The 227,793-nt window shown below is 39.1% G+C and overlaps 2 protein-coding genes, 1 long non-coding RNA gene, 1 other non-coding gene and 1 pseudogene across 4 annotated transcripts; 4 read left to right on the top strand and 1 right to left on the bottom strand.

Annotated features, from left to right (window-relative positions):
* Positions 1-55,052: 55,052 nt before the first annotated feature.
* Positions 55,053-112,048, bottom strand: ETNK1 (ethanolamine kinase 1). Its single transcript, XM_066354508.1, has 8 exons — positions 111,604-112,048; positions 92,385-92,644; positions 80,894-81,034; positions 79,121-79,263; positions 69,382-69,465; positions 68,524-68,684; positions 58,539-58,612; positions 55,053-58,221 (listed from the first exon to the last, which is right to left on the bottom strand). The coding sequence occupies exons 1-8, from the start codon at positions 111,757-111,759 to the stop codon at positions 58,149-58,151; spliced, it is 1,092 nt and encodes a 363-aa protein (XP_066210605.1). The 5' UTR covers positions 111,760-112,048; the 3' UTR covers positions 55,053-58,148.
* Positions 106,133-106,236, top strand: LOC136390270 (U6 spliceosomal RNA). Its single transcript, XR_010748695.1, has one exon. It is a non-coding gene; the product is annotated as a U6 spliceosomal RNA (small nuclear RNA).
* Positions 111,245-113,357, top strand: LOC136384301 (uncharacterized). Its single transcript, XR_010747584.1, has 2 exons — positions 111,245-111,426; positions 112,556-113,357. It is a non-coding gene; the product is annotated as an uncharacterized lncRNA (long non-coding RNA).
* Positions 113,358-127,785: 14,428 nt separating this feature from the next.
* On the top strand, positions 127,786-178,812 carry LOC136388342 (NADH dehydrogenase [ubiquinone] flavoprotein 1, mitochondrial pseudogene; annotated as a pseudogene).
* A 41,908-nt stretch (positions 178,813-220,720) lies between these two features.
* LOC136384418 (BBSome-interacting protein 1-like) lies at positions 220,721-225,189 on the top strand. Its single transcript, XM_066354590.1, has one exon. The coding sequence runs from the start codon at positions 222,127-222,129 to the stop codon at positions 222,334-222,336; it is 210 nt and encodes a 69-aa protein (XP_066210687.1). The 5' UTR covers positions 220,721-222,126; the 3' UTR covers positions 222,337-225,189.
* The last annotated feature ends 2,604 nt before the right edge of the window (positions 225,190-227,793 follow it).

Here is a 227,793-nt window from a genome sequence, read left to right on the forward strand (position 1 = left end):
TCAGGACCTAACAACCCTTGTTAGAGTGGTATCTTAAGGAATGGCTCCTCACACCTGACCCAGTTAAGGCATAGAAAATGTTGACACTGATAGCAAAAAAAAAAACAGTAGCAGCAGACAAGTAGCACACAGTGGATTACAAACAACAGTTGATGGAAACCCAAGAAGATCTAGAAATAACACAACTGGAAGCTGGAGGCAGACAAAACCAACCCTATACTCAGCTAGCTACTCAAACAGCACACCCAAAGAAGGAGTCTATACACATACAAAATGGGAAGACAGAGAAATGCAATCCAAATGAATCAACAAGAGAAATCCCCAGAAAAAGAAATGAATGATATGGAAATAGCCGAGATACCAGATACAGAGTTTAAAATAATGATTGTTAGGATGCTCAAAGATCTTAGAGCAACAATAGATGAACACAATGAGAACCTAAATAAAGAGATAGCAAGCATAAAAAAGGACATTGAAATTATAAAAAAAGAATCAGTCAGAAATGACAGATACAATATCAGAAATGAAAACTATACTAGAAGGAATTAACAGCAGGCTAGATAAAGTAGAGTATCAAATAAGTGATTTAGAGGATAAAATAAATGAAAGCACAGAAGCAGAACAGCAAAAAAAAAGGGTCAAAAAGTCTGAGGAAACTCTAAGAGAACTGTGTGACAACAGGAAGAGAAACAACATCTACAATAGAAGGTTTCATGAAGGAGAAGAGAAAGAACAAGGGATAGAAAACCTGATTAAGAAAATCGTAGCTGAAAACTTCCCTAAATTTATGAAGGAAAAAGTCACACAAGTTCAAGAAGCACAGAGAGTCCCATTAAAGAGAAATCCAAAGAGGCCTACACCAAGACACATCATAATTAAAATACCAAAGCTAACAGATAAAAAAAGAATACTAAAATCTGCAAGAGAAAAGCAATCACCTACAAAGGAGGTCCCATTAGGCTGACATCCGACTTTTCAACAAAAACACTTGAGGCCATAAGGGAATGGAAAGAAATATCCAAAGTAATGCAAAACAAGCCTACAACAAAGACTTCTTTATCCAGTAATGCTATTGTTTAAAATTGAAGGAGAAATAAAAAGCTTCCCAGACAAAAAAAAAAAAAATCAAGGAATTCATTAAAACCAAACTAATGCTGCAAGAAATCTTAAGAAGTTTGTTGTAAACAGAACAAAGGGAGAAAAAATTAGAAAAAGAGGAATGTAGATTTAAAGAATAAAATGGTAATAAACAAGTACATATCAATAATAACCCTAAATGTAAATGGATTAAATGCTCCAATCAAAAGACATAGGGTAGCTGCATGAATAAGAAAACAGGACTCATATATATGCTGCTTACAAGAGACACACCTCAAAATAAAAGATACACATAGACTGAAAGTAAAGAGATGAAAAAAATATTTTATGCAAATGGAAATGAAAAAAAAGCTGGGGTAGCAATACTTATATCTGACAAAATAGACTTTAAAACAAAGGAATAAAGAAGGTCACTACATAATGATAAAGGGGGAAATCCAACAGAAAGATATAACCATTATAAATATCTATGCACCTAAATATATAAAGCAGATTTTGATGGACATAAAGAGCATGATCAACAGCAATACTATAATAGTAGGCTATTTTAATACCCCACTAATATCATTGTATTGATCCTCAAGAAAAAAATTAATAAACAGCGGCCTTAAAAGACACACTAGATCAACTGGATTTAATAGATATCTTCAGAACCTTTCACCCTAAAACAGCAGAATATACATTGTTTTTAAGTTCTCATGGTACATTTTCTAAGATAGGCCATATGTTAGAACACAAAATGACTCTCAATAAATTTAAAAAGATTGAAATCATATCATCTTCTCTGATTACAATAGCATAAAACTAGAAATCAACTACAATAGAAAACCTGAAAGCCATTCAAATACTTGGAGACTAAATAGCATGTTATTAAATAACAAATGGGTTAACAATGAGATCAAGGGAGAAATCAAAAATTTTCTTGAAACAAAGGAAAATGAACATACAAAAACTCAAAATTTATGGGACACAGCAAAAAACAGTCATTAGAAGAAAGTTCATAGCATTACAGGCATACCTTAAAAAGCAAGAAAAAGCTCACATAAACAACTTAACCCTGCATCTAAAAGAACTAGAAAAAGAAAAATAACACCAAGTAAAGCTCAGAGGAAGTAAAAGGAAGGAAATAATAAAGATCAGAGTGAAAATAAATGATACAGAGGCTAAAAAAACAATACAGAAGAGTAATGAAACCAAGAGCTGGTTCTTTGAAAAGGTAAACAAGATTGGTGAACCTTTAACCAGACGCACCAAGAAAAAGAGAGAGCTGAAATAAATAAAATTAGAAATGAGAGTGGAAAAGTAACAACTAACACTGTGGAAATACAAAGGATTGTATGATAATACTATGAAAAAATTTATGCCAATAATTTAGACAACATAGGTGAAATGGACAAATTTTTTGAAAGATATGTTTCAAAAATCAATCTGGAAGTATCAGAAAACCTAAACAGACTGATTGCAACAAAAGAGAATGAAACAGTTATGAAAAAACTCCCAACAAACAAAAGTCCTGGGCCAAATGGCTTCACAGGTGAATTCTACCAAATTTTCAAAGAACTAACTCCTACCCTTCTCAAGCTATTTCAAAATATTGAAGGAAGACTTCTAAGCTCCTTTTATGAGGTGAACATAATCCTCATTCCAAAACCAGGCAAAGACACTACAAAGAAAGAAAATTATAGGCCAATATCACTGATGAACATAGATACTAAAATTCTCAACAAAATATTAGCAAACTAGATCCAGCAATACATAAAAAACAAATCATACATCATAATCAAGTGGAATTTTTTCTGGGTTGGCAAGGCTGATACAATATTCACAAATCAATCAATGTGATTCATCACATAAACAAAAGGAAGAAGAAGAATCATAAATGATAATATCAATGATATATATAATATAAATGATAAGAAAATAGGACCCGTACATTTTATAATATAAAATGATAATATCAATAGATGCAGAAAAAGCATTTGATAAAAGGCAGCACCCATTTATGATCAAAACTCTCAACAAAGTGGGAATACAGAAAACATACCTCAACTTGATAAAGGCCATCTATGACAAACCCACGACCAATATCATACTCAAGGGGCAAAAATTAAAAGCAATCCCCTTAAGATCAGGAACAAGGCAGGGGTGGCCCTTTTCACCATTCTTGTTTATCATAGTTCTGGAAGTTCTAGCCACAGCAATCAAGAAAAAGAAATAAAAGACATCCAAATTGGAAAAGAAGTAAACCTATCATTATTTGCTGATGACATGATACTGTACATAAAAAACCCTAAAGTCTCAGTTAGAAAACTACTGAACTTGATAAATGAACTCAGCAAGGTGGTAGAATATAAAATTAATATTCAGAAATCAGTGGCATTGTTATACACCAACAATAAACTGTCTGAAAGAGAAATTAAGGAAACAATCCCCTTCACTACTGCAACAAAATAATAAAGTACCTAGGAATAAATTTAACCAAGGAAGTTAAAGACTTGTACTTAGAAAATTATAAAACATTGATAAAAGAAATCAAGAAAGATACAAACAAGTGAAAGTATGCACCGTGTTCATGGATAGAATGAGTAAACATAATTAAAATGTTTATATTACCCAAAACAATCTATAAATTCAATGCAATTCCTATTAAAATACCAATGGCGTATTTCAAAGATATAGAACAAATATTCCAAAAATTTACATGGAATCAAAAAGAACACAAATACCTTCATTAATTTTGAAAAAAAAGAATAAAGTGGGTGGTATTACACTTCATTATATCAAGTTATACTACAAAGTGATTGTACTCAAAACAGCTTGGTACTTGCATAAGAACAGGCATACAGATCAATGAAACAGAACAGAGAACCCAGAAATAAAACCACACCTATATGGATAATTGATACTTGACAAAGGAGATAAGAGTATAAAATGGAGTAGAGACAGTCTCTTTAACAAATGGTGTTGGGAAAAATGAACAGGTACTTGCAAAAAAATGAAACTAGACCACAAACTTATACCATTCACAAAAATAAACTCAAAATGGAAAAAACAGGTAGTAAGCTCTCTGACATCTCTTGTAGCAATATATTTGCTGATTTATCTCCACGGTCAAGTGAAATAAATGAGACTATATCAAACTAAAAAGCTTTTGCACAGCTAAAGATAATATGAACAAAATAAAGAGACAAACCATACAATGGGAGAATATATTCGACAATAGGTCTGATAAGGGGTTAACAACCAAAATTTATAAAGAACATGTAAAACTCAACACCAGGAAGATAAACAATCTAATCAAAAAATGGGCACAAGAAATGAATAGACACTTCTCCAAAGAGGACATACAGATGGCCAATAGGCAGACGAAAAAATGTTCAACATCACTAATCATTAGAGAAATGCAAATTGAAACCACAATGATATACCACCTCGCACCTGTCAGAATGGCACTCATTAACAAAACAACACAGAATAAGTGCTGGTGAGGATGTGGAGAAAAGGGAACCCTCCTGCACTGCTGGTGGGAATGCAGACTGGTGCAGTCTCTGTAGAAAACAGTATGGAGATTCCTCAAAAAAATTAAAAATGAAACTGCCTTTTGACCCAGCCATCCCACTTTTAGGAATATATCCTAAGAATACCAAATCACTGATTCAAAAGAAGAAATGTACCCCCTTGTTTATTGCAGCATTGTTTACAATAGCCAAGATCTGGAAACAGCCCAAGTGTCCATTAGTGGACGAGTGGATTAAAAGCAGTGGTAGTCAGAGAAATGGTGCCATAAGGAGCGATACCGATAAATCTCCCCAAAAATTCAACAAGATCTTCAACCAGAGACAGAAAAATCTATCCTTGGAGCTTCCAGAAGTTCCACACTAAATGCAAAGGTATGATTGAGTGAAAAATTGACTAAATATATAATCAACCCTGAAGGAAATTAAGACGGAGGAAGAAACATTCCGCCTTCCTAACTAACCTAAATAAGGGCTGCTTTCACTGGGAACTGAGAGTATAGGAACTGAGGTGGGCAAACAGTGTGAATAGTACCAGGCTGCAGCACAAACATCCGAACCAGGCTGTGGCATGGACATCTAAGCCTAGGAAAAACTGTGCTTGTGGCAACTCAGTCAACAAAAGCTAATGCTCGCACCAAATCCAGACAAAGAAAAACAAGTGGGGCAGCCATCCGCCCCAATCTCCTGGTCGGTGCGCGCAGATAGTATGCGAAAGATTCCTCCTAGAGTCCCGAGAGTGGGCGCCTGTGTTACCAGACAGAGGGGCAGAGTCAGAGGCCTTTGTGTGGGCTGAAACCAGAGCCTTGGGGTCGCCCCTGCGCCCTGGAAAGCAGCGCATGGGGAGTGAGCAGGAGCAAAATTCTAAACGCTCAAACTTTTTCATGCAGGTGGGACACCTCACCCAGAGTGAGAGGCAGCCAGCCTGATATCCTGGTCGGTGAGTGTGGATAGTGGGCAAGAGATTCCCCCGGGAGTGGCTGCCCCTGTTACCAGACAGAGGGGCAGAGTCAGAGACTTTTGCGTGGGCTGTGACCGAAGTGTCAGTGTCACTGACCCTGCGCCCTGAAGAGCGGGGTGCTAAAGTGAGATTCCCTATTCTTGAACTTCTCCAGGCGGGTGGAGCACCTCACCCAGCCATACAAGCTAATATACCCATGAAGAATTAGCTTAACCCACAGTCTGCTCACCTCCCAAATGACTCATGCGACCCTAACTGACAAGATCTCTCTCAGGTCAGCAATCTAAGACAAGAGGGGAGATATTTTTTAGTACCTCTTGTTATGCTATGCACATAAGGGGAGGGGGCAACCTCTGATTGGCAGAGCTTGCATACTCAGGGCTATATGTTAAAAAGAGGGATTTGACAGCTTGTAAGTCCTCCTGCTTTGCAAACAGTGACTAGGGCATCTTTTACCCAGCCAAAACAGGTTACAAAGTGCCAAAAGCCTGGGGAAAGGGGTCCCACAGAGTGCTGAGGCATTTGGGACGTGCATAGAGGTGCATAGAAAGGCACCTTGAAAACAATTGGCTCCCAGCCCCACCTGATTATGCTAGTGGCTCTGACTGATTGAGCCTTACCCAGAGCCCTGTGCTGAGTGGGAATAGAGTGGGGATTTCCCAGCTCTTTGAGCCTTACACTCCAGGCAGAGGCAGCAGCAACCCCATAGCTGGATCATAAGGCTGCTAATTCAGAAAGGAAAGACTAGGAGAGAGGCTCCAGGAAAAAGGACTCTCTCATTGTAGGAGCCTGCAAATGCTAATGAGCCTCGACTGCCAATGAGACTGAAGCCCAATATATGACATCGCCATAGAGACTTATCAACTGCAAGCCTCTACCTAAATGTGCCACAGGGGCAGAACCTGGGGTACAGAGTCACTGACCAGGAAGAGGGAGAGAGAAGAAAAAGCAAGAAGATAACCTCTCAAAATCAAGAATAATCTGCAGACTTTATAACCTATCCCATTTTATTATATTTGTTTGTTTGTTTCTCTTATCTTCTTGTCTTGATTATTTTCTTCCTTTTCCAATTTAGTCATTTAATTCTCTGCCAGTCTTACTCTCTCCTCTCCTTGAACTACACTACCCATAAGTGTTACATCTCTCATTATCTTTCCTTTCCTCTTCCTTTCTCTCTATGAGGGTTACACTCCAAAACCCTTAACTCTTTTTCTCTCTCTCCTTTTGTTCTTTTTTCCTTTTTCTTCTTTTTTTGTTTTTCTTTTTCTTTTTATCTCCGTCTATATTAGTTTCTTCTTTTCTCCTTTACTTTTCCGCTCATTCAATCCTCGATCATGAACAAATTATTTTCTTTGGAACTCAATTTTTCTTTGTGGTACTTTGAGGGTTTTGTACTTCACTTTTTTAACTCAATAGCAGTGCTCCCAACTCTGGCTCTCCATTTTATCTAGTTTTTATTCGAATAAATACAATAGTAATTTTTTAATTTTTTTCCATTTTTCCTGTTTCCCTCTTATTCTTATCATTATATCTCTTAGTTAACCATCACCTAAAATGAAATCATTTTATTCTTGACCCAAAATTTTTCCTTTTTTGCATTTTGTGGGTCCATACCCCCTTTTTTGCCCCTTTATCACTTCTCCCCAATGCAGACCCTCCATTATAGGTAGTTTTTGTTTTATTTAGCACAATATAATTCACAGTTCACCACAAGAAAATATTTTCTCAAGAAGGAGGGGAGAGGAGAGGAGTGAAAAAAAAGGGAAATAATAATTTTTTTATTTTTTTAACTTTTTATTCTTTATTAATTCTCATTAGTACTATCAACAAAACTACCCTCAGATGCCATTAAGGAAAAGGAAATAGAATATCAGGGATACAAAAGAGAGAGAGGTAGCACAGATAGATGAGGAAAAATCTATAGAGAAAAAATTTAATATATTGAAAACCATGGAGCTAAATGACAGAGAATTTAAAATAGAAATCCTAAAAATACTCAGAGATATACAAGAAAACACAGAAAGGCAATTTAGGGAGCTCAGAAAACAACTCAATGAACACAAAGAATATATTAGCAAAAATATTGAAACTATAAAAACAAATCAAACAGAGATGAAAAACTCAATTCACAAGCTGAAAAACGAAGTAACAAGCTTAGCTAAAAGAACAGGCCAGATATAAGGTAGGATTAGTGAAATAAAAGATAAGTAACTTGAGGCACAACAGAGAAAAGAAGAAAGAGACTCAAAAATTTTTAAAAATGAGAAAGCCCTATAGGAATTGTCTGACTCCATCAAACAGAATAACATAAGAATAAAAGGTATATCAGAGGGAGAAGAGAGAGAAAATGGAATGGAGAACATATTCAAACAAATATTAGATGAGAACTTCCCAAGCCTGTGGAAAAAACTAAAGCCTCAAATTCAAGAAGCAAACAGAACTCCGAGTTTTCTTAACCCCAACAAACCTACTCCAAGGCACATCATAATGAAATTGGCACAAACCAACCACAAAGAAAAAATTCTCAAGGCAGCCAGGGAAAAGAAGAATACAACATATAAAGGAAGGCCCATAAGATTATCATCAAATTTCTCAACAGAAACTCTACAAGCTAGAAGAGAGTGGACCCCAATATTTAAAATCCTGAAAGAGAGGAACTTTCAGCCAAGAATAATATATCCATCAAAGCTATCCTTCAAATATGAAGGAGAAATAAAAACATTCACAAATACAGAAAAGATGAGGGAATTTATCATCAAAAAATCCCCACTCCAGGAATTACTAAAGGGGGTTTTCCAACCAGATACAAAGAACAAAACAAAACCACAAGTAAAAGCTTCACCAAGAAAACAATAAAACCAAATTTAAACTGTGACAACAAAAAAAAGGGGGGGGGAGGATGGAAATTAACAGTAGCAAATGGATGTACAGAAGTACTCAAAAGATAGTGCATTACAACGAACAGGGTAGAAACCCTTTTCATTACTTAATGGTAACCACCATTGAAAAAACCACCACAGAAGCACATGATTTAAAAAAGATAGCAACAGAGGAAAGAAGTATGGAACACAACAAAACAAAAATAAAGGATAGAAAAACAAAAAAGAAGAATCAAACAAGACACAAAACTGACAGAAAGCAATGTATAAAATGGCAATAGGGAGCCCACAAGTATCAATAATTACACTAAATGTAAATGGATTAAACTCACCAATAAAAAGGCATAGAGTAGCAGAATGGATTAAAAAAGAAAATCCAACTGTATGCTGCCTACAAGAAACTCATCTAAGCAACAAGGATAAAAGAAAATTTAAAGTGAAAGGCTGGAAAACAATACTCCAAGCAAATCACATCCAAAAAAAGCAGGTGTAGCAATACTCATATCTGATAATGCTGACTACAAGACAGCAAAAGTACTCAGAGACAAAAATGGTCACTTCATATGTAAAGTAGTACAACCATTATGGAAGAAAATATGGTGGTTCCTCAAAAAACTGAAAATAGAACTACCTTATGACCCAGCAATCGCTCTACTGGGTATAAACCCAAAAAACTCAGAAACATTGATACGTAAAGACACATGCAGCCCCATGTTTATTGCAGCATTGTTCACAGTGGCCAGGACATGGAAACAACCAAAAAGCCCGTCAATAGATGACTGGATAAAGAAGAGGTGGTACATATACACTATGGAATACTACTCAACCATAAAAAATGATGACATCAGATCATTTACAGCAAAATGGTGGGATCTTGATAACACTATACGAAGTGAAATAAGGAAATCAGAAAAAAACAGGAACTGCATTATTCCATACGTAGGTGGGACATAAAAGTGAGACTAAGAGACATTGATAAGAGTGTGGTGGTTATGGGGGGAGGAGGGAGAGGGAGAGGGGAAGGGGAGGGGGAGGGGCACAAAGAAAACCAGATAGAAGGTGACAGAGGACAATCTGACTTTGGGTAATGGGTATGCAACATAATTAAATGACAAAATAACCTGGACATGTTATCTTTGAATATATGTATCCTGATTTATTGATGTCGCCCCATTAAAAAAATAAAATTATTAAAAAAAAAAAGGTCACTTCATAATGATTAAGGGGATGCTGAATCAAGAAGACATAACAATTCTTAATATATATGCACCAAACCAAGGAGCACCAAAATATATAAGACAGCTACTTATTGACATTAAAACAAAAACTGACAAAAATACAATCATACTTGGAGACCTCAATATACCGCTGACAGCTCTAGATCGGTCATCCAAACAGAGAATCAATAAAGATATATTGGCCTTAAACAAAACACTAGAGCACCTGGATATAATAGACATCTACAGGACATTTCATTCCAAAGTGACAGAGTATACATTTTTCTTTAGTGTACATGGATCATTCTCAAGAATTGACCATATGTTGGGCCACAAAAATAACATCAGCAAATTCAGAAGAATCGAAGTTGTACCAAGCATATTTTCTGATCATAAAGCCTTGAAACTGGAATTCAACTGCAAAAAGGAGAAAGAAATCCCACAAAAATGTGGAAACTAAACAACATACTTTTAAAAAATGAATGGATCAAAGAAGAAATAAGTGCAGAGATCAAAAGATATATACAGACTAATGAAAATGATAATACAACATATCAGAATCTATGGGATGCAGCAAAAGCAGTGATAAGAGGGAAGTTCATATCACTTCAAGCCTTTATGAACAAACAAGAGAGAGCCCAAGTGAACCACTTAACTTCACACCTTAAGGAACTGGAAAAAGAAGAACAAAGACAACCCAAAATCAGCCAAAGAAAGGAGATAATAAAAATCAGAGCAGAAATAAATAAAATAGAGAACAGAAAAACTATAGAAAAAAATTAATAGAACAAGGAGTTGGTTCTTTAAAAAGATCAACAAAATTGACAAACTTTTGGCAAGACTTACCAAGGAAAAAAGAGAAAGGACTCATATAAACAAAATTCAAAATGAAAGAAAAGAAATCACCATGGATATCATAGAAATACAAAGAATTATTGTAGAATACTATAAAAAACTTTATGCCACTAAATTCAACAATCTAGAAGAAATGGATAAATTCCTAAAACAATACAACCTTCTTTGACTGAGTCATGAAGAAGCAGAAAGCCTAAACAGACCAATTAGTAGGAAAGAAATAGAAAAATACTATTAAATACCTCTCCAAAAATAAAAGTCCAGGCCCAGACGATTATACTAGTGAATTCTATCAACCATTCAAAGAAGTCTTGGTTCCTATTCTACTCAAAGTCTTCCAAAAAATTGAAGAAGAAGCAATACTTCCAAACACATTTTATGAGGCCAACCTAACTCTCATACCAAAACCAGGCAAGGACAGCACAAAAAAAGAAAACTACAGATCAATATCTCTAATGAATACAGATGCTAAAATACTAAACAAAATACTAGCAAATCGAATACAACAACATATTAAAAAAATAATACATCATGATCAAATGGGATTTATCCCAGAATCTCAAAGATGGTTCAACATACATAAAACGGTTAACGTAATACACCATATCAACAAAACAAAGAACAAAAACCACATGATCTTATCAATAGATGCAGAAAAGGCTTTCGATAAAATACAACACAATTTTATGTTTAAGACTCTCTAAAAATGGGTATAGAAGGAAAATATCTCAACATGATAAAGGCCATATATGATAAACCATCAGCCAACATCATATTAAATGGCACAAAACTGAAGGCTTTCCCCCTTAAATCAGGAACAAGACAGGGTTGTCCACTCTCTCCACTCTTATTTAATGTGGTGCTAGAGGTTCTAGCCAGAGCAATCAGACAAAGCAAAGAAATAAAAGGCATCCATATCGGAAAAGAAAAAGTAAAGGTATCACTTTTTGCAGATGACATGATCCTATACATCGAAAACCCCAAAGAATCCACAAATAGACTACTAGAAACAATAAGCCAATACAGTAAGGTCGCAGGATACAAAATTAACATACAAAAGTCCATAGCCTTTCTATATGCCAAAAAATGAAATATTTGAGAACAAACTCAAAAATAATAATCTCCTTCACGATTGCAACAAAAAAAATAAAATACTTAGGAATAAACATAACAAAGAATGTAAAGGACCTATATAATGAAAACTACAAAGAATTGTTAAGGGAAATCGAAAAAGATACAATGAAATGGAAAAATATTCCTTGTTCTTGGATAAGAAGAATAAATATAATCAAGATGGCCATATTACCCAAAGCAATATGCAAATTTAATGCAATTCCCATCAAAATTCCAATTTCATTTTTTAAAAAAATGGAACAAAAAATTATCAGATTTATATAGAACTATAAAAAACCCCGAATAGCCAAAGCAATCCTAAAGAAAAAGAATGAAGCTGGGGGCATTACAATACCTTACTTTGAAATATATTATAGAGCCACAACAATCAAAATAGCATGGTATTGGCAGAAAAATAGACACTCAGACCAATGGAACAGAATAGAAAGTCCAGAAATAAAACCACATATATATGGTCAAATAATTTTTGATAAAGGGGCCAACAACACAAAATGGAGAAAAGAAAGCCTTTTCAACAAATGGTGCTGGGAAAACTGGAAAGCTACATGCAAAAGAATGAAACTTGACTACAGTTTGTTCCCTTGTACTAAAATTAATTCAAAATGGATCAAAGACCTAAATATAAGACCTGAAACAATAAATTACATAGAAGAAGACATAGGTTCTAAACTCATGGACCTTGGTTTTAAAGAGCATTTTATGAATTTGACTCCAAAAGCAAAGGATGTGAAAGCAAAAATAAATGAATGGGACTACATCAGACTAAGAAGTTTTTGTCTCAGCAAGAGAAACTGACAACAAAATAAACAGACAGCCAACTAAATGGGAAATGATATTTGCAAACAACAGCTCAGATAAGGGCCTAATATCCAAAATATACAAAGAATTCATAAAACTCAACAACAAACAAACAATCCAATAAAAAAATGGGAAGAGGACATGAACAGACACTTCTCCCAGGAAGAAATACAAATGGCCAACAGATATATGAAAAGATGCTCATCTTCAGTAGTTATTAGGGAAATTCAAATCAAAACTGCAATGAGATACCACGTCACACCTGTTAGATTAGCTATTATTAACAAGACAGGTAATAACAAATGTTGGAGAAGCTGTGGAGAAAAAGGAACCCTCATCCACTGTTGGTGGGAATGTAAAGTAGTACAACCATTATGGAAGAAAGTATGGTGAGTCCTCAAAAAACTGAAAGTAGAACTACCTTATGACCCAGAAATCCCTCTACTGGGTATATACCCCCAAAACTCAGAAACATTGATACATAAAGACACATGCAGCCCCATGTTCATTGCAGCATTTTTCACAGTGGCCAAGACATGGAAACAACCAAAAAGCCCTTCAATAGAGGACTGGATAAAGAAGATGTGGCACATATACACTATGGAATACTACTCAGCCATAAGAAATGGTGACATAGGATCATTTACAACAAAATGGTGGGATATTGATAACATTATACGGAGTGAAATAAGTAAATCAGAAAAAAACAAGAACGGCATTATTCCATATGTAGGTGGGACATAAAAATGAGACTAAGAGACATTGACAAGAGTGTGGTGGTTATGGGGGGGGAGGAGAGGGAAAGGGGGAGGAAGAAGGGCATAAAGAAAACTAGATAGAAGGTGACGGAGGACAATCTGACTTTTGGTGATGGGTATGCAACATAATTGATTGACAAGATAACCTGGACATGTTTTCTTTGAACATATGTACCCTGATTTACTGATGTCACCCTAGTAAAACTAATAAAAAATAATAAAAATAAATAAATAAATAAAAGCAGTGGTACATAAACACAATGGAATACTACGTGGCAGTGAAAAAGAAGAAAATCTTACTTTTGCGACCCCATGGATTGACCTGGAGACTATTATGCTAAGGAAAATAAGCCAGGCAGAGAAAGAAAAATATCATATGACCTCACTCATTTGAAGAATCTAATGAACAATGTGAACTGAGCAACAGAATAGAGGCAAAGGCGGGATCAAAGGGACCAGATGAAAAGATGACACAGGGAAAAGAAATGAGAGGATGGGATCAGAGAAGGGAAAGAGATTAGTGAAATTATATATATTGATACATAACACAGTGTTATAGAGAGCAGGACAGCAAATCCTGGAGGGAAGGGGTGATGGCATTGCGAGGATGGGGTTAGGAGGGTGTTGAGGGGGAATACAGAGGGGGAGTTATATTCAGTGGGACACTTGAATCTTTGTGAACACAATAAATTTAAATCAATAAAAATTTTAAAATAAAATTTTAAAAAGTTAATTTTAAAAATCCTATGTAGGTTAATAGAGGATAGTTAAAGAGATGAATAATTATGTGACAAAGTATGTAACAAAATGTTAGTTGTAAAATCTAGGTAGTGGGTTCATGGGTGTTTGCTATGAAATTCTTTCAATTTCTTTTCATTTTGAAACTTTTCATAATAAAATGTCGAGAGGAAATCATATGGAAAGGTCAAGGGCAAAGAATAGGCCAGACACTCTGGAAAGAAAGAACACAGGAAAAGACTAAATAGAAGTTATAATAATTAAAAGAGTGCGGTATTGGTGTGAGACCAAAAAATGTAATATGTCATAACAGAAATAGGCATTTATGAACCTGATTGTTGTCATATCTGATATCATAGATCCTGGCTGAAGGATAGACCACTAAATAAATAGTGCTAAAAAAATTGGTTACACTTATGGAAAATGCAAATATTAAGAACAAAACGTTTAGGAAAAAAGAGAAAAAATATCTTCTAAATATTTTTACAAAGGGGAAGTTTTTTAACAATAAAAATGCATAGTCAATAATGAGAAAGACTAATTAATTTTATTACATTAACTGCTGGTCCATAAAAGAAGGTTTTAAGAGAGTAAAAGATCTTTCTATAATCTAGAAGCATTTATTTTTAATTTATATAACTGAGAAAAGATTAATATTCATATTTTATAAAGAACTTTTATAAATCTTTGAGAAAAAGACAATCTATAATGGACAAAAAAACACAAAATGGACAAAAGACACAGACATCTCATAGAAGATGAAGCACAAGTAGACCACACATATTGTAAAACATGTTCAAATCATTAGTTACAGAGGAAGTATTAATTAAAACTACAATAAAGTTGTATTGGATGATATGTAAATAAATATTCATTATATTAATATTTTAACTGGATATACATATAGTATTTTATATATAACTCATTATATATATTTTTAAATATGTGTTAAAAATATATCTGTCTTGCCTAACCTGTGGTGGCACACTGGATAAAGCATCAACCTGGAACGTTGAGGTCACCAGTTCGAAACCCCAGGCTTGCCCCATCAAGGCACAGGAGAGAAGAAACTACTACAAGTTGATGCTTCCCGCTCTTCCCACCCCCTTTTTGCTCTTTTTCCACTTTTTAAAATAAATAATTAAATATATATATACATATATATGTCTGCCTTGATTAAACAAAAAATTTAAGTCAAGTACAGAAGGATGCTGAAAAGTCTAATAAGAAAATAAAAATCTAAAAAGCTCATCAAGGTGGCAAGAGATGAGCAAACTCCTTTAGATTCTTAACACTTTAGTGCCCCTCTAAAAGCAATAAGCCAAAACAGCCTGACCCGTGGTGGTGCAGTGGATAAATCCTCGACCTGGAATGCTGTGGTCACTGGTTTGAAACCCTGGGCTTGCCTGGTCAAAGCACATATGGGAGTTGATGCTTCCTGCTCCTCCCTACCTTCCTTACTCTCTCTCCTCTCTCTCTCTCTCTCTCTCTCTCTCTCTCTCTCTCTGTCTCTCCTCTCTGAAATAAATAAATAATAAAAAATAAAAATAATTAAAAGAAATAAGCCAAAACAAAGGTGACACTGGCTTACAATGTAATTGAGTAAACTTGCTACATTTTCATAAAATTTAATCTAGAAGATATAAACCACACAGGACTTGAGGAAGACTTATTACTCTCCTCAAAATTTATGAATTGAGACGAAGTCTATCTTTTGTCTTAGGAAAGAGAGCTAGAGAGTGAAAAGTATGGCCAAATATTCTCTCTTCCTTCCTTCCTTCCTTCCTTCCTTCCTTCCTTCCTTCCTTCCTTCCTTCCTTCCTTCCTTCCTTCCTTTTTTTCTTTTTTTCTTCCTCCTCTCATTCTTCCCTTTACTTCCTTCCTCTTTTTACCCTCCCTGTCTTTCTTCCTTTTTTCTTCCCTCCCCTCTTCTTTCCATCCTTTCTCTCTCCTTTTATATCAGTTTTCTATTATTGCACAGTTACGAAATAATTAGCAGCTTAATAGAACAAATTTATTAGTTCACAGTTTTTATGGGTCAAGAGTCCTCCGCTCAGAGTCTCTCCAGGATGAAAGCAAGGTATGAGGACCAGGGCTTGCAATTCATCTGTCATTCAGGGTCTTCTTCCAACTGAATTCAGGTTGTTGACCAAATTCAGTTTCTTGTGGTTGTAGTTTTCTTGCTAGGTGTTGGCTGGAGTCACTCTCAGCTCCTACAGGCTGCTCTCAGGCCCAGGGTACATGTCACTCTTACAACCCACTCTGGAGTTCTTCCAAGCTGCCAGGACGATCTTTCTCATGCTTCAGATTTCTCTAACCTATTTTATGCCTTCACCTGATGAAGTCATGCTCTCCTAAAGTAATCACTCCTCTGATTAACACAAATTCAGCTGACTAGGGGCCTTAATTACAGCTGGAAACCAGAAATTACTTAAGGTGTCAGAAACGTAAGAGTGACAGGAGGCACTGAGTGGGAGAAAGTGGAAGAATTAAAGGCCAAGTTGCATAAGACATTGTAAGCCATATATAGAATGTAGCCATTGTCCTAACAAGTTAGAACACATCGAAGGAGTGAAAATTTGTAAGAACAAAAAACTGTTAGAATGAAACAATCAGATCAGCATTTTAGAAGGATGGCTCTAGGAGGCAGTAAGAGAGATAAAGAAGACTTCACTTGAGAAAGCATTTGTGAGATGAAAGTGGCAAAGACAGTTCTAGAAACTACCCCCAAAATGCTATAGCATACTCTTAAAATTCTTTAATTAGAAAAAAAATTACTAAGCATCTATTATCTGCCCAGGAACAAAGCTTATAACCAGAAAAAGAGTCATACTTCCTCCTCCTCTAGCCTACCAAAAATACACATTTATGCCCTTTCATAAAATGGTTGGATTAACTACTTGCTAAATTCATTTATCAAAATTAAAACTAGGTGTTCAGAATGCTGCCCTCCAAGTCCCAAGAAACCATGAAAGATTAACCTTTCACGGGACCTTCTGGGCTGAACGCCAGTGGATGACATCAATGCAAGTGATTAATAGGCACTATCTGAGGTCAGCGAGTGATGTTGACAGACATATCCCCCGTGTGATAGCACCAGTCATCTCATCAACCTAAGAAAGTACACACACCCTGGTACTCTGCATACTAATGGCATATTTTCAATTAATACTGAGAAGATGCATAGGAATTCTCTTTTTGCACTAGTAGCAGAGGTTTTTACAAGAGTATCAGACATCCTCGATGTTGTAAAACAGAATTTATAGATTCAAACTTTGTAAACTATTCTAGAAGCATTGGTAATGACAGCAGAACAGAATGTGCAAATCCAGATGATTAGTCTATCGTTTCTGTGATGCTGTTTTGAAAAAAGGACATGAGCTAACATTTTTATCTCTGAACTCTGCATCATATGCAGCCTATATCCTCCCCATTGAGAAGCTGCTTCTCTTCCATCTTCTTTCTCCCTTGTCTATTTGCAGTCTGTCGTGTTATCTTGAGGCCTTAGAGGCATTTCATCCAAATATCCACATTCACATGAAATGTCCCAACACTTTCCCAGTACAATCCTTGACATTTTCTCCTCCTCCCTAAGAGGCACATTCTATGGACCTGCTCCTTCTTGTGTGGGAAATGACAGCTTGATTCATTAATGGTCCCCGCAGATCTTGTACCTCCTTTATTCCTCAAATAAACTTGTTGCCTCAGTTGGTAAGAGGTCTGATGACTCGCTAAATTAAACGCCACTGAGACCATGCTTCCCACTAATGGGTACAGGTTAGATCCAGACAGAGGTATAAAACGGCATGTGCTTCATCACATTATTCTCTGATTCCCTTAATTACACTTTATCGAATCGTTCCCTTTGAATCTTCTAAAGCAGTAGTGAGTGACCTTTTTCCCATAGGGGCTATTAGCTTACAATACAATCACTTAACTGGGGATCATACAGGTTATACTAATTTCATTTATTTTATAAGTTTCAGGTAAAGCTAGCACTACTCAGCATGTATGGCTACCGTGCACTATGTGAAGCAATTGATAAATATTATTTCCACTAATCTTTATAGCAACTCTGTGAGATGTGTTCAACTACTGATATCCATTTAGATGTGAGGAGACTGAGGCACAGAGAGTACATGTAACCTGTCTGAAGTCACACAGCTAGTGAGGTGGCCAGACAAGAGTCAGACCCTTGTCTGTCTGGGCCCAGAGCCTGCGCCCCGCTCACTACTGCCTGCTTTCTCCTTCACCCTGGGTAAAGCTTTACAGGAGGTCCTAGAATCATGTGGGTGGATGAGTCACATGGATGCAGAAGACTACCTTTCTGCCCCAAGAAAAACGTGTTAAAGCTATTATCAAGCTAAAAAGAGAGTGGTGGTGCAGAATGATGAGTGAAAAAGCTAACAGCTTAGAGGACTGAGGAAAGCTTCTTCAGAGGAGTGACATTCAAGCCATAAATGTAATAAAGAAATTCTAGAGAGAAGAACAGGCAATGTATTAAAGTATAGTGTTAAAAAGGGCTCTTACCAAAAAAGGCAAGAAGCTGGACATGACGGCGATACAGATAGGGAGAGTGGACAGAGGTGGGAGACTAGAAAGGTTAAGTTGGGCCTTCATTGCAATGCTAAAAAGTCTCAATATTATTTTTCAGGAAGGGAAAGCAATTGCTTTTAAGCCAAAGGAGTGCAGTATTAACATTGATACTTAGTTTCTCTTTGTTCACTTGTTTTTTTGCTTGCTTACTTGTTTATGGAATATTAGCCATGTGGAAATGTGGATAATGGAGTGCATGCAGTATAGAGAAGGACCAGAAGGAGGCCAAGACAACAGTGACAGCACAAGTGGAAAGGACAGAATGAGATATATTTAAAATATTTTCACCCTGGCCAGTTGGCTCAGTGGATAGAGTGTCGGCCCAGTGTGCAGTAGTCCTGTGTTCAATCCCTAGTCAGGGCACATGTGAGAGGGGACCATCTGCTACTCTTCCCCTTCCTCTCTCTTTCTGTCTCTTCCCCTCCAGTGGCTCGATTGGCTCGAGCATCAGCCCTGGGAGCTGATGACAGCTCAGTTTGTCAGAATGTCAGCCTCCGATGCTGAGGATAGCTTGGTTGATTCAAGCATAGGCCTTAGATGACGTTGCCAGGTGGATCCCAGTCACGGCGCATGTGAGAGTCTGTCTCTCTATCTCCCCTTCTCTCAAAAAAGTTTTTTTTTTTTCTATACAATTTATCACCATCTTTTATATTCACCTAATGATTTATCATCTCTCTTCCACTAGATTGTACCTTCTACATGAGCAGGGCTTTTTTGCTGGGTCTCTAATGTTTAGCACAATGCCTGCACAATGTCCATAAAAAATTTTAAAATAAAAGAAGTAAAACTCAAAGAAATTTGGAAATTAATTAGATTGAATAGATTAGAGCAGTGGTTCTCAAACTTTTTGAAGTTGGGGCACATTTAAAATCCTACAAATAATTGTAGGTGCACTATATACAAATTTCTGAGAAATATGTTATAATAATTGAGTCAAATATTAAATAAAAATATAAAGTCCAAGCATGCTTTTATGGTAATTAAATGAAATAAATATGACAAAATCGAATTTATTCTGACATTAAAAAAAACATTTTTTTTATTTCTGTGTGTGTGTGTGTGTGTGTGTGTGTTTAAGCAGTATTAAAGCTCATCACTTGAATGATTTTCTATATCTTTTTTTAATATTTAATTTTTTATTATTAAATTTAATGCAGTGACATTGATAAATCAGGGTACATATGTTGAGAGAAAACATCTCCAGATTTTGACATTTGATTGTGCTGTATACCCCTCCCCCAAAGTCAAATTGTATTCTGTCGCCTTCTATCTGGTTTTCTTTGTGCCCCTCCCCTCCCCCACCCACTCTCTCCTTCCTCCCCCCATCCCCCCTCCCCCCACCCCCCCACCCCAATGCCATCACATTCTTGTTCATGTCTCTGAGTCTCATTTTTATGTCCCATCTATGTAGGGATTCATATAGTTCTTAGTTTTTTCTGATTTACTTATTTCACTCCGTATAATGTTATCAAGGTCCATCCATGTTATTGTAAATGATCCGATGTCATCATTTCTTATGGCTGAGTAGTATTACATAGTATATATGTACCAAAGCTTTTGATCCACTCATCCTCTGACGGACACTTGGGCAGTTTCCAGATCTTCGCTACTGTGAACAATGCTGCCACAAACATAGGGGAGCATTTCAACTTTTGGAGTCGTTCTATGGTATTCTTGGGGTATATTCCTAAAAGTGGGGTAGCTGGGTCAAAAGGCAGTTCGATTTTCATTTTTTTGAGGAATCTCCATACTGTTTTCCACAGTGGCTGCACCAGTCTGCATTCCCACCAGCAGGGCAGGAGGGTTCCCTTTTCTCCACATCCTCACCAGCACTTATTCTGTGTTGTTTTGTTGATGAGCGCCATTCTGGCTGGTGTGAGGTGATATCTCATTATGGTTTTAATTTGCATTTCTCTAATGATTAGTGATGTTGAGCATTTTTTCATATGTCTATTGGCCATCTGTATGTCCTCTTTGGAGAAGTGTCTATTCATTACTTTTTCCCATTTTTTGATTGGATTCTTTGTCTTCCTGGTGTTGAGATTTACAAGTTCTTTATAAATTTTGGTTATTAACTCCTTATCAGATGTATTGTCAAATATATTCTCCCATTGTGTAGTTTGTCTTTTTATTCTGTTCTTATTGTCTTTAGCTGTGCAAAAGCTTTTTAGTTTGATATAGTCCCATTTGTTTATCCTGTCTTTTATTTCACTTCCCCGTGGAGATAAATCAGCAAATATATTGCTCCAAGACATGAAGGAGAGCTTACTGCCTATGTTTTCTTCTAAGATGCTTATGGTTTCACGGCCTACATTTAAGTCTCTTATCCATATTGAGTTTATTTTTGTTAATGGTGTAAGCTGGTGATCTAGTTTCATTTTTTTGCAGGTAGCTGTCCAATTTTCCCAACACCATTTGTTAAAGAGGCTGTCTTTACTCCATTGTATTTCCTTACCTCCTTTGTCAAATATCAGTTGTCCATAGAGCTGTGGGTTTATTTCTGGGTTCTCTGTTCTGTTCCACGGATCTATATGCCTGTTCTTATGCCAGTACCAGGCTCTTTTGAGTACAATGACCTTGTAGTATAACTTGATATCAGGAAGTGTATACCTCCCACTTTATTCTTCTTCTTTTTTTTAATACTTTTATTTTTAATGGGGCGACATCAATAAATCAGGATACATATATTCAAAGATAACAACTCCAGGTTATCTTGTCATTCACTTATGTTGCATATCCATCACCCAAAGTCAGATTGTCCTCTATCACCTTCTATCTAGTTTACTTTGTGCCCCTCCCCCTCCCCCTTTCCCTCTTCCTCTCCCCCCTCCCCCCATAACCACCACACTCTTATCAATGTCTCTTAGTTTCACTTTTAAGTCCCACCTACATATGGAATAATGTAGTTCCTGGTTTTTTCTGATTTCCTTATTTCGCTTCGTATAATGTTATCAAGATCCCACCATTTTGCTGTAAATGATCCGATATCATCATTTCTTATGGCTGAGTAGTATTCCATAGTGTATATGTGCCACATCTTCTTTATCCAGTCATCTATTGATGGGCTTTTTGGTTGTTTCCATGTCCTGGCCACTGTGAACAATGCTGCAATGAACATGAGGCTGCATGTGTCTTTACGTATCAATGTTTCTGAGTTTTGGGGGTATATACCCAGTAGAGGGATTGCTGGGTCATAAGGTAATTCTATTTTCAGTTTTCTGAGGAACCACCATACTTTCTTCCATAATGGTTGTACTACTTTACATTCCCACCAACAGTGGATGAGGGTTCCTTTTTCTCCACGGCTTCTCCAACATTTGTTATTACCTGTCTTGTTAATAATAGCTAATCTAACAGGTGTGACGTGGTATCTCATTGCAGTTTTGATTTGAATTTCTCTAATAACTACTGAAGATGAGCATCTTTTCATATATCTGTTGGCCATTTGTATTTCTTCCTGGGAGAAGTGTCTGTTCATGTCCTCTTCCCATTTTTTTATTGGATTGTTTGTTTGTTTGTTATTGAGTTTTATGAGTTCTTTGTATATTTTGGATAGTAGGCCCTTATCTGAGCTGTTGTATGAAAATATCATTTCCAATTTAGTTGGCTGTCTGTTTATTTTGTTATCAGTTTCTCTTGCTGAGCAAAAACTTCTTAGTCTGATGTAGTCCCATTCATTAATTTTTGCCTTCACTTCTCTTGCCATTGGAGTCAAATTCATAAAATGCTCTTTAAAACCAGGTCCATGAGTTTAGTACCTATGTCTTCTTCTATGCACTTAATTGTATCAGGTCTTATGTTTAGATCTTTGATCCATTTTGAGTTAATTTTAGTACAGGGGGACAGACTGTAGTCAAGTTTCATTCTTTTGCATGTGGCTTTCCAGTTTTCCCAGCACCATTTATTGAAGAGGCTTTCTTTCTCCATTGTGTGTTCTTGGCCCCTTTATCAAAAATTATTTGACTATATATATGTGGTTTTATTTCTGGGTTTTTTATTCTGTTCCATTGGTCTGAGTGTCTATTTTTCTGCCAAAATCATGCTATTTTGATTGTCGTGGTCCTATAATATAGATTGAAGTCAGGTATTGTAATGCCCCCAGCTTCATTCTTTTTCTTTAGGATTGCTTTGGCTATTCAGGGTTTTTTATAGTTCCATATAAATCTGATGATTTTTTGCTCTATTTCTTTAAAAAATGTCATTGGAATTTTGATGGGAATTGCATTAAATTTGTATATTGCTTTGGGTAATATGGCCATCTTGATTATATTTTTTCTTTCTAACCAAGAACAAGGTATATTCTTCCATCTCAATATATCTTTTTCTATTTCCCTTAACAATGGTTTGTAGTTTTCATTATATAATTCCTTTACATTCTTTGTTATGTTTATTCCTAAGTATTTTATTTTTTTTGTTGCAATTGTGAAGGGGATTGTTCTTTTGAGTTCGTTCTCAAATGTTTCATTGTTGGCATATAGAAAGGCTATTGACTTCTGTATGTTAATTTTGTATCCTGTGACCTTACTGTATTGGCTTATTGTTTCTAGTAGTCTTTTTGTGGATTCTTTGGGATTTTCGATGTATAGGATCATATCATCTGCAAATAGTGATACCTTTACTTCTTTTCCGATATGGATGCCTTTTATTTCTTTGTCTTGTCTGATTGCTCTGGCTAGAACCTCTAGTACCACATTAAATAAAAGTGGAGAGAGTGGACAACCCTGTCTTGTTCCTGATTTAAGGGGGAAAGCCTTCAGTTTAGTGCCATTTAATATAATGTTAGCTGATGGTTTATCATATATGGCCTTTATCATGTTGAGATATTTTCCTTCTATACCCATTTTGTTGAGAGTCTTAAACATAAAATTGTGTTGTATTTTATTGAAAGCCTTTTCTGCATCTATTGATAAGATCATGTGGTTTTTGTTCTTTGTTTTGTTGATATGGTGTATTACGTTAACCGTTTTATGTATGTTGAACCATCTTTGAGATTCTGGGATAAATCCCACTTGATCATGATGTATTATCTTTTTAATATGTTGTTGTATTCGATTTGCTAGTATTTTGTTTAGTATTTTAGCATCTGTATTCATTAGAGATATTGGTCTATAGTTTTCTTTTTTTGTGCTGTCTTTGCCTGGTTTTGGTATGAGGGTTATGTTGGCCTCATAAAATGTGTTTGGAAGTATTGTTTCTTCTTCAATTTTTTGGAAGACTTTCAGTAGAATAGGAACCAAGTCTTCTTTGAATGTTTGATAAAATTCGCTGGTATAGCCATCAAGGCCTGGACTTTTATTTTTGGGGAGGTTTTTAATGGTTTTTTCTATTTCTTCTCTACTAATAGGTCTGTTTAGGCTTTCTGATTCTTCTTGACTCAGTCTAGGAAGGTTGTATTGTTTTAGGAATTTATCCATTTCTTCTAGGTTGTTGAATATAGTAGCATAAAGTTTTTCATAGTATTCCACAATAATTCTTTGTATATCTACTGTGTCTGTGGTGATTTCTCCTCTTTCATTTTGGATTTTGTTTATATGAGTTCTTTCTCTTTTTTCCTTGGTAAGTCTTACCAAGGGTTTGTCAATTTTGTAGATCTTTTCAAAGAACCAGCTCCTTGTTCTATTAATTTTTTTTATACTTTTTCTGTTCTCTATTTCATATATTTCTGCTCTGATTTTTATTATCTCCTTTCTTCGGCTGGTTTTGGGTTCTATTTGTTCTTCTTTTTCTAGTTCCTTAAGGTGGGAAGTTAAGTGGTTCACTTGGGCTCTCTCTTGTTTGTTCATATATGCCTGAAGTGATATGAACTTCCCTCTTATCACTGCTTTTGCTGCATCCCATAGATTCTGATATGTCGTATTGTCATTTTCATTAGTCTGTATATATCTTTTGATCTCTGCACTTATTTTTTCTTTGATCTATTCATTTTTTAAAAGTATGTTGTTTAGTTTCCACATTTTTGTGGGATTTTTTTTCTCTTTTTTGCAGTTGATTTCTAGTTTCAAGGCTTTATGATCAGAAAATAAGCTTGGTACAACTTCGATTTTTCTGAATTTGCTGATGTTGTTTTTGTGGCCCAACATATGGTCAATTCTTGAGAATGACCCATGTACACTAAAGAAAAATGTATACTCAGTCACTTTGGGATGAAATGTCCTGTAGATGTCTATCATATCCAGGTGCTCTAGTGTTTTGTTTAAGGCCACTATATCTTTGTAGATTCTCTGTTTGGATGACCGATCTAGAGCCCTCAGTGGTGTATTGAGGTCTCCAAGTATGATTGTATTTTTGTCAGTTTCTGTTTGAAGGTCAATAAGTAGCTGTCTTATATATTTTGGTGCTCCTTGGTTTGGTGCATATATATTAAGAATTGTTATGTCTTCTTGATTCAGTGTCCCCTTAGCCATTATGAAATGGCCATTTTTGTCTCTGAGTACTTTTGCTGTCTTGTAGTCAGCATGATCAGATATGAGTATTGCTACGCCTGATTTTTTTTGGATGTTATTTGCTTGGAGTATTGTTTTCCAGCCTTTAACTTTGAATTTGTTTTTATCCTTGTTACTTAGATTAGTTTCCTGAAGGCAGCAAACAGTTGGATTTTCTTTTTTAATCCATTCTGCTACTCTGTGCCTTTTTATTGGTGAGTTTAATCCGTTTACATTTAGTGTAATTATTGACACTTGTGAGTTCCCTATTGCCATTTTATATATTGCTTTCTGTTAGTTTTGTGTCTTGTTTGATCCTTCTCTTTCGTTTTTCTATCTTTTGTTTTTATTTGGTTGTATTCCATACATCTTTCCTCTGTTGCTATCTTTCTTATCTCATGTGCTTCTGTGGTGGTTTTTTCAATGGTGGTTACCTTTAAGTAATGAAAAGGGTTCCTACCCTGTTCATTGTAGTGCACTATTTTGTGAGTACTTTTGCACTCCATCATCCTTTGCTACTGTTAATCTCCATCCTCTCCCCCCTTTCTTTTTGTTGTTGTCACAGTTTAAATTTGGTTTTATTGTGTTCTTCTTGGAGATTTTACTTGTGGCTTTGTTTTTGTTGTTGTTGTTGTTGTTCTTTGTATGTGATTGGAGAACCCCCTTTAGTAATTCCTGGAGTGGGGTTTTTTTTATGATAAATTCCCTCATCTTTTCTGTATCTGTGAATGTTTTTATTTCTCCTTCATATTTGAAGGATAGCTTTGATGGGTATAGTATTCGTGGCTAGAAGTTCCTCTCTTTCAGGACTTTAAATATTGGGGTCCACTCTCTTCTAGCTTGTAGAGTTTCTGCTGAGAAATCTGATGATAATCTAATGGGCCTTCCTTTATATGTTGTATTCTTCTTTTCCCTGGCTGTCTTGAGAATTTTTTCTTTGCTGTTGGTTTGTGCCAATTTCATTATGATATGCCTTGGAGTAGGTTTGTTGGGGTTAAGAAAACTCAGAGTTCTGTTTGCTTCTTGAATTTGAGGCTTTAGTTCTTTCCACAGGCTTGGGAAGTTCTCATCTATTATTTGTTTGAGTATGTTCTTCATTCCATTTTCTCTCTCTTCTCCCTCTGATATACCTATTATTCTTATGTTATTCTTTTTGATGGAGTCAGATAATTCTTGTAGGGCTATCTCATTTTTTTAAATTTTTGAGTCTCTTTCTTCTTCTCTCTGTTGTGCCTCAAGTTGCTTGTCTTCTATTTCACTAACCCTCTCTTCTATCTGGCCTGTTCTATTAGCTAAGCTTGTTATCTCATTTTTCAGCTCATGAATTGAGCTTTTCATCTCTGTTTGATTTGTTTTTATAGTTTCAATTTCCTTGGAAATATATTCTATGTGTTCGTTGAGTTGTTTTCTGAGCTCCCTAAATAGGCTTTCTGTGTTTTCTTGTATATCTCGAAGGATTTTTAGGATTTCTATCTTAAATTCTCTGTCATTTAGCTCCAAGGTTTCTAATATATTAAATTTTTTCTCCATAGATTTTTCCTCATCTAGCTGTGTTACCTCTCTTTTGTATCCATGATATTCGATTTTCTCTTCCTTAATGGCATCTGAGGGTGGTTTTGTTGATAGTATTAATGAGATTTAATAAAGAATAAAAAGTTAAAAAAAATAAAAAATAAAAAAGAGTTTTTGGTTTTTTTTAAAAAAAATTAATAATGAAATAAAGAAAAATTAAATAAAAATTAAAAAAATAAAAAGGAAATTATTTCCCCCCTCCTTTTTTTTCTCTCTTCTCCTCTCCCCTCTTTCTTGAGAAAATCTTGTGGTGAACTGTGAATTATATTGTACTAAATAGAACAAACAATGCCTGTAATTGAGGGCCTGAATTGGGAAGAAGTAATAAAGGGGCAAAAAGAAAAAAAAAAGAAAAAAAAGAAGGGCGTATGGACCCACAAAAAGCAAATAAGAAAAAAAATTGGGTCAAGAATAAAATGATTTGCTTTTAGGTGTTGGTTGACTAAGAGTTATGATGAGAGGAATAAGAGGGAAACAGAAAAATGGGGGGACAAATTAAAAAATTACTATTGTATTTAGTGGAAAAAGAACTAGATAAAATGGAGAGCCAGGGATGGGAGCACTGCTAGTGTATTAAAAAAGGTGAAGTAAAAACCCCCCAAAATGCCACAAACATAAGTTAGAGTTCCAGATAAGATATTGTTTGTTATTGAAGTTTGAATGAGAGGAGACGTAAAGGAGAAAGGAAGAAACTAATATAGAGGGAGAAAAGAAAGAGAGAGAGAGATAGAAAAGAGGGAACCACTAAAAGAAGAAAAAAGAAAAAAGGGGAGAGAGAGAGAGAGAGAGAGAGTTAAGGGTTTTGGAGTGCAACCCTCATAGGGAGAAAGGAAGAGGAAAGAAAAGATAATGGGAGATGTAACACTTATGGGTAGTGTAGTTTAAGGAGAGGAAAGAGTAAGACTGGCAGAGAGTTAAATGACCAAATTGGAGGAGGAATAAAAAATATCAAGAATGAAGATAAGAGAAACAAACAAACAAATATAATAAAATGGGATAGGCTATAAAGTCTGCGTATTATTCTTGATTTTGAGAGGTTATCTTCTTGCTTTTTCTTTTCTCTCCCTCTTCCTGATCGGTGACTCTGTACCTCGGGTTCTGCCCCTTTGTCATGCTCAGGTAGAGGTTTGCAGTTGATAAGTCTCTATGGCGATGTCGTGTATTGTGCTTCAGTCTTGTTGGCAGTCGAGGGTCATTAGCATTTATAGGCTCCACCAGTGAGAGAGTCCATGTTCCTGGAGCCTTTCTCCTAGTCTTTCCTTCCTCAATTAATATCCTGATAATCCAGCTATGGGGTTGCTACTGCCTCTGCCTGGATAGTAAGAGGCTCAAAGAGCTGGCAACTCCCCACTCTATTCCCACTCAGCACAGGGCTCTGGGTAAGGCTCAGTCCATCAGAGCTGCTAGCATAATCAGGCGGGGCTTCCGCCCACTCAAAGACCTCTGGCTCTGCCACTCTGTGGGATAACATGGGCGCGCACTGCCGAGGCACTTGGAGGAATCTCTCGCCCACTATCTGCGCACTTAGATCAGGATATCAGGCCAGCTGTCTCACACTCTGAGTGAAACCCCCACCCGCACGGAAAAGTTCCAGTGTTGGAATTGGCTCTCACTCCGTTCCCGGGCGCAGCTTTCTCAAGGCGCTGGGGCTGCCCAAGATTCCGCTTTTTGGCCCACACAAAGGCCCCTGACTCTGCCCCTCTGTGGGGTAACACGGGCGCCCACTCCTGAGGTGCTGGGAGGAATCTCTCACTCACTCTCCATGCGCACCGACCAGTATATCAGGCCAGCAGTCTCACCTGAGTGAAACCCCCACCCGCACGGAAAAGTTCCGGTGTTGGAATTGGCTCTCACTCTGTCCCCGTGCACGGCTTTCCCAGGGTGCTGGGGCGGCCCGGAGATTCCACTTTCAGCCCACACAAAAGCCTCTGACTCTGCCTCTCTGTGGGACAACACGGGTGCACACTCTCGGGGCTTTGGAAGGAATCTCTTGCCCACTATCTGCGTGCACCAACCCGGAGATCGGGAAAAATGGCTGCCCCGCTTGTCTTTCTTTGTCTGGGTTTGGCGCGAGTATTAGCTTGTATTGCCCGGGTTGCCACAGGAACAGTTATTCCTTAGCCTGGATCTCTATGCCACAGCCTGGTTCGGCCGTTTGTGCCGCAGCCTGGATCTATTCACCCCCTTTGCCCGCCTCAGTTTCTATATTCTCAGTTCCCAGTGAAAGCCGCCCTGTTTAGGTTAGTGAGGAAGGCGGAGCATTTCTTACTCCCTATTTCCTTCGGGGTTTGATTATATATTTAGCCAATGTTTCGCTCGACCATACCTTCGGGTGTATTGCGAAACATCTGGAGGTTCCAAGGATAGGTTTTTCTGTTTTTGGTTGAAGATCTTGTTGTTGAGTTTTGGGGGAGATTTATCAGTATCGCTTCCTACCGCGCCATTACTCTGTCGTCATCTTATTCTTCTTTTTTAAGATTGCTGAGGCTATTCATGTTCTTTTTTGGTTCCATATAAATTTTTGGAATATGTGATCTATATCTTTGAAGTATGTCATTGGTATTTTAATTGGTATTGCATTGAATTTATAGATGGCTTTGGGTAATATACACATTTTAATGATGTTTATTCTTCCTAACCATGAGCATGGTATATGCTTCCACTTGTTTGTATCTTCCTTGATTTCTTTTATCAATGCTTTGTAATTTTTGGAGTACAAGTCTTTAGTCTCCTTGGTTAAGTTTACTCCGAGGTACTTTATTTTTTTGGTTGTAATAGTGAAGGGGATTGTTTCCTTAATTTCTCTCTCTGACTGTTCATTGTTGGCATATAAAAATGCCTCTGATTTCTGAGTATTGATTTTATATCCTGCCACTTTGCTGAATTCATTCATCAGGTCCAGTAGTTTTTTGACTGAGACTTTGGTTTTCTATATACAATATCATATCATCTGCAAATAATGATAGTTTTACCTCTTCTTTTCCAACTTAAATGCCTTTTATTTCTTCTTGTTGTCTGATTGCTGTGGCTAGGACTTCCAGGACTATGTTAAATAAGAGTGGTGAAAGGGGGCAACCCTGCCTTGTTCCTGATCTTAAGGGGATTGCTTTCAATTTTTGCTCATTGACTATGATGTTGGCTGTGGGTTTCTCATAGATGGCTTTTATCATATTGAGGTATGTTCCCTGTATTCCCACTTTGCTGAAAGTTTTGATCATGAATGGGTGCTGGATTTTATCAAATGGTTTTTCTGCATCTATTGAAATTATCATATGGTTTTTCTCCTTCTTTTTGTTTATGTGATGAATCACATTGATTGATTTACAAATATTGTACCAGCCTTGCCTCCCCAGAATAAATCCCACTTGATCAGGGTGTATGATTTTTTCCATCTATTGTTGGATCCTGTTTGCTAATACATTTTTTTGGGGGGGGGGGTGGTTTTTTTTTTTTATTCATTTTAGAAAGAAGAGAGAGAGAGAGAGAGAGAGAAGGGGGAGGAGCAGGAAGCATCAACTCCCATATGTGCCTTGACCAGGCAAGCCCAGAGTTTCGAACAGACGACCTCAGCATTTCTAGGTCGACGCTTTATCCACTGCGCCACCACAGGTCAGGCCCTGTTTGCTAATATTTTGTTGAGGATTTTAGCATCTATATTTATCAGAGATATTGGCCTATAATTTTCTTTCTTTGTGTTGTCTTTGCCTGGTTTTGGAATCAGAGTTATGCTTACCTCATAAAAGGAGCTTGGAAGTCTTCCTTCCTCTTGAATTTTTTGAAATAGTTTGAGAAGGATAAGAGTTAGTTCTTTGAATATTTGGTAGAATTCAGCTGTGAAGCCATCAGGCCCTGGACTTTTCTTTGTTGGAAGTTTTTTGATAACTGTTTCTATCTCATTTGGTGTAATTGGTCTGTTTAAGTTTTCTGATTCTTCCAGATTGATTTTTTGGAAGATTGTATGTTTCAAGAAATTTGTCCATTTCATCTAGGTTGTCTAGTTTTTTGGCATACAGTTCTTCATAGTATTTTCTTACAATATTTTGTATTTCTGTTGTGTCAGTTGTTATTTCTCCACTCTCATTTCTAATTTTATTTATTTGATTCCTCTCTCTCTTTTTCTTGGTGAGTCTAGTTCAGGGGTCTCAAACTCACGGCCGTGCGGCCCGCCCACCAATTTTGTGCGGCCCGCAGACTAATCAAACTTTGTGGATTAATCTGCGGGCCAGTCTGCGGGCTGCACAAAATTGGTGGGCGGGCCGCATGCGGCCTGCAGGCCGCGAGTTTGAGACCCCTGGTCTAGTTAAAGGTTCATTAATCTTGTTTACGTTTTCAACGAACCAGCTCCTAGTTTCATTGATCCTCTGTATTGTTTCTTTAGCCTCTATGTTATTTATTTCTGCTCTGATCTTTATTATTTCCTTCCTTCTACTACATTTGGGCTTTACTTGCTGTTCTTTTTCTAGTTCTTTTAGATGCAGGGTTAATTTGTTTATTTGAGCTTTTCTAGCTTCTTAAAATGTGCCTGTAGTGCTATGAACTTCCCTCTCAGTACTGCTTTTGCTGTGTCCCAAAAATTTTGAGTTGTTGTATGCTCATTGTCATTCGTTTCTAGGAATTTTTTAATTTCTTCTTTGATATCATTCTTAATCCTTTAGTTATTTAACAATCTGCTATTTAGTTTCCATGTGTTTGAGAATTTTTGAGCTTTTCTGTTGTGGTTCATTTCTAGTTTCATGCCATTGTGATCAGAGAAAGTGCTTGATATGATTTCAATCTTCTTAAATTTGTTGAGACCACTTTTGTGCCCTAACATATGGTCTATGCTAGAGAATGTACCATGAGCACTTGAAAAGAATGTATATTCTGCTGCTTTAGGATGAAAGGTTCTGAAGATATCTATTAAATCGAGTTGATCTAGTGTGTGCAATAAGTCTGCTGTTTTTTTGTTAATTTTCTTTCTTGAAGATCTATCTAGTGATGTTAGTGGGGTATTGAAATCCCCTACTATTATAGTATTGCTGTTGATCTCGCCCTTTAAATCCATCAAAGTCTGCTTTATATATTTAGGTGCTCCTATATTAGGTACATAGATATTTATAATAGTTATATCTTCCTGTTGAATTACTCCCTTTATCATTATGTAGTGGCCTTCTTTTTCTCTTATTATATTCTTTGTTTTAAAGTCCAATTTGTCTGATATAAGTATTGCTATCCCAGCTTTTTTTTATTTCCATTTGCATGAAATGTTTTTTTCCATCCTTTTACCTTCAATCTATGTGTATCTTTTGTTCTAAGGTGTCTCTTGTAGACAGCATATGTATGGGTCTTGTTTCCTTATCCACGCAGCTACCTTATGTCTTTTCATTGGATCATTTAATCAATTTACATTTAAGGTTATTATTGATATGTAGTTGTTTATTGCCATTTTATTCTTTAAAGCTGTATTCCTTTTTTGCTATATTCTTTTCTCACTTTGATCTCTTTACAACAGGCCCCTTAACATTTCCATTGGTTTGGTTGTAATGAATTCCTTGAGTTGTTTTTTGTCTGGGAAGCTTTTTATTTCTCCTTCGATTATAAATGATAGCCTTGCTGGATAAAGTAGTCTTGGTTATAGGTTCTTGTTCTGCATTACTTTGAATATTTCTTGTCATTCCCTTCTGGCCTCAAGTGTTTGTGTTGAGAAGTTGGATGTCATCCTTATGGGGCTCCTTTGTAAGTGATATCTTTTTTTCTCTAGCAGCTTTTAATATTTTCTCTTTATTACTTAGCTTTGGTATTTTAATTATGATGTGTCTTGGTGTAGGTTTCTTTTAGTTTCTCTTTAATGGAGTCCTCTGTGCTTCTTGAACTTGTGAGAGTTTCTCCTGCATTAATTTAGGGAAGTTTTCAGCTATGATATGATTGAACAAAATCTCTATCCCTTGTTCTTTTTCTTCTTCTTCAGGAACCCCTATGATGTGGATGTTATTTATCTTCATGTTGTGACAGAGCTCTCTAAGAGTTTCCTCAGACTTTTTGAGTCTCTTTTCTTTTTTCTTCTCTGCTTTCATGCCTTCCTTTCAGTTGTCCTCCAATTCTCTGATTCGATCCTCAGCTCTATCTATTCTGTTTTTAATTCCTTCCATTGTGGTCTTTATTTCTGATATTGTATTTGTCATCTCTGACTGATTTTTTTTTATACTTGCTATTTCTTTATTTAGGTGTTCATAATGATCATCCATTGTTGTTCTAAGATCCCTAAGCATCTTCACAATCATTATTTTGAACTCCGCATCTGGAAGTTTGATTATTTCCTTATCACTCAGTTCATCTCCTGAAGGTGTCTCTTGTGGTTTCATTTGGATTGCACTTTTTTGTCTTCTCATTATGCCTGTGTTTGGGTGTTTTGCTTATAGAACTGGTTGAGTCTAGGCTTGGTGTTGTCTGCCTCCAGTTTTCAGTTGTGTTATTTCTAAGGTCTTCTTGGGTTGGTATCAGCTGTTATTTGTAATCCACTTTCAGATTTGGGCAGCTTTGAAGTCTTGATTTGCTTGTTTTCTTAATAGGTGATAGTCTTGTTTACTGATCTCAGCAGGGGGCTTCCTTGAAACTGTATCCAGGAATGCGATGGGTGTAACCTGAGACTCTGAAGGCCTCTTCCACCAACTAATCTCTCTGGGGCAGGGTGTTTTCTCAGCTTCAGTAGGCAGAGGTGTATTTCAGATCTCCATGGAGACCTGAATTACTGCCCCTCCTCCCCACTTCTTGTTTTCAGCTGTGTCTTGTTGCACTGATTGGAGCTGGGGAGATGTCTGGAGATCTCTGATCTGGAAGGAATTCAGTACTGTTTTATGGGGAAGGATCAGTCCCTTCCCCAGCTATGGCCGCCTCCAGCACAAATGAGTCAGCTTTTTTTAGGTCATCTCCTGCATTCCTTAGCCCCTCACAGTCTGTCCCTCTCTCTTTCCTTTCCACTTGGGAGATAAGCTGGTTTTTTCAACACACCTCGCTTCCTGGTTGCCAGGCAAGTGGCTGTGAGCAGTATTTTCTGCTCTTTTCCCTGGATGAGGTCCCCTCTGGGCTCTCAGCCTCACCCACCACCCCCTCCATTCCTGTAAGCAGGGGAGATTCAGGAGCTCCTTAACAGGTTTGTTGTGGCTTCTTCTATGCTCCTTGGTTTTTGAGAGCTGTTCTTGTAGTCCAGAGTTAGTTTTTCACGCTGAGTTTTCCTAAATTGATTTGTATTCCAGTTTGGTGTTGAGAGCTGGGCGTCTGTGTGTCCACCTGCTCTGCTGCCATCTTCAGGTCTCTCCAAAGAACATTTTTATGTTACATATTTTGAGTTATGCTTTTTAGAATTCATAAAAAAAGGGGTTAAAAATGACAAAAAAGTTATCATTTTATATATATAGATACATTCTTAGTAAGATTTAGTAAATTCAGCAGGTCCCAGTGCAAATGTGTTGTTTTTTTATTCTTGTGTTTATGAGAAACATGAGCCTGTGTCCTAGCGATTTCTTCAATGTTTGGGCATATATTTGAAAGCCAAATTCTCATTTCCTCATTAATACATTGAAGAATTCCTCTCTTTTTACTCTTAATTGTGTTGAGGGTAGAAAATTCTAATTCACATAAATAGGATGTTGAAAATTGTAGTAAAATGTTCAAAGCTTTTTTAGATATTGCCATATATTCTTCTTTTATAAAAATCCAAGGCTTCAAGAGACAATACCTTATGTTTAATCATCAATCCACGATCAGCGGATATAGCTGCCAGTTCTTCTTCTTGTTAATGTTAAACCAAAATCACTTGAAGCTTCCATAAATGGGTTTCTAATCCAGTCGTATTGTTCAGTGTTAAGTGATGGAAAATGTTATAAATTAAATTCTGCCCATCAGCCATCAAGTCTTATTTTATTTACACTTAACTTTTACTTCCAAAATCAGATACTTTAATATCATGCTTCTTTTTGAGAAATCTATCCTTTATTTGGATCTACTTATCTAAAAATAATATAATGGTGTGTTAGTAATAAATATAATAATTATGTACTAATAAAAAGAGCAGTATTTTCATAATGAAATGGTATAATAGAGTAACCACATTTATTTTTATATCTGGGCACATGCTGCAAACCAGTGCAGCTAGTAATTTCAGGTTCCGAGTGGGAATGGTGTGGAATTAAGAAAATACATGGAATTAAGAAATCATGGGGTGAAGAGGGCCCTGTAATTGCTGCTGGCAAGAACAAAGTGCACCCCAAAACCGCATCTTGCTTTATTTATAAGGCAAAGTGAAGCCATTAGCAAATCTTAACTTTATGCCAAACAAAGGATAGAAGAAACTTTCCTCCAGTCTTTCCGGGGAACATGGGGGGTAGTGTAAACAATCCAGCACCACAGCTTAAAAGCCTTTTGCAACCTAATTAGGCAAGTGAGGTAGGGGGTTGAGCAGACTGTCAGCTTACATCCAATTCCCCACACCTCTGTCTCCCAAACATCTAAACTCCAAAAACCCTGTTGGTTTTTGGTCACCAACAGGCACATATTTTTCTGGAATACCATAGGGTACACCTGGAAATCTTCTAGGGCACACCAGTGCGCCTTGGTACATACTTTGAGAACCATAGATTAGAGTGTTAGATGACTAAAATTTTTAGCTAGGGAAACTGAATGAATGGTAAAGGAGATCAAGAATTTACATGACAGAACAGTTTTAAGTGTCTACAGGATCCCAAACATATGTTGAAAGCTGTTTCAAGTTTGGGAGTGGAGTGCAAGAGAAAAGCTGGGACTGGTTTTAGAGATTGGTAATCAGCGAAGAGTTAGAAACAGTGCTGAAGCCATGGCACTAGATAAAACCAGGCAGAGCAAGGAGAGAGAGACAGGACAGGATTAGGGAACCCAAGAGCAACCACAAAATTTAAGAGATTAGAAAAGCCAGCAATACTCTTTTATGGATTCTTGCTGTATTGGCCAAGAGTTTGCTTAAAGGCTTTTAATCACTGTAAAAAAAAATAATAATAAAAGACTGGATAAAGAAGATGGGGCACATATACACCATGGTATACTATTCAGCTAGAAGAAATGATGACATCGGATCACTTACAGCAGAATGGTGGAATCTTGATAACATTATGTGGAGTGAAATAAGTGAATCAGAAAAAAAACAAGAACTGCAGGATTCCATACATTGGTGGGACATAAAAGTGAGACTGAGAGACATGGACAGAAGTGTGGTGGTTACGGGGGGTGGGGGGCGGGAAGGAGGGAGAGAGGGAGGGGGAGGGGGAGGGGTACAAAGAAAACTGGATAGAGGGTGACAGAGGACCATCTCTCTTTGGGTGATGGGTATGCAACAGAACTAAATTTCAAGATAACCTGGAAATGTTTTCTTTGAATATATGTACCCTGATTTATTGATGTCACCCCATTAAAATAAAAATTTATTTATAAAAAGAAAAGCCAGCAAAAGAAAAAAAGGACAAACTTTAAGAAAGCTAAGAGAATGGAGAGAGAATGGTGCCCCTGAAAACATCAGGGGGGCGAGTCTTGAAAAGCAGAGCCTGGCACAGCTCAGGGTGATCAGTTGTGTTGTCAGCTATGTCCAGGTAAACAGTAGAAAGAAGATAGGCCATTTGTAATCAGAAACTAGATAATTATTAGAATGCTTAGAGGGAACACCTTGGGGCAGGGAGGTAAATACTGAATGCAAACTGTTGAAATTGACTAGGGAGGTAGGAAGAAGCTACTGCTAGTTCGCAGCAGATGAAGCTAACAGCCTATTCTGCAAATTAGAGAAAGGTACTTCTTTAGGTAGAGGCAATCTCACACCAGAGCATAAGGACTGGCAGGCAGAGTGCCCCCTCCCCTGGAGCAAAATATCCTTGTACAAGGCCAAACCTGCCCGACACTATGAGGTTGCCTTTTGTGGACAAGTCCTGCCGGGGATGAGGACGACAGAGACGCAAAGACCTGATTCTGGGGACCAGGTTTAGTGACACAGATCTACTTTATTCAGGAAGTAAACTAGCTTATATACATGGGTTCAGCCAATAGGATGTTACAGCGTGTCCTTCATAGCCAATGGCTGAAAAGATCAGGGAGCTGCGTGGCTGGCACTAAGTCAATTCCTTATAGCGGGTGAGCTCCCTTCCTGGGTATGCCCAGGAGGGTTCTGGGAGCTGGAGTATTCTCACAGCATTGTATCAGTCACAGCTGCTAGGAATGTGCTCTGCACTCCACCCACAGCCCTTGCTTGGAATTAGGCAAGGAATCATTTTAGGATAGTGAGACCACGACACAAAGACCAATGGAGTAGTAAGGTTTGAAACAGAGAGAAAAAAGATATATTAGAGGCAAAAAAAAGTAATGACCTGATCTGTACAGATAGTCCACCTGAGTTTGAATACTGGGGTCAAAAATTGTAAGATGTGTAATTACTTTTTCCAGAAGTGGTCAGAAGCTCACCAACAAAAACAAAGTAAGCAATTACCTTTTCTGTAATATTTTCTTGTTTGGAAAATTAAAAAATGTTTCACTATCCATTTTAAAAATTGACAGCAATTACAAATATCTAGACTGTTAGAAACTACAGAAAAAATAACTTAGTTCCCTCAACACATAAATTGCAAGTTGAAAAAGAGAAAGAGAAAGCAGGAATCTGTACAGTAAAGAAATATAAAAATTCAAGTAATTATGGATGTGTGGGTTTTATTTGAATTCTGATTCCAACAGACAAATTAAAAAATAATTTTAACTATTATTAAGGAGCAATTGGACACTGGAACATCAAGCAGATTTTGTAATATTAAGGATTTTTTAACATTTTAAGAGCAATATTGGCATCATGGTTATGTTTAAGAGTCCTTGTATATGAGAGATATACACAGACATATCTATACATAAACTGGAACTCACTTCAAAATAAAATGGGTGGTGAGGTACAATACTGTGTATAGAGGGTGTTATATTGAGGGGGACACTTGAAACCATGTCAATGCAATAAAATAAAATAGGAAGCAGGGAAGTAAGTGGAGATATATAGTTAAAATAAAATTGGTTATAAATTGATAAATTTGCAGTGAGGTGATAGGTGAAATGTAGAAAAGAAAGGCTCTTAGCATAAGTAACTTTTAGCAGAACTTACTTTCTCTAAAACAAAGAGACTTTCAGCAGAACTTACATTTTTTTTCTAAAAGACTCCCTATCCCTGGCCTTACGGCTGGTTTCCCAGGTTGTGGCCTTGGGATAGTTCTGTAAGATTGCAGATATTCCCAGAATGTTTCTCCCTGGATTAATCTTATAAATAAATATTGTAAAAAAAAGCTTGTTTCACTGCTTTTTTTTTTTTCTTTACTGTTAGGCTTCCCCATTCCCCAATCAGTGTGTAATTTTGTCTTTAAAAGCTAACCTCAAACTGTGTTCGGGGCTGCATGATTTGAATGACTGACTTAGGTTTCCGTGAGGTCACATGCTTTGAATAAAAGACTCCTTTAACTTTGAACTTTGGTGTGGAGAACGTCTGTATACTCTTGCTGGTTTTGCTACAATAGGGATTCACTATACCATTTTGTATACTTTCATATTGATTTCAATTTTTCTATAATAAATTCTGTTTGGCAACAAAACAAAATTCTATTCAGTGAATAATGGTGGGAAGTGCATTAGTTCTAATGGTGGCCAGTTAAGAAGATAAGATGAGAAATGAAAGAGAAAAAAAATTTGAAGGGAAGATACAGAAGTCAGAAAAGGCAGAAAAATTAAAAGGACTGAAATGAGGAGAAATTAAGGCATAAACACAAACAGGAAAAGAGGAAGCAGCCCATGTGAAAGACAGACTTGTGAAATGACATTACCACCTTGTGGTCTTTCAGGACATTGCCTCGAAACACTCAAACCAGGATGTTTTTCCACAGCTGTCGGCATCTGTGGGGCTGTCACGCCTATACTTGTACAGGTGTATGGCCATCCCCAAACTGCAGTCTGGAAGTATCTTATTTGTGACTTAAACTTTGACTCTTTTTATTTTCAGAGTCTACCTCCACTTGTCACAAAATACACTTATTAAACTTTATGGTCATAAATTTCCCATTTTATATATTCATGGTTAGCTCCTAATTTGATATTTCAGCACTTTATGAGCAAATTCTTGTCCATGTTATCCAAACTCTTACTGGTTTGTTTTTGTAAAACACCTTTATTGAGGTATAAGGTATACACTAAACTCTGAGTGTATTTAATGTATAAAATTTGCTGAGTACAGAGATATGTACACACCCACAAAACCATCACCACAATCAAGGTAATAAACATATTCATCAACTCCATTTGTTGTATTCTTTTTTTCACCATTATTATCTTCAGCCTAATTGTAATTTCTAACTCCTCCGACTTCTTGAGCAGTCTGTTCACTTTTCTCTTATCTTTTCCAACTCCATGGAAATTATTTTTCTTCCCCTGTATGACAAAACCACATAATGCATTCATACAGTATGGGAGTGACACCCTAAGACAAAGGAGAAGATTGGTAATGCTGAACCAAAGAGATTCTGTAACTAAAATGGCCCCACTGTTCAGCCAGATGGCCCAAGCCAGAACATTCCATCTCTCTCATAATGGACAACCCAAATAGCCCAAATCCGACTACTATCACGAACATGATCATAGAAATTCCCCCTCCTCTCCACCCACACTCCTCCCATGAGTGAGTGAGCTGGCAGACTAATGCACTAGACTTCTAGGTAGTCTCCCATCATCTAGTTGGTATCCCCTCCAACTAACCCTCCGCACAGCATCCAGCTACTTCACCAAAACACAGATCTAATCAGGTGACTCTGCTAAACACCTTCCTGTACTTCTCCCCACCCACAAGAAAAGGACCCTAAATGCTGGCAGCCACCTTCTCCATAAGACAGTCCGGGCAGCTGTCTGCTCACACGCACTGGCACTCCCCCAACTTTGCACCCAGCCCTGGCAAGTCCAGGCTTCTTGCTGCTCCAACAAGGCCACTGAATGCTTCAGACATTTTTGTCTTGACACAGATTGTTACTCCTGTCTGAAAACTCAGTTTTATGCCTGGTTAACTCATAATTCTGCTTGGTTTGTCTTAACTCAGATACTGAGTTAACACTCAGACCTAACAGTCACATCTGACTTCACTTCCCAACTGAGTGTTCCCATAGTACTTTCACACCATCGCCCTTAATGCATTCCCCTCCCTCCAGTTCCCTTCAAAACAAATAAAAGGGAACTGCAATTGTGCTGTATTTATTTAAGCATCCCCAGAACTTAGCACAATACCCAGCATGGCATGGATATGCCATAAAGATAGGCTGCTTTCTGTTCTGCCGCTATTTGTGGTAGGTACTCTGGTCTCCAGAAGACAGTGGATGGCCAGAGCTTTAATAAAGAAACAGAGATACCACTTGGGGCTTATCAGATCACATATCTTTTAATGATAATTAGAGAGTGGTAGCAAGGATTTCCTCTTAAACTTCAGGTAGGAGTAAAACTTTGTTCAAGCTTTCTGGAAGTAAATATAATATATATCAAAAATATACATACTGGCCCTGGCCGGTTGGCTCAGTGGTAGAGCATCGGCCTGGCGTGCAGGAGTTTCGGGTTCGATTCCTGGCCAGGGCATACAGGAGAAGCACCCATCTGCTTCTCCACCCCTCCCCCTCTCCTTCCTCTCTGTCTCTCTCTTCCCCTCCCGTAGCCAAGGCTCCATTGGAGCAAAGTTGGCCCTGGGCGCTGAGGATGGCTCCAATGCCTCTGCCTCAGGCGCTAGAATGGCTCTGGTTGCAACAGAGCAACGCCCCAGATGGGCAGAGCATTGTCCCTTGGTGGGCATGCCGGGTGGATCCTGGTCAGGAGCATGCGGGAGTCTGTCTGACTGCCTTCTCGTTTCCAACTTCAGAAAAATACAAATATATATATACTATCAGACCCAGAATTTCACTTGCAGGAACTGAAAATGAAGATACGCACAAAGTTTTGGGTATAAGAATATTTGTCACAGCAGTATTAATATAGTTCAAAAAATCTAGGAACTGCTCCCCTCCCCCCAAAAACTAAGAACCCAAAATGTCCAGACTAGAAGCAGAAGAAATTGTGGTACAGTAGTTTCCTCTTATCCATGGTTTTGCTTTCACAGTTTCAGTTACCTATGGTCGACCAGTCTAAAAATATTAAATAGAAAATTCCAGAAATAAACAATTCATGTTTTGAAATGCAAGCCACTCTTAGTGTGATGAAATCTCATACCCTCCTACTCCCCATCCCCACACTGTATATGCTTTCCATCTGTCAATCACTGCAGCCATCTCCTTTATCAGACCAACTGTCCCTACGGAGTGCTTGTGTTTACTCGGCTCAGCAGAGGCCCAGAGCTCAAGAGTAGTGATGCTAGCAATTCAGATGTGCCAAAGAGAAGCTGAAGAATGCTTCTTTAGGTGAAAAGATGAAAGTTCTTGACTTAGTAAGAAAAAATCATATGCTGAGCTACTAAAATTGATGGTAGGAAAGACATTGGTCTTGACATTGTGAAGGAAAAAGAAATTTATGCTAGTTTGCTGAAATAGATTACATTCACATAAATTTTATTACAGTATATTGTTATAATGCTTCTATTTTGTTGTTAATCTCTTAATGTGCCTAGTTTATAAATTAAACTTTACTATAGGTATGAATGGGTAAATAGGAAAAAACATACTATACATAGAGTTTGATATGTGACTTCAGGCATCCACAGGGGGTCCTGGAATGTGAGCCCTCTAGATAAGGGAGGACTACCATATAATGGTACTCTAGGCCACCATTATAAATGATACATGAAATCAAAAATAATAATTTGAAAAGTAAAGAACAGATACTGGTTATAAAACAACTGTGGTCAATTTTATAGTGTGTGTGTTCATTCTATCATGGACGACTCCAATAGACTTACATATATATATTCATTTATACACAAGCATAAGATACTCATGCATAATGAAAGTTTAGAAAATATATATATCAAAATGAAAATAGGTTTATAAATTATTTTATTGGTGTCTCTATATTTTCTGATTTTTCTCCAGTAAACAGATACTGCCTTTATAATAATGCAGGGAAGGATAAATGTTACTTTTTTTTAGGAGAAAAGGAAAAAAGAAAATGAAGCTGAGTCCCTGAGGCCATTAAGAGGAGCACATAGGTAGCTGGCCTGAATTTAAAAGAGCATCTGAATCTTAATAACAGAAAGACCTATGGAATTTTACAGAAGGTTAAGCCAATTGGTCATATGTGCCCTGGTGTCAAGTACTCAGATCAATATGTACTTGAGGCCAATGTCAGTGAATGAAAATGATTTGGAGAGGAGGAAGCTCAGAGGAAGAGGTGATATCTGTCAATATTATGGATCAGAGTATGAACATAACCCTTTCCTTTGTTGTCCCACCACCAGCCCTTCATTACCTCCCATCTTTATTACAGGAACTTGGAGAATACTAGAAACTTCCTCCATTTATGAGAGCAAGAAAGATGTCTGCTAAAGTAGTACACAAAGAATACCCAGGTCCTATGCTTGCCCAGGTACTGGGTCTGCTTCATCAAACCTGGCCTTCCCTCCACTAACCAGAGCTCACTGGACAGAGAGATCCTTTCCAAGTCCTTGAAATTTATTTAAGTTTAGGCTGCATAAGAAAGTACACTGATTTACAAAGGAAACCAATAAAATAATAATCTCTGCTCTCATTAGAATAGGTATAAAATATTTACTTCAAAAACTTTTTTGGCTCTTGGTTCCTGAGATTATCATTAGAGGAGAGAGCAGAGCAGAGAGCAGAAGGAGGCCACGTGGAGTAGGCCAGGAGAAACAGCCAAGATGGCGGAGTGCTGAGTGAGAAGCCAGTTTGTGTAGTTTGTATCTGGGATAAGGAAGGAGATGGGGAACTGAGGAGAATAAGGCTGGTGAGCTAGAAACCTTTGATTCTAGGAAACTCGGATAAGTCAGTGGCTTTGTGAGCACTGAATGTGAGTGGGTTTTGGAGCCCAATGTATGTTTTTACTTGCCTGCCGGGTGCAAGCTAGAATTAAAGAAAATGGCCCATCAAAAAAAAAACAACAAAAAAAAAACTTTTGTTCTAACAAAAAAACACTAGAACCATAATAGATGAAAGAAATGATTGAAGGCTGTGGTGGTGAACCATCTCTGCCAGGGCCAACCCTTAGGTGAGTAGGGCTCTGAGCAAATGTCTCAGGGCATCTGGTTGATTCATGCAGGCTAGAGGGCCCAAGAGCTCTCAAAGGGGAGAAATAGGAACTGGAGCCCAGAGGGTCCTGGTCTAGTTTTGGTGTATCCTCCTGCCTGGATGGCAGTCCCAGTCCAACTAGTCGTAGGCACCAGAAGACTTGAAAATATTACCAGGAAGGTCTCTAAAGCTTGTGGCCCACAGTAGGGCCTCTGCTTGCTCATGCCTGATGGTGCTGAGGATCTCCATAATTCTGAACTGGTCAAACTCCCTTAGCTGCTATCCCATGTTTGGTGGCGACTTTAATAATGATGACCCCACTTTCTGGCAGTGAAGCGCCACCATTTGGCCTCTATACTTCAGCGTGCTATCATCATACTTGCCATCACTGTGACAAGTTCTGTGATAGCTTCTCCCACTATCAACCCTGGCTTCCAGAGGAGAGCCATCACTGAACTACTTGAGGCTGGTGACCCTCCGCCTGCTCATTCCTGATGCTCATGGTAAATGTGTCCTTCAAGCCTACCTTTGAAACATAATCTTCTGATAAGTCTTCTGGCCTCAAATATCCAATTTCAGTATGTCCATTTTCCTTACCCTTCTGTGCTTTTTCTTTCTTTTTAAAAATTTTTATTTATGAATGTTAGCGAGAGGATGGGAAAGAGGCAGGAACATCAATCTATTCTTGTATGTGCCCTGACCAGGGATCAAACTGGCAACCTCTGCACTGCAGGATAAAGCTCTAAATCGAGCTATTTGGCCAGGGATGTACCTTTCCCCTAATGCCTGTCATGGCAATATAGACATATCAGCCTCACCATGTGGGCCACTACTTTTGCCAGCTTCTAGAAACCATCCTAGTGGCAAGTTTGCATCATCTTCTGGAGCCTCTATCATGATGTCAAATTGCATATCCCAAGATAGTGCCCTCAAGCCAACACACTCATATGCTACCAAAGAGATTAGCTCTATTAGTTTGCAGTCACTTGTTAATTTACCTGCAGTGTCAATACAATTTACTAACAACAATCCAATTCTGTATCTTCGTATTTATCTTTCCTTCTGATATTTTAAACTCCTGAATAATCACACTGACCAATGCATTCCATCCATCAGTCAGCACACCATCCCAGTTCACCAGCAACGAAAGTATTATCAGTCAGCCATGTTGTACCAGGATCTGTCTGCGCACCACCTACTGGAGTGGTGAGAGAACCAGCTGCAAATCTGATGTTCTTATCTTACGGCTGCTTTCTTGAACTACTCCTGCCATCAATTGTTGCACAGTGGGTTTTTCCAGGAAACAGAGAGTTTGAAATGTAAAAGGCTGTGAAAGAAAAGGGGAAGAAGCAGTAGACCATGAAGCAAGCCTGACAAAGTCTCTACCAGATCAAAGCAGAGCCCCAAGGCAAGGACCTCCTACTAGGGGAGTCCAAAGAGGGCACAAACGGCTGAGGTCTCTGTACGACTGGATGGAGAGCTACCCTGAAAAGAGGAGCATGTCAATCTGAATGATGAGGCAGAGCCTTAAGAAGCTAACAGCTGTGTCAGCTAATCACACTCCACACAAGCAAGTTCTTTCTTATAGAGATTTGAGCAGCACATTCCCCAATCTGTCACAGATATTGATACACAATTTGAGTTAAGATAAATAAATATGAGCATGGTTTGTAAATTAAAGTTAACAAAAATAATAAAAATAGTACATACAACTTTTAACCCAGCAATGATGGATTTTATATCGATAGAAAATTGGGAGTAACAGGTAAGAGTCCAATGCAATGAAATAGTGAGATCAAACTGGTTTTAATATAATTGCACTAAATGTTTTAATTCACCAACTAAAGGACAGAGACTCTCAGATTGAATTAAAAAGTATAAAATGTTGTCTTCAATAGCCACTGAGCACAAAAAGACACAAAGGTGAGCATAAACAATGGACAAAAAGATATGCCAGGCAAATATGAACCAAAGTGAAGTTAGGAACCCTGTAGTAGTAGATATAACATCTGACTCAATATAGAGTCAGAGATAGATGATAGATATAAACCTTACCCACTGATACAAGGTACATTAGAACAATACAGAGTAATCTGGCACAACTTGGTTAAAATAAATGAATGACCCAGCAACTTTTCCCCTTGAATATAGCCCAGTGAGATTATTCTCACATCCATTAGTAGATATATGAGGAAGTTCATTATTGTATTATTGTTGGTGGTAGCAGAGTTGGAGGCAAACTGGGTGTTTATCAGTAGGGGAAAGGATGAAAAGTGTTGGATGCACATTAGGAATATTAGGGAGCTGATGGAAACAGTCCCTTAGAGGTTCATATTCACATGGCTACACAAATCAATCTTAAAATGTAGTCCTTGGAGAAAAAAGTGAGAACAAGAATGAATCCATAACATAGAATCAGTTGTGTGAATTAAAAATAAATGGTCACAATAATATATTCACATTATAAAATTACATTCAAATAAAGTATACAATAAAAGTGGCTGCTTATGAGTAGGAGGAGTGGAGGATAGAGTAAAAAGGGAATTAACAAATTAATGAGCAAACTAATAGAACTTTTAACAGATGAGTATGATGAACTCAGCCCTCTGCTCTAGAAGTCAACTGCTCTTGAAGGCCCAGGCTACACTGGAGACTTTGGAACTGTGGGAGCACTGACTAGCAAAATTGTATCACTCAGCAAGGCCAGTCCGTTAGGAGTGAATGAGGCACATGGCTGGACTTATTCAAGCTTAAGGATTGGCTGGACAGTGGTAGGAGAAAAATGGAGAAGACCAGTAGTTGAGGATGCTGGTGGGAAGTTCTAAGGTCACACACTGGGGTCTAGGCAAGATAACAATGATAGGCCAGAAGAGGGATGTATGGACAAAAAGAGATTCAAGTTCTGGAGGTTTAAATGAGGTGAAAGGTAAGGTGGAAGAAAATTTTAAAAACTGGATGAGCAAGAATGTGTAGCCAAAGATGGTATAATAAAGTTTTTACATTTCTATGGTTCATTTTCAATGTTGAATTAGGCACAGACTATGACCATGCAAATAAGATGTTGATATGACATGAAACACTGAAAATTTGAAGAGGCCAAAAAACTCTCATCCCGAGTTGTTGGAACGGACATTCTCATGTACAGCTAAGTAATCTGGGCGGGGGTGAGAGCAAATACTGACTCAGACACAGGTGCGTATCAGGAGTAAGGAGGCATAACCACATAGGAAATGACCACAAGGACAAGTTGGGGGTGGCATAGCCAAGTTTCATGAACTACACATTGGGCAAGTGTTTGTTGGAGAGAAATAGCAAAGAGAGACTAAGACAATACCCACAATGTTCTGAGGCCTAGACACGTGGATTAATGAAAGAATAAGCAAGCAGCCTTTACTTTGGGACCATGACTTGGTGGTATTCTTGCGAGGAAGGCTTTTTCATTAGTTAAGGTTAAAAAACTAAAAGTGCCTTGTAAAATGTATTACTCTTGTTGCTTAACTCCCACTCCTGATATGCTTAACTAGAAAAGTCCTAACAATCCTACCAGCTGCATTAGTCAGCTCAGGCTGTCATATCAAAATACCACAGACTTGGCTACTTAAATAGAAACTTATTTTCTCACAGTTCTAAAGGCTAGAAGTCCATAGTCAAGGTGTCAATTTGGTTTTTGATGAGAGTCTCCTTCCTACATTGTAAATGCTGTGTTCACATGGCGTTTACTCAGTGAGTGTTCACAGAGCTCTCTCGCATGTCTTTTTATAAGGCTACTAATCCTATAGAATCAGGACCCCACCCAAATGAATTCACTTAAACTTATTTCTTTAGAGGCTTCATCTGCAATATTGCCACACTCAAGGTTAGGTCTACAACACAACGAATTTGGAACTTAGTCCATAACACCATCCAAAACCTAGGTGAAAATGGCCCTCATTCGGGGAAAAGCCACATAACATTTCTGAGATAAAAGACAGGAAGAAGTAAAACTCAAAGCCTGAGACCTCCAAAGACAAGGCAGTAGTGTTTAGATGTGATACGATCAGCTCACGTACCTTCTGAGTGAATTGGAATTTTAAGTAAGGATCACAAACCAAGAAAAAGTGGCATGCCAAAGTGAAAGAATAGTATCAAAAAGTCCCTATTTTTATATGGTATTTTTCCAAAAGTATTTTGGTTACTAGAGGGAACTCTAGAGCAGGGGTAGTCAACCTTTTTATACCTATCGCCCACTTTTGTATCTGTTAGTAAAATTTTCTAACCGCCCACCAGTTCCACAGTAATGGTGATTTATAAAGTAGGGAAGTAACTTTACTTTATAAAATTTATAAAGCAGAGTTACAGCAAGTTAAAGCATATAATAATAATTACTTACCAAGTACTTTATGTCAGATTTTTGCTTAGTTTGGCAGAATAAATCTTTATAAAACAACTTACTATAGTTAAATCTATCTTTTTATTTGTACTTTGGTTGCTCTGCTACCGCCCACCATGAAAGCTGGGACGTCCACTAGTGGGCGGTAGGGCCCAGGTTGACGACCACTGCCCTAGAGATAATCTTTTTTAACTTAATCATTTTATAAGTAAGAAAATGAAGCACACAAAACCCATGACCATCACTGAAACTTCCTGCCATATGCAGTACTTTACTTCTAGTTTATGAGTATCTCAAAGAGACATTCTGAGATGACCAAGATAAAGAGCAGAAACTAAAATCTATTCAACCTTTAAAAAGACTGGTGCTATTAGCAACCCCTCCCCCCCTTAGTTTTCATTTTATTGCAAAAGATAAATAAGCTAATATTGTTAATACAGTTTCAGGTAACATAAGACATCGCTGCTCCTCTCACCAATGAAAAAAACTCACTGAAAAATGTGGTCAAGTGGCTACATTTCTTTGTTGATTTTTCTTTAGACCATTTCAAAGCTGGAGCTTAGAAATCATTTTTAGCAGGATTGCTTTAGATTCTTGGTAGGGATGTCATCAAAACAGCCTTTTACAAAGCACCTACACAGCCTTCTGCTTACATGTGAAAAAAAAACTGCAAGAAGCACAATAAAATTTTAAACTTTTTCGAGTGTTACAAAACTGGGGGAAAAAAAGTTTCTTAAAATGTTGTAAAGGCCTGACCAGGTGGTGGTGCAGTGGATCGAGTGTCAGACTGGGACACAGAGGGCCCAGGTTTAAAACCCTGAGGTCGCTGGCTTGAGCCAAAGGGCACTGGCTTAAGCAAGAGGTCACTCGCTCTGCTGTAGTCCCCCAGTCAAGACCGATGTGAGAAAACAATGAACTAAGGAGCCACAACGAAGAACTGATGCTTCTCATCTCTCCCCCTTCCTGCCTGTCCCTGTCCGTCAAGAAAAAAAAGTTAGATTTAAAAAATGGCAATCCTTTATCAACTAATTTCTATATACTATCTTTATTAACAGAGACTAAATAAGCTTCAACTATTAAGATTCACAATATATTTGAGAAAACCAACTAGAGAAAATGGGAGTAGATACTGTTTGACCCACAATCTCATGTTGAATTAAATAATACAGTAAAAACACCTGCTATGTCAGAGTAAATTTTGACTGATTTTTCTTTTGTGATATTTGGTTGGGTTAAGAGACCAGGTGGTGGTGCAGTGCATAGAACGTCAAACTGGGCACAGAGGACCCAGGTTCGAAACCCCAAAGTCACCAGCTTAAGTGCAGGCTGACTGCTTGAGTGCAGGATGGCTGGCTTGAGCATGACCCCATGTTCGTTGGCTTGAGCCCAAAGGTTGCTGACTTGAGCAATGGGTCACTAACTCTGCTGTAGCCCCCCCCCCCCCCCGCCCCGGTCAAGGCACATATGAGAAAGCAATCACTGAACTAAGGAGCCGTGATGAAGAATTGATGCTTCTCGTCTCTCCCTTCCTGTCTGTCTGTCCCTATCTGTCCCTCTCTCTTTCTCTGGCTCTGTTATCAAAAAGCAAAACACAAAAAACAAACAAAAAAATAAACTGTAAAGGTTAGACTGTGTTATTTGTCAAAGGCAGTACAATTTTCAGAACCTTTAACATGTGTAACAATTCAAACTACCAATTATAATCCCAAATAAAAAAGCTACAATAAAATTCTTTTAGCCTGACCAGGCGGTGGCGCAGTGGGTAGAGCGTCGGACTGGGATGTGAAGGACCCTGGTTTGAGACCCCGAGGTTGCCAGCTTGAGCGCGGGCTCATCTGGTTTGAGCAAAAAGCTCACCAGCTTGGAGATAAGGTCAATGGCTCGAGCAAGGGGTTACTCAGTCTGCTGTAGCCCGTGGTCAAGGCACATGAGAAAGCAATCAATGAACAACTAAGGTGTAGCAATGAAAAACTAATGATTGATGCTTCTCATCTCTCTGTTCCTGTCTGTCTGTCCCTACTATCCCTTTTTCTGACTCTCAAAAAAAAAAAAAATTCTTTTACATTGATGGAGTAACAGCTTCTATTGGACAAGTGTCCCCATAAAGAAACTTGAAATAGAGCACTAGAGAGCAACCAATAACAAAGGACAAGTAGAGCATAACTTACACTTAGAAAAAGAGAATAGCACTAACTTGTCATTTTGTTAACATTAAAGCCACAAGTCAGATTTGTGGAACAGCCAAAACTAAAAAAAACGTGCAGCCTTACTTGAAGAACCAAAGGACAAAATTCAAAGCAAATTCAAAAGCTGGAAAGTATGAAAAGAAATTCCCAGGACCCTAAGAGAAATGACACTAAAATCTGCATATATATTCTGTCCAAATCTCTGGCTAACCTCTGAACTACATGTATGACACATATTCCAAGTAGCTACAGCTAAAAATAATTAAAAAAATAAAAAATTTTGCCCTGGCGCTCAGTGGTAAGAGTATCGGCCCGGCTTATGGATGTCCCAGGTTTGGTTCCCAGTCAGGGAACCCAGGAAAAGCACCCACTGCTCATCCATCCCTCCCTCTCTCACTTCTCTTGCTCTCTTTCTCTCTCTCTTCCCCTCCTGTAACCATGGCTCAATTGGAGCAAGTTGGACCTGGGCACTGAGGATGGCTCCATGGCCTCCACCTCAGGCGCGAAGAGCTCAGTTGCTGAGCAACAGAGCAATGTTTCAGATGGGCAAAGCATCAAACCCTAGTAGGCTTACTGGGTGGATCCCAGTTGGGGCATATGCGGGAGTCTTGTCTCTGCCTCCCCTTCTCTCACTGAATAATAAAATTGAGTTAAAAAATTTTAGCTGCTCTCCAACAGAGAAGCCACAGCATTTGAGGTCTGAATGCAGCCAAGTTAAATGCCTGCTAAAACGAACAAAATCAGGTTTCCAGAGAATCATACCAAATCAAGCATCTCTACAACTTATCATATTGTCCAGGACATACATCAAAACTACCATATGTATAAAGAAACAGAAAAATACAAAGTATACTTAAAAGGAATCAAATCAACAGATGACCCAGTTGTTGAATATAGTGGACAAAGATTTTAAAGCAACTATTACAACTATGCTCAAAGATAAAAAGACTATGCTCATAATGAATCAGAAATCTCAAAAAAAAAAAAATAGAATCTCTAAAAATAGTCAAATAAAAATTCTAGGACTGAAATAGCCATAGTCAAAATGAACCAAGTCACTGTATAGGCATAAAAGCAGTTTGGAAAGAGGGGAGGGGGTGGAGGGTGTTAGAGAAATATGAAGAGAGATCTGAAAAACAAAGAAAATTGATACTGGGAAAATAATGAAAAGAACATTAGTGACCTACTGAACAGTGTCAAACAGTCTATATGTAATTAGAAACTCAGCAAATGGGTCTTGTGTATATCCTTGAAGAAATGATGGCTGCAACTTTCCCAAAGTTTGGTAAAAGTCATAAATATACAGAATCAAAAAAATCAAAATCAAAATCCCAGCAGGTTCATAAAAACAAAGGAAATCACACATGAATACATCATAATCAAGTTGCTCAAGACCAATTTAAGAAGTGTATATTGAAAGCAGCCAGGAAAATAATAAAACACTACACAGAGAAATATTCATTTGAATAATATCAACTAATCAGAAACAATGGAGGTCAGAAGTGTACTTAGCAAATACAAATATGGAGGGGGGTAAAGATTTTTGTGTCCAATTGTTTTCAAATAATTCACACAAGATAAAGAGAAAATGATAAAGCAATGGAAATAAAGTATTAACTAGGAGACAGGAAAAGGATCTAGTTAAGCGTGCTTAACTATTCTAGGTACAAAAACAGATGGATCAAAAAATATAGATGTTATGTATATTAAAAACTATATTACATATTTAATTTCCTAATTTTGTTAACTGATAGAATTTAGTAGTAACACCAGGGATAATGAATACACCTGGCACCGGACCATAGCTTCTAAATATTCTCCAAAAATTAATAAAAACATTATACTGAGAGAAATAAATCAGAAAAAAACTAAGATCTATCTGATTCCATACATACGTGGGACATAAAAATGAGACTCAGGGACATGGACAAGAGTGCGGTGGTTGGGGGGAGCACAAAGAAAACCAGTTAGAAGGTGATGGAAGACTGTATGACTTTGGGTGATGGGTATGCAACATAATCAAATGTCAAAATAACCTGGAGATGTTTTCTCTAAACCTATGTACCCTGATTGATCAGTCACCCCATTAAAATTAATAAAAAATAAATTTAAAAAAAGAAAAAAGAAAAACAGATACAAAATAGGAAAGGAAAACTGAAGCTAAAATAAAAATTGAAGGTGTTAGAATGAACTTAATTTCTAAAGTCTGTATTTCTAAAATCTTCTATGTATATAAGAGGTAGATGAGTGTGTTTCCTGCTTTGACAGCCTAAGGGGTCTAGGATCAGTGGCCTACTGAGAGAAATAAGCTATGTAACTGCCCTGGCTGGATAGCTCAGTTGGTTAGAGTGTCATCCCAATATGCCAAGGTTGCAGATTCGATCCTTGGTCAGGACACATGCAATAATCCACCAATAAATGTATTTTTAAGTGGAACAACAAATAGATATTTTTCTCCCTTTCTCTCTAAAATCAATAAATAAAACATTTTTAATTTTTAGGAAGCATACATAGCTGCTAGATCTAAGTTTTAAGTACCATTCCCAGTAAAAGGGGCCAGACTCTTGGAAGAAATGGCTAATTCCATGGCTCAGGAAGGGAAAGGTACAAAATTAAACTGGAATATCTTATTTTACTAGAAAGTGACAAAGTGATCAAAAAATGTTAGTGCATTATCAAAATGACACAGGAACTAGATTTGATGGGGCTCCCGAAAGCCAAAATTCAGACAATTTTAACATCAATAGAAATAAGTACAGTAACATTATAATCCACTAATTAGTGTGTGTGCAAATTGCTCTCACATAATACTGAGGATGTGACAGCACTGAAAAGTTACTATTTTGCAGTCATCATAATAAACACATACACACATTCTTGTACTCAGTGCTGACATTTTTTGTTATGGAGAACTGATCTCATGATAAACACTATCTGAAGGTAGAGAACATCTTTGCATCCATCTATTAAATTACCTGATAATTAGAAAGAACTTAATAAATGCTAGTAGAATAGATGCTCCCTGCCTATACTGTAGAGCCTAAGTCATTATCTTATATACATCTATGTTTCCAGCCCCAAGAACAGTGAAGACACAAAGTATAGTGGTTAGTATGACTTTTTAAACTAGGTAAATAGCATTTGTTCATAAGTTACATCATCTTCTACAATCTTGTCTCAAATTTTCAAAAGTAAAGCTTTTTTCAAAACCTTTTAACACTGTATTATAAAACCAGAGAATTAGAAATTAAATGATCATTTAAAATACACAATTATACACTAACTTCAAAAAGTCTTTTGTTTTTCCACAAAAAGAAAACCACAAAAATTAACTGAAGTGACAAGATTTATGGAGACACTGCAACTAAAACCCAACTTTATTGTTACAACCAATTTTTTTATTTACAGAATATAAATCTCTTCAAAAAGATACATTCCTTCATTTAATCAATGGTAAAAGGCCTTATTAAACAAAAATAAAGCCTAAACATCACTTATATTTAAACAGAAATACAAACAGCTTCATTAAAAGTTTACCGAACATAGAACAAAAATGTATATTTACAGAAGCAGTTACATGAATGAGGCTGTTTTTAGTTTTCTTCACTGGCAACCCCATTTTATCCACAGAACAAATTTTATTTAAATTAACAGTAGTAAAAATGTAAAAATTAAAATTCAAACATGAAAATATGCAACAAAAAACAGGAAGTATCTTCATTACCAAACACACTAACAAGTTCTCAGACTCTCAGATACTTTCTGAGGCATATTAAAACACCTACATCAAAAGTTGCATTCATTTGAGAGGTATCAATACATTTTCAGTGCTGAGACTATTTGTAGCACTTACAGTTATATACAAAGCAGCATTATACTACTATGGTTCACATTGGATAAACACAAATTTAAGCCTTTTGCCAATTCCCCAATTTAACATACAACTAACACAATGACAATCATTCAATTTTTCTTCTGAAACCGAATAAGAAAATGATCGTTTAAGAACATGGAAAAATGCCATGTCTTCTTTCTTATAATAGTATATTTTAAAATTTAAATATTTCAAATCATGGAAACTTTACTCAGCTGTACAAAGGCTCCTAAATACAGTACAGTTAGAAAGTTTCCTTTCTGAAAATTCCACCAATTTATAGTTACTTTGGTACAGGATCTTCTTCAGATTACTGGAAAATAAAAATTTTACTGTGTCAGTACCAAAATGAAAGTAGCAACACACAACGTTTTGGGCATCTTTTCCAGGTCAGAAGAGCTAGTTCACACGATATCATTACATCTCAACTTAACTTTGAAAGTTCCTTTGTTAAGAGTTTTAAAATTTAAGTAATGTAACCATTTAAATCAGCCAGCTTTTTCTTACTCATCACTAACTAGTTTAACTACAGTATGTAATCTTTTCCATTTTCATAAATATCTTGTATATGTTTTGTTAAAATGATTAATGAGTATTTATACCATTAATGGATAAAATAGAAACAAAAATATGCCTACATTAAGCGTATTTTACACAACAATCTTTTCTAACTGGAAAGGCTATATGATTCATAATTAACACATTTTATTTTAACCTGCTGTTTGATAATATTAGTAGCATAGTAAGTGCATAGGGAAGAATAGAAAGTAGAATTCAGGGAAAAACTAAAAACTTTAATTTTGGATGCCAACACAAATGGGTATTCTCTATAAGCACAACCATTATTTTTTCTATTGAAATAGTTGAAATCTTCTGTCCATTTCAAATTATGACCCAGAAATAAAATTTTTAGTAAAAAAATTATGTTCAGAAAAATCTAATTCATTATGTATATATCTTAGGAATTTCAGTTCTCAAGTACTCATGTAATGCAAACCAAAGCATTTTCTTTTATAGTAACACATTGTACAGATGGGGAAAAATTCACTTAAAATAATTGATACGCTTTTCTATCCAAAGACATCAAACCCAAAACATAACACTATAATCACACTTGGTGGCATGTAAGAAGAAAATAAAGGCAGTTCAATATAACTAGTTTCTCTTTTAAAAGAAACAAAAACAGACTGTCTTATGTAACTAAGTTTCTAGTTAAAGGACATTCTAAAATCGACTGAACTAAAGAAAAATCAGAGCAAATCAATTTTGAAATAAAGGTAAAACTGCTTTATCACATACTTATAATTCCATTTTTTCACCTTGCATAAGAATTACTAATAGCGTTTGCTTTTTGTGTAAAGTAGTGCAAGTTGCTGCCAATAACAAGACTGTCCTCCTAGCATAAAGCATTGCTAACTTTGTCTATCAACTGAAGTCTCTATCACTTTGGAATGCAATATAAAATACTTATTAAAGGCAATTAAAGCAGAAAAATCAAACAGTATTCTCATTTATATTACAAAGGAATTTAAAAATAGTACAGAAACCTTTGTGTATTGTCAAAAAGAAATACTCATATAATAAAGTGAAGGTTTCTAACTTGTAACAGAGTGTCTCTTTAACTCTGGAAGCTTCAGTAACAACTTTATGAAGTTAAAATAGATCTTTTTAGTCCAGCAAAAATGGATGTAGCAGTCATCAGAATACTACTTATGCCTTTTTATCTTTTACAATCCCATAGTAAACAATTTTACATTTGAGAAATCAACTGAGATACACTTAGGTTGAACTAAGAGCTATTTTATCACATCTCTTGTATACATGAAATTTTGATTCACACTGAGATACCAAAATTTTCCATGGGGTTTTTTTTTTGGGGGGGGGGGATACTTCAGTTTGCAATCATTAAATTATATTTTTAATTTGCTTTAGATTAGAATCATGACTCAAAGAATGAAGCTCTAACAGTGTATTACTAATTGACCACTTGCAGAAATCTGACCTCACAAAAAACTAATGAACTAAAGAACAAAGAAAAGTCATATTAGGCACTGAGAGTCTAAATAAATAAGTACTGACATTAACAAAAACTGATAAACCTTATTTCCAGTTCCTCTTGTTATCCCACTTTGCAACCAGAACTGCTGGCTATTTCCAGTCCAGAAACAAAGAATTGGATCAGTTCTTTACATAAAAATTTCTACAAAAAGGAAGAGAATGCAAAACAATACACAATTCTCATATGCAAGATACAATTCACACTAATTTACAAATTTTTATTTACACTGTTTTATATACATTCCAGGCAGACCTAGTTGATGAGTTTTGTGCTCATATCGATCTCAAATGATCATGTGAACAGCATGATTTACTACCACGTTTCTTTGATTTCCAGAAAATGGTGGTAGCAGGGGTCAGGAGGGAGAAAAATCAAATATTACTGCTCAGGTAAGATCGTACAAGTAAGTAAGAAACAAAGAGGAAAAAATTGTGGAATTTTGCTTGTTAAAGCTTCCAGGCCACTATGGTCTATTGACTAATAATGAGTATACATGAATGCCACTTCTCTAACAACCATTTTCATATTTACAAAATGAGCTTACAAGTTGAGTTATTAGGTAAGGCATTCAAGTTCCTTAGTTGAACATAAAAAGGCAACAGACATCTCAAGAAGCCACAGGATAAATTTTAGAGGGATGTTTTTCCTTTAAAATATCTTAAATGGTCAACAAAAAACAAAGCAATTTCAAAACTCACTAATAGCCTGCGGCATGATCCCCCAAAAACCTGTATAGAAGTGGGAGCACCACATCAAAATCTAACCAAAGAATGGGAGAAATAGCTCAAATATCTGGTTAAGTTTCTAAGATCCACTGGATCCTCCTAGGCATCAAGTACGAGCCTTTATTCCACTTTACATTTACTTCTATACGAATCTTTCTGAAGCGCTCTGAACAGTGTCACAGCTAGCAGCTACAAAGCCTACCGGCAATGGCTCAGCGAGTCTCTACTCAGTCTGCAGAGTGTGGAGTAAGGGAGAAAACTGACCTGCCCCCTCCCACAGTAGACATATACTGCTGCACTTAAGAAGTCAGAAAGCAAAATAACCAAGAGTATTACATATTCTTCATTATTCTAAGAAAATATTACAACCACAGATAAAAATTCCACCAAAAACAATTTTTCAAGTACACTCTAACATTATATAAAAAGATATTGTCTAATTGGTTTCATTAATTTAGTCCACTAGGTAAAATTCTATTGATTCTACAATAATGTAGTTTTATAAAAACAGAAGTGAACATTTTTAATATTGGGGAGGTAGAAAACAAATCTTGGTCTAACACTGTTAGAGATACAGATTTTAAGATTCTACTTATGTAACTAGAATTTACCATTTAAAATGGCCTTTAAGTGTTTCTACTTTATTACCATTGAACATCTTGAGATAATCCAAGTATTTTAAAGCACTTATCTGAGAATATAAGTCATTTGAAATAATACATCAGACTCCCCAGAAGATTTCTCAGAGGATCAATTTATAGTTGCATATTCTGAATATGCAGACCATTAAGCCAACTTTATACATGGGCACTTATGTGACCAAAGTGAAAAGCTTGTCACACTAATTTCCTAAGTAAAGACAACCAGAACTACTCAACTCCACATAGCAGTCTTCAATATTGGAAGCTTACTTATCCCAAAGATCTAACTTCCTTCCATGTAATAATTATCATCCTCTCATTCCCAAATAAAATATATACAAACAAAACCAGAGAAATCAAAACTAACAGAATCCTTCCTACCAGGAGTATTTCTGCTTAATTCACATTTTGTTATATCAGATTGTAAGTGTACAAGATCAATGCCTTAAATGTTCCTTATCTCTTTTAATCATTTCAATTTATTTCTCTGAACCTACATATATCAAGCAATCCTTGCTATCATTCTAAAAACATAGAGCCAAACTAAAACATGAAACCAAAATGTAAGATATGAATCAACATGTGTACAAAAGATTTAATCTAAATGACATTTTCTTGTTCCCAAGTATAATATACACTCTACCTTTATTTCCAATATTACCAATTGTTCTGCTAGCTACTACTCAACAAATACATAGAACATCTCAATAACTAAAACAAAACTTTTGGATAGAAGCAATTTGACACACTAAAATCTTAAAAACAATCTAGTAACTTAAAATGACCACATTTAGTATATGAGAATATTATTGAAGATTTTAGTAACATAAAATCGTATCTATTCCAGGATTATACAGTAAATATTAATATTTATACTACCAGACTATGTAAGGAGAGAAATTAACAGACTATGTAGGGAGAAAATTTAATTCTAAGGTATATTCCCCAAAAAGAAAGTTTTCAATATTCAATTCAAAGAGATGTACCACTATCACACACAGATGGTGAATGCATTTCACCCTCCCAAACAGTATTTTTCAGGGAACATCCTAATATCTGTATCAGTGTCTGGCATTTCAAAGGTAAATAAGCCATTTTACTTACAGTACATCAAGATTTTTTTTAAAAGTTAAAATGAACATATAGAACATTTAACTAAAATTAATCTTATTGAAGTAAAAAAAATTCCTCTGAAACATTTTCATTGCTTACACTTAACAGATGAGAAGTCACAGAATCATGTTACATTTAAAATAAATAATTCACATATAACGATTAAATTATGAAAAAGATTAAACTGACATCTTTATACTTTTTTGCAGATTTAACAAATTTCTATTCTACTGCATACTGACAGCAGTAGGTCTATTTTTTTATATCATTCCATCTATTTAAAATACAGATTGGTTGACAGAGGCATAATTTGTAAAGCAAAATAACCAAATTAAATAATAGAGTTTTAACAAATAATTGGCTTTTCAGAATTTCTTAAGTTTCACAATCATTGTTCAGCTATTTAAAAATAATTATATTTTTACTCAGGTATTTTTAATGCAGTAACCTCAGGCTTCATTTTAAAGTACTGGTTAAAACGAACAACTGCATACCTAGTAAGAAAAAAGAATGACAGAATTAGTTAAAGCTGAAAATGTAATCTCCCTTTACTTCTACTCACCATTCCAAACTAATTATTTTAAGTTTTAAAATTTTTCAAGGAACATATTTTTAGTTTATTGCACCACCTACTGGACACTAATAATAAGCGCATTTAACAGGTTACACCAGATTTCCTCAGACCAATTATTAAATGTATGTAAACTCTATAACATTTGCTTGGAAATAATAACTACAATATCCCTAATGAATTCTAAATATTAATTCAAAAGTAGAGACAAATATAAAGCATGCAGTAAAAGTAACTTACCCAAGAAAATCAAACTCAATAGTGGAATATTTAGCTTGAATCAAAGCCCACAATCCCCAAAAGAAATGAGAGGCCTAAAATGAAAGGCAGAAAAATCAAGAATTATGATAATGCATTTATTTATAAAAGGAGCATCACTGTTAATTTCTTCATTTTTTATCAATTCCACAAAAAATACTATCTTGACACTTTTTTATATATATCTAAAGCAAAGTAATATTTAAGTATACAGTTATCTAGGTGTATATAAATCACTTTTGTCTACACCAAAAGAGGGTTTAGTAAACTACTGTCATTAAAAAACCAGAACTAGATTTTTGTAACCTGCTTTTACAGGCAGAGTTCAGCATCAGCACTGATAGATGTTGGCTAAGTGGTTTATTTTTTTCCCCCCAAGTTTCTCTTTGGGCCAAGTGTTTTTAATGGTATTAATGGCTAACAGGCTCTCCTAAATACACGATTACAGGACTTGATTACTTGACATAAAAAATATAAAAATGAATAATCCAAATCTCCAAATAAAACAAAAAAATTATATATATACAGTGTGTCCGTAAAGTCATGGTGCACTTTTGACCGGTCACAGGAAAGCAACAAAAGACGATAGAAATGTGAAATCTGCACCGAATAAAAAGAAAACACTCCCAGTTTCATACCTATTCAGTACAGTTCGATGTGGGCTCACGCACAAATTTTTTAGGGCTCCTTAGGTAGCTATCCTGTATAGCCTCTACAGACTTGTCACTGAAAGATGGCCTATCAGAACGGGGTTTCTCTACCAGACTGCTGGTTTCCTTCAACTGCTTATCCCACCGAGTAATGTTATTCCTATGTGGTGGTGCTTCGTTATAAACGCGCCAATATTCAGGTTGCACTTTGGTCACGGATTCGAATTTAGGGAGCCACAGAACACACTGAACTTTCCTCTGTACCGTCCACATCTCAACTGGCATGGCCGTGGGCTGCTCCATGGTATACATGCTGTTATGTCATCATCTGCACATGCGCACATGCTGCCACATCATCCTACAGAAACTGGGAGGGTTTTCCTTTTATTTGGTAAAGATTTCACATTTCTATCACCTTTTGTTGCTTTCCTGTGACCAGTCAAAAGTGCACCATGACTTTACGAACACACTGTACATATATTATATATATATAAATGGACACACACACAGAGAGATATCACTGATGTGAAGAATGTTCTAGGGGTGAGAAACATCTAAAAACAATTTTTTGACCCCAAAATTCTGCATAACCAACCACAACATAAAGTAACACAACTTTACATCAGAGAAAAATGAGTTTTAGGACTTAACGGAGAAAACAAATGACTGTGTAAATAGGAGCTGTAAAGTAATTGTGTGTGTGTGTGCTCTACGATCATTTTCAGTTAAATATGATAATTATTTTAATATCCTGATAACGCTAGTAAGACTTACTTAAGAAATACTCTAACTAGAAATATAAAAAAGATCTCTATTTTAAACATATGTTGCCAGACTAGGCGGTGGCATGGAGCATCAGCCTGGGATGCCAAGAATCCAGGTTCAAAGCCCTTAGGTCACTGACTTGGTGCAGACTCATCTGGCTTGAGCACAGGCTCACCAGCTTGAGTGTGGGGTCACAGACATGACCCCATGGTCACTAGCTTTAAAAGGGAATTCACTAGCTCGGCTGTAGCCCCCTGGTCAAGGCATATATGAGAAAGCAATTAGTGAACAACTAAGGTGCCACAAGGAAGAATTGATGCTTCTCATATCTCTCCCTTTCCGTCTGTCCATCTCTCTCTCTCTAAAAAAAGAAAAAAAAATTTTAAGTATGTTGCTAAAAATTATTTGCCCATATACATATGAAACTCTCAATTCTGTTTCACTAGTCTGTGTGTCTGTTTTTCTGCCAATACCATGCTGTTGTGATTATTATTGCTTTGTAATATACATTGAAGACAGGAAGTGTGATACATCCAACTTCATTTATTTTTCTAAGGACTGCTTTAGCTATTCATGGTCTTTTGTGGTTCCAAACTGATCTGATGACTTTTTATTCTATTTCTTTAAAAAATGTTTTGGGATTTTGATGGAGAGTGTTATTAAATCTGTTTTGCTTTGGGTAATATGATGAACATTTTAACTATGTTGAATCTTCCAATCCATGAACACAGAATATCTTTTCATTTCATCATACCTTTACAATCTTTTTTAATAACGCTTTGTCATTTTAAGGAACCAAAAACATAAAACAGAGAAAATATCTCTTTGATAAATGGTGCTGGGAAAACTGAAAAGTCACATACAAAACAACAAAACTATACTACAGTTTCTAAGATTTGAAACAATAAAGTACATAGAAGAAGACATAGGTATTAAATTTATGGACCTTAAGTCTTAGAGAAGAGTTTATGAATTTGACCCCAAAAACAAGGGTAGTAAAGGCAAAAATAAATTAGACTATACTGAACTAAAAAATTCGCATAGCAAAAGAAATAGCCAACAAAACAAAAAGGCAATTAACCAAATGGGAGAAGATATTTGCAAACAACAGTTCTCACAAGGGGTTAGTATACAAACTATATTACTCATAAATAAAACTCAACACCAAACAAACAATCCAATTAAAAAATGGTCAGAGGATCTAGACACTTCTTCCAAGAAGACACACAAATGGCCAAAAGATAAATGAAAAAATGCTCAACTTAACTGTTAGGGAAATGCAGATCAAAAGTACAATGAGATAACACCTTGTACATCTTAGAATAGCTATTATCAACAAAACAATAACAAGAGTTGGAGAGGTTGTAGAGAAAAAGAAATCCTCATTCACTGCTAGTAGGAACGTAAACTGGTACAGCCACCATGAACAAACAGTATGGCGGTTCAGAATATAGAGTTACCATATGACCCATCAAAGTCTCTTCTGAGTTCTACCTGAAAAATTTGAAAACATTTATTCGCAAAGATAAATGCACTCCTGTGTTCATTCCAGTATTATTTACAGTGGCCAAGACACAGAAACAAGCAAAGTATCCTTTGACAGATGAATGGGTAAAGAATATGTGGTAAATGTATACAATGGAATATTACCTGAGCCATAAGAAAAAATAAAATACTGCCATTTGTGACAACATGGATGAACCTTGAGAATATCATGCTAAATGAAATGTCAGAGAAAAAGTTAAGAACTGTATGATTTCACAAATAGATGGAATATAAAACCAAAAGCAACAGATAAATAAAAAATCAAACAAACAAAAGCTCACAGACAATTGGTGATTACAGAGGGAAGGGGGGTGAGGGGGCAGGGGTAAAATACATGGTGATGGAAGATGGTGTGACTCTGGGTGACTGGCACCCAGTGCACCATCCAGATCAGGTATCATAGAAGTGTACACTTGAAACATATAAATTAACCAATCACTCCAATGAATTTAATTTTTAAAAATTATGTTGCTAATAAAATACTATTTAAAATACATTATTGCACTTTGTTATACTGTGTTGCTAACAGGATATAGAACTTCCAACCAAATACAGGTATAAAAAATGAATACACGATATAGTAAAGTATAAAAAGCTGGTCACACGCACAGGAAACAATGGTTTAAAAGAAATGGGCTGGGTTCTGAAGTCAAACTGCAAAAAGTACTAGCTGTGTGGCTTTGAGCAATTTAATTAACTCCTTTCTAACTGTCTCCTCACATGTAAAATGCAAGTGTGATATTATGTTTTATAATAAGAATTATATTCAATCTTTATCCAATCCTTGGAACTTCCTAAGCATAAGCCAAATGGGAGCATCTTTTGTGATATTTGTTCTTTTGTCAGTTTCTTGAGTATATCTGAAACCACAGAAGTGGAAGGAGTATCCTGTAATTTATAACAAGCCTATTTCAAGCATACCTGACTTTATGTTAATGAGGTGATTTCTAGAAAACCCCTATTGATGAGGACTGGTTGCCAAGGGAACCTACAAAGTGATGAGAGGATTGAAACTTTCAGCCCCACCACCTCCTAACCCTCGGGGAAGGGAAATGGGCTAGAGATTGAATCAAGCATTAGTGGCAATGACTTAATCAATGTTGCCTATGTGTAATGGAGCCTCGTAGAAATCCCAAAAAAGAAGTTTGGAAAGCCTCCATGTTGGTGAACACAGACATGCTGGGGAACTGGTGTACCTTAAACTCCAGCGAAAAGAAATTCGGCATTCAGGACCTTTCTGGACTCTGCCCCATGTACCTCTTAATCTAGCCATTCTTTTGTATACTTTATATTATCCTTCATAATAAACTGGTAAGCATTTGCAAATGTTTGAGTTCTGTTAGCCACTTTAACAAATTAATCAAAACCAAGGAGTTGTGTAATTTAGACAGTAGGTAAGAAGCACAGGTAACAACTCAGACCTGCATGCAACTGGCATCTAAGGGGGAAGGGGTGAAGTGAGAGAAAGACAAACACACAGTCTTTTGGGACTAAATCTCTTAACCTGTGGGATCTGACACTATCTCCAGGTAGATATGGTCAAAACTGAGCTAAATTTATAGGAACCAGCCCTGGCCAGTTGGCTCAGTAGTAGAGCATAGGCCTGGTATATGGCTGTCCCAAGTTGATTCCTGGTCAGAACACACAGGAGTAACAAACATCTGCTCTCCTTCCCTGCCTCTCTTTCTCTTTCGCTCTCTTTCTCTCTCTCTCTCTTCCCCTCCTGCAGCCATGGCTCGACTGGTTTGAGTGCACTGGCCCCTGGCACTGACAATGGCTCCCTGGAGCATCTGCCTCAGGTGCTAAATTAGCTTGGTTGTGAGCACACCCCCAGACGGGCAGGGCATTGGCCCCAGAGGAGGGCTGCCAGGTGGATCGTGGTCAGGGCGCATGTAGAAGTCTGTCTATCTCCCTTCCTCCTACTTGGAAAAGAAAAAAAAGATTTGTTGGAACCCAGCCAGTAACTGTCTGCTGGGAATTAGAAAATGGCTTGATGGTGTGGAAAAACACACATCAGAATAAGGAATAATAGCATCTATCTACACCCAGTATATAACAAAGACTCAATAAAATGTTAATTATTATTATTACAGGAAATGAGAATAAAAGAATATGCCTAAAAACTCCTCAAAACGTAAAAATCCCATATGTATACTCTAGCTTATTTGGCTTAATAATGCAAATACTATTTGTTTGCCGTTACTTACAACTTATTATAGCAAACAATAAAAAGTGAAGTCTCTTAATTTTTGAAGTCTGATCTCTGAGCAATAACATTTACCAAGCATATATTTATACATATCTGTACCAGGCCTTATTCAAACCTCTTTTTCCCCCTGATCAAAACAGCTTTTAGAATGTATGAGAAGCTGTCTTCTTTGAGACAAGTGATCAAGAAAGGAGGAGTCCCAGAGGAGAAAATGTTATTTATGACATATCTATAAAAAAAAGAAAGATCCAGGTAAAAGGCATAATAGGTAGGAAGAAATAGCCTATACAAAAACATTCAGGCTTGAAATATCATGAAGCGCACAGAAAAGATAACTCGTAGAGCAGAAGTGGAATGTGGGAAATGGGTAAAATGACAAATTTGTAGATGTTATCTGGATTTCATTCTGGAAGTCACAGGAGTCATAAAGTAGGAAAGTGACACATCAGATTCATTAGCTACATTCTAGTTATTACAAAGATCACTATTTTAAATATACAGGATGAATTACAGACAGAAAAAAAACCCTGCACACCATGAGATCAGCACAAGCTAACATATATGAAACATTAAGGCCTTAATCAAAGGCTTCATAAAACTAAGAGAAAAGGCTTGAAATTGTGAGAGAAACCAAGAATAACAGAATTTGGAAACAAAAAATGTGGGAATGAAGAAGAGTACATGAAAAGAAATTGCTTTCTTTCCTGGTTTCAGGCAGCAACTAAATGGATGGTATTTTAATTAAATCAAGATAATAGAAAAAAGAATAATGAGATAGAGGACAGAAGGCATGAAATTAAATTCAAGTTTAGACATACTGTGGTCAAATACTGATGTGGCCCAGGATAGAGATATCTGGTACTGATCTGAACAGAGAGAAAAACTCAACTTGGAATCATTAACAAAAAGAACAACAATCACCCATTGGACTAATGACCCAATGATAATATAGTAAAGTAAAAGAAGGGGAAAGCCCATAATCAGAATACCAGGGAACATCAACATGTAAGATGGTTGGGAGAAGAAAGGAAAAATGAACCAGGAAAGAAAATAACAGGAAAGCACAATAAACAAAAACCCAAAAAGAATGGCACCAAAAAAATTAATCAAAAACAATTTTTTTTTAAGTGAGAGGAGGGGAGATAGTGAGACAGACTACCACCCCAACTGGGATCCACTCTGCAACCCCAGCCTGGGGCCGATGCTCAAATCAACTGAGCTATTTTTTTTCTTCTTTTCAAAGAAGGACAATAGAGAGACAGAGACTGACTCCTGGGTGTACCCCAACCAGGATCCAATGGGCAATCCGTCTGGGGCCAATGCTCTGCACATCTGGAGCTTGCAAGGAGCTATTTTTAGTGCCTGAGGCAGAGACAAAGCCATCCTCACCAGAGCCATGCTCACCGGTCCAGACCAATGCGCTCAAACCAATCGAGCCATGGCTGCGGGGGGGGGGGAGAAAGAGGATGGATGAAGGGGAGGAGTGGAGAAGCAGATGGTAGTTTCTCCTGTGCGCTTTGATGGGGAATTGAACCCAGGACATCCACAAGCTGGCCGACGTTCTACCACTGAGCCAACATCCAGGGCTCCAGCTATTTTTAGCACTTGAGGTGGACCTGCTGAGACCAACCAAGCTATCCTCAGCTCCCCAGGTGACACTTGAAGCAATCAAGCCACTGGCTGTGGTAGGGGAAGAGGAAAAGAAAGGGGTGGGGGGAGGCAGAGAAGCAGATGGTCACACTTCTCCTGTGTGCCCTGAATAGAATCAAACTCAGAATATCTATATGCCAGGCCAACGTCAAAATTCTAAAAATCAATGGTAAATATTGTCAAATACTATGAACAGATCAAGTAAGATAGAGACTAAAATGTTTAGCCCAGACTTAACAATTATGCATTGTTGGTAACCCTACACCAAATTTTCTTATATACAATAGTAAGAAATAGACATTATAGTAGGCTGAGGAGCACATGAAAGATGGTAAAGGAGAAAGGTTAGGGTTTGCTTTTTTTACGCCTTGCCTTTCCAATTAATTATCCATTCAAACACTTGAGATTGTGACAGGTATTTACTTAATGACTGATGGGATAAAATTAAGAGTTGGTAACAGAGGGAGGGAGGGAGGGCACTGAAGGAGGGAGGGAAAGAGGGAAGGAAGTTAAACCTACTTCAGAAGAAAAACATCAAAAAGAGAAAGGGCAAGAAAAGCACATTACAGAGGATCAGCAGAATTTAGATAAGAGGAATTCAAACCCAAACTAGCTTAATAAATGGTAAAGTATTGAAGCTTTATGTCTCTTAGTCAACTGTTCTTTAGTCTTTTCCTATATGGCCTTCCATTAAATGTTTGACATTTCATGAATATGTTTGCTATGCATTTCATAAATATATTCCTTTTTTAAAGGATTAGGTTAAGTTTCCTTTCAATTTGAATTTGCTAAGAATTTTAAATAGAATGTGTATTAAATTTCATCCAAAAAGAGACATTTTATACATTTTTATCTGCCCTTCTACATAAGCACTCTGAAGAATTGCACTTTTACTCCTTTTTTAAGCCTCCATATATAAAACTTTCAGTAACAATAAATATTGGATAGCTGATTAATGAAAATTTACAAATAACTTGGTACTCAAACCAGAAGTAACTGTTTTTTTAATAGTGTGTGTGTGTGTGTGTGTGTGTGTGTGTGTGTGTGTATGCATAAAACCACAGTACCCAAACAAAGATGTTAAATATCAAAAGTTTACAAAGGGAGTCTAACTGGTGGTGTTGCAGTGGATAGCGCATCAACCTGGGACACTGATGTCCCAAGTTTGAAGCCCCAAGGTCACCAACTTGAGTGAAGTATCATCAACATGAACCCAAGGTCACTGACTTGAAGCCCCACGTGCCGTACCGTATCTGGCTGGAGCAAGGGATCACTGGCTCAGCTGGAGCCCATTAGTCAACGCACATCAGAGGAGCAATCAATGAACAACTAAAATGACACAACTATGAATTAATGCTTCTTACGCCGTTCCTGTCTCTGTCTGTCCCTCTCTCTTTCTGTCTCTCTTGCTAAAAATCAAAATAAATAAATTTTAAAAGTTTGCAAGGGGCTCTGGCCGCAACTGGCTAATGGTTCAGTTGGTTAGAGCAGTGTCCCGAAGTGCAGAGGTTGCCGGTTCACTTCCCAGTCAGGGCACACACAGGAACAGATAAATGTTCCTGTTTCTCTCTCCCTCTCACCCTTCCTCTCTCTCTAAAATCAGTAAAATAAACATTTAAAAAAATTTACAAAGGAACACAGGTTAGCACGCTAGTACTAAACAATGGGATTGTTGACTAAGAATTTATAAGCTATGTGAACTTTCTGTGGCAATGAATAAACTCAATGCTTTAGAAATAATTTTTTTAAATAGGTACATGGAACAAATACAGACTATAACAATACTACTACTACTCAAGTTAATATAGAAGTTGGCTAAATAAAAGTACTAGACTGATTCTGAAGTTCACTAAAGGATTTCATGAGAAAGAAACTCTATGTTCTCTACTTTAAAATCATGCCTAAAAAAAATAAGAAGAAACAGCAGGCATCCTAGGGCCAGCTAGAGAGCATACCATTAATTTAACAAATAGTTCTACTGAAACTAGATCTTATCAAAGTAGCATGTGAAGTTCCATTTCAGAACACCCTCTTACTTGAAATGTATTTTGAATTGTTCTGGGGAAATACTGCTCTTAAGACTACGGAAACAATACATGTGTGAATCACCGAGAGCATCTATTTGTAGAGAATACATAGCAAAAATTCCCCTTGTCAACTGTACAGAATTATATTAAAACCAAAAAGAAGTAGCTAAAATAACTTTGACTTAGTTCAATGTAATTGTATTAACATCCTAGCTGAAAGCTAATTCTTAAGTATTATGCTATTCTTAAAAGGTAATTTAAACAAACTAGTTTAAATGGGTCTTTAAAATAAAAAAGCATTAACATACCTAAGAAACAAAAATAACTACTTTTCAAAAGAAGGTCAAGAAGAGAAAATACTGGGTTTTTCTTTTCCTTTTTAGCAAAAGAGACAGGGACAGAGAAAGAGATAGTGAGTGGAACAGATAGGGACAGACAGGCAGAAAGGGAGAGAGATGAGAAGCACCAATTCTTCGTTATGGCGCCTTATTTGTTCAATGATTGCTTTCCCACATGTGCTATCACCGGGGAGCTACAGCAGAACGAGTGACCCCTGGCTCAAGCCAGTGACCTTGGGCTCAATCCAGACAAGCCAGAGCTCACACCGACAACGTAGGGGATTCGAACCTGGGTCATCTGTATCCAGTCCAATGCTCTATCCACTGTGCCACCACCTGGTCAGGCAATACTGGGTAAGTTTTAAAAACATCATTCTACTGATTCTTCCAATATATTTCTATCACGTTACTATTAAGATGTAATGATTAATGTATTGTGGAAAACCTCATTTCCCCCAAATCTGTCCTTAATTATGTTTTCCATAAAGCAAAGAAAGAGCATACATATTAATATAAAAAAAATGCTTCACAATCATTCCTAACTCTAACTGGAATCTATTTACTGAATATTTACCATGTGACCAGGCAGTTCCTAGGGGTTGAAAATGCAGTTGTGGGAATGGCACAAAATCTTTGTCCTCAAAAGTATTATAATAGAAGAAATATAAACAATCATATTTTGTCAATTTGAACAAAATTTAAAATGGGAAATTGTTTCATAAAATAAAAATCTGAAATATTTTTAAATCATATGAAAAATCTTTTGTTAACATTTAAACTTACCAATGCAAACTGATTGACTTGGATGAAGAGTATTTCTACCTCCTTTTCAGTAACTTCAGTGCCAAAGCCCTTATATTCTTTGTAGGCTTCAAGGTAAGAACGCAGCCACTGGCCCTGTAGTTCTCTACCTGGATAGAGACTATAGTCTACATCACTCACACCTAAAATGAAAAAGAAAAGTATAATGAAGATATTTAAAATACATCCTTTTATCTATACCTTAAGAATTCTTACCATATACATAATTTTCAAGAAAAAAAATTATACATTTGGTTGAAATATTTAATTAGCATTTATTAAAATATACCAATCATAATGTATTATGATTTAAGTTCAAATGCACAATACAGTTGCCTACCATAATCAATTCTCATTGCTTCAATAGTTCATAGTGTGAAGCTTAAACTACCTGCTTCAGAAGCACCAAATCTTCATTTTAGTAAGCATCCCAAAAGGTTGTGCACACTAATACTTAAAACATTTCCTAGAACTATGCTATGTCTCTAAAACTTTCTTGACCATTACTCACAGGGTAAGAAATACATTTTACAATGAAACATTATCACACGCCTGATATTAAAAATTAGGTGAAGGAAAAAATAAGGTGAGATGAGACTTATAAAGCACTTTGCACTATGTCAGGTCTTAATAGAAACCACAATAATTATTTTTATTTTCCTTAAGAAGTTAAAGACTAAGTCTTCTCTGTCTTTCAGTAAAAAACAAAGAACAAAGGTCAGGAAGAAGTTAAAAAATGTTGCTCCTGTTCCCAGTATATCTATTTTAAAGAAAAAAAATTCTGAAAGTATCATTTTAAAGTTATATATGCTACTCCATTAGTTAAGCCCTGAATTTTACCTGCAAATTCATTGAAATGATTTCCAATATCATATGCCAGGTAGTTGTATCCAGAATATTCATAATCAATGAACTGCACATCACCTATGTGAGACACAAATACAAAGACATAAGAAATCATATATAAGATCAAAAAATCCCTAAGCTATTTGTAATTAAATAGCTTCCAACATTTTGTCTCACTGTACGTGCTTGGTTACATGCACTTCCGAGACAATACAGAGTAAGGCTGTGAATTTTATGGCAATGAGCTTTACAAAATTCAAATTAGGTATCTTGGTCAACAGCTTCTTTATGAACATTAATGACCAAAGTCAAAATACTGTATAGTCCTTCTCTAGGTTCAAAAAAAAGTCAAAATGTCTTTCACCACATGGGGGCATCAGTTACTTTAAAATACAAGTTTAATTAGAAATGAACACTATCTTTGGAAAGTGTTAATTATCTAGGTAATTTTAATCTGTGATACTCTAACATGAACTGGCAAGCTAATCTACATATAGAAATCAAATATAAACTTTGAAAGACCTGAATTTTGTGAATCCTGTATTAACACTTGCTGATCAACTTAACTATATCCCTAATTAAAAAATTTGGTTACAATCAAACGCTTACAATCTCTTGGCATGCCATATAACTAAGGTTTCCAATAGCATACCTAAGCAGAATTAAAGTGGTGTTTATCTTTTTTTTAAAAAAGCAAAGGTACACGGAGTACTATAGAAATTTCTGGCTCAATAAAGATATATGTTTTGTTTTTTTAAGAGACAAGAAAAAGTTGAGAAACAGAAGGGGGGGATCAAAATGGGTCACTGTCATACCAGGGATCACAAACTCAAAGGCTTACAAGGGTCAACAGTTAAAATGAATACATAAATAGAGATGACTTATGAATAGTGTCTAAGCTGCAATTATGAAAACAAATAGCATATGTCTAGTTATACTGTCTTAAAGATAGATCGTACTAACAGTGGTAGTCAACATGGTCCCTTCTGCCCACTAGTGGGCATTCCAGCTTTCATGGTGGGCGGTAGCGGAGCAACCAACGCATAAATAAAAAGATTTAACTATAGTAAGTTGTTTTATAAAGATTTATTCTGCCAAACTTAGCGAAAACCCAACATAAAGTACTTGGTAAGTAATTATTACTATATGCTTTAACTTGCTGTAACTCTGCTTTATAAGTTTTATAAAGTAAAGTTACTTCACTACTTTATAAATCACCATTACTGTGGAATCAGTGGGCGGTTAGAAACTACTTTGCTATTAACAGAGATACAAAAGTGAGCGGTAGGTATAAAAAGGTTGACTACCAGATACTTAAGGTAACAAAACAAATTCCTGGTCTTAATACATACTGGTTTTTCCCAGAAAAAGCTCTTTATAACTATAATATCTTAATATAGATATATGTTTAACTTGGGAATGTATTATATATTGATCATATTCAAACTCAGAAAAATAAAATTGATGATAAAAAATGTCAGAAAATGAAGTATATTACATAAAAGCAAATTTTAATGTAAATGCATGTAATGCATAATTCTAAACTTTTATAGTCAAGTCTAGAATAAAATAAGTGAGAATCAAAGTATCAAATCCAGTTATCAAAATCTATATGAATATTGACAAAATTAATAGATTTTAAAATGCTGGTAACTATAATAAATCACTGCAATTCAACCATCACAAATATTATATTCCTGAATTCACAAAAAAACATTCCATGGAATGTCTTAAAGTTAACCAAATCACTTTAACTAAAGTGTAGAATGGGAAGACAGAATGTGTTTCAACAAACCATTTTACGAAATTGTAGAAAGGGAAATTAGAACATATTTTTAAATTTTTTCTAGGTACCATTGGGAATGAGAGGGTGAAGACCACTATCATAATAAAACACTTTGCAACCACTAAAAAAATTTTCATTTTTAAAAATGATTTAATGACCAGGAGAATTACAAATATTATATGAAAAAGAGATGCAAAATAGTAAACTTAACAATCCAAATTATTAAAATACTTTGCCTAAAGAGAGAGAAAAAAACAAATGATACATAGCAGGAAAAAGATGAATAGAAATACAACAAAATAAATTATTTCAACTGGTTTCATTACCAGTGATAGACAAGTGACCCTTTCTTCCTTTTATTTTAAATTCTTTACAATAAACATTACTTTTAAAAGGAAAAAAGTGATAGTTTAAAAAGATTAAGATGAATTCTCTAAATGAAACTATAAATAGGTAAGAGACTAACACAATGATACGGGAGCTACCTATCCCCTCGGTCTTTAAGAAATCAGAATTCAAGATTTACCAAGTTGTACAATTGAACTAACCAACAGTTTTAATATAAAAATGTTTCAGTTACAGCTGTTGACTGTTTTAGCTCTTTAAACACAAATTCTTGTAGAGCTCATAACTGTTACATGCCAATAAAAATACACAGCCCAGTCCTGAAGTTTACTTTTGCCACATAAACGAAAGTTTAGATTACAATTTTCAAGATTATATTTAGAATTTGGCAAATACAGTTAAAATGGCAGGTAAAACAAGCCTGCTAGTAAATATTTAAATAAAGCATACATAATTTATTTTAACAAAAGTTAAAATCCATTTCAGTATGAATATTTTAGCAATGACTTTTTTGCAGAAACATAATTCATTAAAACTAGCCTTTATTTTTATATGCTATGTCGAGTTTATAAATAATGAATTTTAAAAAATAAGAAAATGAAGCTAACAAGATACAGATGAGGCTGTTACCAGGCTCCGTGCATGTGAACAAGTGATGCGATAAACCTCCAGTCAGTGCGTTTAAGAAGCACGGGTGCGCCGCCACATGGCAGCAACAATGGCATACCTAATCTGTAGCAGATGAAGAAAATTTGGCAAACTCACATTTTACAACACACAAAGCTTAAAAGGAAAAAATTTTTTAAAATCCGCATTAACTTTTCTTTTTCAAACTATTGCAAACAAAGTGGACTCAACCTTAAATTTAATCTTCAGCAACAAAATATAATTAAAGACACCTACTTTCCTTATTTTGGGTACCAGAAAAATCAAATTACTACAAAATGCTTTCTACTAACAGGAAGTATACTACTTATTTTCTTATACAAATTTAACTTCTTACTTGTAAAATTTCCAATTATTTAAAGGAATGCCCACATCACTATTAGCAATCAAGTTTATATGGATAATTATCTTGCTAATTTTGTTAAGACACAAATTTTTATTAGGATTTCAACAGTGGAAAAAAATGAGAAGACTCCTTAAAATTTCATAATATTTTATATGTATGTCTATTTCTGAGGGGTTCTCAAGTGATCCTTACCCTCTAAAAGAAGTAGTGCTTTAAAGGCTAAGACTACATATTATTTATCTTTATATATTAGCACACTGACTAGCATATAATAGGTAAAGCATGATTACTGAATAAAATATACTGTGAATTTCAAAAGCTACATTTTTCTTTTTATTACTGTATTTCTTGCATATCTTCACAGTAATAAAATCTATACACCACTAAGTTAAATAAATTGTTCAAATCTCAATTTAGCAAAAACTGTCAATTTATAAAGTACTTTAAAACAAAAAAATCATATTAAATAAGAGTATAATTCACATGACATTCTTTTGGATTCCTTTTTGTTGCTGTTAAGGAAAAAGGAATAAAGAGACAAAGTAAAACAGTCAATATAAAAACCTGAAAAATCTTTCCAACTTACAATACTTTCTCTGTAATTTTAGGTAAGACAGAAAGAGAACGTAAAGAGTAACAATAATTACAATAATGTTAGCAAAATGCTTTCTCTTACACAAAAAAAGGAAATATTCTGCTCTGGGAAACTATCCTTTCATCCCCCACTCTGGTGTCCAGTAGTAACCCTCACCATAGTACTCATCAGTCTGAATGTAAATATCTGTTTCATAATCTGAATCCACTACATGGCACATGGCTTCTTGGAAGGGCAGCAGGTCCCTTTCATCTTTCATCATGCAATCCACAGAGCAATATCTAGCACACAGGAAGTATTAAATTTCTAGTGAAACAAACAAAGGTTTTTCAGAAAATGCTGACACATAATAACACGTTTCAATGGGGGGGGGGGAATAGCATGAAATAACAAAGGATGGCATTTTTGACATTCGTATTCAAGTATGTTCATATTCAAGGACTAAATGTATATACAGAGAAAATAGTAAACTCGTAACTATTCTAAGTAGTGTTTACAGTCCATTTAAATTTTTTATTACCTGATTTAGGAATATTTTATTTTATACCAACTATGATCTGAAATACAAGTTAAAACAAAGTTTAACTATATGCTTCATATAAATTTCACCCTGGAAAATATAGGTTACCAAATACAAAAATAAATGTTTATTTAAATTTTAAAATAAAACCAACCAAAAAAAAAAGTCTCCTAAGATATTAAATGTCAATAAAACAATCATAACCACAACAATGCCTTTTCATGAATAATAATAGAGTAGAGTGGACAAGATTTAGAGCCAACCAAGTGATGAAGAATGGTGACTCACTCATTTTCTATTTATATTGTGTAAAACTCTAAAGATAAACCTAGTTTACACTATAATTCCCATAAAACTTTTTCTTCCAGTCATTTGTATTTCCTTAAATAGCTGTAACTCAGCTTCTTGTATTTAGGAGACAAAGAAAATAATCAATGATTGCCATTACTGAAATTTAAAGTTACGTATCAGATCTTCATAGGAGCTTTTATGAAGAAATGGGGAGAGGGAGAAAAATGAAACAGCCACCAAAAACATTATGATATAGTGTCAAGACATGAGACAACAACTCAAAAACTTCAGCAATTACTTCAAACATGTCAGCAGCTAAAGGATTAGTTAAAATTAAAATATTAGCTTATTGGTTATCAGGCAATAAGCAGTATTATAATTTGTTGTTTGGTATAAATTCTTTATTAAATTATTTATTCATTTAAAAGATGACTGGTAAATCTTATAGTTCAGGAGCAAGAACTGCTTCTGGTTTTCTTATTATACATATGTAACAAATCCTATCATAACATCATACATATTATTTTCTTACCTTTAGAGATGTCATGTCACTGAAGGCGATAAATGGGCTGCTGTTTAAAAACTACCTAAATTCTGGGACTAACTTTTCAAAAATCTTGACAGCTACCATCAACTTCAGAAAGGAAGTTCACTCGCCTGACCAGGCGGTGGCGCTGTGGATAGCGCGTCGGACTGGAATGCAGAGGACCTAGGTTCGAGACCCCAAGGTCCCCAGCTTGAGCGCAGGCTCATCTGGTTTGAGCAAAAGCTCACCAGCTTGGACCCAAGGTCGCTGGCTTGAGCAAGGGCTAACTCGGTCTGCTGAAGGCCCACGGTCAAGGCACATATGAGAAAGCAATCAATGAACAACTAAGGTGTCGCAACGAAAAACTGATGATTGATGCTTCTCATCTCTCTCCATTCCTGTCTTTCTGTCCCTGTCTATCCCTCTCTCTGACTCTCTCTGTCCCTGTAAAAAAAAAAAAAAAGAAAGGAAGTTCACTCTTCTCCCATATTCCTGAAACCTGTCAACTGACATGATGAGAAGAGGTAGTGGCAGTATTTCTTCCTGAGACGCCTACCATGCCTATTAAAGTTCACAGGTGAAAATGCCTATAAATTGAAGGGTGTTTATACTCTACATCTGTGTATGTGTCTCTAAGAATATGTACTTATATATACATACATGTACACACACATATGCACATTTTTAAACTTTAATCAGGGTACAGTTAAGAGAGACTTGGTAAGTTGCACTTAAATACAAACTGAATTGTTAACTCATATACAAACTGAATTGTTACCTCGTACCTATGAGCCATAATTGCCCAGTTATAGGACATAGCTAACCTTCTGGCTTACAGTAACAACTTTCATCTTTTGGAATAAGATATATTTTGTAAAATGCATTCTAGAAATAAAATACAGGGGGTTACAAAACTATGCATGCTGAGGCCAAATCCAGACAGCCCACTGACTGTTTTGTAAATAAAGTTCTACCAAATGAAACAAAGCAACACAGATTTATTAATTATCTATGGCTATTTTTGATAATATAACAGAGTTGCACAGTTGTAATAGAGACTATAATATGATATACTAAGCCAAAAATATGTACTATCTAGCCACTTACAGAAAGTTTGCCAACCCCTATCATAGTACAAACAGCAGTAACTGAAAGCTGTTAAGTACTTAGTTCAGTGCTATACTGTATACTTTATATGCATGATGTCAGGAACCATCTGAGGTAGATATTGTATACCGTATTTCCCCATGCATAAGATGCTCCCATGTATAAGGTGCGCCTTAATTTGGGGGCCTGAAATTTGAAAAACAAATGTATTACATAAATTTATTGAACTCAAGTTTTATTCATCATAAAATTCATACAACTCATCACTGGTAAACTCCCATCCATTAGCTTGTCCTCATCTGTGTCTGATAACGAATCACTGTCTTCATATATTGCCTCATCCTCAGTTACATCTATGGCATTTGAAATGTCACAACCACTGTATAAGACACACCTGGTTTTAGACCCAAAATTTTTTGGAAAAGGGTGTGCCTTATACATGGGGAAATACGGTAAGTAGAAACTAAAGCAAAACAAAACCACACTATCAACAATGTAACTATTGCCTGGAACTGTTAAATATGCAGGTGCCTAAGCCCATCTATAGAAATTTTGTTCAGCTGGTTTTGGATTTTTTTCTAATAAACCAGGTAATTCAGGTTTATAATCAAATATAAACAGCTAAAACAACTTATATAATACCACTTATTTCCACATGTGATTGAGCAGAAACTTGAACCCAAGTGTGCTTGGTTCCAAAAATCTAAGTTCTTTCAGACTTCTCTTGGTTATTATGTTTTAATATATCTGCTTTTAAGAGTTAACAAAAATTTTTTTAATTTAGTTACAACATACAAAATCTAAGTTATTATAATGGTTGAAAATAGATGCAGAGATGTCAAGATGATCCAGTATAAATTCATTAAGTTTAACTAAAATTTGCACTTGTGAGATACTGAGGATCTAAAACATACTACAGATAGATACTGAGCTTGATGATGTCAAGTTTAGAACCTTGGCTTTCATTTTATTATTTTTATATATTTATTTCTCATAAGTGGGTAAGAAATAGTGAAGCCCTGAGCTCAATTTACATGAATAACTTAAAAATAAATCAAGCTTGTTTGTGACTATAAGATGCAGCTTAATTATTTATCGATGTACAAATTATTTTAACTCCAAAAGACATGGCTCTTAGATGCTGTATGTACAAGGTAACCAGTTAAAAAGGTAAAAAGCTTTGTAATGCATATTCTCATTTTAGTTATCCCCCTTCCTTTGCAGCTATAAGTAAAACAATGCTAAACTACAGCCATTTTTTCACTATTCAATTTACTAAATTTACAGAATTTACATTTTTAAAGTCTGAGGCACAGTATCTACTCCTTATGAAGACAAGTATTCTATAGAATTACATTACTTCAAAACCATTAGCTCTTAATATAAAATCAAAGAAGATAATAATAAAAAGAACAAGCTTCCAGCCACACTTTCATGAGTTTTAAATTTTTTCCTGAACAAGATTCCAAACACATTTTCTTAATTCTTATCAACTGTTCATATTACAATTGATTTTTTTAAGTAGATGCCATGGAGTCCAAGCTAGCCTTTCTAACAAATACTATAAAACCACTGGTAAATTAAAACATCAGAACATCTCCATAACTAACACACAAACAATCACAAAGACAAGAATAAACAAATGGTATATAACAGACTTCTATGAAGAGCAAACTCTAAAATATATCAAAATAATTATATTTGTTGAATTTTAAAATTTATTCTTGTATATAAGAAAAATATTAGACACAAAGGTATGATTTAGGTAACCCTTGGTAATATAAACAAATGACAGCCCTGAATTCCTACAGCCAAATTGAAACATCAAGATTTGATTTCAAAACATGAGAACTTTTCATATCAATACTTTAGGTAGGAAACTGGTAGAATTAAAACACAAAAATGTACTTTTTAATAACTAAGAGAAAGCAATCTGATTTTTTTGGTCCCGTCTACTTTAGTTTTATAAACAAGTTTGTTACATGAAATGAATAGCAAAAGAAACGTAGAAGTATTTAAAATTATATTCCAAAGGAAATACTCTTTGATTAACTTGCAATTAAAAATAAAGCTGAGTGTCCACTTCGAACGTAAGATGAAGTCCCTCACGTGAAATTCCATGATATAAAATAATGTGTTACTTAGTCTTATGCTGATCTTATAAGCTAACACATTGCTTTAATGCATACCTAATACATTTATCTCACAAATGGCATTGAGATTTAGTTACTAGTATATAATGTAGTACATATATGACAATTATATATAATAAAAGAATAAAAAAATTAAAGTACACTGTCAAATATTTAATGTTTTAGTTTACTACTGAAGTTAAAAAAAAATCCACATAAAACTTTCAGACATTCAAAATAAAGATGTTAGAGCTTAGTATATTTTTAAATAAGAGAATCTCTAACCCACCTTAAACTATCAAATATAAAAGGCACTCAAATGTTTTTGAAATTAGGTACTTCAGGCTACCAGCCTTGATAGTGGTTCTTTACTTGGTTTCCTCCCAGTTAAAGCCAAGTTACAAATACTAACCTCCTTTGTATTAGAATAGTCTCGACTCACAATCTAGTAAGAATGGTCACAAATAGTAATGTAATATAATTACGACCATTTAATCAGAATTCTTTGGGTTTAGTATCTTCACAACAGCACGCTTTTGATTCAAAAACAATCTTCTAACGATAATGATTATCCTCAAAAATGATATTCTATAAAATGCAATAGCTTCATAGTTTGACGTTTTGAATACTAATCCTTCAACCAAAATTTTATTTTTGAATTTCAATTTAGTGCTAAAAAACATCTATTGTTTAGCAACCAAACCTCAAACCACTTTATCCAGTAACATAATACAACTGTTTCTTAAATTTGAAAACATAATTTGAATATAGAAAAATATTTACATTCACAGAAAACATTTCATCAAAAAGTGTCACTGTCTATACCTCAAAAAATGTTAAAAATAATTTACCAGATCTTCTTGATTATTACTTTGGTAGATAGAAATTTCAGCAACTACAAACATTTCTTCCATCTGTGCCTCTACCCTCAGCATCAAACTATCTAACAAACCTGCACAATAAACAGGTAACAGAAAACCTAGAGACATTTGTTTCTACTACTGTTGTCCTCCTAACACTGAGACAATGTCTGTATTTACAAAGCAGTGCATTGTCAATTGATTTTTTAATAACCCTCATTATAAGCAGGTATATTTTCAAACCATGAATTATCAAAGTGGTTTTACAGTTAAATTTATTTAAAAAGTCATTTTTATCATTTTTCATTTAAAACTCACTTAACAGGAAACCAATCTGCTTCTATTATAGCAATTCTTAGAAACATTTTATGTAAGTATATAAATAATTTATATTCCTAATTTAGCAGTTACCATGACCTTATAACTTAAAAGAAAACATTTAAATACTTCATGCATATTTTCAATCCTTGCATTTGAATTAAATTTGATACAAAGATCAAAACACCATTAATAACATCAAAGAAGTCATCTCTACTTACTGCTAAGGTCAAATACCTACCTTGTTTCTCATTGTAGATTATATTCTTACACAGTAGGTCATTATGGCAAAGCACAACAGGTGAGCCAAGGTTAGAAAGAATTTCCTTCATCCAAGTCATCTCTTCCTGAAGAATTTGAGAGCTTGGAATATCACTTAGGAACCTTTTAGTTTTAAAAGAAGAGTAGTATCTTATTTAGATTAACATTTTTTCAAATTGGATTAATTAGATTAATACCTAATTTAAGAAGTTCTTTACACTCAATTGTAGACTCCTGAATTAAAACAAGCCAATTATTACAAAAGCTGGAATAAAAAATAAGTAAATAAACCTTTACCACTTAAATATGAATAAAAATACCAGCAAATTAAAAATGCAGGGCATAGAAGTAAAACGTATCCTTACAAGACTGTGAGGGAAAGTAATACATAGTTAATAGCTAACACTAAGTAGTATTCTAAATTTTTTACAGTTAATTCCATTTATAGATGGGAATACCCAAGATATAAAGAGTTAATAAAAAGAGGTTTAAGTATGCTACTTAAAGTTACAAAGACAGTCCATTAAAGAACTAGGACATCTGCCTGACCTGGCAGTGGCGCAGTAAATAGAGCGTCGGACTGGGATGCAGAGGACCCAGGTTCGAGACCCTGAGGTCGCCAGCTTGAGTGCAGTCTCATCTGGTTTGAGCAAAGCTCACCAGATTGGACCCAAGGTTGCTGGCTCGAGCAAGGGGTTACTCGGTCTGCTGAAGGCCCACAGTCAAGGCACATATGAGAAAGCAATCAATGAACAACTAAGGTATCGCAACGAAAAACTGATGATTGATGCTTCTCATCTCTCTCCGTTCCTGTCTGTCTGTCCCTATCTATCCCTCTCTCTGACTCTTCCTCTGTCTCTGCTTTAAAAAAAAAGAACTAAGACATCTATTTCAAGTTTGGAAAGGTAAATGCAGTATAAATCAGCTAAATTCACATTTCAAAGTCAACAGATAACCACTATTGATAAACTGACTATTATTACATAATAATCATATAACTATTATATTATCATATAACAATCATATCTCTTATGATAGAGTTCTCATATTATCTATCATAGAAATTGCCCCAGAGTAGCCAGACTGGGAAAGGTAGGAGGCAGTGTGGAAAGCTGGCCTAGAAATCACAGCTCTTTACCCACACTCTTCTGTCCTATTTACTATGCTATGTTTGTATTAATTTAGTAAAAATGAAACAAAAATATGGTACTAACACAAATTCCTCAATAGCACCATTAGGCTTATGAAATTGATGTTAGTTTACTCTTTTCTCTTCTTCCCTTTACATTTTAAGACAAGTTCTCTTCATTCTTTCTCTAGTCTCTCAAATTACCCCTTCCTTTAACATTTTACAATGTAATTAGGGTTCTGTACACTGGATTTACTTTAAGAAATTTGTCTATCCAGGTGGCTTGGCTGCTACCATTATTTTTCCCACTACTGCATTCTTATCTACACATAGTTTCCAAAAGTAATCCTTAAAAGGTGTATTTTTTAAACGGTGTAATTATTTAAGAATCTATTTTAAAAGTCCAGAGTTAAATGTAAATATAGGATTCAAATGATTATAAACATGATTAATTACAATTATGTACAAACAAACAGGTAATTGTTTTTAATGTTCTAGTTATTTATTCATTGGGACAGGATGCTCTCACCCTCTCACTGGGCAGCTTTTCCAAAGCATCACTAACATCAAGAATTTACAGCAAGGCAATGTAAAACATCATTTCAAATGTAAAAGTAATTTTACCTTTTATTAAGATCTTCATCTGCAAATCCTGTGGGAATGAGAGAGAAATATTTCCCCATCTTGAGCCACAAATTAGATTTGGGAATCCAGCCATTGTGTGCATGGATAGCATGAATCTTAGCAAGCTGACGTGCAATTAGCCTATTTAAAAACAAAACAGCAGGAAAAGAAAATGTTACGCATCATACAATTCATATCTAGCCACAAGTAAACTAATACAACTAGTGTGCATTTTTTATAACATATTTTTTCTTTTATCTTTTTTTTTTTTTTTAGTGAGTGAGAAGGAGAGACAGACAGGGAGGCAGATTGAGAAGCATCAACTCTGTAGTTGTAGCACTTCAGTTGTTCACTAATTACTGGTCACTGGACCAGCTGAGCCAGTGACCCCTTACTCAAGCCAGCAACCTTTGGGCTTAAGTCACTGACCATGGGGTCAATTCTATGATCCCACACTCAAGCCCGCAACTCCGCTTTCAACCTGGTGAGCCAAACCTGGGACCTCAGCATCCCCGGTTTGATGGTCTAGCCACTGTGCCACCACTGGTCAGTCAACATATTTTCACTTTTACCATAAATGTGTAACATTCAAAATAATTTGCCAAGTCAGCTCTCACAAGGAGAGACAAACACATTCACACAGTATCCGAAGGAAGAAGTAAAACATGGCAATTAAAAAGTCCAAAAAGAGTTGAGTGTCTGAAATAGGTGGCCTGTTTTCATCACACATTGTTTGGGACTAGCAGAACAATATGCAATTACAAATTATTTCAAAGCATATATTAGACATTAATCAGAGATTCACTTATATTATACTGAGTCATTTTCATTTTGAGCCTTTTGAGGTTAAAAGGCAAAAAGAGGCTAAAGCAAAAAGGTAACCAGAAACATAAATGGGTTCTATGAATTAATTTCTATGCTAAAGACAAATTCTCTGAATCAATCTTCCTGATTCAATCTCAACCTAACTTGAAGTTCTGTATACTTGTGCCCATGCTATGTTGGTCTCAGCAGAACCTAGTACACCACTTGCTGAAAGAAGAATAAGCATACCAAACAGAAACAAGTTACCAAACAGCCTATAGACTAGTTGGTACAAAAATGACTTATCAGTAATCCACAAATTGAAGAACTTAAAACTAGCAAATTTTCAAGACTCTAACAATCTAATGTAATGCTCCTCAAATGAGTTTCAGGACCTAAAACACAGCATCATGTATGAAGAATACCTCCTGAGGTCAAATGAGTCAGATCTACTCAATCACAATCTCTAGTAATGGACCCCAGCACCCTACATTTTAAACTAGATCTCCTGGTGATTCCAAACCACTGTAAAATTTGAAGGGCACTCATATAATGCTCTGCAGTTTGGCTACATCCTGAAATCAAACTTTGGAACTTCAAAGAAAAAATACAGAGCCTTGGGTACTACCCCTGAGAAATATGAAATTGTAATTTAATTGGTCTGGGCATCAAAACATTTAAAATCTTCCCAGATAACTTTAATATGCAAAAAACATTTGAAAACCACTCAAACTAAGGCACACAGAATCTAACATTGTAGTAATCCCTCACCAACCTGTGACTACATACATTATTTTATACTATAGTGAGTATTCTTACCTACCTAGTTTCTAGTAACAAAAGAATCCTGGTTGTCCTTTGGAGAAACTTCCATCCCCTGCATTTTTATAGTTCATGTGACTCATAGTTTATCTAAATCCTGACTCCCTACTTATCTGCAACAAGTAACTTTAGGAGTGAAGATATGACACACCTGCCCAGAGCCAATTCACCCCACAGGACACAATAACTAATTCAGGGCATATTACCCAAAGGAGGCCAGAACTTTTGTTGAAGCTTTGGCTTTGGTTGAAGCCATTAAAAAAAGAGGACTCTCCACCCTCACAACCTGAGGTAGCAATACTGATTAGATAAGCTTGCTGATCATTGTAATTGCCACTCTTTAGAAAGTCTACCATACCATAAAATAAAGCTCATACAGAATTCTTTGAAAAATGTGATATTCCTAATTACACTGTTCTGGAGACCATGGATCCATCCATGTGGGAACACATTCTCAGTTATATGAACCAATTAAATTTCCTCTTCTTTAAGTCAGTTTGAGTTCTCAACTTATCATCCTTAATCAAGAGTCCTAATGCAAGCCCTGAACAGACAGGTCAGTTGGTTAGAGCAGTGGTCCCCAACCTTTTTTGGGCCACAGACCGGTTTAACGTCAGAAAATATTTTCACAGACCAGCCTTTAGGGTGGGACGGATAAATGTATCACGTGACCCGAGACAAGCGTCAAGAGTGAGTCTTAGACGAATGTAACAGAGGGAATCTGGTCATTTTTTTAAAATAAAACATTGTTCAGACTTAAATATAAATATAAACGGAAATAATGTAAGTTATTTATTCTTTCTCTGCAGACCGGTACCAAATGGCCCACGGACCAGTACCAGTCCGTGGCCCGGGGGTTGGGGACCACTGGGTTAGAGCATTATCCTGATATGCCAAGGTTGCAGGTTGAATCCCGGTTCAGGGCACATAACAAGAATAAACTAATGAATGCATAAATAAGTGAAACAACAAATCAAAGTTTCTATTTCTCTCTAAAATCTATCTATAACTAAAAAGTTTTTTAAACAGTCTTTTTTTTTTTAATAGGGAGACAGAGAGGAGACAGAGAGGGACAAACAGAAGGGAAGGGAGAGAGATGATAAGCATCAACTCGTAGTTGTGGCACTTTAGTTGACTGCTTTCTCAGATATGCCTTGACCAGAGGGTTCCAACAGAGCCAGTGATCACTTGCTCAAGCCAGCAACCCTGCACTCAAGCTGGTGAGCCCGTGCTCAAGCCAGCAACCTTGAGGTTTCTCAAACCTGGGTCCTTAGAGTCACAGATTGATACTCTATCCACTGCGCTATCACCTGGTTAGGCACTAAAGAGTCTTAATGCATTACCAAAATATAAAATCTGTAACCTTTTTTAAGAATCAGTGCTTTGGTTCATACCTCTCAAATTAGCAAACAATTCTTTACATAAATTAAGTAATTGCTGCTTGACTAACAAGAATGCAGTAAAAAAAAAAAAAAAAAACTTGACCAGGCAATGGAAGAGTGAATAGAGGCATTGGATTGGGACACTGAGGATTCAGGTTCGAAACCCCGAGGATAACGCTTAAGCATGGGCTCACCAGCTTGAACATGGAGTCACTGGCTTCAGTGTGGGATCATAGACATGACTCCATGGACGCTGGCTTGAAGCCCAATGTCATTGGCTTGAGCAAGGGGTCACTCGCTCTGCTGTAGCCCCCCAATCAAGGCACATATAAGAAAGCTATCAATGAACTACTAAGGTGCCACAACGAAGAACTGATGCTTCTTATCTCTCTCCTCCTGTCTACCTGTCCCTATCTGTCCCTCTCTTTCTGTCACACACACACACACACACAAATACAGTAAAAAAGAAATCTATTTTTATGTCAATCTTTCATATATGCATAGACCAAAATCAATGTATGACTGATTACTTTGGGGGGGGGGATATTTCTCCAAAGTTAGAAGCTAGGAGGCAGTCAGACTCCCACATGTGCCCAACTGGGACCCACCCGGCATGCCCACCAGGGGGCGATGCTCTGCCCATCTAGGGCGTTACTCGATTTCAGCCAGAGCCATTCTAGCACCTGAGGCAGAGGCTATGGAGCCATCCTCAGCGCCCAGGCCAACTTTGTTCCAATGGGGCCTTGGCTGCGGGATAAGAAGAGAGAGAGAGGAAGGAGAAGAGGAAGGGTGGAGAAGCAGATAGGCGCTTCTCCTGTGTGCCATGTGCCCTGACCAGAAACCAAATCCGGGACTTCCACACGCCAGGCCAATGCCCTGAGCCAACCAGCCAGAGCGATTACTTTCATTTTAATTTTTCCAGTGATTTGAAAAAGAAGGAAAGAGAGAGAGAGAAGCATCACATTGCTATTTGTTTCATTTGGTTGTTTCATTTAGTTGTGTACTCATTGATTGCTTCTTTTAGGTAACCAGGGGTCAATGCTTTAGTCACTTAACCACCCAGCCAGGGCTGGATGTATACTTTAAGCAGCAAGCAGAAAATTTCAGGAAAAAGCCAGGTGATGATAAAGCCAAAACAAAGAAGAGGGCAGGCCGTGGCTAATGGCTCAGTGGATAGAGCATGGGCCCAACATATGGGCGTCCCGGTTTTTATTTCTGGTCAGGGCACACAGGAGAAGTGACCATCTGCTTTTCTCCCTCTACCTCTACCCCTTCTCTCCCCCTCCCGTTTAGAGCAGCCCTTGGCGCTGAGAATAGCTCAGCTGGTCCGAGCGCATCAACCTCAGGTGCAAAATATAGCTCAGAACTGGGATTGCTGGGTGCATCCAGGTCGGGGCACATGAGGGAGTCTACCTCACTATCTCCTCTCCCCTCACCCAGAAAATAAAAATAAAATAAAACAAATTTGAAAAAAAGAACAGGGCAAATACATATATACACACAGACACTTTTATATACATATATATACATGTGTGTCAGACATATAGATATTTTAAGCCAGTAAGAACAGATTTAAGACTTTAAGGATAGAATTCAAACAAGCCTGAAGAAACATACAATCCGTGTTACATAAAACCCATAAAGCAATCTATGTCAACAGAACATTATGTTCTAGAATTGTTTAATGAACAAATGAGACTGGTGATTCAGGAAAAGAGTCACATATTGCAACAGGTATTTAACAGCAACAAATTTTATTTACTGTGTTTTAAAAAATAAATGATGATGTCAGTTTTTATAAGTTTTACCCCAGAATTTGTATGAAGCCCTGATTTGCAAATATAAAATAGAAGTCTCAGAAGCTGTCTGATTATAAGCTGGTTAGCTGGGAGTGACTGGAATGACAATTCTATGCTAAATACTTCAAAACTGAAAACTATATTTATGATCACAATTTCAAGGGGCTCTTATAGATTAATGGAAACTGTTAAATATGAATAGCTACAAGAAAAGAAAGTACGTACAAATTTTAAGTGCCTTGACTTTTCTGGCAGAAAGGTGTACAACTGAGGCTGAGCCAGGGTTTGAACTGATTATGTGATACAAAAGACAAGCCTTTCCACTTCAGACACCCCACCCCATAACACTGCACAGAATTAGTAGGGATTTTATTCTGATTTTGCCATTATAGTTTCAATCTGAACTTAAGCAAATTATCTAACTTCTCTAAGTTTCAGTATCCTTACAAAGAAAATAAAACTTTTATTTGATAATCTTTAAATTCTTCTTCAAATGTAAAATTATAGGTTCTAGAAAAAAATCACATAAAAATGTAATTGATGACATGAACTTCACATTCATACACAAAGATCTCGTACGCTAATTTCCCATTTCATACCAATTTCCTAGTGGTAATAACAGAAATATTAAATGAACATAATAAGCAAAATTCTTCCATATATTTTTACCAGAAATTTATCAGATAAAATTTCCTCCTTTGAACATATTTGATATTAAGGTTAAAAATGACAATTATTTTTACATGAAACTACAAAAACATTTCTACATAAGGTAACATATACCTACTCAAATAGAAAACAAACTAAAATATTAATGATCATACTATAGTAAAATAGCTACAAAAATCTATATCAAAACTTAAGAACTAATTGTCTTCAAAAGTAAATGAGCCTGACCAGGTGGTGGCGCAGTGGATAGAGCGTCGGACTGGGATGCGGAAGTACCCAGGTTCGAGACCCCGAGGTCGCCAGCTTGAGCGCGGGCTCATCTGGCTTGAATAAAGAGCTCTCCAGCTTGGACCCAAGGTCGCTGGCTCCAGCAGGGGGTTACTCAGTCTGCTGAAGGCCCGCAGTCAAGGCACATGTGAGAAAGCAATCAATGAACAACTAAGAAAGTCGCAATGCGCAACGAGAAACTGATGATTGATGCTTCTCATCTCTCTCTGTTCCTGTCTGTCTGTCCCTGTCTATCTCTGCCTCTATAAACAAAAATAAATAAATAAATAAATTTTAAAAATTATTTAAAAAAAAAGTAAATGAGACACATTTACCCTATCTATAGATGCATTAAAATTAGACTATATAAGAGGCAAAATTAATACTGATTATACCGTGTTTAATAGAAAACATATATTCGAGTGTTAAAATGTTTTGTAGCGCTTTCCTATAAAATTCAAAAGAAAATAAAGTCAAATAATAACAGTAATAGTTGAGATTGCTTTGTCAACACTATTGACAAATACTTCCACTAAGTTACCCTACAAGTAAGAAAGACCATGCCTTATTCTTCCAGCTGTTCTAGCACTCAGCACTTAAGAGGAGGTATTTAATAGGTATTTAAAGAATTAGTCATTGTTTTAGAAATTTACCATAAGACCAAGAGTTTATTGTCAGGTGCTCTATCTTGGATTTTTAAAAATCTCATATGGTAAAAATTGTAACAAAATAAATGCCTTGTTTATACAAAAATGAAGTGACTGTTTGAAATACCACCTGTTCTTTTACAGAAAGGATATTATCTTATATAAGCCACTTCTCAAAGTACAGAATTCAACTTCTACAGGTCTTACAACCTCCGTATTTCCCCATGTATAAGACGCACCCTTTTCCAAAAAATTTGGAGTCTAAAAACTGGGTGAGTCTTATAGTTATTTTTACTTGCATTTCCCGCCTTTTGCACTTGTTTTTGCGCTCATTGCTGAAGACAGTGATTCATCAGACACAGATGAGGACAAGCTAATGGATAGGAGTTTTAACAGTGATGAGGAGCTGTATGAATTTTATGATGAATAAAATTTGAGTTCAATAACTTTATGTAATACTTTTTTTTTCTTCAAATTTCGGGCCCCAAATTTAAGGTGCATCTTATACATGGGGAAATACGGTACTTGGTATATCTTTTCTGTAGAAAAATTAACAAGAAAAGGAAAAAACCTATTTAGAATACAAATCTCCTCATGGAAAGAATAAATATAGTTCAACTGTAAACACAGAACCTTCCCCACCCCGGTTGGCTCAGTCAGACAAGAATACTGTCCCACGACGACAAGGTTGCAGGTTCGATCCCTTGAATGTTTGACCATGTGGAACAGCAAATGAATGTTCCCCTTCCCCCTCCCCTCTCTGTCTCTGAGGGGAAAAAAAAATTAAGCCCTGGCGGAAAGTTCAGTTGGTTGGAGCATGCTCCTGGTAGCCAGTTCAATCCCCCGTCAGGACACATACAGCAGTAGCTCTAAATTTCTCTCTCTCTCTCTCCCTGGCTCCCCCACTTGCAACCAAAGAAGTAAACACAGTAGTACCTACATAACTCAAAAGAGGTTTCCTGAAGAGATTTTTTTTTTTTTTTTTTTTTTGTTTTTTTTTTTAGAGAGAGAGTCAGAGATAGAGACAGGGACAGACAGGAACGGAGAGATGAGAAGCATCAATCATTAGTTTTTCATTGCGCATTGCAACACTTTAGTTGTTCATTGATTGCTTTCTCATATGTGCCTTGACCACAGGCCTTCAGCAGACTGAATAACCCCTTGCTCGAGCCAGCGACCTTGGGTCCAAGCTGGTGAGCTTTTGCTCAAGCCAGATGAGCCCGTGCTCAAGCTGGCGACCTCGGGGTCTCGAACCTGGGTCCTCTGCATCCCAGTTTCATGCTCTATCCACTGCGCCACCACTTGGTCAGGCTGAAGAGATTTTTAAAAGTTCAGTAAGTCCTGCCCTGGCCAGGTAGCTCAGTTGGTTAGAACACTGTCCTAATACGCAAAGGTTGCGGGTTCCATCCCTAGTCAAGGCACATACAAAACATATCCATGTTTCTGTCTCTCTCCCTTCTTCTCTCTCTGAAATCAATTTTTTTTAAATTAAGTAAGTCCTAATTACAAGTTCCACAATCAACTAAATTTCAATAAAGTGGGCTTGATCAAAACATGCAATTTGTAAAGAATGACTTTGTAAAAAAATTAATTTTTACTAATAAATGGCTTCAATAAAATTGCAGAATACAAAATCAACACATAAAAGCAGATGCAGTTTTTCATTAACAGTGAACAATCCAAAAAAGAAAATTAAGAGAACAATTCCATTTGCAATAGCATCAAAAATAGTAAAATATGCCTGACCTGTGGTGGTACAGTGGATAAGGGGTTGATCTGGAATGCTGAGGTCACCGGTTCAAGACCCTGGGCTTGCCCAATCAAGGCACCTATGAGAAGCACAACTACAAGTTGATGCTTCCTGCCTCTCCTTCCCTCCACCTTTCTCTCTCTTTCCTCTCTCTAAAATCAATAAATAAAATATTTTAAAATTAATAATAATAACCTGACCAGGCACTGGGGCACTGAATAGAGCAGGGGTCCCCAAACTGCGGCCCCCCGAGGCCATTTATCCGGTCCCCGCTGCACTTCTGGAAGAGGCACCTCTTTCATTGGTGGTCAGTGAGAGGAGCATAGTTCCCATTGAAATACTGGTCAGTTTGTTGATTTAAATTTACTTGTTATTTATTTTAAATATTGTACTTGTTCCCGTTTTGTTTTTTTACTTTAAAATAAGATATGTGCAGTATACGTAGGGATTTGTTAATAGTTTTTTTTATAGTCCGGCCCTCCAACGGTCTGAGGGACAGTGAACTGGCCCCCTGTGTAAAAAGTTTGGGGACCCCTGGAATAGAGCATCGGACTAGGACACGGAAGACCCAGGTTCAAAACCTCAAGGCCGACTGCTTAAGCACAGGCTCACCGGCCTGAGTGCAGGGTAGCCAGCTTGAGCGTGGGATCATAGACATGACCCCGTGGAGGCTCACTTGAGCCCAAACGTCGCTGGTTTGAAGCCCAAGGTCTCTGGCTTGAGCAAGGGGTCACTCGCTCTGCTGAGAACCTCCCCAACCCCGTCAAGGCACATATGAGAAAGCGATCGATGAACAATTGAGGTGTTGCAACGAAGAATTAATTGATGCTTATCGTCTCTCCCCTCCTGTCTGTCCCAATCCCTCTCTCTGACTCTGTCAAAATAATAATAAATAAGAACAATCTTAACTAAGGGGGTGAAAGACTGAACACTAAAAACTACAAAATTTATTTCACATTCATGATTAGAGCACTCAAACATTTAAAAATTGTAAGGCTTCAGAGAATTCCTCAAATAGCCATTAATTCTCACTAACTAATCCCCCTCTTGGAACATCTTACAGAATTAAGAGAAACAATAACAGAAATTTTTTGAAATTGAAAAATTATCCCTAATCCTACCATCCCAATATAGTTTTTTTCACTTTTACATATTACTTTTGAGTTTTCACATAATTATTGCTATAGTTTAACTAATCGACCAGAATTTTTTTCCTCTGTGGCCTGTATAAGCTATTTTGCATATTTTAGATAACATTCAAACTTATGATTTCAATAGTAGCATAATACTTATTAGTGCTGGTGTACCTTTAGTTATATCTAAAATGAGCAAGCTAAAAAATATAATAATAAAGAAAATAAAATGAGCAAGCTGTCATCACAAAAATGTAACATAAAACTTTCTTTTATGTATTACTATTTATTGCCTTATTGATTTCCAAAAGAGAGTATTACCAATTTCACTTGCAACCCACAATTAACCGTTTGCACTAAAATATCTTCAGCACTGGAAATCAGTGTTTTTTAGTTACATAGTAACACTTCTTGAAAATGTGCAGAATTCATTTTAAACTGCATTTCTCCCATTATGTCTGTTACTAGGTGGTTTTTAATTAAAATTCAGCCAGGATTCCCAGCAAGAGGCAAGTTTTAGAGAAATACCGGATGAGAAAATTCCTAAAGCTCTTTGAATTTAAAACAATTTTCTGGCTATGGCTAGATAGCTCAGTTGGTTAGAGCATCATCCCAATATACAAAGGTTGTGAGTTAGATCCCAGTCAGGGTATATACAGAACAGATCACCGTTTCTGTCTCGCTCCCTTCCTCTCTCTTTCAAATTAATTTAAAAAAAATGAATACAGGAGAAGTTTAAATGTGATCTCAGTGAGCCCTGGCCAGGTAGTTCAGTTGGTTAGAACATTACCCCAATATGCCAAGGTTGCACTTTCATTCCTGGTCAGGGCACATATAGGAATCACCAGTGAATGTATGGATAAGTGAAGTAACAAATAGCTCTCTCTAAAAAAATCAGTAAAGTAAATAAAAATAAAATTAATGTGATCTCAGTAAAACATGTCATAATTTCCCAAGTACACCACAGTAAACTATTACTTTCTTGAAAAGTTTTTTGTCTTCTCCTATGTACAACATTTCACTTTTTTCCCCAAAGGTTATTTATTATCTGTCAGAATATAAATCACTAGGAGTAGGGACTGCTTGAATTATTTTTTCCTCCCCTAAACTAGATCAAACATAAACATATCCCAATGCCTTTTGTATTCAAAGTAAATACTCTTTTTAATAATCATAATACAGGCAAGTATATCTGAATGAGCCAAACCAGAGTACCATGGACTATGATCTAAGGCTCAATCAACATTTACTGAAGCTATGCCAGTCCAGATTATTGGTGGTTGCATATTAGACAGAACTAAAAACAATGGTTTAAAATGTGACATCTAGCTAAACCCAAATTGATAATAAGAAATGTGAAATGCTTTGAGTCAAGGACGGCTTTAAAAATTGAAGGGGACGTCCTGTTCTTCTGCAGCTAATCCAAAACTTCTTGTAGTCCTTTCTTTTACAAAGAGTAAACACTTAGAAGAAAAAAAATGTTTCTTTAGCTAAAAGAAAGCACTAAGTTTCTGCTGACCAGTGGTAGCACAGTGAATTGAGCATCAGCCCAGGACACTGAGGGCCCCAATTGGAATCTCTCAGGTCACCGGCTAGAGCACAGGCTCAACAGCTTGAGCACTGGTCTTGCCAGCTTGAGTGCAGGGTCACCGGCATGAACACCAAAGGGGTCACCAGCTAGAGTGCTGGATCATCAACATGATCCCAAAGTCACTCACTAGAGGCCAAAAGTCTCTGGCTAGAAACTCAGAGGTCACCACCGCCTTGAGCCCAAGGCAGCTGACTCAGCTTGAGCTCCTTGGTCTAGGGCCCAGGCGTCCCCAAACTACGGCCCGCGGGCCGCATGCAGCCCCCTGAGGCCATTTATCCGGCCCCCCACTGCACTTCCGGAAGGGCCACTTCTTTCATTGGTGGTGAGAGGAGCACTGTATGTGGTGGCCCTCCAACGGTCTGAGGGACAGGGATCTGGCCCTCTGTGTAAAAAGTTTGGGGACCCCTGGCTAGGCACATATGAGAAGCAATCAATTAACAACTAAAGTGAAGCAATTACAATTCGATGCTTCTCATCTCTCTCCTCCCTGCCCTTCCTGTCATTCCCAAAAATGTTTCTAATTTAATCAAATAGTTGCTCAGAGAAAGAAAAGGCAGTTTTAAAATGTATTTTGTTAGTGCGCTTAATACTCATATTTCAAAGGAAAATTTAGAAATAGAAATGTACCTGAAAATGGCAGGGTTGCAGACATGCTTTGGGTCCAGTGCTTCTCCCTGTATAAATTCATAGCAGAGTCCATTATTGAAGGTACAGTAGAGTTGTGGTGCACAGCCGTGAGCCTGTAACACTCGGAAACTCTTCACTTCCTCATCTCGATCGACTAACAACTCAGTCTTATTGCCATAAATTCGCACCAGGACTACATCCTCCATTGTATTACCCACGTAACAGCCAATAAGTTTATTTGTGATTCCATCTGTGAAGAGCTGTCCAAAAAAAAAAATAGGGGAGAAAAGCAATTATATACTTTCAAGGGAATGAATAAGACATAACATGAAAATAATTAAATACTAATAAAAAGAAATTATCTACTTTTTAACATAAAAGAACTTTTGAATACAATTTTCTTTACATGTCTATAATTATAATTCTAGATTTAAACAAACAATTCTATTGTTTAATCTTGCCCTTAATTTCTATAACACTGTCTTTCTTGATTCAAAAGTGTTATTCAATGACCAGTATTTCTAAACAACTTTTTGATAGCTATTATCTTGTACTATAATCACTGCAAATGAATGTCTGTGTATGTGTTCTATACTCTCTCTCTCTCCCTCTCTCTCCCCTATGTCTGAGTGGAAAGTCTCTGAAGACAGCGACACTGCCCTCTCCCTAGCGTGTATATGATGTAAAAAGTCTTTTATAATGTTCATGACTTTAAACACACAAATATTTACATTATGATAAATCTCCAACTTATAAAAAGTTGAAAATGTTTATTTTAAAGGTTACTTAACATGCATTGGAACATGTTTAAGTATTCAGGTTATAATAATTTAAACTGAAATGCAACAGCAACAAAAAGAAGCACAACCATAACTAGAGAAAACAGCTGAGTAGAGATTTCTACAACATTTTCTAAAAGGGACTATTCAAAAGCAGTAAGTCAAGTACTTCAAGTCCTTTTTTTTTTAGATCTGAGCATAAACGGAACAAAAACTGAATGGATGATTACCAATATTAGTCCTCTTTCATTTGACATGGAAAATTATTCTTCTATTTATCCTATTATAATTCAGAGCTTTTGGAGGGCCTCAGGTGAATAAAAGCATAAGAAGTAAAAGTGGAAGTAAAAATTAAGGACATAGTTTTCTAAGACAACTGGAAAAAAACAGGATAAGTTTTAAATGTATATATGTAACTAACACCTAAGAAAGAGGGTAAAAGTTCCTATTTTAGTAAGATCATTGTAGCTTGACCAGGCGGTGGCGCAGTGGATAGAGCATCGAACTGGGATGCAGAGGACCCAGGCTCGAAACTCCAATGTTGCTGGCTTGAGCGTGGGTTCACGAGCCTGAGTGCAGGGTAACTGGCTTGAGTGTGGGATCACAGACATGACCCCATGGTCGCTGGCTTGAGCCCAAGGTCACTGGCTTGAGCAAGGGGTCACTCGCTCTGCTGTAGCCCCCCCCCCCAATCAAGGCACATATAAGAAAGCAATCAATGAACAACTAAGGTGCCGCAATGAAGAACTGATGCTTGTCATCTCTCTCCCTTCCAGTCAGTCTGTCTCTATCGGTCCCTATCTGTCTCTCTGTCTCTTTCTCACTTAAAAAAATTGTTGTAATAATAAACAGCTTTATGAATAAACGAGATGTTCAAATGAAACTCTAAAGGTTTACAAAAGTTAATAAACATCTGAAAAGTTTTTATGTGGTTTTTAATATAAGGCTTGACTATTATTCTTATTCACCTAGTGTAGGTCAACTGCATGAGCTAATATAGAGACTTATTTTGAATCTATTTTTAGGTATACATAGACATAAAATATCGCTCTCCACCTAGATTTCAAAAAGATTGTATGTAGGAAGGCAATGACATGAAGCATAGGCACTGAAACTAAATGTTAATCATTTTATTAAAAGGTTGAAAGTATGTTGTTTCTTATAACAATGCTGTATCAATTCACATGTTATTCTTGAACTTCTTGAGTTGCCATGTAGAGATAAAATATACTGCTCACAAAAAATTAGAGAATCAGGGAACATGCAGATACTCCAAAACTTTAAGCCTTTAATATAGTGCATTTTCACCAATGAAATAAAAGTTGGTTTTGCATCTCATTTGCATGATCAAACAACTTTCTTTGACTTGTAGTATGCTTTTCTGATGTTCTTGTTTAATAATAAAAAAATCAAGTGTTTTTTATCGCTTCATATTAATTTTGAAATATCTCCTAATTTTTGTGAGCAGTATATTTCAATTACTGTAATAAAGACTGAGATACATTCTGAAATCCTTATAATAAATAACACTCTATACTCCTCAAATGCTCGGACTTGAATCTATGGTTTTCAATATCCTCATATCAAATTGCAGGTAATTAATAAACACTAGAGCTCATATAGCTACCAATATTAATGTCTTCTTGATCTAATTTAAAATAAATGCATTATCTCACTCATGCCTATAATAATTAATTATACATTATATTGTATATTTACATATACATACAAAAACATACATATAAAGACATATGCACTTAAAAGGGCTTAGAGATAGTTAAGATTACTGAATACAGATTAACCTCTATTATAAACATATGTAAGGATGGAATAAAATCACAACTCCAATGACACTAACTCTAACATTCTCTATTGTACAACCACATACTTGCAGTAAAATAATAGTTACAATAAATCCCTAGGGTAAAAAAAAAAAAAGCCTAAAAGCTAGGAACCGACCTGACACACACAATGAGGCCTTGAGATTCTGATGAACATAAACAATTTCACAGAACACCAACATCAGATGAGGCCACTCTGTGATCACAATGGAAATCACTGACTTTAAAGGTGTATGGATAATGTGCTTTGACCCTGGTTGGTTCGCACATCATATATAACCCTGCAAGTAATTCAAAGTGCTACAACTTCCCAAATGTACAATTAAAATATACTTACTACATCATACACTAGATATCTATACTATCCTAGAAATACAATATTCTACCTCAATGGAGACAAGACAAAACTAATACAAATTTCAAAGGATGAGCTAGAGAAAGGCTGCTTGAGCTGGAATTCTAGCTATGTATCTATAAACTGAGTATCCTTAAGTAAGTTGCTTAGCCTCTACGTACTTCATTATCCTCATGTATACCAGCATATTAGAATCAACTTTATAGCACTGTTATGAAGATTAATGAACGTACACAAAACACTTGGTGCCTGGCACACACTAAGCTCTTAACAAGTACGTAGATAACGATGTATTTAAATTTTAACACAAGACAACAATATAATTCATAGTGAAATCACACAACAGTTAATTATGACACAAAATCTATCTATGTTACATTTATAGATCAGACCTAGATTCTATGCTGCACTATCTCACCTAACAAATCTTAAAAGCAACATCCCCAATATTCAAACTATTCCCAAGTAACAAGGAAATCTATCCAGTGTCTAACAACGTAAAATTCACAATCTGACATCCAATGAAAGATTTTCAGGCATACAAGAGGCAGAAAAATACAATCCATAATGGGGGTGGGGGGAAGAATCAACTTAAAACCAACCAAAACTGACTGACACAACTGTTAGAATTTAGCAGATGTTAAAACTATAGTCCAAAAAAAGTAAGCAGACATTTTAAAGATAGAAAAAACATCCAAAACTAAGTTTTCAAGACATCTGAGGTAAAAAATACACTAGATGGGATTTTAACAGATCAGGTATTGTCCCCCCCCAAAGACACAGCAATAGAAACTATCCAAAATTAAACACACAGAAGAAGAAAAAAAACAATAGACAGAGATGGAGAGAGATAGCAAGAGAGAAAAAGCGGAGTATCTGTGAGCTGAAAGACTGAAGTGCCTATAAAATTAGAATCCCCAAAGAGAAGAAAAAACTTAAAAAAAATGATAGTCAATACCTGACCAGTGGTGGCACAGTGGATAAAGGATAGACCTGGGACACTGAGGTCCCAGGGTCAATCCCCAAGGAAGAAGCCACCTTGAGCGCAGGCTCACCAGCTTAAGTGTGGAATCGGGTGATGGCTTGAGCGTGGGATCATAAACACGATCCCATTGTCATTGGCTTGAGACCAAAAATCATTGGCTTGAAGCCCAATGTCACTGGCTTGAAAAAGGGATCACTGGCTAGGCTGAAACCTCCCCCCCCCCCCCAGTCAAGGCACGTATGAGAAGTAATCAATGCTCTGGATGGCTGGTTCAGTGGATAGAGCATCAGCCTGGTTTATGGATGTCCCAGGTTCAATTCCAGTCAGGGCACACAAGAGAAGCGACCATCTGCTTCTATCCCCCTCCTTTATCCCCTCTTCTCCATCTTTCCCTCCTACAGCCAGCCAGAGGATCAAATGGTTTGAGCATTGGCTCCAGTGGCCTGGGCACCAAGGATGGCTTGGTTAGTCCAAGCATGTGGGCCTCATGCGCTAAAAATAGCTGAATTGATTCCAGAGTTGGCCCCAGACGGGGGATGCCAGGTGGATCCTGGTAGGGGAGCATGCAGAAGTCTATCTCCCCTCCTCTCACTTAAAGAAGAAAAGAGAGAGAAGCAATCAATGAACAACAACAGTGCTGCAACTACAAGTTGATGTTTCTTTCTCCTCTCTCTCTCTGCCTATCTGTATCTTTGCTAAAAAAAAAAAAAGTCAAAAGTTTTCCAAATTTCATAAAAACTATCGCAAGAAACTCCACAAAGTCTAAGCTCAAGAAATATGAAGAAAACTATACCAAGGCATAACCAAATGGGATTTTACTCCAGAATGCAAAACAAAGGTTTTTAACATTCAAATAAATGTCAATGTAATTCAGCTCAATAGAAAAATCATGCAATTATTAGAAGATGCAGAAAAAGTGGTTGATAAAATTTAACACTCATTCATCATTAAAATACTCAGCAAAGAAAAAAAACTTTGTTAATCTGAGAGCATATCCAAAGAAATCCTACAATGAACATCATACCTAATAATTAATTATTGAAAATGTTCTGAGTTTGGGAGACAGAATACCCACTATCACCTTCTATTTCAATATTGTGCTTGGTGTCCTAGCCAGTACAGTAAGACCAACAATAACCACAACAAAAGGAACTAGGAAAAACTAATTATTTGCAGATACAGCAAAAATGAAAAAGAAAAACAAAATTGAAATAAAAAACATTAGTGTGAATAATCAACATACAACAATCAGTTAAACTGCTGTATACTAACAAGTCATTTTTTTAAAGATTTTTCTTTATTGATTTTAGGCAGACGAAAGAGAGAAAGTGAAAGAAAGGCAGTGTAGGAGAAACAGAAATGACGTTTCTCTTCTGTGCCTTGACGGGGCAAGCCCACAGTCTAGAACCAGGAACCTTAGTGCTCCAGGTTGAGGCTTTACCCACTGCATCACCAAAGGTCAAGCCAAGCCATTCTTTTAAATCAGGGGTCCCCAAACTTTTTACACAGGGGGCCAGTTCACTGTCCCTCAGACCGTTGGAGGGCCAGACTATAAAAAAAACTATGAACAAATCCCTATGCACACTGCACATATCTTATTTTAAAGTAAAAAAAACAAAACGGGAACAAATACAATATTTAAAATAAAGAACAAGTAAATTTAAATCAAGAAACTGACCAGTATTTCAATGGGAACTATGGGCCTGCTTTTGGCTAATGAGATGGTCAATGTGCTCCTTTCATTGACCACCAATGAAAGAGGTGCCCCTTCCGGAAGTGCAGCGGAGGCGTAGTTTGGGGACCCTTGTTTTAAATGATATCCTTTCACCAGAGCCAAGCCATATAATTTCCTTACATTAATATCAAAAAGCATAAAATTCCAAGGGGGAAAAAATCAGATGAAATGTGCAAAATCTCTATAATGAAAACTTCAAAAGTCTGAGAGATTAAAGACATAAATAAATGGGATGTACCACTTTATGGATTATAAGACTCTATTGTTATTGAATTCACTTCTCCAAGATCTATTAATTCCACAAAATCAAAATCCCACCCAGTTCCTTTTGTGAAAATTAAAAAGCTGAATTTACAATTCATATGGCAATTTAAAAAGCCAAGAGTATTCAAGTCAATCATAAAGAACAAAGCTAGATTCCGACACCAAGGGTATAGTAACTGTATCAGATACTAAGACCTACAGAACTTAAGAGTAATCAAGAACAGTGTAGCAATGATGCAGTAATAGACAAGACAGACCAAGGTTAACATAATAAATTCATAATCAGAACACTGCAACCTCATTTCTTAAATGCTAAGATTTGAAAGTTAAAATTACTCCTTGATCCATGGGCTACAGAATGGGTGTTGTTAGCAGGCATGAAAACAACATTAATCTCACTATACATCTCTTGGGTGGCCAAGAGTATTATCAATAAGCAGTGATATTTTGAAAGAATCTTTTTTTTATTTCTGGAGCAATTCTCAACAGTGGGCTTCAAAATTCAGGAAATTGTGTTGTAAATATACGTGCTGTCATGCAGACTTTGTTTTTCCTTTTACAGAGTACTCCCTACCGCGCAACCAAACAGCGCTGCGATTGGCCCACCATGAAAGCTGGACCGCCCACTAGTGGGCGGTAGGGACCAGGTTGACCAGCACTGCAAAAGTGGGCGGTTTTTATAAAAAGTTTGACGACCCCTTCGCTCCATAAAATGCACCTGACCATAAGGCACACCTAGGGTTTTGAGGAAAATAAGAAAAAAAATATTCTGAACCAAATGCTGTGTTAAAATATTTAATAAAATACCGTATCTTTCGCTCCATAAAATGCACGGGCATTTTCCCCTCCACTTTGGGGGGGGGGGGGAGTGCGCTTATGGAGTAAAAAACACAGTAATTCTTAAGGGATCTAAGATTTTCAGAATGGTAAATGAGCCCTGACTTCAACTAAAAGTTACCAGCTGCATTTGCCCCTAGTAAGAAAATCAGACTGCCTATTCAAGCTTTGAACCCAGGTACTGACTTCTACTTTTGTAGCTACAAAAGTCTTCGATGGCACCTTCTTCTAATAGAAAGCTGTTTCATCTACTTTGAAAAGGTGCTGTTTAGGGCAGCCACCTTCATTAATTACTTAGCTAAATCCTCTTACATCAGCACTTACTTGCTACTTCACCATGCACTTTTATGTTATGGAGATAACTTCTTTCCTTAAACCTCATGGAACAAATTCTGCTAGCTTCAAACTTTTCTTCAGCTTCCTCACCTCTAACAGCCTTCTCAGAATTGCAGTTAGGGCCTTGCTCTGCATTAGGCTTTGATATAAGGGATTATTGTGGCTGGTTTGATCTTCAGACCACTAAAATTTTCTCCATCTCAGCAATAAGGCTGTTTCACTTTTCTTGCAATTTGGGGAGTAGCACTTTTTTTAACTTCCCTCAAGAACTTTTCCTTTGTGTTCACAACCTGGTTAACTAGCACAAGAGGCCTACCTTTTGGCCCATCTTCCTTTTCAACCCACCTTTCTCACTTAATTCAATCATTTTTAGCTTCCCATTTAAAGTGAGGCATGTAACTCTCACTTTAACTCTCACTTTAACACTTAGGTGCCGCTGTATTAACTGGCCTAATTCAATAGGGTTGTGCCTCAGGGAAAAGTGACACCCAAGGAGAGGGAGTCAGGGAAAAGCTAGAAGGTGGAGCAATCTCAACATACACAATTAAGTTCACCATCCGATATGGGCATGGTTCATGACACCACAAAATAGTTACAATAGTAACATCAGACATCACTGGTCAGTCTGCCATAACAAATAGCATAATAACCTGAAAAAGTCTGAAATATTGCAGGAATTACCAAAATCTGACACATACATAAGGTGAGCAAATGCTGTTAGAAAAATGGCATCAATTGATTGGCCTACAGTTCAATAAAACAAAGTATATCTGTATATAAAATAAAATTTCTTAGTCTATTACATGCACTCTCAACAGAAATGGTACCATCACCAAAGGGGCAAATACTGGTTCTTAAGGGGCAAAAAAAAATCTTAGATAGTTGTTTGTTGCTATCCAAAGTTCAACGCTATCTGACAAAATCCTATTCTTTAGTATTTAATTACTCATATTACATAGAAATAAATTTAATTTTAATTAGCTTAGTTTTAACTTTGTAGAGAATAATTATAAAAAAGTTTCAGAAACAGTAGCCTACAAGAGAGATAATTCAATAAATGCTTATGTGCAGACTGATTGTCAAGTACCTTGGATGAGAAAACTTTGGCCTAGATAAATTCCAATCTCTATCCTGTTACACTATGACAAAATAAGTTAAAAACCTGGCATTGTAACTGTTTCAGGGTTATCAAGACCACCCTCAATTTTACTGGTTCGGTATCATGACCCTAGACTCACTGTAATAATGCTAAAGCATTATTTGAGGACAAGAATAAAGAGGCAGAGGATGATAAACCCTTGATGCCTTAGTGGTTGCCAAATCAACCATAGTATGAAACAGCAGGCATGTTGCCTGCTACAGGAGGTAAAGGAAATGAATGACACCAAAAAACGAGAAAGCTAACACCAGAGTTGAGTCATTTCATAATAAAGCGCAAAATATTGAAAAAGGGGTTAAATGGACGATTAGTTAGTAGTTGTTAGCCATACTAATTAGAAAAAAAAAAAAAAAAAAAGGAAAAGCCCTAGCCAGATAGCTCAGTTGCTGAGAGCACTACCCCAAAGCGTAAAGGTTATGGATTCGATCCCCAGTCAGGGCCCATACAAGAACAGCTCAATGTTCCTGTCTCCCTCGCTCTCTCCTTTCCTCTCTCACTGCAATCAATAAATAAAAATTTTTAAAAATATAAAAAGTTAAAAAAGTTTTGGGATAGATCCTAATGTTGCACTGACCCAGATTCCAGATGATCCAATCCAACATCAGGCTGTTAACCTCAGAACCACCTTCATAAAAGAGAGGTAACTGTGCTGAATCTGTTTACCAAGTGATTCAGGTAGGTGGGTGACAAAAATCAGAAACTACTTAAATACCAGGGGATATAATATGAAACTACCTCACTTTTGGATCAATGTAATCTGCCCCCCCCCCAGAAAAACAACCACTTTTACTAATATAGCTCATAAAAATTGAGCTGTGGTGGCACAGTGGATAGTGTCAATCTGTGACGCTAAGAACCCAGGTTCGAAACTCCAAGGTCGCCAGCTTGAGTGCAGGCTCATCCAGCTTGAGCACGGGCTCACCAGCTTGAGCATGGGATCATAAACATGACCCCAAGGTCACTGGTTTGAGCAAGGGGGTCACTAGCTCAGCTAGAGCCCCCCCCCCCATCAAGGCACAGATGAGAAAGCAATCAATGAACTAAACTGACACAAGTTGATGCTTCTCATCTCTCTCCCTTCCTGTCTTTCTCTTCTCTCTCTCTCTCTCTCTCTCTCTCTCTCTCTCTCACACACACACACACACACACACACACACACACACACAAAGAATTGTTAAACTATAAGCAGTCTCTGGTCTGAAGACCATGGCATGGTTTGGGTTAACACAGGACCCACAGCTCACTCATTAGTGAAACAAACCCAAACACAGAACAACTTAATCCCAACAAGACTGCTAGAATGGTACAATAAATAAAAGCTAGAAAGTCTATTTATTCTGAGGGAAACTGTCCTGCCCTTTCTTTACATATTAAGTGGAATATCCCAGATAAAGTGAAGTATCCAAACGCAGACCATACCAAACATGTATATATAGTGACCAGGATATTCAACCATTTAATATGCCCTGCTCCCAGATCCTAGTGAATACTGTAATAAAGGTGGCTCCTTCTACATGGGTCCCCATGTAATCTTACTGTACCAACAAATACAGGACATGCTGTATTTAATTTGCTGTCTCAAGCTTCCTTTTATGGATCTTAGGGACTATATGAAGAAAATTAGAACTGTTCAAAAGAAAGCAGAAAAGAAGGGAAACAGCCAATCTATTTGTCCCAACAGAGTAGAAGTTTTCAGTGGCTGTTGAAAACTGAAGAAATAAAGCAGACATTGATAGGTCTGAAGTATCAATATAAGTTTAAATGGAACATTATCAGAGATTGGGTGCAATCATTACTGGTCTTGCAGCATCGAAGCGCCCCAAACAAACCCAAAGCAAGGAAGCAGCGTTTTAATATGTGCCCTGGTAAATCCATAATTTACCTTTTTTTTAGAAGTTCAAAAGAAACTGTCCACAGAATTACCTGTGGGGTGAATGACTTGGAGTGAAGAAAGTAAGACTTCCTTTATATCCTTGTATTTTAAATATTTTATTAAAGACATGTGTCACATATTTTTTAAACAAAGTCAACAGATTTAGATAAAATTAGCTTATTTTTCTTCTTTATATTCTTCAAAATTTTTTTTTTTTTTGTATTTTTCTGAAGCTGGAAATGGGGAGAGACAGTCAGACAGACTCCCGCATGCGCCCGACCAGGATCCACCCGGCACGCCCACCGGCCGATGCTCTGCCCACCAGGGGGCGATGCTCTGCCCCTCCGGGGCGTCGCTCTGCCGCGACCAGAGCCACTCTAGCGCCTGGGGCAGAGGCCAAGGAGCCATCCCCAGCGCCCGGGCCATCTTTGCTCCAATGGAGCCTCAGCTGCGGGAGGGGAAGAGAGAGACAGAGAGGAAGGGGGGGGGGGGGGAGTAGAGAAGCAAATGGGCGCTTCTCCTATGTGCCCTGGCCGGGAATCGAACCCGGGTCCCCTGCACGCCAGGCCAACGCTCTACCGCTGAGTCAACCAGCCAGGGCTCTTCAAAATTTTTTTAAAACTTCATTTAGCCAGACCTGTGGTGGCGCAGTGAATAAAGCATCCACCTGGAATGCTGAGGGGTCAATTTGAAACCTCGGGGTTGCCTGGTCAAGTCACAAACAGGAGTTAATGCTTTCTGCTCCTCCCCCCCTTCTCTCTCTCTCTAAAAATAAATACATAAAAAATATTTATACTTTTTTTAAAATTCCTTTAACTATAACTAAATCACATGTTAACATGATCAAACACAGTTTGCAGCTATCAAAAATTTATAGTTAATATCCTACAAGCATGGAAAAATGGCTATGAAAAACCATATGGAAAAAGCAATATAAAACTGTACCTATGGTGTCATTACAACTATGTAAAATATATACAAAAGTGGAAAATAATAAAAAAAAGTAATTTCAAAATAAAATATGGAGGGAAAATTTTTTTCTATTCAAAGTTTTAATATTGTAATACATCATTTTAAGTAAAACTAACTCATTTCACGTTCATGTAAACAGAAACTTCAACTCACATAAAAGGAAATTCATGTACTTAGTATATTATTTTCTCAGAGTATTGACTTGCAAAAAAAATAAGTAAATCTAAACATTCTATTTTGCTAACGTAAAAAATAAACTGCGCCTGACCAGGTGGTGACGCAGTAAATAGAACATCGTCCTGAGATGCTGAGGACCTAAGTTCGAAACCCCAAGGTCGCCAGTTTGAGCACAGGCTCATCGGCTTGAGCATGGGATCATAGGCATGAGCCCATGGTTGCTGGCTTGAGCCCCAGGTCACTAGCTTGAGCAAGATTGAGCCCCAAGTCACTAGCTTGAGCAAGAGGTCACTGGCTTAGCTGCATTCCCCAGTCAAGGCACATATAAGAAATCAGGCCCTGAGCAGTTGGCTCAGTGGTAGAGTGTAGAACCAACATGTGGAAGTCCCGGGTTTGATTCCTGGTCAGGGCACACAAAAGCGACCATCTGCTTCTCCACCCTTCCCCCACTCCATCCCCCCCCCCCACCTCACTCTCCCACAGCCAAGGCTCCATGGGAGCAAAGTTGGCCCTGGTGCTGAGGACGCCTCCATGGCCTCCACCTCAGAAGCTAGAATGGCTCCGGTGGAAATGGAACACCCCCCCAGATGGGCAGAACATCACCCCCTAGTGGGCATGCCGGGTGGATCCCAGTTGGTCACATGCAGGAGTCTGTCTGACTGCCTCCCCACTTCTAACTTGAAAAAAAATAAATAAATAATAATAATAAAGACATCAATGAACAACTAAAGAGTCTAAGGAGCTGAGAGGAAGAATTGACGCTTCTCATCTACCTTCCTGTCTGTCCCTCACTTATAAAAAAAAATAAAGAAAAAAGAAACTGCTATTGTGATTACCACTAGAGGGAGGGAGAAGTTAGGACTAGGAAGGAAAATGAAAATACTCTGGGTTGCTGGTAATAATTTCTTTCTTTCCCTGGGTTTGAGTTAAACAAGTATTTACGTTTCATGCATTTTTCTGAATGTTTGTTATCTCATGAATTTTAAAAGGGTGATAGAAATTTATCTATTATAACCCACTTCTTATATCAGAGTAAAACACAGTAAGTCCTTGTAAGACAAAACCATGATATATATATATATATATATATATATATATATATATATATATCCTCTGATTCTTTAGGTATAGACCTTCTATTACTTCCCTTTGTCACTAAAAAAAAAAAACCTTAAGCTTCCTTCTTCCCTCACCTTCCCTCCCACACATTTAATTTCTGAAATGTCAAATCTGTCCATTATTTCCATCTCCAAGGCCACTGTCTGGACTAACATGACAATCTCCCCTAGATTAATTCTCTCTCAAATATTTTTATTACAATATACAGAAAAATATATTTATCATCTAATTCAATACATAGATGCTTTTATATAAAACTAAAACAAGCTTCACAAAATACTTACCTTATTACTTGCAAGGCTCTAGGATCTATCCTATCACATCTCATTTTAATTCATCTCTTTAAACTGCAATGGTTTCCACCCACTAGATTGATTTAGCATCCCATAGTAACCACCAGTTTCAAAACCAATGTCCTAAGTGATCACTTATTCCCCAACTCAAAACATTTCCTTCAACCTGTGCTGCCTACACATTGTAGCCTGCCATAACTTTAAAAAGTATGATATAATGCATCTACTTAAAAATATTCAATGGCTTTCTATTATGCTCTACATAATAAAATACCTTCCCATCACTCCCTTTCTCAAAAATCAATTTAACTTCCTTTCTTGTTCACACTTCCTTCTGCCCAAAATATTCATATAGTCTAGCTTTGTGAAAATATTATTCTTTGCCAGAACTGCTTTCCCATTTCATCTGATCATAACCTTCAGGTACTTCCCTCTATGAAGCCTTTCCTCCTACATTTTCCCATGCCTACCTTCTGCTACAGTTAGTTGTACAAAGCAATGCTGCTGAAGATTAGCACTATGCCTAATAAAAAAATGTCAGAGTACTGAATTTTAAGAACTTACAATTCTTTCAGATCAAGTTTTCCACTTATTAACAGAGGGAGGAGGTTAGGATGGAAGAGTTAAGAGATGGAGGTATGTAATACAAAAATATGCTATGCATATTTTTATGTATTTAATTCTCAGGATACTATTAGTAGTAAAATAGAATTAGTACTAAAATAGTATTAGCAGTTTAGTAGTCAAGTAGTAGTACAGCAGCAAAATTCTACAATCCTATTTTCCAAGGAACACAGTAATCCCATTTCATAGATTTTTTTTTCCATTTTATGGATTTTAAATCTTGCTAAATTACAAATGACTGCAATCAGGGTTCAAAAACCATCCTTTCACATAATACTGAGGTCCTAAAGAGAGGCGAAGTGGTTTGCTTAGTCTAAGTCATATAGCTTAATGCCTGAAAATGAACTAGCCAGTTAGGCTCCTGTCTTTTTTATTTACATCTTAATAAAATACATGGCAGTGCTGGCTTCAGCAGCATATATACTAAAACTGGAACGATACGGAGATCAGCATGGCCCCTGTGCAAGCATGACATGTAAATTTATGAAGCATTCTTTATTTTTAAACAATAAATACATGGGAGCCTAGTAAACATTATCTATCTTTGATTGAAGCCTATCAAACATACATGTCTCTAATCCATAGTCAACAGTACCTTGTTATCATAAAACAGTGAAAAGCCTGACCAGGCAGTGGCGCAGTGGATAGAGCGTCAGACTGGGATGCCGAGGACCCAGGTTCGAGGCCTGAGCTCGCCAGCTTGAGCACAGGCTCATCTGGCTTAAGCAAAAATCTCACCAGCTTGGACCCAAGGTTGCTGGCTCGAGCAAGAGGTTACTTGGTCTGCTGAAGGCCCGCAGTCAAGGCACATATGAGAAATCAATCAATGATCAACTAAGGTGTTGCAACGAAAAACTGATGATTTCTCATCTCTCTCCGTTCCTGTCTGTCTGTCCCTATCCCTCTCTCTCTGTCCCTGTAAAAAAAAAACCAGTGGAAAAAAAAACAGAAAACTAGACCTAACCAATGATATTAAAAGTTATATTGAATAAAAATTATAACCCCTTATAGGTATCTACAAGACTCAATATCCCTAGAAATATTAAATCCTTCTGATACCCTTATATATTAATTTACCTAAGACTGTTCAGAAACTTTTTTTTAATTTTATTTATTTTTTTTTTTTTTACAGAGACAGAGAGTGAGTCAGAGAGAAGGATAGACGGGGACAGACAGGAATGGAGAGAGATGAGAAGCATCATCAGTTCTTCATTGCGACACCTTAGTTGTTCATTGATTGCTTTCTTATATGTGCCTTGACCGTGGGCCTTCAGCAGACCAAGTAACCCCTTGCTGGAGCCAGCAACCTTGGGTTCAAGCTGGTGGGCTTTTGCTCAAACCAGATGAGCCCACGCTCAAGCTGGCAACCTCAGGGTCTCGAACCTGGGTCCTCTGCATCCCAGTCCAACTCTCTATCCACTGCACCACTGCCTGGTCAGGCTGACTGTTCAGAAACTTTTATCAGAGAAAAAACTCATCTTTATAAAACTGGGAAGGAATATTAATTATTAAATTAGAACACTAAAGGAGACATAATAGAGCAACTATATACAACATTTGGATTTTGATTCCTCACTGAAATAAAAAGCAGTATCAAATATCAATATTAAAAGTTATAGATGTTTAATAAAATAATTCAGTAACTATATCAAACATAATTAAAAAGGAGTAAGTAATATGAAAACTACTATGTAGCTACACAACCTAATATAAAGTATTGGTTTCCAAGACAGTATATGTTTACTTAAAAAATAAATAAATAAAGAGGTTTCAAAACTATGCATTCAAAAACTTGTACTTCAGCAGAACAGTATGCTTTTTAAGTATTTTTGTGTAATCTTTACATATGAACAAAATTTGAACATTAATTTTGAAAACACTATATGGTAATTATTTTCTCCCATTTGTATTGCACATCAGACTGGAAATTTCAAACAGATGTATCGTTCTGTTTATTCGGGCACCCAATATACAGTAGGTGCTCATATACAGTAGGTGCTCTGCAGCAATTAATTATGAGAGAGAGCGTTTATTTAGTTCTCACAACCCTTTCGGGTAGAAGCATTTGCAGCCATTTTACAGCTAAGTATACTGAGATTTAGGAAAGTTAACTAAGAAACTAACCAAGATAACACATCTAATCAAGTAAAAAACCTAGACTCAAAACCAGAACTATGTTCAAACCACATGTTCTTGATCACTTGTACTGTTTATTGAAAAACTAAGTTAATATGTATAAGGTACTGTACAGCAACTGATCTCACTGAAACCCTATACCAAGAATAAACGTTAGGCTCTGGCCGGTTGGCTCAGCAGTAGAGCGTCCGCCTGGCATGTGGAAGTCCCAGGTTCAAAATTCCCAGTCAGGGTACACAGAAGCACCCATCTGCGTCTCCACCCCTCCCCCTCTCCTATCTCTGTCTCTCTCTTCCCCTCCTGCAGCCAAGGTTCCAGTGGAGCAAAGCTGGCCCAGGTGCTGAGGATGGCTCCATGGCCTCCGCCTCAGGTGCTAGAATGGCTCCAGCAGCAACAGAGCAACGCCCCAGATGAACAGAGCATCGCCCCCTGATGAGCAGCTGGGTCGATCCCAGTCCGACATATGCGGAAATCTGTCTCTCTGCCTGCCCACTTCTAACTGGGAATAATGTTAGCTTTACAATGTCACATAATAATTAAGGTATTTCTACCTTATCAAGCCTTTCCCATCATCTACTATAGGTCCCAAGTTATAAAAAACAATTCACAAGTTTATGAAAAAAATACTGTTCAGAGACAACATATTAGAATATTCCAAACACTGATTCATCAACTTTAGAAGAAAAACAATTTTAAGAGTCTCCTGAGAATTATGCCATTGGGCCTAAAAGATTTCACTTGATTCTCCTTTTTCAAGGACTAATCAAAGAAATTAAGATAAATCAAAACTCTGTACCTTCATATAAGACAAGGAATTGTTTTAACAAAAGAAAACCTAAAGTGAACACTTTCAAAAATAATGTCACATGTAAAAAGTAATGTAAATTTATGTTCAGAACTTAAAGCAAAATCTTTTATGGGGCAAAGCTTTTCTTTTTAAAAATATTGTTTACACAGAAAAAGCTTCCTTACCTTAATTATATTATCTGAACACAAATTTTTTTTGAGCAGAGAGCAATAATTTATAAGATGGACTCCTTTCCCAGATCTGCCATTTACAAATTGCAAGTTCAATTTCATTAACTATAAAATATATGTTAATAGTCTACACATTTGACTTACAAAATTGTTGGGAGAATGCATGTGAAAGTGTTTTATAAACAATAAAATATTATTAAATAAAAAAATATATATTATTAAATAGAAAGCACTGCAACTAGTACTGGTTTATACCTACACCACCTACTTCTCCAAAAACCTCACCGCCCCTTTTATACTTTATTATTTAATCTTGCAGAGAGAAAAACCAAATAATTACACTTGTTAAAACCCTATCTAAAATGAGATATACTGTTCCATATGTCCATAAGTTTTTAGCAAAGACCAGGCCCTCTACTATTTTGACTTCACTGAAGTCTTTTCCGCTTGCTTCTCGATTTTTCTATATGCTCTGAATAGTTCAGATGGCAGGAATAACTGCCAGGTAAAAAAAAAAGTATTAGAGTAAGTTTCTAAGGTGTGTTTAAAGCATATTTTAAATCACATAAATACTTTAGAAAAAATATTTGACAAATGGACTATGTATATTATCAATACTGTTTTAATCTGCTGAGTATAACATATGTACTTCCAATTCTGAAACATGATGTATGATTTTTATAACACACACTCACACACACACACACACATATATATTCCCAATAAGATTTACTAAGGAAATCCTGAAGCATCATAAAAGCAGAGTTCGTAATGACCTAGAATGTGGAAGTAAAATCTAAAATGAGAAATGAATAACCATCAATTCAGCTTAGTTGTCCCAGCTTCTAGATCAAAAACCTTTGCTTGTATATGAAGGAATCGTGTTACTAACAATCATCTCTAGGGCAAAACAGGAGGTGGTATTTACCTTACTTACAAATAAGTATATTAGAGGTTTGGACTATGAGTCCAAAGGTCTTCAACTCAGAAGTTGCTACATAGAAGATGCAATTCAAATTCTTGCCAACAACCAAAAACAGTTTAATGTTACCAAATTTTTGTTCCTTTTTAACCTATATCCTGGCTTTATCTCACTGAGTTTCACCTAAAAAGAAAGACAGTACCAAAAAAAAAAAAAAAAGACAGTACCTATACCAAAATGGTTGTATAGGGGATTAAATGATAAAAAGTATAAATCACCTAACCTAAACCTGGTACATAGTACACACTTCAGGGTGGCTATTACCACTGTTGTACAGACAGGAACTCCAGTCTTCAAAGCTTCAAACTAAAATCTCTACTTAAAAACTGGTTTGCCATTATCAAAGTTTACCGGGAAGCAGCTCACCTTTTATTAATGTTTGACTGACAGAATATAAATCATTTTAATAAATATAAAAATCTTCTATAAAAAACTACAAGTTAATGAACAATGAACCAAATAAGTCTGAGGTTTCAATTAATTTAATTTTCCTTAAGTAAAGGGAATACATCATTAATTTTTTAAAATTACACATAAAAATCATTTGGATTCACACCGTCCTACACAGTTGATAATAAACACTCCCTTAAAATTTCCAAATTTTTGTCCAACAATTTTTTTTTCCAAAACACAGGAGTCCTTTTAATCTGCTCAGAACTCTTCTAGGCAATAAAAACTGAAACTAACACTCAAGAAAGGTTGAGTGTCAAGGAACTGTTCCCAGCCCTAGAGCACTGTTCATGTTTTATTCATTTTGTATAGGTGGCTACTCTAGCAAAGAGTCTGAGACACTGTTAAGTCAGTAACATTGCTAAGTAAATTAGTCAACAAAACCAGGTAGACAATTTGGCTACTTCCAGGGATGGTCTTAACCTTACTGCTCAGATTCCAAACAAAACCAAACACCCCAGCCTTTAAATTTTGTGTTTGCAAAAGAAAAGGAGGTTCATTTTCGTATCTAGTTTCCGGGAATCTAAAAGTTAAAAACAAATTAGTATTCAAAATAAATTTCATGTACACTAAATCATAATTTACAGAAGTTAGGCAAAAACGCCTAGACTAAGAATCTGTCCTCCCAGTTGTCTGTCTGAAAACAGAGGCTCAATAAAAAGGAATATTCACAAGCCACTTGATCATTCTAACATCAGATATTGTTAAATTTCACCACGACTGAAAAAAAAAAAATCAATATCGATCCAAATAAAACAATGCGTGCAGGGCTATGTAAGGACCCGATGTAGTCACGCGTGACTGTTGGTTGTTACTTTGGAACCGAGTACTGTTGCCAATCCGATTTGAGAAGGTGAAAGGCAGGGTGAGGCATCAATGGAGTCGAGCGCTGGGGGAGGGGAGGAAAAGATCAGAGAGGATTAATTGCTGCATTATTTGCGGAAGGAGGGAGAAGGTTGCTCGGCTCGACCGGCGAGGACGCTTCCCACGGGGTGGAAAAGGTTCACTGTGCTTTTCAGGATGGACACGGAGCGGGAGGAGGGGCGGCTATCAACAGGAATCCGCCGGGTGTGGAACGGGCTCGGCACTTACGTGGCCGCTTCCAGACAGAGAAAAGATGCCCTCAGCGTTACTTCAACACGCAATTGTGAGGAAGGGGGAGTGACCTTACTCCGCGCGACGGGGCAGCGCCGGGGCACTTCTCCAGGGGCTGCGGGAGAAGCTGTTCCCGCCGGTGCCCCCCGGGCGTCCGGGAGCAGAAGGGGCTGTAACCCCCCGGGCCGCGCGGGGCCCGGGCGCTGAGGGCGGAGGGGTGGGCGTTTACCTGCAGAGTCACCTCCCGAGGGTCCCAGTGCGGCCGCAGGTGCTGCAGGAGGCTCAGGGCCCCTTCCCGGCAGCGCTGCTCCTCCTGGTCCTGCACGGTGACGTCCAGCTTGGGGACCTCCGGGGAGCCGGACGGGACGTGGATGTAATTGGCCATGGCCCAGGCGACGGCGGAGACGACCACAACGACGACCGCGACGGCGACCACGAGCACGGCGGGCGCCGACAGGCTGCTGGCTCCTTCCGTCCCGGGGCGCCCTCGCGGGAGGGCTGGGGGCGCTCAGACTGACGGGCGGGCGGTAGGAGGACGGTTGAAGGCGGCGCTCCCGCCGACCCGAGTCCAGACAGTAACTGAACTGAGCCAGACCACTCTCGGGAAAAATTCCTTTCGTCTGCGTTCGACCGCGGGCGGCTGCGGAGCATGCCGGGACTGGCCTGACGCTGGCGTCACGCGCGGGGCGGGGCTTCTGGTGCGTCAGGAGCGGAGGCCGACTCTAGCCCCTGCAGGGCACAATGGGCCCGCTGACGCGAGCTCGGTTCTGCATTTTTCACTCACTGCTTTACGTGCAGCTATCTGAAAGGGGCGGGGCTTCTTCCCCTTCTTCCCGAGGCTGGAACGAGCTCCAGCCCTGCCAAGACTCCAGAGGCGTTGAAGCTTTAGTTCACCTGATCAGGAGGGTCTTAGGGTCTGGGTTGGGTAGGGAAAAGTTTTTCTGGGAAGCAGGGACAGGTCCTGAAATAACCCCTGGGTCAGCCTCTGAATTTGTCCTGAGTCTGGGCAAACCAGATTAACTGGATCTCGTTGATCTTGAAGCTGCTCTATACTGGGGACCCCATAATTGGGTTGGCAACTAAATAACCATGAGATGTATACTGAGGTTGTTGTATATGGAACAGTTAAGATACTCAGGTAAGACAATGACAGCACTTAAAGATTTTTTTTTTTTTTTAAGGTCAGATGTTTGAAGACTGAGAATTTTCACAGCCAGGAAAAACAAGTTACAGTCTGGCATGAACAGGAAAGGAGAAGACAGTCTTGAGGTTCAGCGCTGGATTGGCTAGATGAGTGTTTGAGAGTATCCTGAGTGGACCTTAAACCAACTACCTGAAAACTTTTAGTCTCCAAGTCTTGTTACAGAAATTTCCCCCATTAGGGGAATACTGGAAACGGGACAATCCACAAGTAATTTATTGGGACCTCCTAATTTTCCTTATGATTGATGAAAATGAACTGAGATTTGACCTCTAAATCTATGTCTTCCCTGTAGCACTTAGGACATGGTAAATAAGTTTCATAATGGTAAATTGAATCACTAACTGGATTCAGGTTAATTAACATTTAGAATATTTAACTCATTAGCATGAGTTTACATTCTGATTGTTTTGAAAATCCCTGTAAATCACAAAATAAATAGCTCACTGTCCATAATGATGCACAAGATATACTAGATTATGTGTTCTCCTCAATTTGGGGAGAAATAATCAATATACTAATACTTCCACATCTCAGTATCTCTTAGATTATTAACTTGACATTTTAAGGAGTTCAAATCTTTTGAATTGTAAAATGGTTTAATAGAAATTTATAAAAAAGTTATTTCAGGAACTGCACAAGTTTGTAATTTTAAAGAAAAATCAGTTAACAGTTATAAATAAAGCAATTATTAGGTCCTAAGAAAAAGCCTAACAAAAGAGGTGCAAAACCTCTGTAGAGGAAATTATATTAATGAGAAACCATATTCATAAATAAGGCAAGATACTCAAAGATTTGTTTTCACTGAACTAATCAATAAGTATATGCAATTACAATTAAAATTTCAACAGAGTTTTTACAAAACTTGTTAAAAAGACATTAAAATTCATGCCAGACTGACCTGTGATGGATGGCACAGTGGATAAAGCCTACACCTGGAATGCTGAGGTCCCCAGTTCAAAAACCTGGGCTACTGCTAGTTGATACTTTCTGCCCCTTCCCCTTCTCTTTCTCTCACGTCTCTCTCTTTCCTTTCTAAAATCAATAAACAAAATATTTTTTTAAATTTCATACCAAAATATAAGGTCCAAAAAAAGCTGTTTGTTTTTTTTTTTACAGAGACAGAAAGAGAGTCAGAGAGAAGGATAGGTAGGGACAGACAGGAACAGAGTGATGAGAAGCATCAATCATCAGTTTTTTGTTGTGGCACCTTAGTTGTTCACTGATTGCTTTCTCATATGTGCCTTGACCATGGGGCTACAGCAGATCGAGTAACCCCTTGCGCACGCCAGCGACCTTGGGTCCAAGCTGGTGAGCTTTTGCTCAAACCAGATAAGCCCGCATTCAAGCTGGCAACCTCGGGGTCTCGAACCTGGGTCCTCCGCATCCCAGTCCGATGCTCTATCCACTGTGCCACCACCTGGTCAGGCTAATAGGATTTATTATTTAACAGTTTACGAATGGACAAGTAGACAAGTAGAACATAATAAAGTCTGCAAAATAAACCCAACACATGTATGAGAACTTTTAATATAACAAAGGTGGCATTTAAAATGTGAATCTAAAAGGAGTGTTATAATAAATCATAAAATCCTAACTAGTCAGGTCATGGTGGGTAGTCATGCCCAGGCCTGTAACTTCTTTAGTGAAAGGTTTTAAGCAAGCCCTGTCCATTATTGTGCATCTAGGTTAACACACCTTTGAAATACTAGGAGTAATATCCCTTGAAAGCGTAACCACTCTCAAGAGAGCACATAATCTTGTTAACTATCCTATAATCCAATCCTTGTGTGCTTTTTCCCACCTTCATGTAATCTTTACATCTCCTCCTTAATTTCGAAAGCATAAAAGAAACTGCAAAACTGTTATTATCCAGAGCTTTTGAGATCTGGCTTCCTGGCAATTGTCCTCAATTTTATCTCAAGTAAACTCATAAAATTTCTCTATACGTTTGGCATTACTTACCTTGACAAAAAAATAGAAAAGCATAGGCTAGTCAATAAATGGTACTGGAATAATAGCTATTCATATGGGAAATTTTTTTGATCCTTCCTCATTATGTATAAAAATTAATTCAAGAAGATTAAAATCCTAAATGTTACATGTGAAATCTTAAAATATATAAGAAATGTCAGGTTTTTAAATTTTATTTTTCAATTAAATTTTTGTTCATTATTATATTGTATTATTTTCAGGTGTACAACATAGTAAGAAATGTCAGTTTTTATCAACTTAATCTATAGATTCAGTGCAAATCCCAACAAGTTATTTTATGGATATCGACAAACTGATTCTAAAGTTTATATGGAGTGGCAAAAAAAAACAAACAGAATAACCAATACAATACTGAACAACAACAAATCCAGAAGAGAGACACTACTCAACTTGAGGACTTACTCTAAAAATAAAGACAGTGTAGTATTGGCAAATAATAGAAATGTAAACTAATAGAATAAAATAGAGCCCAGAAATAGATTCACACAAATATGCCGTATTTCCCTATGTGTAAAATTCACCCTTTTTCAAAATATTTGGGGTCTAAAAAGTGGGTGCATCTTTTTTTTATTTTATTTTTTTATTTTTTTATTTTTCTGAAGCTGGAAACGGGGAGAGACAGTCAGACAGACTCCCGCATGCGCCCGACCGGGATCCACCCGGCACGCCCACCAGGGGCGATGCTCTGCCCACCAGGGGGCGATGCTCTGCCCCTCCGGGGCGTCGCTCTGCTGCGACCAGAGCCACTCTAGCACCTGGGGCAGAGGCCAAGGAGCCATCCCCAGCGCCTGGCCATCTTTGCTCCAATGGAGCCTCGGAATGTGGGAGGGGAAGAGAGAGACAGAAAGGAAGGAGGGGGGGGTGGAGAAGCAAATGGGCGCTTCTCCTATGTGCCCTGGCCGGGAATCGAACCCGGGTCCCCCGCACGCCAAGCCGACACTCTACCGCTGAGCCAACCGGCCAGGGCCAAAAGTGGGTGCATCTTATATGGTGGTTGTAGATTTTTAAAGAAGTGTGGCATTTCAAATTCCATAGATGGAACTGAGGACAAGGCAATATGTGAAGACAGTGATTCATCATCAGATACAGATGAGGACAAGCTAATGGATGGGACTTTTGACAGTAATTAGGATTTGTATGAATTTTATGATGAATAAAACTTGAGTTCAATAACTTTATGAAATAGATTTTTTTTTAAATGTTGGGCCCCAAAATTAACGTGCGTCTTATACATGGGATCATCTTATACATGGGGAAATATGGTAGTTAATTGATCTGTGAAAAGGATCAAAGGCAATCTAATGGAGAAAAGATAAACTTCTCAAATGGTTCTGGAACAACTGGACATGCACATACAAAAAAATTAATCTAGACAACCTTAATTAAAAAATTAATTTTGTAAAAGTTAATTTTATAAAATTAATTCAAAATGAATCCTAGACCTAAAATAATTTGTGGCCAAAATATGTAAGAACTCGTAAAATTTAATAGGAAAACAACCCAATTTAAAAATAGGCAAAGGATCAGAACAAACACTTCACCAATTAACATCATATGTCATCAGGGAATTGCTACCTAAAACAATGAGATACCACTGCATACCTATTGGAATGGCTAAAATCTAAAATACTAACAAAACCAAATGCTGAGGAAGATGTAAAGAAATAGGAACTCTCATTCATCACTGGTGGGATGCAGAATGGTACACAGGCCAGGAACACAGGCCAGGCTGGCACAGTCTTAAAAAGCTAAACATGTCTTACCATACAAACCAGTAATCATATTCCTTGATTACCCAAATAAGTAGAAAACTTACACATCCATACAAAAACCTGCACAAGAATACCTATAGCAACTTTCTTTCTAATTGCTAAAACTTGGAAGCAACCAAGATATCCTTCAATAGTTGAGAAGATTTTTAAAATTATTATAATGAAATATTATTCAGCAATAAAATGAAATGAGGGATCCTTGACTTCAGGTGGTGAGCGCATAATACAGTGTACAGATGATGTGTTGTGAAACTGTGCACCCAAAACCTGTTAACAAGTGTCACCCCAATAAATTCAATAAAAAGGAAAAATAATGGAATAAGGTTTTTATAAATTTATTTGAGAGAGAGAAAGGAAGAGAGAAATATTTATTTGTTGTTTTACTTATTTATGCATTTATTGGTTGATTCCTGCATGTGCCTTCGCTGAAGGTCAAACTCACAACCTTGGTATACTGGGCCAATGCTCCAATCAAATGAGCCATGAAGCCAGAGCTGGAATAAAAAGGTGGTTTTCTTTTTTTGAGAGAGAGACAGACAGACAAGGACAAACAGACTGGAAGGGAGAGAGATGAGAAGCATCAATTCTTAGTTGTTGTACCTTACTTGTTCATTGATTGCTTTCTCATATGTGCCTGGATCAGGGCAGGGGTTGTTACTGCAGAGCGAGTGGCCCTTTGCTCAAGCCAATGACCCTGAGCTCAAGCTAGCAACCTTGGCCTTCAAGCCAGTGACCTTGGCCTTCAAGCCAGCAACCTTTGGGCTCAAGCCAGTGACCTTGGGCTCAAGCCAGCAACCACGGAGTCATGTGTCTGTGACTCCACACCCAAGCTGGCGACCCATGCTCAAGCTGGGTGTGAGCCAGCACTCAAGCCGATGACCTCAGAATTTCAAATCTGGGTCCTCGGCATTCCAGACCAACCCTCTATCCACTGCACCACCAGCTGGTCAGACTGGAATAAAAGTTTTAAAATGCTGGGGGGAAAAATGAATCAATTCATGAAAATACATAAGGAAACTTAAATGCATGTGTAAAGCGAAAGCAGTCTATCTGAAAAGACTATACACTATATAATTCTAACTATATGACATTCTGGAAAAGACAAAACAATAAAGACAGATCAGTGGTTACCAGGGGTTCAGGCAGAAAGAAGGAGAGATAAATGGGCCACAGGGAATTTTTAAAAAAATTATTTTCCAATTACTGTGGACATTCCATATTGTATTAGTTTCAGGTATACAGACATTTACATAACTTACAAAGTAATCCCCCAATAAATCTTGCACCCACCTGACACCATGTATAATTTTACAATATTATTAATTATATTCCCTCATTTTACATCCCCATAACTTTTGTAACTGTCAATCTGTACAACTTAATCCCTGCATTTTTTTTCACACAGCTCCCCAGCCTCCCGGCCCCCTAACACATCTCCCATCTGGCAACCATCAGTTTGTTCTCTGCATCTGGGATGTGTTCTTTTTCTCATCAACATTATAACAAAACAATATTTAATGAATAACATTATTCAAGAACCTGCTGTACTCTGATTATGCTGAACTTTCCTTCCTGACCACTTTCTAGGCCACAGGCCAGCATATTAATTATATTTGGCCTTGAAACAAATCCTTAGCTACAGGACATCATCAAAACTGTCCAACATCTTGCAACAAGCCTATAGGATATAAAATAGCTATGAAGATATAACATCAACATAAAGTGTTCAATATATTTTAGTCCCTTTCCTGTATTTAGCATAATATTGGGTTTGTTGAATACCTGATTGACCTGTCTTCTAGCTCTGCTTCTTGAACTCCTACTCATTCTGTTCAAATGGTATTTATGTCTGTACATACAACAGTCCTATACTGTTTTCATTACTGTAGCTTTGTAATATGTTTGATGTTGGGAAATGCTTTAGTCTTTTTTCTCTAGATACATTTTAAGATTATTTTTTCTAGTTCTGCAAAAAAAAAAATTGCCTTTTGTTGTTTTGTTTGTTTTTCTTGTATTTTTCTGAAGTTGGAAACAGGGAGGCAGTCAGACTTCCTCATGCGCCCAACCGGGATCCACCCGGCATGTCCACTAGGGGGCGATGCTCTGCTCATCTGGAGCGTCACTATGTTGTAACCAGAGCCATTCTAGTGCCTGAGGCAGAGGCCACAGAGCCATCCTCAGCGCCCAGGCCAACTTTGCTCCAATGGAGCCTTGGCTGCAGGAGGGGAAGAGAGAGACAGAGAGGAAGGAGAGGGGGAGGGGTGGAGAAGCAGATGGGCACTTCTCCTGTGTGCCCTGGCCGGGAATCGAACTCGGGACTCCTGAACGCCAGGCCGATGCTCTACCACTGAGCCAACTGGCCAGCGTCTCCTTTTGTTGTTTTTTATGTTGTTTGTTTGGGGTTTTTTTCTACTAAATAACTTGAATTTTTCAAATCTGAGAGGAAAGACTACATCTCCCTGACACAACAAAATATAATTAAAGCCCATGCTGTTTTGTGTAACATTTTCTTACTTTATTGAGCCTGTGGCAAAGATTTTTTTTTAAGCATTTTAATTTTATTTATTTATTTATTTATTTATTTATTTATTTATTTTGTTACAGAGACAGAGAGAGGGACAGACAGAAAGGGAAAAAAATGAGGAGCATCAATTCTTCGTTGCAGCACCTTAGTTGTTCACTGATTGCTTTCCCATATGTGCCTTGACCGGGGGGCTACAGCAGAATGAGTAACCCCTTGCTCAAGCCAGCGATCTTGGGCTCAAGCTGGTGAGCCTTGCTCAAACCAGATGAGCCCACACTCAAGCTGGTGACCTCGGGGTCTTGAACCTGGGTCCTCCATATCCCAGTCCGACACTCTATCCCCTGCGCCACAGCTGGTCAGGCTGCCTGTGGCAAAGGTTTTCAAAATTATTTTTTATTAAAATGGAATTGATGAATAAAAGTATAAGATATTTAAAGTGTGCAACATGATCTGATATAGCCATTGATACCCTGATAGGTACTGCATTAAATATGTAGCTCACTTTGGGTAGTATGTACATTTTGGCAATATTCATTTTTCAAATTCATGAACAGAGATGCCTTTTAATTTATTTGTGTCTAATTTCTTTCAGCAATTGCCATAATTTATTGAATCATTCTAATTTCAATAGTTTTTTTTTTTTTTTTTTTTTTTTTTACATAGAGAGAGAGTCAGAGAGAGGGACAGATGGGGACAGACAGACAGGAACGGAGAAAGACGAGAAGCATCAATCATCAGTTTTTTGTTGCGACACCTTAGTTGTTCATTGATTGCTTTCTCATATGTGCCTTGACCGTGGGCCTTCAGCAGACCGAGTAACCCTTTGCTTAAGCCAGCAGCCTTGGGTCCAAGCTGGTGAGCCTTGCTCAAGCCAGATGAGCCCACGCTCAAGCTGGCGACCTCGGGGTCCCGAACCTGGGTCCTCTGCATCCCAGTCCAATGCTCTATCCACTGCGCCACCGCCTGGTCAGGCTCAATAGATTTTTTTTGAGAGAGAGAGTATCAACTGCACATAGTTGTGCCATTGATTGCTTCTCATATGTGCCCTGACTAGGGCTCAAGCTGGTGACCTCGGGATAAAGCTGGCATCCTTGGCACTCCTCATCAATGTCAAAACTCCCATCCATTAGCTTGTCCGCATCTGTGTCTGATGACAAATCACTGTCTTCAACAATGAGCACAAAAACAAGAGCGAAAAAGTGATAATGCAAGTTAAAAAACTACAACTACTGTATACAATGCACCCAGTTTTTAGATCCCAAATGTGCGTCTTATACATGGGAAAATGTGGTAATTTACATGGGAAATGTTCCTTTGAATCCCGTTTGAAACTCTAGTGCCTAAGTAATGTTTATTTGAAGCATTGTGGGAGAGGTAATATGACTTAGTTGTTAATAATAAGCCCCTTACCAAAATTCTCAAATTCCAAAGTCTTTAAAAACCAAGAGTTCGCCCTGGACAGTTGGCTCAGCGGTAGAGCGTCAGCCTAGCGTGCGGAGGCCCCAGGTTCGATTCCCGGCCAGGGCACACAGGAGAAGCGCCCATTTGCTTCTCCACCCCTCCGCTGCGCCTTCCTCTCTGTCTCTCTCTTCTCCTCCCACAGCCAAGGCTCCATTGGAGCAAAGATGGCCTGGGCGCTGGGGATGGCTCTGTGGCCTCTGCCTCAGGCGCTAGAGTGGCTCTGGTCGCAACATGGCGACGCCCAGGATGGGCAGAGCGTTGCCCCTGGTGGGCGTGCCGGGTGGATCCCGGTCGGGCGCATGCGGGAGTCTGTCTGACTGTCTCTCCCTGTTTCCAGCTTCAGAAAAATGCAAAACAAAACGAAAACAAAAAAAAACCCCAAGAGTTCTTTTTGACATTTGCCACAAACTAGGTAACAAACTAAGACCTGAAATGAAGTCAAAACTACTTGTAGTCCTCATTTGTCCCACTTTATGTGATTTTATGTTTAAATCAGATATATTCATTTCTTTGCTTATGGAGAGGTTTCCAGACTCTCATGAAACTGTTATATAAAATTTGACATATGCTCTTATTAACCTTTCTAAAATCTGAAAATTTTTGAATTCCAAAGCACATAAAACTTTATCGGTTTGTGATAAGGGGTTATAGACTTCTAATTTTTAATAATGTGTACTCTGTGTCAGACTATTCTAAGTGCTTTATTTATTTTAACTTGATTCATCTCACAAAACTTATAAGAAAAGTATAATGGTTATTTTCATTACACAGATGAAAAAACCAACCCACAGAAAGAAGAAATACCGTAACTTCCAAAACTAATAAGGGGTGGTGCCTAGATCATCACATGACTCCAGTCAGAAAGCTGGACTAGCTAAGCTGGCTTTTAAGTCAGAGCTCAAGGCTTACTTACTTATGGCAGGTAGGTAAAATCAGACTAGTTTAGTGATAACTCACTCTCAGTTTTCTCCTTGTAAAATGCAAATAGTATTACAAACTAGCCCATCAGACTATTACCTAGATTAAATAAATCATATAAATGACAATATAGTGGTACATGGTTACCTATTCAAAATACATTTCTTATTGCTAATAGTGTTGGTCAGTTTAAGTCAACCTAAAATATCAAGCAAGTTACTGTAGATTTTACATTGATGAAAAAATATATATATGTGGACTATCTAGGACCATGTTTTGATTTTGTTTTGTTTTGTTTTGTTTTTAGCGAGAGAGAGAAAGACAGAAAGGGAGAGAGATAAGAAGCATCAATTCTTTGTTGCAGCATCTTAGCTGTTCATTGATTGCTTTCTCATATGTGCCTTGGCTGGGGTGCTCCAGCTGAGCCAGTGAACCTTGCTCAAATCAGCAAACCTTGGGCTCGAGCCAGCAACCATGGGGCCATATCTATGATCCCACACTCAAGCTGGCAACCCTGCACTCATGCTGGTAAGCCTGTGCTCCAACCAGATGAGCCTGTGCTCAAGCCAGCAAACTTGGGGTTTTGAACCTGGTCCTCAGTGTCCCAGGATGATACGCTTTCCGCTGCATCACCACCTGGTCAGGCTCTAGAACCATTTTTATACCTTTTAAAATATATCCAGATGAAATTTATCTTTTCTGGTGCTATGGTTTTACCTATGTAAGGAAACATCTGGCCGAACCAGCATCTGACACAAGGCAGGTAATCAATAAATATTTCTTGAATAAACAGTGTTGTAAAATTATAAATAGTCAACTACATGCTTTAAATTGCAAAATGTTGACTCTGAGTCCACGTGAAATGTACATCACTGAAAGCCTTAGTTGATAATGGCAGATAATAAAAATGTTAATGGGTTCATTGACTTCCTTTAAACAAACAGTAAAGTCCATAGTCTATATTTCATTAGAGTTGTACTAAAAAAGATCTCACCATACTTATCTGGCAAGATGCCCAACAAAGAGTAAAAGATCAGAGTTTTGCTTCCCACATCAAGTCTCTAGGACACTGACTTCCATGGGGAAGGGAACATTTGAGTGAGCCAAAGTGAATCAAACTAAGCTGAATTTTAAATAACTGAATATGACTAGAAAGCTCTGGGATATGACTGGAATGTCATTAAAAAATGTGTCAGGAGAATTTGATAGAAGAGTTGAAGTAATTTAGAAAAATATAGGCTTTATGTTTATACTGTATCGCAAAGAGACTGCTTATTAAACTGTATAATTTTCTGGCAAAAGAGCTTTGAAAAACTCTTAAATACCTAACAGATTTTAAGAACTCCTAGATACTTCGGAAGAAAATAATTTGTAATATGTGACACACCTGATATTAACATTAGTAACAAATAGTATGCCAAAACTTATACATTATTTGATTCATTAATGTTATCAAATACTACTTGTGAATTGTGAATATTGATTTATAATCAAAACAGTAGAGCACCTGAAGTATGTCCCTCTGTCAGCTTGCGCCTGAACTCTTACTCATATTTCAAGACCAGTATAGATCAACAAAATAAATTTTCACATGGAATATGCTCATTTTGGAAATGGTTGAATAATTCTACCCACCTTTTATCAATTTCAATGTGTTCATTTTCCCATTGTATTAATTTTTCAGAATTTAAAATATACATTCAGTCTTCTAATTTCTTCAATGAGACAATTGTCATCTATTTTTTTTTTTTTTTTTTTTTTTTTTGTATTTTTCTGAAGCTGGAAACGGGGAGAGACAGTCAGACAGACTCCCACATGCGCCCGACCGGGATCCACCCGGTACGCCCACCAGGGGGCGACGCTCTGCCCCTCCGGGGGGTCGCTCTGCGCGACCAGAGCCACTCTAGCGCCTGGGGCAGAGGCCAAGGAGCCATCCCCAGCGCCCGGGCCATCCTTGCTCCAATGGAGCCTTGGCTGCAGGAGGGGAAGAGAGAGACAGAGAGGAAGGAGGGGGTGGGGTGGGGGTGGAGAAGCAAATGGGCGCTTCTCTTATGTGCCCTGGCCAGGAATCGAACCCGGGTCCCCCGCACGCCAGGCTGACACTCTACCGCTGAGCCAACCGGCCAGGGCTGTCATCTATTTTTATGTCTGGCATTTCTTTAGATAAAAACTCAACAAAAACCCTGGCCGGTTAGCTCAGTGGTAGAGCGTCGGCCTGGCATGCAGGAGTCCCAGGTTCGATTCCTTGCCAGGACACACAGGAGAAGCACCCATCTGCTTCTTCACCCCTCCCTCTCTCCTTCCTCTCTGTCTCTCTCTTCCCCTACCACAGCCAAGGCTCCATTGGAGCAAAGTTGGCCTAGGCGCTGAGGATGGCTCCATGGCCTCTGCCTCAGGTGCTAGAATGGCCCTGGTTGCAACAGAGCGATGCCCCAGATGGGCAGAGCATTGCCCCCTGGTGGGCATGCTGGGTGGATCCCGGTTGGGCGCATGTGGGAGTCTGTCTGACTGCCTCCCCGTTTCCAACTTCAGAAAAATACAAAAAAAAAACCCAAACAAACAAAAAAATTCAACACAGGATTCAATATCTGTCCAATATATTTGCGATGAAGTAAAAAAACACGATTGAAAACTGTTATTTCCCGGCCCTGGCCAGTTGGCTCAGTGGTAGAGCGTCGGCCTGGCGTGCAAGGGGTCCCGGGTTCGATTCCTGGCCAGGGCACACAGGAGAAGTGCCCGTCTGCTTCTCCACCCCCCCTCCTTCCTCTCTGTCTCTCTCTTCCTCTCCCGCAGCCAAGGCTCCATTGGAGCAAAGATGGCCCAGGCGCTGGGGATGGCTCCTTGGCCTCTGCCCCAGGCGCTAGAGTGGTTCTGGTCACAACAGAGCGACGCCTGGAGGGGCAGAGCGTCGCCTCCTGGTGGGCAGAGCGTCGCCCCTGGTGGGCGTGCCGGGTGGATCGCGGTCGGGCGCATGTGGAAGTCTGTCTGACTGTCTCTCCCCGTTTCCAGCTTCGGAAAAATACAAAAAAAAAAAAAAAAAAAAGAAAACTGTTATTTCCCGTGATATTTGTTTCAGACCATTCTTTGATATGTTGAAAACATGTCTTTGATAAACTTTTCTGTTATGCCTGGATTTGATTCCTCTAAGTCTGACAATTTTCTTTTTATAATTAAAAGAAAAAATTTTTCTTCAAAATGAGATTTATATTGAACGATAATGTCATTCAAAATAAGACTAACTTTCGTAGCTGAAATATGTTCACCTTCAATCTTTTGAATCGTTTTGTGAAAAATAGATGTTTGATTATGTACAAAATACATTAATATCTTAGATATTTTATTATTGAAAAACGATTCCAGGATTTTAGGACATTTCTCTAAACTTAAAAAATATAAATGAAGAGGCTCAAATAATTGTAGAACATGCTCTATAGCAGGTGTTAGAGCAAGCCATCTAACTTTTGAATATCCTAAAAGGTTTTTGTATTCAACATTTGCTTCTTCACAAAGTTGTTTTAAAGTAGCAACATGATAGCGTGCGGAGGACCCGGGTTCGATTCCCGGCCAGGGCACACAGGAGAAGCGCCCATTTGCTTCTCCACCCCTCCGCCGTGCTTTCCTCTCTGTCTCTCTCTTCCCCTCCCGCAGCCAAGGCTCCATTGGAGCAAAGATGGCCTGGGCGCTGGGGATGGCTCTGTGGCCTCTGCCTCAGGCGCTCGAGTGGCTCTGGTCGCAACATGGCGACGCCCAGGATGGGCAGAGCATCGACCCCTGGTGGGCAGAGTGTCGCCCCTGGTGGGCGTGCCGGGTGGATCCCGGTCGGGCACATGCGGGAGTCTGTCTGACTGTCTCTCCCTGTTTCCAGCTTCAGAAAAATGAAAATAAATAAATAAATAAATAAAGTAGCAACATGAATGGTAAAACAACTAAAATGCAAATAAATTGTAGTTATTACTACTTCTACATCAATTGGCATGGCACATGATGCTGTGTTGATGCATTTGACAAGATATGTGCATTACAATCTATCCCTAGTATTTCCTTTTGAAGTAACTCTTATAATTTTACATACACATTATTCACCCCTTTGTGTCTTTGCCCACTAAAATTTGTATTATCAGCTGTTAGTGCAACAACTTTGGATTTCAAATTGTTTTCATTCATTACTCTGTATACATGGTTTGACAAAATTTCAGAAGTTTTGCCCTCAATGGATTCTAAATTTAAAATTTTTATTGGAATACCCTTGGTATTATTAAATTATCTTGCTATTATTGGATACAGTTTAATTTCATTATGATTTGATGCATCAGATAAAATCATTACAAATGCTGCAGTTTCCAAGTCCTCTGTAAGTATTTTGTCACAGTAATTTTTAAATACTGATTTCAAAATAGCCTCACATTTTGTCCTGACACATGAAAATTTTGCATTGTGAAACTTTTTCAATAATTTAGTTGTACAATCCATACTATGAAAACTTTGTGAATTATGGTATGAAATGCAAATGTTCCCTCCATTGCAGCCAACTGTTTTTCATCTTCAGAATAATTTGAAGTTTAATTTTTATTTATTTATTTATTTTTACAGGGACAGAGAGAGAGTCAGAGAGAGGGATAGATAGGGACAGACAGACAGGAACGGAGAGAGATGAGAAGCATCAATCATCAGGTTTTCGTTGGGACTCCTTAGTTGTTCATTGATTGCTTTCTCATATGTGCCTTGACCGTGGGCCTTGAGCAGACTGAGTAACCCCTTGCTCGAGCCAGCGACCTTGGGTCCAAACTGGTGAGCTTTTTTTGGCTCAAGCCAGATGAGCCCGCGCTCAAGCTGGCAACCTCAGGGTCTCAAACCTGGGTCCTTCCACATCCCAGTTTGTCGCTCTATTCACTGCGCCACCATCTCGTCAGGCAGAATAATTTGAAATTTTAAAAACACCTGTTACTTTACAACTGGAGGCTGATGCAGCTAATGATTGCTTATGTTTGTTGGTAGTCAAGTGTTTTCTTACCGCTGCTCTGCCCCCAACTGCAATACAAAATTCTCCGCTGCAAATATTGCAGAAAACAATGGTATCTTTCTTTGATATGAAGAATGGACATTCCTTTTTCAATTTATTATTGAAATGGCATTTTCTCTTTTTTGATTTTTCCATCCCTTAAATGAAATTTAAAATTAAAAATAAAATATAGAGCTACACAAATGATGCAAGCACATTAGGAACTAAACACGTTACATCATGGTCAGTGAATTTTCCGGAAGCTAAATTAACAAAACTAACTATCAAACAAAACCACTAATTTGGAGTGATATTCTGTGTATTTATCATTTTCTAATTAAAAATGTTTTATATGCAACTATGTAATCAAAATATGTTATTAATAGGTATGGTTTGAGGTTAGATTTCCACTTTAAAACTTGAATTTCAGGAAAATACTTGTAAATAAAATTATATGTATTTGGAAATTATTAAAAAGATAATGAATAAAACACAAATTGTGCTTACCTGTCTATGATTGAATATTCACTGAGAAAGAAATAATCATGAGTCTCCAATGTCATATGTGCCATGTTGTGTTTCAGTAAGAAGTACACAAAGCCATCTGCATGCTCAGTATATCGCTCACTCTCTCAAGGTCTCCTGTGAGGAGCGTATGCGTCTCATAATCATGGCTCTCCACCCTATACTGATCCTTGACGAATTGTCATGTCAAATACAAATACGTCACATCACATGCAATGGATCGACTCTGCATCAATTGAATACATACATTTACAGATTAGTCTTCAAATATCAAAAAGGAGGACATGTAGAAGGACACTTTTCAAGGGAGGATGGAACTTACAAAAGATCTGCCCTCTCTAAAGAAGGATGATTGGTCACCTATTCACTAGAGTCTCTAGTGACTCAAAAAATAAATAAGCTTCTTGCAAATGATATCAAAAACTGTCTCACTGTTCTACATATAGAATACTGCCATAGTAAATGTTCTGTGCCGTAATAGAGGTCTCAAAAGATATTAGTTCCTTTCTCTTCTCTCTTTAGTTACCATTACTCCTGTTATTTGTCCCAACTGTTGATCTAAGAGGCTTTTTCTCTTGAATCTTACATAGTTTTTGTTATCTATTTATTTTTTCATTAAGTGAGAGGTGGGGAGGAAGACAGACAGGCTACTGAATGTGCCCTGACCAGAATCCACTCGGCAAGCCACCTACCTGGGGATGCTTTGCCCATCTGGGGCCGTTGCTCCATTGCTCAGCAGCCAAACTATTTTAGCGCCTGAGGTGAGGCCATGGAGCACAAGGCACCAACTTGCTTGAACCATTTGAGCCATGGCCACAAGAGGGAATGAGAGAGAAAACGAAAAGGGGAGGTGGAGAAGTAGATGGTTGCTTCTCCTGTGTGCCCTGACCGGGAATCAAACCCGGGACTTCCACACACTAGGTCGATGTTCTACCACTGAGCCAACTGGCCAGGGCCATATAGTTTATTTTCTAATCAAGTAAATCAGTAAGAGAGCAATAGAATTAAGGGAAAGGATGTTTAAAGCTAAATCCAAGAGTAAGGTACAGGAACAAGAAGTGAGGTGGGAGCTGGGAAAGAGCTAGTAAAAACTCTTGAAATCAAGGAATTGTCTGACCCGTGGTAGCACAGTGGATAAAGCGTGGATGTGGAGCACTGAGGTCACTGGTTTGAAAGCCTGGGTTTACCTGATCAAGGCACATATGGGAGTTGATGCTTCCTGCTCCTCCCCCTTCTCTCTCTCCTCTCTGAAATGAATAAATAACATCTTTAAAAAAAATAAAGAAATAAAAAAAATTGCTAGTGTTCACTTGTGACAAATGTAAATTGGTGTTACGTTTAATTATGCCAGTGTCAAAAGGTATTATATCTAATATTTATCATATGCCTATGTTTTTTTCATCCTTGAACCTGTTAGAAACAAAATTCAACTAAGTAAATTTAAAAATCAAGTTGGTTTTATTCAATGATACATGAATTGGGTGACATCCCATTGATAAAACAGAGATAATCTCTGAGGAACAGCACACAATGAAAGGTTTTTATAGGCAGAAGGTCACAGAGACAAAGAGCACATTACCTCATCTTTCATGGGGGGTGGGGGTGGAGAGAGGTCTATCAGGTGGATTACCTCACCACTGATGACCAGGAACTTCCAGAGTAGGGAAGCTAACACTGCAATTGGTTTGCACAAGAGACTCTGTCCCAGGCCTGTTTTTTCTGGGGCAGGGGGTGGGGGGGAATTGGAAAATTTTCAGATATCAGAAATTTAAGTACAATCTTTATTATATGCGGCTTAAGTGTCTGTCACCGATAACTTATTGGTTGCTTGCGTAACTGTACTAGCCAATGGGGTGAAGTTGCCACGGCATTCAAATAGTCCCGCCTTCTGGCAAGCCACCTCACAAATTGAGGTTAAAGATTGGAGCAATTATTATGCTGTTAAGAAATCTTAACACCAGAAGGGGTCTTTGCAATGGTACAAGACTAGAGGTTCTCCAATTGAAAAATAATGTCATAATAGCTAAGTCTTTGACTGGCTCCTCTAAAGGTGAAATACATGTCATTCCAAGAATTGATTTGGCTCCATCTCAAACAGGGTTGCCGTTTCGATTGAGACGTAGACAATTTCCTGTAAAACTTGCCTTTGCTATGACCATCAATAAGACTCAGGGCCAAACGCTTAAGCGTGTTGGCATTTTTTTACCTGAGCCTGCATTTGGACACGGTAAACTTTATGTTGCCTGTTCAAGAGTTTGTGAAAGAACGGATGTAAAATTAAAAATAATTGATGGTCCTCTGCAAGGTGAGCTTAAAAATGATGGAAAGATCTACACAAGAAATGTTGTGTACAAAGAGATCTTTGACATGTGAATTAACATTTTATTATTTAAATCACCTTTATTTATTGAGCTAGCAGTGGCTCTTAAGAAAAGTACCACCAGTGGTTTCCTTCATTGCACTCTACTTTAAGCAATTAAGCAAGTAGAAGGGGGAAACCCCGTGGGGCAGTAAGCAAAGGGGCGTCCTCGCTGCCTGCCCTGGGTAATTCAGTTTGAATTAGCAGTCACCTTTGCAACAAATCATTTTAATTACAATTTATAATATCTAGAACAGCGGTCATTTCATATGACCACTGGGCTCTCTAGTTTTGGATAAACCAAGATGTAAAATTAAAAATTTTCCATCAGTAGAATCTGTGGAGGCTAAAAAAAATTAATTCTTTCCTTCCTACCTTTCAAAATCTTCTAATTGGGCTAATAATCAAATTAACAGACACAGATTAACAGAAAAAAATCAAATTGTCAATATATGAGCATGAGGAATTCACATTAAGAATGGAAATTTCAAAGACTTTTAGGCAACACAGGGTATATATGACATTTTGGGCAAAGGAGGAAAGAGAGGGCGGGGGTATGAAAATTTAGAAGTACGAATGGCAATTTACAGGTAGTGAAGAACAGCATACATGGCAGGCAAATCCTTGCTAGGCAGCTCAGAAACAAATGGACATAGAGGGTACCTAGCTAACAGCCTCTGCCTGAAGCCCTCCCATTTGCCATATTTAGTTCAAATTAGGATAAAATGTATATGCTAAGGTTTCCTTCCTAGAGTAGGCTTTTCCATCTGAATCTCTTAGGCAGGAAAGGGCAGGATCAAAGATTCTTTCTGAGTCTTTTACTTCTTAATAAACAGCTTATAATCAATATCCCAGCTTCAGGGTGGCAGAATTTTGGTCCATTCAGTCCCGTACTTGAAGTTAAGTTAAATTGCTTCAAATTTTATTGACTCAATCATTCAGTCCAGAGAATATGTCAGCTCAGTTAAATTGTTGAGTTTTATTTCAGAAAACAGTGATGCTGATAGACTCCCAAAGTGAGGCCTATATCATATAAGCTGGCATACAAGTATTTAATAAGGGATATGTGTATGAAAATAAAATAAAATAAAATAGCTAGTGATGAGAACAAATTATAAAACAGTTTCTGAGTCTGTAAGGCTGTCAAATGAGAAGATTTCTAGATGTAAAACTCAAAGTTTATTTTGCTGGAATGAAGGCAGGCAATAATTATGTGATAGATTCTTCTCACCTATATTTTGAATGTCTCTGGTGATGTAATCAGGTGCTCAAGTAAATTCTTTATGGCTTGCATAGCATCAGTTACTGAAATTGTTTAAGCTGTTGTAGCAATTTTTCAAGTTTATGTCATATTGATTAGCTGCAGTTTGAGAAGTTTTAGTTCTCAATAATTCCCAAAGAATGAGAGAAAAATGACACATTAGTTCAAAGGGTTTATAGCCAAATATTTATGAAAACTAGAAAAAGTCAGGTTCTACTTCAGTTTACAGGTGAAAAATAACTTTAAAGACAATTAACTAAAGTTTAATATCCATAGTTATGTATTACAGATTCTATGGAAACACAATTAAAAAAAAATTTTTTTTTAATTTTTTTCTTTACAGGGACAGAGAGAGAGAGCCAGAGAGAGGGATAGATAGGGACAGACAGACAGGAAAGGACAGAGATGAGAAGCATCAATCATCAGTTTTTCGCTGCGACACCTTAGTTGTTCATCGCCCTCTCATATGTGCCTTGACTTGACCGCGGGCCTTCAGCAGACCGAGCAACCCCCCCACTTGAGCCAGCGACCTTGGGTCCAAGCTGGTGAGCATTTTTTTATTTTTTATTTTGCTCAAACAGATGAGCCTGCGCTCAAGCCGGCGACCTCGGGGTCTCGAACCTAGGTCCTCGGCATCCTAGTCCAACGCTCTATCCACTGCGCCAATGCCTGGTCAGGCACACAACTTTTCTTCCTAAAATCACCTCCAGTTTTTTCAAAGATAGTCAAATTAAGACCACTTATTGCATACAAGCTAGTTTAAATAAATTTGGCTAAATTATTTGCATAATACAACAAGAATAGTAATTGATCATGTAGGCTGTTTTAAATCTGCTTTGCTGGAATTTCATAAAGCTCATTTTGAACTTTAACCTCTAAAAGCTAAGAAGCTATCAAACTTTGCCTGTAATGCCCATTGATTTGGGTGAACCACTCCTATTCAAGGTCCCCCCCCAATGTTTTGAGGTTCTTTCTTGGTCATCTCCCAGGACAGTAACCTTTGTTTCTTACCTGGAAAGACTACTGTGAACCATGTAAGTAAAGTGATGCTGCAGGACGTTAAGGGAGGCCCCAACCTGATAGTGGGATCCAGGTCCTTGTCACTGCACAACAAAGAATTTGAGGAAAAGACAGAAAGAGTCAGTGAAGCACAGAGAATTTATTTATTTATTTATTTATTTATTTATTTTAAAAGCAACTTTTCATTTCTTTTTTATTTTTTATTTTTATTTATTTATTTTTTTTTACAGAGACAGAGAGTGAGTCAGAGAGAGGTATAGACAGGGACAGACAGACAGGAATGGAGAGAGATGAGAAGCATCAATCATTAGTTTTTCATTGCGCGTTGCAACACCTTAGTTGTTCATTGATTGCTTTCTCATATGTGCCTTGACCGCGGGCCTTCAGCAGACCGAGTAACCCCTTGCTGGAGCCAGCGACCTTGGGCTCAAGCTGGTGGGCTTTTGCTCAAACCAGGTGAGCCCGCGCTCAAGCTGGAGACCTCAGGGTCTTGAACCTGGGTCCTCTGCATCCCAGTCCGACGCTCTATCCACTGCACCACCGCCTGGTCAGGCGAGAATTTATTAAAGTGCAAGTACACACTCAAGAAGGGAGCACAGACCAAGAACGACACCCCCTGATGGGGCCTGGGTAGAAGGTTTTTGTTAAATTTAAATAAAGGAGAGGATAAAGTGGTCTTTGGCTTCTGATGCTGGTGGAGTGATTGCTGATTCCGTTCAGCTTCGTCTCTTCTCTCTTGAATAGTGGATTTCTTTTTTGGTCCTCCCAGGACTGTCCTGCCATTTGTGTGTGGGGATGGGGGTTGGTGGGGAGGGCACTGAGTGCTTCCAAAACAGCAATATAAATTTATTATAGTAAAATTATAATGCCCTTTTGGTCACTTTTACGTCAATATGTTTGTCAAATCTGGATGAGACTGGTTGTTGTTTGTCTTAACTACAGGAAATTGGGAGGGGAAGTGGGGGAACAAGTGATCAGCAAAGGCTGGACCTGACGTGATCCAACCGTGACAGAGAAGGGGAAAGGTAGTGCTTGAAGTCTCTGTGTCCTAGTCTAACTTCCCTGCGTCAGAGCTTCCCTGCCCCAGGCTGTTTTTCCAAGGGGCTTTATGGGCCTCTAAAGTCCATTTTAATTCCTTAACTCTTTCTAGTTACATCTAAGTCTAAGCGTGTCACTTTCAAACATAACATTTCAAAGTCTTGGTTAATAAAACCAGTTTCCAGTTGTGGCCAGTTATAAAAAGAACATATTTTATTGAACTTATGTAAACAAATATAGTGCCATGAAAATAATAATACTCATTAAGAGTTTTCAAATTCCGTAGGAATCAGATAAGGAGAAAAATATAAATGTTTTAATATTGCTTATAAAAGTATAATTTACCAAACTGCTCTAAGAAAAATCGAGTTTTCTTATATCTGGTAAACAAAATCATTTAAAGAATTAGCAATATCTTGAACAGTCATAACAATAATTATCCTTAATTCATTCAGTCACTTAATTCTTGTTTATTCTGATTACTTGCCATTATTTCCATGAATCCACTTATTCCTTAGAGTTCTATAAATCTTCATCCAGTTCATAGGTATGATCTGAAAGTTTGTTCTCAGAAACCTATAATTTAAAGTCTCTATTGCACGCTTCCACAGTCTCAGAGCTGTGAAGGTAACCGCAGGAGGTGACTGGGCTGGTCCCTGCCATGCTGGACGCACAGCGTCTGCTCCAACCATTGCTCCTCCCCAGTGCCTGTGCCTTTCAATGGTGACAAGACAGTGCCCAAGAAAAACTCATTTGGCTCACTGAAGGATGAAGACCAGATCTCCACCAACCTATATGGCCACCATGACTGGAGGCTGAAAGGGGCCTGGAGTCAAGGTGACTGGTACAAGACTGCTGAAAGGGCCTGACTGGATCCTGGGTGAGGTCAACACCTTGGACTTGCTGGCCATGGATGCGCTGGCTTCCCCATTGGCCTCAGGTGGCAGGTGCAAGTCTCTGGTGGTGAATGCGAATGAGGGGCAGCTAGGACCTTCAAGGACCAGATCATGCGCCACCACCCCCACAAAGCTAGCGGAAGGTGCCCTAATGGGAGTCCAGGCCATGGGTGCCCATGCGGCTTACATCTATGATATATCCATGGGGAATTCTACAATGAGGCCTCTGATCTGCAGCTGACCATCCAAGGGGCCTATGAGGCTGGTCTGATTGAAAAGAATGCCTGTGGCTCTGGCTATGATTTTGATGTGTTGGTGCTGCAGGGCTGGGGCCTACATCTGTGGGGAGTAGATAACGCTCACTGAGTCCATTGAGGCCAAACAGGGCAAACTCCGCCTGAAGCCACCCTCCCCTGCCGACATGGGACTGTTTTGCTGCCCTGCAACTGTGGCCAATATGGAGACAGTGCTGTGTCACCCACCATCTGCCATTGCCAAGGAGGTGCCTGGTTTGCCAGCTTTGGCCGTGAGCACAACTTGGACACCAAACTTTCAACCACCACCCCTGCAACTTAGGAAATGTCTTTGCTGCTTAGAGAAGTGATTGAAAAGCATGCTGGCGGTGTCATGGGTGGCTAGGACAACCTCCTTGCTTTAATTCTTGGTGACTCATCCACCCCTCTCTCTGGTCCCTGAGTTTATATGTGTGAAACAGTGTTGATGGACTTGGATGCACTGGTACAGGCACAGACGGTCTTGGGCACGCAATGGAGATCATCATGGACTGTTTCAGGGACATTGTTTTATTTTATTTTATTTTATTAATTTATTCATTTTAGAAAGGAGAGAGAGAGGGAGAGGAGAGAGAGACAGAGAGAGAGAAGGGAGGAGCAGCAGGAAGCATCAACTCCCATATGTGCCTTGACCAGGCAAGCCCAGGGTTTCGAACCGGCGACCTCAGCATTCCCAGGTCAATGCTTTATCCACTGCACCACCACAGGTCAGGCCATCAGAGACATTGTTGCCACGAACCAGTGTAGCTAGTAATTCCAGGTCCTGAGTGGGAACAGCGCAGAATTAAGAATATAGGCTTAGAGAAAAAGATGGGCTCAGGAGGTCTCTTTGCAACTCAAGAGATAGCTTGCAAAAAGCAAAGCTCCATTCCCCAACCTGCTTTATTTATAAAGCCATTAGCAAATCAAAAAAATCAATAAAGCAAAGTCACATTTCCAGGGCATCCCAAGAATTCTCCCAAGTGCAGAAAACCCCCATCATAAATAACATCTTAACTTTACAAAACAAAAGATAAAAGAAACTTGCCTCTAGTCTTTCTGAGGAACATAGGGGGTAGGAAGAGCATAAATAATCCAGCACCATAGTAAAATAGCCTTTAGCAACTTCATAGAACAAGTAGGGTGGGTGTAAGGTCGGTGGATAGAGGGCTGGTCACTGGGAATTTAGGCTCTGGGAACTTCAGCTAGGACCACCCACAGTCAAGCGCGCCAAAAAGAAACTTCCTAGGACTCCTTGGAAACAAAGGCGATTGACTGTCAGCCAGTAAGATTTCTCTTACGTCATATTAGCCCGACTGCCCTAGAGGGACCCTTTTTTAAATATACCCGCGCAGTTTCTCCATGTGCGATTTTTTTCCTGACCTCCATCTTGCACGCCAGTGAGTCTCGTCTGGGGAACACTTTGTACTGAATAAAGCCTTTTGAACTTACCACACTTGGTGGCTCCGAGACCTGTTCCTTCCTTCTCGGCGGGGAAAAATACCTTACAGCGGGGGATTGGGCAGACTGTCAGCTTGCTGCCATTTCCCTACACCTCTGTCCCCCAAAAATCTAAACTGCAAAGACCCTGTTGGCTTTCAGTCCCCAACACATTGTGAAGGCTATCACCTGCCTCATTGAGTTATACAAACACAAGTTATACAAACACAAGGTGGCCCTGGCCAGATAGCTTGATTGGTTAGAGCATTTTCCAGATAGGCAAAGGTTGCCAGTTTGTCTCGGTCAGGGCACATACAGAAACGACGTGACATTTCTGTCTCTCTCTTCTTTGGGAAAAAAAAAAAAAAGAGCTGTGGCCAGTGTATTCCATGCCCTGAGGGTGTGGACTGAACGAAGCGAAGACATGCTTTGTGAGAGGGGGCAAGGAGACAGTCAGCTGAGACCTCTCCCGGTGAGAAAGGAGCAAGCAGACAGAGGGCCACATCATTTGTGCCTTGGGTGACTGGGCGACCTGGCCAGTGCAGGGCCTGGTTGCCACTTCCAGCTGGAGCTCAAGACTGGATGCAGTGGTTTTCCCAGCAGCACCAGGCCATGCAAGCTGCATCCCATCCTGAGCAGGCTGCCCTGAGCTTGCTACACCTGGATGGCATCCAGATGATTAGACAATAAAGTGAGTGTTACCCACAGAGAGAAAAAAAGAAACCTGTAATTTGTAATAAGTCAGAGTCCTTTCCATGGATCTTTAAGATAAAACATATTTGCAAAAGCATCAGAGTAAAACAAGGGCTGTGTATAAATAGTAAAACTTAAAATGGCATGGTTGTAGATCGAATATAATGCAATTGACAAAGAAATTTTAACAACATTTAAAGATAACAATTATAATTACAAATGAAATAATATCAGGACTTTGTAGGCTCTCAGAGATTTCTATATAATCTATAGAACATTTTAGTAATAAAAATATACATATACAAATAGAACATAGTTATCATTATTTTTTATTTGACCAAGCTTCCCATATAATTTAAACATATAACATAGGCCTAGTTTAAAATCTTTATAAAAAGAAAGAAAAAAAATTGAGGTATTCCAGGCAGTCACTGGAATAACCCAAGTCACTCCTAGTTTAGGAAACAGGTTTTTTGTTGTTGTTGTTGTTGTTTTTACAAGACAGAGAAAGTCAGAGAGAGGGATAGATAGGAACAGACAGACAGGAATGGAGAGAGATGAGAAGCGTCAATCATCAGTTTTTCGCTGCGACACCTTAGTTGTTCATTGATTGCTTTCTCATTTGTGCCTTGACCGTGAGGCTACAGCTGACCGAGTAACCCTTTACTTGAGCCAGCAACCTTGGGTCCAAGCTGGTGAGCCTTGCTCAAACCAGATGAGCCAGCACTCAAGCTGGCAACCTCGAGGTCTCGAACCTGGGTCCTCCACATCCCAGTCCAATGCTCTATGCACTGCACCACTGCCTGGTCAGGCAGAAACAGTCTTTTTAAAAAAAATTTAAACCCAGAGAAGGTTGTCAAACATTCTTGTCCAACCTGACCAGGCAGTGGCGTAGTGGATAGAGTGTCGGACTAGGACGCAGAAGACCCAGGTCCAAAACCCTGAGCTCAACAGCTTAAGTATGGTCACTAGCTTGAGTGTGGGATCATAGACATGACTCCATGGTTGCTGACTTGAGCCCAAAGGTAATTGGCTTGAAGCCCAAGGTTGCGGGCTTGAGCCCAACGTCACTGGCTTGAGCCCAACGTCACTGGTTTGAGCAAGGTGTCACTCACTCTGCTGTAGCCCCCCAGTCAAGGCACATATGACAAAGCAATCAATGAACAACTAAGGTGCTGCAACAAAGGATTGATGCTTCTCATCTCTTCTTTTGTTTGTCTCTATCTCTCCCTCTGTCTGTCTTCTGTCTCTGTCACAAAAAAGTAAAATAAAAATATTCTTCCCCAAAATATCATATATCATTGTGAAATAATATTAAATTATTCATTTACCTAAAGTGACAATAAAAGGTAGCAAACATAAATACAAATATTGATCGATTTACGACCTATGCAACTTACGACCATTCGACTTTATGACCACAATCGCTAGCCACGACTGCTCCACATCTGGCAGCGAAAGCGTTGCCCAGCTGGGCATATGACAGTGTGGACCAGCTTCCAGCAGCACTTCCATCTCTGCGTGCACCATTTCAACTGTTATCCCAGACTCAGTACAGCAATTTGTGTTTTGTGTCTTGGATATTTTTCATCAAACCCTTCCCAAGATGTCTACCAAGAGGTAATTGTCTTTGCAAATATTAAACCAGTTGTACTGGTAATGCAATGTTTTACTTAAACCTGACAAGTATAAAAATACGAAACAAAATGGTGTAGAGATGATACAAATGGCATAAAATGAACAAAGAAAATTATGATATATAACAATAATGAAAGAAAATCATGATAAAATATGACTTAAAGATTTTTATAACATCATTTCACAGTACTGTACATATAGCCTACTCAACTTATGACCAAATCATGTTACGACCGGTCTGTCAGAACCAATCGTGGTCATACTGGATAACAAAACTTTAGTTCTTAGGATTAAGAAAGATGGTATTCTTAAGTAAATAAAGTACCAGGGTTAAGACAATATAACTATTTTAATAAAACATAGAATCTTTGCTTTTTAGGTAGAAAATATTTCCTAATACCTTATCTGAAATAGAATAATAACAATAAATACAGGAAAAACCTTGTCCTTTTAACAGTGAAAAAGAACCAAACTTTAACTCTGTATTAGCTTGCCTTTTTTTTTTTTTTTTACAGAGACAGAGAGTCAGAGAGAGGGATAGACAGGGACAGACAGACAGGAATGGAGAGATGAGAAGCATCAATCATTAGTTTTTCGTTGCACGTTACGACACCTTAGTTGTTCATTGATTGCTTTCTCATATGTGCCTTGACCGTGGGGCTACAGCAAACCGAGTAACCCCTTGCTTGAGCCAGCGACCTTGGTTCCAAGCTTGTGAGCTTTGATCAAACCAGATGAGCCAGCGCTCAAGCTGGTGACCTTGGGGTCTCGAACCTGGGTCCTCTGCATCCCAGTCCGACTCTCTATCCACTGCGCCACCGCCTGGTCAGGCTAGCTTGCTTTTGATATTTAAATTTATTTCAATATTATTCAGCTTAAATGTATAAACTTTTCTTAAGATTTCTCTTCACAAGTATTTTATAACTTCTTAGTCCCTTTTAGTTTATTTCTCTTATTCAGAAATAACCAATTTAAGACAAAACTACTTTCCTTTAATTTCCTCCAAATATATCTCCATACCTTATACCTTCTATTATCAAAACCATGCAGTTTTTTCCAACTTAATTAGAATTTTTTTTTAATTGAGTGAAAGGCAGGGAGGCAGACAGACAGACTCCCACATTCACCCCACTGGGATCCACCTGGCAAGCTCCCTACTCAACGATGCTCTGCCCTTCTGGGGTTGCTGCTCGTTGCTCAGCAACTAAAGCTATTTTAGTACCTGAGGTGAGGCCATGGAGCCATCCTCAGAGGCCTGGGCCAACTTGCTTGAACCATTTGAGCCATGGCTGCAGGACTGGAAGAGGGAGAGAGAAGGGGTAGAGGAGTAAACGGTCACTTCTCCTTTGTGCCCTGACTGGGAATCAAACCTGGAACTTTCACATGCTGAGCCAATGCTCTACCACTGAGCCAACTGGCTGGTGCTTAATTAGAATTCTTAATCCTTAAAAACCTCAAATTTTTAGTGACAACTAAAAAAGCAGAGACAGATTTAACAGTGGACGCACTGGGCATGTACACTGGGCCCCAACTTCTAAAAGGCCCCACAAAACCTCAACTTTATTTTAATGACACCAAGTTTGGTTTCATATGTACAATTTTAACATTAATAGTACATAATAATTTTTATTTATTTAAAAATATGGTTAACATGTATTTTTATTTTACCTGTCACTCTTTTTTTTAAGGGGCCCAATATTTTCTACTGTGCCAGTGGCCTCAACCAACCTTAATCCGCCTCTGCTAAAAAGTAAGAAATTAGCTTATTTAGTTTGGCAAATTTATGAAAACATTTCATAACTTCTATAAACAGACTTTTTTATTGTCAACTATATTTACAGTTGTTTAATAAAGTACAGAACATTTTATTTCTTTTAAAGATTTTATTTATTGATTTGAGAGAGAGAGAGAAAGAGAAGGGAGGAGCAGGAAGCATCAAGTCATAGTTGCTGCTCATATGTGTCCTGACACTGAGCAAGCCCAGGATTTTAAACCAGCAGCCTCAGCATTCTAAGTCCATGCTTTATCCACTGAACCACCACAGATCAGGCCAGAACATTTTAATTTACAGATCCAAATTTGCCTTTTACTTTCTTTATGACAAAAAGCCAAAAGTATATAAAGTTCAAGACTTATCTAGCAATCAGTGCTTCTGTATTTCATGTTATTTCAAAATATCTAGATATTAAATAATTTTTATCATATAACTTAAGAAAACTTTAAAATTTAAAGTCACCAACAGACATTAGAAAACAATGATTAGGCATATATATGACGTATAATAAAATTATTACTGAAAAGTTTTATCAAAACCCACCATTTTAGTTATAACTTATTAGTTCTTAGTAACTCTATGTGTAAAGCCAGTAGCCATGGTCACCATCACAGCTGCCTGGCCCATGCAGGTCCACATTTGATTTGGACAGATAGTAATGAAACAATGGAGCCAAGAACTGGTGGGTCATTACTTTTAATCCTAGCTCGTACCTGGTGGACAAGAAAATATACACAGCAGGAAAACACTTCCCTTTCCATCCAGGGTTCCCAAAGCCACTGACTCATTCGAGTATTCCTAGAATCAAAGGTTTCTACCTCACTAGCCTTATTCACCTCTGTTCTCCATCTCCTTCTTTCTGTACAAACTGGCTTCTCCTTCAGTACTCTGCCATCTTAGCTGCCTCTCCCCTGTAATGCTGATGGCAGGATCTGAGAGAGAGAGCCCCCAGTCTGCCTTATCTTATAGTGTAGAAATTAAAGCCATTAAGCCAAAATAAAAATAAGAAAGTCTCTGATACATAGCCTCTTATCTGAGGCATAAATGGGAGTCCTCATAAGAGTGCACCACCCCACATCATGCAACAATCAAGGGTGTGGAGAAAAGCTTAGTGTTTAATAGATCTTAGTATTCAAAGGATGAGAAAGGCTTAGTCTTAAAACTAAGCCTTAGGGCAATAGTTCTCAAACTTTTTGAAGTTGGGTGCATTTAAAATCCTACAAATAATTGTAGGTGCACTATATACAAATTTTTGAGAAATATGTTATAAAAATTAAGTCAAATATTAAATAAAAAAATATAAAGTCCAAGTGTGCTTTTATAGTAATTAAATAAAATAAATACAACAAAATTAAATTTATTCTGACATTAAAAAACATGTTACATTTTTTGTTATGCTTTTTAGAATTCATAAAAAAGAGGGGTTAAAAATTTAAAAATGACAAAAAAGTTATATTTTTATATATATAGATACATTTTTAGTAAGATTTAGTAAATTTGGCAGGTCCCGGCACAAATGTGTTAAGTTTTTTCATTCTTTTGTTTATGAGAAACATGAGCCTGATGTATCCTAGTGATTTCTTCAATGTCTGGGCATATATTTGAAAGGCAAACTCTCATTTCCTCATCAATACATTGAAGAAATCCTCTCTTTTTACTCTTAATTGTGTTGAGTGCAGAAAACCCCACAACATATATCATCTTAACTTTACACCAAACAAAGGATAGAAGAAACTTGCCTCCAGTCTTTCCGGAGAACATAGGGGGTAGTGTAAACAATCCAGCACCACAGCTTAACAGCCTTTTGCAACCTAATCAAGCAAGTGAGGTGGAGGGGTTGGGCAGAATGTCAACTTACAGCCAACTCCCCATGTCTGTCACCAAAAAATCTAAACTCCAAAAACCCTGTTGGTTTTTTGGTCCCCAACAGGCACATATTTCTCTGGAATATCATAGGGGGCACCTGCAAATCTTCTAGGGCACACCAGTGCGCCCTGGCGCACACTTTGAGAACCACTTCCTTAGGGTATAAAGACCTGTGAGTTTACAGCCTGACCCCTACACCCCATGTGTTGGGCAGATAAAATGTATTATGCTCACTTTGTTAAAGTGGCACTGCCCATGTGGAGACCGTTGCCCAGGTGATATTAATGTGTGTCTCTCTGGGCAGGCAGAATCCTTGTAGCCTGGGGCTTGGTTTTGGGATTAAGCCTTTCCCACCCTTTTTGATGTGGGGTGGTACAATCCAATCATGCCTCAGAGAAGTGACTTTACTAGAGACTTCCCTGTTTTGTATATTGGATTAGAGGTTGTGAAGCTACAATATAAAATGGGGGCAGAACAGAGTTTGCGCTCTTGGTTCCTGAGATTATCATTAGAGGAGAGAACAGAGCAGAGAGCAGAAGGAGGCCACGTGGAGTAGGCCAGGAGAAGCAGCTAAGATGGCGGAGTGCTGAGTGAGATGCCAGTTTGTGTAGTTTGTATCTGAGATAAGGAAGGAGATGGGGAACTGAGGAGAATAAGGCTGGTGAGCTAGAAACCTTTGATTCTAGGAAACTCGGATAAATCAGTAGCTTTGTGTAAAGCCAGAAGCCACGGCCAGAGCCACCATCAGAGCATCCCAGCCCATGCAGGTTCGCATTGGATTCGGACAGTCGGTAAAGGAACCATGGAGCCAAAAACTGGTGGGCCATAGCCTTTAATCCTACCTTGCACCCGGCGGGCAAGTAAAAACCTACACACTGGGCTCCAAAACCCAATCACATTCAGTGCTCACAAAGCCACTGACTTATCTGAGTTTCCTAGAATCAAAGGTTTCTAGCTCATCAGACTTATTTACCTCTGTTCCCCATCTCCTTCCTTATCCCAAATACAAACTCTACACAAACTGGCATCTCACTCAGCACTCCACCATCTTGGCTGCTTCTCCTGGCCTCCTCCACGTGGCCTTTCTCTGCTCTCCTCTGCTCTCTCTTCTAATGATAATCTCAGGAACCAAGAACCCAAGCTCCCGTTCTACCCCTATTTTATAGTGTAGATTCAAAACCCTTAATCCAATATACAAAATAGGGAAGTCTCTAATACAAAGTCACTTTCTGAGGCATGATTGGATTGTACCACCCCACATCAAAAAGGGTAGGAAAGGCTTAATCCCAAAACCAACCCCCAGGCTACAAGGATTTTGCCTGCCTTTAGCCCACCCCAACACACATTAATATCACCTGGGCAACGGCCTTCTCGTGTTATCTTTAACAAAGTGAGCATAATACATTTTATCTGCCCAACACTTTGTGAGCACTGAATGTGAGTGGGTTTTGGAACCCAGTGAGTGTTTTTACTTGCCCGCCGGGTGCAAGCTAGAATTAAAGGCTATGGCCCACCAGTTTTTGGCTCCATGGTTTCTTTACCGACTGTCCGAATCCAATGCAAACCTGCATGGGCTGGGCTGCTCTGATGGTGGCCCTGGCCCTGGCTTCTGGCTTTACACCATGCAAACTACAAATGAGCAAACATATATATATATATTATATTTACAAACTTATTTGACCAACACAGTCTTTTCTGTGTGTTTGCTTGTCTGCTGGTGTGAGACTTTAATAAAGGAATGCCCACCATTTTTTTACTCCAGTGTTGTGTTTTTTATTTATTTATTTATTTTTACTAGAAAGGGAGGAGAGAGAGAGAAGAAGAGATAGAGAGAATTGGGGGAGTAGCTGGAAGCATCAACTCCCATATGTGCCTTGACCAGGCAAGTCCAGAGTTTCAAACCGGCGACCTCAGCATTCCAGGTCAACACTTTATCCACTGCATCACCACAGGTCAGGTGACTCCAATGTTTCTTTACCATCTGCCCAAATCCAGTGTGAGTCTGCACAGCCACTGAATAGGTGATGTCAGTCAAATAAGTTTGTAAATATGATTGGGTGTGGGAACAGGCTGTAAGCAGGCAGGGTTGTTATAGCCTAAGGCTTAGTTTTAAGATTAAGCTTTTCCCACCCTTTTAATACTAAGATCATTTCAAAACTAAGCTTTTCCCCACACCCTTCATTGTTGCATGATGTGGGTGGTGCACTCTCATGAGGAATCCCATTATGCCTCAGATAAATGACTTTGTATCAAGACTTCTTTGTTTGCATATTGGATTAAAGGTTTTGATTTCTACACTATAAAGTGGGGCAGAGGAGCCCATGCTGGAGGAGAGCAGAGAAAGGCCATGTGGAGGAGAGGAGAAGTAGCCAAGATGGTGGAGTGCTGAAGGAGAAGCCAGTTTGTGCAGAAAGAAAGGGATGGGGAACAGAGGTGAATAAGGCTGGTGAGGTAGAAACCTTTGATTCTAGGAAACTTGGATAAGTCAGTGACTTTGGGAGCCCTGAATGGAAAGGTGTTTTCCCACTGTGTGTATTGCTTGCCCGCCGGGTGCAAGCTAGGATTAAAGCTAATGGCCCACCAGTTCTTGGCTCCGTTGTTTCATGACCATCTGTCCAAATCAAATGTGAACCTGCATGGGCCAGGCGGCTGTGATGGTTAGCGTAGCTACTGGCTTTACAGGCAGCCACTGGCCTTACACATATCAAATATTTCCCCAGATCGTATGAATCTGTAAAACGTTTAGCATGGTTTATATTTCTTAATTTATGTAAGTATTTAATTCCTTTAAGCCAACAAAATATTAAACCTAGTTATACCATCTGTAGGCAAAGAACACACTGTGTATAAACACAAAGATATCAAAAACAGATCATACAGATAAACAGAATTACTAATAATTGTAGAGAAGACACATTTGCCCTTTACAATTTTTAAGGAGGCTGGAGAAGGGGGTTGGGAGGTATCAGGCATGGGTGACCTTAGCCACTAGAGTTTTTAAAAATGCCAGTTTTTTTCCTTCAATTACCTCAGCCTCTTTCACAGTTTTGATTTCTCACCAGGAAGATCCATGAAGACTTTCAAAATATTCCTTTCAGACTTTGAAAAATCAGTTTCTAAATTACTCAAGTTCTGATCAGTTATTAAATCCTTTAAAACTGGTTCAAATATACCAATTCTCATAATATTATCTCAATAACCTTTTAAAAATTTCCACCTTGTAGAGAAATTTCTTGATTCTCCTTCCTGCCTTTAAAAAAAAAAATTTCCTGTTAATTAACCCAATTAGTATCTGTAAAACCCAGGAAGCTAAACAGCAAACTGAAAAGTCTTAAGACTAGCTATATTCTGTTTTTCTATTTTTTTTTGCTTTTTCTTCTTAAGTGTCAGGCAATTGTTTTTCCAATGCCCTAGTTTTTTACAGGAAAATCCTTGCTAGGTGACTCAGAAACAATGGGATACAAGGAGTATCTAGCTAACAGGCCCATGACTGAAGTCCTCTGCTTTACCAAACTTCATTTAAATTAGGCTAAAGCAGCATCCTAAGAAATCCTTCCTGAAGTGGGTTTCTCTGTCTGAACTTCTTGGGCAGGAATGGAGGGAGGGTCAAAGGTTCTTTCTGAGTCTTTTGCTTCTTAATAAACAGTTCAAAATTATTATCCCATAAAGCACCCCAGCGTGGCAAAAATTTGCTCCCTTTACTAGCAATGGCCTAATAAACCCTTTCTTTTCCTAATTTTTAAAAAAATTGATTTTATTGATTTTAGAGAGAGGGAGAAAGAGAAAGAGAGAGAAACACTGATTTGTAGTTATGCTCATTTATGCATTCATTGTTTGACTCTTCTATGTGCCCTGACTGGGAATTGAACCCCCCACAACCTTGATTTATCAGGACAATGCTCCAATCAACTGAGCAACCTGGCCAGGCCCATTTATTTGAGAGAGAGAGAGAGAAATAATTGATTTGTTGTTCCACTTATTTATGCACTCATGCTTGCTTCTTGTATGTGCCCTAACCAGGGATTGAACCTGTAACCTTGGCAGATTGGGACGACACTGTAACCAACTAAGCAACCTGACCATGGCTAAACCCTTTCTTCAAAAAAACACTTTCAGCCATGGAAGTTAATCTTTTGTCTAATAAGTCTTTATCCTTTAAAGCTAAGAGCTTAAAATTACCTCCAATGTAACTACTGATTTTAATTTTATTATGAAAACTTTCATTTACAAAGTGGAGAGACATGTAAAATAAAACTTAATGCATGCACCACCCCAATTAAACAATTATCCATACTTTGCCACACTGCCTTTATCTACCCTCCTTTCCTTTTTTCTTTTTTTAGGGTACGCGAGAGAGGAACAGACAGACAGGAAGGGAGAGAGATGAGAAGCACCAATTCTTCGTTAAGGCACCTTAGTTGTTAATTGATTGCTTTGTCATATGTGTCTTGATGGTGGGGGGCTACAGAAGTGACTCCTTGCTCAAGCCAGTGACCTTGGGCTTCAAGCCGGCGACCTTTGGGCTTAAGCCAGCAACCAAGAGGTCATGTCTGTGACCCTCGTTCAAGCCAGTGACCCCACGCTCAAGCTGGTGAGCCTGTGCTCAAGCCGGCAACTTCAGAGTTTCAAATCTTCTAGCCTCCTTTTATTTCTTTTTATTGCTAAAGTATTTTAAAGTAAACCCAAGACCTCATGAGACTCATCCACCTAGTTATAATTCTACTGACTTTTAATTGGATTATTGATTAAGTCGTTAACAGAAAACAGGATATTACAGGAAGTATATAGTGAGGTGCAAAGTGAAGCAATTAATCTTTTCTCATTTAATCAAAGAAAGCAGCAGGGCTTTACTTACATCAATTATGTTTAGAAATAGAAATTTAAAAAAAAATCAAAAACAAGGAAGCAATTTAAAGTATTTTTAAGCCTTACAGTTTTTTCTTCCTCTTGACATATTTCTTATTAACAACCAGCTATTTCAGCACTCTGGCCCCTCAGAGTAACTAGGATATATGTAAATCATACTTATTTAACTCAACAAAGCATTGGCAGGACCCTGGGACATAGTTCTAGGAGGAAAAAGAATTTTCCTTCTATCCGTCTACATTCATTTGGCTGCTTTATCCATCTAGTTATAACATGAGACAGATTATCAAGAGAAAATAATAAAATTTAGTGCGCGTGCGCGCACACACACACACACACACACACACGCACACAGACATATATGGGAGTTCAATAAGAAGATGAGACCCGGGGACAAATTGTGCAGTAAGGCTGATATGTCACCTTGAGCTCAGGAACAAAGGGAGGGGGGCGGTTATAGTCTGGGACTTCAAAAGGCTGGAAGGCAATTCACGTGGACATGGAAAAGCAGATGTTTGGTAAACAAATGTTCACTGGACCATTTTTAACCATAAGAAACAGAGAGAACACTGATCTAAGTGGCTTTGCTAGGTTCCTTCCCCTCTGTCACACACTAGTTCACATTTAACTACGGTTAGCTATGATGACAGCTTCCTTCCTAGAGTGGTTTAGAGAGAAGCTCCGAGATTTTTCTTGAGTCTTTCATTTCTTGAAAACAACCAACTTAAAATAATCAATATCCCAAAAGGAGTATTTTGGGGTGGCAAACTCTGTTCCTACCCTCAATTCCAATACAAGTTTTCATTTTTACAGTGTGGGGCAGAAAAGAGTAATTTTGCTCCCACCTTTGTAAGTCCTGGCTCGAGTAATAATCAAAGTAACATGAGAGAAATTAGCAGGAGAAAACAACCAGATTAATTACATATGTACATGTGGGATTTATAAGAATATGATCACTGAGGATGCGGTGAGCATTTGAGGTTTATACCCTGTTCTGGACTAGCGAGAATAATGGCAGGGGTTTAGGATTTCAGAGGGGAAATAGACAAATCACAGGTAGACGGGAAAGAGCAAACGTGGTAAACACATTCTTGCTGAGCCGTACATTAACAATGGAACACAGGGGAGTCCCCAAACCACACTTGTTTGGATCCTCCTGCCTGCCACTTAACTCACATACGCTAACGTGAATTATTAAGACGAATAGGTAAAGTGAATAGCTTCCTTACTTTTAGCAGGTTTTTCTATTCCTATAGGCAGGCAAAGAGAGATTATCAAAGGTTATTTCCGAGTCTCTTGTTTCTTAAAAATGGCCAGCTTAAAATAATATCCCATGAAGCTTATTTTGAGGTGGCAAGCTGTGGTCTCCCTTAGAGAAAAATCCTGGCCCTTTTGTCTGGGAGAACTTTCTAGTCATTTATATAACACTTCCTTCCATTTATGTTACAATTGCTGAGACAGTGTGTTTTTCAGCATTTTAAAATAATTTTTCTTGCCTGACCAGGCAGTGGAGCAGACTGGGATAGAGCGTCAGACTGGGATGCGGAAGGGCCCAGGTTCTAGACCCCGGGGTTGCCAGCTTGAGCGCGGGCTCATCTGGTTTGAGCAAAAAGCTTACTAGCATGGACCCAAGGTCACTGGCTCGAGCGGGGGTTACTCAGTCTGCTGAAGGCCCGCGGTCATGGCACATATGAGAAAGCAATCAATGAACAATTACGGTGTTACAACGAAAACCTGATGATTGATGCTTCTCATCTCTCTCTGTTCCTGTCTGTCTGTCCCTATCTATTCCTCTATCTGACTCTCTCTCTGTCCCTGTAAAAATAATAATAATAATAATTTTTCTTGCCTGACCAGGTGGTGGCACAGTGGATAGAGTGTCGGACTGGGACGCGGAAGACCCAGATTTGAAACCCCAAGGTCGCCAGTTTGAGCATGGGATCATCTGGTTTGAGCAAGGCTCACCAGCTTAAACCCAAGGTCCCTGGCAAGGAGTCACTCAGTCTGCTGTAGCCCCATGGTCAAGGCACATATGAGAAAGCAATCACTGAGAAATTAAGGTGCTGCAACAAAGAATTGATGCTTCTCATTTCTCTCCCTTCCAGTATGTCTGTTCCACTCTCTGTCTCTGTCACCAATAATAATAATAATAATAATAATAATAATGATAATAATATTTCTTAGTTTCACATGAAAAAAGAGACAAAGAAATAAAATAATGGTAATGAATGGTAATGAATGGAATGAATGGTAAATGTATATATGATGGATTTCTGGTGGGAGTTGTTATAAATTGATACATTTAAACAAAAAACTAGTTTTATAGTAATACTTGAATACCAGCTTTCACACTTGGAACTTGATACCAATAATTGGTATAATTAATTCTGTTAGTCTCTTCATAATTGAACAGGACAAAAAATTCTTGTAACTGAGACAGAGAGAGAGGGACAGATAGGGACAGACAGACCAGAAGGGAGAGAGTTGAGAAACGTCAATTCTTTGTTGCGGCACCTGAGTTGTTCATTGATTGATTTCTCATATGTGCCTTGACCAGGACGGGGGTGGGGTGGGGTGGCTACAGCAGAGCCAGTGACCCCTTGCTCGAGCCAGCGACCTTGGGCTCAAGCTGGTGAGCCTTGCTCAAACCAGATGAGCCAGCACTCAAGCTGGCGACCTCGGGGTTTTGAACCTGGGTCCTCCGCGTCCCAGTCCAACACTCTATCCACTGCGCCACCGCTTGGTCAGGCCAAAAAATTTTTAATGTCAAGTGACCCTTCCTCTGCTAAAAGAGAGAGTGCTGACATTTTTTTTCCTGTTCCAAAATTCCACCTTTCTCCTCCAAAGAAAATGTCATTTTACCAGAATATATATATGTATATATATATATATATACATATATATATATATACATATATGTATATATATATATATTTTTTGTATTTTTCTGAAGCTGGAAACAGGGAGAGACAGTCAGACAGACTCCCACATGCGCCCGACCGGGATCCACCCGGCACACCCACCAGGGGCGACGCTCTGCCCACCAGGGGGCGATGCTCTGCCCCTCCGGGGCGTCGCTCTGCCGAGACCAGAGCCACTCTAGCACCTGGGGCAGAGGCCAAGGAGCCATCCCCAGCGCCCGGGCCATCCTCGCTCCAATGGAGCCCTGGCTGTGGGAGGGGAAGAGAGAGACAGAGAGGAAGGAGGGGGTGGTGGTGAAGCAAATGGGCGCCTCTCCTGTGTGCCCTGGCCGGGAACCGAACCCGGGTCCCCCACACGCCAGGCCGACGCTCCACCGCTGAGCCAACCGGCCAGGGCCTACCAGACTATATTGATGGAATTTTGAGATGCAAAATCAAGACTGAGTAGGAAGAAGAAAAAAGCTAATTGATCCAAGAGTAATTTTAAAAATAACTGACAAAAAGGGGGTGAAGAGAAAAGAAAAGCAGTCTGACCAGGCAGTGGTGCAGTGGATAAAGCGTTGGCCTGGGATGCTGAGGACCCAGGTTTGAACCCTGAGGTTGCCGGTTTGAGTGAGGGCTCATCAGCTTGAGCACGGGGTTGCTGGCCTGAGCGTGGGATCATAGACATGACCCAATGTTCGCTGGCTTGAGTCCAAGTTGGCTGGCTTGAGCAAGGGGTCACTCGCTCTGCTGTAGCCCACTGGTCAAGGCACATATGAGAAAGCAGTCAAATGCTGCAATGAAGAAATAATGCTTTCTCATCTAGCCTTGGTGGGATAGCTCATTTGGTTAGAGCACTAACCCAATACACGAAGGTTGTGGGTCCCATCCCTGATCAGGGCACATACAGAAACAGATCTATGTTTCTGTCTGTCTGTCTGTCTCTCTCTCTCTCTCTCTCAAATAAATAGATAAATAAAAATACTACTCATGTAGGTGTGTGTAAAGCCAGTAGCCAGGGCCACAATCACAGCCGCCTGACCCATGCAGGTTTGCATTGGATTTGGACAGTTGGTAAAGAAACAACAGAGCCAAAAACTGGTGAGCCATCATCTTTAATCCTAGCTTGCACCCGGCGGGCAAGTAAAAACACACACTGGGTTCCAAAACCCACTCATTCAGTGCTCACAAAGCTACTGACTTATCTGAGTTTCCTAGAATCAAAGGTTTCTAGCTCAACAGACTTGTTCACCTCTGTTCCCCATCTCCTTCCTTCTCCCTGCACAAACTCTGCACAAACTGGCTTCTCACTCAGCACCCCACCATCTTGGCTGCTTCTCCTGGCCTCCTCCACATGGCCTCTCTCTGCTCTCCTCTCTGCTCTCTCCTCTAATGCTAATCTCAGGAACCAAGAGAGCAAGCTCCTGGTCTGCCCCATTTTATAGTGCAGAAATCAAAACCTTTAATCCAATATACAAAATAGGAAAGTCTCTAATACAAAGTCACTTATCTAGGGCATGATGGGATTGTACCACCCCACGTCAAAGAGGGTGGGAAAGGCTTAGTCCTAAAACCAAGCCCCAGGCTACAAGGATCCTGCCTGCCCACAGCCCGCCCCCAACACACATTAATATCACCTGGGTGATGGGTTTCCATGTGGGCAGCACCATCTTTAACAAAGTGAGCATAATATATTTTATCTGCCCAACAGTGTGGAAAACATGGTTATGTATCAAAGAGAAAGAAAATTCTTTAACTGCATTTCAGTCTAAATACTCTTAAATTGCAAAATAATTAGTTCAGGGTTTTGCAGGGTTTTTTTTTTTTCTTTTCTTTTTTTGACCAGGAAACGAAAGATACACAAGGCAGGCATAAATATCTGCATTGCTGCTGAGCTGGGGTTTCACTCCATACTACTTCTGAAGATATTTCATTTTTATTTAATTATGTTTACATTAGACACCTTACCCAAATCAACAGATTAAGAGATACCTGTAATCAGACTTGTAAAAATGAGAAATAACCATATTAATACCAATGTCTTTTGTTAGGATCTAAAAAGTATCTTCTCACATGTAAGATTCTGAAAAAATATATATAAATTTGCTTTATTATTATTATTAATAATTTTAGCGAGAGAGGAAGGGAAAGAGATAGCGACAGGAGGTTGATCTGTTCCTGTGTGTGCCCTGACGGGGAATCAATCCAGCACCTCTGCACTACAGGATGCTGCTCTAACCAACTGAGCTATCTGGCCAGGGCTAAATTTGTTATTTTTATAGAAAGTTAAAAAAATTCATCACTACATCCCTGTTTATTTCTTTGAATATTTCCATGTACATATTTGAGTATGTGACAAGTTGGAAGTTCCATTGTTATGATAAATCACAAAACAAAGTTCAAGGTTTTACAAACCTAACTGCGCCACATTTGAAGCTGTAATAGTTACACAAAAAGGAATAATTTGAGAGAATATCTCAGTGAACGAAAGACAACTCATAAGCAATAGAGTACTGTTGGTCAAATAAGTTTTTTTTTTTAATTCATTTTAGAGAGGAGAGGGAGAGAGAGAGAGAAAGAGAGAGAGAGAGAGGAGAGACAGAGAGAGAGAAGGGGGGGAGGAGCAGGAAGCATCAACTCCCATATGTGCCTTGACCAGGCAAGCCCAGGGTTTCGAACTGGCGACCTCAGCATTTCCAGGTTGATGCTTTATCCACTGCGCCACCACAGGTCAGACTCAAATAAGTTTTTAAATATGATATATGTTTGCTTGCTTATAGTTTGCATTGGGTGTGGGGGACAGGCTGTAAGCAGGCCAGGTCGTTATAGACTAAGGCTTAGTTTTAAGACTAAGCTTTTCCCCACACCCTTGACTGTTGCATGATGTAGGGTGGTGCACTCTCATGAGGAATCCCATTATGCCTCAGAGAAGTGACTTTGTATCAGAGACTTCCTTGTTTGTATATTGGATTAAAGGTTTTGATTTCAATACTATAAAGTGGGGCAGACCAGGAGCTTGCTCTCTCAGTTCCCCGAGATTAGCATTAGAGAGGAGAGCAGAAAAAGGCCATGTGGAGGAGGCCAGGAGAAGCAGCCAAGATGGTGGAGTGCTGAAAGAGAAGTCAGTTAATGTAGAGTTTGTGCAGAGAGAAGGAGATGGGGAACAAAGGAGAATGAGGTTGGTGAAGTAGACACCTTTGATTCTAGGAAACTCAGATAAGTCAGTAGCTTTGTGAGTGCTGAATGAATGGGTTTTGGAGCCCAGTGTGTGTTTTCACTTGTCCACCGGGTGCAAGCTAGAATTAAAGCTAATGGCCCACCAGTTCGTGGCTCTGTTGTTTCATTACCGTCTGTCTGAATCCAATGCAAACCTGCATGGGCCAGGTGGCTGTGATAATGGCCATGGATACTGGCTTTACAAGTACCCTCACAGTATGAAAGGGTGAAAGATTTCTCATCTCCAAAAACTATTATCAGTCAACTTAGTTATTTCAAAATCATCATGTGCTTTCTGTTTAGAATACAAGTAGTTAGTTAATGAGTTACTTGAAGAAGTTAAACACTGGTGTAGAATTGCAAGCCTTAGGTCATATTCCACCCTGTGGCTCACTATCACATTACTGGGAAATTAAGGTCTCTTAGAACTGTTCATTGACTTCACAGTTTTAAATTCATCACAGCCTGAAGTAAACAGTGATCTTTAAAAAGCCAGCACAATTTAGATGTTTTTTGTAATTGTGACGGCTATGTTAGTGTCAGCAATTTTGTGAGCAATAAGTTCAATTATCAGCTCTGTTAGGGAAATGTCCTGTGACCTTATGAAAAAAGGTCTCGATAACCTAGCTCATTCAGTACTTCATGCTCTGGAACATAATGACTTCTCCAAAATGTGCTAGTTATTCAAAACCTCAATTTTTTAATGATGAGAAATACATATGAGTTAATTAATTAATTAACTCAATCACTTTTTTTTTGTATTCTTCCGAAGCTGGAAACGGGCAGTCAGACTCCCGCATGTGCCCGGCCGGGATCCACCTGGCAAGCCCACCAGGGGGCAATGCTCTGCCCATCTGGGGCGTTGCTCTGCTGCAACCAGAGCCATTCTAGTGCCTGAGGCAGAGGCCATGGAGCCATCCTTAGCACCCGGGCCAACTTTGCTCCAATGGAGCCTTGGCTGCGGGAGGGGAAGAGAGAGACAGAGAGGAAGGAGAGGGGGAGGGGTGGAGAAGCATATGGGCACTTCTCCTGTGTGCCCTGGCCGGGAATCAAACCTGGGAATCCTGCACGCCAGGCCTATGCTCTACCACTGAGCCAACCGGCCAGGGCCGGGTCCTGATTTCTTATCCATGCAGCTACCCTAAGTCTTTTGATTGGAGCATTTAATCTATTCACATTTAAGGTTACTATTGATATGTAGTTGTTTATTGCCATTTTATTCTTTAAATTTATATTCTTCTTTTTCTCAATTTCTTTTTTACCTTGCTCTTTTTACAGCAAGCCCCTTAACATTTCCTGAAGTACTGGTTTCATTGTAATAAATTTCTTGAGGTTTTTTTTTTTTGGTCTGGGAAGCTTTTTATTTCTCTTTCAATTTTAAATGATAATCTTGCTGGATAAAGAAGTCTTGGTTGTAGGCTCTTGTGCATTACTTTGAATATTTCCTGCCATTCCTTTCTGGCCTTAAGTGTTTCCATTGAAAAGTCTAATGTCATCCTTATGGGGGCTCCTCTATAGGTAATTGACTTCTATTCTTTTGCCGCTTTTAGTATTTTTTCTTTATCTCTTAACTTTCATATTTTAATCATGATGTGTCTTCAGGTATGTCTCATTGGATTTCTCTTTACTGGAACTCTCTGTGGTTCTTAAACTTGTGTGACTTTTTCCTACATCAATTTAGGAACGTTTTCAGCTATGATTTCTTCAAACAGGTTCTTTATCCCTTGTTGTTTCTCTTCTCCTTCAGGAACCCCTATGATGCAGATATTATTTCTCTTCATATTGTCCCAGAGTTCTCTTATAGTTTCCTCAGACTTTTAGAGCCTCTTTTTTTTTTTTTGCTGTTCTGTTTCTTTGTTTTTATTTATCTTGTCCTCTAATTCGCTGATTCGATCTTCTGCTTTATCTAGCCTGCTGTTGATTCCCTCAAGTGTAGTCTTCGTTTCTGATATTGTAATTGTTATTTCTGATTGATTCTTTTTTATGATTTCAGTGTCCTTTTATTATTATTATTATTTATTTTTTATTTTATTTATTTTTTTTACAGAGACAGAGAGTCAGAGAGAGGAATAGACAGGGACAGACAGACAGGAATGGAGAGATGAGAAGCATCAATCATTAGTTTTTCATTGCACATTGCAACACCTTAGTTGTTCATTGATTGCTTTCTCATATGTGCCTTGACCGTGGGGCTACAGCAGACCGAGTAACCTCTTGCTTGAGCCAGCGACCTTGGGTCCAAGCTTGTGAACTTTTGCTCAAACCAGATGAGCCCACCCTCAAGCTGGCAACCTGGGGGTCTCAAACCTGGGTCCTCTGCATCCCAGTCCAATGCTCTATCCACTGTGCCACTGCCTGGTCAGGCTCAGTGTCCTTTTGATGCTTGAAATTTCTTTATTTAGGTGATCATTAAGTCCATCAATTGTAGCTCTGAGATCCTTAAGCATCCTAACAATCATCATTTTAAACTCTGCATTTGGTAATTTGATTAATTCCATCTCATTCAGTTCTTTTTCTGGGGATTTCTCTCGTTGATATATATGGATTACATTTCTCTGTCTTCCAATTTTTTTTGTATTTGGTTTGCAAGCTTGTTAGTGTTGTGCATCTGAGGTTGGTATATGGAATGTAGACCCTCCTCCAGTGATTTATCCCTCAGCCTCTGCTGGTTGCTCAGATTTTAATTCTTCTTAACATGTTAAGCTGCATTAAAGACTTAATTTCCCTGTTGTTTGTTTGCTGAGCTCAGCAGGGAACTTTTGAGTTTAGGATGGAGATAGTGGGCCTATCTTACTCTTTGGTCCCAGTTGAAACTCTGTCCAGGAATGCGGTGGGTGTGGCTTCTGAGAACCAGAGGTGTGGTCTGCCTAGTTACTCTCTGGGGGTGGGGCGCATTCTCAGTATTAGAAGGGGGAATTATAGCTCAAGTCTCCCTGGAAACCTGAATCACTGCCCCTCCCCTTTACTTCTTCTTTTCTGAAAGGCCTTTCGAACTACTGGAGCTGGAGAGCTTTTTGGAGGTGTATCAATTGGCTTTACACAAGGCTTTTGCTGGACAGAGTCAGTGACCCTCCCCATAGCTATGGCCACCTCGGTTTTGGATAATGACTTACCTCAGGTATTCTCCCCATCACCGTTTGTGTCCCTGTGCCTCAATCTCCTGACTTTCCTCACGCAAGTCCAGTCCTCTCAGCTCTACTTGTTCTGGAGCCCCAGGCAGTGGCTGTGAGTGATATTTTCTGCACTGGCCCTTGAAGGCTGTAACTTCTTTGCCAGCCATTTCCCACAGACAGAAACTCCACTCTTCTCCCCACTCAATGCTGTCAGGCTGTCTCCTCCAGTCTTTGGGTTTCTTCACTGGGGCTCCGGTCCTGGGACTGAGGACCCCTGCCTATCAGGGTCTCTCTCCCGCAATGAGAAACCCTCTGGACCCTCAGCCACCCCTCGCTCCTGCAAGTGAGGGAGACCCCACTGTGTCCCTGTACTTCCTACCAGGCTCAGAGTGGTTTATTCTGTGCTCCTTGATTTTTGAGTCCTGTTCTTTTAGTCCAAGGTTGGTTTTTCATGATCATTGTTCTTAATTTATAATCCAATTTGGTCCCACGAGGTGGCAGTTTGTATGTCTGCCTACTGTGCTGCCATCTTGGAATCAGATCTATATTTTATTTATATTTTTAATTTTAAACTTCATTTAAAGAATGGAAAAGTTAAAAAAGAGAAAATGCTCCTGACCAGGTGGTGGCGCAGTGGATAGAGCATCAGACTGGGATGCGGAAGGACCCAGGTTCGAGACCCCGAGGTCGCCAGCTTGAGTGTGGGCTCATCTGGCTTGAGCAAAATGCTCACCAGCTTGGACTCAAGGTCTGTGGCTCCAGCAAGGGGTTACTCAGTCTGCTGAAGGCCCGTGGTCAAGGCACATATGAGAAAGCAATCAATGAACAACTAAGAAGTCGCAATGCACAACAAAAAACTAATGATTGATGCTTCTCATCTCTCTCCGTTCCTGTCTGTCTGTCCCTGTCTATCTCTGCCTCTGTAAAAAAAAAAAAAAGAAAATGCCATTTCAATGATAAATTGAAAAAGGAATCTCCATTCCTCATATCAAAGAAAGATACCATTGTTTTCTGCAATATTTGCAGCGGAGAATTTTGTATTGCAGTTGGGGGCAGAGCAGCAATAAGAAAACACTTGACCACCAACAAACATAAGCAATCATTAGATGCATCAGCCTCCAGTTGTAAAGTAACAGGTGTTTTTAAAACTCCAAATTATTCTGAAGATGAAAAGCAGTTGGCTTTAATGGAGGGAACATTTGCATTTCATGTCATAATTCACAAATTTTTCGTAGTATAGATTGTACAACTAAATTATTGAAAAAGTTTCACAATGCAAAATTTTCATGTGCCAGGACAAAATGCGAGGCTATTTTGAAATCAGCATTTAAAAATTACTGTGACAAAATACAGAGGATTTGGAAATTTGAGCATATGTAATGATTTTATCTGATACATCAAATAATTAAACTGTATCTAATAATAGCATGATATTTTAATGTTACCAAGGGCATTTAAGTAAAAAATTTTAATTTAGAATCCATTAAGGGCGAAACTTCTGAAATTTTGTCAAACCATCTATACAGAGTAATAAATGAAAACAATTTGAAATCCAAAGTTGTTGCGTTAATGGCTGATGATACAAATACAAATTTTGGTGTGCAAAGATGCAAAAGGGTGAATAATGTGTATGTAAAATTACAAGTTACTCCAAAAGAAAATACAAAAATAGGTTGTAACACACATATTTTGTCAAATGCATTCAACATAGTGTCATTTGCCATGCCAATTGATGTAGAAGTAATAATAACTACAACTTATTTGCATTTTAGTTGTTTTACCATTCATGTTGTTACTTAAAACAATTTTGTGAAGAAGCAAATGTTGAATACAAAAAACTTTTAGGATATCCGTAAGTTAGATGGCTTGCTCTAACACCTGCTATGGAGCATGTTCTACAATTAGTTGAGCCTCTCCGTTCATATTTTTTAAGTTTAGATAAATGTCCTAAAATCCTGGAATCAATTTTCAATAATAAAATATCTAAGATATTAATGTATTTTGTACATAATCAAGCATCTACTTTTCACAAAGTGATTCAGAAGATTGAAGGTAAACACATTTCAGCTACGAAAGTTAGTCTTATTTGAATGACTTTATCCTTCAATATAAATCTCGTTTTGAAGAAAAATTTCTTCTTTTAATTATAAAAAGAAAATTTTCAGACTTAGAGGAATCAAATCCAGGCATAAAAGAAAAGTTTATCAAAGATGTGCAGAATTTTTACCAGACATGTTTTCAACATATCAAAGAAAGGTCTGAAACAAACATCAACTGAAATAACAGTTTTTAATGGTGTTTTTTGACTTCATTGCAAGTATATTGGACAGATATTGAATCATGTGTTGAATTTTTATCTAAAGAAATGCCAGGCCTGACCTGTGGTGGCGCAGTGGATAAAGCGTCGACCTGGAATTCTGAGGTCGCTGGTTCAAAACCCTGGTTTCAACCTGACCAGGTGGTCGCGTAGTGGATAGAGTGTCGGACTGGGATGCAGAGGACCCAGGTTCGAGACCCTGAGGTCGCCAGCTTGAGCACGGGCTCATCTGGTTTGAGCAAAAAGCCCACCGACTTGAACCCAAGATCGCTGGCTCCAGCAGGGGGTTACTCGGTCTGCTGAAGGCCTGCGGTCAAGGCACATATGAGAAAAGCAATCAATGAACAACTAAAGTGTTGCAACGCGCAATGAAAAACTAACGATTGATGCTTCTCATCTCTCTCCGTTCCTGTCTGTCTGTCCCTATCTATCCCTCTCTCTGACTCTATAAAAAATAAATAAAAAAAAACAACAACAAAAGAAACACCCTGGTTTCCCTGGTCAAGGGACATATGGGAGTTGATGCTTCCTGCTCCTCCCCCCTTTCTCTCTCTCTCTCTTCTCTCTAAAATGAATAAATAAAATCTAAAAATAAATAAATAAATAAATAAATGCCAGACATCAAAATAGACGACAATTGTCTCTTTGAAGAAATTAATAGACTAAATGTATATTTTAAATTCTGAAAAATTAATACAATGGGAAAATGAACACATTGAAATTGATAAAAGATGGGTGTAAATATTCAGCCATTTCAAAAATGAACATATTCCATGTGAAAATTTATTTGTTGTTCAATTTACATTGTGCTGCCCTGTAACTAATGCAACAGTTGAAAGAGTTTTTTCAATTGCTAATGATTTTTGGACAAGTGAAAAATCAAGATTGAATCTTGATACTTTAGCTGTAGTACTTGCCATAAAATTCAATATGAAGAATATTTCTTATTCAGATATTTCCAAAATATTGTTACAAGATGATACATTGACAAAAAGTATTCATTCAAGGGAAAAGTATTCATTTAGATAATATTATTACTATTATTAAAAATTAATAAGAATGTAAGCATAATTATAATGTAAAATATTACAAATATTTTTATTATGCATTTATCATATTATATATATAGTGTATTATTGTTGCAATGAATAAAATGTTTCTTTCTTTTATTTATGATATTGTTTTCTTCAATTTATTTTTGTCCTCCTTTTCATAGTAGAAAAGTTGGTCACCTTACTAGAGTGGTCCTATTTTTTTTTTTTTTCTGAAGTTGGAAACGGGGAGGCAATCAGACAGACTCCCGCATGCACCCAACCGGGATCCACCCAGCATGCCCACCAGGCGGCGATGCTCTGCCATCTGGGGCGTTGCTCTGTTGCAACCAGAGCCATTCTAGCACCTGAGGCAGAGGCCACAGAGCCATCCTCAGCGCCCGGGCCAACTTTGCTCCAATGGAGCCTTGGCTGCAGGAGGGGAAAAGAGAGACAGAGAGGAAGGAGAGGGGAAGGGGTGGAGAAGCAGATGGGTGCTTCTCCTGTGTGCCCTGGCCAGGAATCGCACCCGGGACTCCTGCACACCAGGCCGATGCTCTACCACTGAGCCAACCAGCCAGGGAAGAGTGGCCCTATTTTTTTATGCAATGTTATACAGGCAGAGATCTTTTTCTTTCATTTCATTTTTTGTTTTTTTTTTTGTTTTTTTTGTATTTTTCCAAAGTTATAAGAGGGGAGGCAGTCAGACTCCCACATGTGCCCAAACAAGATCCATCTGTCATGCCCACCAGGGAGCAATGCTCTGCCTGTATGAGGCATTGCTCTGTTGCGGCCAGAGCCATTTTAGCACTTGAGGCAGAGGCCCTGGAGCCGTTCTCTTTGCCCGGGTCAACTTTGCTCCATTGGAGCCTTGGCTGCGGGACAGGAAGAGAGAGACAGAGAGAAAGGAGAGGGGGAAGGGTGGAGAAGCAGATGGGCACTTCTCCTGTGTCTCTTGGCCAGGAATCACACCGGGGACTTCTACATGCCGGCCCAATGTTCTACTGCTGAGCCAACCGGTCAGGGCTCAGGCAGAGATCTTTAATGAAGGTGCAATTAAGGTAGGATAGTCAGAAGCTAATGAAATTTCTTGATAAATGGAATATGGAAAACTGAAACAAAATAATTAAACAAGGTCAAACAATCTGAGCAATTTACAACCAGCCAATGAATCACAAGGTTTTATCTTCCCTAACCAAGGACACTTAGGAGTAAATGGTTTACATATTCCAGACTGTCCAGAAACAGACCGGTCTCTGTCCTGGTCCCTTTTTAGTACTGTACTTTAACAGTGAAACTAACCAGAAAAAACCTTTACCCCTCTTTATGCACTTTTTGATGGATTGACATGTTGAAGGAGACACCTGGAAAGCAACTGAATATTTTGTTAAAACTCTTTCAAGACCTTCCCGGGATTCCTACCTGCTATAAAAAGATAAAAAAATCCTCAAGACAAAGGGCCCAGTGGTGCACTCTCTCCAGAGAATGCCCAAGTCTTCCTCCCTTAGGTGTGTATCTGCTCTTTCTCCTATACTCAAGGGGCCCCCACAAGACTTACAACCAGGGGAGTTGTAAGTGTGCAGCAGCAAGTTATTTTGGGCTTACCTTATCCCCTTTACCTGTCTCCAAGGCCCCTTTTTTCTCTGACTTTCCAGTGAGCTAAAAGCAGCCCTACCTTGATTCACTTCTGTTACTGTGACTTTTACTTCTTAGTGAGTTCATGCAGACCAGCATGGCCTACTTCTTTCCCATAAGGTTTCTAATGAGCCAAAGCAACCTTGCCTCCGCTCTCTCCTGTTGTTTCTTCCACCCTAAGCCCTTCCCTTGTTGCACTGTCTCCAGCTGTCACAAATGTACTCTCAAAATCACCTAGAATTGTGTTGGGAAATTTTTCCTGCATGAAGTCAAGAACCCACATAGTACCAGCTACCTGAAGCAGGCACACCCCAGGCCCAATGTCCATCCAGTAACATAATATTATGTAATAAGAATGTTGCACGGTAGAGCGTCGGCCTAGCGTGCGGAGGACCCGGGTTCGATTCCCGGCCAGGGCACACAGGAGAAGCGCCCATTTGCTTCTCCACCCCTCCGCCACACTTTCCTCTCTGTCTCTCTCTTCCCCTCCCGCAGCCAAGGCTCCATTGGAGCAAAGATGGCCCGGGCGCTGGGGATGGCTCTGTGGCCTCTGCCCCAGGCGCTAGAGTGGCTCTGGTCGCAATATGGTGACGCCCAGGATGGGCAGAGCATTGCCCCCTGGTGGGCAGAGCGTCCCCCATGGTGGGCGTGCCGGGTGGATCCCGGTCGGGCGCATGCGGGAGTCTGTCTGACTGTCTCTCCCCGTTTCCAGCTTCAGAAAAATGAAAAAAAAAAAAAAAAAAAAAAAAGAATGTTGCAAATATTCTTAATCACTCAATGAGAGACAGGGACAGACAGACAGGAAGGGAAAGAGATGAGAAGCATCAACTCGTAGTTGCGGCACCTTAGTTGTTCATTGATTTCTCATACGTGCTGTGAACAGGGGCTCCAGCGGAGCCAGTGGCCTCTTGCTCAAGTAGTAATTTTGGACTTCAAGCCAGTAACCTTTGGGCTCAAGCCAGCCACCATAATGCTATGTTTATTATCCCACACTCAAGTTGGCAACCCCTCATTCAAGCTGGATAAGCCTGCACTCCAGCTGGGGTCCTTGGAGTCCCCAGCATCCTAGGTCAATGCTGTATCCATTGTGCCACCACCCGGTCAGGCTGAGTGCACAATCTTAATCTCCCAAAATGACTGCTGTTAATTCCTTTTCCTCCTGTATAACATATGCTGCTCCTCTTACTCAGATTGCCTTGTGACTTGTTTTGACCAATGAAATATGGGAAAGTTATATTGTGCAGTTATACCATGCAGTTATGGGCCTTTCTTTTAAGAGGTCATCTTGAACATTTTGGCTAGCTGAACTCCCAGCAGAATGTAGCTGTATGAGTAACTCTAAACACCATGTTGGGTCCTGGCCGGTTGGCTTAGCGGTAGAGCGTCGGCCTGGCGTGCCGGGGACCCGGGTTCGATTCCCGGCCAAGGCACATAGGAGAGGTGCCCATTTGCTTCTCCACCCCCCCCCTTCTTCCTCTCTGTCTCTCTCTTCCCCTCACGCAGCCAAGGTTCCATTGGAGCAAAGATGGCCCGGGCGCTGGGGATGGCTCCTTGGCCTCTGCCCCAGGCGCTAGAGTGGCTCTGGTCGAGGCAGAGCGACGCCCCGGAGGGGCAGAGCATCGCCCCCTGGTGGGCAGAGCGTCGCCCCTGGTGGGCATGCGGGGTGGATCCCGGTCGGGCACATGCGGGAGTCTGTCTGACTATCTCTCCCCGTTTCCAGCTTCAGAAATAAAAAGAAAAAAAAAAGTTTATAAATACCATGTTGGCAGTCACTAGTCAGCTGAGCCTAGCAAAATCAAAGAGTCATAAGAAATTATAAATAGTTGTTGTTTCAAGTCATTAAGACAAGCTAGTGGGATAGTTTGGTACTCACTAATAGATAACTCAGAAAGAAACTGGTATTGGACATGAAGTTCAGTTCACAACAAAAACTTTAAAGTACACGGTACCGGCCTTTGGTCTGAGTGGTGGGCAGAGAATGGAAGGATACAAGGAGACCATTTTGGAAGGCTGGAAGAGCAGTGAGGAGGCTACTGCTGAAGGCTGGAGAGAAAGCAAAAATAATAGTTTTTGGAAAACTGGAAAGGCAACGAGGAAATTATTGTTGTAGCCTAGGAAAGGGGAACCCAAAGTATGTAGTGGCAGAACAACCCTCAAGCTTTCCATCTGGAGTAACTCGGAAGAGAAGGACTCAGTGAACCTGTAGATTTGTTTATGGAGATTTCCAGATGGAACCTTTAAAATGTCAATTGGTTTCTTTTAGTAACAACATATGATAAGGTACTATAAGAGGAAGGCAAGGCAAATAAAAGGATTGTTCAGTTTTCAAGCAGAATTAAGAGGACATACAGAGAGCCTAGGACAGTCTTTTTAGAAAATAAATAATTATCAAATCCAGAGTTCTGCCAGAAAAACACAATCAAGACCCCTCAAGGGGGTAGCTGTAAGGTCCTTTGTTAAAGCCTCAGTACCATTTTTGGAAGTGTCTTGTGCAGATTCTTATAGATACACAGAAGGGCTTCTAAGAATCATCAAAGCATTGTCCACCATTGCAGTCTAATATGCTTCAAGTAGAGAGAGGGATATCCCGAGAAAAAAAAAATCACTATGCCTTTTGAAGCATAGAGTGAATGGCAAAAGCAGTATCAGCTCATAATCAAGACACAGACTGGCCTGACCTGTGGTGGTGCAGTGGATAAAGCATTGACCTGGAGTGCTGAGGTCATCAGTTCAAAACCTTGGGCTTTCCTCATCAAGGCACATATGGGAAATGATACTTCCTGCTCCTCTCCCCCCCCCCTCTCTCTTCTCCCTCCCTAAAAATGAATCTAAAAAAACCAACCAAACAAAAAACAATGACACAGACAGTTAAGACACTGTGCCCTCAATTTTTTTTTATTTTTTATAATAAATAAATTTTTATTAATTTTAATGGGGTGACATCAATAAATCAGGGTACATATATTCAAAGAAAATACGTCCAGGTTATCTTGTCATTCAATTATGTTGCATACCCATCACCCAAAGTCAGACTGTCCTCCGTCACCTATCTAGTTTTCTTTGTGCCCCTCCCTCTCCCCCTCTCCCCCTCTCCCTTCCCTCCCCTGCCCCTCCATAACCACCACACTCTTGTCCATGTCTCTTAGTCTCGTTTTTATGTCCCACCAATGTGTGGAATCCTGCAGTTCTTGTTTTTCTTCTGATTTATTTATTTCACTCCGTATAATGTTATCAAGATCCCACCCTTTTGTTGTAAGTGATCCGATGTCATCATTTCTTATGGCTGAATAGTATACCATGGTGTATATGTGCCACATCTTTTTATCCAGTCTTCTATTTTTTTTTACAGTGATTTAAAGCCTTTAAGCAAACTCTTGGCCAATACAGCAAGAATCCATAAAAGAGTAGTGTCCTTAACATGTTCACCAAGTCCAAGTTGGCCCCAACACCATGCCAACTCCCTGATAAATGCAACCCAACCCCAGTTCAGTCTGTTAGGAGCTGTCCCAAGGAGCAGGAGTCCAGGAAAAGTCCACATCCAGGAAAAGTCCGTATTGTGCCCTCAATTTTTAATGGCAGAAAGAAGGCTGTGAGCATTACTTATGGAAAAGAAATGATAACTTGGGTAGAGCAAAGATCCCACAGAGGCCAAAACCAAGAATGAACAGAACAATGAATTTGGAAAACTCCCAGATAATTTAACTGGGATCCATTTCTGGAGTATGGGGAATGGGCCACACATACTGGGCAGTTTTCAGATTTTTATGGATCAGAAACTACTGTGACTTTTTACCTCCCACTTTTAGAACATAAGTTTTTTCTTGTAGTTATCCTATTTTTTTCTCACCTGTGTATATTGGGTATGGTCATAGGGGTGGGGAGACAGGTGTTTTTAACTCATATATCTCCAGATCAAGATAAGAACCTGAGGAGTCTCATCTACATCTGGACGAAACACAAATGACAAGATCTTAATCTTTGAGCTAGCAGAGTAAAGTGATGAAATTTGGAGGCAATGGGGGAGATGAATGCATTTTGCATGTGTGAAAAAGATAAATTCTCGAGGATAGAATGTGGTAGATTGTTTCTAAGATAGCCACCAACAATTCTTCTCATCTCTGCATGTATGACACTCCACCAATTAAAAGATAGAATTTAATTCCCCTACCCTGAGAATTTGGGCTGGATTGTGACTTGTTTTGTCCCATAGAATGAGTTGAAAGTGATATTCTAAGACACTTTTCCGAAGAGGAATGTGAGAAGATGCTCAATGTCACTAATCATCACAAAAATGCAAATTAAAATAACAATGAGATATCACCTTTTACCTGTCAGAATGGCTATCACCAATAAATCACCAACCAATGTTGGTAAAGATGTTGAGAAAAGGGAACCCTTGTGTACTGTCAGTAAGAATGTAGATTGGTCCAGCTACTATAGAAAACAGTATGGAGATTCCTCAAAAAATTAAAAACAGAACTGCATTATAACTCAGCAATTTCACTTATGGGAATATATTTGAAGGCTTCCAAAACACTAATTCAAAAGAATATATGCACTCCTATATTCTTTGCACCATTATTTACAATAGCTAATATATCATACAAAAGCAACCCAAGTGCCTATCAATAGACAAGTGGATAAAGCAGTTGTGGCAAATATTACAATGGAATACTACTCAGTCACAAAAAAGAATGAAATCTTACCATTTGCAACATCATGGATGGACCTAGACGGCATTATGCTAAGTGAAATAAGTCAGACAGAGAAAGACAAATACAGTGTACCATATAATTTCATTTATATGTGGAATCTAAAAAAAACAAAATAGCCTGACCAGGCAGTGGCACAGTGCATAGAGCAATGACCTGAAACGCTGAGGATGCAAGTTCAAAATCTTGAGGTCGCTGATTTGAACACGGACTCACTAGCTTGAATGTGGGATAATAGATATGATCCCATGGTCGCTGGCTTGAGCAAGGGATCACTGGCTTGGCTGGAGCCCCTGTTCAAGGCATGTATGAGAAAGCAATCAATGAACAACTAAAGTGCTGCAATGATGAGTTGATGCTTATCTCTCTTCCTGTCTGTCTGTTCCTTTCTCTCTCTCACTGTCTCTCACTCACTGACACACACACAAACAAAAAAACAAAATAAAATAAATGAACAAACAGAATAGAAATAGATTTGTAGATACAGAGAACAAACTGATGATTGCCAAAGGGGCGGGGCGCTTTAGGGGCTAGGTGAAAAAGATAAAGGGATTAAGAAGCATGGATTGGTAGTCACAAAATAGTCACAGGGACACAGCATAGGGAATGTGGGCAATATATATATTTTTTTTTTTCTGAAGCTGGAAACGGGGAGACAGTCAGACAGACTCCTGCATGCGCCCGACCAGGATCCACCCGGCATGTCCACCAGGGGCGACGCTCTGCCCACCAGGGGGCGATGCTCTGCCCCTCCCGGGCGTCGCTCTGCCGTGACCAGAGCCACTCTAGTGCCTGGGGCAGAGGCCAAGGAGCCATCCCCAGCGCCCGGGCCATCTTTGCTCCAATGGAGCCTTGGCTGCGGGAGGGGAAGAGAGAGACAGAGAGGAAGGGGGGGGGGTGGAGAAGCAAATGGGCGCTTCTCCTATGTGCCCTGGCCGGGAATTGAACCTGGGTCCCCGGCACGCCAGGCTGACGCTCTACCGCTGAGCCAACCGGCCAGGGCCGGGAATGTGGGCAATATTGTTGTGACATATATGTACAGTGCCATGTGAATGCTTAATGTATTAGGGGGACCACTTTACATGGTATGTGATTGCCTAGCCACTATGCTGTACACCTGAAACTAATACAAAATAACATCAAATGTGAAAAGATGCTCAACATCACTAATTATCACAGAAATGCAATTAAAACCACAATGAGATACCACCTCTTACCTATGAGAATGATAACTGAAAAAAGTGATGTTCTAAAACATCCAATCACAATCTTTAAGAAGTTTCTGCTCTTTTGGAATCCAATTACCTTGTGAGCCTGGGCTTGACTACTAAATAGTAAAAGAGCAGGGACTTGAAGACAAGTCCTGGCTTCCAGCACTTCCTGCCAAGGCCCCAGACGTGAGGAAAGCTATCCTGGATATTTTAGCCCAGTTTAGTGCTCAAATGCCTAAATGATTGTAGCTGACACTATATAAAACAACAGTAAACCTTTGCTACTGAGCCTTGCAAAACACTGTAGAATTATGAACAAATAAATGTTTCTAAAAGCTTCTAAAACAGGGTGATTAAGAATATATTGGTGTGGCCTGACCAGGCAGTGGTGCAGTGGATAGAGAGTCAGACTGGAATGAGGAGGACCCAGGTTCAAAACTCAAGGTTGCCAGCTTGAGTGCAGGCTCATCTAGTTTGAGCATGGATGCACCAGCTTAAGCTCAGGGTTGCTGGCTTGAACGTGACCCCATGGTCAATGGCTTGAGCCCAAAAGTCGCTGGCTTGAACCCAAGGTGGCTGGCTGGAGCAAGGGGTCACTCTCTCTGCTGTAGCCCCCCAGTAAAGGCACGAATGAGAAAGTAATCAATGAACAATTAAGGAGTCTTAGGAGCCGCAACAAAGAATGGATCTCTCTCCCTTCCTGTCTGTCTGTCCCTATCTGTCCCTCTCTCTGTTGCTGTCACAAAAAAAAAAAAAAAAAAAAAAAAAAAAAAAAAAAAAAGAACATATGGTATGGTGGAACACACTCAGGGAAACAGAATGATTTAATGATTAGGGATTCAAATACATTGAATTTTTAATCAGAGTAAAATACATAATCAGAAGCATTGTGCTGTCAAATTTATAACATCTTTCAGAGGAGTAAAACAGGATTGTACAGTTAAATAATACTTTAAGCATTGATTTATCCTATAACTATTTACTGATAATCTTATGTGCCAGACACTGTGCTAGGGGTTGAAAGACAGTATGTTTCAAGATGACTTAAATTAATTAAGCCAGTTAGGTAGTTTGCCTGACCTATGGTGGCGCAGTGGATAAAGCTGTCAACCTGAAACGCTGAGGTCGCAAACCCTGGGCTTGTCTGGTCAAGGCACATATGGGAGTTGATGCTTCTTGGTCCTCCCCCCTTCTCTCTCTCTCTCTCTTTCTCTCTTTTCTCTAAAATGAAAAAATTAAAAAATCTTAAATATTGGTAATTTCTATCAATTAAAGATAGGCAGGCTATTGCTCTACTCCCCCACCCCCAATTCCAATAGCCTTGATATCAATGGTATCTTATAATAGTAATTTATAGACTAAATTCTGACAAATGTACTAACATTTACTAGAATGTAACTTTTATATATATAGAAATTGTAGTCCTTCCATGATAAGAATGCAGAATTCCCTTAACAAATACATATTTAGATTCTTGGAGAGTGGAAGAGAACTCCCTCACTCTACCCTTCTTTAGTTCTTATGTTTGGACTTGTTATAGAATTGACACATGACCAGGTAAATTAATAGGAAAAACCGCCCAAGTAATATGTTTACAGGGGAAAGTCACAATATGATTCTCAGATCATAAAAATGCACAAAGAAATATTCAAACTAGGCATCTTTTCATAATTTTTAGAAAATAAAACAACACATTTGTGAGAAATTGACAGGATACAGGAAGTGCTCATTTGACAGGAATCTAAGCAGGTTTTGGGTACTTGTTAGTGAGGAACCTAAACCAAGTTTAGGCTTAGGTAGTAAACCCAAAGTGATACACGCTTTATTTATAAATGCTTCAGCTCTGAATTTCATAACTTTTGTGATAAGGCTGTCTCTCGAATCTTCAGGAAGGGGCGGGCAGCTATCATAAAAATTTACTTTCTGCTTTAGGGGGACAGGAGAGTCAGAGAGTTGGTCTTCCTGTTCTTGCTGCTTCTCGGGTGATTTTAGTTCAAAATAATCAATATGCCATCTGAGCCCGGACAAGATAATAGAAGCAAACCAAAGTCATAGTATTAATATTTTTTATGGCAGGATTGGGAATAAGCTGTTTATCTTTAATATATTTCAATGTTTCATGTTTTTATGCTTTAAGGAGTTTGGTATATTTAATATTTTACAGATTATCCTTATGATTCCAACATAAAAAGTTCCACTGATTTAGATTTGCAATTTTAAAACATAAAACATATTTAAAGGCATATGAGGCCATGGCCGGATATCTCAGTTGGGTGAAGTATTGTTCCAAAGCACAGAGAGGTTGCCAGTTCGATCCTAGTCAGGGGCATATACTCTCTCTCTTCCTCTCTTGCTAAAATAAATTTTTAAAAAAAGGCATATGATGATATTTTTGGTTTATAAATAGTATTATAATGTGTATAAATTTAAAAATAACAAGATTCAATACAAGTATATGTACATATTTAAGTTTTTAGATTTATGAATTACTTAAATACTTGGAAAGTTCTGCCAATCAGACAATTGAAATATTGAACTAAAAGTGTAAGTGGCACCAAACATTAATCAAATTCTCTTGAAAAGTAATTTAAAATTTTTTTCAGATTTATAAATTAATAATTTGATGTATAAGTGAAGTTAAAAGCTTAAAAATTAGTTTAAAATTTTTAACTTTATTAAGTCCAGTATTAATTGTAATAGCTTCAACTAATCTTTTCTTGAGTGGTTGTCAAGGACACTTTTGTCAGCTATAGCTTTTGTTCAAAATGAAGAAAATGCTACCTTGTTTGTGTATGTGTGTTCTTTTGTTTTATTTTTCTATTTGTTTAATTTAATGGCTAAACTTTACATTTCTAAAACAATTTTTTTTTTTTTTTTGCATTTTTCCGAAGTTGGAAATGGGGAGGCAGTCAGACTCCCGCATGCGCCCCACCGGGATCCACCAGGCATGCCCACCAGGGGGCGATGCTCTGTCTCTCTGGGGCATCGCTCTGTTGTATCCAGAGCCATTCTAGCGCCTGAGGCAGAGGCCACAGAGCCATCCTCAGGCACCTGGGCCATCTTTGCTCCAATGGAGCCTCGGCTGCGGGAGTGGAAGAGAGAGACAGGGAGGAAGGAGAGGGGGAGGGGTGGAGAAGCAGATGGGCACTTCTCCTGTGTGCCCTGGCCAGGAATTGAACCTGGGACTCCTGTACACCAAGCTGACACTCTACCGCTGAGCCAACTGGCCAGGGCTAAAACAATTTGAATGTTTAAATATTTTAATAAACTGCTATAAGAAAGTTTTTTTTTTCTTTTTTGAGTATTCTTCTGTAAGGAGCAGAATTGTCAGAAAGTAGCCCAGAGAACTCATTGTAGATTTCCCAGACAGGCTGCTCAGTCTCTCAGTGAATAGGACTGCAACTGAAGTCATCAAACCATAGCTGGTGTCTTCTCCTTGGCCAGAGGGTGACAACTTCTCATGGGTGTCAAGATCTCTAGAGAGAAATAGAGACAGGTTCATGGGCCTGAGGTTTACCCATCTCCTCTGGCTGACCCTTCATTGTTATGTCCCAAATAAATCTTATTCCTGCACCATATCCTGTGACAATGTGGAGTGCACTCTTTCCTCTTCATTTTAAGTTCAACTATTTATGTGTTGATTCAGTGCTACTACTTGACATCCCTTTCACATGTAGCTATGGAGGAAATTAATTTGAAATTTTATCTTGATTATATGCGATAGAAGCGTAAGATATAACCCTGCAGTAATGATTATGTGCAAATGGAATATAAGAAGCTTAGAAAGATAATGAAAATAATTAAATTGTAAATTGTCATTCCAATCAGCAAATTATGATAGATCTGAACAATGTTAGGAATAAAAGAGGCTATTGCTGCAAATTGAGTTTTTGTACTGTATAACCTTTTTAATTTATACAATTAAGTTGCCTTTATTATTAAATACAAGATTTTCAAAAGTAAACCTATCTTAAGATGGAGAAAAAGAAATCTAACTTTATGGACTTTAATTTCTACACATGCCCGGGAGTGATAAGTACTTTAAAAAAGAAGACTAAAGAGAACAGGTTCTGGTCCTGGCTTGCCTTTGACCTGTCATGTGATTTTATTCAAACTCATCTGTAAAGTGGAGATAATAATGCTTACTCTGCCAAGTTGACAAAGTTATTTTGTAGTTTGGCTAACAAGTGGATGTGGAAGGATCTCTATTGTATTAGCCACTTATTCACTGTTCCATAAACACACACAGAGCATCCCTGTGCCTGAAATACACTGCTCTCTCCTCTTTGCATGTTGAAATTGCACTTGACCCTTTAAACCTATGTTCAAATGTTATCATCTAAAGCTTCTGCTGCACACCCCACCTGAAGTCTTCATTATTCTGAAAGCATTTACTGATAATATAATGAGTTAGCTCATACTTTTTGCTACCTGGTATATTATTCATATTCTTATCATGGACCAATTAATTTTTTATTTATTAATGTTAGAGAGAGAGGAAGTGAGAGAGAGAGAGAAATGTCAATTTGTTGTTCCACTTATTTATGCATTAATTGATGCCCTAACTGGGGATTGAACCTGCAAGCTTGGTGTGTTAAGACAACACTCCAACCAACTGAGCAACTTGGCTAGGGCCAGTATTTCTTTAATATACTACAGTGTCACATATTGAAAGTATGTGACAAACAGTATTCAACTTCATATGCTGAGCAAATGTCTCTGCCTATTCTTTGGTAAGCAATGTGGGGATTCTAAGGTGAGCACTCTTCTTATTTCCAAAGTATATTAATGTGATAGTAGAGATGAGACATTTTGTTTATTGTGTATTCAGAGCTAATATCTTTAAATACCATAAAATCATTGGTAGCTAGATGGTATCCAAAGCCCAAACAGTGAACAAGCTTTATCTGGAAAAATTATAAAGAGGTAAGGACCTGTGGTACAGCCCCAGAAATTCAATATGTAAGGGACAGGAAGAGGACGCCGAGAGTCCAGGGAAGGTTATGAGTCTAAAACTGCTCTAAAAAAATCTATTTTAAAAAAATAGGCACTAAAAAAATCCTCAATGCCATAATTCATCAGGGAAATGAAAACTGCAATAATAAAAGATACCACTGACCATCCATTAGAGTAGTTAAAATAAAAAAAAACTGAAAACGCCTGACCTGTGGTGGCGCAGTGGATAAAGCGTTGACCTGGACTCTCTCTCTCTCTCCCTCTCTCTCTCTCTCTCTCTCTCTCTCCTCTCTCTAAAAATAAATAAAATCTAAAAACATAAGTCCAAAAATAAAAAGATAAATAAAAGGAATTTATTTAAGAAAAAAAAAACAAACCCTGAAACATCACGTATTGGGGAGTTGTAAAGCGACTGGGACTCAAAGATTGCTGGAAAGAATGCAAATGTGTGGCCATTGTGGAAAACAGTCTGGCAGTTTGTTATAATGTTAAACTACAAATACTAATAAATGTAACCCAACAACTTTACTCCTCTGTATTAATTCAAAGAAAATAAAAAATATATATATAATATATATATATATATAATATATTGTGAGGACTTGATCCTGAATAGTTATAACAACTTTACTCTTGGTAGCTCAAAACTGGATCCAACCCAACTGTTCATCAATAGGTAAATGAATAAGCAAATAATATATGCTCTTATTTATTACTAAGTAGTATTCCTAGCATGAATATACTATTATTTTTTCTACTCACTGATAGATAGTTGTTTCCTATTTGGGGCTATTGTAAATAAAGTAATAAATTTACTATAAATATCTAAACTTTTGTATGGGCTGAAGTTTTCATTTCTTTTAGGTAAACGTTTAGGGGTGGGATTGCTGGGTTGTCTGTTAAGGGTTTGTTTAACTTTGTAAGAAACTGCCCAGCTGTTTTCTAAAATGGCTGTACAAGCCTAACTGGACGTGGCGCAGTGGATAAAGCATTGAGCTGGGATGCTAAGGTCCCAGGTTTGAAACCCTAAGGTTGCCAGCTTAAATACAGACTCATTTGCTTGAGTATAGGCATGTCAGCTTGAGCATGGGATGTCATGATCCCAGGGTTGCTGGTTTGAGCCCAAGGTTGCTGGCTTGAGCAATGGGTCACTGGCTCAGCTGGAGCCCCACCCACACCATCAAGACACATATGAGAAAGCAATCAATGAACAACTAAAGTGCTGCAACTACAAGTTGACGCTTTTCATCTCTCTCATCATCTCTCTTTTCAAAAATAATAAATAATAAAATGGCTGTACAGTTTGTATATCCATCAGCAATGTATGCAAGTCCCAGTTGCTCTGTATCATAGCCAGTATTTGGTATTGTCATCTTTTAAAATAATTTTTTAAAACTTTCTTATAAGGTATTATAAACTGAATTGTGCCACCTCCTAATTTATATGTTGAAGCCCTAACCCTCAATGTCAATGTATTTATAGAAAGAACCTTTAAGAAGGTAATTAAGACTAATGAGATTATCAGGGTGGCAGTCTCATTCAATAGGACTGGCATCCTCATAAAAAGAGGAAGAGACACCAGGACTACTTATGAACAGAAGAAAAGTCAAGTGACTCAGTAATATGCAACCATTCATCTGTAAGCCAAGAACAGAGGTCTTACCAGAAATCAACCCTGCCAGCATTCAGAACTGTGAAAAAATAAATCTCTTTTGTTTAAGCATTCCATCTGTGGTATTCTGTTATAGCAGCTGAACAGAATAATACAGGTGTATACTAGCATTTTATAATGGTTTTAATTTGCATTTCCTTAGTGATTAATGATATTAACACTCTTTTCATGTACTTATCTGAAATTGTTAGCTCTTCTTGTGAAGTATATGTTTTCACATAAAAATGAATATTAGCATACTGAAACCAATTTTTGCTCCAAAGATTTCTTAATTTGTTAAGATCATTGTTTATATCATAATGCTGTGATTCATTAGTATTTGTATTTAAATCATCTTTGCAAAAATTACTTTCCAATGCTGAGATTTCAAAACAGAGTTTATAATAGTTTTCACAATGTTAGATGTCTAGCTATTTTATCTTCATTTTGATTACATGAATTGGATTATAAAAACTTGTTAAAATGAACTGATTTTCTATTTGAAGCATAAAACTGACATAAAAGCAGGTATCATTTTACTGTTTGTAAAGTTTCTCTTCTGCTATTAGAGCCAACACACCAACAGCTATTATTCCTTTTCCATAAGTGCACAAGAAAACATTCAATAAAAATAAAAGAAATTAATTGAAACAGTCACTTGATCTAATGCATCACAAAGAGATACATAAATGGGCTTTCTTCACTTACACATGTTAAGTTTTTTGTCTTTGGGTATAATCTTTTTCAAATAAAGATTCATGTTTGAAGTAGTAGCAGTGCTTTTTCCACTGCTTTGTGTCTTCTGGATTTTCAGTAGTTAGTGCTATTGCTGTGGTCTCCATGATGGATGTAAATAGTGGCAAACTTTATTATATAAGTTACACTTCTAGCATCAACATTATTAATAAGTGGAAACAAACTAATTTTCATTAAACAAGTAATTTATGGATGGAATTATGATGTGTCCCCTCCAAAATTCAAAATTAATATATGCTCATGTCCTGGTCCCACTACCTCAGAATGTGGCACTATTTGGGAATAGAGTTGTTGAAGATCTATGTGCTCATACTGGAGTAGGGTGGACCTCTAATCCAATATGGCTGGTGTCCTTATTAAAAAGAATAAATTTGGAAACAGGCATGCACACTGGGAGAACACGATGTGAAGGTGAAAGTGAAGACTGAGGTAATCCTTCTACAAGCCATGAAATGGCAAAAATTTCCAGCAAATCACCAGAAAATGTGCAAAAGGTATGGAGTCTATCAAATAATATAAGAAGAAAGCAAGGGAATTTAGGATACCGGTGTAAAAATGGCTGAAGTAATGCAGAACTGCAGTGTAACCTGGATAGGAATGGAAGTGAAGGTGAAGAGGGGCTGACAGACACCCAGTCTGGGAGGTCAAGGGCTGCTGAGACTGATGAGCTCACGGAACTGATAATAGGAGTGACAGAAGGAAGAATTGGCAGGAAGGTTCAAGTCCTAGAGTGATATGTTTACATTTAAGATTATTTTTTAATTAAAAATTTTTTAAAGCCTGACCAGGCAGTGGTGCAGTGGATCGAGCTTCGGACTAGGATGTGGAGGACCCAGGTTAAAGACCCTGAGGTCGCCAGCTTGAGCACAGGCTCATCTGGTTTGAGCAGAGCTCACCAACTTGGACCCAAGTTCACTGGCTTGAGCAAGGAGTTACTCGATCTGCTGTAGCCCCCCTGGTCAAGGCACATATGAGAAATCAATCAATGAACAACTAAGGAGCCACAACAAAGAACTGATGTTTCTCATCTCTCTCCCTTCCTGTCTGTCTGTCCCTATCTGTCCCTCTCTCTGACTCTCTCTGTCTTTGCCACAAAAAAAAAAAAAAATTCAAATTGATTTTAAAGAGAGAAACATCAATTTGTTGTTCCCCGTATTTATGCACTCACTGGTTGATTCTTGTATGTGCCGTGACCAGAAATCAAACCTGCAACCTTGGTGTATCAGGACAACACTCTAACTAACTTAGCTACCTGGCCAGGGCTGGTTGCATTTAAGATTTTAGAGTAGAAGAGTTCCAGGTAGCCTGACCAGGTAGTGGCACAGTGAATAGAGTGACAGCCTGGGATGCTGAGGACCCAGGTTTGAAACCCCAAAGTCTCCAGCTTCAGAGTGGGCTCATCCAGCTTGAGAGTGGGATCATAAATATGACCCCATGGTCACTGGCTTGAGCCCAAATGTCACTGGCTTGAAGCCCAAGGTTGCTGGTTTGAGTCCGAGGTCACTGGCTTAAGCAAGGGGTCACTGGCTCAGTGGTGGTCCCCTGGTCCAGGCACATATGAGAAAGCAATCAATGAACAACTAAGGCACCACAACAAAGAAATAATGCTTCTCATTTCTCTCCCTTCCTGTCTGTCTGTCCCTGTTTGTCCCCCTCTCTCTCACATTGAATAAAAGAAAAAAAGGACTTCTAGGTAACAGGATGTGTGTGGCTAATCCAGGGTTTAAAGTCTTCGATGAGAAAGAGGAAATGACTAAGTTGTCAATAAGTGACAGTACAACAAAGGTTAAGGGTTGATACAGCCGATGACATGATCTGTACAGGAACAGTGAGAGTCAAAATGTAATGAGCTGAAAATAATCCAGGACAAAGGGAAGATCCGTCAGTTGCTAACACATGCCTGACATTCCCTGGTCATCTTTCTTCCAAAACTAAGGTCCCAACTTTTTACTCCTATACCCCAAGAAATTAGGGCCTTCAAGGTTCTTTTGGTTTCTCCTAAAGAATTGGGCTAGCAGGGAAACAGTAGTGAAAAAAATGAGAGGTTAATAGGTGAGGGAGCAGAAAAACTGAAATAACAAATTTTGCTCCACTGTATTCATATATTTCAATTGCCTATTGGAATCCCCAGCTGAATGTATCAAAGGCTTCTTACCCACAGGGTTTCCAAAACAGAACTTAGTGTCCTCCTAGATGCACTCTAGCATCTCCCCTATCTAAACCTTTGCTTCCTTTTGAGTATACTCTCTCAGGAAAAGGTATTACCAACCCTTCTGCACAATCTATCGTTTTCCTTTTCTGTCTTCATATATATATAGTTCTACTCCTCTGCTTCAGGCTCATTCTCTCTCACCTAGATCATCATAACACCTTTTCAATGATCTCCCTAACAACCCTGCTTTCATTTAAACCTTTCATAAGTTGGTCATCATAAATTTTTTGCATTTTAATTTTTTTAAATATTACATTAAAATATCATTTATTTTAATTACTGAGTCTTTTGGTGCTTCCTTAAATTGTGTGTACAAACCAAGTGCTTCACTCACTTCACCTGTATCCCAGCCTTTTCAATGAGCAAGGGCAGTTACATTAAATGCACGTGTAATCATGCCACATTTCTGCTGAATTCTTCTCTGGATTCCTCTTATGTGAATTTAACAAGACCTCAATAAGATCAGTCCTTTTCTGGCTCTTACATACTATTTTAGCCTCTCTTCTGAATTTCTTCCTTTACTAATCATCACCATGAATAACGTTATGTTGTTCTTAGAACTTTACATGCACCTCATCCTATCTCATGAGGTGGAGTAAATGTTATTATATTATATTGTATACATATTCTATAGCCATGACATTGAACTATGAAGTTCCACAACTCTCCTTTTAGGATTTTCTAAATGTTTGTACTGCCTGGAAGTCTCCAATCTCCTTCTGGGGTTACTTCTTGTGGTAAACTGAATAATGGCCTCCCAAAGACATCCACATTATAATCCCTGGAACCTGTTACCTTACATGCTAAAAGATTTGGCAGATGTAATTATGTTTCAAATTTTGAGATGAATTATCCTAGGTGAATTTGCCCTGGATAAATGAAATGGTTAAATTTATCCTGATTTATCTGGGTGGGTCCAAAGTAATCACAGAGGAAGGCAGCAGGATCAGAGTGAGAGAGAAGATGAGACATAAAAGTAGAGGTCAAAATGATGCCATTGCTGGCAGGTAGCAAGGAGCCCAGGAATGTAGATTGCCTACAGAAGTAGGAAAAGGAAAGGAGCAGATACTCCTGTGGAGCATCCAGAGGGATTATAGCCCTGCTGACGTGTTAATTTTGGACCTCCAGTGTCCAGACTGTAAGATAATAAATTTGTGTCAGTACTGTTTTTAACTAAAATATAACTGACATACAATCTTATACCAGTTTCAAGTGTACAACATAATGATTTGCTATTTGGTGGCTTTCTTTTATGTTTATTGTATTGATTTGAGAGAGGAGAGAGAGAGAGAGAGAGGGAGAGAGAGAGAAAGGGAGGGAGATGCAGAGAGACAGGAATATTGATCTGCTCCTGTATGTGCCCTGACCAGAGGTTGAAACAGCAATCTCCGTGCTTTGGGACAATGCGCTAAACATCTGAGCTATCTGGCCAGGGCACAATTTGCTATTTGTAAATATTGTGAAATTATCACCATGGTAAATCTAGATAGTATTCATCACCCCATATAGTTACAGTTCTTTTTCTGGTGATGAGCATGTTTAACATCTACTCTCTTAACAACTTTCAAACATACTACACAGTTTTATTAACTATAGTCACCAGGCTGTACAAATGTGTGTCGTTTTAAGCCACTAAGTTTGTGGCAATCTGTTGCAGCAGCAATAGGAAACACTTCCTTAGGGAAGTGTTTTATTGGTCCCCCCCAAATTGAGTTTGTCATTTCTCCCTAATGTTTCCTCAACTCCCTGTCCTTGCTTCTCTCATAGCACTTGCCTTGCTGCTTGCCCTAACTGGTTAAAAGCCCAGCTTTAACTCTAGACTAAAAGTTTCTCTCCTGACCTGTGGTGGCGCAGTGGATAAAGCATCGACCTGGAAATGCTGAGGTCGCTGGTTTGAAACCCTGGGCTTGCCTGGTCAAGGCACATATGGGAGTTGATGCTTCCAGCTCCTCCCCACCTTCTCTGTCTCTCTCGTCTCTCTCTCTCTTCCTTTCTCTCTCCTCTCTAAAATGAATAAATAAAATAAAAAATTAAAATAAATAAATAAATAAAAGTTTCTCTGACAGGGATCATTTTGTTTCTTTGTATCCCCAGAGCCTAACTTAAAGATGCACAGATGCAGCTCAAATAATATTTGTAAGTGAATAAATGAATGGGATTTCTCAATCAAAGAGGGCTGAAATTATGTGTTTATACTAAAATCACACACCATGGCTATTAAGTTTAAAAGGCACTGAATTTGTCTTCCTGGCAAAAATAAAAGTAAAGGAGGCTAAAGTGGGCTTTTTCCTAAATGCCCTGTGGGAAAAACAGCTGTGTTAGGCTTGCTTGCTGGTTTACTAGCTGCAAGCACTTTGCGTGATTAGTGTGTGAGCACGTGGCAGCACCAGGTGTGTATGGATAGTCTATGTAAGGCTATGGGTGCTTCCCTCGGTGGCGAATCTCCCAGATCACTCTCCCACCACTGTGAGGTGTGATTTTCCCTGCTCTCTTGCCCTTTATTACAAAAAGCAGGTTTTCCTTTGTTTATTAGCTTTTTTCCTTTTTATTTATTTGCTCGCCTATCCTTGCAAGCCTCCAATCAATGGGTATAGCCTGACACTTTCTGGCTCTGCAGTTCCTCTACTGTCTGCCCAAATTCAATGAGAACCTGCTTGGCCTCAACTACTACCATTACATCTGGAAGAATGGGCAGGATTCAGATTAGATCAGTATGGAGCAGCCATCACCCTTAAAGAGTGGAGTAGAGGAGTGTTTGTTGTTCTCCAGCATATGGTTCCCTATGGCTGTCTTTTTGAGAGCTGTGGGCTGGGTGTTTTTTACAGCCCTACAGGATGAAACCAAGAGCTCTGTACAAAAAGCTGCCTAAGGTCAAAGCTCCAGGGTGAGCTGCAGACCGAATGGCAATACCATGAGCTGGGATGGTCACTGGAGAAAGAGCTGCAGGTCTGAAAACTGTAGGTCAAGCTATAGGCTGAGAACCAGCGATGGTATGAACTGAAACGAGTGCTGGAGAAGGAGGGCAACTGCTCTCAAGAGCTTCAGTGTGAGGTGCAGGCTGAGCACCAACAGCACCTAGAACTGGAATGGTCTCCAGAGAAGGAATTACAGGTTTGTGAGTTGCAATTTTCCCTGGAAGCTAAACATTGGCAGCTACAGTTGTCGAAGAAACAACTGTGGGTTCAAGAGCTTGAGTCTCAGCTTTAGGCTGAGAGCTGGTAGCCATAGGACCTGAAGTGGGCACTGAAGATGGAGCTGCATTCATGCCAGTGGAGTGGCTTTGAATCAACAGGAGCAGGCATTTCCAACTATTCTTCTTCTGAGAAGTCACTGGTAGTCACCCAGAAGTTAAAAACCTAGCAGCCAAGCCCTGGCTGGTTGGCTCAGTGGTAGAGCGTCGGCCTGGCGTGCGGGGGACCCAGGTTCGATTCCCGGCCAGGGCACATAGGAGAAGCGCCCATTTGCTTCTCCACCCCCCTCCTTCCTCTCTGTCTCTCTCTTCCCCTCCCGCAGCCAAGGCTCCATTGGAGGAAAGATGGCCTGGGCGCTGGGGATGGCTCCTTGGCCTCTGCCCCAGGCGCTAGAGTGGCTCTGGTCGCAGCAGAGCGATGCCCCAGAGGGGCAGAGCGTCGCCCCCTGGTGGGCAGAGCATTGCCCCTGGTGGGCGTGCCGGGTGGATCCTGGTCGGGCGCATGTGGGAGTCTGTCTGACTGTCTCTCCCCGTTTCCAGCTTCAGAAAAATACAAAACAAACAAACAAAAAAAAAACAAAAACAAACAAACAAAAAAACACCTAGCAGCCAAGAGTATCTCAAGGGCAGGCACAGCCACCTCTGCAAGTTGTGGAGCACTCTGTTGTCTGGCCCTAAATCCAGGCAGAGCTGATGGGGTTGGGGGTGCAACTCAGGCAGAAACCCATGGAGCCCCTGGCAGCTTGATTTCTGTGGTTTTGGTGCATAGAGGGGATGGCATCATGCTCTCCAGAACAGAGATAGAGAAATTGGCTGCCATTACCACACACTCCCCCTTGAGGCAGCATCTTCAGAACTGCCATGATAATTTGGGAAACCATACCCTATTAGAATGTATGATGGCCACATACAGCCTAGAAAAATGCTGGAGACCTGCTGGGGGCACTGAGTTGGTGGCAGTGCTATAGTGAGCGGTCCCAGATAATTTGAAAACTTGGCATGAAGAATACTGCTTTCAACCTGAGGTCCCGTGGGACAGATGAGGACATGTTTATGGCAGGGATGAGGGACCTTATTCTCTGTAGAGCCCTGTTAGCCCTTTTTGGCTCACTACAGGCTATCTTGGACCCCTATGTGGGGCAGCCCATCAACGTGGTTAAATAGATGGTAGCAGATTTGGGGGAGCTGGAAGCAGCACAGAATCATAAAGAAGTCAGTGCTGCTTCCCGTGCTGCCCCTCTGACTAGCAAGAGGAATGGGCCTGTAAAAGTTACCCGAACACAGATGTGGGAAGATTTCATTGCAGCTGGGCAGATAGGGAGAAATTGGATAGCAAGCCTAATATGGTTCTTTTGGAGCTTTGGCAGCAGCTTAAACCAGGGCAGAGATTCCAGCCACTGAGACGAATGGCCCCAGCAGCTACCAATAAAATGGTTGGTGTGCAGGCAACACGGTTTATGATTATATGATGGAGACTGTTGAAAGAGAGGAGGACCCCCAAGACCTGCTGTTCTAGTTTGAATGAGGGGAAGGCCGAGGGACCCGTTTAACAGGGATGGACATGGACCAGAGGCCCCACATAGAACTGGCTATTCACTGGTTCCCATCTAATGTACAACGGGTGCTGGCCTTGGTGGATACAGGTGCAGAATGTTCCCTTCTTTATGGGAACCCAGAATGATTTGCTGGGACCCCAGTGAGCATTGATGGGTGTGGGTGTAAAACTCTTTGAGTGAAGCCAATAATATTCCATTGGGGATAGGAAGACTGCCTCCTAAGCCATATAAGGTATATGTATCCCCTATTCCTGATTATAGTTTTGGAGTAGATGTCTTACAAGGACTGTGGTTGGAAACTACAGCTGGGGAGTTTCGCCTGCGAGTCCAGGTCATGAAGGCAGGGTTGCGAGGACATGCAGCACATTCCCCCTTGCAATTACCTGTTCCCTGGCATGTGACTAGCATGAAGCAATACCGCCTGCCAGGAGGCTATGAAGAAATCACTGGGAATGTCCTCAAACTAGAAAAGGTGGGGATGATCCGGCTGGCACATAGCCCTTACAGTTCACCAGTGTGGCCTGTGTGCAAACCAGAGGGAACCTGGCAAATGACAGTGGATTGCAGGGAACTTAATAAAGTTGTTCCTCCTTCACATGCTGCTGTACCCTCAATATCTAACCTGATAGATCGGTTGAGTCATGATCTGGGGATATGCCACTTTGTCGCAGATTTGGCTAATGCCTTTTTCTCTACTCATATAGCTGCAGAGTTAAGACTGATTTGCCTTCAGTTGGGAAGGGCAGCAATGGACCTTTACAGTTTTACCACAGGGCTATTTGCATAGCCCCACCTTGTGTCATGGGCTGGTGGCTGCTGACCTGGCTAAATGGAAATAACCAGAGACAGATTGTATGTTATCTATATCGATGACATTATGCTAACTAGTGACACTCTTCCAGAATTGGAGCAAACAATCCCTACCCTGCTATCCCATATGAAAGCTGTGGCTGGGCGGTGAACGAGGGCAAATAACAAGGCCTGGGTTTTGTGTTAAATTCTGGGGAGTTGTCTGGTCAGTAAGACAAAGGTTATCCCTGACGCAGTTATAGATAAGATCCAAGCATACCGTGTGCCCACTACGGTAAAACAGTTACAGGAATTCCTACATCTGTTGGAGTATTGGTGAGCATTCATACCCCACTTAGCTCAGTTACTGCATCCCTTATATCACCTTATTCAGAAGGGGGTTCACTGGGATTGAACTAAGCAGGCACAGTGTATTTGCAGCAGCTAAGAGAACAGTCAAAATCACACAGTTCTTGAACATGTTTGATCCTGCCAGACCCTGTGAGCTTGATGTCCATGTGACCCTGAGGGGTTTGGATGGCACTGTGGCAACAGAGCACCTGTGGCCACCTGTTGGGTTTTGGTCCCAGTTGAAGAAAGGCACTGAAGTTGTTACTCATCAGTGGAGAAATGACTGGCAGCTGTGTATACTGTCCTCCTAGCCACTGAGAGTGTTATGGCCACAATTCCAGTTACAGTCAAGACCACAGACCCTAATGCAGGATGGGTAACAGATTGGGAAACTATAATGCTGGTGACTGAGGCTATGCAGGTTCCCATTGAATTCAGGCAGATGGTAGAGAAACTGTGGAGCCAGAAAGCATCAGGCCATACCCATTTATTGGAGACTCACAAGGACAGGTGAGCAAATAAACAACAAAAGTGAAAGCTAAAAAACAAAGGAAAATCTGCTATTCACAGTAAGGGCAAGGGAGCAAGGAAAACCACATCTCAAGGTGGCAGGAGAGCAATCTGGGAGAATCACCCAGGGGATGCACCCCTAGCCTTATATAGCTGTGCACACGTGCCTCTGCCAAGTGCTCACGCAGTAATCAAGCAAAGTGCTTGCAGCTGGTAAACCCACAAGCAAGCCTAACACAGCTGCCCCACCACAACCAAACTTCGTACTGGTATGGCCCAAACCTCCACCCTGGCCAAGTGGGGTGCAAACTTGCAAGAATGCTGTGCTCTTAGCACCAGCCCATTGAGAGCAAAACTGTATTAATTCTTGGGTCCAGTCACCTATGTGACCTTAGAATCAGGTGCAGCTGGGGCTCAGGAGGCAAAACCTGAAGTCAGTCCCTACCAGGAGGGATTAATGCCCATCCCTGAGGATGCCTAGTACACTGATGGCTCCAGCAGGGGCCAACGGGCCAAGTGGATGGCTATCGCCTTCCATCCAGCCACTGAGACTATTTGGATGGACACAGGCACAGGCCTAAGCAGCCAATAGGCGGAATTAAGAGTCATACAGCTAGTTGCCCATAATGAACCTTCACCTTTGGTGATTTGCTCTGACAGCTGGCCTGTCTATCATGGACTGACCCTTTGGATTGCTACTTGGCACATTAACCAGTGGATGGTAATGCACCATCTGCTATGGGGTCAGGCCATGTGGCAGGACTTATGGGAAATGGGACACCAGTAACAGGAGACAGTATACCATGTCACAGGGCATGCCCCTCTAGCCCATCTTGGGAATGATGAGACATTACACTTTGGCAAGAGTGCGATGGTTGGAGACTGCGCCTGCAGGTGACATGGCCCAGTGGCTCCACTGGTGCCTGCTCCATGTGGGACAGAAAAGTATGTGAGCTATGGTTAAGGCATGGAACTTGCCTGTGTCCTATGCAGAGGTACTTGTAGCCTGTGAGCAATGTTCTGTATGTTCCCAGGAGCACCTGCAGACAGAAACAAATTTAACAGCGAGCGCACCAGGCGTGTGCTCTGGGCCCCGACTTCTGAAGGGCCCTACAAAAGCCCAACTTTACACTTTTCTCTAATGTTAGGGGCCCAATATTTTCTTCTGTGCCCTGGGCCTCAACTGGCCTTAATCTGCTTCTGCCTGCACAGACAACTGGCATTACCTGGTCAGATGCAGAGAGGTCATGTTCCACTGACACAGTGGCAAATAGACATCATTGGACCCTTACCAAAGTTGGACGACACTAGTATGCAGTTATATGTGTAGATACTGCCACTGGTCTGCTTGCTGCTTACCCTGCCCGTAACCCAGACCAAAGGTCAGTCATACAGGCTCTGGACCACTTGAGTGCTGTGTACAGGCAGCCACTGGTCCTTGAAAGTGACAATGGTCCCATTTCATGGGTTCTGTGGTGAGGCAATGGGCTCAAGACCTAGGGGTGGACTGGAAGTACCATGTCCCCTAACCCCCACAGGCTGCTGGTATTATTGAGTGATATAATGAACTCTTAAAACTTCCTCTTGACAGGAGGTGGGCACCAGCTCCCTTACTGGATGGACCCGCCACTATGAACAGTACTCCGGATTTTAAATGAGAGACCTCGACAGAGGTGCCCAGCTCCAGTGGAGGCCCTTCTGCACCAGGCAGCTGTTCCCATTCAGTTGCAGATACTCACCAAGAATGTTTTCCTCAAGCCGGGTTTTGGACGGTAGGGCAATGTGCTTTTCTCTGCCCCAACAGCCTCCTTAAAGGCCAATGGCTTCAGTGGACATGTCCGTGAACTGTACAGGTCCCCCACCTACAATGGGTGGCCTTGTTGGCATCATGGCGTAGGGGGCTAGAGGTGGACCTCCAGTTAACTCCCTGGGCAACCAGCACCTGGCCACTTAAGGTAGAAGTGTGTTATCCCTTGAGTGCTCAGGGGGACAGCATTATGAAGGGCACCTTGTAATTTCTTTATGGCCCATAATGAGTTCTCCCATTTTGCTGCGCATAGAACCAGATCCTGGTGTGCAGGCCAGTAAGGTTTGGAATGCTCGCCCGGGGCAGCCTCTGGTACCTGCTACTGCGCTGTCTGCAGACAGAGCTTGGCCTGTGTTCTGCCAGAAGGGAAGGATTTGCCTCTCTGGGTGCTGCTGACCACTCTATCATTTCACTCACAGCTGTGTTTGTAATCCTGTTGCTGTAGACTGTACTGTTTTGGTTTTTGTAATGTACCTCACTCCTTGCACAGGGACCACTCTGGAAGAAACTTATTGTGTAAATTGTGAGGTGAGCAACTCTAAAGGGGTGGAATGTGGGGCAGCTGTGTTAGGCTTGCTCGTGGGTTTACCAGCTGCAGGCACTTTACTTGATTAGTGTGTGATCACGTTGCAGAGGCATGTGTGCATAGTCTATATGAGGCTATGGGTGCTTCCCCTGGGCAGCGATTCTCCCAGGTCACTCTCCTGCCACTATAAGGTGTGGTTTCCCTTGCTCTCTTTCCCTTACTGTGAATAGCAAATTTTCCTTTATTAGCTCTTTCCCTTTTGTTGTTTATTTGCTCACCTGTCCTTGCGAGTCTCCAATAAACGGGAATGGCCCAACCCCTCTGGCTCTTGCAGTTCCTCTACCGTCTGCCTGAATCCAATGGGAACCTGCCTGGCCTCGGCCAGCAGCATTACAGTGGCTTTCTTTTTTTTTTTCCCTTAAAAATCTTTTTTTTCCTATTGATTTAAGAGAGAGAGAGAAGGAGGGGGGGATGGAAGAGAGGAAAGAGACAGAAGCATTACCTTGTTGTTCCATTTAGTTGTGCACTAATGTTTGCTTCCCATAGGTGCCCTGACTAGGGATTGAACCTGTGACCTCAGCATACCCTCATGATGCTCCATCTACTGAACCACCAAGTCAGGGCCTATGCTTCCTTAAATTAAAGTGTTATATGCATACAAAGATTCTCATGATGTAGAGTAAGATACCAAAACAAAAATATTCTCTTACTTTTTATGCACTGAGAATCAAATTATCCTAGCTAACTTTGGAACATCTTGCATTTCTAATGATGGTGTATCAAATCCATTTCTTTCCAGATAAAAAAAGAGATTGTTATGTGGCTCATGTTGAAGTCTAATGTTCCTATACCCTATGCCATCCACAAGTTTCTCCACTTTTTGTTTTTCTGACTCATAAACAGAAATAATGATTTAAGACATTCCTCAAAGATTAGTTATTTGTGAAAAATAAGCAGAGATTAGCAGAGTGAGTATGCCTTAGTTAATGACCTCAATTATTACAGGCTGACAGTAACAACATATGAAGATTTAATAACTAAAAGGTGAGGAAAAAGTATCTGATAGATGGCATCTGGAACTTTATTGGAAAGTTTTGCTAAGTTAGCTGAGAAAGAGCCTGTCTAGAACTTCTGCTCATCTTTAATTGAGCTCCTATCAGATTCCTCACTTAGGGTTTTCTAAACCCCCTTCCCCTTCCTCAAACTTCAATTATATCCTACTGTAATGCCGGTGTCTGAGGCCAGGCAGGTCCACATTGGATTTGGGTGTATGGTAGAAAAACTGCGGAGCCAGAAAGGGTTGGGCCATTCCATTTAATGAAGTCTCAAAATGGCGGACAAGCACACAGGCAGGGAAAACCACCTCTCAGGCAAACAAACAGCAAAATGGCCCCTCAAAATGGTGGGAAGGCAATCTGTGCATCCACAATCCCCCTGAGCACAAGCACCCACAGCCTTATATAAACCATACACACATGGCGCTGCCACGTGCACATGCACTAATCAGGCAAAGGTCTTGCAGCTGGTACACCAGTGAGCAAGCCTGACACAGCTGCCCCACATCTACCTTTATCCATTCTCCTCTGTTCCTGGAAAGAGCAAAACCCATACCTATATACCAGATACCTGACATGTGGTACCAGGATCTAACATGCCACCACAAAATGGATGTTTCTTAAATTAAATATTTAATTTTGGGATAAAGTTTGTAGATATGCTGTTGTAAGAATATACAGAGAAATCCCATATGCTCTTTACTCAGTCTCCCTCAGTGTAGCACCTAGCAAAACTCTAACAACACAACTACCTCCCTTACTTATTGGTAGCCCTCCAGAAAACTGCAATATTGTTTACGGGTTATCTAAGTCTCTTAAACTCATCGGTCAGCAGGGGTGGACCTCACAGGCTAATTGTGTAATCAATAGAAGTTAGAGTCATGTTAGAAAAATTGGATAAGTCATATTAATTACACCAAATGAAACTAACTATAAGTTTAATTTCATCAAAGGGGTAGTTCTCCATAGGAATGTGGCAAAAAGTACTAAAGAAAAAAAATGTGGTCTTTATTTGTTGGGATGTCTTCAAAATATATTTCTTCTTCCCTATTCCATAAACTCTATAGTGGTGGGCAGAACTCTAAAATGGCCCCCAAATGTCCCAGCTCTGATAATAACTGGGACTGAATAGCATGAATTTTCATCTTATTATGTTGTTATGTAATGCTGGTGGCCGAGGCCAAGCAGGTTCCCATTGGATTCAGGCAGACAGTAGAGGAACTGCAGAGTTGGAAAGGGTTGGGCCATTCCCATTTATTGGAGACTCACAAGGACAGGTGAGCAAATAAACAACAAAAGGGAAAGAGCTGATGAACAAAGGAAAATCTGCTATTCACAGGAAGGGTAAGGGAGCAAAGAAAACCTCACCTCATGGTGGCAGAAAAGTGACTTGGCAGAATCTCCACCCAGGGGAAGCACCCATAGCCTCATATAGTCTATGCACACATGCGTCTGCAACGTGATCACACACTAATCAAGTAAAGTGCCTACAGCTGGTAAACTCGTGAGCAAGGCTAACACAGCTGCCACACATTCTACCCCTTTAGGGTTGCTCACCTCACAATCTACACAACAGGTTTCTTCCGCAACAGTCCCTGTGCAAGGAGTGAGGTACATTACAAAAACCAAAACGGTACAATCTACAGCAACAGGATTACAAACACAGCTGTGGGTGAAATGATAGAGTGGTCAGCGGCACCCAGAGAGGCAAATCCATCCCTTCTGACAGAATCCAGGCCAGAGTTCTGTCTGCAGACAGCACAGTAGCAGGTACCAGAGGCTGCCCCGGGCGGGCATTCCAAACCTTACTGGTCTGCACACCAGGATCTGCTGGTTCTATGTGCAGCAAAATGGGAGAACTCATTATGGGCCATAAAGAAATTACAAGGTGCCCTTCATAATGTTGTCCCCCTGAACACTCAAGGGATAATACACTTCTACCTTAGGTGGCCAGGTGCTGGTTGCCCAGGGAGTTAACTGGAGGTCCACCTCTAGCCCCTACTCCACAGTGCCAACAAGTCCACCCATCATAGGTGGGGGGCCTGTAGAGTTCTTGTAAGACATCTACCCCCAAAATATATTCAGGAATAGGAGATACATATACCTTACATGGCTTAGGAGGTAGTCTCTCTATCCCCAATGGAATAGTTATTGGCTTCACTTGAAAAATTTGGCCCCCGCACCCATCAGTGGCCACTGGGGTTCTAGAAAACCATTCTGGGTTCCCATAAAGAAGGGAACATTTCGCACCTGTACCCACCAAGGCCAACACCCATTGTACATTAGAAGGGGATCAGTGGATAGCCAGTTCCATGTGTGCTCTCCAGTCCCTGCCTGTTCCTGTTAGATGGGTCCCTAGGAACAGTGGGTCTCGGGGGTCCTCCTCTTCTTCAACGGTCTCCATCATATAATCGTAAACCGTGTTGCCTGCACAACAACCATTTTATTGGCAGCTGCTGGGGCCATTCATCTCAGTGGCTGGAATCTCTGTCCTGGTTTAAGCTGCTGCCAAAGCTCCAAAAGAACCTTATTATGTTTGCCATCCAATTTCTCCCTATCTGCCCCAGCCACAACTAAACCTACCCATATCTGTGTTCAGGTAACTTTCACAGGCCCACTCCTCTTGCTAGTCAGAGGGGCAGCAGGGCAGCAGCCCTCACAGCTTTGTGATTCCATGCTACCTCCAGCTCCCCCAAGTCTGCTACCATCTGTGTAACCGCATTGACAGGCTGTTCCACATAGGGGCCCAGGATAGCCACTAGTGACCCAAAAAGGACTGATGGGGCACTGCAGAGGATAAGTCCTGCATCCCTGGCCATAAGCACTTCTTCATCTGGTCCATGGGACCCCAGGTGGAAAGCTGCATTCTTCATACCAAGTTCCCAAATTATCTGGGACAGCTCACTTTAGCACTGCCACTGAATCATTGCCCCCAGCAAGTCCCCAGCATTCTGCCAGACCATATGAATGGTAGCCATCACCCATTCTAATAGGGTATGGTTTCCTTGGTTGGCATGGCAGTTCTGAAGATGCTGCATCAAGGAGAAGTGTGTGGTAATGGCGGCCTATTTTTCCATCTCTGTTCAGGAGAGCATGATGCCATCCACCCCTATGTCCCACAACCTCAGTAACCAGGCTGCCAGCAGCTTCATAGGTTTCTGCCAGAATTGTGACCCCAACTCCATCAGCTCTGCCTGGGTGTAGGGCCAGACCACAGAATGTTCCATTATTTGTGGAGGAGGCTGTGGTTGCCCCTGAGAGACTCTTTGCTGCTGGGAGTTGACCTTCTTGGCAACCACTGACCAGGTTCTGAATCTGCGGAAGATAGTTGCAGCCCGAGCCTCCCCCTCAGAAGAGAAGGAATCAGAAATGCCTGCTCCCAAAGACTCAGAGCAGTTCCACTGGCAGGAATGCAGCTCCATCTTTTGTACCACTTTGGTTCCTGTGGCTGCTGGTTCTCGGCCTGAAGCTGAGTCTCAAGCTCCTGAACCTGCAGTTGTTTCTTCAACAGCTGTCACTGCTAACATCAAGCTTCTAAGGCAAGGGTCCCCAAACTTTTTACACAGGGGGCCAGTTCACTGTCCTTCAGACCGTTGGAGGGCCGGACTATAAAAAAAGCTATGAACAAATCCCCATGCACACTGCACATATCTTATTTTAAAGTAAAAAACAAAACGGGAACAAATACAATATTTAAAATAAAGAACAAGTAAATTTAAATCAACAAACTGACCAGTATTTCAGTGGGAACTATGCTCCTCTCACTGACCACCAATGAAAGAGATGCCCCTTCCAGAAGTGCTGCAAGGGCCAGATAAATGGCCTCAGGGGGCCACATGTGGCCCATGGGCCGTAGTTTGGGGACCCCTGTTCTAAGGCAAATTGCAACTCAGGAACCTGCAATTCCTTCTCCAGAGACCACTCCAGTTCCAGGTGCTGTAGGTGTTCAGCCTGCACCTTACAATACAACTCTTGGACCCGGTCAGCCTCCCTCTGCAGTGCTGGCCTCAATTCACGTCATTGCTGGTTCTCAGCCTGCAGTCTGACTTACAATTCTCAGATCTGCAGCTCTTTCTCCAGTGACCGTTCCAGCTCGTACAGTTGTTGCCTCTCGGTCCACAGCTCATTCTTGAGCTTTTGACCTTGGGTCACCTCTAGCATAGAGCTCTCAATTTCCTCCCACAGGGCTGTAAAAAACACCCAGCTTAAAGCCCCCAAAAGGACAGCCATGGGGAACCATACACTGGAGAACAATGATCACTCCTCTACCCTACCCTTCAAGGGTGCCAGTGGCTCCATACTAATATGCTCTGCACACTGCCCACTATGCCAGATATAATGCTGGTGGCTGAGGCCAGGCAGGTTCACATTTGATTCAGGCAGACAGTAGAGGAACTGTGGAGCTGGATAGCATCAGGCCATACCCATTTACTGGAGGCTCTCAAGGACAGGTGAGCAAATAAACAACAAAAGGGAAACAGCTAATAAACAAAGGAAAATCCATGGTTCACAGGAAGGGTAAGGGAGCAAGGAAAACCACCCAGTGGCAGGAGAGTGATCTTGGAGAATCTCCACCCAGGGGAAGCACCCACAGCCTTATATAGGCTATGCGCACCTGCCTCTGCCATGTGCTCACACACTAATCAAGTAAAGTGCTTGCAGCTGCTAAACCTGGGAGCAAGCCTAACACAGCTGCCCCACACCTACCTTAAAGGGTCCTAAATATATGTGTATTTTTAAAAAACATTTTAATTTGATGTCATTTTAGGCATTACAGTCACTTTGCAAGGAAAGAAGTGATTAGGTCATGACCCTGGGTTCTGACCATGGATGTAGTTTTCAAACTTTAAAAACAATTAAGGCAAGAACTTTCAGCAGCAGATAGATTTTGCTTTATTGGAATATGCCTGAGACTACCACATCAGAGCCAATTTATCATACCATAGGATGGCAGACCATGCTGAGGACACCTGACTCCCCTAGTGACAGCCAGCATTCCAGCCTAGCCAACTACATAAGCAGTTATACAAGTGGGCCCATTACAACTAACAGACAGCCATCCAAACAGCCCACAGAACTGTGAGGATGACAAATTCTTGTTAAGTCAACTTGTTTTGAGGTGGCCAAGTCAGATTCGAATAACTGAGGAAGAAACTTCATAGAGCTTAACATGTACAAAACTCACTCATTTATTTTTACTTTCACACTTCAAATTTTATAATGATAATACCACCATTTTTCTTTCACTGTTTTGAAACAGAAGTGGTTTTTAAAATTTTCTTTATTTTCCTCTTCCTGATACACAGTGTCTCTGAATCCTCATGTAACAGTCAGTGTAGTAAAACATAGCTCTGATTATATTCCTTTCCATACACACACACATACACACAGAGATCCTTAAATGGTTTCTTTTCTCGCTCCTTAGTCTTATTTAATGAATCACCTTCATCCCAATTCTGTTTGTAATGTTTATTTCCTGGCCTTATCACTTTTTTCCAAAAACTTAAACTTCTGTCATATTAGCCTAGTCATTGTTTCAAGACTATGCCATAAGCATTCCTTCTTTAATACTTTTTTTTAGATATTATTTATTCATTTTTAGAGAGTGGGGAGAGAGAGAGAGAAGGGGGGAGGAGCAGGAAGCATCAACTCCCATATGAGCCTTGACCAGGCAAGCCAGGGTTTCAAACTGATGACTTCAGCATTCCAGGTCGATGCTTTATCCATTGTGCCATCACAGGTAAGGCCCCTTCTTTAATACTTTTGCTCTTGATTTTTCTCAAATGAATTCCCACTATCTGAATCTTGCTCATTCAAAAATGTCCAGTTCAAATTGTACCTTTTATGTAAGGCTTTGTCCATAATTATTCTTAGATATTTTTTGAAATTTTATTATTTTATTGTCCAAATCTTTCAGTTAACACCCATTGTTTAGTCATTTATTGTAGTTACATTTTTTTCAGGTATAAATGTTTTATCCACATACCGAAATTGCAACATTCTGAAGACCAAGGTCTATATCTGCCTAGAGCAAGAGCAGGGTGGACATTTTGGACACTTTTGACAATCCAATATGGAGTCACTGTCAGCCATGACAATATGTCAAGTGCTATGTCAAGACCAGTAATGGAGTGTAATGGGAATGCCCTTAGGAGGTGTTCAGAACACTGCAAACCACAAGTCTGGACACTTGGATAAAGATTCCTTCAGGCCCTGAGCCAATGACTCAGTGGACAGAGCATCCTCCCTGAGTGCAGAGGTTGCTGGTTGGAGGCCTGGTCAGCACATATATGAAAAGTAATCAATGGCTGCACAACTAACTGGAACAATGAGTTGATGTTTCTCTCTCTTATTCTCCCTTTCTCTCTCTCTCTCTCTCTCTCCCTGCCAAAAATGAAAGAGAGAGAGAGAGGAAGAGAAAGAAAGGAAGAAAGGAAGGAAGGAAGGAAAGAAGGAAGGAAGAAAGGAAGGAAGGAAGGAAGGAAGGAAGGAAGGAAGGAAGGAAGGAAGGAAGGAAGGAAGGAAGGAAGAGAAAGAAAGAAAGAAAGAAAGAAAGAAAGAAAGAAAGAAAGAAAGAAAGAAAGAAAGAAAGAAAGAAAGAAAGAAAGAAAGAAAGAAAGAAAGAAAGAAAGAAAAGATTCCATCAGGACACACCAACTCAGAGCTCTGACCACCCAATGCTGTAGCCTGGCTGTACTGACAGTTCACTTTCTGAGCTTGCCAGACTTCTGCTACATGGAGGTGTGTGGCCACTGTAGCTGCTTGACTTGAGATTGATGCCCACCACTTCACTTGTGGATGCTGGACTGGGATGCTCATTTTGCTTGCATCAATCAAATACCCCTCTCTGCATGTAATCTGCATGTGGTTAATCTCCCCTAATAATCCTGACATTGTGGGAAGACAACGTGTGAGCTACTCCTGGGGTGCTCCGTTGACCACAACAATATCTTGTCTTGTGGTCAGTAAATATTAGTTGACGTTGAAGGAGACAGTAAGATTGGGTAGGTGGGTAGAGAAGAGGCATTCTAGGCCCTGGCCGGTTGGCTCAGCGGTAGAGCATCGGCCTGGCGTGCGGGGGACCCGGGTTCGATTCCTGGCCAGGGCACATAGGAGAAGCGCCCATTTGCTTCTCCACCCCCCCCTCCTTCCTCTCTCTCTCTTCCCCTCCCGCAGCCAAGGCTCCATTGGAGCAAGGATGGCCCGGGCACTGGGGATGGCTCCTTGGCCTCTGCCCCAGGCGCTAGAGTGGCTCTGGTCGCAGCAGAGCGACGCCCCGGAGGGGCAGAGCATCGCCCCCTGGTGGGCACAGTGCTGCCCCTGATGGGCGTGCCGGGTGGATCCTGGTCGGGCACATGCGGGAGTCTGTCTGACTGTCTCTCCCCGTTTCCAGCTTCAGAAAGAAAAAAGAAAAAAAAAAAAAAAGGAAGAGGCATTCTAAAGGAACAAGAGCAACAAGTGAGGAAATGTATGGTTTGTAGTAAAGATGGGAAAGAGAATATCAAATAAAAGGTCAAATTAATTATCTAACAACAGCAGCAGCACTCAACTATCATTCTTTCTTTTGCTTCCTTTTCTCTAAAGCACAATGGTGCTCATTTTTGCCTCAGGTCTTTTACACTTGTGGAAAATATGATCACTAAAACAGAACTTTAATGTTATCTACTTTGTTGTTCACAAGAATTGTGTTGCAGCAGGAAAGAGGGGTGTGTGTTCACTAACCAAAGGCAAATTACCACCATATCCCAGTTCCTTACCATATAAAATTACAGGATCTATTTTATACCCAAGTCCCCCACCCTCTCCAGTTGCCTTGTGGTTAACAGGGGAGGAAATGCATCATAACATCCAGCAAGGTGGGGGAAGGGAGAGCCTTGTAGTCAAAAGTTTCTAAGAGCTCTTTGAAAGGGGTAGTGTATGCATATATTTGAAAAGATCATACAATTAATTGGTCAAGTGAAACACTGAGGAACTATGTACCAGTAATGGCAGAACTTAACTTTCTCCAGCAACTGACGTAGTGCTGTCTTCACTCAACAAATTCATTTATTCAACAAATATTCTGTGTGCCCACTCTGAGATGGGCACTTTTCTTTGGGAAACATGCCTTACAATGGACAATAAACAGAAATTATAGGCCCTGGCCAGTTAAGTCATTAGAGCGTCCTTCGGAAACATAAAAGTTGAAAAAAATGGCCTGACCAGGCGGTGGCGCAGTGGATAGAGCGTCGGACTGGGATGCAGAGGACCCAGGTTCAAGACCCTGAGGTCGCCAGCTTGAGTGCAGGCTCATCTGATGTGAGCAAAAACCCACCAGCTTGAACCCAAGGTCGCTGGCTCCAGCAAGGTGCTACTCAGTCTGCTGAAGGCCCGCGGTCAAGGCACATATGAGAAAGCAATCAATGAACAACTAAGGTGTTGCAACGCGCAATGAAAAACTAATGATTGATGCTTCTCATCTCTCTCCGTTCCTGTCTGTCTGTCCCTGTCTATCCCTCTCTCTCTGACTCACTCTGTCTCTATTAAAAAAAAAAAAAAAAAAAGTTGAAAAAAATGTAGGAAAAATATATACCATGAGACTATTGACCAAAAGAAAACTGGTCTAACTTTAATATAAATAAAAAATACTACTTTAAGGCATATATATACAATCAGGTCACTTCATAATGTTGAAATGTTCAATTCACCAGGAAGATATCACAATTAAAAATTTTATTTATTGATTGATTATAGAGAGAAAGAGAGGAAGGTAGAGACACACAGAGAGAAATATTTATTTTGTTTTTCCATTTATTTATGGATTCGTTGGTTGATTCTTGTATGTGCCCTGACTAGGGATCAAACCAACAACCTTGGCATATTGGGAAGATGCTTTTACCAACTGAGCTATCTGGACAGGGCAAGATTTCACAATTTTAGTTATGTATGCTTTAAATAATAGCTTTAAATATGGCAAAAAAATTTGACAGAACTATGATGAAAAATAAATATACAATCAGAGCAGATTATTATAGAAGAGCTATTTTTTTTTTTTTTTTTACTATTCCTTTCTCCCTACATTTTTGCATTGCTCATTTCCTTCGTTTTTTGAGATATCTCTTCTGAGAGTTATTTTCTTTTTTTTTCGTATTTTTCTGAAGCTGGAAATGGGGAGGCAGTCAGATAGACTCCCGCATGCGCCTGACCGGGATCCACCTGGCACACCCACCAGGGGACGATGCTCTGCCCATCCAGGGTGTCACTCTGTTATGACCAGAGCCACTCTAGCACCTGGGGCAGAGGCCACGGAGCCATCACCAGCGCCCAGGCCATCTTTGCTCCAGTGGAGCCTTGGCTGCGGGAGGGGAAGAGAGAGACAGAGAGGAAGGAGAGGGGGAGGGGTGGAGAAGCAGATGGGCGCCTCTCCTTTGTGCCCTGGCCGGGAATCGAACCCGGGACTTCCGCACGCCAGACCGACGCTCTACCACTGAGCAACCGGCCAGGGCCGAGAGTTATTTTCAAGTTATTTCATTTAAAAGTGTGTTTCTGTTATTCCTTATCATATATATATATATATATTTGCCCAATGTTATGCTATTCATTTGCTTATTAATTTCTCCCTTACTAAAGTATTCTATGAGGAAAAAGATATCACCTTTCTCATTTTCCATGAAATTTCTGGTTCTCTGAACAGTTTCTGAATAAATAACTAGATAATAGTTAACAACTATTATATACTTCTATGTACAGTAGTCCCCCCTTATCTCTTGGGAATATGTTCCAAGACCCCCGGTAGATACTTGAAACCATGGATAGTAACAACTCTATACCTACTGTTTTTTCTTATGTAGTGTGTCCACAAAGTCATGGTGCATTTTTGACCGGTCACAGGAAAGCAATAAAAGACAATAGAAATGTGAAATCTGCACCAAATAAAAGGAAAACCCTCCCAGTTTCTGTAGGATGATGTGGCAGCATGTGCGCATTTGCAGATGATGACGTAACACCGTGTATACAGCAGAGCAGCCCACGGCCATCCATGCCAGTTGAGATGTGGATGGTACAGAGGAAAGTTCAGTGTTTTCTGTGGCTTGCTAAATTTGAATCCGTGACCAAAGTGCAACATGAATATCGGTGCATTTATAACGAAGCGCCACCACATAGGAATAATACTCGGTGGGATAAGCAGTTGAAGGAAACTGGCAGTTTGGTGGAGAAACCCCGTTCTGGTAGTCCATCAGTCAGTAATGAGTCTGTAGAGGCTATAAGGGATAGCTACCTAAGGAGCCCTAAAAAATCTGTGCGTGAGCCCACATCAAACTGCACTGAATAGGTACGAAACTGGTAGTTTTCCTTTTATTTGGTGCAGATTTCACATTTCTATCGTCTTTTGTTGCTTTCCTGTGACCAGTCAAAAGTGCACCATGACTTTATGAACACACTGTACATACATACCTATGATAAAGCTTAATTTACAAATTAAGCATAGTAAGAAATTAACAAAAGTAACTAATTACAAAGTTTTAATATCTTGTAATAAAAGTCATGTAAATGTGGTTTCTCTCTCTCAAAAGATCTTATTGTACTATACTCTCCCTTCATCTTGTGATGAAGTAAGATGACACAATGCCTATGTGATGAAATAAAGTCAGGTGAATGCTGTAGGCAATTCATGGACTATAATATATAACCATCCATCTAACCAAGATGGCTACTAAGTGACTGTTAGGTAGAGTATAGAGCATAGATATGCTGGACAAAAGGATGATTCATGTCCCTGGCAGGATGAAGTGTGACAATGTGAAATTTTATCACGCTTGTAATAAAACTTATTACCATATTTCTCCATGTATAAGATGCACTCTTTTTGAAAAACTTGGGATCTAAAACCTGGGTGCATCTTATACAGTGGTTGTAGGTTTTTTTCCTTGCATTTCCAGCTTTTTCACGCTTGTTGTCTTTGTGCTCATTGTTTCAAACTCGTTACCAGTATATTACGGTAGGTTACGTTTTGCCAAGTTCTACCCAGAGAGCCTCAGAAAAGATTTTCATACAGTGCTGAATTCAAGTTAAAAGTGATCCAGTTTGCAAAAGTGAATGGAAATCATGCTGCTAAACATAAGTTTGGTTCTCCTCCAACTGATAAATCAATCCAAGACTGGAAGAAAAAACCCCACTGAAAATGCCATGACAGAAGAAGGCCATGAGAGGCAAGTCAGCAAAATGGCCTGATGTAGAGAGGGAACTGAAGATATGGATTGAAGAGCAAAGGGCAACTGGAATTCCTGTGTCCACAAGATGGTTCAGCATGAGGCAAGATGTACTGCTGATGAAAAAGAAGTTACTGATTTCAAAGGAGGACAAAATTGGTGCTTCAGGTTCATGAAATGGAATGGACTAAGCATGCATACATGCACCAGACTTTCCCAAAAGATGCCTGAAAGCTATTAGCAGAAGGTCCTTGAATTTCATCATTTTGCCATTCAATGTCAAAAGACACATCAGTTTGAGTTGGGACAGATTGCAAATATGGATGAAGTCCCCCTTCAATTTCATGTCCCATGTAACATAACTGTTGGTAAGAAGCGGGGGAAAACTGTAACTGTGAAGACAAGTGGACGTGAAAAGAGCCATTATACAGTTGTCCTAGCTTGTTGTGCCGGTGGATACAAGCTGCCTCTTATGCCGATTTTCAAACACAAAACAATGTCCAAAGAAGACATTCCTCAAGGAGTGATTGTTCACGTTTATGACAAGGGTTGGATGGATCAGGATGGGATGAAGATCTGGTTTGAGAAAGTTTGGAGAAGGAGACCAAGTGGGCTCTTACACAAACCTTCCCTATTGGTGCTTGATCAGTTCAGGGCACACGTAACAAAAAACACAAACAAGATTACTGCAGAGCAAAAACAAAACTTGCAATCATACCTGGAGGCTTGTCATCTCAGCTCCAACCATGTCAGCATCAACAAACTCTTCAAAGCTGCCATGAAAGACGAATGGAACCAATGGATGAAGTCTTCTGGGGACAATATGACACCAGCAGGAAGAGTGAAGAAACCAACGATAGGAGAAGTTTGAACCGGGGGAAAGGTCCTGGGATAATATCAAGATTGAGATCATTGTCAAGTCATTTAAGAAGAGCAGCATTTCAAATGCCACAGATGGATCTGAGGATGAGGCAATATATGAAGACAGTTCATCAGACACAGGTGAGGACAAGCTAATGAATGGGAGTTTTGACACTGATGAGGAGTGGTATGAATTTTATGATGAATAAAACTTGAGGTCAATAACTTTGTTACTTTTTTCCCCCAAATTTCAGGCCCCCAAATTAAGGTGTGTCTTGTACATGGGAAATATGGTACTTATTTATTTCTAAAAATTTCCATTAATATTTTTGGACCATCATTAACTGCAGGTAACTGAAAGCACAAAAAGCAAAACTATTGCTATGAAACTTTAAACGCATTATCTTCTCCCAACAATCCTTTATTTTATAGGAAAGGGTTAAGTCATTAAGTCAGTCTCACACAGTAAATGACTGTTAAGATTTGAATCCAGGGATATTGCCTCCTTATGAATCCTTGATATTCCACTGGATTTAGGAATTCGCCATAGGCTCTTCTTATACAGAGATATAACCATTTTTTTCATTCACTATACTAAAATGCCTACTGGGCATAATGTGTTAGAGTTGCAGTGGTGAGGCAGAAATAGACAGTGCCTGATTTCATTGGGTCTTATATACTATTAAGGCAAAAGACATTAAATGATTCTTGCATAATTAATCATTTAGTTACAATTATTTTAGTATCAGAAGGGATAACTTAAGGTACTTATGACACTATATAACAGGAGAAGCTGACCTACTCTGGGGTTTCAGGGATGGTTTATCAGAGTGACATTTGAGTTGAAATTGGTTTCTATTCATCTTTCAGATTTTGTTACTAGAACAAGCCAGAGTTCATACTGCTCATTGCTATAAAGCTAATACAAGGAGATGAGCACTGAAGTGATTACGTGTTTTTAATTGAATTGCCAGTAAACCCAAGAAGGCAAAGGGCTTCGGACCCAAAGTCTGCCTTAACACGCTCACTCTGCTGACTATTTGTATATGATTTCAGGGCTATTAGTAATGGTGCAAAGGGCAAATTCCATGCAGTTAGTCACCTAGGCAAGGGGTGGTAAACTGTCCTTCTAAGGCAGATCAGTATGCTCTGATCTTGAGATAGAAAACAAGCTATCTTCCTTCTTCTTGATCTCTGCACTTCTTGGTGGCTGAGTGATTCATAATATCCATCTTCTTTCTTAACCTGTGGGTTCCTCCTGGATGCCTCCCAGAGGCTGCCTGAAAGATAAGTTTCTTATTGCATTTCAAAGAAAAGAGTCATGAAGAAGTTAAGAGAGAGTATAATGCAAGTACATTATTTCCTAACCCTTACAGCTTCAAATCAAATGTCATAAGCACCCCAGGCACAAGGTAAGTAAAACGAATCCTGACAGAAGAAACATTAAAACTTTTCTTATTGTCTGTATCTTTGAAATACAATATTTATAATATCACTATGCCTAAGAAATTTAATAATTAATATTATCAAATATCCAGTTAAATTTTTTCTAATTGTTTTAGAAATGTTCTTACATTTGATTTGTTAACATAAGGATCCACTCAGGATTCATACACTACATTTGGTTGAACTGTATCTTAAATCTTTTAAAATATATAACTTGGCCCTGGCCGGTTGGCTCAGCGGTAGAGCGTCGGCCTGGCGTGCGGGGGACCCGGGTTCGATTCCCGGCCGGGGCACATAGGAGAAGCGCCCATTTGCTTCTCCACCCCGCCCCCCTCCTTCCTCTCTGTCTCTCTCTTCCCCTCCCGCAGCCAAGGCTCCATTGGAGCAAAAATGGCCCGGGCGCTGGGGATGGCTCCTTGGCCTCTGCCCCAGGCGCTAGAGTGGCTCTGGTCACGGCAGAGCGACGCCCCAGAGGGGTAGAGCATCGCCCCCTGGTGGGCAGAGCTTCGCCCCTGGTGGGCGTGCCGGGTGGATCCCGGTCGGGCGCATGCGGAAGTCTGTCTGACTGTCTCTCCCCGTTTCCAGCTTCAGAAAAATACAAAAAAAAAAAAAAAAAAAAAGTAAAATATATAACTTGTGATCATCTTTTTTTTTCTAGAATATATTCCTTAACAAAAAAACTGGGCCATTTGACCTGTTGAATCGTCCATTTTGGATTTTCCTGGTTAAATCCCACGGTATTATGTGGATCTTCTGTCTCCTATATTTTCTGTAAAACTCGTAATTAGGTATAGAGATTTGATCAGATTCTGGTTCAATTTGGGGAGGGCAGGAAGACTTCATAGATGTTGTGTGTATCTTATTGAATCAAATCAAGAGACATATAAGCCTTGTCTCTCCTTTTATGATTTCAGCAGACATTGATCACCAGGATTTCATTAGGGATTGTAGATCGGTAATATTGTAATTTTAGCATTTCTTTCTTCATTAACTGTAACATTTCTCTATAGAGAAACTTCCTTTCATCTATTATCCATTATTCCCTCAGGTGACTCTGAGGGGCAGTTCTTCCAGGGAAGGTGAGATAAATGCTTCATCCATTCTCTTTCTGTAGCTTCTATTTTTAGAATAATGTGTTGGTATCCTAGCATTCTCCATAAGGATCAATGAGATCCTTATATTTTATTTTCTGTTGTTAATATCATATAGACTCTGGATTTTTATAAATTTGATGTGTTCATGGCTTCAGCCAGTTAGTTCAGTCAGTTAATTATGCTGTCCAGAAACAAAGTTATGGGTTTGATCCCCAGTCAAGGCACACATGGGAAGCAACCAAAAATTGCACGACTGAGTGGAACAACAAATGCTTCCCTTTCCCCTCCCACTTCTCTCTCTTTCTTTCTTTGTCTATAAAAATTAATAAAAATTAAGCCTGGCCAGATAGGTTTGTTGACTGAAGAATCGTCCCAAAAGCACGTAGGTTGCTGGTTTGAGTCTCTGGTCAGGGCACATACAGAAACAGTTTGATGTTTCTGTCTCTCTCTCCCTTCCTCTCTCTAAAAAAATTTTTTTTGATGTGTTCCAGCAAAAATATACATAATTATATTTGATGTGTTCCAATAATATAGATTATGTAAAGTTAAAAAGTATGTACTATATATAATTCTGGATATATAACACCAATATTATTACTAATAATATGACTATAGAAAACAGATTAATACTTCTTTGTATTGTCATTAATAATAAATATATATTTGGTCTTCATCCCTATTATTGGCATAGAGCTCCTAAAACTCTTGGTATTTCCTAAGTGTTAAGAGCACTAAAAATATGTTTTGTTCTAATATTTGGTCTTTGAGCCTGGTTCCTGAAACTGGGCTCCTGAGATCCTTGTAATTTCCTGGGTGATAGGAGTATCTTTTGTTCTAACGAGAATGGACTTCTGGATGGTTTCTGGATGAAGGCTGGTCAGTGGAACAGCCAAGTCATGATTAGAAGTTTGGAATTTTTAGCCTGGTCCCACACTCTCGAGAGAGAGGGAGAAAAGCTAAAAATGGATTTAATGATGGATTGTTGTAAGGTACTGTTGGGCGGATAAAATGTATTATGCTCACTTTGTTAAAGATGGCACTGCCCACGTGGAGGCCATTGCCCAGGTGATATATATATATATATATATATATATATATATATATATATTTTTTTAGGTGGGGAGGCAGAGACAGACTCTTTTTTATTTTTTATTTTATTTTTTACAGAGACAGTGAGTCAGAGAAAGGGATAGAGAGGGACAGACAGACAGGAACAGAGAGAGATGAGAAGCATCAATCATTAGTTTTTCGTTGAGCGTTGCAACACCTTAGTTGTTCATTGATTGCTTTCTCATATGTGACTTGACCGCGGGCCTTCAGCCGACCAAGTAACCCCTTGCTGGGGCCAGCGACCTTGGGTTCAAGTTGGTGGGCTTTTGCTCAAACCAGATGAGCCCACGCTCAAGCTGGGGATCTTGGGGTCTCAAACCTGGGTCTCCGCATCCCAGTCCGACACTTTATCCACTGCGCCACCACCTGGTCAGGCTGCCCAGGTGATATGAATGTGTGTCTCTGTGGGCTGTGGGCAGGCAGGATCCTTGTAGCCTGGGGCTTGGTTTTAGGATTAAGCCTTTCCCACCCGTTTTGATGTGGGGTGGTGCAATCCCATCATGTCCCAGATAAGTGACTTTGTAATAGAAACTTCCCTATTTCATATATTGGATTAAAGGTTATGAATCTACACTATAAAATGGGGGCAGCACAGGAGCTTGCTCTCTTGGTTCCTGAAATTAGCATTAGAGAGCAAAGAGCAGAGAAAGGCCACATGGAAGAGGCCAAGAGAAGCAGCCAAGATGGCGGAGTGTTGAGTGAGAAGCCAGTTTGTGCAGAGTTTGCGCAGGGAGAAGGAAGGAGATGGGGAACAGAGGAGAATAAGTCTGGTGAGCTAGAAACCTTTGATTCTAGGAAACTCGGATAAGTCAGTAGCTTTGTGAGCACTGAATGTGAGAGGGTTTTGGAGCCCAGTGTGTGTTTTTACTTGCCTGCCGGGTGCAAGCTAGAATTAAAAATAATGGCTCATCAGTTTTTGGCTCCATTGTTTCTTTACCGACTGTCTGAATCCAATGCGAACCTACATGGGCCAGGCTGCTGTGATGGTGGCCCTGGCTACTGGCTTTACAGGTACCAAAAGCTGAAAAAGTAATATTGATATTCTAGGAGGAAAGGTTAGGCTTTCCTGTCTCATCCTTCTTGTGGGTGGGGAGGGAGAAGAATGTAGAAGTTTCTGGCATGCAAGAACAATGGGTCATTTAGTTTTAAATCTAAAATAAAGGTTAACCAAGAAACTTCTTCTCTTTCAATGGGAGACAGAATTTACATACCACCTTGCATTGATTGTAGTTCCTCCCTCTTCCTAGAAGTTTGAGAGTGAAATACCTCTAGGCTAGAGAGGGAAGATGAACCCTAAAAGATTTGTAAACATCTTTGTGTTACCTTGAAAGTCTTAATGTTTCTGTATATCCCCTAAACAAATGTTGTCAGCTTGTGCCATGATGTCATGCTCTCTCCCACCCATGTGTGATCAAGGGTATATAAGCAGCCCCTGAAATATTTTGAGAACTGCACGATTTGGGTCTGCTGCCCTGTGTCAGCCATATGCAGCCAGCATATTTAATAAATCTCCTCCTTTAATAAACCTCTTCAAAATTCATCTGGACTTGGTGTCTCTATGTAAACCTGATAGAATGAGGTATGGTGCCTTTCAGAATCTGGGGTATGGTACTTTATAACATATGGGGGCTCATCTGGGATCCGGTATTTCACGTCACTGGGTAGAGACACCCCGAATCAGAGGTCTCTCCACTGAGCTGCCTGGCCCCACTTGAATCCCGAGGAGAGGCGCCACCTGAGATGTTCCAGGGTTCCCAGTTTTCTGTGGGTCCAGACAGCTCCGTTAGACAACCCTGGTTCCCAAATTCGACAATTTGGACAATTCGGCAGAAAAATCAAGGAGGTAGGTAAAGCAATTCTCTGTTTTTACTGAATTGTTTTTTTCTGAATTCTTGCTTTCACTTTTTTGTTTAGGACTAGTACTGTTCTGGGACTAGGATGTAGGTAAAGTAGACTTGTGACTTTACTAATTTGTAACTCCAGTGTGTAGGTAAGGCAGATCTCCTGCTTTGCTGATTTGAAACTCTGGAAACTTGTAGGTAAGGTCAATCTTGGATTTGTGGCCAATCTTAGATTTGTGGTTTTACTAATTTGTAACTCCGTTCTGTAGGTAAAGTAAATCTTTTGTTTTGCTGAGTTGAAACTCTGGAAACTTGTAGGTAAAGCAAACCCGTTTGCTTTACTAATTTGTAACTCCAGTAGCGTGTAAGTGGAACAAAATTTTGGCTTTGCTAATTTGGAACTCTGGCATAGGTAGGGCCAACTACTTTGCTGTTTATAAATAGTCTATAGTCTATCTAGATTTAAGGTATCACATGGGGATCACACGTGGTCTCACGTGATACACTCTCCAAGACCGAGACGTCGGTGGAGAGTTTCTTGGTCCTGCCCGGGATTTGCTGGGGGACATCTGATTATACTTTAGAAGGACATTAGTGGGAACCAAGTGGACCAGTTCTACCAGTTCTGCTGAGGGCCTTCAGAAAAGTCAGTTTCTCTAAGAGAGGCATTAGTAGGGACTTCATCCTGCCCAGAACTTCCAGAGGTGTCTAGTTGTGTTCTCAAAGAAACCTGAGTGGGGACATTTGGTGGTGTCGTGTTTGGCGGTGTTCTCGGGAAGAAACCTGAGTAGGGACTGAGTTGATACTGAGCTGATCAGTCCCATCTTAGGACTTTCAAGGACACCTTTGTATTTGTTGAGATCTCAGTCTTTGTTTTTAATGTGTCTAGAAACTCCTGGTTTAAAGAACTCTCTGGTGCCGTGGCCTGCGTGCACCTGAGAGGCCACAAGGGGAAGCCCTTCCCTCATCTATGAAGCATTGTTTTTGTTTGTCAAAATATCCGGGCACAAAAAAAGAAAACTACAGACAAATATCTCTAATGAATACAGATACTAAAATACTAAACAAAATACTAGCAAATCGAATACAACAACATATTAAAAAAATAATACATCATGATCAAGTGGGATTCATCCCAGAATCTCAAGGATGGTTCAACATACGTAAAACGGTTAACGTAATACACCATATCAACAAAACAAAGAACAAAAACCACATGATCTTATCAATAGACGCAGAAAAGGCTTTCGATAAAATACAACACAATTTTATGTTTAAGACTCTCAACAAAATGGGTATAGAAGGAAAATACCTCAACATGATAAAGGCCATATATGATAAACCATCAGCTAACATCATATTAAATGGCACTAAACTGAAGGCTTTCCCCCTTAAATCAGGAACAAGACAGAGGTGTCCACTCTCTCCACTGTTATTTAATGTGGTACTAGAGGTTCTAGCCAGAGCAATCAGACAAGACAAAGAAATAAAAGGCATCCATATCGGAAAAGAAGAAGTAAAGGTATCACTTTTTGCAGATGATATGATCCTATACATCGAAAACCCCAAAGAATCCACAAAAAGACTACTAGAAACAATAAGCCAATACAGTAAGGTCGCAGGATACAAAATTAACATACAAAAGTCCATAGCCTTTCTATATGCCAAAAATGAAACAACTGAGAACGAACTCAAAAGAATAATCCCCTTCACAATTGCAACAAAAAAATAAAATACTTAGGAATAAACATAACAAAGAATGTAAAGGACTTATATAATGAAAACTATAAACCATTGTTAAGAGAAATCGAGAAAGATATAATGAGATGGAAGAATATTCCTTGTTCTTGGTTAGGAAGAATAAATATAATCAAGATGGCTATATTACCCAAAGCAATATACAAATTTAATGCAATTCCCATCAAAATTCCAATGACATTTTTTAAAGAAATAGAGCAAAAAATCATCAGATTTATATGGAACTATAAAAAACCCCGAATAGCCAAAGCAATCCTAAAGAAAAAGAATGAAGCTGGGGGCATTACAATACCTGACTTCAAACTATATTATAGGGCCACAACAATCAAAACAGCATGGTATTGGCAGAAAAATAGACACTCAGATCAATGGAACAGAATAGAAAGTCCAGAAATAAAACCACATATATATAGTCAAATAATTTTTGATAAAGGGGTCAAGAACATACAATGGAGAAAAGAAAGCCTCTTCAATAAATGGTGCTGGGAAAACTGGAAAGCCACATGCAAAAGAATGAAACTGGACTACAGTTTGTCCCCCTGTACTAAAATTAACTCAAAATGGATCAAAGATCTAAACATAAGACCTGAAACAATAAAGTACATAGAAGAAGACATAGGTACTAAACTCATGGACCTGGGTTTTAAAGAGCATTTTATGAATTTGACTCCACAGGCAAGAGAAGTGAAGGCAAAAATTAATGAATGGGACTACATCAGACTAAGAAGTTTTTGCTCAGCAAGAGAAACTGATAACAAAATAAACAGAAAGCCAACTAAATGGGAAATGATATTTTCAAACAACAGCTCAGATAAGGGCCTAATATCCAAAATATACAAAGAACTCATAAAACTCAACAACAAACAAACAAAGAATCCAATAAAAAAATGGGAGGAGGACATGAGCAGACACTTCTCCCAGGAGGAAGTACAAATGGCCAACAGATATATGAAAAGATGCTCATCTTCTTTAGTTATTAGAGAAATGCAAATCAAAACTGCAATGAGATACCACCTCACACCTGTTAGATTAGCTATTATTAACAAGACAAGTAATAGCAAATGTTGGAGAGGCTGTGGAGAAAAAGGAACCCTCATACACTGTTGGTGGGAATGTAAAGTAGTACAACCATTATGGAAGAAAGTATGGTGGTTCCTCAAAAAACTGAAAATAGAACTACCTTATGACCCAGCAATCCCTCTACTGGGTATATACCCCAAAAACTCAGAAACATTGATACGTAAAGACACATGCAGCCCCATGTTCATTGCAGCATTGTTCACAGTGGCCAGGACATGGAAACAACCAAAAAGCCCGTCAATAGACAACTGGATAAAGAAGATGTGGCACATATACACTATGGAATACTACTCAGCCATAAGAAATGATGACATCGGATCATTTACAGCAAAATGGTGGGATCTTGATAACATTATACAAAGTGAAATAAGTAAATCAGAAAAAAACAGGAACTGCATTATTCCATATGTAGGTGGGACATAAAAGTGAAACTAAGAGACATTGATAAGAGTGTGGTGGTTACGGGGGGAGGGGGGAAAAGGAGAGGGAAAGGGGGAGGGGGAGGGGCACAAAGAAAACTAGATAGAAGGTGACAGAGGACAATCTGACTTTGGGTGATGGGTATGCAACATAATTGAAAGACAAGATAACCTGGACTTGTTGATCTTTGAATATATGTAACCTGATTTATTGATGTCGCCCCATTAAAAAAATAAAATTATAATTAAAAAAAATAATAATAATAAAAAAATAAAAAAATAAAAACAAACAAACAAACAAAAATATCCGGTATTATTTTAATTGAAATAAAGCATGTTCATGTGTGTATAAATCTTTGTTTAATGTCTAAATTTTTTCTGTTGTAAGGCCTGGCTTAAGCTTTTGTATCAAAATTGGAAGCTTCTGACTAAAAAGCAATCTTAAGTAGCGAATTGTTGTTCTTGAATTCTAGCTTCAGGGCACCCTGTTAGATTTCTCCCCTGAAGAAATTATTCTTTTCTGTTGGCTTCTTCCCCTTGTTTTGTGTAATAATTAATACCTTTATAGTCAAACACCCTTTATTCTGGGTGCTAGTTAATTATCTGTACTATCTTTCTTGCTTTATTAGTGCACTAATTCTTAGATTCTCCCGGAACAAGTTTCAGTTTTGTAATAAGTAGCAGCAACAGGAACTTTTAATCCCCAGATAGTAAGGGCAGTCTGAAATGTCATAACTGGGAAACCAGGCTGTCCCAATCAGTTTCCATACATTGACCAAAGCTAAACTTAACAATGGATCTGCCACAGTAGCGTAAAACATACTCGATACAGAGCAGGTGCCACATCTTCGTAGTCAAGCAAAATTTGAGTCAAAAACAGGAAAAAAGAATTACTAAAGCAATAGTAGCAGCGCTCCAAGAGACAAACTCTTTTAAGGATAAGGAATCCCCAAAGGAGCAAAATAAAGAAGGAAGAAATTCGGCCCTGGCCAGTTGGCTCAGTGGTAGAGCGTTGGCCTGGCGTGCAGGAGTCCCGGGTTCGATTCCTGGCCAGGGCACATAGGAGAAGCGCCCATCTGTTTCTCCACCCCTCCTCCTCTCCTTCCTCTCTGTCTCTTTCTTCCCCTCCCGTAGCCAGGGCTCCATTGGAGCAAAGTTGGCCTGGGCGCTGGGAATGGCTCTATGGCCTCTGCCTCAGGCGCTAGAATGGCTCCGGTTGCAACAGAGCAATGGCCCAGATGGGCAGAGCATCGCCCCCTGGTGGGAATGCCGGGTGGATCCCGGTCGGGCGCATGCGGGAGTCTGTCTGACTGCCTCCCCGTTTCCAACTTCAGAAAAAAAAAAGAAAGAAAGAAGAAATTCAAGGAAGAATAGGACTTGGCTAGGAAAAAATCAATGTGCTTTTTGTAAGGAAGAAGGGCAGTGGAAAAATAGATGTCCCACATTACAAGCAGCCAAGGAAAGTTCTAAGGTCCTAAAACTCGAGGACTGAAGGGGTCAAGGCTCTTTTTCGTTAAACCCTCGGAAGCCTATAGTAACAGCAGAAATAGGGCAGACCCACTGCATTAACCATTATAGTAAAAACTATAAAAAGAATTTTCAGGGAATTGTGGGAAAAATTGGAAACCTCATAGGCTAAAACAGCCCACTGTTAGGAAGGTAAATTTGTAAAAATAAATAAATAAATAAATTGTATTTTAATTTGCTGCTTTTATTATAAGAAACAAAGCTAGACAGCTGCCAGGGGAAAGAATAAAAGTCGGCTTAGTTCTTAGAAACACCCGCCCGTCCTTACCACCTCTCCCGTGGCACCCATGTCCCTAATCTGGCGGCGAAGGAAAACGGAACGGGAGCCCTGAAAAGGATAGGCGCTGCTTTGGGACTAAGCCTGGAGCCTCGCCACTGCTGCCATCCTGCGATGCCCCGGCTGAGGTTCAGTTAGCCTCGGGTTGTGCAAAATGAGACAGGCCTGTCGGATGCCTATGCCTCTTCCCCCTTTCCTAAGAACCCTGGTCGGCAAACTGCCACTCATAACAGCTGGTGGGCCCCATGGGGCCTTTTGCCCTTGTAGGTACAGCTCTCCAACGGAGTGCCATGTGTGGGCACTGCCTCAGTAGGGAATGTGCCTACATATATAGTTCAAATTTAAAATTTGGCTCTCAAAAGAAATTTCAGTTATTGTACTGTTAATAATTGGCTCTATTAACTAATAGGTTTTCTGACCACTGGGTTAGGAGTGATGACATTGTTCCTCCACTGTTGTGTGAAAAAGTATTTTCCATGTAAAAATGCATATATTGTTTCAAAGGTCTTTTGTTAATTCTTTTATTTACTGTTTTATAGCCCTATAATATTGAAATCTTAGTTTAAATATTAGAAATAGTTAATAATGTCTTTTTAGGTAATATTTAGTTTATTATCATTTTGAAACATACTGTTCAATGTTAAATAATATAAGAAAGGGAGTCATATCCTAGAACTCCTGCAAACCTATTTTTATCATGCATTTGTTAAAATTTCTTTTAAATACTAATGTACCGAGTTATTCAGCAACAGAGAGACTCTGGAATGCTAAAGGAGACACTGAACCTGTTTTTCTTGATTTAATCCAGCTAATAACGCTGCTTTTGTCTTTTTCAAGAGTTTATATAGACAGAAAAGGGCCCTCAAGCCCCTCAGTAAGATCTTCTGAGCATGGCTTTTAAAGTCTATAATGAACAGGATAGAAACAAAAAAGGCAAATAAAGCCTAAAAAAATGATCAGGAAAATACCAGTTCTTGGCATATATCCTTAAAGAGTCTAACGCCCCAAAGGGGCTTCACAGGACTCCATTAGGGCCCTGCTTCAAGAGTAGAAAGAAAGGTCATTGAGCTGAGGCCTGCCAGGATTCTCAGCTCCAACCAGAAGACATGCCTTTGCTGTGGGAAAAAGGAACACAAGAAGGTAAGCTGCCCCCTTGCTTCGCAGAGGGAGAGTTCAGTCTCTTCCAGCTTTTTCCAGCTACCTGTAACCTGACCTTGCCCAGCCTGCTGGGACTTGCCACTGAAGGTTAAAAGTGCCCAAGGCCATTGACCCCATCTCACAACACCATTAACTGAGCCTAAGGTATTTCTTCCAAGTAGCAGGTAAATTGATTTAATTTCTTGTAAACACAAGGGCCATTTACTATGCCTTGCCTGAATATTTGAGTTTTATTTATCCCTCGAAGATCTCTACTGTGAGTAAACTTTTATCTTAATTTCATCAACTCTTAATTCTTAACTGTAGCCTCCATTAGGATGGCTCATTAAGTTTTGGTTTTATAATACTGAGTAGGAGATGTGTTTCCAGCCAGATATAACCAACATTCACATAAAACATTCCGGTAAAGTTGACATAACTTCTTTTCATAAGACTTGTTTTAAAAAAACCCTCTAATTTTCATAATTTTACCAATCTGTATAGCTTTATATTCTTTTAATCTAATTGTAGCCTGAGTCAGGGCTTCACCAATGGGTTTTGGCACCATAGTTCATGGATGTCCTATATCAAATAGTCCTGAAAATTTCTGTTTTCTATCTTTTAGCCACTCTTATGTAAAAAAGCTTTGGGTTGTTAGTGAGGGATCACACCAAGAAACATTGGCCCTGTTGTCAATCTTTAACTTGATTACCTTGACTAACTCTTGTCCCAAATGATTGCTGGTCAGATTTTTTATTGTAATCTCTATCCTCTAGTTTTCTGAAATTCTCCAAACTGGGATAAATAGAGTAGACTTGTTCAGGGCCCTTAACATTGGGGAAACAACAAGAGGATTTTAAGGCTCACCCAACCTTAGGTAGTGATGTAGTAAAACCTTTCTTTTGAGCTCATGAATGTCTATTTTACTTACTCAATTAAAAAGAAAATCACCATCTAAAGATTTCTACCTTGCTGGAATGAGTCCCATAATTCTCATTTTTGTTTTCTCTCTCTATATATACATACATATATGTATATATACATATATATACATATATATATACATACATACATAGCAACAAAAGACGATAGAAATGTGAAATCTGCACCAAATAAAATAAAAACCCTCCCAGTTTCTGTAGGATGATGTGGCAGCATGTGCGCGTGCACAGATGATGATGTAACACCAGCAGAGCAGCCCACGGCCATGCCAGTCGAGATGTGGACGGTACAGAGGAAAGTTCAGTGTGTTCTGTGGCTCGCTAAACTCGAATCCGTGACCAAAGTGCAACGTGAATATTGGCGTGTTTATAACGAAGCGCCACCACATAGGAATAACATTACTCGGTGGGACAAGCAGTTGAAGGAAACCAGCAGTTTGGTGGAGAAACCCTGTTCTGGTAGGCCATCAGTCAGTGATGAGTCTGTAGAGGGTATAAGGGATAGCTACCTAAGGAGCCCTAAAAAATCTGTGCTTGAGCCCACATCAAACTGCACTGAATAGGTACGAAACTGGAAGAGTTTTCCTTTTATTTGGTGCAGATTTCACATTTCTATCATCTTTTGTTGCTTTCCTGTGACCAATTAAAAGTGCACCATGACTTTACGGACACACTGTGTGTGTGTGTGTGTGTGTGTGTGTGTGTGTGTGTGTGTGTGTGTGTGTGTGGTGTGTGTATCTTCCAACCTGACAGTTACCAAGCTCAAGTTTTAGAACAGAAAGTTATTAGGTTGTTTCCTAGTAAGATTTTGCAATTATTTTCCTTTCCTTCTTATTAAGTGCAGGACAATTGCATTCTGATGTCCTGATGTTTGTTGTTTTTTAAATGAATATCTGCAAATGAGCAAAGGCAAAGGAAAGGGGTTTGAGTAAACTTTGATTTTTTTTCTAATTTCTGTCTTTCCATCTTATTAAGGAATCTTGGTGACTAGCCATTATAACAATATGAGAGCTCTCTATAATTTTTTTCTTTCTTTTTAATTTAGAACTTTTTCTAATTCAAAAGACCCATCATCTGGCCTTCACAAGTAGGATCTTAATAACAACTCAAACCAGTAAGAACTATGGATGCAAGATTTATCCCCAAAACAGAGTGAAAAAAGAGGCAACCCTCAAAAACAAAATGCAACCCTCACAAGATAAGTTCACTTCTAGAGTTAGAAACAGCTATTCCAAAAACACAGGGAATCACGTGTCCCTCCTCATTTTCGAATTGGGTGTTTGGGTTTACTATACTGGGACCCACAGACTCCTTGTTTGCCTGGCAGATGAATATGCACCCTCTGACTGGTGGAGAACAAGTGAGGGCCTGGCCCTGGCTGGGTGGCTCAGTGCATAAAGGGTCCACCTGGCATGCCAAGGTCCCAGGTTAGACCCTGGTCAGGGCACAAGAAGCAATCAGTGGTTACCAACTAAATGGATCTAAGTGAAACAAGTTGATGCATCTGTCTCTGTCTCACTCCCTTCACACCCTCTCCCTTCATCTCTCTCTCTCTTTCTCAAATCAATGAGAAAATTAAAAAAGAAAAAAAAAGGAATGAGAGGCTCTGTTTTTACTATCTCTAGAATAAATGGATAGACACAGAAAAGTCCTTGAGAGCTTGGCATGGCTGGACAGAGAGAAAGGTGTATCCTGGCAGGTATACTCTCTGGATGGTGGAGACCAGAGAAAATATTATTTTCACTGGTCATAAAGGCCGTACTCTCAAGACATATGACAAGATGAAAGAAACCAGATAAGGCAATACAGAATTAACAAAACTCATGTGTACTCATACCAAATAACCAAGAATAACCAAGCTGTCCTGGCCAGATATCTTAATCAGTTAGACCAGTGGTCCCCAACCCCTGGGCCACGGACCGGTACCGGTCCATGGGCCATTTGGTACCGATCTGTAAAGAAAGAATAAATAACTTACATTATTTCTGTTTTATTTATATTTAAGTCTGAACGATGTTTTATTTTTTTAAAATGACCAGATTCCCTCTGTTACATCCATCTAAGACTCACTCTTGACCATTGTCTCGGTCACGTGATACATTTATCCATCCCACCCTAAAGGCCGGTCTGTAAAAATATTTTCTGACATTAAACTGGACCGTGGCCCAAAAAAGGTTGGGGACCACTGGTGACCATTGTCCCGATGTGCAGAGGCTGCCAGTTTGACTCTCAGTCAGGCCACATATAGGAACAGATTGATGTTTCTGTCTCTCCCTTCCTCTCTCTAAAATTAATAAGCTAATGAAACTAGTTTCAAAAATATTTTCTCCTGCTAATATAAATTTAGAAAAGGAATGAATGAAAGAAAGAAAGGAAGAAAGAAAGAAAAAGAAAGAAAGAAAGAAAGAAAGAAAGAAAGAAAGAAAGAGAAAGAAGTAAAGAGGGAGGGAGGAATTATAAAAAAGGAAGGAAAGGAGGGAAAGAGGGATGGAGGGAGGGTGGGAGGAAGGAAGGAAGACTCTCACCACTCTGCTTCCACCAGACTCTGTAGGTAGAGATCTGGCGGCCTGACTTGGCAAGAATTCTTTTTCTTTTCTTTAATTTTTCCATTGATTTGATCAGTTTGTGGGGGGAGAGAGAGATGCATTAATTTGTCATTTCACTTAGTTGTTTCATTTAGTTGTGTACTCATTGAATGCTTCTTGTATGTACCCTGACTGGTAGTTGAACCCATGACCTCTGGAGCACTAGGTAGGTGCTTTATCCACTGAGCCACCTGGCTAGGGTGGCAAAAATTCTTAACTTGCCAGTTCATACTAGAGGTCCCAGGATCTTTATACTGCAGCAGTTTTGAGGTGAGCAGTGATCAGCAGGTAAGGAATCCCATTGGTGAGAAAGAAACTGTCCTTTACCCTTCAAGGTTCTTTGTCTGGTCTAATAATTAAATACACATGAGACAGATTAAGAAGAGAACATAATTAGATTTGGTTATATATATATATATAGGAACCCCACGTACATAAGAGGTTCAGGGATAGAAAGTTAAAATGAGTGTATATGGCATTTTAAACTAAGAATAAGGTCAGGTGCCTTGGCAATTTAGAGGGGAGGAAGGTCACTGCAGGACAAGAGCAGCAGAGGTTCAGTAATTAGTAGCTTCCCTGCATATAGTATAGACAGGTCAAAAAAGTTATCTTTGATAATCTCTTATTATGGGGAACGCCCCTCATTTAAATTCTTCTAGGTAATTAAGAGGGGCAAAAATTTCTCTTTAGCCTGCAGGGCCTCAGTTGTCTTTAGCTCAAAATAATCCACACACCACAAAAGCACATCTTGGGGTGACTTGTTCCAAACCCTTATAACTTCATCTGAATTGCAGTAGCTGCCTGCATGTATGATACCTGTAATGTGTGAAACTACACCCTCTTGTGGGTAGCAACACAACCAATAGCTGGTTTAGAAAGCCCATTTGCAGCTGTCAGGAATACAGTGGTACCTTGAGATATGAATTTAATTCGTTTTGTAACCGAGTTCATAAGTCAATCAACTCATATATCAAACAAATTTCTCCTATTTAAAATAACTAAAATAGATTTAATCTGTTCTAGCCCTGGGAAACATCCCCAAACCATCCTAAATTATGAAAAAAGACATTTTTAATTAAACACACATGTATACTTTACCAATGCATAACAAAATATATGAAATAAAAAAGTGTTATTTAGTACTGTATTCTTACCTTGGAGACAGATGAGTGCAGCTAATGAGGTGAATGGTGGAGGAGGGAGGGAGGGAGGCAGGGATGTAGGCACTGTAGACACGTAAACTAAAACTGCACTTTCTTAACACTAAATGTAAACTAAAACTGCATTTTCTTCACTTTAAACAAAACTAAAACTGCACTTTTTTTTTTTTTGTATTTTTCTGAAGCTGGAAACGGGGAGAGACAAAAACTGCACTTTCTTTACTTAAAATGAAACCGCAAAAACTTAATTGTAAAAAAAATGCACTTTCTTAACTTTAAACTTAACTTAAGCGTAACAATACATATTTTGCATTTAATCGTCACCTGTTTTCAGTATTTTGGCTGCACTTTTGGCACTTTCACTTGCAGGATTTTGAATAAAAATTTATACAAAGAGGTTTGCTTTTGCCTGCCTTTTAAAATGTATGAAAATGTGACAAACAAGTGTCATTAAAAACTGCTGAAGCACGACCAGTTGAAACTTTTTCTGGGTGTTTCTTTTCTATTTTTTTTTTTTTGTATTTTTCTGAATTTGGAAATGGGGAGGTAGTCAGACAGACTCCCGCATGCGCCCGACCGGGATCCACCTGGCATGCCCACCAGGGGCCAATGCTCTGCCCACCTGGGGCGTTGTTCTATTGCAACCAGGGCCATTCTAGTGCCTGAGGCAGAGGCCATGGAGCCATCCTCAGTACCCTGGCCAACTTTGCTCCAATGGAGCCTTTGCTGCGGGAGGGGAAAAGAGAGACAGAGAAGAAGGAGAGGGGGAGGGGTGGAGAAGCAGATGGGATCTTCTCCTGTGTGCCCTGGCCGGGAATCGAACCCGGGACTCTTGCACGCCAGGCCAACGCTCTACCACTGAACCAACCGGCCAGGGCCTCTGAGTGTTTCTTTTCAATGAAACTTGAAAGCTTCTTCCACATTACCAGCATGCCTTTAATTTCACTAGAAATCACTTCCTCCGACTCTACCTCCTCCTCACTACTAACCTTGCAGAAGCTCCGTATGTTGCATCATCTGTAGCTCCTTCAACTCCTCAGTTGAGAGTTCCTCCTCATGTTCCTTGATGAGCTCGTTTACGTCACCCTCATCTACCTCCAGACCCATCGACTTTCCGAGGGACACATTCTCCTCCAACATTTCTACCTCGGTCTCAGTCTCTGGTTTGAATTCTTCAAAGTCCCTGTCTGCAACAACATCAGGCCATATCTTTTTCCATGCCGAGTTCAAGGTTCTTCTTGTAACCACTTGCCATGCCAAGCCAATAATGTGTAAACATATCACAATGTAGTGAGCTGTCCAAAACTCTCGAAGGGTTATAATTGTATTCTCAGTCACCTCAAAGCAGCGGCTGAACAAGTGCTTTGTGTAAAGCTTTTTAACGTTGGAAATGACCTGCTGATCCATAGGTTGTAAGATTGAAGTTGTGTTGGGTGGGAGGTAGAGGACTTTCACAAATTTGAACTCATTGAGAATGTCATCTTCAAAACCAGGTGAGTGGGCTGGAGCATTTTCAAGGATTAGTAATGCTTTCATCGGGAGTTTATTTTCTTGAAGATATTTCTTCACTGCAGGACCAAAGATGAGATTTACCCATTCAATAAAAAACTGCTGCATGACTCATGCCCTAGGATTGGCGCACCACATAACCTGCAGTTTTTCTTTAAGAATCTTGTGAGTCTAAAGGCTCGAGGATTTTCAGAATGATACACAAGCAGTGGCTTTACTTTACAGTCACTACTAGCATTTGCACACAATGCAAGGGTCAGACAGTCCTTCATGTGTTTATGGCCTGATAGCTTCTCCTCCTCTGCAGTGATGAGTGTCCTCCGGGGCATTTCTTTCCAGAACAATCCTGTTTTGTCACAGTTGAACACTTGTTGGGGGATGTAGCCTTCCTTTGCAATAAGCACAGCAAAACATGTGATGTACTTCTCAGCTGCCTTAATGTCAGCACTCGCAGCTTCACCATGTCTCACCACCGAGTGGATGCCAGATCTCTTCTTGAAATTTTCAAACCAGCCGTGACTTGCCTTAAACATATCTTCTGCTGCCTCTTTTAAGGTTGATGGTTCTTTCTTCTTGAAGTCACCATAAATAATATGTGCCTTTTCGCATATTACAGTCTCCGTCACTGTATCTCCTGCCAGCTCTCTTTCACCCACACCAGCAGAAGTTTCTCCATTTCTTCATGGATATTTGTCCTTAATTGGGATAGAATTGTAGTTCCTTTCACTGGATTTGCGCTTTTGATGGCATCCTTTTGTTTAAGGATGGTACAAATTGTAGATGTATTGCGGTCGTACAGCCTTGCCAGTTCAATCACTCGTACAACACACTCACATTTTTCTATTATTTCTTGCTTTACTTCTATCGACATCATTCTCTTTTTCTTCTCACCATGGTCCTTTACATTCACTTTCTTTGGCCCCATGATAGTACACAAAAAAAGTTAGTAAAAAATGCAAAAATGATGCAAGAACAAGTACAGCGCATGAGATTTGACTTGATTCTGCGGGTAACACGTGAGAAAGAACGAGATGCTGGTGTTGTGCTGCCGATACTGGACCTGTGCGCCAACTAGGGGCAGCTTCCTGAATCACGACTCATATCTCGGAATTTCGCTCAGATCTCGAACAAAAATACGGACCAAGTCACAGCTCATATCTTTAAAAAGTATGTTGGTCTGCTCGTATCTCAAGGTACTATTGTAGACTGAATAGGTATCATATCACAGTAAGCACAAGGGAACCTAGCCATAGACTCAACTCACTTTTGTTCTTCCCATCAATTCCAGTAATTAGTAACTGCTCCACTTGTCAGCATTCCTCCTTTGAATAACATACATCTGTAGTGAGGTTAGCTCATATCTAGCTGTGTTTTCCAAGGTACAGTACACCCTTTACAGTATTGGACTCCTCCTCTAACAATAGGAAAAGATTGAAAATTATCAAAAGGGTTGGGAAATTATGTATCAATGCAATTAATCCAATTAATATTATAGTTAAGTCTCTGATGATAATAGGATAATAAAACTCTATTAATGCTACCTAATTGGCAAAGAAAAAAGAGTGTGCGTAAAAGGAAATACAGTGTTGGGTTAAATTTTCTTAAGGGTCAGGCATGTAACTTGGATCCCATGAACTGAGAAGAATTGAGATCTACTTCAGTCTGTAGATACTGGAATGGAAGAATTTGAGTATCAATTCATTTGAAATGAAACAATCGAGCATTAGGTGACAGTGTAACACCCAGTGGAGAAGTCCTAGTTTCTCTAAACCTAACAAGGTAAAAATAAAATAAAATCACATACCTAGAGGCAGAAAAAGCCCAATAGAGATCAGGGGAACTACCAGCTTTTAGGATACACCCTTAAAGGCTCCAATGCCCCAAAGGGGTCTCATAGGATGCCATCTGGGTCCTACTTCAATAGTGGAAAGGAAGGTCATTGAGCTAAAGCCTGCCAGGCTTACACGCCTCTGCTGTGAGGAAACAGGGACACTGGAAGGTGGGCTTCCCCCTCGCTCCTCTAAGGGAGGGTTCAGTCTCTTCCAGCCCTGCTCCAGCCACCTATGACCTAGCCTTGCCCAGAAAGCTGGGGTTTGCCACTGAAGGCTGAAGGTGCCCAGGGCCGTCGGCCCCATCTACGACACTGTGGACGAGCCTAGGGTATTTCTTCCAAGAAGCAGGTAAACTGATCTCATTCGCACAAGGGCCACTTAACTATGTTTTGCCTGAATAGTCAGGTTTTTTATTCTTCCCTCAAAGATCTCTGTTGTGGGTGTTGATAGTCCTATTTTCTGCTGCTTTGCTTAATATATAGTGTTTCCTTTATCCCTCCTACCTCAATGCCCCACTCATATTTCAGGCTGGGACCTACTCCTAATTTAGAGTTCTCTTTCCTCCTTTTGCCAACTTGTATTATGAATTTACCTTTGCCACCCAGCTTAGTGTATCCCAAGGCTCTCTTTACCAGGCCACAGTCACAGAGCTCCAGGGAAAAGCAACCTGGTCTCAACTCTCCAGGCAGAGGAGAACAGAAGCTCCATATCCACGCATGCTGCAAATGGCTTTTTCCAGTCTACCTGAATCATTACCAGCTAGAAGCAGCGGTCATTGGGACTTGGACATGAGCTGCAAAGTATAGAATGGTGACAACAATTCCAGTGCCATGCGGACTTTTCCTGTGGAGAACTTTCCTGGACTCCTGCTCCCTGTGACAGCTCCTAACAGACTGAACTGTGGTTGGGTTGCATTTTTCAGGGATTTGGCATGGTGATGGGCCAACTTGGACTTGGTGAACATGTTAAGGACACTACTTTTTTAGGGATTCTTGCTGTATTGGCCAAGAGTTTGCTTAAAGGCTTTTAATCACTGTAAAAAAAAATAGAGGACTGGATGAAGAAGATGGGGCACATATACTCCATGGTATACTATTCAGCTAGGAGAAATGAGGACATCGGATCACTTGCAGCGGAATGGTGGAGTCTTGGTAGCATTGTGTGGGGTGAAATGGGCGAATCAGAAAAAAACAGGACCTGTAGGATTCCATACATTGGTGGGACATAGAAGCGAGACTAAGAGGCATGGACGGGAGTGTGGTGGTTACAGGGGGTGGGGGGAGGGATTGAGGGAGAGGGGGAGGGGGAGAGGTACAGAGAGAACTGGATGAAGGGTGGCGGAGGACGATCTCTCTTTGGGTGATGGGTATGCAACAGAACTAAATGACAAGATAACCTGGAAATGTTTTCTTTGAATGTATGTACCCTGATTTATTGATGTCACCCCATTAAAATAAAAATTTATTTAAAAAAAAAATAAAATAAAATCACAAACCCACTTAAAATTTGTTATTTATGAATTTTAGAAAGAGAAACATCGCTTTGTTGTTCCATTTATTTATGCATTCATTGGTTGAGTCTTGCATGTGCCAACTGGGGACTGAACCCACAACCTTGGCACATTGGGACAATGCTGTGAGCTATCAGGCCAGAGCTACAAACCTGCTTCTTACCCACATCTCTCTCTTGAATTTCTCAATATTTTTACCTTCTTAAGGGTCTCCCCTGGCCAGATAGCTCAGTTCATTAGAGCATCCTCTCAAAGTGCAAAGGTTGTCTGTTTGATCCCCGTCAGGGCACATATAGGAACAGATTGCTGTTCCTGTCTCTCTCTCTCTCTATCCTTTCCTCTCTCCCTAAAATCAATAAATTAAGGGAAAAAATGGGGTGGGTCTGATAGTAAGGAAATGTCCCCTGATCTTTGGCAAAAATTCCCCCCAAATAGAATGACACAGATGTATTTGCTATTTAAAAAGATCACTTGGGCTGCTCTATGGTGAATGAATTAGAGGAAAGCAAGAGTGGAAGTGGGGATACCAGCCTTCCAGGTAAAAAATAATGGTGGCAGTCAGATAAATTTGTGAGATCATTATGAGTTATAAATAATAGGACTTAGCTATTAATTGGGTGTCAAGGGTAAGGAACAGGAAGAGTCAAAGATAATTAATTGTCAGATGCGGCCAGAATTTTCCACAAAGGTCTTAAGCAGACATAAGTGGAAAACCTCCAGGTTGTGCAGTACAGACACCAAAAGGAAAGTTTGTCCTGCTGCTGGTACAATAAGGAAGTCACAGCCTATGTATAACCCGCCCATTATATTTTACTTGACTCACTGAATGCATTAATGGGTACTGATACAAAGCAGTGTGCTTCACTTCAATGATCTAATCTGGAGAACATTTTGCTAAATCTAGCTATTATGCCACTGGACATCAGACACACCTTTATGAGGTACAAGGAAACCAGTACGAATAGGAACCTCCCCAGCCAATTATTTAGCTCATTTTTACTCTTTACTCAGCAGATTTACTGCTTTAGAAGTAAACTGAAGCAAAACTAAGTTGAAATTTGTATATACCCTCAAACTTAAACCAGTGAACACTTGACTATGTAGCTCGTGCTGATACTGTTTGAGATGGGAAGCACCAGGCTTTGTATGTTCTTGTTCTAATTGCTATTATTTTAAAAAATATTTTTATTTACTCAATTGTTAGAGAGGAGAGGGAGAAAGAGAGAGAGAGAGAAGGGGGGAAGGAGAGCAGGAAGTATCAACTCCCACATGTGGCTTGACCAGGCAAGCCCAGGGTTTCAAACCAGCAACCTCAGCGTTCCAGGTTGATGCTTTTATCCACTGTGCCACCACAGGTCGGGCTGTAATCACTCTTACTGTGGTGCAGGAGAGGTAAAGTTCAGTTTTGGATATGTTGACTTTAAGGTCATTTTCACACTTCAAGTGGAAATAGGGATAATATAGTTGGATATATGGGGTCCAGAAACCAGAAGAAAGTTGTGAGCTAAATATAAAAATGTCAGACTCCTAACTAAACATACAGAAATTGAATTTATGGGCATAAAAGAGATTACCTAGGGAGATAGTTCAAAGAGGGCCAAAAACTAAACCCTGAGTAAAACACTTATTTATTTAAGGATGGTGAGCAAGCTTAGAAGAAAGATATATATAGAGGAATAGGTAAGAGAAGCATGGTTTCTGAATACCAAGAGGAAGAGTATTTCAAAGACAGCATGTTCGACCATGTCAAATGCTGCTGAGAGTTGTGTAAAATGAAAACCAGTGGCAAAATGAAACCACTGGGTTTAGCAATCAAAGGTTACTGATGATCCAGTGAAGTTTTGGTAGAATGACAGTAGCTAAAGCCAAACAGAAATAGTTTTATGGAATGCCTGTAAGGGGATGTGAGGGGACCAAACATAAACAACCTTGAGAAGTTTAACCTGGAAGGGGTAAAGAAATATAAAAGAAACATTTTAGGAAGTCAGGAAAGACAAAGGAAAATATATGTGTTAATTGTTTTATTTCATTCCATAGCATTTGTTGATCTATGAAGGGTACAGGGCAAGGAAAGATGAATAGGAAACAGTCCTTCACCTCAAGGTGTTCAAAATTTATTAAGGGACAGAGAGATACATCAATAATTACACACACAGGACAAACTCATCTTTATAAAAATGGGAAGGAATATTAGTTATTAAATTTGAATACTAAAGGAGACATAATAGAGCAACTATATACAACACTTGGATTTTGATTCCACACTGAAATAAAAAGCAGTATCAAATATCAATATTAAAAGTTATAGACGTTTAATAAAATATTTCAGTAACTATATCAAACATAATTAAAAAGGAGTAAGGGGATATGAAAACTACTATGTAGCTACACAACCTAATACAAGTATTGGTTTCCAAGACAGTATATGTTTACTTAAAAAATAAATAAATAAAGAGGTTTCAAAGATATGCATTCAAAAACTTGTAGGAGGGCAGAACAGTATGCTTTTTAAGTATTTTTGTGTAATCTTTACACATGAACAAAATCTGAAGGTTCAGTTTGAAAAATACCATATTATAATGATATTTTTCCATTTGTATTGCATATCAGACTAAAAATTTCAAACAGATGTATCGTTCTGTTTTGTTTTTTATTTGGGCAGCCAATATACAGGTGCTCTGTAGCAATAATTAATTATGAAAGACAGGATTTATTTCGTTCTCATAACAACCCTTTGAGGTAGAAGCATTTGCAGCCATTTTACAGCTAAGTATACTGAGGTTTAGGAAAGTTAACTAAGAAACTAACCAAGATAACACATCTAATCAAGTAAAAAACCTAGACTCAAAACCAGAACTATGTTCATACCCCATGTTCTTGATCACTATAATGTACTGTTTATTAAAAAACAAAGTTAGCCTGACCAGGCGGTGGTGCAGTGGGGATAGAGCGTTGTACTGGGATGCTGAGGACCCAGGTTCTAGACCTCAAGGTCGCCAGCTTGAGCGTGGCTCATCTGGCTTGAGCAAGGCTCACCAGCTTGGACCCTAGGTGGCTGGCTTGAGCAAGGGGTTACTTGGTCTGCTAAAGGCCCACAGTCAAGGCACATATGAGAAAGCAATCATTGAACAACTAAGGTGTCGCATCAAAAAAGTAATGATTGATGCTTCTCATCTCTCTCTGTTCCTGTCTGTCTGTCCCTATCTATCCCTCTCTTTGACTCTCTATCTCTGTAAAAAAAAAAAAAAGATAAAAAACAAAGTTAATATGAAGTACTGTACAGCAATAGATATCACTGAAACGCTAAAACAAGAATAAATATGGATAATGGCAACAGTTTTCTGGCCTCCCATCTCCAGTATGATGCAGTTTTTCCTTTGCCCAATCCCTCTGTTGCCATGGCAACAGTTGAGCCATCTGTGAAGAGAAGCATCTGAAAAACTATAGCCCACAATCCAGATATGGCAGAAGTGAAGTCCATGTTTTGGGAATTTCTTCCAAAACAAGGGCAGGTGTCTGCAAAAAATATAACCACAATGGTGTTGTGTAAACCCAAACTTTTACACTTAAAATTTATGACTTTGGAGAAGCTGGAAAAAATGCAACAAGCAACACAGGAAATGATTCGCCAACAAGAAATGGCAGAAAATGAACAGCAAATAACTCACTGAATAACAGCATTTCTATAGGGCACCCTACCTTACTATTAACAACAGCTAGAAAATAATCCACTTGTATGCTGAAAGTAGTATGTGTTAATAAGACTGATACTCATAGGTAATATAGAAACACCCAAGACTAATAAAACTTGTGAATTTAACCACTCTAGTTTGTATTGAACACAAGCCATTAAAAAACCAATCCAAAAGAAAATAACAAAACAAGAATAAATCTGACCAGAAGACACAAGATAGGAGCAGGTGTGTCAACAGCCCAGGTTGGTTGGAGGGAATGAGCTGTCCCACACTGGTGCTGGGGGTGGGCACAGGAAACACGCAGGCTAGGAGAGGGTATGCCATCACCCAGGTTGTGGAAGGGGAAGAACTGTCCTGTGCTGGTGCTGGGGGTGGGCACTGGAATCACGCAGGGTAGGAGCAGGCATGCCGATAGCCCAGGTCCTCAGGTCTGTTAGTGGGTAGGAAGTACACCACGCTGGTCGGCACAGGAAGCACATAGGGGCCCTCAACTAGGCCGTTGCCACGGCTGGAACCAGAGCTCAGGAGCCAGTGAAGACGCAGAGGCGGGGCCTGGAAGAGCAGCAGCACCAGCACCGGGCAGTGCGAAGGCCGAGCCAGGCAGAGAGAACGGGTGGAGCCTGCACCAGGAGCACGGAGCCCAGCTCCCAGCCTAACCTGCTATAACCACCCAGGAGATGAACATGAACAGGCAGAGAGGGGCGCAGTCAGCTGCGATTTGAGGACAAATGCTGTGAGCAGCATGCAGGCGTGCTGCAGAGATGTTTATATTTACAGTAAGCCCCTGGGAGATGGATAAGAGGAACTGAAAAGGCATTTCTCAATAGGGGCCGCCGAGACACTTATGGAGGCACTCCAAGTTGCTGGTCAGTTCAGATGATATTGTACAAACCCTGCAATCTGTGGAATGTGAAGTCTTCAATGTCCAGTTAGACATTTGCTTGTGCCAGAAAATGGCAATTTCATTGTCCACTATCTGAGGACAAAGAAGCCAGAGAGAGAACTGGAGAAGATGAGCAGTGCAGTCCTAATGGCTTCTGGGATCCTAGTCTCCAGGAATGGTCATTGTCAAGCTATGGGATTAACTGCATGTGCACAGTCTGCCTCCAAGGAGCCTCCTGGTTGTAGTGGGGAAGCTTACGTTCTCCAACGGTGAAGCTCCCTCCATTATTCTCACATGGAAATGTGTCCTGAACTATCTGAAGATGGCTCAAGAGGAGGATGACATGTTAGCAATGGGTCACGTACTCAATGCATTGGTCATCAGTGCCCAGAAGCATCTGGGCACCAGGAATGATGAAGTGAAGGGCCTCGATCAAAAGACAGTGTCTATCATGTCCTACCTCACCTTCTGGATCCTCTTCAACTGTTGACTTCTTAGCGGCAAAGACCAGGTAGCACAGCAAGTCCTGGAGATCATCAAACTGAAGAACGAAGTGAATCGGTTAACCCAATAGTTGGCAAACCGCCGCTGGCGAGCCACATGCTCACTCAACTCGTGCATGAATCCCATGCGCCTCCCCTGTGCTGCTATCCTCCACCGTGTCTCCCATTACCTGACCTACCGATCCCCCCACCCAGCTGCGCACCCGCATGTGGTACTTTGTGGTAGAGCCATACTCAAGGGGCCAAAGAGCCTCCGTTTACTGACCACTGGATTAACCCAATGGTTAATGAATTTGATGTCCACTGAAGCCACACCTTTCGATACATATTTCCCAGTATATTTGCCAACTCATGACTGCTCTGGTTTGGAACTTGGGAATCTCAGGTGGAGACCATCACAGGCATGCTGTTCAACCTGCTGACTGAAAAAGTCAAGTAATCAGATCCTCACTCCGTAGAGAACCACAGCCTCGCCCTGAAGCCTTTCTCCACTCTGACCAGGTTATACAGTGATCAGCTGGTATTCTTAATGCAAAAGACCATGGAGTCCAAGGATCCAGGCAAGATGGTTTTAGCCCTTCAAGTGTTCACAGAAGTGTTCCAGGAAGCGCCGCAGACAAAGAAGCTGCAGTGAGAGATGATGCATTCAACCATTCTGGTGATTCTGGAGGACCTCAAGCCAGAGCTGATGGCCCTCATGCACTTCATTGTGAAGCTGGGCCAGCACAACTACTTGGCCCTGCCTCAGGGGAACTCAATCATCGACTATATCAAGCTCAGCAACTGTGACTACTCAAATGAAACAGACATCCAACTATGTTCCAAAATCCTACAGATGGTCTCCTCACCCAAACTGCTCACTTTGGCATTTGGTCCCAGCAACACCTTCGTCTTCGTGCCTGAGTTGGGTAGGGCAGTCACAGAAGTGGCTCTGAAGACCTGCTCCCTGGGTGTGATTCCGTACCTCAGTAGCTTTTCTGTCAAGTCCACCGAGTTGATCTCCTACAAAAACTCCTGACACGTCTTGTGATGTTTTCCTGGAAGCCCTACAGGGAAAAGGAGTTTGGGGCAAGCTCTCTAAAGCTACTATCTGCCCTGCCCTACATCCTTCACCTTCCTGCACCCCAATATCACCATCACCTATAATGTGGGCTGGCTGTAAATGAAGGCAATCCTCCAGATGTTGAAGACACTGGGTGATCACACTCAGCAGAATCTGAATCAAGAGGAGTGGGAAGACATGCTGCTCCAGTTTTTATGTGAGATAGTAGCGGCCAGTGAGAATAACAGCTGGCTGAAGAGCCTCATCAGAGTCGTAGAAGATGATTTCAGCGATGATGACAACGATAAGGCTTTCCTATGCAAAGTCTTTGGCTGCAGCCTGCGGACCTCAAGCCATCCATGAGCAGTGGTAGCTAAGCCAAACAGAGATAGTTTTATGGAATGCCTGTAAAAGGAGGACAGGATATTAAATATAGACAACCTTGAGGAGTTTAACCTGGAAGGGGTGAAGAAATATTAAAAGAAACATTTTAGGAAGTCAGAAAAGAGAAAGCAAAGTAGCAAATGTATATGTTAATTGTTACATTTAACTCCATAAGCATTTGTTGATCATATGAAGGGCACAGGGCAAGGAACTGAGAATTGAGAGATGAATAGGAAACAGTCCTTCCCCTTAAGGTGTTCAAAATTTAATAAGGGAGAGAAAGACAGATCAATAATTATGTATAAGGACACTGTTAGATTTAATGATAGCAGAGCCATGGTAGTGGCCAGTATATTTACTAGAAAAGAGACCACAGAAGCCAATAAAGTAACATTTAAACTGAGTTACGAATTCTTAAGTATTTGTCAGGATGACTATGAGACAGGTATCTCAGATAGAGAGTAAACCATAGCTTATTGGAAAACTACATGGCCTGTAAAGATCATAGGTTCTTGGAATCACAACGTTTAGATCTAAATCCTGCCAATATTACCAGTTCCATGACTTGGGGTTATCATCATACCTTTGTAAAGCCTCAAATTCCTCATCTATAAAATAAAGGCTGACAATTACCACCTCATAGGATTTTATGGAGGCTTAAAAGCTGTGAAGCACTGAATTCAGTAGCTGGTACACAGCAAATAATCAATATGTTAACTTTTATTATTACTGTAGGATCTAAATAAAATGCAAAAAGAGTAACGAGGTATAAAGCTAAAGAATATAATAAAAAACTAGATCATGAGAACTGTCACAAAAGTCAGCATTTTTCCCAGCATTAATTTAAACAAACTAGTACAATTATTAGAAAACAAACTGAAGGCTTAATTCAACTAAAAGAAAAAGTCTTCAGTAAGTATCTTAACAATAATCTGTTGATGATGCCTAAAGAAGCAGGTACATATAAGTACTTGACAGGCTACTAATTAGGAGGCTGAGATTGTTAACCTCTGGTCAATTTGCAAATATTTTACATTGCATCATGTTGTAATACAGTGCATTACTTCCCACCAAGCTTGTTGTTAAACTTCAGTTTTCTAATATTTGTCCTTACACATTTTGGTATTTAAAAAAATGAAGTATAGTAATTCTTTGATTTTAGTAAAAAGACTATTTCAACTCTACCACCAAAACACACCAAAGTTAACTTATCACTTAGTGTAGCAGACCTTGAGAGTTTGGTAAGGACATTCATTTAAAGGGTAGAGTTAGACTCCACAAAAAGCTGTAGGTGAATCTAAGGAAATCTGCATGAGGCCTCTATCCTTTTGTTAGTTTTCAGGGGTAGTCAACCTTTTTATACCTACCGCCCACTTTTGTATCTCTGTTAGTAGTAAAATTTTCTAACCACCCACCGGTTCCGCAGTAATGGTGATTTACAAAGTAGGGAAGAAACTTTACTTTATAAAATTTATAAAGCAGAGTTACAGCAAGTTAAAGCATATAATAATAATTACTTACCAAGTACTTTATGTTGAATTTTCGCTAAGTTTGGCAGAATAGATCTTTATAAAACAACTTACTATAGTTAAATCTATCTTTTTATTTATACTTTGGTTGCTCTGCTACCACCCACCATGAAAGCTGGAACGCCCACTAGTGGGCGGTAGGGATCAGGTTGACTACTACTGGTTTAAATGAACAAAGATTTCTCTAGTCCAGGGGTTGGGAACCTATGGCTCATTGAGAGCCAGACGTGGCTCTTTTGATGGCTGCATTTGGCTCGTAGACAAATCTTTAATAAAAAAAAAAATAATAACGTAAAATATAAAACATTCTCATGTATTACAATCCATTCATTTCCTACCATTCATGTTCATGGTTGCAGGTGGCTGGAGCCAATCACAGCTGTCCTCCGGGGACAACACCAAATTTTTATTGGATAATGCGTAACGTACACGGGTCGTTGTATGGCTCCCACGGAATTACATTTTAAAATGTGTGGCGTTCATGGCTCTCTCAGCCAAAATGGTTCCCGACCCCTGCTCTAGTCCCAAAGTCAGCGATTTATTTTTTAAGGAAGACTTTTTTTCTTTTTTTGGAAAGTTCAAGTTCTCACTTATGTGAAAAATATTCCCTCTGCAAAAGAATTTTTTCTTTTGCCTTGAAAAGATAATTGGGGGTCACCGATGCCTGAAGTAGTTAATTTAACCTGATGTTTTTGAAGTTACGATTATTACCCTGATACCTTCATTTAGGAATTTCTCATTCCTGATGGATTCAGTGGTATATTCTTTCTACTGGAATTGTTAATGATGATTTTGTATATGATACAGCATGCACTGTTAAGGTTGTTTTTGTATTTGGTATGGAGTGATTTGTGCTACATACATCCTGTGCGTGTTCCTCAATTTCCCTACTCCTTTTTTGACGGTCTGGGCCTATAGATTATGCAATTTAGTATATATATGTATACTAATATATATAGTCCTGACCTGCCAGCCACGGCAGTCTTGTCTTAGGCTTGTAGACAATACGCACACTGAGAAAATCTATGAGGGCAGGGTAAATTCTTTCAGGCATGGTTTTGGATTTCACAGTTGTTGCCTTTGTTGTTTGGT

This window comes from Saccopteryx leptura, chromosome 1 (genome assembly GCF_036850995.1).
Source record: "Saccopteryx leptura isolate mSacLep1 chromosome 1, mSacLep1_pri_phased_curated, whole genome shotgun sequence".
In the NCBI taxonomy this organism is placed as follows: domain Eukaryota; kingdom Metazoa; phylum Chordata; class Mammalia; order Chiroptera; family Emballonuridae; genus Saccopteryx; species Saccopteryx leptura.

Bases quoted from the DNA above. Each gene is read 5' to 3' on its own strand.
- ETNK1 (XM_066354508.1), bottom strand. From the start codon at position 111,759: ATGGCCAATTACATCCACGTCCCGTCCGGCTCCCCGGAGGTCCCCAAG. The intron at 68,685-69,381 runs GTAAAATTCAGG...TTTTCATTTTAG, and splicing joins TCATTTCAATGAATTTGCAG to GTGTGAGTGATGTAGACTAT. The intron at 58,222-58,538 runs GTAAGTTACTTT...TTTTCTTACTAG, and splicing joins ATTGAGTTTGATTTTCTTGG to GTATGCAGTTGTTCGTTTTA.
- LOC136384418 (XM_066354590.1), top strand. From the start codon at position 222,127: ATGGCAGAAGTGAAGTCCATGTTTTGGGAATTTCTTCCAAAACAAGGG.